This window comes from Lepisma saccharinum, chromosome 10, assembly GCF_977018435.1.
Source record: "Lepisma saccharinum chromosome 10, izLepSacc3.1, whole genome shotgun sequence".
NCBI classification, from domain to species: domain Eukaryota; kingdom Metazoa; phylum Arthropoda; class Insecta; order Zygentoma; family Lepismatidae; genus Lepisma; species Lepisma saccharinum.
Window position 1 is genome coordinate 28,126,774 of NC_139238.1, and position 265,292 is coordinate 28,392,065.

Consider the following 265,292-nt stretch of genomic DNA (forward strand, 5'->3'; position numbering starts at 1 on the left):
AATGGAAGAAGGTGATAGTACGTAAATTGTTTGGAAATACCCATAAGGTCTAAAAATTTGCATCCGGAGGGGGATGCAGTATCTACAGGGGTAATTTCCTATTCCTTGTACAAATATGAAACTAAGTGTGTTTTGGGGTCGGGGCTAAGGAAAGTACTGCTTTTGAAATTTAAATATTTATAGAAAAAGTCAATAAAAAAATCATTCGTTATTGTTATTGTTTTTTCAGGGTGCTTTTAATGGTTTACTGCTAACCCAGTTCGGCCTTAGATTGATATGTAATAAAATTCTTCTCGAAAAATTTACTCATTACCTATTAAGGAGCTAATAATAGAGAAATTATATCTTGAAGAAACGTTGTCTTTTTTTCGGTAATTTACTATTTTCAAATTATTAATGCATTTTATTTTACATTTTTAGCACTTTTAGATCACTGAATGCCTTGCTGTAATTATTATTAATGGCTGAAATCCGTACGCTACTTTTGAAACATCCTGTATTTTGATATAATAACTAATAATAAAAAAATAATTCTCTAAAAAATGTAATTTTTAAAATTTTAGGCAATTTTGTACCATTTTTAGGTCCTAAATGTAGTTTCATTTAGTATTTGATTAGCACTTTTAAGTCATTAAATGTCTTGCCCTAGTTATTAATGACTGAAATCCGTCAGGAACTTTTGAAGCACCCGGTTTTTTGATGTCTGAAAATTTGATAAATCTTGAGAATAAGGAAGGTGATTTGTATTACATTATTATTGTTATTCCGTTTATACGTCTGTCTGTCTGTCTGTCTCTGTGTTATGGAACGTAACAACGACGCAGTCCTCTTAAAAACTTATGACAGTCTCATGGCTCTGACGTAATAGATGCGATCGGCTCAAACACAACAAAAAGAAGTTAAAAATTCCTGCGAATCCGGAAGGAAATTCGCCCAGTCCTACCAGGAAATGGCCTGCCCGAATTCCAATTTCCTGTAGTCTGCACAAGATCTCCGATTCCTGTCTCGAGTTTCACCGGACAATGCGTTCGAAGCCAGCCAGACTGGTAGATCGTTGTTGTCGGCGACCCACGGATCAACAAGCAATTACAGAATCTTAAGATCTCGACCAGTATAGCACGGTGCAACGTTGGTGGAAAAAAGTACGAGAATCCACGCACTTTCACTTCATTGTAGACGTTACCTAACGAACGTTATCCAACCACGTGCAAGGTCGACGAAAGTGGAACGTGTCCAGGAGCGCAGTGTTGGTTCCAAATGCCATGTTCCGCGTGTTCTGAGAGTTCAGAAGGATTGGGATTCCGGTTCTAGAAGCAGTTTGGGCTCCGGTTCCACCATGTGGCTTCCAGTGAATATCTTCTTGTTGGTTCTTGCGTTTCCGGCTGTTCCTGGCAAGATATGTGAGTACGAGCTGCTTCCGGTGGCCTTTAGGTAATTTGGCTTGCAAATCTGCCCCGTGTGTAAGTTTGACCATTGTTGAATGCTTGATTAATGGTCACGTGGTAGCTTAGACCAGTGGTTCTCAAACGTTTTGCTCATTGTACCCGTTAGTCGTAACTGAACGTCTATTGTACCTCCACCATAGGTTTTCTCCGAATAGTGGGTTTGGGAATTCTTTTTTTGGGCTGCCTGATTGGTGCGGTGTTTTTGATCTGTTGGAGGCGTGTATCTGCAATAAAGCAAAATTACCTATGATACACAAATAAAAATTAGAGTCCTAAGTTTATTCTTTTATTGGGTGTTCCTACGTTTACAATCTTTATGATCAGTCACAAAAATAGAAATGTGAAACACATATACGCTAAGAAGGTATATGGAAAATTTAATTTTTCATACCGGGTGGTCCAAAAGTCCCGGAACGGTCACATGTCGTGAGAAAAACACATCGAATCGGAAAACGAAAAACTACCTGTTTAATAACTGAGAGAAAGCTATTCAATGATATCACAATTGATTCCTCACCTCCGCCCACTGGGGGTGGGGCGTGGGCAACTGTGAAATTGTAAATAGAAACCCCCATTTTGTATTGTAGAATCGGAAAGAGGACTTCATTCCGAGTCCAACGAGCTATCAACCATCCTCCTAGCTCAATTAGGAACGGAGATATGGCGATTTTATTATTTTTTTTTAAAAAAAAATTAAAAACGTGAAAATTTCATAAAACCCAAAAAAATTCAAAGGGACGTATCTCTGCCCCTAATTGAGCTAAAGTGAAAGCAATTGCAGATTCGGAATCTTCACGTCAAGACCTTTCAATAGAGTATATGCCCCTTTATGGAAGATTCCGAATCTGCAATCGCTTTTACGAAATTTCCACTTTTTTTTCCCGAAAATTTAAAATCGCCATATCTCCGTTCCTAATTGAGTTATGAGGATGGTTGATAGCTCGTTGGACTCGGAATGAAGTCCTCTTTCCGATTCTATAATACAAAATGGGGGTTTCATTTAAAATTTCACAGTTGCCCTCCGCCCCACCCCAGAGGGCGGGGGTGGGGAATCAAGTGTGATATCATTGAATAGCCTTCTTTCACTTATTAAACACGTAGTTATTCGTTTTCCGATTCGATGTGTATTTCTTACGATATGTGACCGTTCCGGGACTTTTGGACCACCCGGTATATTTCTTCCAGAGTGCTTGAAAAAAAGTAAAGAACAAATATATTATTTTGTAAACAAACTGTCAAGCACAATTTTGGAGTTTCTATTATTAATGCTCAAGAGTTTCTAGTAAGAAGGATGTGCCTGCATTGACACAGTTTCTTGAGGTCTGGTTCTGCACTTTCAAGCGGAGATTCGGCTCCAAATTTAGTCTATTATACATTTCGAAAGAGTATTTTATTTGAAAACATATGAAATAAAGATAAGAGTGTCAGTGACAAAATCATCATTATTTTTCTGTCAAGCGTTAAAGCTATGAAATCTGCTATACACACCTGCAGCAAAAATGTTGTCGTGTAGATATACTCGACATTTCTCTTCCGTGTTGATCGCGTACCCCCTTCAAGTCGTTCATGCACCCCTGAAGGTACGCGTACTACAGTTTGAGAACCACTGGCTTCGACTAATGGATGCATGCTTATCTTGCTGTTTCCATGTCTCTCTTTCCTTCTCTCTCTCTCTCTCTCTCTCTCTCTCTCTCTACCACCTCTACTGTTTCATTTCTGCCATCTTTCCTTTCTCTTTCTCTCCTGTTTCTCATTTCACTCTTAGCAGAATCTTTCTCTGATTTTCATTTCTGTTTTCCCCCTCTCTTTGCTGTAGACACAAACATACTCATCTGTCAGTTTTGCTCTCATTATCACCCTTAATCTTTCTCTTTCCTTAGATCTTCTCTCTGTCTCTTATTCTCAATTTTCTCTCTTAGCATTTCAATCATTGTGCCGGCCCCCGTGGCGGAGACGCCAGGGGTCCCGGGTTCGAATCCCGGCCTAGGCATGGATGTTTGTGAGTGTCCATTCATCAATTTCATCATATCACCACTCATCCTCATCTTCGCAAATTAGCCAAAAGTGGCACAAAAACTGAGTAAAATAAAGCAATCAATCATTGCCTTCTCTCGCCCTGGAACACCCCTGGCCCCTGTCCCATCTACCTCTGATCCTTGTACTGAAACCTCTGCCCACCTGATATCGCTTCAACCTACACCTACTACATCTGGCAAAAAACAAAGGTTCATCGAGGGTTTGTCCAGTGCCAATGGTACGATTGAAGTGGTTCCAAAAATTTGGGGATTCAACCCCACCCCCTCTGTCAATCCTGTAGATATAGTTTCCTAGATTTTCACAAATAGGATGCCTCCTAGTTGCTTTACTTGTATTTACCTCAAAGTTGTGGTTTGTTACTATTCTATGTTAAACCCTTTTCTCTTCATTTCCTACGGTATTCTATATTTGAAGCACTTTTTCTTAGGATAGATTTTTTCATTCTTTACAATTTCAATTTTTTTTCCTTTTGAGTTCTTAAGGTAACTGAATGGTGGATGCTACAAAAAATATATGAACGTGTAATATATATTTTTGCCGGTACTAAAATTAGCTATAATTAGATGACTTTGCAAGAAAGAAGGATTGGTATTTCATAATTGGGTACTTTCCCCTAATAATAACTTATCTGACACACAACCCTGTAGTGTTCTCGGCTTTTTTCTCATTCTCCATCCCTCTTTGTTTACAATCTCCCCCTAAATTGTCTGTCAGAATTATCATTCTCTATCCCTTCTTGTTTACAATCTCATCCTCCAGTTTATAATCTTCATCTATCTATATGCAAGATAAAAATATTTACATTTCAAATTGAAATTTTTATTGTATGTCTCAGTGCTTTACTATAGCTAACGTCAATGTGGATTTAAACGTAACAAATCAACTATAGATCAAATTTTTCACATCAAACAGACACTTGAGAAAAAAGTGGGAATATAATTAAAATGTCCTTCAGGTATTCATTGATTTTAAAAAAGCATATAATTCGCTTAAAAGAGATAAAATGTAATATATTAGTCGAGTATGGAATGAATACCTAAGAAGCTTGTTATGTGATAAAAGTATGCAATAATGAAACAGAAAGTAAAATACGTGAGGGTGTTAATGTGTCTGACAAATTTACAATTCATGATGTGTTAAGACAGGGAGATGCATTTTACCCATTGCTCTTTAATTTTGCCTTAGAATATGCTGTTAGGAAGGTAAAAGAAAGTAATGAAGGACTAAAATTAAATGGTTTGACTCAGTTGTTAGCATATGCAGATGATGTAGACTTATTAGGGGATGATATAAATACAATTAAGAATAATGCTAAAATATTTTTAAAAGTAGCTAAAGAGATAGGTTTGGAAGTTAGCAAAGAGAAAACTAAATATATGTTTACAGGCCGAAATCAAGTGTTAAGTAACAATCAAAATTTAATTATTGACAACAACTCGTTTGAATCAGTCTCCAAGTACTCTGGAGTAACACTAACAAATGAAAATGATATTAAAGAGAAAATAAAAAGCAGTTTTAATTCAGGAAATGCATGTTACTTTACTCTTCATAAACTTTTGTCTTCTCGTTTAATATCTAAGCAACTAAAAGTTAAAATATACAAAAAAATATTTTTGCCTGTAGTATTATATGGGTGTGAAACTTGGTCCCTTACATTAAGAGACGAACATAAATTAAGAGAATTTGAAAATAAAATCCTTAGAAATGTAAAAAAGGGATGAGGAGACAGGTGAGTGGGGAAGATTACATTATTTAGAACTCCATAATTTGTATTCATCTCAAGATATTAGAACAACTCAATCAAGAAGACTTAGGTGGGCAAGCCATGTGGCACGAATGGGAGAGAAAAGAAAAGTTTACAGGATTCTTGTTGAGAAACCTGATGGTAAAGAGACCTGAAGGAAGGCCAAGACGAAGATGGAGGGATAACGTTGAGATGAACTTAAAGGAAATCGGAAAGGATAGAAAAGATTGGATTGACCTTGCCCAGGATAGGGACAGATGGAAGGTTTGTGTTGCTGCAGCCATAAACCTTCGGGTTTCGGGCCTCCCGATGGCGCAGTGGTAGCGTCGCCGCCTTGCAATCAAGGGGTCCCGGGTTCGATACCCGGTGGAGGCACATAGTGGTTCGGATTCCACTTTAAACTGTAGGTCCAGTGCCGATTAGCCTTACTGTGCATGAAGTGGACTTAAAACACCAAATCAATCAATCAAACCTTCGGGTTTAAGAAGGCTAGAGAGTTAGATCACATGAATGCGTGTGTATCTCACTCATTATTAATTCATATTCAAAGCGGTTCCGGCGCCTTGTTTACTTAATCTATCCACATCTCACGTAAAAAAAATGTTTTCGTCTCGTCTCTTTTTCTAAATTAACAGACAGATTGTCGAATTTTGACAGTATTATGTTGCTAATTTTACGGTAATTTTTAACACTGAAGACAAAAATCCGTTATGAACTCCTCTTCCTACTTCCATACCCAATCTGTTTCTGCGTCTCTTGTCGACTTAAATATGACACCCAGGAACGTCCAGCTGTGGTGATTAGCAGCTTAGAAGTTTCACTCGTAAGAGAGTGTCGCCTTAGGCATTGTGTTTCCATAACGTTTCCCAACTTTATGGGATAAAAAAGGTATTACATAACAAGCTCCATATTAGAACAAACATGCAGAGTCTGTAGGCTATTATTTGCGTCAACCAACAAGGAACGGACACAAGGAAGGAGAATGGAGCAAAGAAGGAACCGTCAGGCAACGAGTTAGTCTAAAGAAGAAGAAAGCACTTCCATGTTGAAAGCGAATGGCGACATCAGAATAAGTTACATAAGAATAATTCCGGTGTGAAACATGATTGGAACGGCCTGACACGATATAACTGTTCGGAATAGATCACGAATATGTTAGTCGCAAAACCGAATAACCGCAGTTAGAACGGCTACAAGGTGGATTGATTTGATTTGTTAATTAGCGTCGCTTTTCTGCCGCGTTTGGACAATCGCGACGATGAGGATGAGATGAAAACGATGGGGACACTCGCAAAGAATACCCATGCCAGGATGGGATTCGAACCTGGAACCCATGGCGTGATAAACAGTCCGCCACAGAGGTTGGCTAAGCCACAAACTGGAGTAACCGCAATTGGTATAGTCGCCAAACTGAACAGGAGTGTTTGGAATGACGTGAAAGCAAAATGATCACGATTGGAATGACCATCAAACGAAATAACCACGATTGCAACGCCGTGAAAGCAGAGTGGCTGTGATTGGAATAGCCGTCAAATGGTTTATCGTGATTGGATTTCTGTGAAAACAGAGTAGCCGCTATTGAAACGGAATGACCGTGACTGGAATGCCGTGAAAACGGAATGACCGGCGATTGGAAGAGCCACCAAACTGAATAATCTTGATCGGAAGGCCCATAAAACAGAATGAACCCAAAAGTAATTCATACCTAATATTACAATAAGTGGTATGCAGATTGGAGCAGTAGTCGGTACTGGAACAGCCGGCCCCCATGACGGAGTGGTTAGCACATCGCGCTACGAGCCGGGGGGTCCCGGGTTCGAATCCTGACCTGGGCGTCGATGGTTGTGAGTGTCCATTCATCAATTTCATCATATCATCACTCATCCCCATCTTCCCCAATTAGCCAAAAGTGGCACAAAAAAGCGAAGTAAAATAAAGCAAATCAATCAATCAGTACTGGAATACTAATGCTGTACTGCTACACTAAGTAAAATATCACAGCATAATGTACTTTCGTAACTGGGATAGAGACATATCAACACATGGTTGAAGAATGGTCAAGATAACAGAAATACTAACCGTTTTACTCTAAATGTTTGATATCACCTAACTACAATAACCCATAAGAATACATGTCTTCTGCTGGTCTACCCAAATACGTTTCTCCTATATGATATTCTTAATGCTGCCTATTCTTGTTGAGATTTTCAATCTTTTTCTTTAATTTCTAAATTACATTATTTCATTTCCCTTACAGCGGATTACGTACGAATCTGTGACGTCAATGACCCAGAACTGAACGAATGTGTAAGGTCTTCCACGCAAGCTGTCTTTGACAAGTATTTGGAAGTGGACGGTAAGGACAATCAAGAAAAAAGAAGTATTTTTATCAAAATTGTGTTTCTTCGGGTCTGATGGATTGAGATTCAATTCTGTTTATTAGAAAACTGCTCTTGCCATTCTAACGGCAACAGCAAAATAAATAGTAGGTGAATTTTTCACCATTTTCAGGCAGCCAGTTTTCCACAATGTGATGAATGGATTTATATGTAAATATATATTTATCTACGAATCTGAAATCGGTTATTATCCTTGCGCATCATGGCACGTAGACTGGAAAAATTCAGTATTTATTTTCCATATTTGTACATATATTAGGTTTTTGCTCATATTTTACATATTTCAGTTATTTTTACACATTATTTCCATATTTCAGAATATTTCTCTCCATATTTCAGAACATTTCTCTCCATATTTCAGAACATTTCTCTCCATATTCATGCAATAACTGCGTGTCCTCCCGTTTCGCCTTATCCCATTTCGTCTCATTGCGTTTTCACCTCCCCCAATAGAATTTCAAATGATTTATATGTCACGAACTTTCTAAGGCGAAACGGGACATCCCATTTTGCCTTATCCTGTTTCGCCTTACACACAAAAAATTTTGCCACCCGGCAATATTATCGACTTGAAGGGTAATTCATAATGGGAGCGCAGAGCTTGTGATGTTAGTAGTGGGATTTGTGGTATTATAAACTCAAGAAAGTATGAACCCCCCTGAAGCAGATTTGGCTACACTTAAAACAAGCTCAACATGCCCATATGAGCTTTTTGCTCAAGTGTGGAAGCCCCTCTAATCCAAGATTTTTGTAAAAAAGCCCTCATGGATTCCATGAGAAAGTATGACCCCCCTCAGATTGATGAGGCTACACTTACAAAAGGCACTTCTGTGAGATTGCTGTCCATAATCCTGTCAAAAATATACCTTTCTTGATATTTTTTGATATCTTAAGTATAGTGACAGCTATATTGCCCTAGCATGTATAGATTTCAAAATATTAACAATTTTGTTAATATTGCACTTTTCAGAAAATTCTATTTATAAAAATTAGGTATTTACAGCTTAAATATTGCATATATCAGGAAAATTATAGAGACAAAAAATGTAGAGAATTATGCCTAGAATATGCCTACAAAATTTCAAGTCTCTAGTACTGATAGTTTTTGAAAAATCTCAAATTCAAAAAATTATCGATTTTTTAACAAAACTTCTAAACAGCCTCTAGATTTCAAATATGCAACCCCCATGTACCTATCTTGAAAAATAGGCAAGTTATTCAAGATCTAGAGAACAACAAGATATTTTGAAAAATTTATAGAGATCAAAAAGTTGCATCTTGAAATGCCCAGGCCAAAGCAACAAACCCCATGTCTCTAGGATTCATGGTTCCAGAGATAATCAAAATCCAAAAAATTATCGATTTTTTTCACAAAATTTCTAAACTTCAAATATGCAACCCCCATGCTCCTATCTTGAAAAATAGGCAAGTTATTCAAGATTTAGAGAACAACAAGAGATTTTTGAAAAATTATAGAAATCAAAAAGTTGCATCTTGCCATGCCCAGGCCAAAGCAACAAACCCCATGTCTCTAGGATTCATGGTTCCAGAGATAATCAAAATCCAAAAAATTATCGATTTTTTCAAAATTTGAGTATGTTGCTCTGGGGGCCATGCAGAGTCACCCCCATAAATATAACTGGCCTAGGATCAAAACTAGTGAAAATTGCAAAAATAAAATAATCGATTTTTTCAAAATTTCAGTATGTTGCTCTGGGGGCCATGCAGAGTCACCCCCATAAATATAATTATTCTAGGATCAAAATTAGTGACAAAATGCAAAAAAAAAAAAAAAATTATAATAGGGCTTGGATGTAGCTACCAGCCACTATATTTTTATTTTGAACACAGCACTTAAAACTAAGCCAAGATGCACCCCCACCCCTACCCACCCACACCCACCCCCACCCCTACCCACCCACATCCACCCCTACCCACATCCCCACCCACCCACATCCATACATATTTACTTCCCGGCCCACCCACATCCATACATATTTACTTCCCAGTCCAGTTCTATTGCATCATGTTGTGCAATATTAATTGATTAAATGCTTATGACATAATGTGATGATGTGGTGTTTCCTGATTGGTTTAAATAAGCAGAGTTCCTATTGGCTCTGTAAATCTATATAAGCCAGGGCACAGTGCAGATTCTTCACCATTGCTGGATCGGCAGTGGAACCCACAAGTGGGGGGCAGAACCTGAACAGGCTCCACCAAAGTATAGGAGAATTGAAGCATATAATTTGGCGGAATAACCCAAGTAAGGTCATAGAAACAATATACATTGATACCATAAAAGCCAAATTTTTGGCAGGGGGGAAGAGGGGGGGGAGCCCAAAGTGGTTCCTAAATACAAAATAATTAATATCTCAAGAACTAATTGACATAGAGCTATGCAGTTTTTTTGTCTGTACTGAACCCAACTGATATTTTTTATTAAGCATAGAATTTTGATCATAGAAACAATATACACTGATACAATAAAAGCCAATTTTTGGCAGGGGGGCCAAAGTGGTTCCTAAATACAATATCTCAAGAACTAATTGACATAGAGCTATGCAGTTTTTTTGTCTGTACTGAACCCAACTGATATTTTTTATTAAGCATAGAATTTTGATTTGATTCCCAAGAAATTTTATATAATAAACCAACAACAAAAATACCAAGGCCAAAAATATTAACACACACACACACACACACATATATACACACACACAAATCACACTGCTGAACCCAACTTATATTTTTTATTCAGTATAAAGTTTTGATTTGAATCCCAGGAAATTGTATATAATAAACAACAAGCAAAAATGCCAAGTCAAAAATATTGTAATCAATGCAATAAGAATATATCCAGCCCCAATTGGGCCAAGCACCAAAAGATTTGTGACCCAGACAAATACAGAACTCCCACAAAAATATGCCCCAAATGCAATAGAAAATATAACATGCAATACTTCACATATACACATAAAAATACTTGTTCTGCACAGTCATCAATATTGCCCCCACAACCATCCACATCTGGTCTGAAAAGGAAGCATGAAGCACCTGTTAATGCTGGACCTGCAAAGCAGCTATGCTATGCACCTATCCATAGCAGTTTTAATGCCCAACTTAGGGATTATCGGTTTGTATCAGAGCCAAGATGTGACATTGAGAATTTTTTGAACAGTGTAAATCCTGATCTGCAGGCAATTCTAAATGCACAAAATGGCTCTTATAAGCTGTCCCTCAAATTGTATACACAATATAAGAAACCAAATGGCACAAAATTTACACAGCCCCACATAACAGCAACTGTACCGGTATATTCAAATGCAAATTCAAACACAATAATAAGCAGATTGATAGATCAATTAAATATTAAACACTCTGAATTTGCAGCAAAAGAGTCTGGATGGAGCCTATGCGGCTCTCCACACAGGTTATATGTTAATATTTCTGAATTCACTCCATTACAAGGATCTACATATTTGCCATTACCTGATAATATTAAAAACAGAAGAGCCGTGGTTAATATTGAAAATACCGACCAGAAATGCTTTTTGTGGTGTATTTTAGCTGTTTTGTATCCAGTTTCAAGGAATCCTGAGAGAATAACTTATTACAAACAACATGAACATGATTTTGACGATGCAATGGAGGGTTTAGAATATCCAATGTCTGTACAGAATATTGATAAATTTGAAAAAAGAGCCAGGCATATCAATGGCAAACAATTATCTATTAATGTATTTATTTGTTCCACTGGCCATTGCCCGATAGAACCTCTCAGAATCAGTACAATTGATGATGAATCTGCTGGTCCGATTGATCTGCTCTTAATTGAAGGGGATGGCACATATCATTACACTCTGGTACATAATCTTGAAGCTTTAGTGAGAACACAATTAGACAAATCCAATACAATATTCAAGTTGTGCAGAAGATGTTTATGTGTATTTGATGGTAGAAAAATGGTGAAGAGGGTTCCTGAAGAGAATGTAAAAATTGCCAAAAACAAATTAATTGAGCATCTGAAATATTGTGGCAATCATAAACCTGTTCATATGGTGATGCCAATGCCAAGTGAGAATTGCAAATTCAAAAAGTTTGAAGCCTTGTTGGAACACCCAGTATATATTGTCTGTGATTTTGAATCAATTCTCAAATCTCTTGCATCCTGCAATCCAGATCCTGAAGAATCTTCAATTACACCATACCAGCTACATGAACCTTCCAGCTTTTGTTATGTGGTTGTACAGGATGGTGTTGTTACTAAAGAATATTCATACATGGGGCCAGATGCCATCAAAATATTTGCACATAGAATAGAAAATGAGTGCCGTGACATAGCATCTAACATCTTATTAAAATCAAAACCCATGTTGCCTTTAACAGAGAAACAGATTGAAGATTTCAACAATGCAGAAAAATGCCCGGTATGTGATTCTGAATTTTCAGATACAAATATCAAAGTGAAACACCATTCTCATACAGATGGTCGATATAAACAGGCCCTGTGTAATAGCTGTAATATTAAGATCAAGAGACCAAAATTTGTCCCCATATTTTGCCATGGAGCATCCAATTATGATTTCCATCATTTGATCAGATATGAGGGGTTTGAGAAGCAGAATTTAAATATTTTAGCTGAAAATGATGAAAAATATATATCTATTAGCAAAATAATTAAAGTTAATGGTGTTCCTATTCACATAAGATTTCTTGATTCTTACAGAATTTTATCTGCTAGCCTGGCTACACTGGCCACTCAATTATCTGATGATCAATTCAAAATCACACGTGGATTGTTTCCAAATCAGGACCTGAAATTAATTAGGCGGAAGGGTGTATATCCATATGATTATGTTACAGATTTTTCTAAATTTGATGAGTGTTCCCTGCCTCCACAACATGAGTTTTACAGCAAAATCAGAGGTTCTGGAATCACAGATGAAGATTATCACCATGCCCAATTGGTGTGGAACAATTTAAAATGCCGGACATTTGGTGATTATCACATGGCTTATTTGAAACTTGATGTGACCCTCTCAGCTGATATAATGCAGACATTCAGAAAATCTTCTATGCAAAATTATGGACTGGACCCAGTGTATTTTTACAGTGCCCCGGGCCTAGCATGGGCTGCAATGTTTTTGAACACTAAAATGCAATTGGATCTGATCCAAGATCAAGATATGTATCTGTTTATGGAGCAATGTATAAGAGGAGGCATGGTGCAATGTTCTCAGAGATATGCCAGAGCAAATAACAAATATATATTCGTGGTTATGATCCAGCACGGCCATCAAATTATATATTGTATGTGGATGCAAATAGCCTCTATGGTCATGCCATGATGCAAAAACTGCCATATGCAGGGCTTGAATGGGTTGAAGATTTCAATATTGAAGATCTTCAGGACTTTGATGACAGTAACTATGGCCTCTTCTTAGAGGTTGATCTGACAATTCCTGATGATTTACACAACATATTTTCTGATCTGCCCCCAATTCCTGAGGTTCAGTGCTCACCTGGCTCTAAACAGAAGAAGCTCATGATGACACTGGAGCCAAAACAAGGCTATGTCATATATTACAAGAACCTCCAGTTCCTGTTGAAACATGGTGTTCAAGTGACCAAACTTAGAAAAGTTTTGAGGTTCAGGCACTCAAGATGGTTGAAATCATATATTGATACAAACACGGAGCTTCGAACATCTGCAAAGAGCCAATTTGATAAATCTTTGTTTAAATTGATGGTTAATTCTGTGTATGGCAAAACTATTGAAAATGTCAGAAAACATACCGATGTTAAAATAATTACTGACCCCAGCCTGAGCAAAAAATTGGTTGCAAAGCCTAATTTCAATTATAGAAGAATTTATGATGAAAATATGGCACTTTTCAACATGAAAAAAACAAAGATTAAGTTTGATAAACCTATTTATGTAGGGGCTGCAATATTGGAATTGGCCAAATCACATATGTTAACATTGTATTATGATGTGTTGAAACCTTTTTATAAGGATCGTGTAAAATTGATGTACATAGACACGGATAGTTTTATTCTTGATATTAAAACAGAAAATGTTTATCAAGATATGGCACAGCCAGAATTGTTTAAATATTTTGATACCAGTGAATTGCCAGGCCATTTGAATATTCAACCCCACAACAAAAAAGTGCCCGGCAAGTTAAAAGATGAGACACTTGGTGATGTTATTGTGGAATTTGCTGGGTTAAGTGCCAAGATGTACAGTTTTAAAACATGTAGTGGTGTTGCTGCTAAAAAGGCCAAGGGTATTGGCAAAGTAGCTGTGGAAAAAGAGCTTAAATTTGAGGATTATAAAAATTGCCTTAAATCCCAGAATTTAATCAGAACATCAGAATCCAGAATTCAGAGTGTGGATCACTTATTGACTTCAAATGTTGTAAGAAAAGTGGCTCTGGACCCACATGATGATAAGAGATGCATTTTATCATGTGGCATACATACTTTACCATGGGGTCATTGTGATTTGAAAAATGGGAATCAATGCACAAGCACAGAGCATGATTTGAAATAAATAAACATGCCTATGAACTTATTTGGGTTCAAAAAACGGGCTATTATGGAGCTGCCAACACCACAACCCTCTTCTGATATGATATCTAAACTGAGTGGCTTGTTAATTATTCATCTGAACAGCATATTTACAGATGTTGATGATGAAACAGGTAAAATATTGTACATATTTAACAATAATTTAAATCATTACCAATTACCTGTAGGTGGGCAATTGCAATTTATTACAACCCCTGAGGGTGATGTCAAAATTTCAGTAGGGAGAAATATTTACAGAATTAAGCACTCAAACATGGTTTCTGGCACTGTTTATACTGTTTCTGCTGGTGACTGCTTATATATTGAGGTCCCTGGATCCTATGATAAGCTTATACCCTTTTTTATAGAATTAAGAATCAAATACTCTATAATAAATAACTACTAAACAAAATGCCTAATGATATTTTTGGCCATACAAGACATGAAGATCACAGTGATGAGATTCTGATGCTTGATGTCAGAGTCAAGAAATTAAGAAGTGATTTACAAGCTTTACAAACTACACTCAATGCCAGTCTTCAATTAGAAATTACAAATTTGCAATCACAATGCATGGACCCTCTTCTTAAAATTGATTCTGAACTCAAATTGCTGCTTCAGAAATATACTGATTTGGCTACATTGGATAATTTTCAAAGTTTGGAAGAGGCTGTAGCAGCTCTTCAAGCCAAATTTAAGACCCAGGCTAACAACTCTGAGCAATTGAAACAGCAATTGGAAGAGCAAATAAATAATGTCCAGGCACAGCTCCAAACAATTGTCAAAAGCATAAAATCACAAGAAGATTTTGATCTAGTGATTTCCACTCTAAAGGAACAGATTCAGTCACTCCAAATACCTAATCTGGACCCCTTGAACAATGCCATAGCCGAGGTTAAAGAAAAAATTGAGACACTTGAAAATTTTATGAACAATTTGCCATCTTCTGATGCTTTAAATGCAATAACTCGGAGTGTTGCAAATATTAAGCTGCAACTTGAAACATATGAAGATTTTGGAAAAATTCAAAGTTCCATAACCCATCTTGAAGGTACAATAGCAGCAGTGCAAAGTGATTTGGCAAATGTACTTGAATCCAGATTGCCCGGGATTGTAGATACCCTTGTCAGTGTCCAGCAACAAATCACAAAGCTTGAAAACCTCAACACTGAATCTGAACTGTCTCATTTTCATCACTTGATCGATGATATTCAAACAAAACTTGAAATTTTACAACAATCCACACCCTCTCAGGCAGATATAGCCCTGCTCCAAAATGCTATGCAAAATGTGGCTGATGCTTCTGAATTACACAATGTGAAATTGGCACTTGAATCTTTGCAAAATACAGTATCAAATCTGCCCACATCACAGGAACTTAAAAATATTAAGAGAGCAGTGAATAGGATATTGAAATCAGAAGATATCAAGAATATCCAGGCAGAGATCAAACATCTCACTCAGGCAGTGGCCACTCTTCCAACCAATCAACATATTAATGAACTGCATGCCCTGTTTGAGGATATCAGAAGGCAGGTCCATGATCTTACAGCTCAAAATTCAAAATTGGCAGTTGTTGAAAATTTGCAACAAATTGTAGCTAATATCAAGCAACAGCTAGGAACCATGGAATCCAATCAAGCAAATGCTCTGTCTGTTTTTGCCACCCAGCTACAAGAAATTGTGCAACAATACAAAAAACTTGTTGTGGACATAAAAATCAAGCCAGGCCATGATGATGTTGTTAGGACCATCAATGAGCACCTTGAATCTGTAACAAGCAGATTGCTCACAGCAGAAAAGGAAATAACAGGCATAATCGAGAATCCAAAACATTCAGTAATTCTTGAATTGTACAGCATCCCCAACAAAGAATATGATTCTCCATTTACACCAGGTGGTAAAATATATATGCTGTCCCCTGCACAATTTTATTACCAATTTTTTGTTGGGGGCACATTGAGACCAATCAAGATCAAATATTGGCTTCAGCCACAGGCACACCACTACCCTACCTTATCAATAACAAATGCTGATAACAAAGTGAAAATCAGCAGTGTAGAATTGGAGGATTTTACAGATCCCAATACATTGGAAACAGCCTATACTGAAGATGATGGCTCTTTGGAATTTAAAATACAAATAGGGGACAAATTATATTTAGAAAATCCTGCAGTTTCAGCTGCTGAACACCCCATAGTTGCAATATTCTTGTTTTCATATTATGTCTAGAGAAATTATTGTTGATGAATTACACAGACAAGCCCGACATAATTTTAAGAGACTCCCAGTAGTCACAAAGGGCATAGATGATTTATGGCAAAGCGACTTGATTGAAATGGCAAGTGGACAGTTGAAAAACTTAGACAAAATCAACAAGGGCTACAAGTATCTACTCACTGTAATAGACACATTTTCAAAATTTGCCTGGGCTGTGCCACTCAAATCCAAGACTGGGGCATGTGTTACAGAAGCTTTTAGAACAATTATCAATCAGAGTGGAAGATCCCCGCGCTATTTGCAAACAGATAATGGCAAAGAATTTTATAATTCAGTGTTTCAACAATTTATTAAAAGCCAGGCAATACAACATTATTCGAGTTACAGTGACCTCAAGGCCTCAATTGTAGAGAGATTCAACAGAACCTTAAAAAATCTTATGTATAAACAATTTACACTTCAAGGTAATTATAAATGGATTAATATTCTTCCAGAACTTCTACATAAATATAACAATTCTGTCCATTCCACAATCAACATGAAACCCTCTGAAGTAACTTCATCTGATGAGCAAAAATTGATCAGCACTGTTTATTATCCTAGATATCAGCCAACAACAAGAAAAGCCAAATACAAGATTGGTGATCAAGTAAGAATCAGCAAATATAAGCACTTATTCAAGAGAGGCTTTACAAGAAACTGGAGCACCGAATTATTTACAGTGGTTCAAGTTAAACCCGGGACCCTTAACACATATATAATAAAGGATCACCGAGGAGAAATTCTCAAAGGCAGGTTCTATGAACAAGAGCTCAGCAAAACTAAACAGCCTGACACATATCTCATAGAAAAAATCATCCGCAGAAAAGGCAACAAGTTACTTGTCAAATGGCTAGGACTTCCAGAACACAGCTGGATCGATGCAAACAAAATAATAATATGAACACCTGGGATGTTATAAAAAGGCTGCCAGAACCTGAACAACAGAATAAGAGAAATGGCAAATTGCTACCTGATAATATTAGGTGTCTTATTGTTGGGCCATCTGCTTGTGGTAAAACTACACTAATGGTTGATAATTTTTTTATTGGCACCCAACTGGTTAGACTGGAAAAACAGGCACTTGTATATTTTTTCTAAGAGCTTGGAACAATTAAAATATCAGCAGCTGATGAAGCTATATGATGGATTGGATATTGCAACTTTTGAAGCAGATGTTAAGCCACTTCATGAATGTCTCGATAATTCTGTTGTTGTTTTTGATGACATTATACTGGATAATCAAAACAAGGTTAGGAATTTTTTTACACAGGGCCGACACAAAAACATTGATTGCTTCTACCTGGCACAGACTTTTTCAAAAATACCCAAGCAGCTGATCCGGGACAACAGCAATTTTATATGTGTGTTTCATCAAGACCATACCAACCTCAAACACATACATGATGAATATGTAGGTGGGGACTTGAGCTACAATGATTTTTCCAAGTTTTGCAGCAAGTGCTGGAACCAGGACAGTTATGGGTTTGTCACAATTGATATGACAAGAACACCCAACAGTGGCAAATACAGAAATAAAATCAACAATTTTCTAGACATTGAAACATATATAAATAAACATGAAAAGGCCAATCATTGATGATCTCAAGTTAAGAGATTATCTTGTAAAAAGATTCAAGGGATGGAAATCAGAGAACCGAGGAATTTATGAAAAACACAAACAAACAGAACAGCCTGTAATTGATGCTATTAATAATTTAGGTAAGAATATCAAAACTGTTACAGAGCTAAATCAAAATTTGATCACATAGCTTGTACCTGTAGCTGCTAGGAACATATTAGATTATCCATTCACCCCACTTTCCAGTATTCATACACCTAGTCCTGTTGCTCCTAGAAGAATTGAGGCTAGTCAGGATCCTATTGAATTGGGTCTTCTTGCTCAAAAATATTTAACCACACCTAAAGACAATAAAGATGAGGTTTTTGGCTTATATGCTGACACAGAGCTTGATGGTAGCATCATACATAGAATTGGCAATTTCAGAGTAACATTTATGGGAGATGATATAATTGTATATTCAGAATCTCGACTTGGAGAAAAGAGTGCTTTTGTTAAGTACCCCGGAACACCTGGATTGTGGGAACTGATGACTAGGAAAAGACCTGGCAGCTATACAGATCAAGATTATGAGGATTACAAAGAAATATTAATAAAATCAGATGCTCTATACCAGAACAATGATCCCACACAAAAAAGGGTTAAGTCAAGCAGTGGGGCAAAATACAATAATTTAATCAAGCCCATATGGTCACAGATCAAGACTGGCAGTGGAATCAAACAATACAACACCCTGTCCAAAGAATTTGTGTGGGTTGATGATGTCAGGAAACTTGTAGATAGGTTATTGGTGATAGCTGGGGAGGAAAATGCTGGGAACAACAATTTTTACAATGAAAAGGTTGGAATTATGGACATGATAAGCACAAAATTGTCTAATTTTATAGTGAATGACACTAAGGGGATTGGATATCTCATAAAAATTATTAATACTCTACCCCCCAAATTTTGGAATATTTCTGAGGGTCGGGGCCTTGTTAATGACATTATAAACAAGCTGCCATTTGAACTACACATTCCAGGCTATCAATATTGTGGTCCCGGTACAAAATTGGACCAGAGATTAAACAGAGGGGATCCTGGTGTTAATCCTTTAGATGCTGCTTGTAGAGACCATGACATAGCATACAACACACATTCTGATCTTGACAAGAGACATGTTGCAGACAAGAAATTAGAAGAGGCTGCATTTGGCAGATTTGTAAGCAAAGATGCTTCTTTGAGTGAAAAAATAGCAGCATTGGGAACCACCATAGCTATGAGCACCAAACAAAAACTGGGGTGGGGGTTGTGAATATGTATATAATAAACCTACAATGAAGGCCAAGGGTGTTATGTATCAAATACCTTATGCAGGTCTCAAATCTCTTAAAACTATTGATAGCCTTTTGACCAAGAAGCAGCGCAAGAAAAAAAATTCTTGTATTGCAAAGGGGCATGGTATGAAATTGTTGCTTAGCACCCCCCCAATTAAAAAAATTACAGCAATCAAGAAAAAAATCACATGTGGGGGGATTTATATTTACCATCCCTGCCATCTTAGCTGCTCTCGGGGCTGTGGGGAGCTTGGCTGGGGGATCAGCTGCCATAGCAAAAACAGTAATAGATGCCAAAAAAAATAAGGCAGAATTGGATGAATTGAAGCGCCATAACCTGGCCATTGAGAAACAAGGCAAAGGTGTTAAGAGAGCCATGAATAAGTTTAAAAAAACAAGAAGCACTTACAAACCAAGATATTGAAGCTTTAATCAAGCCACTGGGCATCAAACATTTTAGAGGTGTGTACATGTCTGATTCTTTACCAGAACAACCACTCAACAAAGAGTGTGGCATTGTTAATTTGGATGAGTACAAAAATCAGGGCACTCACTGGATCTGTTATCTTAAATATTTAAAAGATGAGGCATTTGTGTTTGATTCATTTGGAGGTGTTCCACCTGAAAATTTAATAAAATATCTAAATTCATCTAATCTTTATTACAATAATGCTCGTGTTCAAAACTTCAGAGATGTTAATTGCGGACATTTGTGTTTATCTGTTCTTAGATACATGTCTCAAATAAATAAACCATCAATTGAAGATTTTCAAAAAGCCTTGTGGTATCTGAAACATCATGGGGGTATTTCATCTCACCAGCCAAAATTCAATATTAAAACTCAAATTACATGATGACATAGTGTATCCCAAAACAATAGCTCTCAGAGCATTTTATGGCATGTACTTAATCCCTAATATTACACACCACAACAACACAATTGCAGTAGGGGATGAAAAAATTGTCATCACTCCAGGGCAGTATAATCTCTCCACTCTAAATGCTCAATTACCCAGAGGTGTAGTGTTAAGTCAAAATTCTGTCACTCACAGAGTAGAGATTGTATCTGCCACAGAAACAGTGGATCTGGGTACTATAGGAGAGCTGTTAGGATTTGAGAACAACACAAAACTTGAACCAGGCATCAAACACACTGCTATGAATATACCTAAATTCTTAGCCATAGAGACTCTGAATATTCACTGTAATATAGCAGAGGGTATGATCACCAAATCAAATGGCATAGGCACTCACAAACAAACCGGCATTATTGCAACATTCAAACCTAATTCTGAATTTATGGAGCCAATCATCTACAATCCATCCCCAACATTATATTTTCCTGTGTGTCATAATAGAATAGATAATATTGAATTGATGGTCACTAATGAAAAAGAAGAATTAGTTGATTTTGCTGGAGCCACAACAACTGCAATCATAGAGATTAATATTTAAATAAAAATACATACAAGAAGAAAATGGAAAATATTGAGAGTTATGAGCTACAATCATTCCCCCCAAACAGGAGGACATTTGCAAATTTAAATCAACCCAACACAGAAATTGAGGTTGATCTTGATGTAGGGGATGGATTTATACACCCTCACAGAGCAGATCTATACATCAAATTTGATGTTGTAAAACTCGATGGAACAGATTATCCGGCAAATTCAAATATAAGATTGGTAGATAATTTTGTGCCGCATCTATTCTCTGAAATTGAGATCAGAAAGCATGGCGTTGTTATAAACAGAGTGGATTATCCCGGCATTACCTCCACAGCTTTGGCCACATTAAAATTATCCAAAACCGAGGCTTCATACTACAAAATCGGTGGATTTGAGGCTGGTGATAAGATATTATCTAAAAACCACACAGTGCTGTTCCCGATGCGCCTATTGCCAGGATTCTTCTCAGATTACAAAGATATTATGTGGAAGGGTGGGTTAAGAATCACATTTAGAAGAGCTGCAAATGATAACAATGCTTTGATGAGGTACAGTGCAATAAACCCTGCAGGGGAAGCTCTGCCCAATACCCTACCAGATGCAGGCAAATGCATTATTCAGACTATGGAGTTAAGAATCCCTGTTGTTGAATATGAGGCCAGTTATGCTCTTAAATACAAAGCAGATATTCTAAAAAATCCACAAATTCCTCTACAATTTTATACATATCAATGTGTACAGAAGCCCGCATCTGGTACATATTATGAGTTTGATGCTACAAATTCATTCTCCAGCATACAATTTGACATGCCTGATTTTGTAGTGGTATTGTTTCAGACTGGAAGACACAACAATCAGGAAAAAAATTCAAGTAAATTTGATAACTGCAACATCAAGAACATATATCTTAAAAATGGCAGAAATGAGGTCTTTCCTAGAGAGAATTATAATTTAGACATGTCCAAGAATGATTTCCTCAAATTATATGAGGCATTTACATCCTTCAAACGGGTCACTACAGGCAATACTGACATGTATTACACACCAGATGAATTCAAGGCACAGAGACCCATGTTTGTAATCAATGCTTCAAAAAGGAAACAAGTTGTGGTGAATGACAGAACAAATATTAAAATTATCTGTGAATTCCATGAGGCTTTACCTGATGATACTATATGTAGTGTTATTCTCATAGGTGAAAAATCATATGTTTATGATGTAAGAAATGAGAGGGTCACAGAGAAATTCTAGAGGGGCTCTGCATATTACATTGTTTTAATATTGGATATGCAAGTTGAGGCTGGGGTCCAATTAAACTTAAACTGGAAGTAAATATGTGTGGGTAGGTATGGGTGTGTGGCTCTTATAAGCATCTTGGCCTAGTTTTAAGTGTGGCCAAAAACAATATCAAGAGGGGCATATTTTTGACAAGTTTATGGACAACAATCTCACAGAAGTGCCTTTTGTAAGTGTAGCCTCATCAATCCGAGGGGGTTCATACTTTCTCATGGAATCCATGAGGGCTTTTTAGTGTTGCCCACGGGACGAGACGGGACAGGCTTTTAAAAATTCGAGACGAGACGAGATTGACCATGTGTCATGAGACAAACGAATATTTTCGAGACGAGACAGCAATTCCACGAGACTCCACGAGACGAGACAGGCCAAAGTCTCGTCTCGTGGGCAACACTAGGGCTTTTTTACAAAAATCTTGGATTAGACAGGGTTCCACACTTGAGCAAAAAACTCATATGGGCATGTTGAGCTTGTTTTAAGTGTAGCCAAATCTGCTTCAGGGGGGTTCATACTTTCTTGAGTTTATAATACCACAAATCCCACTACTGATGTTGCCTGCCTTGGCTCCTATTGTCCTGTCGGTTAGGTTATTTAAGGTAAGGTTAGGTTAGCTTAATAATACATTAATAAGAATGACCCTTCATGTCGATAATATTCCCTGGTGGGAAATTTTTTGTGCGTAAGACGAGAGAGGATAAGGCGAAATGGGATGTCCCGTTTCGCCTTAGAAAGTTAGTGTCACATAAACCACGCGAAATTGTATTTGGGGAGGTGAAAACGCAATAAGGCGAAACGGGCCGTAATCATGTCCCCGTGTGACCGAGAGTTGGGTGAATTTCTTGCGAATAACTTGTTTGCTTTTGCTATTGTTAAACACTTTAAATTCCTGAGACTGAGACTGAGGGCTCAAGCATTGGCCCCTGCTTGTTAGGATCGTTATTTTGGCAACGTTGAAAGAGACAATTTCAAGTCCACATTTAACTCCATATTTTGGTGAAAATAACTAAAAATGTGTTTATACATATTTAGCACATTTTTACTACATGTAAGTCCGTTACCTGGTGATGATCATAACTTGATATAAAAATGTTAATAAGCAGACGAGGATAACTGCGATGTGAAAATGGTGATGGACAATTTGCCTTGCCTGCTACTATCTTTGCCGTTGGTTGCACGTGTCCATTCTAGCATTTTCTAGAACTCGCATATTACCTCATATTAATTATCAGTCTAGCGTGGCATTCAAAATATATAAACTAAGAAGAATGGTAGCTTAAGAAATAAAAAAAGAAGAAATAAAAACGAACATATATAATTTTGATCGACTACTTGTTCTTCCAGGAATAAAGGAATATAGAATTCCAAGACTGGAGCCCTTGGACGTTCCCCAGATGATCATAGACCAAGGGAATGGTCCTGTGGGAATAGTTTTAACATTATCCAATTCGAAACACTACGGGCTAGGTATCGCCAAGTTTCACGGAGCAAAGTAAGTTCAGAAGAAAGAGGATTTTATAGTTTCTTGATATATTATATTCTTGGGACAGTCATACCTTTGGCATGCCTGATTGGTTCGTATTGATAAGAGACTGTGAATATAGTAATCTCTTAACTTTCTGGAATATGTACTCAAATGTGTGTGATAGAAATGTTCTCAGATAGGGGCACTTATCTCCTTAGTGAGTGCTCTTCTGTAGTGGGCATGAGCTCCCATTTTTATATTAATAAAACAGAGCATACATACAATCTCTCCCCCCCCTCTCTCTGTATGTGTGTGTGTATATATATATATATATACATACATACACACGCACGCACACACACACACACACACATATATATACCGGGTGGGCACAATTAATGTTGCCCTCCTCAGAGCCATCTGGAGCCCGTTCGAAGCAACGAATTGCGGTGAAACTTGCTATAGAGGCTAAGGGGACCGAAGGGGAAGCGAATTGTGACAAGAAAAAAAAATGTTTCAAATTTCACCACCAGGTTGAAATGTGGCGCTGAAATCAGGTGCACAGTGAACAACAATATCTCGGGAAATGATTCGTGTGCCCATTGATCACAGACATAAACTTAAATTACTGGTTGTTGTTATTTCAGCGCCAACATTTCAACCTGGTGGTGAAAATTTGAACTTTCTTTTTATCAGCATTCGATTTCTCGTGGTGTGCATTCCATTGCCTCTTATATCACGTTTTACCTCAGTCCTGAGTAGAGGAAATTTAAAGCACCACATTTGCATCTGGTGGTGAAAATGTGAACTAACTATATATATATATATATATATATATATATATATATATATATATATATATATATATATATATATACAAATGTACATTAGTAAATGTAGTGCGGAATCGTGAAATATTGGCACCGTGTTAAATTAATAGCATTGTCAGTTTGCTAAGAAACAGATCTTTGAAAGAAAAAAACCATTTTCTCCGCTTCGCTCGCAACAGATTACTGCATTTGAAGAGAAGGTGAGACAAAGTTTATACTTATTCCTTAAAAATAGTTGTTGAATACGATTTGTGTATGATGATGTTATAGATGGGATATTATAGTTATCGAATAACTAGTAAATGATCTGGGTTTTAGAAAATCAGAAACGTTAAACATAGGTAAATGCGTGTCTGGTATTTTGATAAAATGTTTATTAATGTGTATGCTGTAGCTGTGTTACGACATTTAAAACTATTCTCCGTACTTCTTCATAGAAATAATAGAGTACTTCATATTGGGTCATATGATAAAGGATTGTCCTACAAATACTATAAGGGATTCCATTGTCACTGGTAGTGGGACGCACAGAACACATTTTTACTGATAGTAAAACAAAATTTTTCTTACAGTTTTCGTACAATGAATTATGAAACTAAACGCTGTTGATTAAACATAACTACCCTTAGAATACTTTCCAATATTTATAGCTATAAGCAGGGCTCGAAAAACCCTGTCGCCAGGTCGCCATGGCGAATAAAAATTTCATCCTGGCGACTGTGATCTTATGCTGTAATATGTACGAAATTTTGACGATTCTAAGTTCAAATTGCAGTAAAGTGTAATTTAGCAAATGATTTTTTTTATTTTATCAACGTTGTGAACATTCCATAGAGTCAGTATGTATTTGCATTATTAATCCCCATTTCCTGCTTTCTCAAATAATTTAGCGATGTTTTGAATACCGTGATGCTCAGCATCATATACAGAGTGTTTCAAAAGTCGCACAACCCAAGCTTTGAAAATGTATATCATGAAAACCGCAAGAGATATTTACACCGGGTTTTCTGCATTATAAAGCCTCATCCATTGAGATAATTTCCAATGCTTAAAATTCAAAAATTCAATTCACTTCGTACAGAAAATTATATACATTAATAACTGACTGAAAGTAGCATTCAATTTTTTCCAGAAATGAACTTCTGAGTAAGAAAATATGTAAGAAATGATCGAAGGGTCATAATTAGACACTGATGCCATGTCAGTCTGTCATTTGCGACAAGTACTGGTCATGTGCAACATTTGATGAATTTTTGACTGGCGATTTTATGGGTTGAGTGAAAAGTGTCATTTTTTGGACATATTTCCGTATATGGCAATACTAGCAGGTCGAAATATAGTCAACAGTCGCATGCAACATGTGTCTAAGTACTGGCTATACATTACGTGAAAAATCGTAAATCAAGATTTTGTGCCGAAATTGGACTCTTGAGAGAATCCTAGGCTGCCCCTGGTTACATTGAATTCTCTTCGCTCACTTTCGCCTCTACTGTGCCTGTTTTTTTTTTAACTGATTCAGCATGGCGTATTCATTGGAGCAGTGCGTGTACATTTCTGAAGAGTATTTTACTACTCATTCTTACACTCATGTGCAAGAGGTTTTCCAATAAACATTCCTTACTTCTGCTGTACCTCACAAAGCAACTGTTTTACAACCAGTCAAACACCAACAAGTGATCCCACAAATTATTTAAGAGTTGGCATTTATTGTTGAAAATCAGTTCTCAGATTTTACAGCAAATTAACATTTTTTTAAAAAATAATGTAATTGCATTTATTTAGATAAATGCTAACATAAATTTATGAACCCAGTGATAGCCTACAGGATTAGTTTAGTGCAGAAAACCTGGTGTAAATATCGTTACGATTTTCATGATATACATTTTCAAAGTTTGGATTGCGCGACATTTGAAACATACTGTAGTATGCACAATTGCTACCTGGCACCTGATTTTCAGAGCTGGCGCCTAGCTTTGAAGAACATTTTTCGAGCACTGGCTATAAGTAAACATTTTTTGTCACGGATGAGACAAACAAAACCTGCCTCTTTACTTAATAAGAAATTTGTTGTAATTTCTGTGAATCTTCAAATTGTAAAAATAAATTATTCACGACAATGAGGGAAGGTACAAATATATTCTAGTGTAGTTGAAGCGGAACTGTAACAGTTAAAGGAGAAATTAATTGTTTTTTAGTGTCACGGTTGAGACACAATGTTAAAATAAACTTACAATATGTAAGATACCTTCAACCTTTTCAATTGTGTATAATACTTGAATTTTTATTAAAATGATAATTTTATATTGTTGACTCACAAGATGGAATAATGTTACAGCATTTAATTTGATTTTTAAAACTGAAATTCTAAGGCATTTTGACATGCGTGGAATATCCCTATAGTATTTACATTCTATGTATGTTTTGATAATTCACTCTGTTTTCAGCCAAGAAAGGGCAAAACTTTATAAAACCTAATATTCTAATACACTACAGTCTCGATGTACACGAGACAGTTGGACAGTCAGAGTCTCATCTTCATCACAGACTCCTGTCTTGTCTAGACAAGTCTCGAAACAGTGATCTCATTCTCACATACAGATCATCAAAACCTCATTTCTCAGAAGAAGAGATCACTGACCACCGTCTTCCTTTCACAAAACAAAGGATCTGGTTGAATTCAAAGTATATGGTTAAATTATTGCTAAAGCTCTTGTGCCTGTAAACCAATGAAAAGATTTCATGCATGGGCCAATAAGAGCCTCGCAATCGGCAGCGTGACTACCTTAATTTCACTTCAGAACAGGTTGCTGCGCAGTATAAATCGTAATTACACCTTGGCGGAATATTAAAAGTTATGAAACTGTATATTGGTGGTAGTAAAATGCTTCGGCTTAAAGCAAATCCGCTCTGTAGGATTTTTAAGCGTGGAATGTTAATTGCTAATCTTCATACCTATTCAAACACGATGTTTCGAGAGAGCATCTCTTCTCTTGTCTTCAGGTGAACATCTTTCTTCTCTTGGCTGCTGTTGGAGTTATTCATTGCTTGATTTCGTTTAGTTTTCTTCGCTTTTCTGCCACTTTGGGCTATCGCGAAGATGAGGATCAGTGATGATGTGATGAAATTGATGAAGAACACTTATAAAGAACACCCGTGTCCAGGATGGTATTCGAACCCGGGACTCCTGGCGTCGTAGGGCGCTGTGTTAATCACTCCGGTAAGATCGAATTTACCTCTCCGTATCTTCAAACAAGATAAATCCACTCAGTACCATCCTCACAAATTTCTTTCAGGTTCATATTGTCATTCCATCGTTGTCTTGCACATCCCACAGGTCTCTTATCATCAGGTTTACCAAACTTTTCTATCCTCCCCTACGTGTTACATGGCCTTCCCACTGAAGTATTTTTGATTTAATTATTCTGATAACATCAGGAGATGATTACAGATTTTTCCAGTCGTTCCCAAAGGGCTTACAGGGCCGCCGCGAAATGTTCCAATACTTGCACTGAAATGACATTTATTTGCTAGTCTACACATTGATTTAGAAGCGGACCATCGCATTAAGTTCAATTAATGATACGATTGTTCCAAATATGTGCTTATTTGGTACTTTTTACACGACAAATGTTTCTGAATTTAAAATATGTTTATTTTTCAACTTAAGGCAAGCAACCTAATCACACTAACCGAGCATTGCAAGTGTTAGGCCTACATTCTGACTTGGGCGCCGTGGAAAGATCTTGAAACACTACGGGTGCCGTTAAACGAAAAAATTTGGGAACCCCTGGATTATGTAGTTCGGTATCATGCAACTGTTTCCACTCCTCTGTTCTTTCACCAATTACGTTAATCCTTGAAAGTTATCCAAGTATTTCAAGTTATGATTACCCTAATACTGATAGTTGGTGAACACTACCTACCTACGTATTGTAAATGCCCTAAGACAATTGCATGTCTAAGAATTGCTATCAAGCTTGTTGGACCAGGAAAATTATTGTATTTGTCATTGCTTTAAAATTATAATTTCCTAAATGAAAACCTCACTTTAAATGTGAATGTTTTAATGTTAAAGAAAATCTTGTCATCCACGATATGAAATCGTAACTAAACTACAGCTCTTCTTTACTCTCTATCGAGCAGGCCTAGACAACTTGATACTTGCATTGTCGTCTGACTGCCACGTAGGAGACTCGGGTTCGATTCCTGGGGTGAATGTTTTCAGGTGGTAATTTTTTCCATTAATATCCCTGCATGGAACGGCTCTGGGGTTCACCCAGCCTCTAATAAATGGGTACCTGGGTGGTGGTGGTGGGGGTAAGGGCGGCCTGAGCGTGGTGCTGATCACATCACCTCCATAAATGCACAAGATTGTAATTATGTGGGGACCATGCCTCCGCATTACCCCACATGCCTTCACAGTACGTTGCAATATGCATGGGTTAACTTTACCTTTCTACCTGTACAAACTATATACAGGGTTAAATTAGAGATAAAGGCAAGAAAGAGAATTCTGTTCGTTCAAAACACAAAGTAACAGTTCAGCTGCATACCTTTATTTTGTATTAATGTTTACTAACTTGATACATGCATTTGTATGTTATAAAATATTTTCTTTTTGAGAAAGTGCAAGTAATATAAGGGTGTATTTCTCTTTCCAAGCCCCGATCCTAGGAACTACCATCTGGAATACAACCTTACATTCGCATCATACGGCATCGTAGGAGACTACACAGCCAAAGGACGGATTCTGTTGCTCCCACTTTCTGGACACGGATTCAGCAACCTCACAATGTGTAAGTATCGTTGCAAAAATATAATGTAACAGAAATTTGAATAGAGTTGCTGAAAGTTGATTCATTCGATTTCCAATTAGCATAATCCCGTAACTATCATTCGTGGATTAACTTGGCATACAATAAAATACGACCTCGTTTCAGAGTTTGAATTCCCTGCAAGAGGGCTCCACTAGCAGCTATGGTTGGTTCTGTTTTAAGCTTCAAATCATGCAGATGTTTGAAATTAGAATGGATCATTTCCGCATGAATAAATTTCAGTTTATTTACTTTGAATTCAATAATGTTAAAGCAGAATAATTTATAGAGGAGTTTAGTAGGAGATATTTTGTTTTTGTTATTCAGAGTTGGTTTTTTTCTCATTATGCCTAATCGCAATATTGAGGATGAGTGAGGATCATTGATGATTAGATGAAATTCATGAAGAGGCACTCGCAAATAACACATATGCAAAAGCCAGGACTCGAACCCAGGAGCCGACCTTCGGGGCGGAGTGGGTTGCACTGTGAGCTACGACGCCAGGTGTACCGGGTTCGAATCCCGACCTGGCCATGGGTGTTTGTGAGTATCCATTCATCAATTTCATCATATCATCACTCAGCGTCATCTTCGTGATTAGCCAAAAGTGAGTGAAAAGCAAAGTAAAATAAATTAAATCAACTGCTTGAGACTGGTGCAAATAGTGTAGTGCTGACACACCCATATCCATTTTAACCACCAACAACCTAAGGACCCTAACACCCAGTGGCGCAACCACAGGGTAGGGGGGACATTGCCCCCCCCCTTCGGCGTAAGTCAACTCTAGGGGGGCAAACGTTGACGGCCAAAGGCAGCTGCAAGTGGCACAGAGGAGCAATTGCCCCCCTCGATTTCAAATTTTGTGCAAATAAAAGTACATTTCGGAAAAATTCTGTGTCGGCAAGTTCAGAGCCGTAGCTAGGGGGCGGCGGGAATCGGCCATGGACGCCGAACGATCTAAATTAAAACAATTGTAAAAAAAAGAGAGAATGCCATGGCACCCCGTGTTATTATTGCGCCCTATTAAATCAATATTGTTTTCAGTTGCAAAAATTTGATCTAAAAATGTTCTTGCTCGCTTTCTGTAATGTGTGTTGTATATATGGATTGAATAAACTTTGAATACGTACGCAATTTAGTGCTATCGTGTTGCATATGTATTTTCTTATTCTATGTCGCTCCATGTTGCATAGGTGTAGAACATATCTTGTACATGAAAGGTATGGTATGTACAAAAAAAATATCTTCGGAGTGCATTTATCATTCATTTTCTGCTATTGAAAAATACAGTTTGTTTGCTTGTTTTCCATTATTAGCTAATGTGAAATTTACGGTGTTGGAAAAAATATTTTAAATCGTTTGTTCCAAACAAATGTTTTAGCACCGACTTCTAACCCCCTTTTTGCGTAATTTATGAGAATAATCGCGTCTTTTATACTACTACTACTACTACTACTAATAGCACCACTTGTGGTAATAATTATAATAATAATAATGGCATTATTGTTATTATTGTTATTATTATTATTGGTATGTTTATCCTGGTACTTGCCCCTCCCCCCAGGCAAAAAATCGTGGTTGCTCCTCTGCGTAACACCAAAAGAAGGGGTATGACGTTGCTTGCACGTATGACTTACCTTATTAAATTACGATTGTTCCTTCTGGAGTATTGGTATCTATGAAACATTTCAATCTTGTCCCATTGCCATGGATTACTATTTCTATGCTTTACTCCGGAATATCTTGGTTCAACTACATCCACGTGCACCAATTTCGGTATGGAACCAAGTGTCGTTTCTGAGCTTCCATATTGTTGGTAATTTGTAGCTTCCCACTGTTTTCATTTGTTATTATTTCGCGCCATTTATCCTCCTGATGCCTCGAAAGCATCTATTGGTTAAGGTTGATTTGTAAACTACTGGAATCTAAGGGAATTGACATTTGTAGTAAGTATAGATATCTGGCCTGCTGGAAAATACACATCTTCCTACCTATTCGAAGCCACAGCGCTTGGTGGACCTTGGTTTTCCAAAAACAATCATCTTCGGCAGAGGCGTCGCCGTCTTGAGGAGAAAGGCCGGTCCTAGCCCACTGTAAAATAGTAATCCCCTCCACAGTGATGTTCCCAGCAGGGAATTTTCCTAGGAACGGGGAGTTTTGGGGCCAAGAATTACAAGAAAGAGAAAAAGGGAGATACGTCCAAAAATGTGCAAGCATTAAAGAACTAAATCATTGCTTAATTTTAACTCACGGTTGTTTATGATTTTCCTCTTCTAGTGGAGTATAAACGGTTGAAATATTGTATTTCGTTTCAATCTGAAAGCTGATTGATAAAAAGTGCGTGTTATAAATTTAATTAACAGTGAAGACCCAAGATAAAACAAACTTCGTAAATTTAATGTCTAATAAAATGGAAATAAATTAAGTACATAGTACCTACAATATTTATGCACCCAAATTAAATTTAATATACCAGTTTCTTTTTTTGTGGCACGCGCCCACACAATTGTTCACAAGAACCTAATTTGAAGCTAAATTAACCTTAACAACTCCTAAAATCGTTCGTACACCCTACTGGATCGAAATCTATGGATAAACCCTCAATTAGCGTTTTTTTTTTGTTGGAAGTGAAAGAGGGAATTTGTAAGGTCGAAAAGGGATTTTTTTGGAATACGATATTGAAATTTCCCTCTGGGGCAGGATTATCAAATTTCCAGTCATACACACAGAGAGATAAATAGAGGAACAGGGGAACAAAGAACGGGAAACAGAAGAAATAGATTGATATAGAATGAGATAATCAAACAGAGGTAGGATGATAGAAATAATAGAAAAACAGAGGGGGGGAAAAGGATGCAGCTCGACCACGTTGAGAAGAACCTCAAGCTTCCCCTTAGCTTGCCACATGTATAACTCCCCCCACCCTCCCCCAACCCTTGTTTAGTTGTCAAAAACTTAAACATCCTAAAACATTACGTCTCTGCTTTCGCTGTCTACGGCGTTACCCTTCGTGATGATACAAAACACTTCGCACTGAATAAATATGAGGACGATATGCAGAAGAACGCTGCACATTTTGGCAACGCAAGGGTGGGGTTAAGTGAGAGTGGGGTAATGGTGAACTCTTATGGGAGATGCGCATCTTGGGTTACTTGTTAACAACTAAAATGCTTCGAATTATGATTCACTTATTCAGTATTTTGTGATGAATAATTTCATTGCTCACAGGCAATGTTGCATTAAAATCTGGTTTAGGAATATTACATTTTACAAACTGGCAATGTTCACTATTACCCAGCGTCGTGGGGGTAATGGTGAGCATATTTGATATTATGTAAAAATTATGTTATGTATGATGTTCGGTTACTTCTTAAGGGGTCGATTTAACCCAAAGGCCAAGGAACCTATATACTATTTCTAAACAATAGTTGTATAACCTTGAAAATGATATGAAACATAATAAAAGTCAAAATATAAACCCTGTCAGACAATAAAACATAAAACAGTTCAAACAATTCAAACACAGTTTATATGTATCTTAATATACAGCGTGTCCACAAAGAGACTCCAACTTTTTGAAAGTCTATAACTTTTTCATTTTAAATTGTACAGCTGCGATTCCGGAAGCAGCAGAAGCAGAAACTCAAAAAGTTTATGTGGTAACGTTTTAGTGCGCGCAATAGCCGTAGTGGCGCTGCAGCAATCGATTGTTTGAAAATGGAGATTCCAAACGAGCGTGCACAGGTTGTGTGGTTGTGTGCAGAAACGAAATCACTTATTCAAGTGCAACGAAACTTTCGTCGTGTGTACAATAAGGATCCTCCGACATCCACGACTATAAAGAAGTGGTGTGATCAGTTTTTGGCGACCGGCAATGTTTTGAAAGGACACTGTGGTGGTAAACCCAGAATCCAGGAACAGGTTGTAGAAAATGTGCTGAGGTCATTCGAAAGGAGTCCACAGACGTCAGTAAGACAAGCAGCGAGAGAACTTGGTATGAAACGGTCGACAGTTCACACAGTTCTTCACTGCTTGTCTTACATCTGTGGACTCCTTTCGAATGAACCTGTGCACGCTCGTTTAGAATCTCCATTTTCAAACAATCGATTGCTGCAGCGCCACTACGGCTATTGCGCGCACTAAAACGATACCACATAAACTTTTTGAGTTTCTGCTTCTGCTGCTTCCAGAATCACAGCTGTACAATTTAAAATGAAAAAGTTATAGACTTTCAAAATGTTGGAGTCTCATTGTGGACACGCTGTATTAACATCATTGTTAATGCTAATAAATTGCAGGATAACTCTCATTTAACAGCTCGAGATGACGACCGTTCCCCATTAGCACAAAACTCGCCATTTCTGAAGTTACAACCCTCCGTATTCAAAGCAAGAATAATACAGCAACACTTCTCTGACTTCCTACTTTTTTAGATTCATATGTGGAATCTAGAATGATTAAAACAAATAACACTAAACCTCCTTCCTAAATGTGTCTTCTGCTTACAACAAATCGCAAACAAGCACAAAAACTGTTTCACTGCTGAAATACAGTAATGGCGATATAAGGTAGAATTCACACCGACGCGACACGCGACATTCGATACGAGATACGTGTCGCTTGGAAGCCAACACTCAGTAATCAATGCAACCTTTCGAACCGAAGAGACACGGCAAGATGCACGTGTCGCGTGTCGCTCGGACTGTGCCGTTTCCTCAATACCGTGCAGCGTGTCGCTTCAGTTTGTTGTTCGCGTATGCGCAGTGATCGTTTCATTGCAACGAGCTATATTTAGACTCTGGAAGATAGCCAAGCCGGGATCATATTTGAACCTCGAATTCGCTGATATAATAAAGTATCGATATGCACAATGTTTTAACAATGTTTTAAGATTTAAGCAAAACGCTTTTTTCGCTTTATCAAGTTTTTTCATGCAGTTATCGGCTGTAATTTGTCTTCAACTTCATGTAAAGAGGCCGTGCTTTGGTCATTTACCTGACTAAAAAAGCCAGCATATGGAGGCACTTTAGTCCAAAATATATTAGTCAACATGGTGCCGGGCCGCGACCCGATAACGTGCACTCGTATCAACTTGACTGAGCAGCGAAAGGTTCTGCTGAAAGTGGTTGACAACTATCATAATCCCAATATCATATTTGAGTTGTGAGTTTTCGTTTTTAAGTCCATTTTATGCACAAATAGACTAATCAGAACTGGATCTGCCCGGTGCCTCCACCGGTTATCGAACCCGGGATCACAAGGAGACGACGTTACCATCTTGTCTTCCATATTTTTATATTTGTCAACAATCCTACACTTAATCAAACTATTATTACTCTTTATGAATATGCTAGAATTTATTTATTTATCAATATTTAATTTCATAGGTACATAGACCTAAAATCTTAAATACTGTAAAGATTTACGAGGAAAATTCATCGGCTAAGGGCATTGACTTAAAAAAAAATGCTGTGACATGGTTTCACGAAGGTTGAGAACCATTTCTCTAGTATTTAGGTATTATCTTTATTCAGGCTGAAAAGTCTAGCGTATACAATTTGAGGTCAGTGCATATTATTTCTCAGTTTTCTCATGCACAACATGCCTCTCCCAAGTTTCAATAACTTGCACAAATTTTACAACGCAATTTACATACAACAATGTCACTTGTTACGTTTTTTTCTGGTGACTAATAAACTGGTGCAATTATATCGGTACAATTGCCGCGTGTCGCGTGCATCTTGTCTCTTCGGTTCGGTGTGAAACTCTCGTGTCGCGTGTTTCTTCGGTGTGAATTCTCACGGAAGATGGCAGCACCAATCAAGCCTTCTTGAAACTTGACGGAAGCTTCAAACTTGTGTGTTGGCAAATACCCGGCGTTCAGCAATACCCCTCGCTCTCTTACTTAGTAAGGAGCTGATTGAATCGCCCGGGAAGCCAGAAAACAGCGGCGATGGGACTCGATTCGCTGACCACGTGTCACCAAATGAAAAGCCGTGACGTCATACTTGTTCTATCCCTTGGTTCAACAATTTATCTTATTCAAGATTGTCTGAAACTATTAACTGCCTTGAACAGTTGGTGTTAGCTATTTATTTTAAACTTGCATCATGATTCCAATTACTGCTTTCATAAACCATTTTGTATTCTTGCATATTTCAGTCGATCTCAAGGTGAAGTGGGTGATAGACGGCGAGCCTATGTACAAAGGAGATGAACTGTACATGAAGCTTAACAAATTTAGGGTGTACATAAACTCGGAAAGCGGATACTTCCGTCTCGACAATTTGTTTAATGGAAACAGGTTACTAGGTAAGCTGTAACAATTTATGTAATTTTAATTACAATAATTAAAATTAACTAGTCATCGTATGCGGGTATGTTTGGGAAATCACTTAAACATAATTCCACATATAAACATAGTTATTAATGAAGTTATTTAGAATTGAGAAGTTCAATATGTTGTGCCATGATTTTGGTCAAATTTTGTCAAATTTGTTAAATTCCAATATTACCTGAGTAACTCATCTTTAGTATTCCCGCAAAGGATAGAAAATACGTCTTGCTATAATTTTCCTGGAAGATTCAAGGAACTTCGCGTAGTTTAATTAAAATATATTAAAATATAATTTATTTGCTAAATCATATTTTAAAAATAGCTGTTACGCTATTTCAGTTAACGGCGAAGACAAGCACTTCGATACTTTTCCATTCAAGGATCAAATTCTTAAAATTACCAAAAAATTAGAATTCAGTCTCATTTCAGATTTTGTAAAAAGTGAGTGAAAAGTTAATAAACATTCAGCCTTAATTCTTTTAGAATTATAATGGCGTTATATTTATTTCTATCAATTTTTAATGATCTTGTGACATTTTGGCGAAATTCTAATGGCGTTATATTTATTTCTATCAATGTTTAGTGATGTTGTGACGTTTCAGTACAACAGTTTAATAACGTGCCATTGTTGTAATAAAACCAAACTCCCATGTGACCATCATAAATTAATTTACGTTATATTTCAATAAATGTTTACATAACCCTACTCAATTTGCAAGCATTCATTATCATGTACAGAAGAAGAAACACTGTTTTAACTACTGTATTGTTAAACGAGATGGAACTAAACTTATTATAAGTTTTCAATTGTTGCAAATTTTAAAAGGTTGCTGCCAGATGATCATGAAACACCTACACATTCCTAACATTTCCCGAGATCTACAATAACATATACATTTCTGCAGTACTACGATCCATCTGTGATTATTTAGTTGTAAATTTTAAAAAAAAATAGTTCATAAATGTTGATAGTCAGTACCGAGAGTCATCTGTGCTTCATCAAAAGAACTATATAAAATTGCGACAAATAATTGCTACTACAGTCGAGCAGAATTAACTTGAGATAAATGGCCGCTCTGTGAGTGATGCAACTGCGCTCGAATTGGCTAGAGCCGGGGACTTCCCGCTGTAACGGGCCAATGGAAACTCTAATGCTCGGGCGCGCGAAATGTTACCAACTGTTGAAAGGACTCACGTGCAGTGACTGGTGAAGCAAGCGAAGTGGCAGTGTTTCCAAATTACGGATTAAATGTAAAGAATAAACTGTTTACCCATTTATTGTATAAGATAGAATACTTATAATGCTTATAATTTTCTTAGCATGTCCTCTTAATACAGTGATATTTCCGTTGCACAATGTAATTATTTTTCAAATCTCCCATCTCCCGTTGTCAGCTGATTGCCCGTGATTCGCGTGAGAGTCAAGCGTTCGCTGTATGTTGGTGCAGCGGCGCCGGCAGCCATTTGTCTCAAGTTAATTCTGCGGGACTTGTAGTACATAATAACCACTATAATCTTTTAATTACAAGTGTTTGTGTGGATGGGAAGTGAGTTATTCGTCATTCCGAGGTGCCCCGTTAAATACACATCAACGCTCCGAGGTAAAATTTGCACACGAGAAAATACATCCATGATTCATTAGACACGTGTTAAAATGTTGTCACAATAAACATTTATGTACTTACCCCCTGGAAACTGCATTCTCATACAATCCGAAAAAAACAAACATAAAATAAGCAAACAATAATTTCATTATTTCATTGGTTTTGTTATTAAATGTTCCACTTCTACATTGTTTGATCCAGTGGGTCTGACTGACATGCAGGAAACCACAGGTATTTTATCTATTCTTTTTTATTAACACCTGAAGTTTGACAAACTACACAGCAGTAGTGTAACTAACACACTCTGCACCCGTCCCCCAGCAACTTTCAGTTGTGCGCCCCTACTCTTTCCAGAAAAAACTTTATTTTCTAAAATATTAATTCACGCCTACATTTATACAAATATGAAAATACATACATGTAATTTGAATCAATGTAAAAATTGGTACGAAAGTTTAAGATACAGACAAACTGTAAAAAAAAGTTCATAATTACATATGAAAATGCACTAATCTGGTAATTCACTTTGCAATTTTCTAGCAGTGGCGACGATTGGGTTCCCAAACTGGGAGTGTTAGGTGCCAAAACTGGGGGGGGGGGGGGTCAAGGACAGTATACTTTCCCTTGGTAGATTAGGTTTAGCATAGTGCGGGGGCAAAAGTAGCAAAAAGTTGGGGGGACTGCCCCACCTCCTAATCGCCGCCACTGTTTTCTAGTTATTAACATTTTCTGTTTGCAGTTTCAGGAGCATAAAAATATAATATGTTTGGTTGAAAATATACGCCGAAAGTAAAACTTTTATGAACTATCGGTCTTACTTAATTTAACATTCTTACTTCGATCTCGAAGCTCGTGCTTTCCCGACACAGAGAAAGAAGTTTATTTAAAACAACCAAAAGTAGTTCCTGAAAACTAAAAAAAATCTTTAAATAGGCGACAATACAAGTGACTGTTGACCAGAGTCAAGTCCTTTTAGTAATGGTGCATATTTTGTTTACAGTTACCATAAAAGTTTGATCAAAATTACCTATCAAACTTTAGTAAAGGCTACAATGTTTTTCTGTCAACAAAAATCTTAGACAAGCATGTTTTGCTAATTTCAACAAATAAGATTTTTTTTTACGAATGTACACAGAAAAATTTATAACAGCTATTTTTAATTTTCGAAATTTGTAACAATGATACATTGCTTTACGACTTTCAGGGAATACGATGAACACATTTCTCAATGAGAACAGCAAGGAGGTCATCCAAGAGTTGAACCCCGGAATACAAGATGCCATAAGCGAGTTGTATTGGGCAATTGCAAAACGACTGTTCGACACCGTGCCTTACAAGAAGATATTTTCTGGACTATGATAAGCATTGTTAGTGTACATATTATTGACCCTATTAAAGAAATTTATCTAAGAATCAGTTGTTTATTTATTCAGTACGTTTGTGATAAGTGTCGATATACTAGATGTGCATTTTGGCAGTGTTCTATTATTATTAATAATTGTTACGAGTATGCCTCAAATCGTCAGAAATAAAGTGTTATTTGTAAATTGCTTAGAACATTTCTTACGTCCATCTCCCGTTCCAATCTTTCTGTTTGGTCTTTCTTCACATTATTTTCTCTTCGAGCGATCATGTCCCAACACTGGTGCATGACGTTCCTCGTCCGAATTGGACATAGCCGTCTAACGCATCGTCATTTGCTGCAAGGACTGGATGGACCCTTCGTTGTGCCGTAGTTGTGACGTTGTTTTACGTTTTCGACATATTCTTCTCGAATGTGCCGATTTTATTTATCTCAGACAGTATTTTAAACTTCCCAACGATTTGTCATCCATGTTGGGAGACGATGACAGTGTCTTAACCAATGTTTTTACATTTTTGAAAAGAGGCGGGCCTCTTGCTCTGTTTCTGAGGTAGTTTTAAGCTATCCTTACCTCTTTTAATGTGTTGTGTTTGTCCTATGCAGGTCCACTTACAACTTGCACTTTTAAACTTTATCAAGGGTTTTCTACCCCCTCTTTTATTTCAAGGTAAGGGTTTTAGATAAGTGGATCTTCCCCAAGGGTGCAACATGTCCTAAGGTGTCGACGCACCCAACAATTTATAATCAATCAATCTTATTTCTCAAGCCGGCCCACGTGGCGGAGTGGTTAGCGCATCTCGCTACGACGTTAGGGGTCCCGGGTTCGAATCCCGGCGTGGGCATGGATGTTTGTGAGTGTCCAATCATGAATTTCATCATGTCATCACTCATCCCCATCTTCGCAAATTAGACGGGTGCAGTCCACTAGCGCACAAAAATGTGCAAATGTGCGCTCGTGAGTAGTATAAAATATGATATTATAAACTCGAGAAAGTATGACCCCCTCAGGCAGATTTGACTACACTTAAAACTAGCTCAACATGCCCATATGAGTTTTTTGCTCAAGTGTAGCACCCTGTCTAATCCAAGATTTTTGTAAAAATGCCCTTGGGAATTTTCTGTGAAAGTATGACCCCCCCCTCAGATTGATTTGCCTACACTTACAAAAGCCACATCTGTGAGATTGTTGTCCATAAGCTTGTTAAAAATATGCCCCTCTTGATATTTTTTTTGGATACACTTAAAACTAAGCCGTTGCATCATGTTGTACAACAAATTATTACCCAATATTATGCAACAAATTATGATGCAAGAGCTATTGCATCATGTTGTGCAACAAATTATTATCCAATATTACGCAACAAATTATGATGCAATAGCTCTTGCATTACATATCAGTTAGTATTGTGAGAGTGGCTGAGGAGTACAGATGTGTTGTTGCATTGCTCCTCATACAGGTTTGATATTTGACACATTTTGCTTGTTTGTTGTAATCCACTCATATTTAGAGTCAGGTTTATATCTGCCCCAATTTGTTATATATGATATATGGTATTAGGTTATTGCTTTTCTAGGACATGCCTGTGTAGACATGTATTTGTGCTAGGGCAGTGCTTCTGTACTTATTCTATCTTTGTGCATGTAGGCTATCAGCTTTATACAACCTGTCATAGGTTTATTAAGTATAGAGTTTTGATTTGAATCCCAAGAAATTTTATATAAATACCAAAGCCAAAAATATTAACACACACACACACATACACACACACACTAAATATACAAAGCACACTGCTGACCCCAACTGATATTTTTTATTAAGCATAGAATTTTGATTTGAATCCCAAGAAATATATATAATAAACCAACAACAAAAATGCCAAATCAAAAACATTGTAATCAATGCAATAAGAATATATCCAGCCCAAATTGGGCTAAACACCAAAGGAATTGTAATCCAGACAAATATAGAACACCCACAAAAATATGCCCTAAATGCCATAGAAAATATAGCATGGAATATTTCACATATAAACATAAGGGTACTTGTTCTGCACAGTCATCAACATTGCCCCCACAACCATCTACATCTGGTCTGAAAAGGAAGCATGAAACACCTGTTAATGCTGGAGCAGCAAAGCAGCCATGCTATGAACCCATCCAAGGCAGTTTTAATGGCCAATTAAGGGATTACCTGTTTGTATCAGAGCCAAGATGTGGTATTAAGAATTTTTTGAACAGTATAAATCCTGATGTGCAGGCAATTCTAAATGCACAAAATGGCTGTTTTTTTTATAAGCTGTCCCTCAAATTGTTTGCACAATATAAGAAACCAAATGGCACAAAATTTACACAGCCCCACATAACAGAAACTGTACCGGTATATTCAAATGCAAATTTAGACAAAATAATAAGCAGTTTGATAGATCAATTGAATATTAAACACTCTGAATTTGCTGGAAAAGAGTCAGGATGTAGCCTATGCGGATCTCCACACAAGCTCTATGTTAATATTTCTGAATTCAGCCCATTACAAGGATCTACATATTTGCCATTACCTGCCAATATTAAAAACAAAAGAGCCGTGGTTAACATAGAAAATAATGATGAGAAATGCTTTTTGTGGTGTATTTTAGCTGCTTTGTTTCCAGTTTCAAGGAATCCTCAGAGAATAAGTTATTATAAACAATATGAACACAATTTTGATGAAGCAATGGAGGGTTTAGAATATCCAATGTCTGTTCAGAATATTGATAAATTTGAAAAAAAAGGCCCGGGATATCAATGGTAAACAATTATCTATTAATGTATTTATTTGTTCTACTGGCCGTGGCAATTGCTTGATAGCACCTCTCAGAATCAGTACATTTGATGATGATTCTGCTGTTCCGATTGATCTGCTCTTAATTGAAGGGGATGGCACACACCATTACACTCTGATACATAATCTTGAAGCTTTAGTCAGAACACAACTAGAAAATCTAATAGAATATTTAAGTTGTGCAGAAGATGTTTAACTGTATTTGATGGTCAAAAAATAATAAATGGTGTTTGTGAATGTAACACAGAAATTGCTAAAAACAAGTTAATTGAGCATCTGAAATACTGTGGCAACTATAAACCTGTTCATATGGTGATGCCTAATCCAAGTGAACATGCCAAATTCAAAAAATTTGAAGCCTTGTTGGAACACCCAGCATATATAGTCTGTGATTTTGAATCAAATCTCAAACCCCTTGCATTCTGCAGCCCAGATCCTGATGAATCTTCAATTACACCATACCAGTTACATGAACCTTCTAGTTTTTATTATGTTGTTGTACAGGATGGTGTTGTTAGTAAAGAATATTTATACATGGGACCAGATGCCATCAAAGAATTTGCACATAGAATAGAAAATGAGTGCCATAACATAGCATCTAATGTCTTATTAAAATCAAAACCCATGTTGCCTTTAACAGAGAAACAGAATGAAGATTTCAACAATGCAGAAAAATGCCCGGTATGTGATTCTGAATTTTCAGATATAAATATCAAGGTACATCACCATTCCCATACAGATGGTAAATTCTTAATGGCCCTGTGTAATAGCTGTAATATTAAGATCCAGAGACCAAAATTTGTCCCCATATTTTGCCATGGAGCATCCAATTATGATTTCCATCATTTGATCAGGTACGAGGGGTTTGACAAGCAGAATTTAAATATTTTAGCTGAAAATAATGAAAAATATATTGCTATTAGCAAAATAATTAAAGTTAATGGTGTTCCTATTCACTTAAGATTTCTTGATTCCTACAGAATTTTATCGGCTAGCCTGGCTACACTGGCCACTCAATTATCTGATGATCAATTCAAAATCACATGTGCTTTGTTTCCAAATCAGGACCTGAAATTAATTAGGCGGAAGGGTGTATATCCATATGATTATGTTACAGATTTTTCTAAATTTGATGAGTGTTCTCTGCCACCACAACAAGAGTTTTACAACAAAATCAGAGCATCTGGAATCACTGATGATGATTATCACCATGCCCAATTGATGTGGAACAATTTAAAATGCAAGTCATTTGGTGATTATCACAAGGCATATTTAAAACTTGATGTGACCCTCTTAGCTGATATACTGCAGGCATTCAGAAAATCTTCCATGCAAAATTATAAGCTGGATCCAATATATTTTTACAGTGTGCCAGGCCTAGCATGGTCTGCAATGTTTTTGAACACTAAAATGCAATTGGATCTGATCCAAGATCAGGATATGTATCTGTTTATGGAGCAATGTATAAGAGGGGGCATGGTGCAATGCTCTCAGAGATATGCCAGAGCAAATAACAAATATATTCCTGATTATGATCCAGCACTGCCATCAAATTATATACTGTATGTAGATGCCAACAGCCTCTATGGTTATGCTATGATGGATAAACTGCCATATGCAGGGCTTGAGTGGGTTGAAGATTTCAATATTGAAGATCTTAAGGATTTTGATGACAGTAACTATGGCCTGTTCTTAGAGGTTGATCTGACAATTCCTGATAATTTACACAACACATTTTCTGATCTGCCCCCAATTCCTGAGGTTCAGTGCTCACCTGGCTCTAAACAAAAGAAATTGATGATGACTCTGGAGCCAAAACAGGATTATGTCATATATTACAAAAACCTCCAGTTCCTCATGAATCATGGTGTTCAAGTGAGCAAAGTTGGAAAAGTTTTGAGGTTCAGGCACTCAAGATGGTTGAAGCCATATATTGATACAAACACAGAGCTTCGAACATCTGCAAAGAGCCAATTTGATAAGACCTTGTTTAAATTGATGGTCAATTCTGTGTATGGCAAAACAATAGAAAATGTCAGAAAACATATTGATGTTAAAATAATTACTGACCCCAGCCGGAGCAAAAAAATTAATTGCAAAGCCTAATTTCAACTACAGAAGAATTTATGATGAAAATATGGCACTTTTTAATATGAAAAAACAAAGATTAAGTTTGATAAGCCTATTTATGTAGGGGCTGTAATATTGGAATTGGCCAAATTACACATGTTAAAATTGTATTATGATGTGTTGAAGCCTTTTTATGGTGATTGTGTAAAATTGATGTACATGGACACAGATAGTTTTGTTCTTGATATTCAAACAGAAGATGTTTATCAAGATATAGCACAGCCTGAATTGTTTAAATATTTTGATACCAGTGAACATACAGAGATTCAACACCACAACAAAAAGATGCCTGGCAAGTTAAAAGATGAGACACTTGGTGATGTTATTGTGGCATTTGCTGGGTTAAGGGCCAAGATGTACAGTTTTGAAACATGTAGTGGTGTTGTTGCCAAAAAAGCCAAGGGCATTGGCAGAGTTACTGTAGACAAAGAGCTTGAATTTGAAGATTACAAAAATTGCCTCAAATCATGTAGCACAATCAGAACATCAGAATCCAGAATTCAGAGTGTGGATCACTTGTTGACTAGCAATATTGTAAGAAATGTGGCTCTGGACCCACATGATGATAAGAGATGCATTTTATCATGTGGCATACATACTTTACCATGGGGTCTTTGTGATTTGAAAAATGGCAATCAATGTCCAATTACAGAGCATGATTTGAAATTATTTGGGTTCAAAAAACAGGCTATTATGGACCTGCCAACACCACAAGCCTCTTCTGATATAATATCTAAACTAAGTGCTTTGTTAATTATTCATCTGAACAGCATACTTACAGATGTTGATGATGAAACAGGTAAAACATTGTACATATTTAACAATAATTTAAATCATTACCAATTACCTGTAGGTGGTCAATTACAATTTATTACAACCCCTGAGGGTAATGTCAAGATTTCAATAGGGAAAAATATTTATAGAATTAAGCACTCAAACATGATTTCTGGCACTGTTTATACTGTTTCTGCTGGTGACTGCTTATATATTGAGGTCCCGGGATCCTATGACAAGCTTATACCTTTTTATATAGAATTAAGAATTATATATTCAATAATAAATAACCGCTAAAACAAAAATGCCTAATGATATATTTGGCCATACAAGACATGAAGATCACAGTGATGAGATTCTAATGCTTGATGTCAGAGTCAAGAAATTAAGAAGTGATTTACAAGCTTTACAAACCACACTGAATGCCAGTCTTCAACTAGAAATTACAAATTTGCAATCACAATGCATGGACCCTCTTCTTAAAATTGATTCTGAACTCAAATTTTGCTTCAGAAATATACTGATTTGGCCACATTGGATAATTTTCAAAGTTTAGAAGAAGCTGTAGCAGCTCTTCAAGCCAAATTTAAGACCCAGGCCACCAACTCTGAGCAATTGAAACAACAATTGGAAGAGCAAATAAATAATGTCCAGGCACAGCTCCAAACAATTGTCAAAAGCAAAAAATCACAAGAAGATTTTGATCTAGTGATTTCCACTCTAAAAGAACAGATTCAATCATTACAGGTACCTAATCTGGACCTCTTGAACAATGCCATAGCCGAGGTTAAAGAAAAAATTGAGACACTTGAAAATTTTATGAACAACTTGCCATCTTCTGATGCTTTGAGTGCAATAACTCGGAGTGTTGCCAACATTAAGCTGCAACTTGAAACATATGAAGATATTGGAAAAATTTAAAGTACCATAACCCATCTTGAGGGTACAATAGCAGCAGTGCAAAATGATTTGACAAATGTACAAGAATCTCTAGAATCCCGCTTGCCTGGTATTGTAGACACCCTTGTCAGTGTCCAGCAACAGATCACAAAGCTTGAAAACCTCAACACTGAATCTGAGCTATATCATTTTCATCACTTGATCGATGATATCCAAACAAAGCTTGAAATTTTACAACAATCAACACCCACTCAGGCAGATATAGCCCTGCTCCAAAATGCTATGCAAAATGTGGCTGATGCTTCTGAATTAAATAATGTGAAATTGGCACTTGAATTTTTGCAAAATACTGTATCAAATCTGCCTACATCACAGGAACTTAAAAATATTAAGAGGGCAGTGAATCGCATATTGAAATCAGAAGATATCAAGAATATCCAGACAGAGATCAAACAACTCACTCAGACAGTGGTCACTCTACCAACTAATCAACATATTAATGAACTGCATGCCCTGTTTGAGGATATCAGAAGACAAGTCCATGATCTTACTGCTCAAAATTCAAAATTGGCAGTTGTTGAAAATTTACAGCAAATTGTAGCCAATATCAAGCAACAGCTAGGGACCATGGAATCCAATCAAGCAAATGCTCTGTCTGTTTTTGCCACCCAGCTACAAGAAATTGTGCAACAATACAAGAAACTTGTTGTGGACATAAAGATCAAGCCAGGCCATGATGATGTTGTTAGGACTATCAATGAGCACCTTGAATCTGTAACAAGTAGATTGCTTACAGCAGAAAAAGAAATAACAGGCATAATCGAGAATCCTAAACATACAGTAATTCTTGAATTGTACAGCATCCCCAACAAAGAATATGATTCACCATTTACACCAGGTGACAAAATATATATGCTGTCCCCTGCACAATTTTATTACCAGTTTTTTTGTTGGGGGCACACTGAGACCAATCAAGATCAAATATTGGCTACAACCACAGGCACACCACTACCCTACCTTATCAATAACAAATGCTGATAACAAAGCAAAAATCACCAGTGTAGAGTTAGAGGATTTTACAGATCCCAATACATTAGAAACATCTTATGCTGAAGATGATGGCTCTCTGGAATTTTATATACAAATAGGAGACAAATTACATTTAGAAAATCCTGTAGTATCAGCTGCTGAACATCCCATAGTTGCAATATTCTTGTTTACATATTATGTCTAGACAAATTATTGTTGATGAATTACACAGACAAGCCAGACATAATTATAAGAGACTGCCAGTAGTTACAAAAGGCATAGATGATTTATGGCAGTGCGACTTGGTGGAAATGCCAAGTGGACAGCTGAAAAACTTAGACAAAATCAACAAGGGCTACAAGTATCTACTCACTGTCATAGATACATTTTCAAAATTTGCCTGGGCTGTGCCACTCAAATCCAAGACTGGAAAATGTGTTACAGAAGCCTTCAGGACAATCATCAATCAGAGTGGAAGATCACCGCGCTATTTGCAAACAGATAATGGCAAAGAATTCTATAATTCTGTGTTCCAACAATTTATTAAAAGCCAGTCAATACAACATTACTCGAGTTACAGTGATCTCAAGGCCTCAATTGTAGAGAGATTCAACAAAACCCTAAAAAATCATATGTATAAACAATTTACCCTGCAAGGTAATTATAAATGGCCTAATATTCTTCCAGAACTTCTACATAAATATAACAACTCGGTCCATTCCACAATCAACATGAAACCCTCTGAAGTAACTTCATCTGATGAGCAAAAATTGATCAGGACTGTTTATTATCCTAGATACCAGCCAACAACAAGAAAAGCCAAATACAAGGTGGGTGATCAAGTAAGAATCAGCAAATATAAGCACTTATTCAAAAGAGGCTTTACAAGAAACTGGAGCACTGAATTATTTACAGTGGTTCAAGTTAAACCTGGGACCCTTAACACATATATAATAAAAGACCACCGAGGAGAAATTCTCAAAGGCAGGTTCTATGAAGAAGAACTCAACAAAACTAAACAGCCTGACACATATCTCATAGAAAAAATCATCCGCAGAAAAGGCAACAAGTTATTTGTCAAATGGCTAGGTCTCCCAGAACACAGCTGGATCGAGGCAAACAAAGTGATAATATGAGCACCTGGGATGTTATAAAAAGGCTGCCAGAACCTGAACAGCAGATTAAGAGAAATGGCAAGTTGCTGCCTGATAATATTAGATGTCTTATTGTTGGGCCATCGGCTTGTGGTAAAACTACACTAATGATTGATAATTTTTTTATTGGCACCCAACTGGTTAGACTGGAAAAACAGGCACTTGTATGTCTTCTCTAAGAGCTTGGAACAATTAAAATATCAGCAGCTGATGAAGCTATATGATGGACTGGATATTGCCACTTTTGAATCAGATGTTAAGCCACTCCATGAATGTCTCGATAATTCTGTTGTTGTGTTTGATGATATTATACTGGATAATCAAAGCAAGGTTAGAAATTTCTTTACACAGTGCCGACACAAAAACATTGATTGCTTCTACCTTGCACAGACTTTTTCAAAAATACCCAAGCAGCTGATCCGAGACAACAGCAATTTTATATGTGTGTTTCATCAAGATCATACCAACCTTAAACACATACATGATGAATATGTAGGTGGGGACTTGAGCTACAATGATTTTTCCAAGTTTTGCAGTAGGTGCTGGAACCAGGATAGTTATGGGTTTGTCACAATTGATATGACAAGAACACCCAATAGTGGCAAATACAGAAATAAAATTAACAATTTTCTAGACATTGAAACATATATAAATAACCATGAAAAGGCCAATTATTGATGATCTTAAATTAAGAAATTATCTTGTAAAAAGATTTAAGGGATGGAAATCAGAGAACCGAGGAATCTATGAAAAACACAAACAAACAGAACAGCCTATTATTGATGCTATTAGTGAATTAGGTAAAAATATCAAAACTGTTACAGAGCAAAATCAAACTTTGATCACAGACCTTGTACCTGTAGCTGCAAGGAACATATTAGATTATCCAATCACCCCACTTTCTAGTATTCATACACCTGGTCCTGTTGCTCCTCGAAGAATTGAAGCTACTCAGGATCCTATTGAATTGGGTCTTCTTGCTCAAAAATATTTAAGCACACCTAAAGACAACAAAGATGAGGTCTTTGGCTTATATGCTGACACAGAGCGTGATGGTAACATCATTCATAGAATTGGCAATTTCAGAGTAACATTTATGGGAGATGATCTCATTGTATATTCAGAATCTCATCTTGGAGAAAGAGGTGGTTTTGTAAAATATCCTGGCACACCTGGATTGTGGGAACTGATGACTAGGAAAAGGCCTGGCAGCTATACAGATCAAGATTATGAGCACTACAAAGAAATATTAATAAAATCAGATGCTCTATACCAGAACAATGATCCCACACAAAAAAGAGTCAAGTCTAGCAGTGGAGCAAAATACAACAACTTAATCAAGCCCATATGGTCACAGATCAAGACAGGTAGTGGAATCAAACAATACAACACCCTGCCTAAAGAATTTGTGTGGGTTGATGATGTCAGGAAACTTGTAGATAGGTTGTTGGTGATAGCTGGGGAGGAAAATGCTGGCAACCACAATTTTTACAATGAAAAGGTTGGAATTATGGACATGATAAGCACCAAATTGTCTAATTTTATAGTGAATGACACTAAGGGGATTGGATATCTTATAAAAATTATTAATACTCTACCACCTAAATTTTGGAATATTTCTGAGGGTCGGGGGCTTGTTAATGACATTATAAACAAGCTGCCATTTGAACTACACATTCCAGGCTATCAGTATTGTGGTCCAGGCACAAAATTGGAGCATAGATTAAACAGAGGTGATCCTGGTGTTAATCCCCTAGATGCTGCTTGTAGAGACCATGACATAGCATAAAACACACATTCTGATCTTGACAAGAGACATGTTGCAGACAAGAAATTAGAAGAGGCTGCATTTGGTAGATTTGTAAGCAAAGATGCTTCTTTAAGTGAAAAAATAGCAGCATTGGGGACTACCATAGCTATGAACACCAAACAAAAACTGGGGTGGGGTTTGTGAATATGTATATATAATAAACCTACAATGAAGGCCAAGGGTGTTATGTATCAGATACCTTATGCAGGTCTTAAATCTCTTAAAACTATTGATAGTCTTTTAACCAAAAAGCAGCGCAAGAAAAAAAGCTCTTGTCTTGCCAAGGGCCATGGTATGAAATTATTACTTAGTACCCCCCAATTAAAAAAATTACAGCAATCTAGAAAAAAATCACATGTGGGTGGATTTATATTTACTATCCCGGCCATCTTAGCAGCACTTGGGGCTGTTGGGAGCTTGGTTGGGGGATCAGATGCCATAGCAAAAACAGTAATAGATGCCAAGAAGAATAGGGCAGAATTAGATGAAATAAAGCGCCATAACCTGGCCATGGAGAAACAAGGGAAAGGTGTTAAGAGAGCCATGAATAAGTTTAAAAAAACAAGAGCCGCTTACAAACCAAGATATTGAAGCTTTAATCAAGCCACTGGGCATCAAAAATTTTAGAGGTGTGTACATGTCTGATTCTTTACCAGAACAACCACTCAACAAAGAGTGTGGCATAGTTAATTTGGATAAGTACAAAAATCAGGGCACTCACTGGATCTGTTATCTTAAATATTTAAAAAATGAGGCATTTGTGTTTGATTCATTTGGAAGTGTTCCACCTGAAAATTTAGTAAAATATCTAAAATCAGCTAATCTTTATTACAATAATGCCCGTGTTCAAAATTTCAAAGATGTTAATTGTGGACATTTGTGTTTATCTGTTCTTAGATATATGTCTCAAATAAATAAACCATCAATTGAAAATTTTCAAAAGGCCCTGTGGTATCTGAAACATCATGGGGGTATTCCATCTCACCAGCCAAAATTCAATATTGAAACTTAGATTACATGATGATATAGTGTATCCCAAAACAATAGCTCTCAGAGCATTTTATGGCATGTACTTGATCCCTAATATTACACACCACAACAACACAATTGCAGTAGGGGATCAAAAAATTGTTATCACTCCAGGGCAATATAATCTATCTACTCTAAATGCTCAATTACCCAGAGGTATAGTATTAACTCAAAATTCTGTCACTCACAGAGTAGAGATTGTATCTGCTACAGAAACAGTGGATCTGGGTACTATAGGAGAGCTGTTAGGCTTTGAGAACAACACAAAACTTGAAGCGGCCATCAAACACACTGCTATTAATATACCTAAATTCTTAGCCATAGAGACTCTGAATATTCACTGTAATGTGGCTGAGGGTATGATCACCAAATCAAATGGCATAGGCACTCACAAACAAACTGGCATTATTGCAACATTTAAACCTAATTCTGAATTTATGGAGCCAATCATCTACACTCCATCCCCAACATTATATTTTCCTGTGTGCCATAATAGAATAGATTACATTGAGTTGATGGTCACTAATGAAAAAGAAGAATTAGTTGATTTTGCTGGAGCCACAACAACTGCAATCATAGAAATTAATATTTAAATAAAAATACATACAAAAAAAATGGAAAATATTGAGAGTTATGAGCTACAATCATTCCCCCCAAACAGAAGGACCTTTGCAAATTTAAATCAACCCAACACAGAAATTGAGGTTGATCTTGATGTAGGGGATGGCTTTACACACCCCCACAGAGCAGATCTATACATCAAATTTGATGTTGTAAAGCTCGATGATACAGATTATCCGGCAAATTCAAATATAAGATTGGTAGACAATTTTGTGCCACATCTGTTCTCTGAAATTGAGATCAGAAAACATGGTGTTGTTATAAACAGAGTAGATTATCCCGGCATTACCTCCACATCTTTGGCCACACTAAAATTATCCAAAACCGAGGCTTCTTACTACAAAATAGGTGGATTTGAGGCTGGTGATAAAATTATATCTAAAAGCCACACAGTGCTGTTCCCCATGCGCCTGTTGCCAGGATTCTTCTCAGATTACAAAGATATTATGTGGAAGGGTGGTTTAAGAATCACATTTAGAAGAGCTGCCAATGATAATAATGCTTTGATGAGGTACAGTACATTAAACTCTACAGGGGAAGCTCTGCCTAATACCCTACCTGATGAAGGCAAATGCATTATTCAGACTATGGAGCTAAGAATCCCGGTTGTTGAGTATGAAGCCAGTTATGCTCTTAAATACAAAGCTGATATCCTAAAAAATCCACAGGTTCCTTTACAATTTTATACATATCAATGTGTACAGAAACCTGCCACTGGTACTTATTATGAGTTTGATGCTACAAATTCATTCTCCAGTATACAATATGACATGCCAGATTTTGTGGTGGTACTGTTTCAGACTGGAAGACACAATAATCAGGAAAAAAAATCAAGTAAATTTGATAACTGCAACATCAAGAACATATATCTTAAAAATGGCAGAAATGAGGTATTCCCCACAGAAAATTATAATTTAGACATGTCCAAGGATGATTTCCTTAAATTATATGAAGCATTTACAGCATACAAAAGGGTCACTACTGGCAATACTGACATGTATTACACACCAGATGAATTCAAAGCACAGAGACCCATGTTTGTCATCAACACCTCAAAAAGGAAACAAGTTGTGGTTAATGACAGGACAAACATTAAATTATCTGTGAATTCCACGATACACTCCCTGATGACACCATATGTAGTGTTATTCTTATAGGTGAAAAATCATATGTTTATGATGTAAGAAATGAGAGAGTCACAGAGCAATTCTAGAAGAATTATATTATCTTAATACTAAATATACAAGTTGAGCCTGGTGCCCAATTGAACTTAAACCGGAAGTGGACCGGAAGTAAATATGTGTGGGTGGGTGTGGGTGTGTGTGGGTGGGTGTATCTTGGCTTAGTTTTAGGTGTGGGCAAAAAAATATCAAGAGGGGCATATTTTTGACAAGCTTATGGACAAAAATCTGGCAGATGCAGCTTTTGTAAGTGTAGGCAAATCAATCTGAGGGGGGCATACTTTCACGGGAAATTCCCGAGGGCATTTTTACAAAAATCTTGGATTAGACAGGGTGCCACACTTGAGCAAAAAACTCATATGGGCATGTTGAGCTAGTTTTAAGTGTAGCCAAATCTTCCTGAGGGGGGTCATACTTTCTCGAGTTTATAATATCATATTTTATACTACTCTCGTGGTATATGAGCGCACAACATCCAATGCTGCAATGATTGTGTAATGGCTAGGTTAGGTTAGGTTAGCTTCGACTATGTCTCTGGGGGTCTGCTGCTGTCTCCCTCCTTCTGCAGCGATACATTGCCCGTCTTACGAGGCCAAAATCCTGATGAGATAGTGAGGTTATTTAAATGGAATAGGGTGTTATGAATATAGCCATTCACATAATACTGGGTGGACCCAGGTTCGGATTGGCCTGATGCTTGAAATCTTCGGTGAACAATAAACACAACGACGTTATAGTTACGTCACAGCGCAAAGAATAATAGTACCTGTATAATAAGTAAGTCTGTGTCTAGGCGTCCGAAATTGGGGCTCCAAATTTCATTCTAAGATTTATTTTCAGGTTAACATAGCAAAAGAAAACTGTTCAGCTTTCGGAAAATTCTCGTCTGTTTTCATCTGGGCCTATTTCAGGAATGGGCCTAATGCTGCAGCATTAAAAGCACCCAGCTTAATCCGGCCCTGGCCAAGATAAACCGAACTCGACATGGGAGAAGATATTCGATGTAGCAACACGCAGTAACAACAATATTTCGTTTTCAACGTAGGGAGCTGTGAACGACACACATTGACATTGACCTGACCTTGATTGTGAACGAAGAGAGGGAAAGGCGCGGGGAGGGGTAAACCTACACGTGTGAAGACAACAATCGAGGTAAAGCTAATCACCAGTTTAGACGCAAAACTGCAGCTGACGAAGGAGGCCTGGATATTCATCGTAAAGGAATATTGCTCAAAGGGCAGATCAGTGAAAGGAGTACAAGAAAAATTCCTTGCCGATTTCAACAGGACATCACCTGCCATGTCATCCATACATGAACTCATAAAGTACTTTGAGGCAACAGGATCAGTGGTTCATAAGTAGCATGAATACCACCCGTGTTTGAAAAGGACCGAGGCGAAGAAGGAAGATATTTGCCCGCGGATGTTGCAGAGCCCTATTAAGTCCACGAGGCGGCTGTCACAGCAGGCGGGAGTGTCGCGAACAACATGCTGGTGTATCATGAAGGACCTTCACCTGAAGCCATACAAGATCATCGCATTGCAACAGTTAAAGCCTACAGTACAGTACTGCACATGGCTACTGCAGGAAATCGAAAGTGGCTTTTTCGATCCAAACCTTTACTTCATGAAGGACGAGGCATGGTTTCACCTCAGTGGCTACGTTGATTCGCAAAATACGCGGTATTGGTCTGTCGACAACCCACGACAAGTATTCGAGCTACCGCTCCATGATGCAAAGATTGGAGTGCGGTGCGCTGTGTCGGCAACGAGAATCACTGAACCAATTTTCTTCGAAGACACAGTGAACTCAGAGCGTTACATTGCCGACATCTTCGAGCTCTTCGCACATCAATTGAAGCCACACGAACGACGTTTCGCGTATTTCCAGCAGGACGGCGCAACAACCCACGCCTCCTTGGAAGCAGTGCATTCTGTTTTCACACCTGACAGAACAGTCTCGAAAGATCTATGGCCTCCACGGTCCCTTAATCTATCCAGTTGTGATTTTTATTTGTGAGGCAACCTGAAGGGCAAGGTGTAACAAAACAATCCACGAACTATTGACACACTGGAGGAGAACATACGCAACGCCATCGGCGTCATTCAACGGAACGAGTTACAGCGAGTCTCACTGAACGTGATCACCCTGTGCCTGGACCATGGTGGTCAACATTTCCAGCAGTACCTGCAGAGAGGAGAAATACATGTGAGTAAGCTTCTGTCTGTGATCTAATTGTATAAAAATATAAAATAAAATAGCCTTGCATATGTTCATTACTTGGTTGGGTTCGGTTTATCTTGGCCCACCCTGTATACGATGCATAAAATGTCAACTTATAAGGACCCAGCCGGGGTCCTTTGAAAGGCAAAAACAATTGACACAACTTGGCAACATCGCCATGGATTTTGTGCGCTCGTGGTATACATTTTCAACCACATGCGCACGCAGCCTTTTGTTTGTACGTTCCCGGCCTACGCCCAATTAGACAAAAGTGGCAATGAATTTAACTAAAGCAAATCAATTAATCTTCTTTCTCGTTCTCCTTCTTATCTTTCCTTTACATATGTTCCCGAATTTTCCCTTTCTCTCTGCTTCTCTGATCCGTTGTGTGTTCCTCTCTTTCTCTTTGACTCCTTCTCTCTCTCTCTATCTTCCCTCTCATTGCTTCTCTTCCCTGTCTTTCAATATGCTTATCTTTCACTTTCTCACTTTCACTCTACGGCCTCCCCGATGGCGTAGTGGTAACGTCGTCGACTTGTAATCAACGTGTCTCGGACTCGACACCCGGTGGAAGCACTTTACACAGTGGTTCGGATCCCTCTTTAAACTGTATGCCCAGTCCCGATTACCCTATCTGTACATAAAGTGGACTTAAAACAACAAATCAATTAATCAATGTTGCACTCATTCCTTTGTATTTCTGTCTTCAGTACTCTTAATTTCTATTTTCTCAGATTCTTGATTCTTCATTTCTATCTCTCGCTTTCTCTTTCCCCTCATATATTCTCCTTAAATATCTCCCTCTCATCCTTTATTCCTTCTCTCTCTCAGTTTCTCTATCCATCCTTTATTCCATATCTGTCTCTCTCCCTCTCTTTTATCTACCCTTCTTTATTCTCTCTCTCTCACAGACTTTCTACATCCTTCATTCTCTCTCTCATTTTTTCTTTCCATTCTTTAGTCTATCTCTCTTTCTCGCTTCCTTTCACGTTCGACCTTTCTGTGTGAGCCTAAGTTTGAGCGGATTTCTTTTCATCCTTCTCTTTCTCTTTTCTCTTTTTGTTACTTTCTGCTCTCCCTATCTTTCCCACTCGCTCATTCTCTCCTCTACTTCACTTAATCCCTTTCGCTATTTAGGGAGCTGGGGGTTACAGCCCCGGTCCTCTGCGAAAACATTTGTTTGAAGAGAGTCACAATTATTGTAGTAAGATACTTGAAATATGGTAAATTGATTAGGGCACCGGATTCTGTATTAAAATCGTAGGTCTATCGAAGGTTCGATCCCCACCACACAAATAAAAATTTGTTTACCAGAAGATGAGAGAAGAGGTGCGCTCTCGAAACGTAGTATAATAAGTACACTAAAAGCACTAGACAATGCATGATGTCCAATTAACATTGCCTGCTAAATAAAGAACCACTGTCACTAACATTCAGAGAATTAAAAAAGTTGCCCTGACCTGGCAGGAGTATGTCCTGTATTTAGAATCGCATTATCTCACTCTCAACATCCTGAAGTCAGAAAAAGAAAGGGCGTTTAATTGATCATGTTTTAATTATGCAATTGTTGCATCCTAGTTTCGCACTGTTCGCGAAAACTGTTAAGGAACATTTGTTAGAATTTGCATGCGTTACAAGGCTAGACTGGAGGTGAATGTCACACCTCTAGCTTTTTTATTTCAAACCTTGAAAGAATGTCACAAAATCTTCTTGTCCTTACCGCAAGCAAATCTTTTCTAAATGCTGTTTAGAATGTTGATTTTGCGTTGTATTTCTTCTTCACAACTACAGTAAACCCTCGTTAACACGAATTCCAAGAGACCGAAAAAACAAGAGTTTGTGTTAAAGAAATTCGTGCTAACCGGGGACTCAAATTTTATTGTTGCATTGCAGTTCTTTCTTCACATTAACCATTTACAATACGTATTATGTATGTCATCATAGAAAACACTACTAAAGAACTACAGTAATTAACTTTTAAAAAAGTACTCACAGATCATTTTCTGGTAAAGAAAAAAAATCCTGTATATTGCGCTGTCGCAGACGGGAACGCAAATAACTCGTACTGGCTACGTTTTAAAGAATAGAAAAACACATCTGAACACACAACTGAATTTGTTGGTTAAAGACGTATAAGCTCATTGTTGACGCGATGATAGCGATTGTCGACCAATTGCACCCAAGTTTTAATCTTGATGTTACTCTTACCGACTATGTTTGAAAGATTAAAAAAGCACATTTGAACACATTGTTAATCTGAATCTGTTGGTTACAATACTGTATAAGTTGATTGTTGACAAGATGATAGAGATTGTTGAGCGATTTCTTACATACCTGTACCTAGCAGAGGAACGACATAGGAACAACAGGAAAAAAAATGAAACTTCTAATGACGCAACGGACTAAAAAACAGTTCGTAATTCGCGTTAACCGATAAATCTTTCTATAAGATATAATACATCCCTGCCGGGACCTTTTGTTCATGTTAACCGTGTGTTCGTCTTAAGCGAGTTTGTGTTAACGAGGGTTTACTGTAATGAGTTTTGGAGCATTATTTACATACTAGATAAACCTTTTCAAACTTGAAAAAGTCTTTGACTTCCTCAGTCTCTAGCCTAGCATTACGAGCTAAGGTTCCTGTCCCAGGGCTGGTCCCTGGAAACACAATTGGGGGCGTTAAAACCTTAGTCGTACCGGATTTCACCCTCTGTATTAAAGGGTATGACCCGTTGACCAATGAGCGACGAGTCAGAGGTAGAGCAGTTAAATTAAAGAAACACTAATTCAATAGTTAAGTGACTGAGTTTTATTTGGCAAGCACTCCAATAGATTATCAAAAGGGAGAAGTTAGGGGCGAAGGATTAGCACCATAAAGGGGCAGGTACTTATTTCGGGATCGCCTGGACGCTGGGACGGTCGGCTGGGCGCTGCTCTCGCTGGCTGGCCTGAGGCGTCTCGCCCTGGGCGGCCCTGAAGTCGATTCTCCCCATCCGGCACTGTCACGCTCTCGCTACTTGATCTCGATCCTTGGAATGCTTGCTGGCTTCTCCTGAGACAAGTTGTTAACCCCATTTATAGTACTCTCGGGAGTTGGGAAATGCTTAGGATAGGTTCCCTGGGTATGGCCGGTAATACTAGAAAGAATGACTATCTGGTATGAGTCCACAAGACTTTCTCAATTGAATTACAGAGTGGGTAATTTCCTTTCCTTCCTTCTCGAACAGTGCGAATCTTGTGTGTACGTAAATAATGCTTCAGGGAACGGATTTATATGTAAATACATTATTTATGTATGATGCTGAAATCAGTTATATTTTGTATTATCCTTGCGCATCATGGCTGAAGACTCGACAAATTCAGTATTTATTTTCCATATGTGTGTGTGTGTATATATATATATATATATATTATATATATATATATATATATATATATATATATATATATTAGATTTTGGCTCATATGTTACATATTTTAGTTATTTTTACATATTATGTCCATATTTCAAACCGTTTCTCAATATATACTCCATATTCGCGCAGTAACTACATGTCTCCGTGTGATAGAATAAGTTGGATGAATTTCTTGCGAATAAATGACAAAGTTCGAAGCGACGTTAAGCAAACAAAAGTTGACGACCTTCTTTTGTACCCTCCAATTCCGTACATTACAAGTTTTCTGTCATCCAATACACACACACACACACACACACACATATATATATATATATATATATATATATATATATATATATATATATATATATATATATATATATATATTTGTGTATATGTGTGTTTGTGTAGATACTCCCTCTGTCCCATAATTATTGTCCGGTACATTTTTGTTTGTTCTGTCATAATAATTGTCCGATATTCAAACTGTGACATTGGTGTATACAGAAGAAGAACATGAAACACGGGAATGAGTCATACAACTTTATTACTCAAGGATCAGTACAAATTGTTCTTTCCATCTGCCTCTTCGTCTGTCATTCCTGTACTACCATTTTGTCATACCGCACTATAATTATGGGACAGAGGGAGTATTATTTTCAAATTTGCACATCCCAACTGTTTCCTTTTGCTATTGTTAAACTCTTGAAATTCCTGTTTATTTACAATTGTTGTCAACAATAAAGAATAAGGGCTCAAGCATCGTCTTCTGGTTGTTACAAACGTTATTTTTCAACATTGGAAGAGAGTCAGTCCCAAGTCGAGAAGCCCATTGCTAACCCCATCGTTGCGTGCCCAACAGCAGCGCCAGAAGCAACGATTTTGTGGCACATGTTCGGGATTCGCTTCTGGTTTCTCAAGACAGTCACGGTAATAGTTACAATGCTGAGACTGTATTTTATCTAGTTCGTGTAGTGTCTTATATTATTAAAAAGGTATTTTTTTTACACTTCTAAGTGCATATTAAACTCCATATTTTTCTGTATTTACATATTTAGCACATTCTTACTACATATAAATCCGTTCCCTGCTCATTAGTTATGAAAGATTGCTAGTATTCTTTTCTAAAGTTTAAACTTAGGCTGGCTTAGGGTCAGTGTCATATTTAAACCATATAACTAATTTTCTAATATGGCATCCCCGATTCTCAAGACCTTACAAACCTAGCCTCTGGATATTTCAATCCTTTGTAATAATATGTCATTCTAGAACAATATATTTTTTAAAGATTCAAAGAAAACAAAGCTGTGAGGATTCACAAATATACCAACTGTCATATGAATAAAGATGTTTCACCAGCACCATCTCTTGAGCAATTTTACAAGCTTCATTTAAAATTTCATCAATTCCGTCCTTTAGTATAAAATCTCATGATGATAATGAGGATGAATGATGATTGTGCAGCCTCGCTAGTGCCCCGAACAGGATTCGAACCCGGACTGCTCGGTGCCGAGATTGTTGAGTCAATAACTCTAAACCAGCTGAAACATACAGCTTAAGGTGGGATCATAACCGCTACACTCTTGACCTACTTGAGTCGAGGACACCTTGAATACGAGGAAACTTTTCAGATTGAGAAAGACAGATTGATTTATTGATTTAGATTATTTAACGCAGCATTTATGACACTTTTGGCTAATCTCGGTAATGGGGATGAATAATGATATGATGAGATGTATAAAGAGACTATCGCAAACATACACGGACGACACAAGCTCCACAGAGGGTTATACTGACTGAGTCCAGGCGCCAGGACATCGTTGGCCTCCAGAATGAAGTCCAGGCGTACTACGTGGAAGGGAGGTTGCTATTTGGGTTAATTCATAAAGCGTCAATGTTAATCGCGATGGAGAAGCGATTTTGGCCTACGTCAGTAAACTGACTCATTTTCTAAAATTCCTCCCATTTCGTGTGTTTTGAATTAATTCTGGATCATTCGTCTGTATTCCTTTAGCTTTTCTATAGACGCCAAGGGTCCCGGGTTCGAATCCCGATCGGGCTTGGTTGTTTGTGAATGTCCACTCATCAATTTCATCATTAAATCACTTATCCCCATCTTCGCAAATTAGCCAAGAGGCACAAAACGCGAAGTAAAATAAAGCAAATCAATCAATCAATCAATCTAGACATTTATGACAGAAAATAAGTTTACGATGCAATATATAGACAACAGATAGAAAGCGCGAGAATGAGTGAGACAAACGGGAAAAGAAAGAAGGGCAGAGAAAGAGTGCGAGGGAGAGAAAACATGGGGAAGAAAAGAGAGTAAAATGGAATGAGTTAGCCGAGAGAAGGAAAAGGAAGGAGTGTGATAAAAACGGAGAATGAAAGAGAAATAGAGGGGACGTGTAGCAGATAGAGGGAAAGAGAGCGAGGAAGTAAGAAAGCGAAGAATGAGAGAAGAGTGGAGTAGAAGGAAAAGGGAGAAGAAATGCGAATACGAGAAATGAGAGAGGCAGAAGGAAAGAGGGAGAACGAGAGAAGAGAATAACAGATAGAGAGAAAGAGAACGAGCAAATGAGAAAGCGAAGCAAAAGAGAAGAGTGAAATAGGAATAAAAGAAGAAAGAAGAAAACCGATAATGAGGGGGAAGAAGAAGAGAGAGTGAAACAGAGGAGAGGTATAAAGGATAAAGAAAAGAAGAGCGAGCGAGTGAGAAAGCGTAGAATGAAAAAAGAACAAAATAGAGAGGGTGATATAACAGAGAGAAGAAAGATAGAGGAGAAAAATCGGATAATCAGAAAGACAAGCAAGAAAAAGAGAGAAACAGAATGGGGTAGACACCAGAGAAAGAAAAGCGAGAGAGGTTATAAAATTTACTGGGGGAAAAAATGCCTTCTTCCTCAAAAATGAACTTATGTAATCTACTAGAGCTGACCTCTTGCTCTAAAATATGCAACTAACCTTGCAAGAAGGTGAAAAGAACAAATCTCCGGATGTCCTGAAATGAGTGTCATTACACGTTAATTGGAGGAAGTTATTTCCCGAACTTATCGTAATTAAATTCAAAATTACATAAGCAACCATTCGATCTCGAAGTACATTTCTTTTCCTTGGATCGCATTCGTGCAATTAAACCCGTTGAAGTACTATAGATATGTGGTCAAGCTGATAGATTCGTGTTCGACAATTCGTTTGTTCGAATCTCACAGCCAACCATATCCCGTCCTCTAACATCACTGCCACAAATAAACCAATAGAAGAAGTAAGCTCAAGTTTCCGAGTTCGAATCCTGGCCTGGCCATTGTGTTATTTGTGATTGTTCCTCGTCAACAGAACATTGCTTACAAGCAAGTTAAGAATATTATTCGACCAATTAGCCTACTCAGATCGGAAGGATAAAATCTCACGAGTTGATATATTTTTTAATAAACATTTGGCATTGCATGTGATGAATGGTTACATTTTCTAGAACAATCATGTGTTTGGGTCGAAATCTCTTCGGCCTCCCCGATGGCGCAGTGGTAGCGTCGTCGCCTTGTAATAAAGGGGTCCCGGGTTCGATACCCGATTGAGGCAAATAGTGGTTCGGATCCCACTTTAAAACTGTAGGACCAGTCCCGATTAGCCTATCTGTGCATAAAGTGCACTTAAAACACCAACTCAAACCAAAGTTTGATAAGAAATATTATTGTTCAGAAATGTAAATAAACATAAAACATGTCAACGCTAAATTAAATGTGTATACAATACAGGGACGTCGTTAGGGGGGCACGCGGGAGCACTGGCCCCGGCAAACGTCCACGTAGTCTCGGGAAACTGTTCTGTATTTGCTGGAAATTTTACTTTGATGACAAATATTGCAAAATAATTCTTCAGTAAATTTTGCTTGCAGTTTGAAACACTTCTTCAATTTTCAGTAGCACGAACCCAAGCAAGGCATTTCTTTCTTATTTCCCTGTTTCTTGCTTGTTGAACACAAACAGATTTATTAGCAGATAGCAGAGGATGCAGTTAATGGTTTTGTGGTCCGCCCCGGTTATGGAAGTCTGAGACCTATTGAAATTGCAATTTTCGTCCCTGCTGCACACCAGATCCCCCCAAAACTCGCACTTTCTCTTCATCCGGCCCTGCACTGGCACCATGGGCGCCGAAAGAACGACACAAACAGAAAGATTTGGCTGCGGGTGGCTAGAACTTTCTGAGTTTATTATTTTATGGTTCAGAAAAGGTATCTCCATGCGTTTCAAATTCCAAGAACAGAATTATATTGCTTGTCCGTTTTTCTGCGCGGGAATGAATGACATAGCGGTTCTTCTCACATGCACTCAACCCTCCTGCTAATGACCTGCCCTGCAAAGGAGGAAAAGGCCGCTTTCTGAAAATTCGGAGAAACATCGAAGCGGTCGGTTCATCTGTTGATTTGGTGGACAATTGATATCTGTCAGATAGTTTGAAGTAGGGTTTGTGGTCTGATCGGTGGTTAACTTCTGTAAAAGCGAGGAGATAGAATCACTAAGTGTTTGTGATCAAGTTTTCCTACATCGCGAGTGAAATGTCGAATGATAAGCTGCCAGATTGTCTTCCTCTGGAAACAATGGATCAGGATCGACTGATCGACCAAATGTCCAACATATTGACGTTCTAAAAGAATCTGACTACCACCCAAGATCCTGGGTTCGACTTCCAGGGTGGTTGATCTCATGTATAATGAAGAATAAACCACGTTTCAATTAAATAAAAGAAAACTTGGTATGTAGCAATTTTATTTACAACCGTCTGCATGCTATATAAGTATTAAAAAACAAAATTTGTATATCTTTCTGACTTTCTGTGATTTTTCTTCATTTAGCCTCCACCTGCAAATGCGGAAGCTGTTGCTGCTTAGGTGGCAAGGTTGGCTAGATATACAAATATAATTAATCCCTAGTCATACAGCGAATAATAGTTATATAATATAATCATGAGTTATGGAGAAGCAAATAACTTATCAAGCATTTTCTGTTTCTATTTGTTGTGCTGTGGTTAACAAGGTGCGCTACGATGCCAGGGGTCCTGGGTTCGAATCCCGGACTGGGTTTCTTTATGATGGTCCTCTCGTCAGTAGATGGTGTCCCCGCCAACGTCTGTCGCTATTTAATATTCGCAATTCATTTGCACGTATTTAGAACTAATTTGCACGGGTTTTAATTAATGTGCATGTACTTAGAACTAATTTGCACGTACTTAGAATACTTTACATTTATGTATTTGCATGTTTATAACTTTTATGAATATATAATTATTTATTTTATGAAAAATATGTATATAGAAGGTAATTAGAGATACTAAACGCTATGCATATGGTTTTATATTAATTACTGCAAAGTATGTAATGTATAAAATGTTAATATTAATGTTTATAGTATTGAAAATAAGAGTTTACGGTTTAAGAACCGCTATGAAAGGTGGTAATGGTACGAAAGAAGACGGTCCCGGTATTCGAACCCGCGATATGCAACGGTAATAAATGGTTAGGCCTATAGTGTATACTACGTATGTAATAATGTATGTTATTATTGTATTAAAGACGATGATACGACACGCCAGACAGAAGACGGTGAACTCCGCGCAGGTAGAGGAGAAATGAATTTGGGAGATGTGCGGTCAAGGTCAAATGACGTCAGAACGCCAGAACAAAGAAAGAACGCGAGAACCTGATTCACCAATCAGAGAACGCGTCGGTAGATTTTCAGAACCGGTTTTTCCAAGGTTAACTAGTACGCAAGAAATGGGGAAGGGTATGCAATACTGTAGGGCAGGGGAGGGATTGAACCAGACAACAAAGGATGTCTGGAATGCGCAGCAAGGGTCAAATTTTTTGAAACTGTGCGTCGCTTGCATGCTAGAACATGTTTCTGTCTAAGTAAGCCAAGGTTACCGAGAAGACAAGAAAAAAGGATTTTTGGATACCCAATTAGATTGGAGCGAGAATTTTAATTTGAACAAGGAGAACGAAGCGTAAGGGTTTTTTATCTGTACTAGGAAGAAGGGAGTGCTATCAGGGACTGGACCTACAGTTTTCACTATTTGCTTTTATCACGGGGTATCGAACCTAGGACCCATTGATTATTGATTTAGGTACTAAATTTATGTTACTGCGTGCTATTTAACATAATATTGAGCTTATTTTTTTTACCAAACTTTGACATTGTCAAATCTTTTACAAGTTTTTATGTATTTTTACCAAAATAATACTATTTATACTATTCAGGCAACATTTTTTATTAAATCTTGGACTCGCAAAGACATTTTTTCAACTTTTAATTTATTATTTTACAGTTTACTCAAATAACACAATTTAGATGTGTTTTGAGTTAAATTTTTTACACATGAAGTGTGTTTCGTCAAGTTTTACCCTTTTATTTTACAAGTTTAAGCTCAAATAACACAATTTTATCCAGTCAGGAAGGATTTGTTATTATATTTTGGATGCACAAAGATATGTTTTCAATTTTTTTACTGATTTTTTGCAGGGTATGTATTAATTTTTATTTATTTTGTTTTGTATCATATATACATTTACAAATTTTTAACTTAGAGTTTAGTATTTATTTAAATCTTTTCAAAAACACTAAAGAAAAAGTACTTTTAGCTAAAATGTAAGCCACAGAATATATTATTATTATTATTAGGGTTTACTGATTTCCACTATGCTATTTTTGGTTCTGTTTTTCTATATGTATTTATTTAGGTCAGGTTACGCCTGCTACGTAGGAAAGTTTGTTTATTTTAGAGTTTGCTGAGTATTTTGTTACTTTTATACTAGGTAAAGTTTCCTAAATATATCAGGTAGGGCTCCATCCATATATTTTTGTTTTTGCTGTTTGGAGATGATGTGATCAGCATCACTCTCCATTTGCTTTTTATTTTATGTACCCAATATTATTTTGAGGCTTAGTGAATTCTAGAGCCTATTTATGCAGGAAAGAGGGCTTGAAAATTTTGATCTCAGATAACCCACAACTATTTGTCAGAGTATTTTAAAGGATATTTTATATTTATTATGTGCCACTAGAATATCAAAGCTTGCTTAATTTTTATGTCTGTAACGCTGTTATTGTATTTCTAGCTAAGGCTTACTGGATAAAGTACACGAAATGTTTATCATTTCGACTATTTACCTTTATACGAGGCCAAATTTTTAGTGTAACGAAAATTATTGTGTGTCTATAAAGACTGAAATTCCTTTATCGATGGGTCCATAACTGGACGCTTACCAACATTGTTCCTTTTTTTTAAAAAAAAATATATAACCATTTATCAATATATTGACAATTCACAGGACAAGACGAAGTTCACAAACGACTGACTATATGGACCATAGGTCCACTTGCTAAATTTTTTTCTATGCTAGAAGAATAATTTAGCCTTATAGCCTTTTCCAAAGTATTTTTGAAGTATTACTGGTTTTTTGGGTGCATCAACACTTGGGTTATTTCCATTTGGTTTACTATACGAGGCTACAATCACTATTTGAACACTGAAATCCTCTCATTGAAACTAAAAGCTAAGGCTGTAACTAGGGACTTAGTATCGTGTCATTCTATAGAATGAAGGGATCTGAACCAGTTAACTGATGGGGTGATGTAAACTACTCATCATTCATCCTCTTGATGAGACCACTCGTCATTGACATGACGAGTTATTGCTTGGCATGCGAAAGGTACAAATTACACAAAGGAATTAAACTACTGAAAAGACAATGGCAACTCGTTGGATTTTGTGAACCGTTGAACCTGTATCATGGCTGGGTGTAGGATAATTACCTGTCTAACTGAAGTCTCTGAGCTGGATGAAAATAGCGAAGTCCTCTGTAAGCTTCTAACTTGTTGACCAAAGCGTGCTTCCACTATCGACCTCCTGTCTTGCTGACCTCCTCTCTCTACCAACTCAATTCCCAAAGTCCAGTCTCTTCCCAGCTTGTCTCACCTCTATATTCCCTGGCCATCGAGCTCTTCCTCGATGCCGAATCGCCGAATCGTGTTTATTATAATTGCTACCATGCAAACCGCTGACACCAAACCCAGAAGTATTACCTGCTTCCTGAATACTCAGGAGGTTTGCATGGCACAACACAATGCATTGTAAACATGCCTAAGAGGCTTGAGACAGCTGAGAAAAACAAGTGAATGCCCTGGTCAACATGAAGCGTTCAGAGAGACTTAATAAAATAAACATACAATCCTAGGGATTGATACGTTCGCCTCGCGTAGGAAAATTTTCTCCTTTGAAAATTTAAAAGTCAAATCGCAAAGCTTGACATGACTCAGGTTCGCCAATTCCATATATTTTCTTAAAAAACCCAAATATACAAAAAAAATCCACCATAACATAACTTTCCCTTGTTTGCCGTAGCCTGAAGGAAAAATATTTTTATTCCCTAAACTTTATAATGAATAATACCCTTAATACTAACAAATTCGTATGTTTATACGATGTAAAAAACAATAATATATACTATTATAGGACTAGAAATCACAAAAGTTCATGTCGTTAAGCGAGAAAACTCTTAATGTACCACATTTTGTGCGTACGTACTGTTCATAATGTAGAATTGCTCATCCATTTGTTCCTAGTCAAGAGTCTGTGATGCCTCGCCACGCAGTAACGACTCTGTGTGTTCCGCGAGGCTAACGGCTGGAGCATCTTGCAAGATGGAACAAAATTCACAATGTTGGTTTATATTGCCGCTCGATATAAACTCTTTAAAACAAAAAATACCTTAAAAAGGTGCACAAGTAAGTACACGTAAGTAAGCATGTAAAACATTGTCACATCTCACTGTTTGTCCGTGTAAAAACCTGATCATATCAAAAGTGCGTATGTTTTACGAACTACGTAGCACTGCACTCCTAACATCGCCAAATATATAAACTTGCATGGCTGTGTTGCACATTCCAATGTATTATTATACAATATTCAAATGCATATAGTGAGTTACACTGAAAACTGTCGCTGGTAAAACTTAATTATAGCGTTCACTTTTCTTTTCTACATTAATCTGTACACTGTATACACATCTATGGCGTGTTGAATACCTTTGTATGACTGCACACAAAAATTATTAATCTTGCAAGTAACACAACTATGTGCTTGAGTTATAAATATCAAAAACAATGTTCTGCGAACAAATGTGTCGCTTTCAATCTTCCATGTTGGTGAGAAGAAAGAGAAAAAAAAAATAACAATAATACCTGCATGCGACAAACATATGCATAAAATATTGGCACTAAAGCATGCTTTCTAAAATGTTCGAAAGTGCTATAATTATGTTATTTGTATTGCTTGCATGTCCGTTTATTATTCAAAGTGCAAAATTTCATCGTAAAAAAAATTATGCACTAATTGATGCTAACACTGGTCACTTGACACCACTGGTGCTTGTCGCTTCCTTGTAGTATAATGTAAATTTGAATGCATATGAAACTGGTTCTCATGCATGGCACAAAACTGAAAATGTATATAAGGGCTATGGAAAAGTATTGTTTCCCATAATGCATGTTAAATAACCAAATAGATACACATGATAGGAGCTCGCATGTGTATGTGTAGAAACACTGTAGCACAATTCTGTAATTATTGTTTGTGACCAGAACTGCTGTTTGTAGAATGTATGTTTTGTCTGCTTCCTCTTCTTTCTGGATTGCTTGTCGTCTTGACTGCATTGGGGCAATGTAAAAATGTAGTAAATTACCCGTAGAACTTAGGAGATGGGGAAAAGTTGTTGTTTGAACTGCAGTGTGGAGGGAAATTTTATCTAGCTCCATCACTAGCTGTTGTTGATAATGTGTAGTCTGTTATACTGGGAAATGTATGGTTGACTACATCCTTCCTGTAAAAGGTAGTCTCCGTGTAGTAATTAAAAATGTCTGCATGTCTCCCTCAAATTGGTGGTGACGAGTCTCTTCTTGAAATAGTACTTAAAATATCTGCATGTCTCCCTCGTAGAATGGTAATCAGTCTTTCTGCCTGGTAATAGACTGCCTGCGGATGTCCGTCACGAAAAATGCCCATGGATGGTGTGGGTATTGCTTGTCCATGGCGCTCCGTATAGACAGGTTAGGTTGAATAAAGGGAAAATTATGACAAAGAAAGGAAATTGCAATAGGATGGGTATATATAATTCAAGTATGCATGTACACAAAACCAACTAATTTCCACTGCCTTTTCTTTAAAATTAAATTAAATTGTCTCATCAAAATTAAAATATGATTAAAATAAATTGATAAAATAATTGCCATAACTCTTTGAAAATAAATAAGGAAAATTTAAATAAAATATCCAACCGTAATTAAAATATTAGTGTCCATGATTAATGTGTTGCCTTAACCTATTAATTATTACTGCTCTGCTCTGAATTAATCTGTTTCACAAGCTGATGATGCTTATAAAAATAATATCCTATGGTTGCGGTTAATAACACATTCCAAATAACAAAAACTAATATAGACATAGGCAAAGGGTTTAAAAGTAATTCCTGAAATGAAATGTTCTTACTAATTGATTGATTAAGTTGCTTTAAAGCAAGTTCAAGCGAAGTCCATTGGGGAATAGTGAAATCAGATAAATTCTTGGGAATATTAGGTAGTAACTCAATTTCCTGCATTTTGACTTGTTCGAAAGCTAAAATTCTTGTGTGTAAAATTTGTTGATCCACAATAATTTGCGAAAAATCCTGATAATTAAAAAATAGAGATTCCCCTTCGTTAAGCTGAATTGATCTGTGCGTGTTCAAATTATTATTCAAATTCTGAATAACAATAAATTGACCTGAACCTGATATTAAAATACCATTACGTGTCCTAATAAACTGGAATAATTTATTGTCAGTAATAGATTTCACTTCAAAATTACAAGAAACTGACCTATTGTGTAAAAGTAAATCTTCCAAACACTGTACATCTCTATCGATGGTAACTTCACTATGCGAGCAGAGATAGAAAAAGTTTTTAAGCTCGCATGCACTCTCAACAATTTGCACTAATCGTGGACTTCCCTTATGTTGCATACTGTAAGTTAACTCTGGGATTCTAATGCGAGACCATGAATTGTTATGCAAAATGCCTAAGTTAACTGCTCGAAAAATAGGAGCGATGTCATTCATCTGTACTAAAGGTGTCTCTAGAAGTAAATGAAATGATCTACTACTGGGTTCATAATTAATCAAATATACTTTGGTCAATGAATAAAATAATCCTATGTCTGTTTTATAAAGTGAATCTTTAAAATCGGGATGATGCTGAATAAATGTACGAAGCCAATTAGGAGTTAAAATATGATAAGATAATTTTCCCGAGGCTATTTCCATAATTATAAAATCTAAACGCTCAATCATCTCAGAGGCGTGCAATAAGGCAACTATATGTCTCTCTTCATTATAATCATAACAAAATTTAGCTAATAATTCTTCCTTTAAATGCAAAACTGATTGCTTTAAAACTACCAAAATCCCATTAACAATGTTCACCATTTTAACTTGACTCTGTTTCATATTCTGTACTTCCTGAATAATATGATGTTGATTGGCTGCTAAAGTTTTAACTGATTGGGATAAATGATGAACTGACATAGTATTGAAAACAGAAAGTCCTGCGCTGAATAAATTTATTAAATTAAGAAAAATCTGCCTCTTTTCCCTATTATGAATATTAGTAACATTCTGATATAAATTTTGGCAATTAGGCCTTACGTCTCCTACTGTAAATTTACATGGGAAATACTGAGAAATTTCGGTAAGATAATCATTAATTTTGGTGCTGGTATCATTATGAATGACTTTCCATTGCGCACATGCGGAGTCATTGTCAGCCTGAATATGTGCATCGATGAATATGTTCACAGTTGTAAAAATATTCTTACTACTGTGAATGGTTAACCCTTGTCTCTCATAATATAAACCTAATGATTTAAAAAATATGCCTTGCGACTGTTCATTGTTGGGTAAGGATCCAATAAAATGAATCAGGGATAGGAGTAGGATTAAAATCCAAAATAGGAAAGTAATTCTGCTAGTAGCCATGCTTCTGTAATAAAAAAAAATTCCTGCATCAGTACAGCTTGACGTTGGGATATATACCTTAGTAAGGCTAAAATTATGCTGATGTAATAACTAAGTATGGGATCAGATAAGCAACTAGATCGGTGTTAGGGAAGGGGTGGGAACTAATACATCAGCAATATCATGCGAAAGATGTTAGAGAGATACCGTAACTCGTCAGTTAGTGAAAATCATGGGTCACATAATCAGTGATCCAACCGAAGTGTGGCTGAGTGACTTGGAAGAAGCGGAAGATATATATCAGCATATAACCCAATACATCCCTCTCGTTGCCGAAAGCGAAACGTGGTATTTAAGAATACGTCAGCTGGTCACGAACATCATTAGAGCTAGATTTAATGAAAACGTAACCACCCTGTCCCAACTGAAGGAACTAATAGAAGAATACTGGGACCGCATACTAACTTCTAGAGAACTAATAAAGTCCTGCCCCAATAACTGGCGTCGGATGCTACCTGACCTCCAGGAGTTACTGGAGTCAGCAGAGGTAAAATTCCTGTGGCTGGGAGACTTATTTCTCAGCTGCAGGGAGTGGCATCTGTTCCAGGAGTAGGGTAAGTGAACAAAATTTCCTAATAATAAATATTAATAATAATACTAATTTCTCAAATTATAACATTTGTGGTAAACCACGCTGTTTAAAATTGGAAAGGCTAATGATGCCGTGGCGACTTTTGCTGCACATGCCTGTGCCAATCACCGAGGCTTAGCCTGGTATGTTGCTAATAATCTTGATTACTCTAAGTGCATAAAGTGCTAAAATTGCCCTTTTGTAGAAATTTCCCTGATTTTATCAAAATTTTCGTTTATCTTTATCCTGATTTAAACCAAATGTACGTCGATTTCCCAAAAACTTACTTACTATAAATATCTCTATGAAAAACGGGAAAATTTTGCGAGAAAAACGCAAAAAATTCGTCTTGTTGTTCCTTTTGTAAAATTATTGGTCGTGATTAGTCTGAAGTGCATAAATGTGACGTTTTACGGAAAAATTTATCTATATAGAACAATATCCCTAACATTGTTTACATGAACTTCTATCGTAAAATTCAAATTCTGATGGCTATATGCGTAACTAAACTGATTCCCTAAAATTTTACTGAACGAACGCCACTAACTCAAAAAAAAAAATATGCAAAGCCTGTGGTAAGTGTTTCTGAGCTTCTAGCGTGTTCAAAGTACTCGGAAGAGAGCTTGAGTGCAGCAAAGGAATTTGCTGATACGAGACATTCTAAATTGTGCAAGGTTGCATTTGTGGTCGCTGGACGTAACTGAAAATTTCTCTATGGCGACAACGAGAGCTCTGGCAAGTTCGCTGCCGTGATCGGCGACTTCGGGTACGTTCGGGTGCCGTCGGAGAGGTGGAGGGGAAAAGGTCGCTGCTTCGAGCAGCGGGCATAGAAACTGAGAAGAAAAATGCAAGGCGATGGTTCGCTGATACATGGAATGACGCGTAACTGTTTACAAAACTTTAACTTACTACGAACAAAGTCTAGTAAGCGCTGCGGGAGTTCGAAATAAAGTCAAGGTCTTTGAAATGACGTAATAAATTGGATGGAAAGAGAAAAAACTTCGTTGTGCTTGCGACAGCGTGTTTACTTGAACACTTTCGTGCTCGTAAAACAACAACAGTTGGGAAGCTGTTAGCAAACTAAATGACTAATAAACATTGCATAAGGTACAAACAAACGTAAAAAAAAAATGAATTATACTTAAAATTTGAATCGTAATTAATATAAAATTCTAGTCGAACATGAGGTCGTAGAAAATATGGTCTGTAAACGAAACAACAGGTTCGGGAACCTGAAAATTTGGCTTACTTTCCGCTTTTAAAGTAACACTTGAAACTTTCTCGATTTTTACGGGTGACTGATTAGCAAATGACTCTTTAATTTTTACAACTGGCTGAACACAGTGTGAAATAGGCAATTCACTTTCCATTTTGCGACTGTTTTGAACAAAATTAGGACCCTTGCTTACGGCAAATTTTTGAACCCTATCTTTAACGGATAAAATATTCTTCGGCAAATCTATACTGTCGTCTTTAGTGACTAAAATATTCCTGGATACATCCTGAACTTCTTGTTGTACAATATGTGGAATAAGAACAGTTGGAGGAAAGGGCGGGGGAATTGGCGGGTGACTCGTTTTTAATGGTACCACTTCAACAATCGGTGCAATATCGTCGTAAATCTGCTCAATGGGCGGTGAATCATTATTAAAGTTGCTTAACTGTAACTCGTTGGTACACTCATGGTCATAAGTAATAGATTTCTTGCGTTGACATTGAAAATAACAGATTATGAAAATTATAAAAATACTAATAATAAATGTTGTTAATAATAAAATTGTAATTATATTATAAGGATAGTCAAAGGACTTGTTCAACAGATAAATAAAATTAGAAGCTTTTACGTATGGAAGAAATCCGTTTAAAATAACTAAAATCGCAATGATTTTCATGTTGCTTAGGCAATCAAAACAAACAGTTCTTCAAAGCTAATACGTACTTTAAGCTTGCCTAGTCTAAGTAGTAGGTATTTTAACTCAACTTTTATTTATTTCTGACTCTAGGCTCAAATTATCTGCGTGATTTATTTATTTAATATAATTTATTTATTCTCTAAATTTATTAGCACTGTTTAACTTATGTTATTTTAAATTTTACTGCAAACTTATCTTATTTTCATTTCAGGTGTTATGTTTAAATACTTAAAATTAATTGAACCGTACTAAGGTACAAGGTAAGGAAAAATTGAGTCTGATTTACTCCTGACTACCTGAAATAAAATAATAATTATTATTTATGCGATCTTTAAATGCATTAAAATACTAACATCACTAAAACTTGAAGAATCTTTAATTCTCTCTACTCATTCTAAAATATGCTTAGCATATTATTGTGGCAAAGCTTTAAACTAAAACCGTTGTGGTTTAATCATTATCATTCTGCGATGGCAGAATGGATTTCCAGGATTATCGGTAGCTATCCAATATCCGAAGGAAAATACTTGTTATAGGAGCGCAAAAAAATCTTGACGTCGACGTCTACATATTCATATAGTATAAATATTCTCATAACTGGCGCTTAAAATAAACTTTGCTAATATAATCATATACCTTCTTCTGAAGAGTAACTATAAAATTCTAGTGATGTATTCGCTGAGCGAGTATTATTACATACTGCAAAAAAAACTTTTGTGCCTAAAGCACATTATTAAATAATAAGTCTGCTTTTAATCTTTAATAATATTAGTGCTATTTTATGATGAATTATTATTATTATTATTATTATTATTATGTCATGCAAGTGAAATTAAAATGTTAAACCTGTTACTTATATGAATTTTCAATTTTAGTGACCATTATCCGTGCGTGAGTCCGCGTTGTCCTTTTGATGATCTTCATCTTCACCTGCCAAATTCTCTTCGCCTTCACCGTCATCAGGCGCATAATATTTTTTTGAGTCTCTGGACGGCAATAGAGTCCACTACTGTCTTTCCGCGCTTGTTTTGGAATTCCACCAGGTATGTATTCGGATTCTCTTCTCGAATAACTGTGGCTGGGCCTTTATAAATACCTGAAAAGCACCGTGCGGTTCCAATTTTCTGGGTGCTGTCAAAAATTAATACTTGATCGCCTGGTTGAAACTTGATCTGTTTCCTCTTCTGATCATAATATTTCTTCACTTCAACATGTCGTTTTGCTAAGTTATCCGTAGCATTGGTTCTTGCTTTCTCCAATACTCGGAACCGTACATCATTCTCTACATTTTCACAGCTTGGTGTGTGTAATGCAAGCTCCCAGGGCAAAGTGGGTTGGAATCCATGTACTAAAAAGAATGGGCTATACCGCAAATTCTGATTCCTGGTAGTATTGTAACTAAATACACTTGGCTGTAAATATTGGACCCAATCTGTATGTTTTGAATTAACATAACACTTCATTATACTCTGTAAGACCCCGTGGTTACGTTCCGAAAGACCTATAGAGTTATGAAGACCGACTGGTGAAAACTTGATGGTGATTCCCAATTTAGTGCCAAGTTCCTGGAAAAGCTTAGATTTAAATGCAGATCCGCGATCCGTGTAAATATCCTGTGGGACTCCGTAGCGTAACACTATCTCTTCGTACACAAATTCTGCTGCTGTACTGGCCGTGCAATCTGCAACTGGTTTGGCTATTAAATAGCGTGTCCCAAAATCTGTGGCAGCGATTATGTATCGATGACGAAGATTGGATGAAGGAGGATATGGACCTGAAAAGTCCAGGCAAATCCGCTGAAATGGCTTCTGTGCGGGAAAAGTGCACAGTTCCCCTGCTGGTAGACCTGGACGGCGTTTATTCTGCTGGCATGTTATACATTCCCTAATTTTCCTCTGTATAAATAACTTCATATTTGGAAAATAAATTCTTGGTAAGGCCACATTGTAACACTTGGTAAATCCAAGATGAGAACCTCCTATGGGTGAAGCATGGAGTGTCTCAATGACAGAATCACGTAATGTCATGGGAATGCATAATAATTTCTTGGTAGTAGCTCCTAATTTCTGTTGTCTATATAATAATCCATCTTCCAACACATGATGATAGACCTGCCTCTGGATGTATAGAGGTAATGTTCCATCGTCCCTGTCTGGGTCCTCCAAAACTTTAATAATTGGGCCAAAAAATGAATCCTGTCTCTGATGTTCCGCGACATCTGTGCTTGCATCAAATAAAGTAAGTGTCCTGGGTTCGGGAATGTCCTCTTCAGTGTTGCCATCCTCTATGTTTTCTCCACATTCTCTGCTGAGGGGATCGGCGATATTCTCCGTAGTTTTAACATGGATCGGTGTAAATGAAAAATCCTCCAAAAGGTTGCTCCATCGAAGAAGCTTTGAGCTCAAATTACGGGATGTCCTAATGTACGTAATTGCTTTGTTGTCCGTGTATAATTCAAAATGGCGGCCAACAAGATAAAATCTAAATGATTTGAAAGCATATAAAATTGCTGTTAATTCTTGCTCAATAACACTCAATCTTTTTTCAGTGTCGGTCAACGTTCTACTGCAGTACGCACATGGCAAGTACTCTCCTTCTGCATTGGGCTGCATTAATACGCCACTGACCGCATGAGATGAAGCATCGGTGAAAACTTTGGTGTTCTTCGCTGGATCGTACGGTAACAAAACAGGTGCAGTAATTAAAGCTTCCTTTAATTTCTCAAATGCCGATTGTTGTTCAGGACCCCATGTGAATTTCTTGCCCTTACGAATTAAACCCTGTAATGGTGATGCAATATCAGAAAAATTCTTGACATATTTCCTCACGTAGCTGCACAGACCTAAAAACATTTTAACCTTCTTCGTGGTGGTGGGAACCTTATAATTCTTAATGGATGACAGTATTCTATCACTTATACGATAGCCATATTTGCCCACATTGTGGCCCAAGGCAATTGTCTCATAATATCCAAATGAACATTTAGGTACAGCCAATTTCAATCCGGCAGATCGTAAACATTGAAACATTTTCTCTAAATTGACCAACATATCCTTAAATGTATTGGCAAAAACAAACATGTCATCGATATAAAAGGCAAAATTATTGTCGTTCATCCCCGCCGTAGCGAGCTGAACACATCGGGTCATTGCCGCAGGAGAAGTCACATGTCCCATAGGTGTAAAGTTCATCGCAAATTGTCCCCTGGCTGGTATAGTAAAAGCAGTGTACTTTTTCGATTGTTCTTCTAATGGTATTTGAAAAAATCCTTGTTTCAAGTCAGCACTACAGTAGTAGCTCTTACCGGCCATATTGTGCAATATCTCTGAGATGTTTCCTATAGAAACTGCATCGAAAACCGACCTAGCATTAAGTAATCGGAAATCCTGCACCATGCGATAAGCTCCTGATTTCTTCTTGACAAGAAAAACTGGTGAATTGTACGGTGATGTCGTAGGACTGATGACCCCTGCTTCTAGCAAGTTGTCAATTTGCTGGTTAATTTCCTTACGCAGGTGAACTGGTATAGGGTAGGCTGGGACGTGAAATTCCGAATCGTCCTTTAACTTTATACGATGCGTATAATTAGTGGCACAACCAATGTCTTGCTCAGACCAAGAAAATACATCTACATATTTCTCTAATAATTGTCTAAGTTGCAACTTCTGATCGGGTTCTAATGCTGGATTTATGTCAAATTTAGTAATGTCGTGCACTGGTTTTGTCACTGTGCCAGTCTCCTTGGTCACCATAACGTTAGGTCCTTCGTCGTCTGCAATATGACGTGAAGCTGGTACTGGATTTTGCCATGCCTCTGCGGTACCTAAGCGTGCCCCTTTCCTAATTTTAATTTTGTAAGAATTTGGATTAGTAATCCAAATTAAAAATGACTCCGGATTTACAATGGCTCGAGGCACCATTAAGCCTGTGTCCATTTGAAACTGTAAATCTGGTTCCAAATATGTTAAGTTTTGATTACTAGAATTTGTCAATTTGACAGGAATACACAAATGAGATCTAGGTTTGATTCTAATTTGTCTGGAAGTTACAAATTCCGGCACATACAAATCCCTGATCAGACTAGCAACTTTTATGGAAACGTCAAAGGTTTTCCTGTGTTCCGTCCTTAACTGGTTCCGCGGAGGAGTACCAAATCTCCTCAATGTGAGTCGATTTTGATCAAAATCCAAATTTGCCTTATGGGCTCTTAAAAAATCATTTCCTAGGATTGTCCCATGTTCAAAATTTGGAATCATCCGAAAAGGATGGGTAAAATTACGGCCGTTTATTGCAAAAGTTAATAGGACAATCTCTTTAATTTCAATTTGTTCTTTTGCTAATCCCCTTATGGCCGTATGAATTTTAAATCGTTTGGCGGTTGAAGGAATGCCTCGATCACTGGTGACGGATACTTGGCTTCCGGAATCCACGAGAAACCTCTGACGTTGTCCCCCTAATACTGCGTTAATATAAATTAATTCCTCATAGGGGAAAGTAGAGACTGATATCTGTTTGCCAACGAAATCTGCGCATACGTCTCTTCTATGGGCAGTCATTGTTCGTTTAAAGCCTCTGTGTTCTGAAAACAAGTGGCTGCTGTATGATTAGGGTAATTACAAATTGAGCAGCGTGGTCTCCCCCGTTGCTCTTCCCTGTTTTCCTGGTCTCGCCCTGCTGACGACGAGGAACCCCGCGAGTTCTGTCCGCGGAAGTTTCCACGTCCTCGCCATTGTTGGGTATTGCCGTATCGCCTATTGCGATCTGTGTTGTTGCCATTATTATTACGTCCATTCCTGTACCCCCTATTGAATTGTCGTCTATTATTATTACCCCGATAGGAGCCTCTATAATTATTACCTGATTGATAATTATCCTTATAATAAGGTTCTCTAAATTGTTTTGGAGTAGATGAGTCGGTGCCAGGGTTCTGTTTTTGATCCTCCATGCTATCCAATCTCAAAGTGAGACTGGCTAATCTCGCTTCCAGACCAGTTTCCTGAGCCTGGACTTGAGCTTTGGTATTGTGAGGATTGTTAAATAATTTTAGTTGCTCAACCTCCTTTTGCAATGCTTTGAATTTTGCCTCAATGTCTGAAGTGGGTCGCGCTTGCGCTGACTCAGCAGTAGCCAGATTGTTACTCTGCAGTAAAATCTGCTGCTGTTGCGAAAGTGCTGATGGATTATGCAAAGGAGAGAATAAACTCTCTCTTTGATCTTCGTACCTCAATTCCTTCAGCTTGCGCTGTCTCATCAAAAATTGGAGTTTCTCAAAGGATTTTAAATCTTTAAGCAACCCATGCACGGACTCATACTCTTTATGGTGGATATCTTTCATGTAATCCACCTGTAAACCCAATATGATCTGTTTGATCTGTTGTTGAATACTCATTTTAGGGTCTGCCTTGAGTAGAAGTAATTGTTTGTCCCGAACATAATTCGTAACTGGCTCAGTTTCTTTGTGTAATCTATATCGAATTTGCTCCTCGATCTGGAGTTGATCCAAGGACCCTGTAAATTCGTCTTTAAATTTCTTCTGTATCTCCTCGTAAGTAACTTCCTGATTTTCTGTACCATCTTTCCAGGTCTGGTACCATCGTAATGCTGGCCCGGCCAGAAGGGCTGGAAATAATTCCTGTTTACGGGCATTATTCCATCCATTTAATATGGCAAGGCTATCCACTTTATCTAAAAATTTTGAAACGTCCTCCCCGGCTATCCCCTGAAATGGGATACCCTCTAAAATAGTTGGGGGAACAAACTGCGACTGAGCCATTGTTGCGAATTGTGTTTGGTCTAAATCTCTAAAAGCCTGATCTTGTTGCTCTAATTGTGGTTCACATTTCTGTTTTTCCAATAATTCTCGCTGAAGGCGTCTAGTTAAAATTGGGCTACGTTTAAACTTGGGGGTGGAACTTGCAGCTGGACCGCTGACATCTAAATGAAAACTTGTAGTCCCTCGTGCTATATCTAATAATTGGTCTAATGTTTCGTCGAGTTCATCAGCAAGGTGAAAGCTCGACATCTATCATGGCACAAATAAATTCTTCTCCCCCCATAAATGCAAAAGCTTTAAGCCCTATGTATTTTCAAAATTAATTTTGGCAAGGCTATACCAAAAACTAAACAAATAAGCAAAATTTTGGAGTGGGATTTGACCATGTGTCAATATTTGGGGTGGGGTTGAATTTAAACTGGTTAACAAACTCTTTTCTCATTGCATTTCCGAAAAAATGCATGAGAAGCCCAAATCTCCACCACGTGTCATTCTATAGAATGAAGGGATCTGAACCAGTTAACTGATGGGGTGATGTAAACTACTCATCATTCATCCTCTTGATGAGACCACTCGTCATTGACATGACGAGTTATTGCTTGGCATGCGAAAGGTACAAATTACACAAAGGAATTAAACTACTGAAAAGACAATGGCAACTCGTTGGATTTTGTGAACCGTTGAACCTGTATCATGGCTGGGTGTAGGATAATTACCTGTCTAACTGAAGTCTCTGAGCTGGATGAAAATAGCGAAGTCCTCTGTAAGCTTCTAACTTGTTGACCAAAGCGTGCTTCCACTATCGACCTCCTGTCTTGCTGACCTCCTCTCTCTACCAACTCAATTCCCAAAGTCCAGTCTCTTCCCAGCTTGTCTCACCTCTATATTCCCTGGCCATCGAGCTCTTCCTCGATGCCGAATCGCCGAATCGTGTTTATTATAATTGCTACCATGCAAACCGCTGACACCAAACCCAGAAGTATTACCTGCTTCCTGAATACTCAGGAGGTTTGCATGGCACAACACAATGCATTGTAAACATGCCTAAGAGGCTTGAGACAGCTGAGAAAAACAAGTGAATGCCCTGGTCAACATGAAGCGTTCAGAGAGACTTAATAAAATAAACATACAATCCTAGGGATTGATACGGTATGTATATCGACAATTTATAGGACAACACGAACCTTACAAAGGATTATAGGTGACGTAGGACCACACGCCAGAGCTTTGTTAATCTGCAAGAAGCATTTGCAGCTAATATTACGAGGAAATGAGGTTGATTTTTACCGTTTCACAAGAATGCTATCTTTTATACACCCAATATTTTCTTTTTCAAGTAACTACTTGTACCATAAACACTTACAGGCCAACTCTAACTAGACTTCGAATTATTCTATATCAGGTGCTAAATTTATAAAGAACTATGATTATGTATATTTCTGAGGAAGTACGCAAAAGCAGATTACCCGATTAAAGTATTTGAAAAAAAGATTTTTCTATGCAAGTATATTTTTATTGACTGGATTATTTAACAGATCAAACAGGAAGACTGCAAAATTCATTAAATGTAGTTCTATAGTATGGGTGGTTTCAGAGATATAAAAAAAACAAATATAAGATTTCGCTTTTTTTTTTTTTTTTTTTGCTTCTGAGGCTAATCGCGACGCTAAGGGTAAATGGCGAGGAAATGTAACGGAGGAGAAACAGTCCCAAAAGTTATGGGCTGCATGTAAGTTAATACCACAGAGATATTACAGTAGGTGTAGGTTCTACCACCAGAACTTTTCTATTATAATAATACTGGTTATGCTGTACTGTTAGCTAAAGATGCTGATATTTGAGAAACTTAAAAAAGGTTATTTGCAAAATTTTAGATAAATAATAATCTGTTAGACTGTAAACATATTTTATATCCATTCTGCAAAAGATCCGATGACAAAATTTAAAAATTGTTATCGCCCAGACAGGGACTCGAACCCTGGACAGATAGGTTAAAAGCCTAACGCTATACCAATTAAGCTATCTGGGCACATGGTATTATTTTCTTGAAAAGTTAGTTATGTTAAGAAATATATTGAAACACTTGAGAACACTCTTTGTCTGGTTCGACAGAGAAGGAGACAACATTTCCAAATTTTTACAGACTGGGTGTATTTTTCCACTATAGAGGCCTTCACTATAAGTAATTCGAAACGCTAAAGTTCAGCTAGCTTCCAAAATTGAGGTAAAGATTGTGTTTGGCGAGATTAACAAGTTACATTTATATCAAGTTACGGACAAATAAAGCTAAAACTCTCAGATTTACTGTACCAGCCAAGTTTTAGTAACATTTTCTTCACTTTAGTACAAATACCAAAGAAATAGGTATATTTTATTTATAATTTGACAAAATGTGCTAGTATTTAATTCACAAAGTTAGGTAAAAAACAGTATTTTAAAAAAATATATTGTTACTGCCTTCAAATTTTATGTTATTTAGCCACTAACAACTGGTTTACACTGTTTGGCATCCTTTAAATAGGAAAAGAAGGAATTATTTGTTTAGTATTTATACTACTTTGTATTTATTTAAGAAAACAATTCTACAGTTTAACTTAATTTTTAACAAATTGTTACTAATTTATATATCAAAGGTATGTTATTTAGAGTGTATGAAGGCGTATAAAGTTAATATTTGTACTTATCAGTGCAACTAACAATTATATTTTACACACAAAAGATAATGTACACAGTTAAATCACTTGAATCAAAGAATAATATTTTACAGTAATTGATTCATTCAGCACTAGTCAGTACTTTTATGCATCAGAAAGTTTTCTTAATTTTCTATTATGCATGCTATTTTGTGCTATTCTTAAAATGTATTTCTAAGGCAAACTGGTTTAATTTTCTGTTTATAATGGAAAGTTGACATAGTTTTCGCACAATGCTTTGTACATTTGTTATATTCACTACTTACAATGCAAATATTATGCTTATTTAATGTACAACTAACTAACTCTCTATCCTTCTTAAACCCGAAGGTTCATGGCTGCAGGAACACATGCCTTTCATCTGTTCCTGTCCTGAGCAAGATCTATATACTCCTTTCCATCCCTACCAATTTCCTTTAGGTCCATCTCTACATTATCCCTCCATTTTGTTTTCGTCTTCCTATTGGTCTTTTACCATCAGGTTTCCCAACAAGAATCCTGTATACTTTTTTTTTCCTCTCCCATTTGTACCACATGATCTACACATCTAAGTATTTTTGATTTAATTATTCTAATAATATCTGGACATGAATACAAATTATGTACTTCTAAATTATGTAATCTTCTCCACTCATCTGCCTCGTCATCTGTTTTAGGCCCAAATATTTTCCTAAGGATTTTATTTTCAAATACTCTCAATTTATGTTTCTAGCTTATACTGTAGTTATTATATTTTTTTCTATCAGCTTATTTTGAAATTAATATTATTAGGTATAGTCTTCGATTTATAACTATATTGCTTTTTTTATCAATTTATCTAAGAGTACATGCACACAAACACATGTGTACACACTTTTATGTAAATAGATATGCTAAGTAGTTTTTTAAACTGTGCTATGGGTGTGACTATTGATTTCTCTTTCTGGATCCCATGTTGGTTTCTGTGTATTCCTCTTGCTGCTTGAATTTGACTTAGGTTGTTTGCTTTTTCTTAGATCTTTATTTGTTTATTTGTTCAGTATTTTTTATTTTTTAATATTCTTTTATATTAAAAAAATTCAAAGTACATTGTTAAAGTCAAAGTGTGTTAAAATTCAATATTTCAAAGTTAAAGTTTTAAAAATACAATTTTGTAAAATTAAAAGTTATAATAGTATATTTTTGTTAGTAGAAGTTTTTATACTAGGGCAAATTATTTTGTTGTTAATGTAAAATTTGTTAGTTAATATAAAATTAAAGTAATTAAAAATCAATTTTTCAAAGTTAAAGTTTTAAAAATACAATTTTCTAAAATTAAAAGTTATAATAGTACATTTTTGTTAGTAGAAGTTTTTATACTAGAGTAAATTCTTTTGTTGTTAAAGAAAAATGTGTTAGTTAATGTAAAATTAAAGTAATTAAAATTCAAAAAAATAAAAATACTGAACAAATAACTAATAAACTACATAGCTACATAGCTGAAATATTAGAGAAACATAAAACTGCAAACACAATATATCTAGATTCTTCCAAGGCATAGGATAGAGTAAAAACATGGCTTGCTTATGGACAAACTCAACAACATAGGAATAAAATAGACAAGCAATCCTTTTTTCAGTAGAAAATTCCAATTACTCAAGTAACCTACATCATACGTAGTACATAAAAAGAGCAAATTAACATCATCAGCAGTAAAACATCATGCAACTTCTACCTGCTGAAACAACTAAGTGAGTATAATTTATCAGAAAAATGCCTACATTTTAGCCTAATTTACCTCTACATTAATAATACTACCAGAATACTAAGGCTTCAAAAATGAACACTAAGAATATGTTCAGACTAAAGTATAGGGCATCTTGCAAAGGTTTATTACTCCCTACATCTACAAGTCAATAACAATTATTCTAAATACTACGAAGTTGGACAAAATATAGTCAAATACACAACACAAGAAGGAAAATAATTACAAGTAAAACAGTAGACACTCAATATCTCAAAACAATCCGGTAAAAATATTCTACAACAAACTGCCTCATAACATGAAACTGCTAAGTCCCCAAAACATATACAAATACAATCAATAGAAACTACTTGAAAAGGGAAAACTGTCTACAGTCTCACAGACTTGATGTAAAATAACAGCAAAACTTAGAAGCATGCGCAGTCAATAGTGCTGAATTTGCATACAGTTCACATGCAAAATCTCTTGAAAAGTTTCAAAACAGTCTCCCAGCTCAGTTCTCATCTATACTTGGACAACAAAATCCTGCAACAAATTCTCAGAAATCCTACCTTTCCTACCCTTGCTTAAATAGCTAAAGTGCAATCTTCATACTAAAATATTAAAAAAAGGCATATCTATTTACATAAAAGTGTGTACACATGTGTTTGTGTGCATGTACTCTTAGATAAATTGATAAAAAAAGCAATATAGTTATAAATCGAAGACTATACCTAATAATATTAATTTCAAAATAAGCTGATAGAAAAAAATATAATAACTACAGTATAAGCTAGAAACATAAATTGAGAGTATTTGAAAATAAAATCCTTAGGAAAATATTTGGGCCTAAAACAGATGACGAGGCAGATGAGTGGAGAAGATTACATAATTTAGAAGTACATAATTTGTATTCATGTCCAGATATTATTAGAATAATTAAATCAAAAATACTTAGATGTGTAGATCATGTGGTACAAATGGGAGAGGAAAAAAAAAGTATACAGGATTCTTGTTGGGAAACCTGATGGTAAAAGACCAATAGGAAGACGAAAACAAAATGGAGGGATAATGTAGAGATGGACCTAAAGGAAATTGGTAGGGATGGAAAGGAGTATATAGATCTTGCTCAGGACAGGAACAGATGAAAGGCATGTGTTCCTGCAGCCATGAACCTTCGGGTTTAAGAAGGATAGAGAGTTAGTTAGTTGTACATTAAATAAGCATAATATTTGCATTGTAAGTAGTGAATATAACAAATGTACAAAGCATTGTGCGAAAACTATGTCAACTTTCCATTATAAACAGAAAATTAAACCAGTTTGCCTTAGAAATACATTTTAAGAATAGCACAAAATAGCATGCATAATAGAAAATTAAGAAAACTTTCTGATGCATAAAAGTACTGACTAGTGCTGAATGAATCAATTACTGTAAAATATTATTCTTTGATTCAAGTGATTTAACTGTGTACATTATCTTTTGTGTGTAAAATATAATTGTTAGTTGCACTGATAAGTACAAATATTAACTTTATACGCCTTCATACACTCTAAATAACATACCTTTGATATATAAATTAGTAACAATTTGTTAAAAATTAAGTTAAACTGTAGAATTGTTTTCTTAAATAAATACAAAGTAGTATAAATACTAAACAAATAATTCCTTCTTTTCCTATTTAAAGGATGCCAAACAGTGTAAACCAGTTGTTAGTGGCTAAATAACATAAAATTTGAAGGCAGTAACAATATATTTTTTTAAAATACTGTTTTTTACCTAACTTTGTGAATTAAATACTAGCACATTTTGTCAAATTATAAATAAAATATACCTATTTCTTTGGTATTTGTACTAAAGTGAAGAAAATGTTACTAAAACTTGGCTGGTACAGTAAATCTGAGAGTTTTAGCTTTATTTGTCCGTAACTTGATATAAATGTAACTTGTTAATCTCGCCAAACACAATCTTTACCTCAATTTTGGAAGCTAGCTGAACTTTAGCGTTTCGAATTACTTATAGTGAAGGCCTCTATAGTGGAAAAATACACCCAGTCTGTAAAAATTTGGAAATGTTGTCTCCTTCTCTGTCGAACCAGACAAAGAGTGTTCTCAAGTGTTTCAATATATTTCTTAACATAACTAACTTTTCAAGAAAATAATACCTTGTGCCCAGATAGCTTAGTTGGTATAGCGTTAGGCTTTTAACCTATCTGTCCAGGGTTCGAGTCCCTGTCTGGGCGATAACAATTTTTAAATTTTGTCATCGGATCTTTTGCAGAATGGATATAAAATATGTTTACAGTCTAACAGATTATTATTTATCTAAAATTTTGCAAATAACTTTTTTTAAGTTTCTCAAATATCAGCATCTTTAGCTAACAGTACAGCATAACCAGTATTATTATAATAGAAAAGTTCTGGTGGTAGAACCTACACCTACTGTAATATCTCTGTGGTATTAACTTACATGCAGCCCATAACTTTTGGGACTGTTTCTCCTCCGTTACATTTCCTCGCCATTTACCCTTAGCGTCGCGATTAGCCTCAGAAGCAAAAAAAAAAAAAAAAAAAAGCGAAATCTTATATTTGTTTTTTTTATATCTCTGAAACCACCCATACTATAGAACTACATTTAATGAATTTTGCAGTCTTCCTGTTTGATCTGTTAAATAATCCAGTCAATAAAAATATACTTGCATAGAAAAATCTTTTTTTCAAATACTTTAATCGGGTAATCTGCTTTTGCGTACTTCCTCAGAAATATACATAATCATAGTTCTTTATAAATTTAGCACCTGATATAGAATAATTCGAAGTCTAGTTAGAGTTGGCCTGTAAGTGTTTATGGTACAAGTAGTTACTTGAAAAAGAAAATATTGGGTGTATAAAAGATAGCATTCTTGTGAAACGGTAAAAATCAACCTCATTTCCTCGTAATATTAGCTGCAAATGCTTCTTGCAGATTAACAAAGCTCTGGCGTGTGGTCCTACGTCACCTATAATCCTTTGTAAGGTTCGTGTTGTCCTATAAATTGTCGATATACATACTAAGTCCCTAGTTACAGCCTTAGCTTTTAGTTTCAATGAGAGAATTTCAGTGTTCAAATAGTGATTGTAGCCTCGTATAGTAAACCAAATGGAAATAACCCAAGTGTTGATGCACCCAAAAAACCAGTAATACTTCAAAAATACTTTGGAAAAGGCTATAAGGCTAAATTATTCTTCTAGCATAGAAAAAAATTTAGCAAGTGGACCTATGGTCCATATAGTCAGTCGTTTGTGAACTTCGTCTTGTCCTGTGAATTGTCAATATATTGATAAATGGTTATATATTTTTTTTTAAAAAAAGGAACAATGTTGGTAAGCGTCCAGTTATGGACCCATCGATAAAGGAATTTCAGTCTTTATAGACACACAATAATTTTCGTTACACTAAAAATTTGGCCTCGTATAAAGGTAAATAGTCGAAATGATAAACATTTCGTGTACTTTATCCAGTAAGCCTTAGCTAGAAATACAATAACAGCGTTACAGACATAAAAATTAAGCAAGCTTTGATATTCTAGTGGCACATAATAAATATAAAATATCCTTTAAAATACTCTGACAAATAGTTGTGGGTTATCTGAGATCAAAATTTTCAAGCCCTCTCTCCTGCATAAATAGGCTCTAGAATTCACTAAGCCTCAAAATAATATTGGGTACATAAAATAAAAAGCAGATGGAGAGTGATGCTGATCACATCATCTCCAAACAGCAAAAACAAAAATATATGGATGGAGCCCTACCTGATATATTTAGGAAACTTTACCTAGTATAAAAGTAACAAAATACTCAGCAAACTCTAAAATAAACAAACTTTCCTACGTAGCAGGCGTAACCTGACCTAAATAAATACATATAGAAAAACAGAACCAAAAATAGCATAGTGGAAATCAGTAAACCCTAATAATAATAATAATATATTCTGTGGCTTACATTTTAGCTAAAAGTACTTTTTCTTTAGTGTTTTTGAAAAGATTTAAATAAATACTAAACTCTAAGTTAAAAATTTGTAAATGTATATATGATACAAAACAAAATAAATAAAAATTAATACATACCCTGCAAAAAATCAGTAAAAAAATTGAAAACATATCTTTGTGCATCCAAAATATAATAACAAATCCTTCCTGACTGGATAAAATTGTGTTATTTGAGCCTAAACTTGTAAAATAAAAGGGTAAAACTTGACGAAACACACTTCATGTGTAAAAAATTTAACTCAAAACACATCTAAATTGTGTTATTTGAGTAAACTTGGAGAATAATCCTGTAAACTTGGAAAAAATCTCTCTCTCTCTCTCTCTCTCTCTCTCTCTCTCTCTCTCTCTCTCTCTCTCTCTGTGTGTGTGTGTGTGTGTGTGGATGTGTGTGTGTGTGTGTGGATGTGTGTGTGTGAGTGCGTGTGTGTCCAAAATGTAATATAAAAACACGTTCAAATCGTTTTATTTGAGTAAATATTAGGCTAAACTTGTGAAATAAAAAGATAAAAGTTGAGAACACACACTTTGTGTGTCGAAAATGTAACTAAAAGTCTTTCCTGAATAGTATAATTTGAGTTATTTTGGTAAAAATAGGTATAAAATTGTGAAATAATAAGTTAAAAAGTTGTAAAAATATTTTTGTGAGTCCAAAATTTAATAAAAAATCTTTCCTGAACAGATTTAATTGTGTTATTTGAGTAATAATAAGCCTAAACTTGTGAAATAAACAGATAGAAGTTGAGAACACACACTTTGTGTGTGGAAAATGGAACAAAGTCTTTCCTGAACAAATTAAATTGTGTTATTTGAGTAAAAATAGGTATAAATTTGTGAAATAAACAGATAAAAGTTGAGAACACACACTTTGTGTGTCGAAAATGTAACTAAAATTCTTTCCTGAATAGTATAAATAGTGTTATTTTGGTAAAAATAGGTATAAAGTTGTAAAATAATAAATTATAAAGTTGTAAAAATATATTTGCGAATCCAAAATTTAATAAAAAATGTTGCCTGGATAGTATAAATAGTGTTATTTTGGTAAAAAAGTAACATAAAATTGTAAAATAATAAATTAAAAGTTGAAAAAATGTCTTTGCGAGTCCAAGATTTAATAAAAAATGTTGCCTGAATAGTATAAATAGTGTTATTTTGGTAAAAATACATAAAAACTTGTAAAAGATTTGACAAAGTCAAAGTTTGGTAAAAAAATAAGCTCAATATTATGTTAAATAGCACGCAGTAACATAAATTTAGTACCTAAATCAATAATCAATGGGTCCTAGGTTCGATACCCCGTGATAAAAGCAAATAGTGAAAACTGTAGGTCCAGTCCCTGATAGCACTCCCTTCTTCCTAGTACAGATAAAAAACCCTTACGCTTCGTTCTCCTTGTTCAAATTAAAATTCTCGCTCCAATCTAATTGGGTATCCAAAAATCCTTTTTTCTTGTCTTCTCGGTAACCTTGGCTTACTTAGACAGAAACATGTTCTAGCATGCAAGCGACGCACAGTTTCAAAAAATTTGACCCTTGCTGCGCATTCCAGACATCCTTTGTTGTCTGGTTCAATCCCTCCCCTGCCCTACAGTATTGCATACCCTTCCCCATTTCTTGCGTACTAGTTAACCTTGGAAAAACCGGTTCTGAAAATCTACCGACGCGTTCTCTGATTGGTGAATCAGGTTCTCGCGTTCTTTCTTTGTTCTGGCGTTCTGACGTCATTTGACCTTGACCGCACATCTCCCAAATTCATTTCTCCTCTACCTGCGCGGAGTTCACCGTCTTCTGTCTGGCGTGTCGTATCATCGTCTTTAATACAATAATAACATACATTATTACATACGTAGTATACACTATAGGCCTAACCATTTATTACCGTTGCATATCGCGGGTTCGAATACCGGGACCGTCTTCTTTCGTACCATTACCACCTTTCATAGCGGTTCTTAAACCGTAAACTCTTATTTTCAATACTATAAACATTAATATTAACATTTTATACATTACATACTTTGCAGTAATTAATATAAAACCATATGCATAGCGTTTAGTATCTCTAATTACCTTCTATATACATATTTTTCATAAAATAAATAATTATATATTCATAAAAGTTATAAACATGCAAATACATAAATGTAAAGTATTCTAAGTACGTGCAAATTAGTTCTAAGTACATGCACATTAATTAAAACCCGTGCAAATTAGTTCTAAATACGTGCAAATGAATTGCGAATATTAAATAGCGACAGACGTTGGCGGGGACACCATCTACTCTCGTCAATTTGACATCACCCATCTTCATCTTCACGATTAGCCAATACGTGTCAGAAAAGCGATGTAAAATAAACCAAATCAATCATTTATATATTTCTAGATTACGCCGCTTTTCTACCTCTTGCATTAAATGCGACGATGAGGATGAATGATGAGTCGAAGGAATTGCGATGGGACAGACATGATACAACCATACCTGTCCAAGGTTCGTACCTTGGACCTGTGGTTTCGTAGCGTGTTATACTCAGTAGGAAGTAAAACTGTATAAGTAGGGTGAAAAGAAGCAAAATTGTACGATGCATAAAAAGCCATATTTAGTTCTTCCAAAACCTTCCAATTATCGAGTTTGTGTTTTAAGTCCACTTTATGCACAGTAAGGCTAATCGGGGATCCAAACCACTATGTGCCTCCACCGGGTATCGAACACGGGACCCCTTGATTACAAGGCGGCGACGCTACCACTGGGTCATCGAGGAAGCCCAGGAAAACTTACAATTAGTCAGTAAAATTAATATTGAGGGACAAGGCCTGCGAAGAGTTCTTTCATTCGGTTGCGCGTGGTCATCACGTCGAGTCCAATACTTTCGAGAGCAGAATTTCCTTCCATATCGCTTTCAAGTATTTCCCAAATTGTCCTCGATGTTGGAAGAACACAGAAATTTTGGAACTAATACAAGCAGGCACGTACCCAGGGAAGGTGCTCGGGGGCTGCAGTCCTTTCTCAAAATCCTACAAATATCTGATTTTAATAATGTGTAGTAATTAAATTTACTTCATTAACAGGATTAAACATCTTTTATATGGTTAGTTGCAATATACCAAGAAATTCGTCTTCAGCGCATTTACCCCTCCCTCCAACCTTTTCGCCTTTACATGGTGGCTACCGATAAGGGATAAGCCCATTCTGAAATCAAATTCTTGCTACCGGCCTGACCACCAGGGAACGAATCTTGAACCTTTCAATTGATTGATTAATTAAACTGGTGTTTTAAGTCCACATTATGCACAGTAAGGCTAATAGGGACTGGACCTACAGTTTAAAGTGAGATGCGAACTACTATGTGCCTCCATCTGGAATCGAATCCGGGACCCCTTGTTGAACCTGCCGAACCAAAGACGAAAGCGTAATCATTTGAGCGTCTGGGAACTTTGTTGTATCCAGTGCCATCATATATTCAGTTTTCCACACACAAATAAGATTAATTTTAACGCAGGAGAACGTTTTTAACAGGGACGTCACGCCATCCATAGGGCTGATTCATCTTCTAACAGGGCACACCTCACAAAAATAGGAAAAAGAGTAACCGACGTATGCCGAGACTGCCGGATGGAAAGAGACACGCCAGAACATAGAGTTTTTCCTGCCCCGCCTCTGATGAAGAGACCTGCCGAATAACAACAACTTCGAGCTGATAAGGAGCGAACATGTAAAGAAGTTATGCGACCTCGCAGACTTAGTGTCTAATATCGAGTTGCAGAGGTACCTGACGGAACCGGAAACCCGGTGCCCACCAGCCCCCCCCCCCCTCCCTCCTCAACAGAAGCCCCGCAGAAGCAGAAGGATACGGAACCAAGTCCCCACACCACCTCCCCGGAGACCGTCACAATCGCGTCGGGAGCAGATACCAGAGGAAGAAGAGGAATCGGCACCGGAAGATTCATCCCGAAGGAGAAACTTGAGAGTGTCCACTGGGAGACGAGGAGCCGCCGCCAGGAAAGGGTTACGTCCGCCCAATCAGCCTGGGGAGAGCCATGAAGGTTGCCCTGGGAGAAGTCGTCGAAGATGAAGAATGGCCTAAAAACCATCTCTAGGGATAAAATAATATAATAGCATAATAACGATAATGAAAAAAACTAAAAGAATAATATCAGAACCCCACATTAAATCGTGACTAAAGTTTCTTTAATAATAAATCCAAGATGAAGAACCATAAACTTTTAGAAATTTTAACTTGAAAATTGCTAAACTTGGAATCTGCTGGAATCCAGTAGGCACCCTATAGACTGGATATAAATGGAAATTTCGAAAAAAACAAACAAATTAAATTTAAATTAAATTTTTAACAATGTAAGTGTGGTCATAACCATGAACATACATTTATATAGGTACTTATTATTAATTAATATAGTCTAATACAAAAGGTTGTTTATCTTTATCCCTTTTTTATAATTGTTATTATTATTATTATTATCAAGTCTACATATAATTATTTGCGTATTTTATGTCATATTTATCTATTACATATATTACAGTTTCCGTATAATTAGCATGCTATCAAAACTTAGTACCCTGTATTACTGATTCACGTTAAATTATGCGGCTGTGATTTAATTCTGAGATCTCATAGCAGCCTCAGTCTACAAGGCCATTGAACCTCCCACGGCCACTGTCGCTAGCGTGGAATGCAGAGTCAGATTCATGTCGCATAACCAAGAGCATAACTGCAACAACGGCGAGATAAATAAGAAACTACAAAACCTCTTACAGTAAGTGTTTATTAGGAATCGACATCCATTAAATTAATGTATCTAGCCCAGTATTTCAGTGCACTTAACTTCCTTCCAAATAGCAAATTCTCGCCACACATTACAATAACGCCTGATCTGGAAACCAGACAGGGAACTTGCGTCTGTGCAGACTAATCCAAGCCATCATTCACCCCAATCTAAACTCTCACTTCAAGCTTAAAACAGTTCTTGATACCAGAATGGTTGTCCCTCCTGTACATAGCATTCCCTACTATCTACAGGATAACTAAAACTAACCAATAAACTAACACAAATTAATCCATAACTACTATTAATAAGTTTAATTAATTACCAATCATACAAATGCACAGTAAATTTACAAGAAATTTCAAGACTTGTTCCGGTCACCAGAACGGTCTATTCAAATAATACAAACTAAAAATTATAGCTATGTACAGAATCTCCATGTATTTTCTTATCTTTTTTGTACTTGCATTTGTATTTTATGTATGAAAATAAAGACGAAAAGAAGGAGGATAAAAAGACGGGACTAACGTCCTGGTTTATTTAAAGGTACCAGGACATCAAGAGCATACCCTCGAAAGTACGCGGGTAGAGGCGGGCTACTTTGGGAGGTTTCCCCCTTTAGATATGTATATGTGTCTCAAAAAGTATTATTTTATACTCACTCAATATGTTCTGCATGTTCTAATTAAGTATTGTATCATGATTCATTCCATGAACTAGTGTATCTTGTATATCAATTAAATTCATAAGGAAAAGCTTTGTAATGAGATGTAGTGAAAACGTGATCCAATGAAATGTATGATAAAGTTATGAATGTATACATTCTAAAGGCCAATAAATGTATTATAATCGTGAAGATGTGGATGAGTGATGATATGATGAAATTGATGAAGAGACACTCAGAAATAATATTCATGCCCAAGTCGGGATTCGAACCCGGGCGATAAATGCAAAGAGTGATTAATTGATTGATTTGGTTAATTTTACTAGCTTTCTGCCAATTTTGACTAATTCCAAAAATGAGAGCCTTGGCAACGCGCTGTTCTAACCACTCCGCCACGGGGGTCGGCAAATGATGAAATGGGTATTGGAATTTTACTATTATTTTCTGGATTCGACTATCACAAGCAGGAGTCGAGATTGGAACGTACATGAAGATAAACACTCAGTACCCTTGTAGCATTTGCTATTACGTGTCTGGCTCTGAAGGAACTGATGCTGGGAACATCTCGCATCGCCTCAGGATGGCGTCTCAAATGACTGCTCCTCCTCATACCTCCACGTCTTGATAATGACTCTGATTACGCCTCAGATTCTCGGTAGAACCGGAATCACGTGGCACGTGAAGCGTACACAAAGAGAGGAGAAGCGGAAAGAGCAGGGAAACAAGAAGCAAGGACGTCAGCCAACGGAAGACCATCTACGTCAATGGGAAACCTCTGGGAAGTATATAAACGAAGGCGCACCCCGTGACCTTGTGTGTAAGCAGTTTGTGATCGAGTCTCCAGTGCAAGAGGATGGCGAACGGACCGAGGTCGCTTGAGGGCTTGGTGCTGCTGTGCCTGAGCACCGCTGCATGGGCCAAGATATGTAAGTAGCCTAGTCATGGAGTAACGATCTTCTCCTTGGTAGGTGAGCGACTCTTCTTTCCCTTCAGTTAAGTTCACTGTTCCTCTTGGACATCAATCGGCACCTTTTAGAATTTAGTTGGAGTTATGGTTCTAAACGACTATTGATTGATTGATTAAGTAATCGGGACTCAACCCACAGTTTAAAGTGGGATCCGAACCACTATGTGCCTCCACCAGGTATCCAACCCGGGACCCCTTGGTTACAAGCTGAGGACGCTACCACTAAACCATCGCGGAGGCCAGGAAGTCTAATCGAGACTGGACCTACCACTTTAAAGTGGGATCCGAACCACTTGTGCCTCCACCGGGTATCGAACTAGGGACCCCTTAGTTACAACGAGACGACGTTACCACTTCGGCATCGGGTAGTACCTAATAGAAGACAAGGATGAGGTTCGATACTCGAAAGTTACGTTAATTTTGTGGTTTGTTGTTAGTTTTAGAGGTTTCCAGAGGGTGATCACTACATTTTACACGTCTCAAAGGGGAGATCGCTATATTTTGAACCTTTTTGGATGGCGATCGCTATACTATAGACCTCTCAGAAGGGCGATCAGGCCTCCCCGATGGCTCAGTGGTAGCGTCGTCGCCTTGTAATCAAGGGGTCTAGGGTTCGATACCCGATGGAAGCACATAGTGGTTTGGATTCCACTTTAAACTGTAGGTCCAGTCCTGATTAGCCTTACTGTGCATAAAGTGGACTTAAAACACCAACTCAATCAATCAATCAAAGGGCCGATCGCTGTATTTTACATGTGGTAGTTATGCACCAGCACCAGTAATAGCACCAGTAGTGACCGCAGACCTCACTGTGCCGATGGGCCCCGATTAAAGCCCGCTCCCTTTTCAAATTATTGATTGATTGATTAATTTGGTGTTTTAAGTCCACTTTATGCACAGTAAGGCCAATCGGGACTGGACCTACAGTTTAAAGTGGAATCCGAACCACTATGAGCCTCCACCGAGTATCGAACCCGGGACCCCTGTTTCAGAATGAATGGCTGCATTTACTATATGGTAGAGTGCAGTTGATTCCAACTATTAACCGTCGGCCAAGTTACATGCAATTTTTACATGGTAAAAATTAAAAGCAAGTATGGTATGGACATATGGTAGCTAAAAATAACCACAAATCAGGAAAAGCGAGTTCACTGTTAGAAATCAGCTTAAAATTCACAACATTCTACTGTTAACATTGAACAATCTGCCTCTTAATTTACATAATACGGGACACAACCAGCTTTTAAACATATTTTGAGTATTCTATCATATGACTCTTTCATGCCAGTTATGGGTATAACATCATAATCATCTATATTCTACCATGAATGGCATTTGTTTAGAAGTTAAATGATTTCATCCATATACAGGGTGTATAATAAGTAATAGCGCAAACTGACACAGTTGAAAGTACACGATAATAGAAGCAAAAAAGTCTCAGTAAACATGGCACATGAACCGACTCTATAAGTTATCTGAATAAATTTCTATATGCTTTCAAAGTTGTAAAGTCCTTTTTGAATCACCTGTATATATGAATATATTTATTGAACTTTTATCTTCAAAACAAAATCAAGTTCTCCTTCCTAGCTTGATTCGCTCTCGAGATATAAGAATTTGAAAATAACATGTCTCGTAAATAAGCCATTACTAAAATAAAGAAAATCGGACCAATTTTAGTTTTATCCAAAACATCACCAAAAATGTTTAAAATTTTAGGATTGACTGATTTATATATATATATATATATATATATATATATATATTGCGATTACCTACTGATCTGGAAAAGTAAAAGTGAATAAATAAGACACAGAAGCAGGAAGATGTTTCTGGATATAAGAGTGACCTTCTGGAATTTATTTGTTTGAGACAGTTTCACTTTTTCACGTAATTAAACCGGCAGATAAACCTTCTATCGCCTAAGATTCAAGGTATGCGTAACTCGCCGTCCTTGCTATGTTCCCAGAAGGAAGAAATTATCATTTCCACCTAGGTAGATGAAATTTCGTTCCTCTTGGTGTTCAGAACCAATTAGTATTCTATGGGAAACTTCAGATAAACGTAAAGGTACATGAACTTTCCTTTATTGCTTGAACAAGGCTGTAAAGTGGCTAAGCATGCTAAGCATTATCCGTGTTTGTGACTGCTTGTTCGTAGAGAGTACGTCATATACCCGATGTAGATATCCTTCAATCATGCATAGTAAAATATCTTGTTTCTTTGAAAACTCCCTTTCAGGACAAAAAGTTAGGTGGCTCGCGGTCAGCGCATGGAGTCCCATCGCCGCTGTTTCCTGACTTGAGACCGGAGTTCGCTAAATCTTTTCAAGTAGTTCCCAAATTGTCCTCACGATGTTGAGACAGAAATTTTGGAGCTCCTTCCTTGAATAGAACCCGGAACTTCTCACAACAAAGGTGACACTGCTAATCGCTCAACCATAGCTGCCACTATAGACAATTTTTGTTTTTAATATTTGCATAATTGCAACTATTGACTTAATACAGTTAAGTTCGAGTCAATATAAACTAACGCCCTCTTGCAATCCGACCCGCAAGAAAAAGAATTGAAAATTCATGATTACCTCTAATATGCTTCCATCTATTTCTTTTGTTATTTTACGAAGCTTTTGGGGTGTAAAGGGTCATCCTTCCACATAGGCGTAACTTGGTGGGATCAAGGGGGTGCACTCGCCCCCTCCCCCCAAATTTTCTGGTTTATTAAAACTTACAAGCTATGGTACCTGAGGAGCAAAGTAATAAAGAGTAATATTTGTGATTTCGCTAACGTAACAGTTATTTAGCAAATAATCCTGGACGCTGTTTTAATGGGATGGAAAATTTTTCGGGTCCCTTCCCCCAAAGTTAAGCCAAAGTTTCCCCAGGTTTGATTCTGCCTCTCAAAATAAGGACCAGTTTAATTCTCCCCTTTCAAAATTAGACCTAGTTTAATTCTGCCCCTTCAAAATAAGGCATAGTTTGATTCTGCCCCTCAAAATTACGCCCAGTTAAATTCTACCCCCTCAAAATAAGGCATAGTTTTATTCTGCCCCCTCAAAATTACGCCCAGTCTAATTCTACCTCATCAAAATAAGGGATAGTTTGATTGTGCCCCCTCAAAATTACTCCCAGTTTAATTCTACCCCCTCAAAATAAGGCATAGTTTGATTGTGCCCCCTCAAAATTACGCCCAATTAAATTCTACCCCTTCAAAATAAGGCATAGTTTGAGTGTGCCACTCAAAATTGCGGCCAGTTTAATTCTACCCCCTCAAAATAAGGCATTTTTTGATTCTGCCCCATCAAAATTACGCCCAGTTAAATTCTAACCCCGAAAATAGGGCAAAGTTTTATTCTGTCCCCTCAAAATTACGTCCAGTTTAATTCTACCCCCTCAAAATAAGCCATAGTTTGATTCTGCCCCCTCAAAATTACGCCCGGTTTAATTCTACCCACACAAAATAAGGCATAGTTTGATTCTGCCCCCTCAAAATTACGCCCAGTTAAATTCTACCCTTTCAAAATAAGGCATAGTTTGATTCTGCCCCCTCAAAATTACTCCCAGTTTAATTCTACCCCCTTAAAATAAGGCATAGTTTGATTCAGCCCCCTCAAAATTACGTCCAGTTTAATTCTACCCCTTCAAAATAAGGCATAGTTTGATTCTTCCCCCTCAAAATTACTCCAAGTCTAATTCTACCTCATCAAAATAAGGGATAGTTTGATTCTGCCCCCTCAAAATTACTCCCAGTTTAATTCTACCCCCTTAAAATAAGGCATAGTTTGATTCTGCCCCATCAAAATTACTCCAAGTCTAATTCTACCTCATCAAAATAAGGGATAGTTTGATTCTGCCCCCTCAAAATTACTCCCAGTTTAATTCTACCCCCTTAAAATAAGGCATAGTTTGATTCTGCCCCCTCAAAATTACGCCCAGTTAAATTCTACCCCTCCAAAATAAGGGATAGTTTTATTCTGCCCCCTCAAAATTACTCCCAGTTTAATTCTACCCCCTTAAAATAAGGCATAGTTTGATTGTGCCCCCTCAAAATTACGCCCAGTTAAATTCTACCCCTCCAAAATAAGGGATAGTTTGATTCTGCCCCCTCAAAATTACTACCAGTTTAATTCTACCCCCTTAAAATAAGGCATAGTTTGATTCTGCCCCCTCAAAATTACGCCCAGTTAAATTCTACCCATTCAAAATAAGGCATAGTTTGATTGTGCCACTCAAAATTGCGGCCAGTTTAATTCTACCCCCTCAAAATAAGGCATAGTCTGATTCTGACCCATCAAAATTACGCCCGGATTAATTCTACCCCCTCAAAATAAGGCATAGTTTGATTCTGCCCCCTCAAAATTACGCCAACTTAAATTCTACCCCCTCAAAATAAGGCATAGTTTTATTCTGCCCCCTCAAAATTACGCCCAGTCTAATTCTACCTCATCAAAATAAGGGATAGTTTGATTCTGCCCCCTCAAAATTACTCATAGTTTAATTATACCCCTCAAAATAAGGCATAGTTTGATTCTGCCCCCTCAAAATTACGTCCAGTCTAATTCTATCCCTTCAAAATAAGGCATAGTTTGATTCTTAACCCTCAAAATTACTCCAAGTCTAATTCTACCTCATCAAAATAAGGGATAGTTTGATTCTGCCCCCTCAAAATTACTCCCAGTTTAATTCTACCCCCTTAAAATAAGGCATAGTTTGATTCTGCCCCCTCAAAATTACGCCCAGTTAAATTCTACCCCTTCAAAATAAGACATAGTTTGATTCTGCCCCCTCAAAATTACTCCCAGTTTAATTCTACCCCCTTAAAATAAGGCATAGTTTGATTCTGCCCCCTCAAAATTACGCCCAGTTAAATTCTACCCCCTTAAAATAAGGCATAGTTTGATTGTGCCACTCAAAATTGCGGCCAGTTTAATTCTACCCCCTCAAAATAAGCCATAGTTTGATTCTTCCCCCTCAAAATTACTCCAAGTCTAATTCTACCTCATCAAAATAAGGGATAGTTTGATTCTGCCCCCTCAAAATTACTCCCAGTTTAATTCTACTCCCTTAAAATAAGGCATAGTTTGATTCTGCCCCCTCAAAATTACTCCAAGTCTAATTCTACCTCATCAAAATAAGGGATAGTTTGATTCTGCCCCCTCAAAATTACTCCCAGTTTAATTCTACCCCCTTAAAATAAGGCATAGTTTGATTCTGCCCCCTCAAAATTACTCCAAGTCTAATTCTACCTCATCAAAATAAGGGATAGTTTGATTCTGCCCCCTCAAAATTACTCCCAGTTTAATTCTACCCCCTTAAAATAAGGCATAGTTTGATTCTGCCCCCTCAAAATTACTCCCAGTTTAATTCTACCCCCTTAAAATAAGGCATAGTTTGTTTCTGCCCCCTCAAAATTACTCCAAGTCTAATTCTACCTCATCAAAATAAGGGATAGTTTGATTCTGCCCCCTCAAAATTACTCCCAGTTTAATTCTACCCCCTTAAAATAAGGCATAGTTTGATTCTGCCCCCTCAAAATTAATCCAAGTCTAATTCTACCTCATCAAAATAAGGGATAGTTTGATTCTGCCCCCTCAAAATTACGCCCAGTTTAATTCTACCCCCTTAAAATAAGGCATAGTTTGATTCTGCCCCCTCAAATTTACTCCAAGTCTAATTCTACCTCATCAAAATAAGGGATAGTTTTATTCTGCCCCCTCAAAATTACTCCCAGTTTAATTCTACCCCCTTAAAATAAGGCATAGTTTGATTGTGCCCCCTCAAAATTACGCCCAGTTAAATTCTACCCCTCCAAAATAAGGGATAGTTTGATTCTGCCCCCTCAAAATTACTACCAGTTTAATTCTACCCCCTTAAAATAAGGCATAGTTTGATTCTGCCCCCTCAAAATTACGCCCAGTTAAATTCTACCCATTCAAAATAAGGCATAGTTTGATTGTGCCACTCAAAATTGCGGCCAGTTTAATTCTACCCCCTCAAAATAAGGCATAGTCTGATTCTGACCCATCAAAATTACGCCCGGATTAATTCTACCCCCTCAAAATAAGGCATAGTTTGATTCTGCCCCCTCAAAATTACGCCAACTTAAATTCTACCCCCTCAAAATAAGGCATAGTTTTATTCTGCCCCCTCAAAATTACGCCCAGTCTAATTCTACCTCATCAAAATAAGGGATAGTTTGATTCTGCCCCCTCAAAATTACTCATAGTTTAATTATACCCCTCAAAATAAGGCATAGTTTGATTCTGCCCCCTCAAAATTACGTCCAGTCTAATTCTATCCCTTCAAAATAAGGCATAGTTTGATTCTTAACCCTCAAAATTACTCCAAGTCTAATTCTACCTCATCAAAATAAGGGATAGTTTGATTCTGCCCCCTCAAAATTACTCCCAGTTTAATTCTACCCCCTTAAAATAAGGCATAGTTTGATTCTGCCCCCTCAAAATTACGCCCAGTTAAATTCTACCCCTTCAAAATAAGACATAGTTTGATTCTGCCCCCTCAAAATTACTCCCAGTTTAATTCTACCCCCTTAAAATAAGGCATAGTTTGATTCTGCCCCCTCAAAATTACGCCCAGTTAAATTCTACCCCCTTAAAATAAGGCATAGTTTGATTGTGCCACTCAAAATTGCGGCCAGTTTAATTCTACCCCCTCAAAATAAGCCATAGTTTGATTCTTCCCCCTCAAAATTACTCCAAGTCTAATTCTACCTCATCAAAATAAGGGATAGTTTGATTCTGCCCCCTCAAAATTACTCCCAGTTTAATTCTACTCCCTTAAAATAAGGCATAGTTTGATTCTGCCCCCTCAAAATTACTCCAAGTCTAATTCTACCTCATCAAAATAAGGGATAGTTTGATTCTGCCCCCTCAAAATTACTCCCAGTTTAATTCTACCCCCTTAAAATAAGGCATAGTTTGATTCTGCCCCCTCAAAATTACTCCAAGTCTAATTCTACCTCATCAAAATAAGGGATAGTTTGATTCTGCCCCCTCAAAATTACTCCCAGTTTAATTCTACCCCCTTAAAATAAGGCATAGTTTGATTCTGCCCCCTCAAAATTACTCCCAGTTTAATTCTACCCCCTTAAAATAAGGCATAGTTTGTTTCTGCCCCCTCAAAATTACTCCAAGTCTAATTCTACCTCATCAAAATAAGGGATAGTTTGATTCTGCCCCCTCAAAATTACTCCCAGTTTAATTCTACCCCCTTAAAATAAGGCATAGTTTGATTCTGCCCCCTCAAAATTAATCCAAGTCTAATTCTACCTCATCAAAATAAGGGATAGTTTGATTCTGCCCCCTCAAAATTACGCCCAGTTTAATTCTACCCCCTTAAAATAAGGCATAGTTTGATTCTGCCCCCTCAAATTTACTCCAAGTCTAATTCTACCTCATCAAAATAAGGGATAGTTTGATTCTGCCCCCTCAAAATTACTCCCAGTTTAATTCTACCCCCTTAAAATAAGGCATAGTTTGATTCTGCCCCCTCTAAATTACTCCCAGTTTAATTCTACCCCCTTAAAATAAGGCATGGTTTGATTCTGCCCCCTCAAAATTACTCCAAGTCTAATTCTACCTCATCAAAATAAGGAATAGTTTGTTTCTGCCCCCTCAAAATTACTCCCAGTTTAATTCTACCCCCTCATAATAAGGCATAGTCTGATTCTGACCCATCAAAATTACGCCCGGATTTATTCTACCCCCTCAAAATAAGGCATAGTTTGATTCTGCCCCCTCAAAATTAAGCCCAGGTAAATTTTACCCCCTCAAAATAAGGCATAGTTTTATTCTGTCCCCTCAAAATTACGCCCAGTCTAATTCTACTTCATCAAAATAAGGGATAGTTTGATTCTGCCCCCTCAAAATTACTCCCAGTTAAATTCTACCCTCTCAAAATAAGGCATAGTTTGATTGTGCCCCCTCAAAATTACGCCCAGTTAAATTCTACCCCTTCAAAATAAGGCATAGTTTGAGTGTGCCACTCAAAATTGCGGCCAGTTTAATTCTACCTCCCTCAAAATAAGGCATTTTTTGATTCTGCCCCATCAAAATTACGCCCAGTTAAATTCTAACCCCGAAAATAGGGCAAAGTTTTATTCTGTCCCCTCAAAATTACGTCCAGTTTAATTCTACCCCCTCAAAATAAGCCATAGTTTGATTCTGCCCCCTCAAAATTGGGCCCAGTTTAATTCTGCCCCCTCAAAGTTAGGTCCCAATTATGCCCATGTCCTTCCACGTAGGACACCTAACTGTCAACCTCACTTCCACGTAGTACATCCTGGACTGCATTTTGCAAACTAACGAGGCTCTGGCGTCTGTGTTTCGTCCTTATGTGTTCTGAGTGTCCCTTTACAGCCTCAGCTTTTAACCCAAGTCAGAACGTTTTAATATTTTAGTTAACGATATTACAGTTAATTTATGTAAGGTGAGGGTCTGGACCCCTATAACGTGACGGGTGCAAAATAGCCTTTAAGTGCTGACGCACCCAAAAATTCGACTTTACGTAGTTTTAATACGTATTGGGTTAATCGCGACGACGATGATGAATTGATCAAGGTTTGTTTTATGTCCACAGATTGGCCAATGAAGACAGTTTAAAGTGGGATCCGAACCACCATGTGACCTCCATGGTTTCGATATCGGGACGCCTTGATTACAAGTGTCAGCATTACCACTACGCCATCCCAAAGGCCCTCGACGAATTGATCAAATGGCGAAAAGGCAAACCTGACCAGAGTTCGAACCTGGGACTCTTGGTCACTTCGCCACAGTGGCCGGCCATACTTCACAACGATAGTGGGAATTATTCTATCGAGAATAGTATCCAGTTTATCCGGCCGCCAGCTATTAGGGCTCAGGGGCATTGACATCCAGAAGGGTGGCAAGGGGGGCCCTCCTGGAAATTACATATTTCACACATAATTTCATTTCAGTCACAGTAATTTATGTAAATTATTATAAATTATTTGAAGAAGCATGATAATTTCAGACTGAAGCAATGTTTTTTGAGTGAACTGTTACTGTGTCACCTTGCCTCTTTTTTGCCTTAATCGGCGAACAAGGAAAACGGCGAAGCCTGGTGCTGCGATCTAGCGTGATTTTAAGCAATCACTTGCCAGTAAACAAATGAACGTCCAAAGGCGATATACGCATTCAGGGGCGTAGCCGCTGACTTGTGACGGGAAATCGTGTATTATTTATTAAAATAAACTCCTCGCCATTAAAAATGCAACACCCAGAAGGAGTAATCGGAATCGGACGAAATGTGCACAGTGTGTAGAGGAGAGGTGCAGAAGGAAATGATTAGGTGTTCAAGGCCGTCATGCGTCATGTGCGCCTGCCACGCCATCTGGTAAGTGGCACCTGTAGCAGGTCAGATAGGTGCAGAAGAGCAGTGAAAGTGTATGGTCGTGAGTGTAGTGTGTTAAAATCAGTCAGCAATGCCACGTCGTCGAATACGGCAGCGATTCCAGCAGGTTTCCCAGTTCGATCGCGGCCGAATTGTTGCATACCGTGAATGCGGATTATCCTACCGTGAGATCGGTGTCCGTGTAGGACGGAATGCATCCACAGTGATCCGTGTATGGAACCAGTGGGTCCAGGAAGGCACTTTAGAGCGACGTAGAGGTTCACAACGTCCGCGTCGGACGACGGAACGAGCGGACAGACGTCTGATACGCATGGCCCTTACAGACAGAACGGCCACGTCAACGAGGATTGCGCATGAATTACGGGATGTTTTACAACGTCCAGTGTCCCCACGAACCGTGCTTCGTCGTTTGGCGAATCGGGGAATTTTTTTCCCGGCGCCCACTGTTGCGGATTCCTCTGACGCTAGAGCGTAGGCGTTTGTGTCTGAGATGGTGCCAAGACCGTCGTGCATGGATGGCGGAGTGAAATGCTGTAGTGTTCTCTGATGAATCCCGCTTCTGTATACAACATCATGATGGACGTACACGCGTATGGCGACACGCGTATGGCGGCACGCGTATGGCGGCACTAGGCTTCATGACGCCTGCATCATGCATCATCACACAGGGCCTTCATTGGGTATCATGGTATGGGGTGCCATCGCCATAGGTGTTCGTTCACGTCTCGTACGCATTCAAGTGACATTGAACAGCCAACGGTACATCACACAGATTCTCACCCCTGTTGCTGTCCCATTAATCCATGCACTGCATAATGCCACTTTTCAACAGGATAACGCGCGCCCCCATGTTGCAAGGAATGTCCTCGCATTTATGGAAGCTAACCACGTGCCCCTGCTTCCTTGGCCAGCACGTTCGCCGGATATGTCGCCAATTGAACATGTCTGGTCCATGGTGGGTCGCCGGCTGGCCCAACTCAGGTTTCCGGCACGTAATGTTGAAGACCTCTGGCACCGTGTGGAAGCCGCTTGGGACGCCATACCGCAAGCAGACATCGATAGACTCATTCTGTCCATGCCTCGCCGTGTTGCAGCAGTTATTGCCGCCCGTGGAGGCTGTACACGCTACTAGCTCCTTGGGGTTATGCAACCATGTTCTACGTGTCACATGTCACACCACCGAGCTCTAACTGTAATCATTTTCTTATCTTATTATGAACTACATATTTGCCAAGTTTCGTGTTTCTATCTCATTTCCTTCTGGGTGTTGCAATTTTAATGGCGAGCAGTGTAGTTTATACATCACGATTTCCGTCACAAATCTCCCCTACGTAGTAAAAAAATGAAATAATTCCCAGGGATTAACTCCCTATCTATGAGCATTATCATGAGCTTAACCATTATCAGGTAAAAACACAACCATATACAGGCATGCAATACACTCTATAAAGTATCAAATAGTATTACCCAAACAATCTATCATATCGTTGAGTAGGCATGATTTGAAAGAAGTAATGAGCAAAAGGTTACATAAATTAAATAAATCGTATATAGAGTACGAAAATATCCAATATTCTTGTTGAAATGTAGCAATAATAATAAATATTTTAAAAAATTTAAATAAATATATATCAACCTTGAAAATTGATTAATTAAATGTGTATGATGAAAATGAGGGTGAAGTATGACACGACACCCCCTAGAAAGAAGGTTGCTTGCTTTTCTCTCCCTGGAAAAAATCTTGCGGATGTCCATGCTCAGGGGGACTTGTATTTGTCTGAGGATGTTACTGATGAAGATGATTAATGAATAGATAAACTTAATGCAGGAACACCCGTGACTTCACTTGAACAGGCGGTGTGGTTCTGTGGGTTAAGAGCCCTATTGCCCGGGGGTCCAGTACGCCTCTGCTCCCAGTCATTGACGCCCCAGCATAGCAATGAATCACAAAGTCCTTGAGTTTAGGTAAGGTCAAGTGTAAAAAAACCGGTAGGCCCAAAGTCAAGAGATTAACTCCTATTCTTTGCACGTTGGCAACATGTGGTGTACCCACACCAAACGTTCTCTCGCGCATTGACCAGATGATCATTACCGATGGCTATTCTCCGTAGCTTTTCTATCGCAATATGTTAGGGATGAGCTCAGATTCAACATCTGGTACTGCGGTTATTTCTACTTCAGCACTCAATAAATTTTCGACTTGTGTTAATTCACGATCGTTTGAAATTTCCCGACTATTCGGGACAGTGTTGCCACATGAAGGGAAATTTCCCTTTATGAAGGGAAATTCGAACCAAATTTTGAACGAAATGGGATGAAAAATACCAAAATTCCATGGAAATTTTAAGACACCAAACTCAAAAATAGTACAGATTATGTACTATTTATTACTATTATTTTTAAAGGTTTTTAGTGAAGGGAAAAACATTGTAAAAAGGAAAATTTTGCACCTTCGAAAGGGAAATTATGCCCTCAGATTGTAGCAACACTGATTCGGGATTCCGTAAATCGGAAAATTATTTTCTGCCGGGGCAGGGAGTTTTCCCCTAATTCCGGTACCACAATTCCAGGATCGCACACAAATAGTGATTTGCGTGTGCTTGAAATGTAGGATGATACCTCCCACATCGCTTGCACTCCAAATCAAATTAGCTTTCATTAGTTTTGAAATTTCTATATTCGCTCTCTCTCTCTCTCTCTCTCTCTCTGTCTGTCTCTCTTACCCTCTCATCTCTCTATTTCGTTTTGTCATTTGTTTTTATTTTTCTCTCGTATTTCTCTTCCATCATTCCTTCTTTCGTTCCTGCGTTTTCTTACTTTCTATATTTCTCAATGTCTTGTTATATCTGTCACTGTCGATTTTAATTCTGTCTCTCCCTCTCTTTCTTTTTTATCTACTCTCCTGTCTTTCCATTCTTTCGCATTTTCCCTCTCCCCTTCGCTTCTTTATTTTTCTATTTTTCCACCTTATCTTCTTCTCTGTGGCTTCGTTATTTCTCATCTTCTTTCTCTCTCTGTGTCACTGACTCTCTTTTCTCCTTCCCTCCGTAATCTCCGTCTCTTCTTTATTTTTCCATTTTCCGCTCCCCTTCCACATTCCCCTTTTCTCTCTAATCTTCGTCGCTTCTGTATTTTAATCTTTTCCCGTTCTTCCTCCCATCTCTCGCTACCTCTCTATTCTCCGTCGCATCTTTATTTTTATTTTTATTCTTCCTCTATCTCTTTCTTTTCTGTCTCTACGTGTGTTGATTTTATCTTATTTTCCTCTTTCTCATCACTCTGTTTCTTCTTCTTTCTCTCATATTTTCTTTCTCCTTCCTTGACTCTTCGTCTCTCTTTATCTCTCTCTCTCTTTGTCTGGCGTTATTAAATTTCCTACTTTTTTCTCTCGTTCTCTTCACTTCATGACGTCAATTTATTCCACTTATCACATTACATCTAACAAATTACATAATGCTCTCTTTCAGAGAGCCCCACTACTCATTGTCTTCTGATGTCATCATTCCTTTCTTCTCCATGATACTCTAGTGAAAGCATTTAATGCAATGGCGTTGAGAAGAAACGGGCAATTAAAAGCCCATAATGCTCGACAACTGTTTTACAGTGTATAACGCCAAATCATTACATAATTACGTGAGAGAAAAGTAATTAGAGACTGCATATTAAAACAAAAAGACGCTAAGAGTCAAGGGCAAAGCCACTCGTTTTCCAGTCTTTTTTATTGCCGTGAACAGATCCTCTCGATAATACGCAGATTATACGGGTATCCTTCGTTACTACCAATAACAAATCGTCATCAAAATGGTGAGATGGACGCAAAAACACTCATCATAGGAATGGAACTAGAAAAGCTAGATGATAGCCTAGGCCATACCGTGGTTATAGATCACGAGTATGATTAATAGAGAGCGGATTTTTAGGTAAAAACCTTTTCTTTCTACTTCGAATGTCGTACAAGGAGTACCGACCGACCATATGGTAGCAACGTAATCTCCGAAACCATATTTCACATAAAAATGCATAATTTTACCTCTAGCACATAAAACACACATTTCTTGGGAAATAAATAAAATGGAGGCATGTTAATGGTCCATGAACCCATAAATTCTAATGGGTTCCGCTGCAGGACCGGAACCTTTTTTTCTAGCACAATTTAAATTCGGTCCAAGTTGCGTATTGTCTCATTGAAAAAAGTTCCTGGACCGAATTTAAATTGATCCGGAAAAAAGGTTCCTGGACCATATTTAAATTCATCCGGGAAAAAGGTCCCTGGACCGTATTTAAATTCAGTCTGAAAAATGGTTCCTGGACCGTATCTAAATTGAGCCTGAAAAAAGTTCCAGGACCGAATTTAAATTCAGCCGGGAAAAAAGGTTCCTGAACCGTATTCAAATTGATCTGGTGAAAAGGTTCCTGGACCTAATTGAAATACTTTACAGATAAAAAAGGTTCTTTCCGGTCCAGAACCCATTTACGCTTGTTGGTTTTCTCTCCCGTGAATCAGAATTGAATCTATTTAAAATTCCTTGACCTTAACAACCCTGATAAAATGTACATATTTTAGACTTTCCAGGAAAAATAAAGTTTCCGAATTCTTTGTATAAACGCATATTTTGGAGTTAATGCATAAAATAGGCGAACTACTTTGCGATACTTCATGATTTATTGAATGATGGATGTTTGCGAGACGATTTGGTATTCCTACCTGCAAATCTAAGGTGATTGTGTGGCGTGATAGAAAAGCCTGGAAACTTCCACACAACTGCCTTACGAAACAGTGAAGGGCGTTGGTGGAGCTGAAAGGACATTGAACTCTCTATCAGGGGCACACATGCAAGTGTTGAAAGACAAATCTGCTCGAAGGATTCTAAAAATTCCTCGTGTAGGCCATCTAGGTGAGAAAAAGGGGATGGCTTGGACTAGAACCCACCCTTGCCCACCCAGTGGCTACGAGCATGTGTTTGTGACGTCATATCCGCTTCACAGCGTCTACAACTTTCTGCAGCCCATGTTACAGCTGTCGTAGCAATAATGGTTTAATATAGTGCATGTGCGTAAATGTTGTAAACTGAAATCATCGCGTATATTATTTATTTAATTGTAGCTGACTACATCACTCCCTGCCATGTGAAGGACCCTAATTTGAACCAGTGTGTCGTGCAACAAGCCCAAAGGTTCTACGAGATGTTGTCGAACAAAGGTAAGTAAATATTACAAGATTCAAATTTAAACCTTAAAAGTCCAATAAAAATTAAAACGATCTCAAGGCTGCATCACTAATCAAGTGAGCTTCAAAACGCCATTTTTGTTATATTAAAGATGGCGCCTGCTATACAGTCTTGCATCAGTGAAGAGGAGTGGTTTCTTGCCCTCTGCCAGCCTAAAACTTACAGAAATTTCTTGGCAAATGACAATTAACTATCTCTGTGCGTGCTTACCACACTATAGAACGTCTCAACCTTAAAAGTCAGTATGGAAGTAAATGGAGTACTTCCCCTGTTATAAATTCACGTATCTGAAATTTCCATAATTATGCAATTTTGCAAAACGCTTAATTTTTTTGTAGTAAATACTTCAAAAGCCATACATATGAAACCGCTTGAACAAATTCGCCAGTATTTTTTTTTTTGGGATCTATGGTGTTTGTAGATATGATGTTTTTCGCCTGAGTGAATTATTTTGCTTACGAGGATAATTATATATATATATATATATATATATATATATATATATATATATACACACACACACTACATACACACACACACACACACACACACACACACACACACACACCTGTTTTCCCACCCTCCATTAAGAGGAAGCTGGACTTTTCACGCCAAAGCGAGGAAGTTTTAAAAGTGCTCTGATTGGACTGAGATTTTTATACGTAATAGAGGTACTCCCGAGGATAGCGGGAATCTGGGTGTGGCTGCTATACACTCCATGGAAGTTGAGATATTGACAATGAATGGGCGGACAAGCACAGCACCCCCAAGAGAGGAAGGTGCAAACTTAAGAGTATTGCGAGGAATCGTTATTCATTTGTTATTTCTTAGGTCACACACTGCGTTGACGAAACGTTATGTAAGAGGAAGCCACAAGCACCAAACCCCGAAGCGAGGAACCAACTAAACACAATAGTGTCCGTAAAACGTGAATAGAGAGGAACTACGTGTCACGTTATGATGAGTGACGGGTGATTCGAAGCGCGCGCTGGTGTTTGACGTTCCTAACTCGGCCCCCATTGGCTGCGCTACCTGTCAGCAATCTGCCGTCGATCACGCGGCAACCCAAGCACCGCCCTCCATACCAAATCATATGGGAATAAATGTTGCAACAATGTGCGAGAGCGTCTCCGCGCCAAAAGGGGTGGAACAAGCTGGTTTCGGATGGCTTAGTAACGGTGCAAGCGGTACGACAGGCGAGGAACGTACGTACGGTGGCCATTTTCTACCTCGCGCAATTAGTCGACGTAAGGTGAAAGGACATAAATTGGGAGATAGACTAAATTGTGGTAGAATGAAAAATTATTCTTATAAAAAGAATATATTTGAATTTTCATCACATGGAATTGTTACTTGTTTGGGTTAGTTCTTAACACCGCTTTATGCACAGAAAAGCTAATCGGGACTGGACCTACAGTTTAAAGTGGAAACCGAACCACCGTGCAATGTGCATCTACCACCACCATTGCATGGCATCAGATAATATTATTTCGATGGATATTGTGATGCGTTGGAGGCTGATCGCTGTTAGTATTGTCAGTTGGGATGTCTAGATAAAACTGTTTTTTCTTAACTTCCATTAGAACGCCGTTAAGTCATGTCGATATTTACTTATATTTATTTATTTAACATAAAATATGTGTACCGTCACGTTGACCTAGAAGATGGTCGGCCCCCGTTGCGGAGTGGTTAGCACATCGCGCTGCAACGCCATGGGTCCCGGGTTCGAATCCTGGCTTGGGCATGAACGTTTGTGATGTCTATTCATCAATTTCATCATATCATCACTCATCCCCATCTTCGCAAATTAGCCAAAAGTGGTACAAGAAGCGAAGTAAAATAAATTTTGCTTTCTAGTGTCCTTTCGGGAGGCACTCGCTTCACTTTCACCGGCAAATGTTCCACACGTAGGACGCTGCTCCTCAATCCTCAATACTCAGTGGTGGCGATTGGGTTCCAAAACTAAGGGTCAAGGTACCAAATCTGGGTGGGGGGGGCAAAGACAGTATATTTCCCTTTGTAGATAAGATTTAGCATAGTGTGAGGGCAAAAGTGGCGAGAAGTGGAAGGCAAATGCCCCCCCTCGCCTCCTTCCTAATCGTAACCAAATAGCCCTTTCACAAAACAACATCGAAAACTAAATCAACCGCAAACGTACGGTCGCGGACACTTGTCGGTTGTAATGATTTAATTGAAAGTCAATGGTATTGTTATAATCCAGAAGTGTCCCTGACTGTACAACGTGCAAAGTGTCAACTTAACAGCTTAGAACAAGCGAGGCAACCCTAGAGGGCCAGGGGTGTGGAGGAGGCAAGGGGAAACTCCGAAAGCGAGTGACCTTGACTGGAGTATACTTGGCGTCAGTATTGCCAATAACTTGAACGTAAAAGTCGTGAAAAGTCCTTAGAAAATCCGCTAGAATGTCGCTAAATGAAATGTAAAGGCTCTAGAAAAAGTCGCAAAATGAAATGTACTTCTAAAAAATAGCAAAAAGGTGGAGAAAATCGAGTACTTGCCTATAAAAGTAACATTTCCTCGTTACTCTCCTCTTCCTACGAACACTGCACTTCACACTGATTACCGATGTCAGATACTAAATCATCGAGAAAATGCACTGCAAGAACGTTGTTTATTATTTCTGTGCACTTGGTTTTACGCAGGCGAATGCATGGTGCACTGCAGCTGTCAGTCACCAAACCTTTTCATACATAATTCGGACAAGTGATTCAAGGTTAGCAAAGAACAGTGTTCGGCAATGAATAAAGCTAAAATAGCTTCAGCACTAGAAGTATTTAAATTTTCCGGTTTGAACTGTTTTTCTTCTGTTTTGCAGAACAGAAGTAACCAGATCTGACTTTATGTTTCTGTGTTTCGAAAGTTTTTTTCAGATCAGTAGTTTGGGCATACAGATAGTTCTACTTTGCAGTACTTACAATACGCTTTCGCCGTGTCACTATCGACAGGGGTTAACCATTTGTAGTTTTCCCACTCCTTCCGATAATGTTTCTTGTATTGCGGTTTTCCCCACACTGGACACTGCCCTGCCCTGGGCTGACCTGCGCACAAACACACACGAACTTTATAATTTACACTAGCACTTCCTATGTCACCACACACTACCCAAAAAACTCCAATCTGAACCCACGCACGACGCGACCGCGAAGTCAAACGTTCTGTTTTATAATAAGGCAGCCGCAATGGCGCCAGGAGGAGTGTCTGATAACAATGAGCTGTGAACAGTGATGTTTACAAACATCACAAACCATACTGGAAAAGGGGGTACGCTTTGCTTCAGTTTCTCTTTGTGCATCAGAAGTGAATTACGAGGGTATTTCCTTATTTAATAACTATAAAACGGACATTTTTAAGCATTTAGACGTACCTACGCAGATATTTTGTGAATTCTCCAAATTAGTCGCTAAAGAGCACACGAAGTAGCCAGAAAAGTCGCTCGTCACTTTTTCACGTCTTTTGTCGCCAGCTAGCCAGATCCGCCAGATTTAGCGACTTCTCGCTAGAGTTGAAAACACTGCTTGGCGTCAGCTTTAGTAAAGTGTAATATCATTAATTTAGAATTCATGAATACCTTAAAAATTAATTGTTCAAAGAATGATTAAGTAACTTTCTTTGTAAACAAGAATTACACTTACAGGCTGTATTATCGATGTATATAAATGTCTGAATTATTGACAATCCATTTGTATTTTGCATGAAAAGTGTTCACAATTTAGATCCCCTGCTGTCAAAAACTCTTCGCCATAAATCGGCACGACAAAAATGTTAATTAAATGAATTTCACTGTTTTAATGCGACGTAATATCCAGAAAAGAATATTCCCTCTTGTTTCTCTGCACTTGAGTTTTATTTCACTAGCTTTGTTGCTGCTTAGGCTATATCAGAGAAGAAGCCTCATGATTTTTTTTTTTTCAGAATAATACACGAGCTTAATAAATTCCGTGGCGTAACAGTTCTGCACATGGTCTACAAAGATGTCAACGGAAAGTTTAAAGAAAGCGTCAAGAATGATAAATAGAAAAAAAATCGACTTTGGTAGTTTTTGTTCCTTTTGTGCGGTCCTGGAAGACAATATGTGTAGTCATAGTTAAAGCCCGCTTATTCCTCTTTCGGTGGAGCCCTATTTCAAACCCGTGGGTTTAGCTGCTTGCACGTAACATTCATTCCAGTGATAACTTGCACTTCTCCAGCATTCAGCATTCAAAGTTTACCACCGCCTGGAATTTCAGGATGCGGAAAGGGCTGTTGATATGTTGTTTTGACATCAAATAGAACAGATGTGCAAATTTTCAGATTCACACAATTTTTGCAAGATTAAAACCTAAATTGACGGTCTGTAAGTTTAAATGGAAAGTTAATCTCTTTGGCTGCCCCAGTCGTTACAAAGCTATCAAGGAGCACTTATTGGCGCGAAAGAAGAATTCCTTTAATTTTATTTTTTATTTTGTGCGAAACATGAGAGTGTATAGTTGTGTTTGTCCCATTGTACACTCGTAAATGCATTCTCATCGTCACCGCAAGAGATAAAAAACAACGAAAATAACTGAAGAAAAAGAGAGTGTGTGTCGAGAAGTTTCGACCTATACAATCGTTGAGGACGCGGTGCAACCTAAAAAGACCAATACTGTTAATTGTGTGCATTACCTTGTTTTTGCTGATCGCTGATTAAATTGGTTTTTTACATACTTGTAAAATATTCATTCCACATTGAAAACACTTGTTTTGTAAATATAAAACCAATCGAACGCAGGCTTAGGGTTGTCCGACCTGTCATGATATGCTGGAACTGCTGTTGTCGTCGTGAAGAGATTCCTTCCTAGAGTTTTCTCACTAGCCACTGGATTAACTGTGATCCTATATATTTTATACCCTGAGTCCCTTACCGTTGGAAAGAAGTATGCACACAAAAATTACAAAGCAATTCGAACTTTCAGGATTCGTGATATTGTTTATTTCCCTTCGCTCTTGTGCCACTTTTGGCTAATCGCGAAGATGAGGATGAGTGGCGATACAATGAAATTGATGAAGGAACACTCCTCACACACCCATGACGAGGCCGTGGGTTTAGAACGCGGAGACCCCTGGCGACGTAGCGTGCTGTGCTAACCATCCGCCACGAAGGCCAGCCTTTCAGGATTCGTCCATTACAGTGCGGCGAGGGGGTTTAAGCTTTCACGTTTAAACGTACGTTCCTGTCGCCAGGAAAGAGATGAGCAGGCAAGCAATGTTTTGTTTTTTCACCCATCCTACTGGTATAAATCATGGTTGCAGTTTAGTGTTGCTATGCGAAGGTTAACTTCCCTCAGGGCAGGAGAATTGAGACAAAATTTTAGGCGAAAAGCAGTGGCGGCGCCAGGGGTGCGTGAATGAGTGCTTGCTCGCCCCTTAATTTTCTTCCGCACCCCTTCAGCACACCCTACGTTCAACTGAAAACATTAATATGTAATATTATGTCATGTCATATTGAGGGCCGAATGATAAGTTATTATTGTATGCAACAGGCAAGCACTGAAAGAGGTACCAATACTTTTCTGTACTTGCGGCAGCCTCTGTAAAGATCAGCGGCCGTTTTTCTTCTTTCGTCAGCATTGTCGTTATCAATTTTTTCTTCTTTCGTTTCTTCAAGTGGTCTGTTCGTAGTTTTTGATAATTGCCTATAGATTAATGTGAGTTATGTTTTTTTTCTTTCTTGCATTGTTCATAAACGGTTTGTTTTCCGTCTACTTGTTCTTCCTTACACTGGAGCAAAAAATTCAGGTACTTTTAAGGTATCACCTCATCAGGTCGTGCTCTGGAAATTATTTAATGCGAGTTGTAACATGAAGGGTACTGTTCTTCTTAATACGTTCTATGTATTTGTTCCACGTAAAATGTCCAGTAAACGTACCATTTCAAACATTTTCCAAGACTGTTAGGAAGATGCCCAATGTTCACGAAGAAATTTTACAGTTCGTTGTTGGGGATAGTGCGGCAGAAGGGATTTTAAAGATGACACAGTTCCTGTGCTCTTCGCGTTTTGTCTTGTGGTAGACGGTGCCTTCATTGGTTACATTGAGAAGGTTCAAAAATTGTCTTTTTAAGGGCAGGATGGTTTTATTTTGTATTTCACTACATAGTTCAATAAAACTGCAACGTGTATCTGAATGCTTACACTGCATGGAATGACCACTTTCTTGTAATACATATCGCACCCCCTAACTTTCTTTCCGCAACCCCTCAGCACCCGTAGATGAATAATTCTGGCTCCTCTGTTGGTGAAAAGAGATCTAAACTGCAGAGATATTTGAAGATACAGTCGTTGCATATTAAAATCAAGCTGAATGGAGGCATGAATTATCCGTTTTTCATAATTACATATTTCAAACTTCTTACTTGGTAAAACCGTATTTTCTTGATAAAGTTTTGTGATCGTGTTTTAGTTTTTCCTTAGATAAATGTAAATTTTTCATAATGCAAAGGGAAATTATACTTTCCACTTTTTGCAACAGTTGTTTGTTTTCTAAGTAACAATTTACGGAGTTCCGTGATTAATAATGGAACAATGAAATCTGAGTGCTCGTGTTCCCATCATCGCGGTTATCAGCTGAAAATGAGTTTGAGTTTTTGTTTTGAGTCCACTTTATGCACAGAAAGTCTAATCAGGTCTAGTCTTACAGTTTAAAGTGGTATCCGAAATACCATGTATCGAACTCAGAACCCCTTGATTACAAGGCGACGACATTACCACTGTGCCATCGGGGGTCTTGGCTTAAAAATCGAAAGATTCCTTGGTAAAGAAAACATTCTCTCTTTCAAGTTTTCATGTTCATGCCTATGTGCGCAATTTAAATGTAAGTACAGAGAAGTTCCCAATGTTTCCTTTTCTATCTCCAAGCTACTCGTGAAGAAAAATATAAAAACCATTAACGTAAATAGTCATTTACAATTTTGAGCAAGCCTTTACATGACAAACTGCATGATATGCTTACAAAATTTCGAGGTTGTTTAAATCAGTTTGATTTAAATTGTGTGATTGACAAAAATCAGTGTTCTTTTAAAATAAAAGAAATATACAATAATGCACATAAGTAATTTGTGAATATCAGAATCACTTTTCGTGAAGATACATCAATTTCTTAAACATTCAATAGTTTTTACTGGGCTTCGGTGTATAAAGTGGGCTTAAAATCAAACTTAAACAAAGATACAATTTCCAAGGAAAATTAAGTGAACAAATTATATGTACTCACGGAGTGAAACTCGTAAGAGTTATGAATGCAGCAGTAGCCCTCCCCCCTTCCCAACAGATGAATAAAATCAGCTTAAATGTGAACTCCTTGGCGTCGCAAGGCCTTTTTACGTGACTCGTCCTCTCGTTAATTAATTAACTGCCATATTAATGCTAAACTTCGTCACACCTTTTGCACTACTCAAATACTCTGGATTTTGAGATATTGAATGAAATGAAAGACGCAAACATATGCACCGCACTACAGTGACAATGATTTATGGATTATTGACAAAGTATATCGGCAGGCTTCCTTTGTAACTAAATTTCTCGGATACATTAGCTGCCACACAACAATCGTAACATAACCTCCCACCTTTACTGTTATTGGAGAGTTTGGCTGGTTGTTTCCATCGCGGCTTCTCACCTTTCATCAAAGCCTTGCCGCCTGAAAGTCTCCCTCCCTTCTTTTATCTGCTCAAGCTACGGCCAGGGCATTTGAAGCGGTGTTTGTTTTTCGTTACGAGTACTTCGTCTGTGGGCTGCATAGGAGTGCGCAGACACTCTGATTAGGGGGGAGGGGGCAAAAGCCTTGATGAAAATCCAGTCGGGAAATTAAAACCTCATTCCACATCAAAGGCCCATACCCAGCATTTTTTAGGGCGGGGGAGATCCTAAAATGTGGAACAAAGAGAAGGGCCGAAAATGCAGTTGGATTAGTTGAGTTAGATTATTTTACGTCACTTTTCTGCCACTTTTGGCTAATCGTGTAATCGTGACGATGCGGATGAGTGATGATATGATGAAATTGGTGAAAAACACTTACAAAGAACACCCATGTCCAGACCGGGATTCGAACCTGGCGTCAGAGCGTGATATGCTAGCCACTCTGCCACGGTTGTAGGCGAAATGCTGTTGGAGTATTAGATGTCACCATCAATGCTATGGTGGTATTGCAAGGAGATATATAATTGTAGAGTTGAAATTATGGTCCAAAGTAACGGGGAAAAAATCAATTCATCGATAGACACCCCCTCTCCAAACCTGACAATAAACAGCACAGTCGCTCACATACAAAGTCTGTCACACAGCGTACAACTGAGTGATTATTTTTGCACTCAATTCTCAGAAGTATTCTAATAGTACTTTCCTCCGCAAATTGTGTTTTCAATTTTCCATTAATTTTCTTACACCAGTACCATGATAATTCTAGGTTTAGATAATAATATATTTATAAATTAAATTATGCGCATTAGCAATGATTCTTCTAGTAAAAAATGTCTATTTCTGAGTTAACCAATAGAACATTTTTGCATTTTTGCAACACCATTGCAGTTAAAATGAAAGTCGGGACACTGATAGAGACGACTGGCCGAATCTGAACAAAATTCCCGACCCTTCTTTAACTAAATATATATTTACAAATATTGGATAACGTAAACACTGATCGTCCAAGATTAGAATGAACTTTTGCCGTCTTAGGAGAATATCTTATACTACAACGTTAGTCTTCTTACAGTTGGTAGAAGTTTCAAACGCCTCCACTATGTCACTGACACAATCCTGTGCGACAAAATGTTGCTCAACATAAGGCAACAACAGATAATTTAAGCTGTTTAAACGGGTATCTGATATTGCGCCATCTTAGAGAACACCCATTCACACGAACAACTTTGTCACAGGAAAAACAAAGTATCTTCAGCAGTGCCGGTCATGGACGTCCGCAGGGAAGAGCAAGGTAATTTTTCCAGGGGGGGGGGGGCAAAAGGAGGCATATATTTCCCTAAAATAGTGATACCCCTCAAAAACACTGCTTCAGTCTGAAACATAGACGCCGACTCCATGGGGCTTGGGGGGCTCGAGCCCCCCAATGTTAAAGATGTGGGGGCAGAGCCCTTCAAATAATTTTGCTTAAGAGGATCTAATGTATTATTTTGCTTCTCTTGTAAAGTTTATTCTGAATTGTGCCACATGAACTTAACTTTAAATACACATTTGAAATGTTATAGACCATCAACTTTGAAGGGGGGGGGGCTGAGACCGCAAAATCATCAACTTTGAGGGGGCTACGACCAGAGACAGCAAAACATATGACTTATTACTATATACTAAGTATGTAATTATGAGTATTGTTAATTTTTTTTACTAAAAAGAGTTTCAAAAGACGATATGCATGAACTAGGGTAGTTCGGGCTACAAATGGCTCTCACATGACATTCAGAACGAGATCATTGATATATTAGAGATATCTGTTTTGCGCTCCGTGGTAGCAGATATTAAAAGTCGGGAATATATTGCTATTATTGCTATTATGGTTGACGAAACTTGTGACATATCCATCCGTGGACAATTAATATTCTGCATTCGAACTGTGAATAAAAATGTTGACATTTACTAGGAATTCATGGGCTTTTATGAGATTCCGAACAATGAAGCCAAAACTTAAAAAAGGGAGAGCGAGTCATTCATTAATTTAATTCAGTGATCAGAGCCCCCTCCAATAATTTTGGCAAGTCGGCGCCCCTGGTCTGAAATTATCATGTTCCTTCAATGCCCTAATAATAATTAACAAAAATTAGTGTGTTTGAATGAAATTGTGTGAAATACATATAATTTAAGGTGGACATTCATTTTACAGTGGGGCGTTGGCCTCCCTTTCTCCCCCTACCGGACGTCCATGGTTCCGGTGATTGGATGCCAAAACGGGAGGGGGGGGGGCAAGGAAAGTTTACTTTTTCTTAGTAAACAAGGCTTAGCTCCAAGAGGCAATGTTCCGGGTGCAAAAGTAGAGGGGTAACTGCCCCCTTGTCCACTAATCGTTGCCACTGATCTGCAGAATTTTAGAAAAAATGTACATGTCGCATTTGACGTAGTATCAGAATCATTCAACCACCTAAGTATGAGGGAGTGCTAAAAACAAGAAATTTTCCGGAATGTTAATGACAATAAATTTGTTAGAGTATAAAGTGGGAAAGTCCAATTACATAGTAAATAATGTATCCCCTACGTAATTGCTTGGAACTCTCATTGATATGAAGATATTTCATTTTTCTTTAGTAGTATAATATTGTCGATAAGATTCCTCTACACTAAATTTCTAATCGGCAGTATTAAAAGGCAACTGCCCCCTTGCCCACGCCTATGGTGGGCTGTACTCTTGAGATTTGTTTTACAAATTTATACAACACGTAACTACGGCCAGGGACTTTATTGTTATAACATATTTTTCATTTGGCATCGACTCGAATACTTATCTACACTTATCTGATGAAAATCAGCCGAAATAGACAAACTTGACAAAGCATATTTTAACATATTTTACCAATTTCGCGTCTGTACAACGTATTTCATCAATTTTCTCATAATAAGACAAATTTCTGTATAATTTCGTAATTGTCTTGCACATAATCGGTTAATTTATAATAGTGATGGGTCATGGCAGTTCCATTTCGGGAAGCAGTTCACCGGAGCTCGCTCACCGAAAGGAAGCGTTCACTGGAAGTCATTCAAAGGAACTACGAAGCCACGGAGCATGCTCTCGGACGAGGCAGTTCCTTTTAGATAGGCAGTTCACTGGAACTTGCTCGTTGAAGGAGTCGTTCACAGCCATACCAACACAGCTCGAAGTTGATTTCGTGGGCGGAGGAGGGGATGTGGGAGACTGCTTCTGGAGTGGGTGAAAATAATTAGAGGGGAGGAATCCGTCTTCGTGCACATATTAAACAGCTATAGGAAACAATGTATCGACTGACCGACCGAGGTTCGGGAGCTGCTTTCAGGGTGGGGTTGAATGAAAATACATTTTAATGGATAATTGAACTTTAGCAGACAAAAAGTCCTCTAGTGTTGCCCACGAGACGAGACGAGACGAGACTTTGGTCTGTCCCGTCCCGTCTCGTGAAAATGCTGTCTCGTCTCGTGTCTCGTCTCGAAAATATTAGTTTGTCCCGTCTCGTGTCCCGTCTCGAAGGGTTCTGTCTCGTCTCGTCTCGTCCCGTCTCGTTTTGTCCCGTCTCGTCTCGTAAAAGTGATCCGGGATATCATGCCAACAAAAGTCAAAAGTAGCAGAAACATGAAATATTTTTCCAGAAAGTGGGATAAAGCTCCAAATATTTTACGCATTGCGTGGTGAGAATAAATAAGGTTCGTTAATCATGAGGACATTAATATTAACCTAGGCATTATTATGGATCGTAATATGATGTTTAACAAACATGTATCATACATGGTAAACAATGCATTTAGGTCATTAGGTTTTCTTATAAGAAATACGAGGAATCTAACTAATGTAGACAGTATTTCTCTCTTGTATAATGCATTAGGTAGAAGTAAGCTTGAATATGGTTCTAATGTTTGGTTTACATATTATAAATCCCAGGAGTTGGTAATTGAAAGAATTCAAAAACGATTTTTAAGATATTTGTATTACAAAAAGTATAATGTACCATCATACTATAATAACTTATCATACAATGACCTACTTAATGAGTTTAATTATGAAAGTCTTATTAATAGAAGGGAAATAACACAACAAATATTTCTGTACAAAACAATGACTGGCATCATAGATAACCCTACTTTTCTCCAAAAGATATGTTTCAATGCAAAGAAATGTGGCTTAAGGCTTCGGCAATTGATGTCTTATGATATTCCTAAAACAGAAAGATTCAAGAATTCGCCATTATTGAGAATGTCCTTTGCATACAACAAAATATCTATATTGCAGTCTAATCTTGATTTTAGTATCTCAATCAATGAGTACAAAAAAATATTAAGACAAGTGTTTACAACATAAATTATATTGGGTGAAGCGCTTCTAAATTGCTAATTGAGTGTTATATGATTCTATAGTATAGTTTAGTAAGTTATATTACATTATATTTGTGTATGTGTTCTACCTGTCTTATGTCTCACTGTATTATATTATGTGTTTCTCTTGTTTTTGTATTTCTATTTTTATTTGTATTTTTATTGGCTACCTTCTGTAAAAGGAGAAAATTTCTCTGTTGAAGGAAATAAATAAATAAATAAATAAATATTGTTAAACATCTTCTATCACATAAGTTTCAAAAAGTGTTTCTTTGTTATTGTGCTGTTTCTTATGCTCAGCTTATGACGCACATACTTCTTTGTTTTCCCTTTAGTCTGTAAGTCCGGTACCACCACCGCTTGATCTAATTTACCCTTCGACAGGCACGCATCTAGAAATATATGTCGGAGAAGGTGTCCGAGCCAAGTGTTCCAGAAAAAATGATAATAATAACATTAACGACAACAATTAAGCAAATGTTTAAATTAATACATTAATATAATTGATAGGTCTATTCACTTGAATATGTAAATTAATCAATTCTATTATTATTATTACATGAAATGTTACAAAGATGGTAGAAGAATAGTAATATAACAGCACGAATATTAGCTAATATCTAGCTTACGTGTAGTTAATAAGATCGCCAAAATTTGCATAAAAACAGCTGTCCTAGTAAGAAAATTAATGTAAAAAAAGGTGATGAATTAAATATTTGCTGAATAACAAAAAAGGATGTTACATCCAGTTGACGAAAAATAAAGTTCCTGATTAATATTTTATGCTCATTATTATAAGTAGTAGTGTACATAAATCTTCATTGATACTGTTATTCAAAGCCGTATGATCCCAATAGAATCCCTGTTTTCTAGTAAGTTCGGCAGGAATAAGTAACCCTTCATTATGCTAAACAAATATATTTTTGGTTTAGCTAGAGCAAGGCCCCAGGAGGATGCAAGAAGCCGTTCCTGCAAAAGTGTATGTTTTACGAAGCGAAGAAACGTGACAAAACCACCACGTATGGAAGGCAAACCTGCATTTATTTTATAACGCACATTTACAGAGGCGTGCTTCCTGAAGTTACAAAAATCCCAACTTCAATGATTCTTTTAGACACTATAGTTGAAAAAAATATGTTTAGATGCACCAAAAGTGCGTCATTATCAGATTATGCATATAACGTGTTATTGGAATCAACATATTTGTGTAAATTGGGTGCCTCCCCGATGGCGTAGTAATAACGTCGAGGTCTTGTAATGAAGGGTCCTCGCGTCGATACTCAATGGAGGCACAAAGTGGATCGGATCGCACTTTAAACTGTAGGTCGGTTCGCGATTTAGCCTATTTGTGAATCAAGTGGACTATAAAAAAAACAAAAATCAATATCAACCTTAAGAATATTAGAATCCACTAATTCACCCACAGGTAAGTCAAATTTCACATATCCCTCTTCATCCTCGTTCATAGACTTTCTGCAATACTCTTGTGCATGTGTGTTGCATCCCACCAGGTGCGAGAAATGTGAAGAGTTATTCTTTCCCTGTACTGCGTTATTTATTTTCATAAGAGTAAGGCTAAATTCTAGTTTTATCTGAACTTTTAAAAAATGTGCAAAATAAGTCTCTATCTTTAAACAACCACCCTTTCTCGTGTATGTGTAAAATAATCCCACTCTGTCTCAGAAAACCTCTTCCTACGATCAAATGAAGGAAACAACTCTCAAGTCTCAACAATTATAAATTTTTGCTTAAATTTCCTATCATTTATACAAACAGTAGCACATATCACGTCCTTTGGTGTAACACTGTCAACAGCTAATGTTACTTTCCTCGCCCTAATAAATTTACTTCCAACCAGTGACGGCGCCAGGGAAATGTGACTCTTTTTATTGCCCCTCCCTTGCATCCTACTTTAGGCCTGGATTTATGGCACTTACCCGCTACTGCAGGTCAACCTCGCCCTATGTTTGGTGTTTGCCCCCTGAAGCAACGGTGTCCATTGTTCAAAGCGAAACCTCTGTCAGTGGGGAACGGCGAAAAATAGTCTCGGAATACACCCTGGCCGTAAACAGGCTCCCGCCACACTGACATTGCTGTCAGCTTCCCTCTGAAGTTCGATAAAACTACTTTGTGAAATTTTTTTAGTAACGAGTGAAAATGTATACAGTAGATACTACATCTATTTTGCTCATAAACTTGAAGGCTAAATTTACAAAATAAAAAGAACAGCTACAACATTCCTTCATCTGATTTACAGAAAGGCTAATCGGGACTGGACCCACAGTTTAAAGTGGGATTCAAATCACTATCTGATATCGGGTATCGAACCCGGGACCCCTTGATTACAAGGCGACGACGCTACCACTGTACCATCGGGGAGACCCCTCATAGAACAAAGTTTCCTTCTACGACGATTATACAGAACTTAGTGCCCTTGCTTCATTTCAAATCTATTCTATATCAGCCTCAGTATTTCGTTATTACAATCCAAGGAATAAATAGTATTCTCCCTAAATAAGAAATAAATAAACAAAAAAAGCATTATAGCCTAAATAATCTTCAAACGGACGTAAAAAATCTAATCCAACCACCTGCAGAATGCCTGAGGTAAACAACAAGAATTTTCTCAACAAAGACAGGGCCTCCCCATGGCACAGTGGTAGCGTCATTGCCTTGTAATCAAGGGATCCCGGGTTCGATACCCGGTGGAGGTACAAGTGGTTCGGATTCCACTTTAAACTGTAGGTCCAGTCCCGATTAGCCTCACTGTGCATAAAGTGAACTTAAAACAGCAACTCAAGCAACTCAACAAAGACATTTCCGAAATTCCCATAACATTCTAATAATTTCGCAACCCGTGCAAATAATCATGTGGTAAATTCTTTTCATGGTTCCCTGTAAACACTAAAATCACCTAATTACTTCTTTTCATATTTCCCGTATTTTCTCCTCCTCTTTAGCTCTCAGCTGCTCGGAGTGGGATAATGCAGGATTATTTATCCCTAATTATCTCCTTCTCTTAGTCTTGCTAATGTCTTGGACTCCTTAATAACTTTCCATACAACTCCTTATCAATTTGTACTGCCATGTTTCCTAAAATGTTTTTCCTACTTCCTAATAACAATCACTTCTGTACACCCTTTGATGTAAAAATTAAATAATAAAAATAAACCATATCCGTCGGTCCGTTTATCTTTCCAACCTATAGAGCTGAGACTATTTTTACAAGATAAACCTCGGACGCAGACATTCCACGATCTTTTGGCCCCTCCTTCCACCTTCTCTACCTGCCCTTTTACTTCATGTTATTCAAAATTGTATTAGTATCTGGAGTACTATCGTAACATAAAATTAATAACCTGGAATAAATTGAAAAACAAAAGTGGGGAGTAACGCTGTGTGTCGAAAGAGTATTGAAAATAAGTTTAGGTATTCATTCATTACTCTCTCTAGAATAGTCTTCTTTTGACTTAATACACGCTTATCAACGTTTCTAATTGAAATACTTTATTCCAAGCAAACAAGTATTTGCAACTGATTAAATATTTTGCTTTTATTTTTTCGAGACATTCGAGACGAGACGAGACATTTCAAAAGCCGTCCCGTCCCGTCTCGTGTCTCGTCTCGAAAACGAGACGAGAAAGGCATTCCGTCTCGTCCCGTCTCGAATTTCAAAAGGCTTGTCCCGTCTCGTGTCTCGTCTCGAAAACGAGACGAGACACGAGACGAGACGGGACATGTCCCGTCCCGTGAGCAACACTAAAGTCCTCATCGGAAAGGAAAAGTTGGACAAGTTATATTCTCCCCTCTTCCTTTCCAAAAATGAATTCCTACCCCTTGTTGTCGCAGTGCATTACAGCGCCTGGTGTTAGGAAAAATAATTGTAAATATTTTAAACATGGACGTCCGCTGTATTTTCTCCAGGGAAGGGCAAACAATGTATTTTTCCAAGGTGTCAAACGAGGCATATTTTCTTCCAAAATAGTATAATCTCCTAAAAAAAGAGTTCAGTTTGAAGTTAGCATGCACCTGTAACGCCCTTCTAATAATTAACAAATTGAGATTGAAATGAAATTATACGTATGTGTAAAATGTACAAATTTTAGGTTGAAATTTATTTTCTAGGGTGGTCGTAGCCCCTCCCCACCTTTTCAGACTTTCATGCAATTAAATAAATACACGGTCAAATAAACACCCGTAAGAGAATGGAAGAGAGGACGCTAAATCTTTGACTACGAAGAATGCATTCGTATTTTTCAAGCTCTCTCCGCCTCCCGGCCCCACTTTTACTTTGAGAAAATGGAAGAGCACGGAAACGGAACATTTGATATGATGATCTTATATCTATCAATTTCCTTCTACAGTTCCTTGCAATGAGAGTTGCGAAAACATGCCGCAAAAAGGATTAAAGGTGAATTAGTTGCCCATCCCTCCCTCATTGTTGAGCTTCTGCAGCATTACTGTAAACAGAGTTGAACGCATAGCTACGCGGAAAACCGCCACTATCAACAATCAGCAACAAAAGAATGGACCTCGCGCTCTCTCTCTCTCTCAGGTTCGTAGGAGTGAGCCATCGAATAGGAGCGTTGGCAACATACAAGCAAAGCTCACGACTTCTGAGGAACTACCACGGGTCATGGCAGTTCCTTTTCGGGAAGCACTTCACCGGAGCTCGCTCACTCAAGCAGCCACTCAAAGGAATGAACGACCAACTCCTCCCGATGTTGGTTTCGTGCAGCTGAAGTGAAGGGGGTGGGGGAGGACTTGCTGGAGTTAGCTTGAGTGAAAAGGATTAGGGGAGAGGGAACTGTGCTTACTACTACTCGACTTCCCACAAGAAAACCAGAGAACATACAAGCAAAGCTCACGACTCCTGGAACAAGGAACGGTTCGTTCACGAACGACCCATCACTATTTTATAATTTATTCTTCGTACCTTTAAAGCAACGGATAGTTTGTATTATCGATGGCAGTATAATTAAATTAAGGACAAAGAAATTAAAAGAAGATGCCGTCTTTTCTTACCAACTAATACAGAACAATAATATCCCCCCCCCCCAGATCTTTTTTATCCCGCGACAGTTGATAGCCGTGCGAACATTATTGAGGAAAGAATGTACTCTGTCATTGTTGTGCATGCACAAGACTCACAGTAAACAAGTGTCAACTGTTCTCGTTTGTTTACCTTTCTTTGCTTCTCACAATAATCAGTCAAAAGCAAAAATAGCATTCTGTACATTACAGCACCTACTCTATCGGCAATCGAGTACAGGAGTTTCAAGGTATCTTGTCGTTGGAGCCAGTGTGTATACTCTGTCCCTCCTTAGAATAATTGCAGTGAACCTCACGACATTTCCTATATTTTCCCACTACATTCTTCGGTTAAAGGAATTCTGTCTTTATTTAATACCCCACCTTAATCCATCTTGCCCGAATAATGAGAAATTTGAAAGTACTGTTGTGCATATATTTAGTTTTACAGGGAATATTTCTGCATTTTCTGACATTTTACATTTTTTATGACATATTTCTAATTTTGTGTGACATATTTTTCAATTTTTATGACATAATAACACATATTTTACAGTTTTATAGGACATAAAGTCCTGGGCCCTACACATAATACATGCCCTAAGCTCTTGTTCTCCCTTATTTGCATGATGACGATATGACCACGAACAGTGTTAATAATATAGAACACTGACAAGTATCAAACTGAAAATCTAACGGATGATTATGAGCAGTAATTAAGTTGTGAGAATTCTTTAATTATGAAAATATTTGTTTTGTTAAATGCTGGGACTTTATTTCTAAAATATAATAACAATACGAGACAAATTGCTGAATGGTCTTGAGCTCCACAGTTGGCGCCACTGAGATAAATCGTACCTGGGCAATTCCGTTGAAGATTTTTCACCTATTTCATGTTCTTATGTACGTGGAACACTCCAGTACAAAACGAATTTTCATACACGTACGTTCAAAGGAAATAAAATCAGCTACTCAAAATTCATGGTAATGTAGTAAAAAGTCCTGGAAAATATAAAAACTTTTTTTCATCTATCATTTCATATCATATGTATCGGGTAGTTACTTCAAAGACACTGGGGTCACCAATCCAGAGGTAGCTTCTCTCACAGACCCTTACAAATACACTGCACGGATCAATGCTCTTCTTCTTCTCATTTACACATTATTTCACAATCCCATCTACAAGAAAGCATGCTTTTAATCTTCTAGTGTCAGTAGATTGCCAAAGCAGGTGTTGGTTGGGCCATACCGCTCATCCCTTTGCCACAGCATTCCTTTAAAATGAAGGCATCAGCCTCCCTTATGAAAATCCTTGACATACCACTGTATGGGGTACAGAAAAATTTGGACAAGCAAACCCGTGAATTGCTTTAAAGAAAATTCGGGGGGGAGGGGTTATCGAGATACATGTACATCTGATTCCAAAGTGAAGTTATTTATATTCAGACAGAAACACGTATATTGCTGGGTGGTTTATGCTTGATTGTTGTAATTTGTATTCTTCTGAGTTGCTGTTTTCCCTGTTTTAGTTTAATAGCGATGATTGGATGGAATTTATGATGAGGCATGCCGGAATTAGTACTAGACTCCTGTGTAATAGGTCGTGAGTTGATTACTGAAAATACTTCTCCACCAGAAGCGGTAAATCTACTATTGGAAAAGTTGACGTGTCTTCATAAAAATAAATTCGCAGTACCATTTATATGCGATTTGCATGTTATGAAACGATTGAATTATGGAAAAATAATGATTGCGTATTTAAATCATAGCTTAATCTTATGTACCCGTGGTGGATCTATCGGGAGGGTGTTACGCTGCCACGCGGCGAACACGGATTTGATTTGCAAGGTGGGCGATCTCCAAGTCAATATTTGAGTCCGCTATATGCTCAAATAGGTTATTCGAGACGGGGTTACAGTTTAAAGTGCTATCCCAATCACTGTGTGCCTCTATGGAGAATCGAGACGTATTCGTTCTGCTTGCAAGTTGTCTTCTTGCAATTGTTAACCCGGCAGGACGCACGCTGTGTAATTTTAATTGTTTTAAAGCTTGTACTTAGTAATACCTTTATTGATTAATTTTATTTTATTAATTTCGAACATTTGAATGGAATCACACAATTGATAAAAATGAGAAAAAAATAACATGTTGAAACACCAAACTGAAACGTGTGAGCACGCGTTGGGTTAAATTTATCCAGGCAGTTTCTAAGATCCTGCTAACTAACGAACTAACTCAATGGGCCATATTATCGATTACGTCACTGGCAGACTGCTGAACTTCGCACACTTTTTCTCCTTATGATATACGATTTGAGCTAGATAGCAAGGCAGGGCCGGCTTTAGGGCGGTGCAAACGGTGCTACCGCATCGAGGCGCTATAGCTGTGGTGGCGCGTTAGTTAAGATTAATTTAATTGTTGTGTTGCCTCTGCACTAAAACCACCCTTTCTGATATATTTCGCGATATGACGGAATACTTCCTAATTTCGCATGTCATATTTGTAAGAGACAGATGCAAGGGGCTGATGGGATTACAGCATCCCTAAATCCATGAACGAAAAATAAAAATGTGGGAAATGTTTGAGAGATCATTTTTTTTTTTTTTGCTCACTACACTCGCAATACAAATGTTTCCAAAAGGGTCATACCAAGTTTATACTTAGGCCTATTACTTTGAAAATATTAGTGCATTATCAAACTAATGTTGTTTTTGGTTTGCAAATAAACATATTTGCCAAAAAAAAATCTTGCTCACACTCTAAAACATTTTAGGCATCATCAAATGTTTCTGCCTTGGGTCTCGGGTTTGATACGCGGTGGAGGCACAAAATGGCTCGGTGGAGGCGCAAAATGGCCGAATCCCACTTTAAGCTGTAGGTCCAGTCCCGATTAGCCATACTGGCGTTTCTTCTCTTAAAACTTGTTCCGTACCTTCTGCTTTTGGAGCCAAGATGGCCGCCATATTATTCTCTGGACACTAGTGCCTACTGAAAGTGAGAGAGTAAAGAGTCTGTGAGTGAGAAGCGACGCTGTACTAGAGATGTATTGCAGGTTGGCTGCAAGTAATGTAGATTTTGCAACGAATACATCAGTTTGATGTAATTGAGTGTTTCATTTATGTGTATTAGTCTACCTACAGCACCAGTACCTTCCTGGAAATGCTACAACAAGCGGCCGAAACAAGATAGGTGTTTTCTTGTTGGATGACGGGCGCGAACATGGTCCTCCTTGTGCCGGATGTTGCATGCGATCAGCATTCGTTGTGTTGTGTTGAACTTTTGTGCTAGCGTGCATTCGTGAACTGTGAATAAATACATTGACATACTGTTTGCTACGTGTAACCAGTTTCAGTGCACCTTTTGTAGTGCCAGGAAGTGTTTCGTGCGTGCATTGTAGTTTGGACAACAACAATCCGTGCGCGACTCAATAAACATGGAAGCCATATCGGCAGCAAAGACTGTGCTCAAGCGAGAAGTTACTCGCCTTGAGAATAAAGTGAACGCGGGTTTATTGGACAATGTGACAATCGCGTTATCGGTAAACAAAGCCAAACAATTAACGGACGATTGTAAACAGTTATTATTAGACCTGGCTAGTGCGTGTGATGATGCAACTTTTGAGAGTTATGACAGTGAAATCGGTTGTATTCAAGACCGTTTGGATGCAACCATGTGCAGGCTTTGTTCGTTGCAGCAGCAACAGACTCAAGCTACGGTGACGTCATCGACAGAAGCACGAACAAGTGAAGTGCGTCTCCCGAAGCTCACGCTGCCTGTGTTCACGGGACAATTACAAGAGTGGCTTTCTTTCCGTGATTTGTTTATCGCGTCGGTGGACAAAAACAAACAGTTATCCAGTGCACAAAAGCTACAGTATTTGAAAGCTTCGTTAAAAGGGCAACCTGCATTGCTTATCCAGTCCATGTCGGTGACTGATGATAACTATGCAGAGGCGTGGAACATTCTAAATTCGCGTTATCAAAACAAACGGGAAATTGTTATGGACACAATCAAGCGTTTAGTCGCGCAACCCAAAGTGCAACGTGAATCCGCAGCAGCGTTACGTAGCCTGCTAGACACAACTACCGAGTGTGTTCGCGTGTTGAAAGTGATGGACATGCCCATAGAACATTGGGATCCGATCCTAGTATTTCATGTGATAGAAAAAATGGACAGTGATACTAGACAACAATGGGAACTTTCATTAAAGACAACCGAGTTGCCTACGTTTCAGGAGTTGAGTGACTTTCTTGATCAGCGTTCTCGTGCATTGTCAGCTTCAAATCTCAGTGCTCAGAGATTGAAGCAGTCGACTCACAATAGCTCCCATTTCAAGGGTGTGTATCATGCAGTGTCAGATGATACCTGTGAAAAATGTAAACTGCATCATGCGCTATACAAGTGCAAAGACTTCAAAAGCCTTTCGGTAATGGACAGAATTAAATTTGTTAGAGAAAAGGGTTTGTGTTATAATTGCATTCAAAGTCATCATAGGGCATCGGTATGTGACTCAGGGGCGTGCCGCGTTTGCAATAAAAAGCATCATACTTTGTTACACTATTATAAGCAGAGTGACTCTAGTGAAACAACAACTTCCCCCCAAGAAGTTTCTTCTCATGTGGCTGGAGAAGGAGACAAGGGACTAAAGCCAGTGTTGCTATCCACTGCAGTTGTTTATGTGCAGGGAAGAGGTGGTGTTTATCAACCAGTTCGTGCGCTCCTAGACTGTGCCTCAGAGACTTCCTTTGTGACCTCACGATGTGTGCAAAGGTTAGGCTTACGTCAGCATAAGGCAGACATCACTGTGAATGGGATTACAGCAACGGGTGTAGGTGTAGGCAGTGCAGTAGTGGATCTACAATTCCAACCCAGTAGCAGAAGGAAAACATTCACCACAAGGGCAATCGTACTTCCTAAAATAACAGGAAACATTCCCAGGGAACCTTTACCAGATTTCAGGAAGTGGACACATATTCAAGGACTGAAGTTGGCAGATCCAAGGTTTTATGTGATGAAACCGGTGGACATTTTACTTGGAGCAGATTTGTTTCCTTTTCTTATGCAAAGTGGCAAACGTGTTGGGCCAAAGGGAACACCTATTGCACTACGTACTGTTCTTGGTTGGATTCTTTGTGGCAGTGTAGACTTTCCCAAGGTAAGGGCAGTAGCATCATTTCATGCATCTTGTAGTCTTGATAGTGCACTTCGCCAGTTCTGGGAGGTAGAGGAGGTCCCAAGGCAAAGGCATCTGACATTAGAGGAGATACAATGTGAAGAGCACTTTTCGGTGACTCATGTTCAAGAAAACAATAAGTTCAGTGTGAGCCTTCCATTCAAGGAAGACAGTCCTCCCTTAGGATACTCTCGTGAAACAGCTGTGGCGAGATTACAGCAAATGGAACGGAAGTTTGCAAGGTCTCCTGTTTTTCATCAGAAGTACTCAGAATTCATGCATGAACATTTAGACTTGGCACATATGGAGCCTGTTCCTGCAAGTGAAGTGAAAAAGAAACCATGTGATAGTTTCTATTTACCGCATCATGCTGTAATCAATCCAAATTCCACCAGTACACCTCTTCGTGTAGTTTTTGATGCCAGTTCAGTGACTTCAACAGGGATTAGTCTCAACGATAAGCTTCAAGTTGGGCCAAAACTGCAAGGTGATATCTTTCCATTGTTACTCAGGTTCAGGAAACATCAAATTCCTTTGTGTGCAGACATTTCCAAAATGTATAGACAAATATTGATTCATCCATCAGATACAGACTTTCAGCGAATAGTGTGGCGCGACAATCCTAAAGAATTGATAAGGGACTATAGGCTACTCACGGTGACGTATGGGACTTCCAGTGCACCTTATCTTGCAACAAAGTGTCTTCAGCAGTTAGCTATTGATGAAATGAGTGAATTTCCATTAGCAGCCCCAGTGTTATTAAATGATTTTTATGTTGACGATTTGGTATCTGGTGCCAGCAATGTGGAAGAAGCTATCGAATTGCAGTCACAATTGATACAGTTACTAGCAAAGGGTGGATTTGAGTTACGTAAATGGTCCTCGAGTGAGCCACAAGTGTTGACAGCAGTACCTGTAGAGTTGAGAGAAACTAATGTGCCTTTAGATATCCATTGCAGTGAACTTGTGAAAACGTTAGGTCTAAGGTGGCATCCTGGTGCTGACCACTTCACTTTTCTTGTGACTTTACCACCAAAACGTCACACATTGACGAAAAGACTATTGTTATCTGACATTGCAAAATTGTTTGATCCTCTTGGTTTCTTAGCCCCAACAGTCATACAAGCAAAAATACTTATTCAAGAATTGTGGAAAGAAAAGTTGGGCTGGGATGAGGCATTATCCGTGGAAACATGCGAACTGTGGCTACATTTTTGTAGTGAACTTCCTGTACTGCAACAATTACAAATCAAACGTGCTATTGTATCTGCAAATGCTATTGCTTGTCAATTAGTGGGTTTCTGTGATGCATCACAACAAGCATACTGTGCGGTAGTGTACCTTCGCTCAGTTTATGTCGATGGTCATGTTGAAGTGAGGTTGGTAGGAGCAAAGACTAAGGTGGCTCCAATCAAGCAAATGTCTCTACCAAGGCTAGAACTATCAGCAGCAGTTTTATTGACACGATTGCTCGTAGTAATCTCCAATGCACTATCCTACAAATTGGAAGATGCATGTGTGTGGACTGATTCTACCATTGTGCTTGCTTGGTTATCCTCAACACCAAGCAGGTGGAAAACATTTGTAGCAAATCGAGTGGCAGAAGTGCAGGAGAGTCTTCGTTGTGAACAATGGTCACGCATCCTGGGAAAATCAAATCCTGCAGATCTTGCTACAAGAGGTATCAGTGCTTCAGCCTTAGCTCAGTGTGAGTTATGGTGGGCGGGACCAGAGTTCTTACGAGCAACTTCATTGGCAACGTTTGATCATCATGAGACAAGCAACGAAATTTTGGAAGAAGTTACGAAAGAAGAGAAGAAGATCTCCATTACAGTTATGTACAGTACAGTAGAAGAAGATCTGATCAGTAGATATTCAAGCTTTTCTAAAATGCAGAGAATAATGGCATGGAACCAACGATTTGTATTCAATACTCACCAGTCACTGAATCAGAGAAGGCAAGGAGCATTGACAACTAAAGAGCTTGTGACAGCAACGACCTCTCTTGTAAAACAAGCTCAGAAAAGTGAATTCTCAGCAGAATTACATTGTTTACAAGCTAAAATTCCTCTGCCAACAAAAAGCAGGTTATTGTGTTTGGCTCCCTTTGTTGATGAGGCAGGTGTCATTCGTGTTGGAGGGAGGCTACACAAAGCAAGAATAACAGTGGACCATAAACATCCAATGTTGCTACCTGCAAAGCACAAATTGACTCACTTAATAATTAAAAATGAACATTTAATTAATCTTCATGCTGGTCCTCAGTTAGTGTTGTCCTCATTGCAACGAACATTCTGGATACTGAGAGGCCGAGATACAGTGCGTAACATTGTGAAGAAATGTGTAACTTGTCATCGCTTTTGTACACAAGCTGGGGAACAATTAATGGGTAGCTTACCAGAATCTAGGATTAATCCTTCTCGTCCATTTATAAACTGTGGTGTGGATTATGCAGGGCCCATACTGTTGAAGGAAATGGTTGGACGCTCTCGTAAGCAGTATAAGGGTTATATTGCCTTATTTGTTTGTTTCGCAACGAAAGCAGTTCATTTAGAAATAGTGAGTAGTGGTACTACAGAGACGTTTTTGGCTGCACTTCGGAGATTTGTATCTCGTCGTGGAAAACCCAGTAATATTTACAGTGATTGTGGAACGACGTTTGTTGGCGCTAATAGAGAGTTAAAGGAATTCATGAGATTGGCAAAACAACCAAAGCACAATGAAACTATTTCAAGTGCTCTAAGCAGCTTAGGCATCCAGTGGCATTTTAATGTTCCTCGTAATCCTCATGCAGGAGGCTTGTGGGAGAGTGGTGTCAAATCAGTTAAATACCACCTCAAAAGAGTTGTGGGGAATGCCCTACTTACCTTTGAGGAATTGTATACAGTATTAACACAAATAGAAGCATGTTTGAATTCCAGACCGTTAACTGCTCTATCCAGTGATCCCAATGACATGCAGGCACTTACTCCAGGCCATTTCTTAATAGGAAATGCATTGATAGCTACTCCAGATAGGGACTTTGCTACAATAAAAATGAACAGACTGTCGAAGTGGCAGCTCGTGCAAAGGCTGACACAGCATTTCTGGCGCAGATGGTGTAGGGATTATCTTTCTCAGTTACAACAACGTCCTAAGTGGAGAAGGGAGCAACGGAATCTACAGGCCGATGACTTGGTTGTGGTGAGAGATGATCTACTTGCACCTCAACAGTGGAAACTTGGCAGAGTAATCGACGTTCATCCAGGTGAAGATGGATTGGTTAGAGCAGCAACAGTGAGAACCAGTGAAGGAACCTACAAGAGGCCAGCAGTGAAGCTGTCCCTTCTACCAGTGAGTGAAGTTGAACACCAATGAGACAGAACTTAAACTTTCAAATTTATGCATAAAAGGCAATCATTAGTTTGTTCAATTTCTTTTTAGTTTTGTGTTGTCATTTTCAGTAGGAAATTTTGGGAAAATTCCATTCAATTTACATTTGTTCATCAAAAATGTGTTCTATATTGTGTATTTAGTAAAGTGTTGAAATTTAATCATTTCAAGGTGGGCGGTATGTTCCGTACCTTCTGCTTTTGGAGCCAAGATGGCCGCCATATTATTCTCTGGACACTAGTGCCTACTGAAAGTGAGAGAGTAAAGAGTCTGTGAGTGAGAAGCGACGCTGTACTAGAGATGTATTGCAGGTTGGCTGCAAGTAATGTAGATTTTGCAACGAATACATCAGTTTGATGTAATTGAGTGTTTCATTTATGTGTATTAGTCTACCTACAGCACCAGTACCTTCCTGGAAATGCTACAACAAGCGGCCGAAACAAGAGAGGTGTTTTCTTGTTGGATGACGGGCGCGAACAAAACTAATTCCGACAGAACTAAAAGATTTTTCTTCCTAAAATTGATGAGTGGCGCCGAATTCTTTTCTTGATCGGGGCCCAGGAGTGCTCACAAGGGGGATTCATGGCGTGCCTGAGTCATGGGAATATTTAGGGGCGACAACAGTTTATAGTTTAGCTACCAATTATACATATCTTTACACAAAAATGTGGGGATCGTTTCGTTTGATTCACTTGTTATTGATTTTTAGTTATGGTTGTTATTATGTACAGTTTATCTACCTACCTGTGGTTGATCACGGCGATGGGATAGAAATTAAGTACCCCCTCTCATGCCTTTAGAATCGGTTTGGATGGGTGGGGGACATGCTGTTCTCATTAATACAAGGTTAGTCAAGCAAACAAACTGATAATAATAAGGTTCAGTACACTAACAATGGTAGTGAGACTCAGCAGTTTTGTACGTTTTATGTTAGCAAAGATGAAAGTGAGCCGTGCCTTTTCTATCTTGTGTCTTTTAATTTCAACTGCAATGAAAGGTTTCGAATGCCATGCGCCTTTCGATTGCTGGCATCTCGACCAGTGGCAAACATTGTCTCTATGCACAACTCCTTAAAAGAGAGTGAAAGTTCAGTTCAGGCACAGGCGACATGAAGGGTTCTGAAGATTATGTACAGTGGGATCTATAAGTAATACCGTGCAAATTGTCCATCACGATGTTCGTGCACTTTATTTGACCCAATAAGAGCTTCAAGAATTAAAAGAAAACTCAAAACAAGCTGTTGACAACTTCTGCACCATCATACATAAAATCCATCGCTTAAAAAACACATAGAATGTAAGAGAAAGATTAATGAAAATAGTCATGGACAATTTGCTGAGCAATACTAGTGGATCCCACTGTACGATCAGCAGAAATGCATTAACCCTTAAGAATAGCTTTTTTAGACCATACGTTGTTGTTGTCCAGTTTTCGACCTTTCCAAATGTGCAGGTATTGTATAAAATTCTGATCACCATACCAGTGACAAGTTGCTCTGCAAAATGCACAAGGAGTGTCATAAGAATCATTAAAAGCAGACTACGTTCGTGAATTGCTGATGAGTGGTTAAAGTCTACCATAATTCCATCCTGTGTGTCCGATATTTCAAAGTGGTACAAAATGAGGAAATTATCGATAGTTTTGCTGCAACAACTTTGTAACGTCAGAAGTTATTATAATTTATCTAATTGTTATTTCACTCAACGTCAAATAGATTGATTGATTTGCTTTATCTTACTTCGCATTTTGTGCCACTTTTGGCTAATTTGCGAAGGTGGGAATGAGTGATGACATGATGAAATTGATGAATGAACACTAACAAACATCCATTCTCAGGCCAGGATTCGAACCCGGGACCCCCAATCAATGTCAAAGTAACATATAATAAACATATAAATGTATATATTGAAAACAATACCTAAAGTAAACATGTAGTGCTTACATTTGTTTATATTGTATTGTTCCGCAAATTTTGTGTGACCAAAATAATTTCAGTAAATAATTCGGCATAAAGGTGGGGGTGGGGGAAATATTATATCTTTATGGGGGAAGGAGTGCGTCAAAGGCCTTGGGGAATGGGCATCCCTGCCGGGATGTAGAGATATTTAGCTAAGACTTTCCTTCAAGTTTAGGTTTCCTCAAAAAGGAATGAATATTCCTACAAAATGAACTTACATGTTTTTGAAATGAGACATGCATTTTTCTTTATATTCTCAAGACACAAAAACAGATTTCGTGACATTGAATCACAGGAATGAATTTAGCGAAAATGTACTCCCATGTAATTCACAAGATAATCCTTGAAAATGAAGAGGTGGGCGCCAGCTTGTTTCCTCGCACAGGGCGCAGCCAACCCTGAGGCCGGATCTATCGCAAGGAAAGGAACTAGCGTTTGGGATGGCTAGATCTGGAACTCGGGTGATACTGGATCCTGATATCCGGTTCTGATTTTCGGTTCCGGATACCCGATTTTTATTTTCATACAAGATCCGAATCTACAGTTCTAGATTCAGATGTAGATAATTAAGCATGTCACAAATTTTGTTGTATTTTCTTTATACTACATTACTACTTACGATACTCTTACGTTATGCTTCTAAATTGAGCATAGAAATGAAAAGGTACTGACTGTATCGTATTTTCGTCGATATCTGGTTACTCCATTGTCCCGGAGACACAAGCAATCATAAAGAGAGTTGTCATGTTTTCTCTTTCGTCCTATTGTTCGCAAAGTTAGCATATAATTACCGGGAAAAGTAACTTTAGAAGTAACTAAAAAAAAACTGTTACATTTACCTAAAAAGTAACAGAGTTGCAGTTATTCCCTTTGGAAGGTAACTGCGTTACAGTTAGGTACTCGATGAATTTAAGTATTAGTTGCAAACGGCGGCATTATAAGTAACGAATTACTTCGAAGCACTGACCCATCTCCACTATTTACTTAAGTACATAGTCTAATCTTCACCTTCTCGTTGCAAATTTCAAACACTTCTGCCTTATAGTGTAAAAATTATAATAAAATGAACAGTTAAATTGTAAGCAAGAAATGCCATCTCTCCAAACGTGAGATCACACATTCCAGTTTGGTACCTTTCTTGAGGTTACTTTTTGGAAATTGGAAATAAGCGAACATTACACAAGAATGAATCCACCACGACAACTAGCGCCCCCCTCCATCTTATGACCCTTTGCCTCACAGAGGGTGGTATTGATTATTTTGGGCATCACTCCTCGAGCAATATGGTTTACGATTGAATCTGATCCCAACAGATACAACATTGAAAAACACAATGGCTATGCAGTTGAACCTGAGTTATACGTATGTCAAGGTGAAGAGAAAATAATACGTATAACTGAGAATTACTTAGAAATCAGATTTACATAACACGCCATTATTAAAATAACTGCATCTATTTTGAGTTAGAACATACAGTATAATACAAGTCATTTCTGTAATAAAGTGCTAAATTAACGAATTTAAAAGTTAAAAGTTTACTTCTTAAGTGCATTACATTTCCCACTTGAATAGTTTTATGTGGATTAGCGTTGACTTCCCGTATACAATTTACTTTCTGACCAAGCAGGTAACTTTTCCTCTCTCATGAATTTAAACTCATATTCATTGTTGCAATTAGCCAAAAGTGATAATAAGACGGTGTTAAATAACAAAAATCAAATAAAATCAAGAGGAAAATAGATTAAAGAGAATATTTCAGGAAACATATAAGCAGCATGACTTTTTCTTTGCCAAAGAGGGGGGAGGGGTGTACTGGACCCTGTGCTCTTTTAGTTATAGCTACAACCCCCCCCCCCCCCACGCATCTATGAATGTCCTAATTTTCTGTTAAGAAAACGTGGCCAACCTAGTGTACGTACAAAAGAAAATTGGTATCTTGTTCTCAACAACTGCGTCGAATCTCCTCTGATTTCATGCCGCGTGCCGCCTCTGTTGTTTCCTCTTTGACACCGTTGCGCCGCACTCCCTTTTCTCGCAATTCGAGACCGACCGCCGCCATATCCACCTATCCTGTTGCGTATTTGTGTTTTTGTGTGACATTGTTGTAGCTTGGTTACGTACAAATAAACTGTATTTTATGTTATAGGTATAACACAGAATTACCTATAAATGCATTACGTACAAGTAAAGGTTAATTAACACGTTTTAAAATTATATTTTCCCGAGACCTACAGTAATTTACGTATAAAACCGAATTACGCAGAACTGAGTTAGGTATGAACGAATGTAGATCATGACAGCTACGTTCAGATTGGGTTTGATTGTTGGGCCGAGTAAAACAGGCAAACAGACAGGCTGATCTAGAATAGGCATATCATATTGTATCAACTTGATAATTCACAGTTAATTCAAATCACCAAATTTCGTACTTGTAACTAATAGCTTCCAAAATATCGCAACATCAAATATATCATGTGATATCGGTTTGGTGTTCTTTGATTTCTTTTTTACTTAAACCTATCCAATCATTAATTTTACCTTTACACCAAGCACCATTAAAGTGTTTATCGAACCTATTGGTAAACATCTAATAAACACAAGAAACCAACCAACACAATAAACAGCGTCTAAAATAGAGGAGTAGCATAACCAAAATCTCTCTCTTTTCTGTCCGGTTTAATTGATTGATTTGGTGTTTTAAGTCCACTTTATGCACAGTAAGGCCAATCGGGACTGGACCTACAGTTTAAAGTGGGATCCGAACCACTATGTGCCTCCACCGGGTATCGAACCCGGAACCCCTTGATTACAAGGCGACGACGTTTCTGTCGGGTTTAAGTACTAGAGTATAATAATCGGAGGTTGAAATATTCAGCTAATGAAGGGTTTTCTTCTAATCTGGTAATTCGCTTTCTACTTTTCTAGTGATTAACATTCTATGTTTGCAGTTGCAGGTGCATAAAAATACATGTTTGGTTGAAAATATATTTTAACGCCAAAAAGAAAACTTGTGAACTATCAGTCATTCGTAATGCGCCCCCAGGGCCTCCCCGATGGCGCAGTGGTAGCGTCGTCACCTTGTAATCAAGGGGTTCAGGGTTCGATACCCGGTGGAGGCACATAGTGATTCGGATTCCACTTTAAACTGTAGGTCCAATCCCGATTAGCCTTACTGTGCATAAAGTGGACTTAAAAAAACTCCAAATCAACAAAAATTAATGCACCCCCGAAGCTCGGCCCCCTTCCCCCGCACGATGGGGTTGCGGGGTGTTATTTACGCCACTGGTTATGGCTTATTCTTCTTAGCACACAGTCTAAAATTTTGCCATCTTCTCATTCATTCGACTTCTATTTTGTTTTAACCTGGGTCAAATGCGGGGCCATAACTCCCATCAACTACTGGGTACGCCAGTGCGAGCTTGGCACAATCAATACTTATCAAAGCTCTCAAACCGTTGAACTATCACAAAAGCCATTGTAGAGCCAGTAATTCAGACGTATGGAAACTGTGAGGCTATTCTTTCACTAAAAACATTTAAATGACTTTGGCGAAAATTATCAGATTTTACGATAATGATACCTTTAAAAATCCACAAACCTCCTCCACAAACCATACCCAGACACTTTCAATCCACTATTCTGTTTATGACAGTATTAAAACACGATTTGTGAAAGTTTTTGATGAATTTACTTACTTTTATAACTCGTAATGCAAGATAGTACAGTTGTTCAAAATTTTCTTGTGAAGTAATACATTTCAAGCCCGATGAGATGCGGCAAGAAATTTCATAAAATTCCAGATTTTTTCTTGCAGACTACTAGGCGTATGTCCACAATTTTGATTCGAAGAAAATCGTAAATTTCAAGAAGTTTTTACTTGCATTTTGCTATTTATGGTCAAAATTATATGTATACAGGTTAATTGCGGCATGAGGATGAACTATTAAATATGTGATAAAAGAAACACAATCTAAAGGCAGCCACACCCTGCCTGACCAGGATGAATATCATGACTCATTGAATTTGCTGTCAGAATTAGTAGGTCACTCCACTAGACACTAAATAACAAATGGGGAAGTGAGTTACATTTTCCTTCAAAATTCGATTACTTTAAACAAGAAGAGTAAAGTTATATACACCTGTTTCTTCAATCTATTAATATTTCCAATATCAATTTTCAGCATTTTATGGAGTTGATTGTATCAATATATATTTCAATGCATAATAATTAGGATTATTAAAGTATAATTAAAGCATTCATTATAATTGTATTGAATTGTTGTTTTAAGTCGACTTTATGCACAGATAGACTAATCGGGACTGGAACTACATTTTAAAGTGGAATCCGAACAACTATGTGTTTCCACAGGGTATCGAACCATGGACCCCCGATTACAAGGTGACGACGCTGCCACTGAGCCATCAGGGAGGCCCACACAGACCTATTATAAGTCTCCAAGTAAAAATCATATGTTGCAACAAAAGGAAAGTAGTTAATGACGAACTAAGCATGCAAAAACAATAGTAATTTCTCATACACACATTCTTCGTTTGGCAACTTCGCTCATTGCTATACCATTTCTTCCCTCTAATCTCTTCAACGCTGTCACTTACATTGTACTTAATTCCTAGCTATACAAGCGATTTCAAGATTATTGTGTTTCTGCACAGCAACAACAAGAGAAGCGGGCCTTGGGGAATACTGCACACACTCAAAAAGCCAAAACATAGATATCAACTGAGCAGACGGTCCCACGAATCACAACGGTTGCCACTTTCAGGTGAATGTGGAGGAGGGGATACAAATTATATACGTATACGTACGTATATAAACACAACTGTTTATTATTATTATTATTTTATTTATTTGCTTACTTAAACGTCCTCGTTGTCCCCAACGGAGAGAAAACCACAACCGTAAATCTTGGTGCGTTGCCAGAATTAAGTATATACAGAGCATTCCCTGACATTCGCTACGAGACTCGGCGGCAAGCGGCCCGGCATCAGAGCTTGTCTTTCCCTGTGAACGGGGTCCGCGACAGTCGCTAGAGTCGGCTATTAAAATTACAGTTTTCATATTGTGTACTAACCTTGACTACAGAAGGTGTTGAAAATGATGTCCCTCTGCTGCAACACATTCCTGTCATCTCCGAAAGAAATTGGCATTTACACGTGCAAGTTCGTCTACTGTAATTGTCCCGATTTCTCGTACAATACTCTCTTTTAACTCACTGATGGTGTGCGGATTGTCTTTGTATACTTTATTTTTTAGATTTCCCCATTTTTCTTTCCACTTTTATTTAGAACTGACCCTGTTACTCTTAACTTTTTTACGAGGTTTAATATAGTGGTCCTATGTGGAACGGGAACACCAGGAAATTTCGTTGCAGAACGTCGTCGCACTTCTCCACAATTCCTCTTTCCGAAGTAACACTCGACAACGTAAATTCTTTGTTGCAATGTAAACTTTTGTTGTGCCATATTAAGCCACAATCTTCAACACACGGACACGACACAACACAACTTTCGAGGGAGGATTATACTGGCGTCAGTCTGCAACGTCAACAGAAAGGGAAAGAGAGCGAAGGAAGGGAGAGCGAAAAAAACAGACTGTAGCGTGCGACTGTCGCGGACCCGTTCACTGGGAAAGACAAGCGCTGACGCCGGGCCGCTTGCCGCCGAGTCTCGTAGCGAATGTCGGGGAATGAATGCTCTGTAGTAGTGCTGAGAGGGTGTGGAGTGAAATTTAAGGGGCGCGGTGTTGAAAATAAAGAAAACATGAAACATGCATGCATGTTTTAGCCACTAATTGAAATTCCAATAATATGCCAATGAAAGTGGATAAAACTAGCGAAAGGTGTCCCGGGTTCGATACCCGATGGAGGCACACAGTGGTTTGGATCCCACTTTAAACTATAGGTCCAGACTTACTGTGCATAAAGTGGATTTTAAAACTCCAACTGCTGGGTGGCCGCGGTGGCTCAGTCGGTAACGCGTCTGACTACCATGCTCAAGGTCCCGGGTTCGATCCCCGGCCGGTTCAAATCCGGGAACTTTTCTAACGGTGGAAGCGGCCCCGGCGCCCACCCAGCGTCGAATAACATGGGTACCTGAGGGAAACCCTGGGGGGTAAAGGCGGTCAGGGGCGTGATGCTGATCACATCACCCCCACTCACGACCGGATCACGAAAGTGTGGGGCGTTACCCCCACACCCCCTATACGCCTTCATGGCGTGGTGCTATGCACAGGGGAGCAAATAACTCATTGCAGTTCATTCCATCAATACTTGCGTCAGTAACATCTCTATAAGCAAAGGACAATTTGATCAGATCTCAATGTTTTCGTACTTCATTAAGTACTCTATTAATTAAAGTAATTATTGTTAATATTATTATTATTAATATGAATATACATATTCAAACTTGCAAGCAAAAATGTAATTTCAATCAAGTTCAATGTAAGATTGTTTTTAAGTACACTTTATACGTAGAAAGGGTTATCGGGATTGAACCTACAGTTTAAAGTGGGATCGGAACCACAATTGCCCATGGGCGTCCGGAACGGGGGGCAAGGGGGGGCCGTGCCCCCCACCTGGAAAATGAAAGTCAACTAAAAATATGTATTTCACACATATAATTTCATTTTAGCCGCAATAATATGTGTTAATTATTGTACGAACACCATAAATTCAAATTTAAGCTATGTTTTTTAGGGAACAACACTATTTTTGGGGAAAATTTGCCTTCGTTTGCCCCCCCCCTGGAAAAAATACCTTCCTTGCCCCTCCCTGGAAAAAATCCTGCGGACGTCCATGCATTTGCCTCAACCGTGTAACGAACTCTGGACCCCTTGATTACACTACGTCCTGGAGAGAGAGATTCCAAAATGGCAAACTTAGGTTTCTCAATGGGTTAACACTTGTATTGTAACTGTGAATAGTACAGAGTATACAGAATATGAGAATCGCCTTGTAAACTGGCGATATGCAGTGGAGGTGCACTATACACTGGTTTGGTTTGATTTAGTGTTTTAAGTCCACTTTATGCACAATAAGGCTAATCGGGACTGGACCTACAGTTTAAAGTGGGATCCGAACCACTATGTGCCTCCACCGGGTATCGAACCCGGGACCCCTTGATTACGAGGCAACGACGCTACCACTGCGCCATCGGGGAGGCCCTATACACTGGTTCGAATATTATATTATATAATATGTAATATATAATATATTACATCTTGTATATTATATTAATAACTTACTTTCTGTCCTTCAAAATCTGGGGGAGAGGTTAGTTCAGTGTAATACGACGCCAGGGTTTCCGGGTTTGAATCCCGGCCTGGGCATGACGTGTCCCTTCCTAAATTTCTTCTAATCACCACACATCCGCACCGTTGCGGTTAAATAAAATGGCAGAAAAGCGCTTCCTAATAAAATTATTGAACACTGTGAAAAAGTAATTCACGGACTGTAACTTCTTTCTTAAAATGTGACAGTCATATTTCTGTCTAATTTCGTTGATTTTAAAAACAATTTTAAAAATATATATTTTTTAAAATTTATCAAGTGCTTATTTTTATTACAAAGCGAAATGAAATAGAATGTGTATGGATGAATGAGGAAAGAATGTGATTCCAATATTTCAACTGATTTCACAGTCGAATAATCATTACTGACTGAGGGGCGTAGGGCGGCAGTTGCCACGCCCCCCCCCCCCCCACTTTTAGCCACTTTTGCTCCGATACTATGCTAAAGCTTATATATAAAGGAAAAGTAAAGTTCCTTTGCCCAACCCAGTTTTGGAACCCAATCGCCGCCACTGTCGACAGCACGCCTTGCAACACACACCACATTCCTGAGCCCAAAGGAAATTTCCCCTCCTGACCACCTTTAGTTTTCTTTGTTAGGCTGTGAAGTGAAAATGGAGACTTGCTACTCTTTGTCACAGGCCTATCTTTCATCCCTCCCTCATGTATATGCCACTGGGCGATGCACTGGCCATACCTAGGGGACGATTCGTTGCTGCCACTCAAGAAGAGGGAAAACATGTGCCATATACTAAGTTAAATACAATTGAGTCGCCGTAGTTTTCTGGTTTTCGATATCATAGTCTGCTCCAATTGTTCTCACGGTGCCACTGGCGTAAGCAGGATTTTTGTTCTGGAGGGGCTGAAATTGTAAAGGTGTATAGTATATAGCTTTGTTCTAGAATTGTGGGATACCGAATAAAATATATAGGCTATCGTACATTTTGAACTTTTCACTCTATTAAAATTGTACTCGAAGACAGAAATGGTTATCGGGTGTCATTTTAACTTTAAGGGAGGTTTGCGTTTACATCTTTCCCCCCTGCGTACGCCAGTGCAAGGTGCTATGTCCCACAGGAAATCGAAACCTTTATTACTCGCACAAAATCATGCGTGTCGTGTCGTTTCAGTGTGAAATACCCCTGTAACGTGCTTCTTGAAAACAAAAAAATTGAACTGAAGCGACACAAGCTGCATTTGTAGCTTGGACTGGACTATGCTCTCGATACGATGCTTCGTGTCACCTGTTTCTGTTGTTCCCGCATACGCAATGAATCTTTTGCATTAGATTGAAGGGTCTCGTGTCGCTTGTCGCTTGGGTGTGAAATCACCATGTCGCTCGGGTCGTGCATCAAATTGACTTGGTCTGTTCACTTGTGCGCGGTGTATGTGTTGCTTTAGTGAGCTTTTGCATGTCGCTCGAACTGGGCTCTTCTCTCATTGAGAGATTTCACATTGAAGAGACACGCGGTGCTTGAGAATCTCACCAGTCGAACTTAGTCTTCTGGGGCTACCGCTAAGGTGTGAAACGTTGATATTGATTGACTAGTTCCGAAGCGACATGTGTTGTGTGTCGCTTTGGTCTGAAAGCTGCTTGGCATCTCCGTGTTGCATGTCGCCTGTAACTTTCAGACCGAAACGTCAAGCAACACGTGGATTTCACTCCGAACCAGCAAGTGCAAATGACATATGTCGATTGGAAACGCGTCAATCCGCAGCAACGTTTCATAACGTAGCGGCAGGCATGATAGGGCTCAGAAACTTGCGTTGGATTGGTGAAATCCTCAAGCAACACGTGTCGCCTGTAAGTTCGGTGTGAATTCTACCTTACTTTAGAGACATGTATTACGAAAAATATTGAAATGTTAGTGAAGAACCTATTCTTATTAATGTTTAACTACGTATTTTGCCATTTTTGAACATATGCATCTGCATTCTAGTGACGAAAGAAACATTTTAAGAGTGGAAGGTATTTCGGGAAGGAGATTAAAATCGTACTCTTAAATACGCCACTGTCACAACAGAGGAGGAGCAAATTTTTAACGAGTGGAGTAGACGGAGAAAACGAATAGTTAGACCACAATTAAGAACGTAAATATGTATGTTGTTTTTGTACTATATTGTCCTGTATCTGGCTTTTGTGCTTTAGTTAGATTAAGCGCAATCATTTCCAGTATTCTAGCATAGGAACTCTGGTTGAATATTTTGTTAATTAATACAAGAAGAAAACCTACTAGTTTGCTTTCTTGATGAGGAAATACACAAGCATTTCCTACAATATTCTTTGCTCGCTCACACGCGCCCTCCGGTAGATTGCTACAATTCTTCGTTGATATATATCTTTTCCGAGAAACACGAGACATAATTGCCCAAGCTCAAACCGATATATTAAATACGGCTACTATCACACAACGAACCCTCTCGGAACGCAATCGTGAAGCGCCGTTAACATTTCCCATGTAGGCAATGATGTAGCAACGCTGCATTCTCCAGCGTTGCAACTTATGCAGCACTGCGAACAATGCAACGTTCAGAGCCGTCAGTGAAAAATGCTGAGTCATGTAAGTTGAGGGGGAGATGCGACAACGCTGTTCTCTGCAACCGCAGGCCCCACCCCCTACGACCTTCCTCGCTCCGCCTTGACGTCACCGCTGATGTAGTTCCGCAATTTTTCACACACTGCAGATGTCTCTGGCGTCGCACAAACGACACACACGTTGTGTGTAGGTGATAAGCACAGAGCCCCGTTGAGAGGAACCGATAATCACCTGATACACACGTACAGGCACAATGCCCCGAAAAGAGGAACCAGAAAAATGCACTGTTTTGTAGCATAACTCCGAGTATAATTGTCGGACATTGTTCTATCTTTTATCAAAATATAGATCTTGGTCCCCTTCGTCGATTAATTCCACGACATTAAATTTTCCTTTGCCGGTTCGGCCATAATATTAAATAATGTGCTATCTCGTTCCGAGGAACCACCAAAATTACCTCGCAATGAAAAAGTCCCTCTTAATGCTGGTAATTTTTCTGATCTTCTTCCTCCTAATGACTGGTATACCAACGCACACACACACACACACACACACACACATTGGATATTTTGTATAAATCATCAGACCGTAACACGAAAAAGTTGGTTATCGAGAATGGGAAAAGAGAATAATGCCAGAACCAGAAAATACGATGGAACTGGGTCCATGGAGAGAAACAGATTTTGTAGGATGTAACATCATTACCAGACGAGAACAGTAGTTACGCTTAAAGGTACGTGAGCACACTTTGTTACTACTTTATTTTCCGCAAAAATGTATCTTAATGTTTATTTTTGCATTTATTTAATTCTGTTTATGTAAAGGATAAAACATTCAACGAAAGAAGTAACAATAGTTGCGTGTATTACACATGGTAAAATGCAAATGTAAAGTAGTAAATAGTTACTTCGAAATATAAACATTTACATGCAAATCTTGAGATAACTATCGTTTTTCCCAATATGCATCAAATACATAGATTTTGAAAATTTCCTGTACAATATTAAAGAAGTAAATTTGTCGCAATCATTAGCAGTTAACAGCGACTCGATGCTCCTCCGTTAGTTTATCTGGAAGCCGCGCTCCATTTAAGCCATACTGACTTTTAAGGTTGAGACGCTCTGTAGCAAGTTTACTAATGGAGGAGAAATTTCGACAATGGACTCAGTACGCAAGCAGATGGGTGGAAAGGCCTTCGCAGTGGCTCGTAAGTAACTGCACTCCTCTCTCTCCACGGTGTTCCAATCTTGTCCTCTTCTCCTAACACTCTCTGCTATCTGCTCTTTTCACCGACATCTTGGTCTCCCCCTTGGCCTTATTCCCACTCCTTGTGCATTGTAAGCTCTTACTGGTAGTCTTTCTGCATCCATCCTCTTCATGTGTCCGAACCATCTCATCTGTGCCTGATCTATCTTGTCCTGAAGCTTCACCACCCCCACCCACTGTCTGTCAGATCTCCTCATTCCTTATTCTATCCCTTCTAGTCTTTCATTTCCACTGCTTGCATCTTTCTTTTGTCTCTCTCTGGCGTTGTCCAAGTTTCTGCTCCGTACGTAATTATTGGCACATGTGTTATATATTACCTTCTTGCATTTCATAGGTACATCCCTGTTCCATATTAATCTTCGAACGCTTTGATATAGTCCACCACCAATTTGTCCTCTTCTGTTTACCTCCTCATCTATTCTTCCACTTCTCTCAATTATGCTTCCTGGATATTTGAAGCTCTCCACTGCTCTCAACTCTATCGTGTTCATCTTGTTTCTTGGTTCATTTCTGGCTCTGTTTCTTGTTGTTATTAGCACCTTGTATATAACAATGTATTCATAATTGTTTGTTTGTTTGTTGAGTTTGTGTTTTAAGTCAACAGCATGCACAATAAGGCTAATAGGGACTGGACCTACAGTTTAAAGTGGAATCAGATCTGCCTCCTCCGTTACCACTACGCCATCGGAGAGGCTCTTCATAATTGTACCGTTAGGATTACGTATAATATATTTCCTTTGACGGTACTTACTGAGTTATATGTGCCATTTGATACGTGTTTTAGGGTTCAGTATGGTTGGCGTCCTCGGTTCGAATCCCTGGATCAGTAACGTCGCGAACAAAAAGCGAGGGCGCTGTTGGTAATGGAGGGGGGGGGGGGGTAATTTGGTAAAATAAATTGGCCGTAATATCAAGACCAATATTTTCTTATTCCTGCGTGATATGCCTTCACGATAATCCGCAGGTCGTAGCTTCATATTTTTACATACAAGTATTTTGGATGTATATCTTAACTAGGACTTGCTTGTTATTATAATTTCCTTTATTTCAATCAATGGTGTTTTCGCTCTAAAAAAGTCACTGTTGCCTTTTATGAATTTTATGAATTATGCGTACTGACATAAACAAATAATTTTAACCCCACTGCTAAAATATTCACAGTTACTGTTTCTTGAAGCTAATTTCTATTATTATTATTATTGCAGGATTCAGAGAATACGGACTACCTGCGACTGAAGGATTGGCGATACCAAAGATGACGCTGAGGCAAGCGGGTGGAATTGACCTTGTCCTTACAGACTCTAAACACTATGGATACAGAACAGTGAAATTTGAGTCCGCTAAGTAAGTGACACGTTTCTCTCTCATTTCTTCTGAAACGTGATTATTACGGCTCGGAAGTTGATGAAAAAGCATCTTTTTTTCGCTTTCTTTTCTTCTGATATCGTAACATACCCCATCGGTACGAGTAGAATCTTGCCCAGACTTGTTTCTAGATTTTGTTGAGAAAGAGGTTTTTACACAGGAAGTTGCCGTGGCTCACCTTGGGGGAAGATGAGTGAAGGTCGGGGCAACATGAACAAAACCAGGGAATCTAGGAAGCGGGTGATATTTTGATTGTTATCGCTGAGAGGAGTAACACTGCTAGGAGAGAGTAAGAACGGGGTAAGTTATCCCGTTACCTGCAATCTGCCATTAGGATTCTTATAGTGAATATGTTTGAAGGGAAGAACACTCACACAACTCATTGATTAAACACGTTCATAGAAAAATAAATGTATTTTATTTTTTATGTAGCCTATAGCCTATTTACAAAGTCATTAGTCAACATAGAAATCCAAAGCCATATCATAATTAATATTAAATTATCTGAAATAGACAAACCGGAAAATAAAACAAAAGTGTATAAATGTAAAAATTGCATTGGGTCTGTATATCAAAGTAAATTATGATTTTTGCCTGAAGAAAGATTTTATAAAAAAAACTGTACTTTGCTTACTACTTTCTATAAGAACATGAAAAAAATTGACCAAAAACTTTGTTTGCTTACTTTGTTTGCCACTTACGGTGGCCGAACGGGTAATGCTCGAATTTTGATCTCGTCACCGAGGTTTCTTGGTTCGAATCCCGACATGGGTGCTCATTGTGAGTCTGTCTCCCTTCATGAATTTAATCTAACCATCACTCATCCTAGTCACCATCAGCCAAAAGTGGCAGAAATGTACCCCTAAATAACAAGACTATATACAGTTTCTTATTACTATAATTATATTATTTCTTTACTCAAAGGCAACCCTATGTTAACCTTCACATTTGTATATTTTCCCTCAGTTTTTCTCTATTCATATTTTTATAAACCTACATTTGCAATTGTTTTAACATTTTTCTTATTTTTTTATCTTTCACGTTTGTATTATATTATGACTACTATTACCATAATGAGTATATTTGTAATTGTATGTATATATGAAATTCTTTATTTCTCTTTAGTTCTAGTCATTCTTTCTATGTGTATTCATGTTTTATTACATTATGTACACTTATATTCTCTTTTGTAGCTCATGACAAGGTTTAGGTGGTAGAGCAGCCTACGGCTGAATCTCGCCCAACAAATAAAAAACAAAGGAATTATTGTAATCATTATTATTTTAGCGTCGCTTTTCTTCCACATTTTGTCTAATCGCGAGAATGAAGATGATTGATGATACGATGAAATTGATGAAGGGACACTTACCAAGAACATCCATGTGAACTTGAGCGTGGTATCGCGCTCTTCTAACCACTTCGCCACAGAGGCCGGTACGTATAAACAGAACACAGCTGTTTGGTTTTACCCCACCTTAAGAAAATTCTGCAGGAGCCCGTACTCGTACATTGCCATGTACAGCGTGTTCAACAATAACTCGTTCACAAACTTTAAACCAATAGGTCTATTTGCCTGTCGAATTATGGACATTACAAATTTCGTTCCAGCGTCGACCCAAAGAACTTCAAAATCCAGCTTCACTTGAAATGCGACTATTATACCATCGCGGGTACGTTTGACATCAACGGACGAATCCTTGTCTTTCCAATAACAGGCCACGGACCTAGCAACTTGACCATGTGTAAGTATCCACCCAATTAAAATTATGTCTTTACACTAAGGGAAGTCATTTTTAGTCTCTTGAAACATTGTTTTTTTTATTGATATTAATATTTGAATACAGTAACAATCACAAAATTTTGGTAGACTTAGGTATACAACGGCTGTCAGATGTGCTTATAACGTTTTATGATAAACTGACTTGAAAACTGTTTCTAACGTCTTTATTTTAATATGTTCAAATAATCACTTTAAGAGAAAATATTGCTTCTCGGTCATTTAGAAAAAAAATAATTAAAAACCACAACACTATTTATATTTTCTTGGAATTGTATATTTAAGGGCAACATATTTTGAGTTTGTATTCCAAAAATTATGATGATATGAAAATTAATATGATACTTTAAATATATAGGCTATATAGCAGAATACATGTATATAATATACATAATAATATCATATGTATACAAAAATATACACCTGCAACCCCGTTGTTTGACAAATGAGAATGAAATTATTTTATAGGCATATCAATCTACACGTGTATATATTTTTGTATAAGAAAGCAAAATAGAAAAATTGCAGCTAAAATTTAAATTTCCCAAATTTTACAAAACACTATTTGCTTGAGATTGTTGCGAAATACTATATAACTTTAAAAATTGTTTGAAATGGAGGCTTGGTAAATGTTTCCACGACTAAATTAAATGGCTGCTCGTTCGTATATCAATGTCTGTAATGCACACAATTAGCAAAGATAACTTTTATATGATAGAAATCCACTCCTCTCATTTTGAGATACATTTCAATTTCATTCTTCAACTTTTTATTAAACTAGTATCAAAGTAAAAACTATGACTTACTGATATAAAAGCATCAAATAAATCAAATAATTACTTCTATGTTTTTGAATATATATTCAGATAATAATGTCCAATTGATGATGATATTCTACAATAATTATTTGTAGTGCTAGAAAGAATTCATTTAATATATTTTTCTTTCTCATGCGTCATCTCTTGACTAAAAAGTTAATTAGGGATCATTTAATCCTCTTAGATAAAATAAAAATTTACATAAAATAGCTAAATATTGTAATGAGGCACCCCTAGCATATTTCTTTTGCTGCAGCGGTCGTCCGCCCTCTTGCCCCCTTTTGGCACCGCCTCTCCTGAAATAATAATTATTTTTGCCTTGAGTTCGCAACAGTACCTCTTCATCATCATTGGATGGACACCTACAGGAAGAAATGGAAGATTTTGGATTATGGATTAGAATACAGAATTAGCCCAACCCCACACACAGAAAAATTTCGAGAGTATCTCATAAAAGTTGCCTTATGCCAAAAATACAATGTACTCGTATAGCACTAACGCTAACATACAAAGGAACCAGAAAGTTCGTGTCATGAGACTTACGAGATCAATTTAATGGTCTGGGGGGGGGGGGGAATTGCATTGGCCCACATACAATACGATGTCGTAATTTAAACGAACAGCTTTAGTCCCCCTCCAAACGTAATTTATGAGGAATTTACAAGGCGGCAAACAGCTGCTATTAATTTCGTTTCCGTAGAAATAGCTATTTATAATAAGTTATCACAAAAGGGGGATTAAAAATTTTAAAAAATATACCCTTCACTTCATTATTTGACATGCATACAGAGTGTCCAGGTACAATACCGACCAGTGGCGCAACCACGGGGGGCGCATTGCCCCCAAAACCTTCGACGGAAGTCAATTCTAGGGGGCAAGTGGGGCAAATACTGACGGTGAAGGGCACCTGCAGGGGGGCACAGAGGAGCAATTACCCCCCTGGATTTCTAATTTTATTCAAATAAAAATAAATTTCGCAAACTTTTCTTGCTTGCTTCGCTCGCAATATCTGCATCTCTCAGTTTCGTCGTCAATTTCAGAGCCGTAGCTAGGGGGTGGCGGGAGTCGGCCATGGGTGCCGAGCGATCTAAATGAAAAAAATTGTAAAAAGAGAGGATGGAACATTAACATTAACCACAATTACAGGTTTTGTAGTTGTATGCTTGTGCGTATATGTGCGTGTACGTGTGGGTGTCTGCACACACACACACACACATATCTTACTTTGCCTCTAATTTTGCGTCATCATTCTTAATTTACCGAGTACAGTACGGTGTTGCGATAACGTAAATGCCCCCTTAAGGACGAAGCATGTGGCAACAAGGCAATGTCAGTTCTCATTGAGGCTCGTACCAGCGAACAGCCTCAACGGTGCATGCTACGTTGACAATCCAAGCACATTATATTGAAAACATATTTCCAACAACTTTTCCCTCTTTCCATTTTTCGCCATCTGCACTAATAACACAGTTATCCTATGGTGTCAAGACTTTTGAAACACCTTGTACATATACAGATTGTCAAAAATTGAACTATTATTATTTCATGCGCTTAGTCTGACATTATTTTGGATGCTACTGTTGAGTTCTGGCACATCCAAGACATAAGGTTTGATCCAAAACATGATCAAATAGTTGAAAGAGTTATTTTTAGACTTTTCGCGGCCATATTGACCGCCATGTCTAATATTTTTTGATAAAGTGGGTCTTTTAATTTCTTATCATTATACAGTCATAAACTGCAAGTAAGGTGAAAATAAGATAATAAATAACTGCAATAAACTAACAGGTTTCAGGTGTAGAACCTTCGTCATGAGCGCCATTTTGAAGACGCCATTACAGACAAACGAGGGCTTGAAAACTTGTGGTCTGTGGTGTTTTAGATTCGGGAATTAATATAGTATCGGCCCCTCAAAGGACACGTTCTCCGCATGAAGTGAAATATTTTCCGGCGTTTCGACCCCACTATATAAAGTATTGACTACCAATCCTTTTTGACAAAATGTTTTGTATCAATACATTAATTTTATCTTTCCTTCTTGAGCTCAAGGTTGTTAAATTAAGTATCTCCAACCACTAATAAATAATTTCTGAATTGATTCAATTTTCCCGGTGTGACTATTTGCTGCTACGTTCCATAATTCACCTCCATATTCCACTAATGGTTGAACCAAAACTATAAATAGGAATCTAAAAGTTTCCATTCTATTTAAGGAAGTCCATTTTAAAAAATATAAAAAAAACACCTTTTTAGATTTTTTACAAACTTCAATTATATGTTCATCAAATAGCAATTTAGAATCTATGATTATGCCAAGATCCTTATGACTAGAACAAATAGAAATCTTATTAGATGTTATAACATATTGAGAAACAATACAATTTGTTTTCTCGAACATCTCAATAGTTTGCATTTAGCAAAATTAATTTGTGGACTCATTTGATTGATTGAGTTGGTGTTTTAAGTCCACTCTATGCACAGTAAGGATAATCGGGACTAGACCTACAGTTTAAAGTGGGATCCGAACCACTATGTGCCACCACCGGGAATCGAACCCGGGATCCCTTGATTACAAGGCTGCACACAATGTATGTCACACCATTGTACTACTCTATTAAGATCATCCTGTAATATTAAGACGTCCGATCCATTTTTTATTTCCCTAAATATTATCTTCGGAATGCATTTATCATTCATTTTCTGTCATTAAAAAAAAAACGTTTGTGTGCTTGTTTTCCATTATTAGCTAATGTGCAATTGACGATGTTAAAAAAAATATATTTCAAATCGTTTGTCCCAAACAAATGCTATAGCACTTTTGAGTAATTTATGAGGATAATAACGATTTTGATACTATTACTAATTCAACCACTAGTAATAATAATAATAATAATAATAATGTCATTATTTTTGTTATTAATATTATTATTATTGTTGTTTATATTACTATTAATACTATTATTATCATTGATACAATAATCCTTGTACTTGCCCCCCAGATAAAAATTCGTGGTTGCGCATCTGATACCGACATACTTTCACAGCGTGTAGAGGACACCAGGGTGAACAACTTTTGTTTGGATTATTTGTCTTATTTCAATACTACGATCCCTCGAGAAACGGTATGTTATGCAATCACTCCGTACAGATTCAGTGTTGGCGCTGGAATTATTTTCCTATTGGGAAAAGTGTACTACATGAAAACACCTCTATACTGTTAGATTTGCTGACAGAATGTTGTCAACGAATCTCTCCAATCAAGCGTGTAACACCACGAGCATACATGCTATTTACACTACGTTTTGATGTAAAGATAAAATTCGTAATTTTCATTCACAGATACGTACAACACACTCAAGATGGTAGCACTTTGTTGTTGGTTAAACAGTTTGTCCGTAGCACATTAGTGCATTGTCCTAGAGAAAAATAAATAATGCCAATTGCAACCATGGATTCTATATATACACAGGACAGAAAAAATACTTTTTCGAAGGCTGTGGCGTCATAATGAAGCCTCCGCGAGCAAAACCTTACAAAAAGAAACTTGTCCGTCCTGATACTCTCTACACGCTGTGAAAGTTGGTCGGTTTTGTAATTGGACACCCTGTATTTTGGTTAGATTTCTTTGAAAGCATGCTAAATGCACATGTTGCAAGTGCAGATGAGTCGATCACAATCAAATACATAAATGGAGTTAATCAAACGGTTCCGGGTTCTGAGTAGGACTGTAGGTCTAGTAGCCCTACCAATCAGATTATCCGAATATAAGGTGGACAACTTTTACGTAATCATCTTGTCCACAGTACAAGATAAGATTGCTAAAATCAGCACCGAAAGAAAAAGTATCACACTGTTAGGACGCGCACAAAAAACTTTGTCTTAATTACAGTTTTTAAATTACACTTTTAGTACCAGTGTTGACGTAAGCAAAGGCAGGTGCAAGCCAGAGTGGCGTTAGTGGCGGAAAAATAGCATGATCGAAAGATGATTACCTACAAAATTAAAGTTACGTAAGTTCAAAAAAAGAACCATTGTTATGAGTAACCTTGAAATAAGTCACAGTATACTTTTGTTCTCGAAGGTCAGGTTGAAAATATAGGTTGGTCCACACATTTCAGGGATGGTTGAATCTTTCGATTCACTTACGTCATCGTAATTTACAATTAATGCATTAATGTTCAAATCACCACACTGAGACATTCTGCAAACAAAACCACCTGCATGCAGAAAGCGTTGCAAACTCATAGAAGTAAAATAATCCACACGAAAATCCAGCGTTGTTACAGGATTCATTACGTAAGGTAAAAACAACGGCCAATTTGTAGTATGGGATACGCTGCCGCAAATGACGTCTCACTTTAAACCCAATGCTATTTCTTTTGTACTTATTGCTTCACCTTTATGGTTTTGCACCAGTAATCATTTCCCATAAATTTGGCTTCTTTCTTTCATGCGAATTGAATATTATTTACTTTCATTTTTTTAGACAAAATGATATAACATGGTAATGTATATTTCTAAGGTTTGATATAGATAGGAGTGTATTTGAAATTTGTTTGTAGATTTTATGTAAATTGTATCTTATGTAAATAAAATATATAATGGACATAATCAGCCATATGCAATGCTGGAAGCCCAATAAATATATTGATGATGACGATCAAAACAAGACAATCTGTGACAAGCATCCTAATAACGATTTTTGTTCCGCCAAATATAGTGCACTTCGTAAAATAACTTGATGACATGGCAAGGCAAGATAAGTGTGAACATTTTGCAGTAATATGCTGTAACTTGCAATGAGCTTAGAGATTTGTGTACGTAATGATATTTTATAACATTTTTATTTTCTAAAAATAATCATGTGAACAGCAAGGAAGTAGTGCAGCTTAATAAGTTTGCTTGACTTATCCTTAGAAAAATAACATGGCGAGTTCTATGCGTGCGGGAAGGTCTCCGTGTTCTCCGAGCTTGTTTTCAAAACACCAGCAAGGACAGCCTTTGGAAAGGGGTGAGAAACAGATTCTACTCAATATTTATGTAACGTTCTGTCAGTAGTATCCTGAGAAACCAGTAAATGAAGTGGTTAAGTTGGTATCCCAGTGCAGTGGTGTGTCAGTGTCTGCAGTTTTAAGGGTTATGAAAGAGAGAATGACCGGGAGAGTAACAATGTATGCGGCTGCATATTCGTCTGATATTTTGAGAGCGGGTTCTCACATTCAGAGGCTCTTATATAAAATGAATAGGTGCTGCGAACTATGAGTGTAACAGCAGATGATTGCGATCATGAATCAGCTGACGCGGAGTGATATATCGAATCGGTGAGACGGTTTGTTTACAGAAGGTCTCAGGGTTGGTGATTTACATTTTAGTGTTTCTTTAGTTTTTCTCCTGTTTTAAGCTTATTTAAAATTCTAAGCTGTTCGGGAAGAAGCACTTCAGTTAAGAAAAGAATGCAATTTGCAGCAAGCAGTTTTCTTTATGCTTATCCTTTTAATAGAAAACATTGCAGACATGACATAGCTAGATGTTGGATAAACATTGTTTCGAATCTTGAGGACCGAGTAACAAAGTTGCCCCGAGAATATAATAATCATAATTTGAACTAAAATTGTTTTCATTGTTATTTGTTTATAATAGTTATGTGCAGAGTGGATAAAAATCGTGATTTTATTAGAAAAAATATTTTTGATGATTTTTTTATTTAAATCGATTCTTTATTTAAAAAAACACCCTTAAAATTGCTTGTATGTTTTTTGGCACCATACATATAGATGTGTATGTTTTTTATAGAAAGGCCTTTTCTGGTAAACGGTCCTGTAAAATATTTGAACAGTTTGATTAAATCAAATATAAAATTATATGTAAGTAAACATTTTTCTGTTTCTGATACTGTATATAGGAACCTAATATTCTACTTTCACCAAAAATGATTCTGATATCTATATTGATTGATTGATATGTTGTTTTAAGTCCACTTTATGCACAGTAAGGCTAATCCGGACTGGACCTACAGTTTAAAGTGGGATCCGAACCACTTGTGCCTCCACCGGGTATCGAACCCGGGACCTCTTGATTACAAGGCGACGACGCTACCACTGCGCCATCGGGGAGGCCCCCTGATATCTATAAAATCCTTATGTACATTATTCTATAAATTATTTCTTGAAATTAATTTAAATCAATGTTTTTTTAAATTACCTGATTTAAATCAATCCACCTTGAGTATATCGTATAATAATAATAATAATAGTATGACCACGACGATAAAAATAACTATTGTTTTTATTATTTCTACCGTTGAAGTTTTATCAATGGCCTGACACCCCTACAATAAATTTTGGCGATGCCAATAGGGAGAACCTGTACACTTGAGTGCATTTTTCTGTCTTAAACTAAAGTTTTTGAAACTAACATTTCTTTTCTTGAAATTCCAGACAACATGAACGTAACGTACACAATGATCGGAAAACCTGTGAAACGAGATGGCAAGACCTACATGGATCTGACGTCATTCAAGCTAGACAACAAGGCTAAACGGGCCACTTTTGACTTCGCCAGCCTCTTCGGAAAAGAAAATGTGATAAGTAAGTTTCAAATATTAAATTTTAGTTTTATTAATATTAGGTAAAATTCCAGGTGCTCCGCTTAGGACAATAATAAAATCAATTATTATGTTTTCTTTACTTACAATGATTTATTTCCAGAACTTGTTAAATGCACAAATAAACTCAGAAAGTTTTGTTACTCGTGTATGCCTAAACGCACGGCTATGAAATTAGGCGGGTTGCAGAAGTTCGCGCTGTTGCCACGTCGGAGCGCAAACCCGTGCGTTCGGAGGTTTAAGAGAATGAAAGATCTCGTTGTAGAGTTGGTCTTTGTAATCCATGTGATAGAAACTGACAGTATTTGCTCGAAAGGTCAGGGATGACACAAAAGTGCCCCGGAGAGAGGTCGGCCTGACGCTCGAATAGGCAACGCAGCCCGGTTGACGTTGCCACACAGTGCGCGGGAACCAGCGACTTTTGTCCAGCTCTCGCTTTGCTTTTCCCATATGTGGCACCAGCGCAATTCTGCCCAGCCGCCTATTTTCATGGCCGTGCGGGTTAGTACACTTCAACATGAGCACCGTTGGTGTCACGGCAAATGTTGATATCCGCCGCTGCGCTTAAACTTGCAGAACGATTACCAATGCAAATAAAATTACGTAATTAACGATAATCGTTATGTTTAAAACAAATACAATACAGGCGCAGGAAATCTCACCACTTCCATCATCATTTTTAGTGCTTATTGATTTTCGTTGATATGGTTACAACAATTTGTTTTCTTCCTTTTCCTTTTTAGATATAAAGTCTTTTATACAGCGCAATGAGAGCAATATAGTAATATATATAAAAACAAACATGTATAAGTTAAAAACAACATAAGTTACATTAGCTTTGAACATCACAGTTTGAGAATAGGACAGTCTCAATGTCTAAACGGTATGCTTCCACGGCGCATACTTAACTAGCATTTGTGGCGTCACATTGTTGATGGCAGTACGAATTCTTTCGCGTGAGTCTGGCAAATCTCAAACCTTTGTAGCATACACGTTGTTCTTAACAAAACCCTAGGCAGAGTCAACGCTTTAGTGCGGCCGCGCTAGATAAAACAATTGTTTGTGTGCTGTTAATTAAGAGTTTGTGCTGCGCTGTTGCTTCCTATTAAGCAACTTTATAATATTATTTTTCCTGACCATGGATTGTTTTAACTTATTTTAAAATATCCAAAACTTGCTGATTCCCCGGCTATTTATTTATCCCAATCTTGTATTAGACAGGAAAATAATGAATTCTAACTATAGTGTAAAATGTAACTAATTTTAAATGTGATCGTAAATGTCACCAATTAGCTTAGGGACTCCGAAAACTATGGATTTCACACTAATATCGGGAGTTTTCGCAACACAAAGTCATATCAGCCTGAATGTTAGAGAACCCTAGAAACACTATCTTTGTGCAGGATTGCATAGAGTCACGGATGTCTGTTTGTGCGGAATTTAATATCGGTCGTTTTCGATTATTTTGACATGTCACACCTTCCCACCCCACCCCTAGGGGTGCCAGGGGTGTCTCACCCCCAAAGTATTCTTTCCATATTGCAAGTAATACGTGTACCAAGTTTTGTTGAAATTGCTCCAGGCGTTCGAGAGTTATGCCGGAACAAACATACATACACACCCCCACATATACATCCATTTTTATATAATATGTACGTATAGAAGATTACTGAAATTGTACTCTAAACAAAGCACCACATAAAAATCTTGTAAAAAATATTTGAATCATTTGCACTATTCTTTTAATTATAGAATGAAATAATGAATTGAAAATATTATCTCATATGAAACATTGTACAGGGTGGCTCAATAAGTCACTTAACACCCTCAGTACAAGGCCACTGCAGCGCGCAACATGGAAATGGTGATGACCAATCGTTATCAGGCCAAGGGGGAACCACATTGACGCCACCCACACAGTCGGCGGCCATCTTGATGTCCGCCATCTTGAATTCAACTTCAGAATTTTAAATGGGAAGGGGGTCGTGCGACATATCAAAATGGGCTAGAATTTCACGAGACATGCAATGGTGAAGGTTTTTTTGACGTATCTTTAACCAGTAAAAAGTTATGACTGAAATCTTGTACCAATTTGCTCTTTTTCGAGGTGTTAGAAAAATGCCTTAAAATTTGTTTAGCGCATCGGTAATGCATCGAGATCAAAGTGATGTCTAGGGAGAGAAGTTCGCATGCCATTGCACATGATTCTAATCGGATACATCCACGAAGAGCTCCGCATTATGAATGGTTGTAGCGAACAATTTACAGTGTGACGCTTCTATTAAATGAAAAGTCCTTCACAGTGACAAGGCTAATGTTTATGTTCATAAGGAAGTTCATAAACAGAATATTCGATGATTTTTATCTGATAACCCATTTTCGACAGATCAAAGCTGAATGGTTAGTGTTGGTAAGTTAATGGTGTGGCATGCTGTGTGGAACACGATTGGTTAGTCAATTTTCCATCAACAGAACCTTAAATGCTTAGGGCTACTTGGATTTGTTAAATAAACAGGTTTTTTCATTCTTGCTTATGGAAGGAGGTACTTTTTACAGAGTTTTTTCAATAAGGAGGAACACTATGGGAACGTTGTGAAGCAGTTTCTGTCCAAAGTTAGTTATCAGATGACAAGGGTCACCTATTCTGTTTATGAACTTCCTTATGAACATAAACATTAGCCTTGTCACTGTGAAGGACTTTTAATTCAATGGAAGCGTCACACTGTAAATTGTTCGCGACAACCATTCATAGTGCGCAGCTCTTCATGGATGTATCCGATTAAAATAATGTGCAATGGCATGCGAACGTCTCTCCATAGACGTCACTTTGATCTCGATGCATTACCGAAGCGCTAAACAAATTTTAAGGCATTTTTCTAACACCTCGAAAAGGAGCAAATTGGTACAAGAATTCAGTCATAACTTTTTACTGGTTAAAGATACGTCAAAAAAACCTTCACCATTGCATGTCTCGTGAAATTCGAGCCCATTTTGATATGTCGCACGACCCCCTTCCCATTTAAAATTCTGAAGTTGAATTCAAGATGGCGGACATCAAGATGGCCGCCGACCGTGTGGGTGGCGTCAATGTGTTTCCCCCTTGGCCAGATAACGATTGGTCATCGCCAATTTCAAATTCCATGCCGCAGTGGCCTTGTACTGAGGGTGTTAAGTGACTTATTGAGCCACCCTGTATATTCACTAACTACGGCGTCAAATTCAATGAAAAGTAAACAAATGAGAATTACGAGAGAGAGAATGTGCATTTCACCGGTAATAATCAATTAACAAACTGTATTACTTTCGACAACATGGACTCCATGACGGGGTGGTTAGCACAGCTCGCTACGACGCCAGGGTTCGAATCCTGGCCTGGGCATGGGTGTTCTTTGTGAGTGTCCCTTCATGAATTTCATCATATCGTCACTCATCCTCATCTTCGCGATTATCCAAAAGTGGCAGAAAAGTGAAGTAAAATAAACCAACTCAATCATTCGACAGTGCTCAACGTGAGAGGATATCCCCCAGCTAAACAAATTCTCGCAAAGCATCCGCCAGTTCTTACCATCCTAAACCACAGGGGTAATATTTTCCAATTCAGGCGCTGTCATGCAACACTGCAGAAAGTCACAGCATCAACATCACCGTCTGAAACTAAGAAAGAAAAAGTTCAGTTCAGAGAGCAGGCCACTGTAAAATTGCTGCAATGGCGCCGGAGAAAAGAGACCCGAATCCTTGTGTTCCAATTTTCAATATGACTATCTTTATAGAGCATATTTTGATAGATTTTATCGGTCATATTCAGCATACTTTCGCTTTTTCAAGGAATATACAGCCATTTCCGAAGTGGATTCGTTCATATTCCCATGTTCACTAAAGTTGTTGATTGTTTTACAATTACACGTCTCAGTTTATTTCCCGAAAAATGGTGAAATAATTTTGGATTTCTCCCTGCGGCTATAGCTGCTTTGGAACATGAACTTGTCAAAACGGAAATTGACACTTGGCAATTCCTTCATGTGAAGTGCCACCCACCTATATTTTCATCTATTTCACCGATAAACATGCTGTTTTTGTTATAATCTATCCATGTGCTTATTTTACGTCGCTTTCTGTCTCTTAGTTTCATCGCGACGGTGAGAATGACATTTTAAATCAAATTTTCACCTGCATTTCGCGAAGCCAGAAATTTTTGTAGGGGAATCAGGCCATGTAACTTATATACTAAGATGGAAGTATTATTACAATAATAACTATTATAAACTGATTAAGTAACAATTTTATTCCAAATTTATTATTATGATTATATAAATGGGATATTTTCCTACTCGATCTACTAGATGAGTGAATGTCCAGCGCAAATGTTTATTTTTTTATATTTCATACAGTTGGTGTTATCTTGTTTTTATTAACTTCTACGTGGCTCGTTTACGAAGAAGTTTAATCTAAGGGGAAGCTTTACAATAAGTTTATGTTATGTGACCTCTCACAATTTCAAATTATAGTGCATATTTTTTAAAACTTTTTGGTCGAGAGCACTTTTTTTGATTTTGCATATTTTGGTGATTTTTAGGTTAGCCCTACACATCACATACGCTAATTAACTTCCTTTAAAATTATTATTATTATTATTATTACTGCACAGAATTTTGCGAGTGCCGAAGAGTATGCTGGAAATGGGAGTGAATATATCAATAATAGAAATAAGCAAAATAATTGATAGTGCTTTGCATAAATGTCTCGCTTCCATTTGTTTAAAAGTATAACAAGCTTTATCGAATGAGAAAGATCCGTTCTCCGTCAACATCTTGGACGTAGTTTGGAGAAATCGCGCAGGAGGACACTGCCACGTAGTAACGCACAGAGACATCTGCACCAAAGAGTACGAACTACGTGCGGAGTAGAGTTTCTCGCTGTAGGATGGGATAGTCTCTGGAAATCAATTTATTCGGTTCATTGATATTTATTTTAATTTAAATATTTATGAGCCCTGTATGTACAATTTCCTGGGAGAATATGTTAATTAAAAATATGTTTCAAATTGTACAAAACAGCTCGCATATGCAGAAATAAAAGAGAGCAGGTACTTTTTGTTGCCAGTCAAAGAAATGTTGGGTGTCGAAACAGTGAACCTAGGGCTGTGTGATATTTCGATATATCGATATCGAGTCGATATCTTTAAAATATTCGATATATTCGATATGTAGATATGGATATTATGGACGTCGATATGTCGGTGTCGCCATTCTTAAATTTGTCAGTATTAAAATACATGTTGGTCTGTATATGCATTCTGTTGCTCAACAGCAAACAGTACAAAACAAACAAAACGGTAAATAAATCGCAATCGCCCTTTCTCGGTCACCATCTCATGACATTTGAAAATGTTACCTCAACCAAATTTGCTTTACTATGCTCTTTCTTCGCCACAGAAAACGGATGTATTACCTGAGTATTTATAGATAAGTCCACATTTTGTTTATAGAAATTACTAGAATCCACAGACCGTGCTCGAAAGGTGTAAGACTGTACTAGAAGCGAACACCTTTCGAGAAACATAACGCCCAAACACACGCACATATATACAAATTCCACTGTATTGTCCGAGTCCGACGTCTGATTGCAAGTAGGAGCAAGACTTCATGGCGGAGTGGTCATCGTAACGTGCTGCAAGCCATTCGCGATTAAAATTGCCACCTGAGCGCTAGTGTCGCTTCCAATATGGCCGCTCTATGTAGGATAAATCTTTGTTTACAGTAGTAGAACGTAATAGCAGCGTGTTCTCATCGCTGGTATGGAAGAAACGTTTAAATTACGCGATATTTTTAAATATTGCGAATGCGTTGTGAATTCCCGGAACTATAGCGAAGGTAAAGCTGTGCTGAGACCGAAGCATTTAGTTATGATAGGCAAAAATAACACGGAAAACGCAGACGAAACTAATGCATACGCACTGCTTCTGCACCTCGGTTGTTACTGGGCTCTCAGAAATAATTTGAAAATAAAGCAATTCACCTGTATTGCAAAGCTTGGACAGGAGAAAAAGAAAAATGTAACCTGTCGTTGCAGTTCTTTCCCCAAAGAGGCAGGCTGGTTTAATAACAACAAGGATGATAATACGTAATAATAATAACAACAACAACAATTTCATTGAGGCTATCTTCAGTCTTCACTGAAAATTGACTTACTGAATGAAACGGCAACATTAGCATGTCAATTTCCATTATCTGACTTACCTTTATGATTACAGACATTAATTAATTCTCAAACTATTTTCATATTCGCACTCAATCGACTTGCACCTGTTCCAAATTGCATGCACAATACATTGTTTTCGAAAAAAAATGTAATATTCATAAAGAACAATTTAAAACTTACATTCATGGTAATAAAATCAATTTTCGGAAAATAAAGTAAACAGACGTGTGCATTCTTCGTAATTTCCTTGCCGCATTTCAGTTATGCCAATCTTGTCAATCAGTTCTGTTTTCCCTGATTTATTTACAAATTTCATTTTGTTGATTCCACGGGGGTGGAAAACACATGTCCTGACCCACAAAACGATTTAGAGGAAAAACTGAAAAGTAGACGTTACTTTCTCGCATGTTCCCCATGCTTTGAACGACTTCAACACAGCGAACTGTCCTGCGTCGAGTGGTTCCTGAAAATCTCACCAGATGGCATATCGGATAATTTTAATCGCGAATAGGCTCCAGCTTCGAATCCTGGCCAAGACACAAGGGGTAGAAAATAGATGTAAAATAATCTAAATACAACAATTAAACTATATATATTAATTCTGTTCGTTTATACATTCATTGCAAAAGAAAATTGCATATCGTCCTAGTTGTTCTGTAGTACATTATCATTAAGTACCTTCGAGCAGCCATAATGTAGAGTCCGGTCACATTCAGAACACATCCAACTGAGTGTGCATTTAGCCAGTGAGTCTGTCTATAGTTTGGAATCTCATGGGATAGGTGCTGCGTTTAAGTGACGTCAGCGGCTCGCTTGTTGATTGCGGCTTCTGTAGTTCCAACTCGCTTCCGTGATGCAAGCAGAATCCAAGATCTTGGGGGAACAGAGGGAATTTACCGTCCACCAACAATCTTGTCACGAAAAATCCCCCCCCCCCCACCAAAAGAACAGTTTCGTGGAGGAGAATTTTTGTTGTAAGAACAAAGATAACCAATTCGTTTTGACCACAAATATACTTTACTAAGGATAATATCGAAAAACACACATAAAAGATAGAAGGACATCTGTGTTGGTGTGTGATTGTGTGTGTTGCATTCTCTCTCTCTGTTTCAACATACCATTAACACAATAACTACACCCTGTCCCAACTATCTCTGGAGAAGGCGAACGAAAACAAGTATCTGCGCAAGTGGTGACGCGAGACAGCTCCACCAATGAACACGTGAGAGGAACGGGATTGCGTGGAGGGGGAAAAGCGACTGCCGATACCAGCCTTCCCAGCAGCATGTACTGCTTCGCTCTGCCCAGTCGATCCCTCCCCCCTTCCTCTTCCGCTGTGTGCGACCTTGCTCCAGATATACCTGGGCCACGGTTTATGTATGCACAATATTTTACATTGCTTTTCTGCCACTTTCAGTTTATCGCTACGTTGAGGATGTGATGATACAGATGAAGGACGCTCAAAAATAACTGCCATGCTCGGAATTCAAACCTCGCGTCGTAGCGCGCTGCGTTAACCACTCCGCCACGGAGATCGACTCATATGTAATACTAATATTTAAATACAGTACAACCTCGTTAATCCGGACATCGCTCAATCCGAACAGGCAAAGGGCCAAAAAAAATACAAGGTTTTAAATGTGGCTAGAAGTTAACAAGAGAATTTCCCAAAGAAAAGTCAGTCAACCACTCATGAAATTCTGTATCCCGCAGACTTTGTACAGTACTGTATAGTGTATTTAGGCCTATGCTCTTTAAATACACCATAATAAACGTGTTTTGTTGCTATAAACGTAGTTTTAATGCACTTTCTACTGTTCTTTTAAGATATTTCAGTTAATCCGGACTTTCGTTAAACCGGTCAACTTATCTCCACCATTAGTCCGGATTAACGAGGTTTTACTGTATTTAGCAATTTAGATTTATATGTAATAACATAATCAATATTTCATGTAATAATTCATGTACAGTAGTCTCTCTTTAATTCGAACTCCAAGGGGAAACGAAAAATACTCGAATTATCCAAAATTCGAATTAACAAAAACATCACGTCATTAAGGATGATTTCAAGGGGAATAGACTTCTGTTCGAATTACCTAGTAATTCGAATTATCCTAGTTCGAATTATGTATGTGTGTTTTGTGTGTGTGTGTGTGTGTGTGTGTGTGTGCCAATGAAAATCTTCATCCACCCACCAGACTTCAATGATTTTGCACTTTGGGGTGCAGAACTGCAAGATACAGGAACAATGATCTCCTTGTGCCAATGAGTGAAATCTGATCTCTCCTTTCCAGGTGAAACACTGTCTCGAGTCGTGGAGGAAAACAACCAGGTGCTCTTGGATGAATTTTCGAAACCTGTGACGGAGGCAGCTGGCGAACTGTACAAGGCCATAGCCAAGAAGATTTTCGACGTTGTCCCATACGAGGAAATATTCCCTGGATTCTCAGAGTAGATCCGCCATTAGACTCGCTTCAAAGTTTCATCACCTCATCAAAAGAATTTTACTCACTGTGTATTCCTATCATCGCGTGATTCTCCAGGAACTATTATGCCTCCAAAATATCTGTAGCCTCGAGCATGTAAACCAACAGGTACAGTGCGATCCATGAGTATTACCGTGCATATTCGTGCGCTTTACTTGACCCAATAAGAGCTTCAAGAATTAAAAGAAAACTCAAAACAAGCTGTTGACAACTTCTGCACCAGTATACATAAAAATCCATCGCTTAAAAACACACAGGATGTAAGAGAAAAATTAATGAAAATAGTCATGGACAATTTGCCGAGCAATACTAGTGGATCCAACTGTACCCGCTCCCCTTTCTATCTAGCACAACGTATAGACTGTTACTAGTGTAGTGATCTTGCCTACCTTGTGGACCCAATACTCCTGTGTTTGTATGACAGTATTGTTCTATGGTATTACCAATGTACCATACAACAAAAATCAAGCTAATAATCTGAAACATAATCTTGTTTGTTGCATATTTTACTGTGTCTTGACTAGCCTCATATTCATATTTGTGAGAAAGCACAGACTCAGTGTTGCCAAATGAAGCGAAATTTCTTGTTTGCAGAAAAATTCAGCCAGAATTTTAGATGGTGAAAGGGAAAATGAAAAATTTCATGAAAGAATACATGAATTACAGGAAATTGGCGTCCGGCTCACATAAATTTTATTTCATTAAAGTGCAAATACAATTTTCTCATTCCTAGAGAACGAACAATAAGTTTTATTTTGGAGATTTGGTTCAATTAATGTCTCTCCACTATCACATAATTCTTCCAATAACAAATTGAGTTTATGAATTTAAAATTTTTGCAAAACCTATAATTGTGTTATCTGCTGTCCCCTTCTTGTTTTCGTGTATCCAGTCGGTCCTAATATTTTGTTAATTGATGGTTCGAATATTTCAATGTAAATAATATTTATAACACCACTACTAATACTAAAAAATTAGTAACAATAATAATAACAGTTCACAAATTTTTGAACGTGTGATTTCTCTGAGATGAAGGGAATATTTTGACCAAAAAGAGATTTTTACTTTCTTATGGAAAATTGTCCATTCTGGCTTTGGCAACACTGCATAAACTTGAATGTTTTAAGAAATCTGCGTTACACTCGAAGTTTCTTCCGCATTTTGAAGTCTTATGCATCATAACGAACTCTAAACTTCGACAGCTAATCTTCATGCCATTTCATTACAATTGTTCAGCTAATACATTGTAAAAATATCTCTCCTCGACTCTCTTCATAACTACTCTAGTGGTAAACGAACGTACAATCTTAAATGGAACACCCTTCTTACAAAATGACTTCATTGTATATTTTTAAAATATATAATTTGTATGTAGTCACATTAACAAACATTAATTCCCATTAATAGTGTCTCGTTTACAAAGCATTAAGAAGCATAGTAACCTATGATTTTGGGCATAGACTTGAACATTTATTTACATAGCCCATGTTTTTCATTAATAAAAACGTAACATCGTTCCAAATAGGCTTCATTTCCAAATAATAATGAAGTTTGCAGTTAAACGTTTGTATCAGGAAGTGTTAATAACTTGTAGGTTTGGCGACACAAGGGGACACAATAGGGATACTTCTTCAAGGTCATAGCTACAGATATGATGGTGGATTGTATGTATGCATGTGTATTGTGTGATATTTGCCTTATGTGGATCAACAATATGCAAAATATGAGAGTATTCGTGACAAAGAAGAGTGTTTGTAAGGTTACATCTTAAAAGTAGTAACTGAATTATTTTCAGTTCTAAATAAATGTGTTTTTATATGTATATACATGTCGTGTTTTTATTTTAATTTAAGCACAGTGAGTGGTTCCTAAAACTCTTAATCTACAGAACTTGGAATAGTATCTTGTTAGATAGAACTTTATCCCTGTTGAATCTAATCATATAGGTTCTCACTCTGCTCATTCAGAAGTGTACTTTTCTCACACACTTGGATATACATGCTGTATGTAGCACACGAGATACCATCTGTCGGCAGCGCTTTCCAATAATATGTCCAGATGAGGTTTTGTTGAGTTTAGAGTGAGTAGTTGGGTATTTCAGGTCTAAAGGAGTCTGTCGTATGAGCACTTTCGTGTTTTTGCAATATTTTTAATATCGTGCAAGCCAGTTCCAGTTTTCTGCGGTGTCACGCCAAAACATTTAATCTTATTAAAGAAGGGCAATATCTGATACCCTGGGCTGCATTTTAGCAGGCTAGCGAGGCGCTGCAGCCTCTGTGGGGGACTGAGTTGTGTCGTCCATGTTTGCTTGTCCCTTCATCCATCACGTCATCACCATTCATTTTCCATCATCGCGATTGGCCAAAAATGACAGAAAAGCGACGAAAAATTATCATGAGTTTGCTTGCAAATGTCCGTAGAAGTACAAAAACTTTGCTACCATGGTTTGGAATTCAGACAATCTCTAGTTGTTCAAATAGTATCACAATTGCTACTGTTGAAACAACCTGTAAAACCACGTAGTATGTGAAAAGGATGATTTATTCTTCACTGTGGTTAACTGGCTTTGAGGTGCAGCATGCAGGAGAGAAGCTCGCACCGCACGGAAGTGCTCGCTGGCGTCCACAAGTCTAAGTGAGTTGCTCAAGTCTAATATAACAGAGAAACTATTAAAGATAACTTCACTGAACTTTTTGCATTTGAAGCTGCAATATCCGTGTTGAGTGTGTGTGAGCGCGTGTAGGCATTCTGTTGTTTTTAGTTGCGTCACAGCCCGCAAAGGCATTTGTGTACACAAAATGGCAGAGGTGAGCAATTTTTATTTTGAGCAATGTAAGAAGTATCGAATATCCACACAGATCTCCCGATTTAACACCGTTAGATTTTTACCTGTAGGGGAATGTGAAGAAGATGTGTATGACACGATGTCACTGACACTGGATAGCATGAGACACTACCTATGCTTCCCTATCCATGGAAACTATATCTGCTGCTTGTCGATCTGTAGATCCGTGCTTCAGCGTAGCAGACGATGTATTGCAGCCAATGAACATCTAAAACTCTCAAGGTATATGACACTGAAAAAAAGTTCATATTTGTTGCTATTAGTTTGACTGTTATTAACGTTCAAATAGTGTACACACTATTCTGGGACACTCTGTATATAGACCCAACAAAAAAATACAAACTAATACAAAAACTCAAAGGGTCCCGGATTCGATATACACTGGAGACACATGCTGATTTGGACCCACTTTAATCTCTAGGTCCAGCCCCGATTAGCCTATCTGTGCCTACAGTGGACTGACAACAAACTCAAGAACGATTTACAAAGTGTTCAAAATTTCCCCTTAATACGTCTGAAATATAACCATTTAAAGATAATGATTGATCGATTTGGTTTATTTTACTTCGCTATTCGGCCACTTTTGTCTAACCGCGAAGATGAGGATGAGTGATGATATGATGAAATTGATGAAGGGACACTCACAAATAACACCCACGGCGGGATTCGAACCCAGGACCTCTGGCGTCGTAGCGCGCTGAGATAACCACTCCTCCACTGCAGTCTGCTTAAAAATAATAAGATATAATTGTGTTTTACAATTGATTTTATATCCAGATATTTAAAATGCAAAGCTGTCCTTTCATTGACGTCAGCAGGATTTTTTTTAGAGTCAAAGCAAGAAAACGTTCCCATATAATTGTGCTGCCCCTCGCACAGTTTGAAATTATGTTCTGCAACACATATATAATTAACATAATTTACTGTGTCTGAAATGAAATTATATGTGTCAAATATATAATTTTAGGTTTATATATATTCATTCTTCAGGGGGTGCGGCCCCCTCCCCATCCTGAGTGTCTCCGCAATATGATAGATAGGCATTAGTCATTACTGCATCGGGAGGTCTGGTATTGTCAACGGTTTTGATCATTATTAACGTTATGCAATGGAGAAAAGTGTGGAGGTGCACAATCACCTCTGCGTGGTTGAAGGCGTGGTTATGGCAAGGACGTCAGGTTGGTTAATAGGCGAAAACTAATCCCAAGGCAAAGAAGAAATTTTACTGGAAGGAAGAGCCTCTCTGAGGAATAATATTTGCCAGACGAAGAAACGAATCCAAGGATTTCACAGTCTGTGTTTAAGCCATTGTTGGAAGACGTCGGAATCCATCATCTTGGGAAGCATGGAGACTACAATTCTAGCAATTGTGTTATTGGCAGTGATAGCCTGTGAATCGTCAAATGGGAAAGAGCTGTGTAAGTTTTTGTTTTTTTGGCACCTTATGTAATATCCGAAGAAAATACATCAAAATCGAAAACTGAGATAAACTTTCGGCGCACGTTCGATCGATGACCACTAGGTCCACGTACAGTTTTCCTTTAATGTTTCGTCGTTTTGATTTTTGGAAATATTCAGGGAATTTTCCGGGAATTTTCCACAAATATATCGAGAAGGTCCTTCAGAGCTGCATTAGACCAAAATATTATTCACGGCGTTTTCTTAACTTGTCTGACACGATACAAATGCTGTCGATTAAAGAGAAAAAAATCTTACAGCAATCCCATGCCATACTAAGTGCCATATTTGATAGATCGCATAGGATTAAATTTTCTTTCCGTGACATGTTTCACGACTAGAATAGGTCTTAATTTTCTTTCCATGCCGTCTTTCGTAGATAGAATACGTCCTAATTTTCTGTCCTAGATTCAACCCTCGGAGCAGGGGTGGAGAAAAGGCGGCCGGAGCCTGGTGCTGATTGCATCATCTGGTAGAGATTGTGTATTTTGTGGGGCCTAACCTCCACATCCCCACAAGTGCCTTCAAGGCATGTTGCAATGTGCAGGGTGATGGCCTTACTTCTTTTATACAGGGTGTCCCAGTTAAAAGTAGCCCGGCTCAAAGACATTTGTCTACGAGACAAATGACGTCTATATTGCACCAGTAAAATGGAATAGTCCATTGTAACGTGAACCGTGGTAGGTTCAAAGTCATCAGTTCACACATTTTATTTCTTTTCATGATCCTTGTCATGCAACTGTTGGTCGGAGGCGGGCTACTTTTAACTGGGACACCCTGTATATGTGGCGCGGGGAGGGGAGTGATTACGAGCATGCATAATGTACATTAACCAAAATTGTATAAGTATATATTGGACTCTGAAAGTTACTGTTGGTATTAATTCTATTTTGCAACGTTACTTTATTTCACGTCCCTGTATAACATTTCTCGCTCTTTATCTATTATATAACTGATTTCAAATGTTTTTATTTCTGAACGTTAACACATATTTCATGTTCACAGCTGAATACATACCAGTATGCAACATAAAGGATCCAAAGATCAACGAGTGTGTTGTTTCATCAGCTCAGAAAATGCTAGACATATTTACGAATGAAGGTAAGTTTCGCGTTTTATATTCATAGACGTCCTGTATATATTATTATAGAAGGTGACCCACGGGAAATTGGACGATATCAAGTGGCAGCCCTGCAGAAAGGTAAACGAGTTTGCACCACCTGTCGTGTTTTTACCACGAGCCACTGGCCAGTGCAGGTGTGTATTCATGAGGAGATCTCACTTATCGCACAATGCTCCAAAACGCCTTTTTGGTCAGGCTACAGCTTTCGTTGTTAGGTTAGACTTAGTATAAACGATACCTTTTTGGTCAAACCCAAAAAATTGCAGCGTGTTTATGCCAAGAACCCGAAACCTAACATTCCTGACCTAACAACGAAGATGAAGGGTGGGGCTTGACTAAAAAAGTTGTTTGAGCATTGTGCGATAAGCGAGACCCGCGTTAAAATGAGCGTTATAAGCGTGCAGCGTGATCACTACACATGTTTCCAGCAGGATGGGGCTACGGCCCACACGGCCCGTAAAAACTTACAGCAACTCTTCCCAAATCGAGAAATATTTATTACGGTTATTAGTTATTGTAATTTTTTCTCTTATTTTCAAGGTATGATTGCGATTTTCCAGTATTTTTCACCTTGATGTTGTAGCAACCATGATTGTCAACATATATGTAATTTAACTCGTGTACTTTCCACGTAGCCAAATGTACGCTCGCATGCGTGACCTTCGACCACGTTGTAGGCGTAATCATATTATAGATGGGGTAAAATGTCTGCATGTTGTATTGGATTGAAGGGGAACAAGTGTATAAGTTTGCTAATTTGAAAAGTTTAGTAAGTAACTTTATCTGTGTACGGGCTCTAATAAGGTACAAATATTCAAAATAGTATTGTCTAATTTCTTAATAATAAACTGAGTAAGTAATAACCGTTTCAAGGTAATTAGTTGGATGTTTTGCATAAAGGAATTCAATAGCAACACTAAATTGGAAATGCAATACAGTGGAACCTTCATAACTCGAACTTCAACATCTCGAATTCCTTGATAACTCCAATTTTTTGTAATCCCCTTGAATTGTCCATAACACTCAATACTAATTTTACCTCAACAACTCGAATAAAACCTTGATAAGACGAATTTTTGTACAGTTTATGGCATTCGAGCTCAATAACTCGAAGGTAGACTATGAAAAACCTCTATGAGTCGAAGTTAAATTCTAATCACCTCTATAACTCGAAGTTTTAGTCGCACGGACCTCAATAAGTAGAAGTGTTGGTCGCGTACGTACAATGTCAGGTGATCAACTTTCGTGTCGGGACTTAAACTCCCCCACCCTGCCGTGTATGTAACCATCATTGTTAATGTGCTTAGTGTGCGTTGTAAACTTTAGGCCTCTATAACTCCGAAGTCGGCGATTTTGGCCCTCGATAACTCGAACCTTGGTAAGTCGAAATCCTTGATAGCTCGATTTTTTTCTTTTGACCCCTCAAGTTAGAGTTATCAAGGTTCCACTATATTTTCGTCTATTGTCATTTTCACATTTTTAAACGTAATTGGATAATAATTGTTTTCCGTCATTCCCATCAAATTCCTACCTCTCCTCTGTAATTCTGATTCTTATGTTTTTAAATTCGAAAAATCTAGCATAATTCCCTTACAGTAGTTTTCAGGGTGAAAATAAACTTTCTTTAAGTTGCCTAGCAACGTCCGTTCCCATGGTCAACAACAAGCACGGCAAGCTCTAAAGAATTTTTTGTTATTATACCCATTAACATTTAGTTAAAACAAGCACGATGTAGATATTTTCGCATTGAGTATAGTATATACGTAATTGTATCTGGACCAGTGATGCGCCGTAGACTATAAGTTTAAGTCTTCATGCGTTGTCTACACGTGATCTACGCGTAGATTACATTGGGTTGTAGTTTACATAGACTACGTAGACAATCTAAAGTGCATTAAAATTAATTTGCAAGGCTTTCATGAAAGCAAAGTGACATTTTCAACTATATTGGTTCCTAACGAAATGAAAAGAGTCCTATTTACAACAAAATTTCTCTTCTCTTCTATCATCAACTATGGAAGAAGATAAATAGTATGAAAAAACAACAACAGATGGCAGTCGTGAGGCAAGATTGGTCTTTTCCCCATAAAACACAAGAATATATCCTATATTAGGTTTCTTCCTAGGTGAGAAATTGTTCGAATTTGGAAGAAAGAGTATGAAAAGTTCTCTTCACACATCAGCAACTGATACGCAGTATAATTTTCTTTTAATTCCACGGCGCCCTTTGTTAAGTTATCACCTTTCGCCATGTTGTTTACATATATTACCTAATCTACGTGTATAAAATAGTCTACGTGTAGAATGTAGACTATCGTTCTTTACGCGTAGACGCACATCACTGATCTGGACTGAATCTTCTTCTTATGTAGATGTCACCCTTGTTTGAGGCACCTTTTCAAACCTAGGAGTTCATTCATCTGTGTGTTGTTCATCTGTGAGAAATGTAATGTAGCTAGACAATTAAGAATTGAAGGAAACAATGTGTGCTGCAAAAAATGTCCATGGAAACAGTTGATAAGGACATGAAAAAAGAACATTTTCACCCTTAAAGAAGGGCTAATTGAGCGATTTTTAAATTTTCTCGGCTTTTTAGGATAATTTCATTGGGGGTAGAATCGGTCATTTCTCGCCTCCGGGGCTTCCTTCATGCAGAACATTATATATATATATATTGGATTGTATTTTTGTTATTTAACGTCGATTTTCTGCCACTTTTGGCTAATCGCGACTGAGAATGAGTGATGATGTCACGAAATTAATGAAGGGACACTCACAAAAAACACCATGCCCAGGTCGGGATTCGAACTCTGAACTCCTAGCATCCTTGCGCTCTGTGCTAACCTATCCCCAACGCATATCTAATGTACACCCAACGGCGAGAGAAACAGTAGACGAGTCGTCCGCCACCATTTTCATTCAGTCTGTATTACACAATATGTTGACAATGAATTGAAATAATGACGTCAATAAGCAGAGAACAATGCCTGCTTCGAACCAACATAGTTTCATTCCTTAAAACAACATAGGACGTAGATTAAAAATGTAATGAATATGGATATGGGAACAATGCAAGCAGCTGATTACATCGCCCCTCCGCCCGCTTACGGTTCCAAATTCGCACCACAGGGAAATTCTTGCCTTGGTCAATTTGACAAAGCAAATTCGGACACATGATTAACGAAATAATTTTCTTGTAGGAATAAAAGAGCATGGGGTGGTCCCTCTCGAAGGAATGACCGTCCCAAAAATGAAGATCACACAACCTGGTGGACTGTCCCTTACGCTGACAGACGCAAAGCATTATGGGTGGACAACTGGGAACGTTTACTATGCAGAGTAAGTAGGGCAGAGGGGTGTGAACCCCTCGCAACCCATATTTCGATTTCGTAAATATCTGAAAATTAGCGTGTTCGTTGCTTGTACAGCCAGATCGTACCTAGATCCTGAAATGCTCATTCATTCATTGCCGTAGACATAGGTAACACTCATAACACCATACGGTGAAACGAGTATTTCAGGATCTAGACGTTCCATTTTTATTTCAGGTGAATGTACGTACGTGTGTTTTAAATCACAAATTTTTCAAATGTCTCTTTAACAGTATCGTTAAATTATTATAAATTCAGAGTTCAGAAAGTTACTAAAAATTTCAGTAATGCAGCATAATGTTCATTCCTTTTCTTCCAAAAGTAACACTGGGTTCCCATTCATTTTGCAAAACCAAAATCACTGATTTTTCGAGGGTTAAAAGGGAATAATATTTATTTTAATCTCCACGTAAAAAGCACAATAGACATAATGAAAAAATCACCACTTGTTTTCCAAGGAAGCAACTATGAATTTTGCGAATCGAATATTAAGATATTGATAATGTAAAAACATATGTATTTTAATGTATATGCAAGATCAGGTGCATTTAGACATTCCTTAAGGCTAGAACGTTTATGCCACTTTTTACTACAATTAATGCTTTTACTTTTCTGCATGTATAAACCGCTTATTAAGCTTAAGTTAAAATAACATAGCGCACAAAAAATCAACTTTCTTTGACTATATGTAAATAATATGAAGTTCAGATGTGGATTTTTTTGGGGGGAAGGGGGTATAACCTCCTCTCGCCATCTATTGGAGAAATAAAATAAAGAATAGAGGTCCTAAACACCCTGGTCTGAATTTCCATGCACGTCACAACTCACAAACCTCTTTTACTCAAGGTTACACCTTCTAATTAGTATGGAGTTAAAATGCTTTTTTTCTTGTTACACTGATTTTGACATTTATTTTTGGACGTTCTCCCATAATTAAAATGTTTTTGTTCGCAGCGTATCGCCGCGGGAGTTGAAAATGGTGCTGAAGCTGAAGTTCGACTTTTACAGCATAATTGGGAACTATGACATGAAGGGGCGCATTCTTGTTCTTCCGATCTCTGGATCTGGACCCAGCAACTTCACCATGCGTAAGTAAGCACAATTATAGCTCTTTTCAGTTCTTACGTCGTTCGTTCTAGAAGCTGGCAGGGGAAGTGGGGAGCGGGGATTACGCAACAGACCAACCAGACAACAGCAGTGGCGCCGAGAGACACGACGCGGCCGGAAAAAGCACTACGTGAAACTCGTTCTACTGGCCGCAACGTTTCTTATCGTGCTGGATTGGTCCCTTCCCCGCTCCCCACTTAACCTGCCAGCTTCTAGAGCGCCCGCCGTAAGAACTGAAAAGAGCTATAGTGTTCCATTAGCAGTTGTTAAAGAGGGAATTATGTTATTTCTTATTCGACAACTGCTTTAAAGCATCACGAGAATCGTACCTGTAGCACTGTATGAATGTGAAACGTGGTTCCTAAAGCTTAACTCCCACTGAGACGCGGGGAAACGCGGCAAAAGAACTTCTGTTGTCTGCTTCTATTGAAATCAAATTGTGTAACGCCCACTACAGGGAAACGCGCTGAACCGAAGCGGGAATTTCCGTGCTAAAAGTCTGCAGATTACCTTAAAGGTTATCGCCCACTGAGACGCCGGAAACGCGTCTGTGGGCGTTAACCTTTTGTTTACCAGCTATCTATAAATAAATACCTCTAGGTATACCCCTTGTTTATCAGCTATCTATATATAGATACCTCGACAAGGTCGTAGTTTTTACGTCATAATGTCGCTATTATTCGCTGGAATTGCGATTTTCTTCTTTTATATTATTGTTTACACATATACTGGACCGTAAAGACTTTTTCCCACATAAAAAGGGGAGGAAATGCCGGGAAAATGGCGGCTTCCTTTGAAACTGAGTCATTGGTGCATAGCATGTCTTTTGGAGGTACAAGTTGTGTTCTGTTACTCGTATGATAAAAATGCAATTATTTTCTTGTTCCAAATATATCTGCGATCATTTCCATGTGTATTATGACAATGTCCTGTACTTTGTTGTCCAGGGGCGGAGGGGGGAAGGGGCATTTTCTTCAGAAATTTTGGAATTTTTCGGTTCCTCCCCTACCCCCGCATCCATGTATACACTCAATGTGCATAAATTGTATGTAGTCCGAATCTATGGTTCATTCCACGTATAAGGGTACTTGATTCATCCGTCTAGGGTAATTAGTAGAGCCCGGATTTCTATGCAAAATGCATGTTTTATGTAGCATGCAAAAACTTATGGAAAATCTTTTTTTTCTTTCCGACGAACTTGTAAAGAGTCTTTTGAGACGCATATGATAGCGCATATAAGTGCATATTTTGAGTGAATTTTGTTTTGCATGCATATTTCTTCAACTTTGCAGGATAAAGCATATTTCGAATTTTATTGCTACATACTAGCATATTTCATAGTCTATCAAGAGATAATAGCGTTGAGTTTGTTGCCCACAATAGTTGGTAAATTCACTTTCGACTGCACGGCGATACCCGAATGGCGAACATACCAATTTAATATACAATATACACTATAATTTTTAAAGTTCTTTTCAGCATTTTATGTAGCGCTTTTTAAACAACAGCGATCTAGCACCTTCTGATGCTTTTACAACTGGCAACTAGCGCGAAGCCTTTCTCGCGACTTGGCAACTATGTGGAAAGGGTTTCTGCTGTCAGTATCAAAGGAGTTCACGAACGTGTAAGTGTTATTTTGTGTTGTGTTAAACATGCCACCTGAAAAATCAAATAAGGCAGTATTGTTGCGTAAATACGTACAAGCATTTGGAAATAGTGTATTTACAGAAGATGGGCCAGTTTTGTTCTGTGTGGTGTGCGAAAAAAAGAGTTTCAGCAGAGAAGAAATTTCAAGTTACTGAACATGTCAATACAGCAAGACACAGGGCAGCCCTTCAAAGAAGATCGCGCAGTAGTAGTGGGAAATATGATAGGATAAGGACCACTTACAAGTGTAGGAAAGGCGAGGCTATTTGATTGAACAATCAGATTTGCTTATACTTGAAACAAAGCCAGGAGGGGCCTATACCCCAATTTTTTAGGTGTGATATGCTCTGATTTTTAAGAAATTCAGAATTTCTAGTGTAGGAAAGGCGAGGGCCCACAATCTGATTTGCTTGCACTTGAAACAAAGCCAAAAGGGGCCTATACCCTAATTTTTCAGGTGTGGAGGTTTGGGTTTAAGTCCTCATAAAATGTGAAGCCTCCTCTGAAGGCAAAATGATAATATTGTTGCCTTGTAAACAAAAGGCTCTCGGTTCGAGTCCTGATAGATTGAAATACATGTGGCAAAAATAAAATCTCCACAAGTGAGATTTTGAGAATAATTACTGCTACTTGATAGCCCCCAGATCTGAAAACCCTTCTTTCTCCTCTCCTCAGACAGATTCGGCCATGTGTGTAAAAGCTATATCTGTGTGATTGTTGTTTATAAACTTGTCAAAAATATGGCTTTTTTAATATTGTTTTTGGCCATATTTCTATGCTCTACAATTCTATTGCTTGGGGTAAGCAATTATAGCTCGGAAAAATGCATGAATTGATATTAATCTATCAAAAGACTAATGTTCTGCTCTTGCCGGCACGCAAGAGATAAAATCTACACGCTAGAACGGAACATTAATGATTTTTCAGTGCAATTCACTGAAGGGGTCATTAATCTTTCCGTGCAACAGGGGAAAGGAAAACAAGGAAAATGTAATAAAAATTGAGACAAAGATACACATTTTCTGACCCAGTGGCAATGAACTGGCCCTCTTCATGTTGAAAGCAATTCTATTCCGATAATACGTACCTAGGCAAGACTTGGAGAATATTATAACAGAAACAAAATCCAATTTTGTCTGTATCAAGGTCTTCAGAACCCAGTAAAATGTGGGCATATTCCATTTGGAGACGTGTTAATATTGTGGCATTGTAATCAGGGGCTTTGGGTTCGAGTCCTGTATAAGATTGAAATACATACAACTGCCCACACATAAGATATTCACTGCTAGCTGATATACAGTTGAGGTTTGTGTATTGTACAACAGGATAATAGAGCAAATATCTTCTAGAACTGCTCTGTGACTCTCTCATTTCTTACATCATAAACATATGATTTTTCTCCTATGAGAATAACACTACATATGGTGTCATCAGGTAATGCCTCATGGAATTCACAGATAATTTTAATATTTGTTCTGTCATTCACCACAACCTGTTTTCTTTTTGAAGAGTTAATTACAAACATGGGTCTCTGTGCTTTGAATTCATCTGGTGTGTAGTACATGTCAGTATTGCCTGTAGTGACACGTTTGAAGGATGTAAATGCTTCATATAATTTAAGGAAATCGTCCTTGGACATGTCTAAATTATAATTTTCTCTAGGAAATACCTCATTTCTGCCATTTTTAAGATATATGTTCTTGATGTTGCAGTTATCAAATTTACTTGAATTTTTTTCCTGATTATTGTGTCTTCCAGTCTGAAACAATACTACCACAAAATCAGGCATGTCAAATTGAATACTGGAGAATGAATTTGTAGCATCAAACTCATAATATGTACCAGATGCGGGCTTCTGTACGCATTGATATGTATAAAATTGCAGAGGAATCTGTGGATTTTTTATTATATCTGCTTTGTATTTAAGACCATAGCTGGCCTCATACTCAACAACAGGGATTCTTAGCTCCATAGTCTGAATAATGCATTTGCCTGCATCTGGTAGGGTATTAGGCAGAGCTTCCCCTGTAGAGTTTATTGTGCTGTACCTCATCAAGGCATTGTTATCATTTGCAGCTCTTCTAAATGTAATTCTTAACCCACCCTTCCACATAATATCTTTGAAATCTGAGAAGAATCCTGGCAACAGGCGCATGGGGAACAGCACTGTGTGGTTTTTAGATAATATCTTATCACCAGCCTCGAATCCTCCTATTTTGTAGTAAGAAGCCTCGGTTTTGGATAATTTTAATGTGGCCAAAGCTGTGGAGGTAATGCCGGGATAATCTATTCTGTTTATAACAACACCATGCTTTCTGATCTCAATTTCAGAGAATAGATGGGGCACAAAATTGTCTACCAATCTTATATTTGAATTTGCCGGATAAGCTGTTCCATCGAGCTTTACAACATCAAATTTGATGTATAGATCTGCTCTGTGGGGGTGTATAAAGCCATCCCCTACATCAAGATCAACCTCTATCTCTGTGTTGGGTTGATTTAAATTTGCAAATGTCCTCCTGTTTGGAGGGAATGATTGTAGCTCATAACTCTCAATATTTTCCATTGTATGTATTTTTATTTAAATGTTAATCTCTATGATTGCAGTTGTTGTGGCTCCAGCAAAATCAACTAATTCTTCTTTTTCATTAGTGACCATCAATTCAATATTATCTATTCTGTTATGACACACAGGAAAATATAATGTTGGGGATGGATTGTAGATGATGGGCTCCATAAATTCAGAATTAGGTTTGAATGTTGCAATAATGCCTGTTTGTTTGTGAGAGCCTATGCCATTTGATTTGGTGATCATACCCTCGGCCACATTACAGTGAATATTTAGAGTTTCTATGGCCAAGAATTTAGGTATATTCATAGCAGTGTGTTTGATGCCTGCTTCAAGTTTTGTGTTGTTCTCAAATCCTAACAGCTCTCCTATAGTACCCAGATTCACTGTTTCTGTGGCAGATACAATTTCTACTCTGTGAGTGACAGAATTTTGACTTAACACTATACCTCTGGGTAATTGAGCATTTAGAGTGGATAGATTATATTGCCCTGGAGTGATGACAATTTTTTCATCCCCAACTGCAATTGTGTTGTTGTGGTGTGTAATATTGGGGATGAGGTACATGCCATAAAATGCCCTGAGAGCTATTGTTTTGGGATACACTATGTCATCATGCAATTTGAGTTTTAATATTGAATTTTGGCTGGTGAGATGGAATACCCCCATGATGTTTCAGATACCACAAGGCTTTTTGAAAATCTTCAATTGATGGTTTATTTATTTGAGACATATATCTAAGAACAGATAAACACAAATGTCCACAATTAACATCTTTGAAGTTTTGAACACGGGCATTATTGTAATAAAGATTAGCTGATTTTAGATATTTTATTAAATTTTCAGGTGGAACACCTCCAAATGAATCAAACACAAATGCTTCATTTTTTAAATATTTAAGATAACAAATCCAGTGAGTGCCCTGATTTTTGTACTCATCCAAATTAACAATGCCACACTCTTTGTTGAGTGGTTGTTCTGGTAAAGAATCAGACATGTACACACCTCTAAAATGTTTGATGCCCAGTGGCTTGATTAAAGCTTCAATATCTTGGTTTGTAAGGGGCTCTTGTTTTTTTTAAACTTATTCATGGCTCTCTTAACACCTTTGCCTTTTTTCTCCATTGCCAGGTTATGGCGCTTCTGCTCATCTAATTCTGCCCTATTTTTCTTGGCATCTATTACTGTTTTTGCTATGCCGGCTGAACCCCCAGCCAAGCTCCCAACAGCCCCGAGAGCAGCTAAGATGGCAGGGATGGTAAATATAAATCCCCCCACATGTGATTTTTTTCTTGATTGCTGTAATTTTTTTAATTGGGGGGTACTAAGTAACAATTTCATACCATGTCCCTTTGCAATACAAGAATTTTTTTTCTTGCGCTGTTTTTTGGTTAAGAGACTGTCAATAGTTTTAAGAGATTTGAGACCTGCATAAGGTACTTGATACATAACACCCTTGGCCTTCATTGTAGGTTTATTATATACATATTTACAACCCCCACCCCAGTTTTTGTTTGGTGCTCATAGCTATGGTGGTTCCCAATGCTGCTATTTTTTCACTCAAAGATGCATCTTTGCTTACAAATCTGCCAAATGCAGCCTCTTCTAATTTCTTGTCTGCAACATGTCTCTTGTCAAGATCAGAATGTGTGCTGTATGCTATGTCATGGTCTCTACAAGCAGCATCTAGGGGATTAACACCAGTATCCCCTCTGTTTAATCTATGATCCAATTTTGTACCGGGACCACAATATTGATAGCCTGGAATGTGTAGTTCAAATGGCAGCTTGTTTATAATGTCATTAACAAGGCCCCGACCCTCAGAAATATTCCAAAATTTAGGTGGTAGAGTATTAATAATTTTTATGAGATATCCAATCCCCTTAGTGTCATTCACTATAAAATTAGACAATTTGGTGCTTATCATGTCCATAATTCCAACCTTTTCATTGTAAAAATTGTGGTTCCCAGCATTTTCCTCCCCAGCTATCACCAATAGCCTATCTACAAGTTTCCTGACATCATCAACCCACACAAATTCTTTGGGCAGGGTGTTGTATTGTTTGATTCCACTGCCAGTCTTGATCTGTGACCATATGGGCTTGATTAAATTATTGTATTTTGCCCCACTGCTCGACTTGACTCTTTTTTGTGTGGGATCATTGTTCTGGTATAGAGCATCTGATTTTATTAATATTTCTTTGTAATCCTCATAATCTTGATCTGTATAGCTGCCAGGCCTTTTCCTAGTCATCAGTTCCCACAATCCAGGTGTACCGGTGTACTTAACAAAAGCACCTTTTTCTCCGAGTCGAGATTCTGAATATACAATTATATCATCTCCCATAAATGTTACTCTGAAATTGCCAATTCTATGAATAATGCTGCCATCAAGCTCTGTGTCAGCATATAAGCCAAACACCTCATCTTTATTGTCTTTAGGTGTGGTTAAATATTTTTGAGCAAGAAGACCCAATTCAATAGGATCCTGACTAGCCTCAATTCTTCGAGGAGCAACAGGACTAGGTGTATGAATACTTGAAAGTGGGGTGAATGGATAATCTAATATGTTCCTTGCAGCTACAGGTACAAGCTCTGTGAGCAAATTTTGATTTTGATCTGTAACAGTTTTGATATTTTTACCTAAATTATTAATAGCATCAATTACAGGCTGTTCTGTTTGTTTGTGTTTTTCATAAATTCCTCGGTTCTCTGATTTCCATCCCTTAAATCTTTTTACAAGATAATCTCTTAATTTAAGATCATCAATGATTGGCCTTTTCATGGTTATTTATTTATGTTTCAACGTCTAGAAAATTGTTGATTTTATTTCTGTATTTGCCACTATTGGGTGTTCTTGTCATATCAATTGTGACAAACCCATAACTGTCCTGGTTCCAGCACTTGCTGCAAAACTTGGAAAAATCATTGTAGCTCAGGTCTCCACCTACATATTCATCATGTATGTGTTTGAGGTTAGTATGGTCTTGATGAAATACACATATAAAATTGCTATTGTCTCGGATCAGTTGCTTGGGTATTTTTGAAAAAGTCTGTGCCAGGTAGAAGCAATCAATGTTTTTGTGCCGGCCCTGTGTAAAGAAGTTTCTAACCTTGTTTTGATTATCCAGTATAATGTCATCAAACACAACAACAGAATTATCGAGACATTCATGGAGTGGCTTAACATCTGGTTCAAAAGTGGCAATATCCAATCCATCATATAGCTTCATCAGTTGCTGATATTTTAATTGTCCCAAGCTCTTAGAGAAGATATACAAGTGCCTGTTTTTCCAGTCTAACCAGTTGGGTGCCAATAAAAAATTATCAACCATTAGTGTAGTTTTACCACAAGCAGATGGCCCAACAATAAGACACCTAATATTATCAGGTAGCAACTTGCCATTTCTCTTATTCTGCTGTTCAGGTTCTGGCAGCCTCTTTATAACATCCCAGGTGTTCATATTATTATTTTGTCTGCATCGATCCAGCTGTGTTCCGGATGACCCAGCCATTTGACAAGTAACTTTTTGCCTTTTCTGCGGATAATTTTTTCTATGAGATATGTGTCAGGCTGTTTAGTTTTGCTGAGCTCTTGTTCATAGAACCTGCCTTTGAGAATTTCTCCTCGGTGATCCTTTATTATATATGTGTTAAGGGTCCCGGGTTTAACTTGAACCACTGTAAATAATTCAGTGCTCCAGTTTCTTGTAAAGCCTCTCTTGAATAAGTGCTTATATTTGCTTATTCTTACTTGATCCCCAATCTTGTATTTGGCCTTTCTTGTTGTTGGCTGGTATCTAGGATAATAAACAGTGCTGATCAATTTTTGCTCATCAGATGAGCTTATTACTTCAGAGGGTTTCATGTTGATTGTGGAATGGACCGAGTTGTTATATTTATGTAGAAGTTCTGGAAGAATATTAATCCATTTATAATTACCTTGAAGTGTGAATTGTTTATACATAAGATTTTTTAAGGTTCTGTTGAATCTCTCTACAATTGAGGCTTTGAGATCACTGTAACTCGAATAATGTTTTATTGCCTGGCTTTTAATAAATTGTTGAAACACTGAATTATAAAATTCTTTGCCATTATCTGTTTGCAAATAGCGCGGGGATCTTCCACTCTGATTGATGATTGTTCTAAAAGCTTCTGTAACACATGTTCCAGTCTTGGATTTGAGTGGCACAGCCCAGGCAAATTTTGAAAATGTGTCTATTACAGTGAGTAGATACTTGTGGCCCTTGTTGATTTTGTCTAAGTTTTTCAACTGCCCACTTGCCATTTCAATCAAGTCGCTTTGCCATAAATCATCTATGCCCTTTGTGACTACTGGGAGTCTCTTAAAATTATGTCTGGCCTGTCTGTGTAATTCATCAACAATAATTTTTCTAGACATAATATGTAAACAAGAATATTGCAACTATAGGGTGTTCAGCAGCTGATACTGCAGGATTTTCTAAATATAATTTGTCCCCTATCTGTATTTTAAATTCCAGAGTGCCATCATCTTCTACATAAGATGTTTCTAATGTATTGGGGTCTGTAAAATCCTCTAATTCTACACTGCTAATTTTCACTTTGTTGTTAGCATTTGTTATTGATAAGGTGGGGTAGTGGTGTGCCTGTGGCTGTAGCCAATATTTGATCTTGATTGGTCTCAATGTGCCCCCAACAAAAAACTGGTAATAAAATTGTGCAGGGGACAGCATATATATTTTGCCACCCGATGTAAATGGAGAATCATATTCTTTGTTGGGGATGCTGTACAATTCAAGAATTACTGAATGTTTTGGATTCTCGATTATGCCTGTTATTTCCTTTTCTGCAGTAAGCAATCTGCTTGTTACAGATTCAAGGTGCTCATTGATGGTCCTAACAATCTCATCGTGCCCCGGCTTGATTCTTATGTCAACAGCAAGTTTCTTGTATTGTTGCACAATTTCTTGTAGCTGGGTGGCAAAAACAGACAAAGCATTTGCTTGATTGGATTCCATGGTCCCTAGCTGTTGCTTGATATTAGCTACAATTTGTTGCAAATTTTCAACAACTGCCAATTTTGAATTTTGAGCTGTAAGATCATGGACCTGTCTTCTGATATCCTCAAACAGGGCATGCAGTTCGTTAATATGTTGATTGGTTGGAAGAGTAGCCACTGTCTGAGTGAGTTGTTTGATCTCTGCCTGGATATTCTTGATATCTTCTGATTTCAATATCCTATTCACTGCTCTCTTAATATTTTTAAGTTCCTGTGATGTAGGCAAATTTGATACTGTATTTTGCAAAAATTCAAGTGCCAATTTCACATTGTTTAATTCAGAAGCATCAGCCACATTTTGCATAGCATTTTGGAGCAGGGCTATATCTGCCTGAGAGGGTGTGGATTGTTGTAAAATTTCAAGCTTTGTTTGAATATCATCTATCAAGTGATGAAAATGAGACAGTTCAGATTCAGTGTTGAGGTTTTCAAGCTTTGTGATTTGTTGCTGGACACTGACAAGGGTATCTACAATCCCGGGCAATCTGGATTCTAGTACATTTGCCAAATCACTTTGCACTGCTGCTATTGTACCTTCAAGATGGGTTATGGAACTTTGAATTTTTCCAAAATCTTCATATGTTTCAAGTTGCAGCTTAATATTTGCTACACTCCGAGTTATTGCATTTAAAGCATCAGAAGATGGCAAATTGTTCATAAAATTTTCAAGTGTCTCAATTTTTTCTTTAACCTCGGCTATGGCATTGTTCAGAGGGTCCAGATTAGGTATTTGGAGTGATTGAATCTGTTCTTTTAGAGTGGAAATCACTAGATCAAAATCTTCTTGTGATTTTATGCTTTTGACAATTGTTTGGAGCTGTGTCTGGACATTATTAATCTGTTCTTCCAATTGCTGTTTCAATTGCTCAGAGTTGTTAGCCTGGGTCTTAAATTTGGCTTGAAGAGCTGCAACAGCCTCTTCCAAACTTTGAAAATTATCCAATGTCGCCAGGTCAGTATATTTCTGAAGCAGCAGTTTGAGTTCAGAATCAATTTTAAGAAGAGGGTCCATGCATTGTGATTGTAAATTTGTAATTTCTAGTTGAAGACTGGCATTGAGTGTGGTTTGTAAAGCTTGTAAATCACTTCTTAATTTCTTGACTCTGACATCAAGCATCAGAATCTCATCACTGTGATCTTCATGCCTTGTATGGCCAAAAATATCATTAGGCATTTTGTTTAGTAGTTATTTATTATAGAGTATCTGATTCTTAATTCTATAAAAAAAGGTATAAGCTTATCATAAGATCCAGGGACTTCAATATATAAGCAGTCACCAGCAGAAACAGTATAAACAGTGCCAGAAACCATGTTTGAGTGCTTAATTCTGTAAATATTTCTCCCTACTGAAATTTTAACATCACCCTCAGGGGTTGTAATAAATTGCAATTGCCCACCTACAGGTAATTGGTAATGATTTAAATTGTTGTTAAATATGTACAATATTTTGCCTGTTTCATCATCAACATCTGTAAATATGCTGTTCAGATGAATAATTAACAAGCCACTCAGTTTAGACAGCATATCAGAAGAGGGTTGTGGTGTTGGCAGGTCCATAATAGCCTGTTTTTTGAACCCAAATAAGTTCATAGGCATGTTTATTTATTTCAATTCATGCTCTGTGCTTGTGCATTGATTCCCATTTTTCAAATCACAATGACCCCATGGTAAAGTATGTATGCCACATGATAAAATGCGTCTCTTATCATCACGTGGGTCCAGAGCCACTTTTCTTACAACATTTGAAGTCAATAAGTGATCCACACTCTGAATTCTGGATTCCGATGTTCTGATTAAACTCTGGGATTTGAGGCAATTTTTATAATCTTCAAATTTAAGCTCTTTTTCCACAGCTACTTTGCCAATACCCTTGGCCTTTTTGACAACAGCACTACATGTTTTAAAACTGTACATCTTAGCACTTAACCCAGCAAATTCCACAATAACATCACCAAGTGTCTCATCTTTTAACTTGCCGGGCACTTTTTTGTTGTGGTGTTGAATATTCAAATGGCTTGGCAATTCACTGGTATCAAAGTATTGAAACAATTCAGGCTGTGCAATATCTTGATAAACATCTTCTGTTTGAATATCAAGAATAAAACTATCCGTATCCATGTACATCAGTTTTACATTATCACCATAAAAAGGTTTCAATACATCATAATACAATGTTAACATATGTAATTTGGACAATTCCAATATTGCAGCCCCTACATAAATAGGTTTATCAAACTTAATTCTTGTTTTTTTCATGTTGAAAAGTGCCATATCTTCATCATAAATTCTTCTGTAATTGAAGTTGGGCTTTGCAACCAATTTTTTGCTCAGGCTGGGGTCAGTAATTATTTTAACATCGGTATGTTTTCTGACATTTTCAATTGTTTTGCCATATACAGAATTGACCATCAATTTAAACAAGCTCTTATCAAATTCGCTCTTTGCAGATGTTCGAAGCTTTGTATTTGTATCAATGTATGGCTTCAACCATTCTGAGTGCCTGAACCTTAAGACTTTGCCAAGTTTGGTCACTTGAACACCATGTTTCATCAGGAACTGGAGGTTTTTGTAATATATGACACAACCCTGTTTTGGCTCCAGTGTCATCATGAGCTTCTTCTGTTTAGAGCCAGGTGAGCACTGAACCTCGGGAATTGGGGGCAGATCAGAAAATTTGTTATGTAAATCATCTGGAATTGTCAGATCAACCTCTAAGAAGAGGCCATAGTCACTGTCATCAAAGTCCTGAAGATCCTCAATATTAAAATCTTCAACCCATTCAAGCCCTGCATATGGCAGTTTCTGCATCATGGCATGACCATAGAGGCTGTTTGCATCCACATACAATATATAATTTGATGGCAGTGCTGGATTATAATCAGGCATATATTTGTTATTTGCTCTGGCATATCTCTGAGAGCATTGCACCATGCCTCCTCTTATATCTTGCTCCACAAACAGATACATATCTTGATCTTGGATAAGATCCAATTGCATTTTAGTGTTCAAAAACATTGCAGACCATGCTAGGCCCGGGGCACTGTAAAAATACACTGGGTCCAATCCATAATTTTGCATGGAGGATTTTCTGAATGCCTGCATTATATCAGCGAAGATGGTCACATCAAGTTTCAAATATGCCATGTGATAATCACCAAATGTCTGGCATTCTAAATTGTCCCACGCCAATTGGGCACGGTGATAATCTTCATCTGTGATTCCAGATCCTCTGATTTTGCTGTAAAACTCATGTTGTGGAGGCAGGGAACACTCATCAAATTTAGAAAAATCTGTAACATAATCATAAGGATATACACCCTTTCGCCTAATTAATTTCTGGTCCAGATTTGGAAACACTGCACGTGTGATTTTGAATTCACCATCAGATAATCGAGTGCTCAGTGTATCCAGGCTATCAGATAAAAATCTGTAAGAATCAAGAAATCTTATTTGAATAGAAAATCCATTAACTTTAATTGTTTTGCTAATAGATATATATTTCTCATCATTTTCAGCTAAAATATTTAAATTCTGCTTCTCAAACCCCTCATACCTGATCAAATGATGGAAATCATAATTGGATGCTCCATGGCAAAATATGGGGACAAATCTTGGTCTCTTGATCTTAATATTACAGCTATTACACAGGGCCTGTTTATATCGACCATCTGTATGAGAATGGTGATGCACCTTGATATTTGTATCTGAAAATTCACAATCACATAGCGAGCATTTTTCTGCATTGTTGAAATCCTCAATCTGTTTCTCTGTTAAAGGCAACATAGGTTTTGATTTTAATAAGATGTTAGATGCTATGTCACGGCACTCATTTTCTATTCTATGTGCAAATTCTTTGATGGCATCTGGTCCCATGTATAAATCTATTTTGGTAACAACCCCATCCTGTACAACCACATAACAAAAGCTGGAAGGTTCATGTAGCTGGTATGGTGTAATAGAAGATTCTTCAGGATCTGGGCTACAAAATGCAAGAGATTTGAGATTTGATTCAAAATCACAGACAATATATGCTGGGTGTTCCAACAAGGCTTCAAACTTTTTAAATTTGCAATTTTCACTTGGATTGGGCATCACCATATGAACAGGTTTATGATTGCCACAGTATTTCAGATGCTCAATTAACTTGTTTTTGGCAATTTCTGTATTACATTCAGGAACTTTTTTTGTTGTTTTTTGACCATCAAATACACGTAAACATCTTCTGCACAACTTGAATATTCTATTAGATTTGTCTAGTTGTGTTCTCACTAAAGCTTCAAGATTATGTATCAGAGTGTAATGATATTTGCCATCCCCTTCAATTAAGAGCAAATCAATCGGAATAGCAGATTCATCATCAAATGCACTGATTCTGAGAGGTTCTATTGAGCAATTATCACGGCCAGTGGAGCAAATAAAAACATTAATAGATAATTGTTTGCCGTTTATATCCCTGGCTCTTTTTTCAAATTTATCAATATTCTGTACAGACATTGGATATTCTAAACCCTCCATTGCATCGTCAAAATCATGTTCATGGTGTTTGTAATAAGTTATTCTCTCAGGATGCCTTACAACTGGAAACAAAGCAGCTAATATACACCACAAAAAGCATTTCTCATCATTATTTTTAATATTAACCACAGCTTTTATGTTTTTAATATTAGCAGGTAATGGCAAATATGTAGAACCTTGTAATGGGCTGAATTCAGAAATATTAACATATAACTTGTGTAAAGAGCCGCATAGGCTCCATCCAGACTCTCTTGCCTCAAATTCAGAGTGTTTAATATTCAATTGATCTATCAACCTGCTTATTATTGTGTCTGAATTTGCATTTGAATATACAGGTACAGTTTCTGTTATGTGGGGCTGTGTAAATTTTGTGCCGTTTGGCTTCTTATATTCTGTAAACAATTTGAGGGACAGCTTATAAGAGCCATTTTGTGCATTTAGAATTGCCTGCAGATCAGGTTTTTTACTGTTCAAAAAATTCTCAATACCACATCTTGGCTCTGATACAAACCAATAATCTCTTAATTGGCCATTAAAACTGCTATGGATGGGTTCATAGCGTGGCTGCTTTGCCGGTCCAGCATTAAGAGGTGCTTCGTGCTTTCTTTTCAGACCAGATGTAGATGGTTGTGAGGGCAATGCTGATGACTGTACATAAGAATTACACTTGTGCCATTTGTAATATGCCTTGCTTAATATTTTATGGCATCTTGGACACATTTTCATGGCCTTTCTGCATTTCCTAGGCTTACAAATACGGCAATGCCTAGCCCAATGAGAACTAGATATATTTTTATTACACTGATTGCAATATTTTTGTTTTGGCATTTTTTCTTGTTGTTTATTATATAAGATTTTCTGGGCTTCAATTCAAAATTTTATACTTAATAAAAATATCAGTTGGGTTTAGCAGTTAGTGGCTAAGCTGGTGCTTTTATACCTAAACAACAGCAGTAAATAGGTTTTGGTGATAGTTTTGCTGATGTAAAACACACTTCACCAGGTTTAAAACCTCATCTCTATATCAACTAAATACAATTCAAAATTGGATTTTGAACTGTGCAATAAATATTCTGTAAGTCTCACTTGTGTTTATATTAACAGAACAAGACAAAACCAGAATTGTATTCAGGATTGCATGTTTTCATACAAAAAAGCCATATTTTTGACAAGTTTATAAACAACAATCACACAGATATAGCTTTTACACACATGGCCGAATCTGTCTGAGGAGAGGAGAAAGAAGGGTTTTCAGATCTGGGGGCTATCAAGTAGCAGTAATTATTCTCAAAATCTCACTTGTGGAGATTTTATTTTTGCCACATGTATTTCAATCTATCAGGACTCGAACCGAGAGCCTTTTGTTTACAAGGCAACAATATTATCATTTTGCCTTCAGAGGAGGCTTCACATTTTATGAGGACTTAAACCCAAACCTCCACACCTGAAAAATTAGGGTATAGGCCCCTTTTGGCTTTGTTTCAAGTGCAAGCAAATCAGATTGTGGGCCCTCGCCTTTCCTACACTAGAAATTCTGAATTTCTTAAAAATCAGAGCATATCACACCTAAAAAATTGGGGTATAGGCCCCTCCTGGCTTTGTTTCAAGTATAAGCAAATCTGATTGTTCAATCAAATAGCCTCGCCTTTCCTACACTTGTAAGTGGTCCTTATCCTATCATATTTCCCACTACTCGCAGTAAACAACAACTGCTTACTATCGCGTCCACTAATTCAACATCTGAATGCACAGTAAGTGATACATTCTATGTAGATCTGTGTTCTGCGTTTGTGAGTGCTAATATTCCTTTGTGGAAACTGAGCAATACCCATCTACGAGGTTTCCTTGAAAAGTACACGGGAATGAAGGTGCCAGATGAATCAACGCTACTTAAAAACTATATGCCTGTTTGTTTTAATGAGGTCATGGGAGAAATTCGGGAAGCGTTGAAGCACGAGAAAATATGGGTGTCTATCGATGAGACTATTGACGCGGCAGGACGTTGTGTTTGCAATGCTGTTGTTGGTGCAATGAAGGCGAGTGGTAAACCCTACTTACTGAATATCGAGGTGTTTGAGAAAGTGAATCATTCCACAATTGCCAAATTCTTTAACGATTCGTTAACTTTGTTGTGGCCAGATCACATCCAGTATGACAATGTGCTACTGTTTGTTACTGACGCGGCTCCGTACATTGTCAAAGCAGCATCTGGTTTGAAAGTGTTGTATCCTAAATTAGTCCATCTGACTTGTATTTCACATGGTCTTCATCGCGTAGCAGAAATAATCAGATACCAATACCCGGAAGTAGACGCACTTGTATCAAATGTAAAGAAAGTATTTTGAAAGCTCCTTCGCGAGTACGTCTCTTTCGCGAACTGGCGAAAAAACTCACGGTGTTGCCAAAATAGCGTCAGAAAAACTTCGCCAAGTATTAGACAAAAATCCCGGGTACAGAACAATCTGTGACATTGCAAATGTACTGAATGGTGAAAATGTGCACTTGGAAGAGGACCTAAGACAGGAGGAAGTTTGGTGTTTCTCACATGCACCAGAGACTTCTGCTGATGTAGAAAGGAACTTCTCGATCTACAAAACGTTTCTCACTGACAAACGCAGAGGGTTTACAGAAGAAAACCTAAGGAAGACGTTCATAGTTCATTGCAACAGAGGTCATTAAGGTAAGATGTTAATACCGCAACCGGTATTAACACGATGGGGCTCGTGGCTATAAGCTGTGTCGTATTATGCAGAAAATTTCAATGAAGTGAAGGCAGTCATAGACTCACTAAAACCAGTCATAGACTCACTAAAACCAGAAGACGCAGCCGCTATTTGTGTGTCACAGAAATATTTCTCTAGAAGTGGCATTGAGAACGAAATTAAGTATATACACAACCACTTCTCGAGTATACCTGCAATTATTACACAGTTAGAGTCCCGTAATAATCCTTTGCAGCATTCACTCTCTTTGTTGGGCGAAGTATCGCAAACTTTGTCCAGTGAAACTCACGGTGTTGCCAAAATAGCGTCAGAAAAACTTCGCCAAGTATTAGACAAAAATCCCGGGTACAGAACAATCTGTGACATTGCAAATGTACTGAATGGTGAAAATGTGCACTTGGAAGAGGACCTAAGACAGGAGGAAGTTTGGTGTTTCTCACATGCACCAGAGACTTCTGCTGATGTAGAAAGGAACTTCTCGATCTACAAAACGTTTCTCACTGACAAACGCAGAGGGTTTACAGAAGAAAACCTAAGGAAGACGTTCATAGTTCATTGCAACAGAGGTCATTAAGGTAAGATGTTAATACCGCAACCGGTATTAACACGATGGGGCTCGTGGCTATAAGCTGTGTCGTATTATGCAGAAAATTTCAATGAAGTGAAGGCAGTCATAGACTCACTAAAACCAGTCATAGACTCACTAAAACCAGAAGACGCAGCCGCTATTTGTGTGTCACAGAAATATTTCTCTAGAAGTGGCATTGAGAACGAAATTAAGTATATACACAACCACTTCTCGAGTATACCTGCAATTATTACACAGTTAGAGTCCCGTAATAATCCTTTGCAGCATTCACTCTCTTTGTTGGGCGAAGTATCGCAAACTTTGTCCAGTGAAACTCACGGTGTTGCCAAAATAGCGTCAGAAAAACTTCGCCAAGTATTAGACAAAAATCCCGGGTACAGAACAATCTGTGACATTGCAAATGTACTGAATGGTGAAAATGTGCACTTGGAAGAGGACCTAAGACAGGAGGAAGTTTGGTGTTTCTCACATGCACCAGAGACTTCTGCTGATGTAGAAAGGAACTTCTCGATCTACAAAACGTTTCTCACTGACAAACGCAGAGGGTTTACAGAAGAAAACCTAAGGAAGACGTTCATAGTTCATTGCAACAGAGGTCATTAAGGTAAGATGTTTGGAGAAAAAATAATTGTTCATGCATATCTTAGTGCATATTTCTGATATTTTTCGTGCATATTTGCATGCATATTTTGCTGTTTGTTTGTGCATGGGAATCCGGGCTCTAGTAATTAGCCTCCAATATACAGGCGTTTCAAGGTAACTCTGCAATCCGAGGCTTGAGTCAGCGGCGCACAGATATGTCGTTTGGAAGGGGGGCTACAAGTCGTGTTCTGTTGCTCATATGATAATAATGCAATTCTTTATTGTTCCAAACATGCCTGCGATCATTTCCATGAGTATTTTGACAATGTTCTGTACTTTGTTGTCCAGGGGCGGTTGGAGGAAGGGGCATTTTTCTTCAGAAATTTTGGAATTTTCCTCTTCCTCCCCTCCCCCCGCATCCATATATACATTCGATGTGCATAAATTTTATATAGTCCGATTTTATGGTTTATTCCGCGTATAACGGCACTTGATTCGTCCGTCTAAGACAATTAGCTTCGGACCTACAGTCGTTTCAAGGTAACTGCGCATTTTGCTGATTGGCTCAGTGGCGTACAGACATATCGTTTTGGGGTTACAAGTCGTGTTGTATTGTTCATATCATAATAGTGCAATTATTTTCTTGTTCCAGACATGCCAGCGATCATTTCCCTGTGTATTTTGACAATGTCCTGTACTTTGTTGTCCAGGGGCGGAGGGGCATTTTTTCTGAGATTTTGAAATTTTCAGGTTCCTCCCCTCCCCCCGCATCCATATATACACTCAATGTACATAAATTGCATGTAGTCCGAATGTATTGTTCATTCTGCGTATAACGATATATCATTCGTCTGTCTAGGGAAATTAGCCTCCGATCTACAGTCATCTAAATGAAACTCTACATTTTGCTTAAAATTGGACCGGTAGCAAGGAGCTTAACTGGAAAAATGGGCTTGGTAAACAAAAGGAGCTTTACACGAGAGGGCATTTGGAGGCGCGGGCAACGGTAATTTTCCACCTTAGAAACTTGCAGACTTCTGGCACGGAAATTCCGCTCCTCGGTTCCGCACGTTTCGCTGTAGTGGGAGTTACACCATTTGATTTCAATAGAAGCAGACAACAGAAGTTCTTTTGCCGCGTTTCCCAGCGTCTTAGTGGACGTTAAGCTTTAAAAGTTTATCCCTTACTAAGGCGCCGAAACGCTCGGAGGCGGCTTGTGGAATTTCCATGACAGAAGTCCGAATTTTCTTAAGCACGAAACTTCATGAACATTGACTTTTTAAACGACCGGCGCGGCAAGGAACCGTTCCTAATTAGAAATTCTTGGACGTTAACATGAAATCGAGAAGCAACATGGCGTGTGCTCTGACGTCACTCCCTTTAAGCGTAGAATTCAATAGCCCCATCTAGTTCGTTGCACTTTTTGACACTGGATGTAGTGCTGGTGTACCTCGATGTCAAGCTGGTTCGAGGTAATGACGTTCGACCAAGTACACGGATAGCGGTGTTCAAGTTCAGAAGATGCAACAAATGCCTGTCTGCTGCATTAAACGTTCATTTGATTAGTTAGCACGCACCAGGTGACCATACACCATACGCTACACCGCTCCAGAACGTAGTGCAAACGGTGCAGACACCAAATACACTACTTGACACCAAATGAACGAAGTAGACGAGTCTGTGTTGCACCGTGTAACCAACTAGGCGCGTGAGTGCAGACAGAGTCAAACAGTGTCGCGTACTGGACGGACCTGATATCTTGTTCTTCTTCCATTTGATCTTGTACGAATAGCTTTACTCTCTATGCTAAACTAATCATCGGGTTTGTGAATGCTGACAGATTTCAGTTCATGATGTTGAAAAGTGGATGTTTATTATGTGATCACCATATTAAACTGTTTTCATTTAATTCCAGATGATATTGACGTGACGTATACACTGAGTGGAACTCCGGTGAAAAGGGACGGTGCAACGTTCCTGCACCTGGCAGACTTCAAGCTCACGGCTCTTACGAAGAGGGTGTCGTTTGATTTCCAGTATCTCTTCGGTGACAACCATGTACTAAGTATGTTGTACGTTTTCTTCAGTCTCTTTAATTTATATTGCACAAATCCTATAAAGGAAAAAGTGCTTGCACCATTCAGCGAGCCAGTGGTGACCACTTCACATGAGTAACTTCGATTGGTTGGTTTATTTTACTTCGCTATCACTTTTGGCTAATCGGGATGATGAGGCGGGGCAGAGTCACAAAAACTTTTATTATTATTATTATTATTATTATTATTATTATTATTATTATTATTATTATTATTATTAATAATAATAATAATAATAATAATAATAGTATTATTAATAATATTTACTGGTATTATTGATTTTATTTTTGTTGTTGATATTATTATTATTATTACATTACCTACTATTACTACTACTACTACCACTACTTATGTTTTTTTAAACTACATACATTTATAATTTCCGTATTCTTATATTTATATATGTACAATTTGCATAACTGTATACTTAACTGTTTTCTATAGTTAAATTATCAGTGTAAAGTAGACTGTAAGCTTAAATGTAACCCTACTTCAAGTAATGATAATACTAATAATAATAGTTGCTGTAACGGCCTGTAAGTCACAGAAAACAATACGTATATCTACAATTTCACCATTCGAATTGCATTAACTCTTTCCAGAAATCTCGGGGAGAGGGGAATACCCCCCTGGCCCCCCTGCGGGCGCCCATGGGTGATGATATGATGAAATTGATGAAAGGACACTCACAGAGAACACCCATGCCCAGACCACGATTCGAATCCGGAACCCCTGTCGTCGCAGCGCGTTGTACTAACCACTCCAGCACGGAGGTTGGCGGGATTTTTAACAAACTGAGCGCCAAAGACAGACACAGACATAAGACATCCTCCCCAAGGCTAATGGCACGTCCCCCTTAAAGTATTTAATTACGACAGCGTGTCTACTATTATCCCATTACTGAAAGTCACTTGTTTTAACTTCACTGAACACTTTACTTCATCTGTCCCCTAAAATCTTCCTTTTCTTCATCTAACGGATTGAATATGGTGCATCTAGCAGCAAAACTGACTTGGAACCAGCTAAAGTAAATGAATTACTAAGGACATATAGCTATGCAGCATGGTGACAATGTGCAAACTTTCTTTTAACATATATTTTAGAATATATATATATATATATCTGTTGAATTTCATATAATTCTAATGAAAAAATCCCGCCCCCGATAACTTTTGTTCGCCCGGTCCACACTATTACCTCCATGTGGGCACCTCTGTAACCGAGTTACTTTTGGAAATGAGTAACTGTAAACTGAGTTACTTTTCAGCAAAATAACTTTAGTTCATTTACCTACAAAAAGTTACGTTCCAAACATGTGAAATTGAATAGAAACAATTGCATTTATATTTCATGTAACTGCAAAAGAAATTCTGTAAAAGTGGTAAGTATTACCTACGTAAAATGTGTTTCTGTAATGAGCATGTCTTGATTTAATTCTTGTTGCTATCTTTTTAGGCGAAGCTATGAATAGATTCGTAAGCAAGAACAATAAAGAGTTGATAGAAGATCTCACCGCACCAGTGGAAGAGGCCATGAGCGAGCTTTACCATGGATTGTTGAAGAGGTTCTTCGACAGTGTACCATACAATCAACTGTTCTCCGGCTTATCAGATAATTTATGAAGAAAATAATGGCGATAATGTCCAATCGTGCACTGTAAAAATTGACCGTCATTTTACTGTAAAACCATGAACAGCGTGTATGTCAGTAATGCCACCGTAAAAAAAGTAACTAGAAACAACGAACAACCCATAAGAACAAGAAAGCAATACCACATCGCTCCTTGTCCTTCATTTGTTTGCACGCAGTGCCCTCCGGTGACAGTAGTGTAAACCTATGTTGCTTCAACATCAACTTATATATATATATATCTACGTCAATTATTTATATTTCAGTATCAGTTTGCAGCCTCACGATAACAGTACAATATATTTTTAATTATTTGTCGTCATGTGTGGTATTTGTAATTTCGAAGTTGAATTCAGAGCTTTGAAGTTTCAATTAGAGATAGATATACTGTTGAATGAACTTGCGGTGAACCATCAGTAGATTTTACGATGCCGTCAACAAAGATATGGATTTTTTTTACAGTGAACGATAATTTATAAGTACGTACAACTGACGGTTAAGAAAACATTGTGCAAATTGTCCATGGCCATTTTCAATCTTCTTTTTATTGTTACATCGTCATGTTGTTTTAATGAATGAAGTTGTGCTGGGTATTTGCGTCTTGTTTCTATTCATAACCTTGATACTGCAGAAAATAGATTGGATAAGCACGGTGATGTACAAATCGCCTACTATTATTTCTATCTTAGGCTGTACAACAAAAGTACTACGAGGAGGACATTAAAATGATGATGTATGTCGTAAGAAACAAGATGTTCATAATATAGATGCAAGAACATAAGCCTCAAAATAAATAGTATTTTCTCAAATAAAAACGTGCTCTGTTGCATATTATTGATTGATTGATTTGGTGTTTTAAGTGTTCAACTGAAAGAGAATGGAAGAGAGGGATATAGCAGAGAGAGAGAGAGAGAGAGAGAGAGAGAGAGAGAAGAGCAAGAAAGAGTGACATATCATTGACAAAGAGGGAGGTAAAACCATCAGATGAGAGATGTTAGCAATAGGAAGGCGTCACTTAAACGTATGTTTTAAGTCCACTTTATGCACAGTAAGGCTAATCGGGACTGGCCCCACAGTTTAAAGTGGGATCCGAACCACTAAGTGCCTCCACCGGGTATCGAACTCTGGACCCTTTGATTACAAGGCGACGACGCTACCACTGCGCCATCGGGGAGGCCCCTGTTGCATATTATATTTGTTCCCATAAACCTTTGTACTGACTCGCGACCTGGCCACCGAACATTCAGGGTTCAAATCCCTAAAAGGGCATGTGCTTAAACCAATCACTATTCATTATTATTGCATAGATTATTTATTTATTTATTTGAAAATCCTGAATACAGAAAAATCCATCCTAGAGGTATCGAACAGTGACGTAAAAATAGACAACATTTAAATATAAATGCAGGGTTTCTAAAAGGATTCTTTGTAAGGAGGTTGTGATTAATTAAAAATAGAGGTGGATTATTTTCATACAGTTCTCTACCCGAATGTGAGATTTGATCTAAAGAACCTGCTAACGGTGAAGAGCAAGGGATATGTGGTGGTCGATATCATCCCAGCGACTCACTAGAAAAGACGCTACGTTATTGGAGGCCTTTGGAAGCTGTAGCTCTCTCTCAAGGTGCTAATGCAATACAACTAGAGAGAGGGGGGGAGAAAGAGACTAAGAGAAACAGAGAGAGATAGTAAGAACGGGAAGGGAAAATACAAACATATGGAGGGAGAGAGAGGTGTTGCAAAATGAAGCCAAGAAAGAGAGACATGAAGGGAAAGACTTATACTAGAGAATTTTGGGAGAAAGAATGGAAGAGAGGAATATAGCAGAGAGAGAAAGAGAGAGAGAGAGAAGAGCAAGAAAGAGTGACAAATCATTGAGAGAGAGGGAGATAAAATCATCAGATGAGAGATGTTAGCAATAGGAAGAAAGTGATAGAGCAGGTCCCCCGACACACAACGAATGTACAGATGGACAGCGAACGGAAAAGAAAGTGTAATATACGTCTTCAATATCAAGTAGTATTCTATCGACGTATTTACATCACACTCTTCATAGTAAACATTGTAATATCCTACCATCGTCTATGGTCCAATATGTTGGACCCAAACTGAAGTATTGTACGACCTCTGAAGAACATGAAATGCTCAGATAGGCATAATTTAGATTGGACTGACTGTTTAAAGTGTGATCCGAAGTACAGTGTAGTACAGCCAAAGAAATGGTAGCCAAATTGTCCATCGCTATATTCATTTTTTTTATTCCGCATCATGTGTTGTTTTAAGGAATGGAATTCTGTTGACGTGAAGCACATATTGTCCTCCACCTTTTGACATTTTTATTTAAATTCATGATCATCACATTGTAGAAAACAGACTGAATGAAAACGGTGATGGACAATTCGCCTACCATTTCTTTTGACGTTGAGTGTACAGTGGGATCCATGAGTATTACCGTGCAAATTGCCCATCACCATGTTCGTGCACTTTATTTGACCCAATAAGAGCTTCAATAATTAAAAGAAGACTAAAAACAAGCTGTTGACAACTTCTGCACCAGCGTACATAAAAATCCATCGCTTAAAAACACACAGGATGTAAGAGAAAAATTAATGAAAATAGTCATGGACAATTTGCACGGTAGTACTCATGGATCCCACTGTACCACCACTTTCGATCAACCTCGGGACCGGTTCATTAAAAGGCGACAGTGTAACCACAACCCATAGGAAAGTTGTGTAACTATTGATATCTTAAAACTTTGGATTGTTTCGGCACAAGTTTATTTCTCAATGAAAAACAAATGACAATCTACAATGTTTCTGAACGTACGTAGGGCACTAGTTGAAAGGATTTGTAAAAAAAATAAACACAAGTTGAAGAAAAGCTCGGGAAAATTCCACTGCTTTACCTGTCGGAAAGATTGTTGATCTTTCAGTTGAAAATCATTGTTTAACAGCCTGCTTCCTGCACCAACTTGAACAGAAAAATTAGGCTGGTGTCTGGCGCCAGCTTCTTATTTTCGTGCCTTGTTCCTGTCTCGTGTTTAAATTTATGTTCTTCCCATGGAAATTCACAGAAGCACAAAGAGTTGTGCAAGGGCAAAAACCTTTGCATTCCATTGATCTGTCAAACTCGAGTTAATCTTAAAACAACCATGACCTTGAAAATATAAGTACAGCTGCAAAGAAGGGGGTCAGTTCCAATTCATACAACAATAAGTCAAATAGACACCAAAAAATATGAAACTAAGAGTTTAAAGAGTCTCTATAAAATAATTAATGTCCCAATCTAATCACTGATCATTAACTTATATTTTTTTTAGCCAATTGCACACTTATTAACTTGAAGTTTGTATTGGATTGCACTCTTTCTTATTTCTCGTCGCTTTTTTTTTGTTGTTTTTTTCTTGTTGTTTTAATCAAAACGGTCATGAATGATGAATGGTGTTTAGATTAAATTGTTAAAGGGATTCTTACGAAACATGAATTTACATTCTAAAGTGTACCTCTTGGGGAGGCAAAGTAATTTTAGATAGTGACAACAAAAAAAAGAATTTCCCCAAAAGGCATTTTCAGGCACGATGCTCAAACTAATCGGGACTCACTCTGCAGTAAAGAGACACATTGTGCAAACCTGGGAATCGAACCATCGACCCCTTGACGACAGCGTCAACAATACCGCCTGCATTTTTCACTTCTCATCACAGCATACACACACACACACACACCTTGTCCGTATCGTACCGTATCCTGGATTCCAGTGTGAAATTTTGATGCTTCTAAGGCAACAAGTACAGCTCATAAATTCCAGGTCCTGAATTTATATCCACAGTTTTCATTACCCATAAATTCAGTAACGCTATCTGCTACCTGAATTACTATTATTATTATTGGTAGTAGTATTAGTAGTACTCCGTAGTATACCGCGGTGGTGGAATGGTTAGCACAGTCGCCAGGGATCCGGCCTAGGCATGGGTGCTCTTCGTGAGTTACCCTCCTTAAATTCATCACGTTATCACTCACCCTCATCGTCTCGATTAGCCAAACGTGGTAGAAAAGGATGGACGCTGAATAATAAAAATTGAAATTAAATAATTAAATAAAATCAAGTGGTAGTAGTTGTGGTAATAATAGTAGTATTGCCAGGTTCTTGGATTGATTTCCTGTTATCTAAGAGAACAGTGACTTTGGAACCAGTTTCGGCCGAACTTTTTTTTTATATTGGCGTACAGGGCAGAAAAGTTTAAATTTAGGAAATTTCATAGATTTGATGAAACTGCTTTAAAATTATATTTAATAATTTCACTCACTCTGAAAATGTCCTCTGCTTTTCTTGGATCCGATGTCGTTCTCTGTGGATAATAGTTGTGATTAGCCAAAAGTGGCAGATAAACAGCGTAAAATAAACTCGATCAATCAATCGATCGGTTTTATTGTATTGTATTGTTTTTAACGTCGCTTATCTTCGACTTTTGTGTACCCGATACGATGAGAATGTAACGTGATTAGGTGAAATCGTCGAATTGACAGTCGTATAAACTCTGGTTCGAATCCCGCCCTGGACAAGTGTGTTCTTTGTGTATCTTCATCACTCATCCTCATCTTCCCGATTAACCAAAAGTCAGGTAGAAAACCGAAGTAAAAAGCAAATCAATCAATCACGCTTAAGGCAAATCACGACGATTAGGATGAATGGCGAAGTGACATTTGAAAGTAACACGCATGTCAAGGACGTGACTCGAACAAAGGATCTTCGTTCCTGAGTGTGCAACTTGAAACTCTGAGCCATTATTAAGATTTATTACTGTTATCTAAATTTAATATATGTACAAACTTAGGTTCAGATTTACCAGACTGAAACTCTGTTTGGTTGCATTCACTATAAAACAAGCAGGATTGGTGCGGGACTTGGGGCATACAATAAATACGGCCCATAACCAAAATATTTCGGAGATCTAAGCAAATCAAGAGATTTGTACAAGTATAGTACAACTTCATCATTATTACCATTAATAAACAATTAATTTATATATTTCGTACTACTAGCCAAGATCAATAAGCAGAACAAAACCAAGAATTATGGGAATCTAATAAAACATTCCAAATTAATGCTTATTTTCATTTCGGACGTGCCACTGGTGCGACGTGCATTATATTTAATTACAAAATTGAGTACGTTCAATGTATAGGGTTTTACAATAAGAACGATAAGATTTTACAATGAAATAAAATAAAAACTATTTCAGATAGAGCCAAACTCTTTATAGTATTTTGAAGCACACATCATGTAAGTGCCCACCTCCACTTCGTGCACACGAATGAATTCGATGAACCCAATTTTGGATGACTTTGTGCAATAACTCGGGCCTAATGTCACGAATGCAGCGTTCGATGTTCAATCTTAATGAATCAAGGGTTCGTGGTCTGTTTGCATAGACTATAGATTTCAAATAACCCCACAAAAAGCAATCTAAAGGAGTTAAATCATCACAACTTCTTGGAGGCCAACTAACAGTTGCTTTCTTGAAATTATCCTTTTCCCCAAACTGTTGTCTACACTTCTTGCATTCCGACCTCTTGTTGGTATTTTCGTATCGCATCGCATCGTATCGCATCGCAACGATTCGACGAATAGCAATCACAGAAGGGCTATTATATGGACCATAGTTTTCGCGAAGTGCACGTTGAGTATTCACACAAAACTGTACAGGAAGAGATGTTCCAGTTCTGGCGCGTCAACACGCTACGTCTTGATGTACATTTTTCCTACTCGGTTCCACGCTGTCCATCATGGAGGAAGTGCTACTTGGTTAAATTTTAACAGTTTGTCATCCGAAGAGAAGGCAAATTAAACATCTTAAGAGCACGAGGCGGTCAGGATGGTACAGGCATTGGCTACTGAAAATGCAGAAATTTTCTCACGTGACGTTACTTCGTGAATTGCGTGGTGAGAAACATTGTGCTTATTTACTTATCACCTATGTCCTCTTATAAATAAGTGAATAACTAAACCCCCATGTAAACGTATAATATTATATTAGTACTACCTGAAACACTATTCCAATAGTTCACTAAGATTAGTTTTCCTAATTCCATAAAATACTTTACAATGTTAAAAACAAAAGTTAACATACGCGTAAATACCCTTTCTTGATGATACTCTTATGAAAAATTTATTTATAATTCAGCTTGCTTAAAATATTTCCATTATAAATAACAAATTAATTACAATGTACAAGTTATTTATATTTTCATTACTTCATGTCTCTCTTTTACATCCTTTATTAATCGCGACGATGATAATGGATGACGAAGTCATTAAAATGGTGATGGTACGAACACAGTGATATACACACACATGACTGTGGTTCGAAGCGTGGAACATCTGGCTTTCTAGAGCATTACTCGGACAGTATTGCCTTGGAGATAGGTAAGATAAGTTTTTAAAACACAATTCCTGCGATGTTGAAAAAAGTACCACCTTGTTACCATTTGTGGTTTGGCTTATTTTACTTTTTTTTACTATTTTACAGGAGAAAGTACTTACGCAAATCCTTTTCCTTAGCGTTGTGGAAGTTCGTGACTGTAGTTATGATCAATTTTAATGCGAATGCATGTTGTTTCCTGCGAAAATCTCGGTCTGACACGCTATTTCTGCTGCCGCCATTTGCTTTCTGCACGAGAACACAATGTTCCGTGTGTTAGATGACGTAAACCCCGTAGGCAGTGTTTCAAACTCGCCGTGTTTTCACTATAACATGACGTGTCGAGTATTTTATTTTTAAAACTATGCTTGCCTAACCTAACCTAACCTTACGGAAAATGGTTTGTGGGGCTAACGTGAATGGTTTGTGGGGCTAACGTGAATGGTTTGTGGGGCTAACGTCAATGGTTTTTGAGGCTAACGTCAATGGTTTGAGAGGTATTAGCATAGTATTTTATGCTCATAGGAATACAGAGCATAATAGGGCACGTGTGTTATACCGGGAGGAGGGAGGATATCGTGTAAAGTTTATGTTCCAGAAGGATGGAATTTGAAAAGAAAAATGTACTTTGTGTCAGATTTTTTACTTTGTAATTAGCAATATATTAAAACTCACATAAATGTGGATTTTGCTGAGAACTGTCTTCAAATTTAAGGCCTTTCAGTGACTATGGATTGCCGATAAACCTATACCGGTACCCTCGTATTAATATTTAACTGTATGTTCACAATTCTTGCCAAAATTTAGAATCCCTATTAGTATGATTTTACAGAACCCAAGCGTTAAAGATGTAAAAAGTTATTACGTAGCAAACAATTTTCATTACTAACGCGCCTCCCCGATGACGCAGTGGTAGCGTCGTTGCGTTGCAATCAAGGTGTCGCGGGTTTGATACCCGGTGGAGGCGCACAATTCTTCGGATCCTACTTTAAACTGTAGGTCCAGTCCCGATTAGGCTTACAGTTCGTAACGTATACTTGAAACAGCAAATCAATCAATCAATCATTGCTTTTTTGTCGTCGTCGTCGGGTCGGTCTGCGGCTTCCACGACTCGATACAAACTGTCATATGGACAGCATTCACTTTGTTTTGGTTCTTGAAAAAAATACGCCTTCAAACTTTGCTGAAATTCACGTCTAAGTCACGTCCTCTTCTTGGTCTGACCTCCAGGAATGGCAGTACCGTGTTGGGTCCCAGTCAATGAGAAACTTAACGTTCCAATTTCACTTTTGCCGTCCCCGTTTTCGACACTTGTAATCCTTTATCATAGCACCTGATGTATTATTCTTATTTCTTAAAGAAGGCTACAAGAAGTTGATACAAAAACCTTATTTGTCACAAATACCAATCGAACTATAGTATATACCTGTCTCAATTATTGATTACCGGTAATAACCAATAATTGGCATAAGCTATAAAAACAGTAACAAATATTTATTTGTTACAGGAATTATTTGTTATTGTCTACACTAAAGTTGCTGACCAAGGTAGTTTATTAAAAATTAATAGCAGTTTACACGTTACGTTTCTACCCTCTATCAAGGTCTAAGTTTAGTTCTTCGTCTGAGCAAGACCCTGATAGAGGGTACGTGTAAAGTGCTTCTAATTCTTAATAAGCTGCCTTGGTCAGCAACTTTAGTGTTTTTAATATGGAAACAAGGCTTAATTATTTTACCATTATTATTGTTGTAATACAATGTTTGGAAATGTGAATCCAAGGTAACAGTTCTATGTTTGTTTGTTGTTTCTATTTCCCTACAAAACGTATCTTGGAGACCATAGAATTTAACTTTTAATGGTGTTTATACAGGGTGTCATTTCAATGGCGCCCACGGACCATGGAAACGTATAGAGGACATCAAAACAAACAACTTTTCTCAGTAACATTCTTCTCGTTGGTGCGTCGATTCGACGCTACAGCCGTTCAAAAAAGACCGTTTTGCCGCCTGGATGCTGGCAACCCAACACAACATTTGATCGTATGTGTGACGTCATATCCTGCTGCGAAACAGCGCACGCCAGTGTTGCAAGGAACACACAAATTTTGTGAAAAATGACAAACTACCAACCACATTATTAACTGTAAAACGAAGTGAGAAACGCGTCCAGTAGACCGAACATCATAGCCTACCAACCAGAAGATCAGCAGTCATCTAAGGAAAGGGGGAAGCGAACCAACGATATGAGAAATGGTAAAAAAACGTATTCAAAATGAAGTGTCAATATCGGATTTTGTCTCAGCCTACATGTCAAATATCAACAATAATTAATTTTATTGGACTTACAGCTTACATGTGGCTGTTTACGCCCAGCTACATGTCAATTATATTTGTAAATCTTGTTGCAAGGTTGATATCTACAGGTTTGTGTCCAGATGCCTTGTGGTATGTTTGTGCTGATAACGGAAGTATCACGTTGTTACATTACGGCTAAAACACGTACAACCACAGTAACAATCTAATGATGAACCAGTAGCAAATATACTGCCCTGTTCACAGTTGACAAGTATTACATGTGTATCCGGTGTATAGATAAACACAGTCGTCGGAGAGCTTGTATTACAACTACTTATATCCCTGTATTTTCAACCATTTTTGTCACTTGCCTCATAATGCCCTGAATATACTAATTATGTGTTGCTTACCTTTGGAATTTTGAGTCCTTTCATTTCTATTTTGTCACAGACAACTAGTATCAGAAGGACGAAGTGGATAGACTAAATTGTAGATGCCAACTTGATAACTAGATTTGCAAATATTTGACATGTAAGCTGAGACAAAATTCGATATGATCACTTTCACTTGAATTCTATTTTCTTTCTAACATTTTTCGTATCGTTTGTTTACTTCCTTTTAAGTTACAGAATGTGTTTGCTCGTTTTGTTTTACGGTACATAATGTGTCATTTTTCACAGAATATGTGTGTGCCTGGCAACCCTGTAACGCATCGCTTCACGACGGGATATGACGTCACAAATGCAATCAAATGTTGTGTGTGGTTGTCAGCATTCAGGCGGCAAAACGGGCTTTTTTAAACGGCTGCAGCGCCGAAATGATGAACCAACGAGAAAAATGTTACTGAGAAAAGTTGTTTGTTTTGATGTCCTCTATACGAATCTGTGTTCCGTGGGCGCCATTAAAATGACACCCTGTATAAATATGTGCAGTTCCCCGTAAGTCAAGTAATACATTTGTGCATCTCACTTGGTCCTCTCTTTGTGGAAACAATTTTGCCAGCAGTTCCATGGTATGAGGTGTTCCTAAATGATCATTCTCTTAGAGATATTAAGGTAATATATAATATAATATACATTTTATAATGTAATTTTGTTGTACTGTTCTGTTTAAATTGTTAATTCGAATTTTGTAATTTTAAAAATGTAGCATGTAAAAATGAACTAGGAACTAGGGGTTCGTAGTCAGAATCCCAATTTTGACATGAGTGATTTCTGCGAGTGTCCCTTCATCAACTTCATCAAATCATTACTCATCCTCGAAAACAATTCACGATAGCTCCATGAACCATTGACAGATAGCCCCATGAACCATTGACGGATAGCCCCAAAAACCATTCACGGATAGCCCAAAAAAGCATTGACGGATAGCCCCAAAAACCATTCACGATAGCCCAAAAAACCATTCACAATAGCCCCACGGACCATTTCCGGCAAGATTAGGTTAGGTAAGCATAGTTAAAAAAGGAAAGAAAATCTCTTTAAAAAAAAGGCACGTTTGGAAACACTGTCGAGACCGCGTGACTTTCGACGCTCGCGCCATCTGCAGGTACATAATGGAAACAACGGCATAATGTTGTCGCTTTACAGAAAATGCAAGTTCCTTACATAAGAAGTGATTATTTCTTGTTCTGAAACATTCTATGGTGAAGTTTTCAGTTCCCGCGAAAGAAAATACCTCTAAGAACTTCGACAATGATACAGAAACTGATTTCAGTAAGTAGTTTCCCCTGTAAATTTGAAGAAATCCGTTCGGGCGATATCGCATATTTACCAACCTTTTGAAATCGCCAGCTTTGTGCACACGAGTCCGGTCAGTTTGGTTTATTTCCGACCAGCTGGTGGTTTCTCGAGTGCTGTTGGATCGGTGCAGTGTGCGCATAGTTACGGGAGGGTGACGGGGGGTTGTTGGAATGGCGGGGGGGAGGATAATATGCTCTTAGGTTGAAAAAGTGTATAGGGCTCCTTCAAAAGGGGCGCTTAAAATATTATCCTATTGCCATATGGCAACCCGAGTGGGCGGGTTTTGGGCTGGGACGGTGAGGGAGGGCTCCTGTGGCTAGTGGTATGGAAATGTAAATTCACCATTAATGTTTCCTGAACTTGGTGCTCGCGAATACGTTAGCTAAAAGAAACTGCAATGTTGCGGTTATTGGGGGGGCGGTGGGAAGTGGCGGGTCTGGGCGGAGCATAATAATAGATTCTGTACTCTGCTGAAGTTCGCGCTGTGAATATCAACAGGGTTTCAATCGCTTACGAACGGGAGGGGGGAGGGGATTCCACTGCCATTTGTGATCGGGTTGTTTAATGAGGAACTACATGGCAATTACACATTTCTTTAAATCTAATTTTTACCCTTAACAGTAGCCGAAGCCTCTTGGTCGTGTGGTTGGATGGGTGGATTAAATATTAAGTTAGATATGCTTCGGTGGTTGTCTTCTATACATACCAACTAGAACAAGCTCTTAAAATGCTTGTCATTTAAATATTACCATAATATAAGCTACTTGGGTGGGCAGGGGGGGATGAATGAATTTTATAGTAGTCTAATGCTCGCCACCTCTGTATGGTGGTGCGAAAAATCCGGTCTTTACTTGAGTCCCTGGATGTATGACTGACGTCATATACGAGTACTCGCGACCGCGATTTTGTAGGTGAAAAATCTTGGTTTGCACTTCAAATAGAATTGGATCTTATGGAACGCAAGGCATCACGAAGCTTTAATTCTTGTAATGGATTTGAATGAAATGCCCGAATTTCGTGTATCATTTTAGAGATGAAGAAATGAAGTTTATGTGAAAATTAAACAAATGATGCCTACAAAATTTGAGGTCAAAGTATTATATCCAGGGACTCTATTCTTTATTAATAAAGAAATAAAGGGGCGAACTCCCGAAAAATGACCACCTCCCCCGCATACATCCCTCACCGTATTTTGTTGTAGCTTTGGGTATTTCTCATCTAGTTCGCACTTCTATTATTGCAACGCAATCGTGCGCCCATCTGACGCCCATCGGCCGAAATTACATTACAATTACGTTACATTCTGAAAGTAAAACCCACGTCAAGAGCGGGACTCGAACATGGGACCCTCGTTCGTAAGTGTGCAACTTAAAACTTTCAGCCATTATTAAGATTAATGCTATCTAAATTTAATATATATTCAAACTTCGCACCAGGGGTACCCACAGGTTTTTTTTTTTTGGGGGGGGGGGGTTGACGAAATTATTTAGTTTAGTTACCAATTCTATATACCTTCACACAAAAATGGAGGGATCGATTCGTTTAATTGCTTGTTATTGATTTTTAGTTTTGTTTGCAATTTTTGTAACTTACATGAAGTCCAAGTTGTGAGATATATATTTATGTCTGTTAGGCACTATCGACCTAAGTGATATTGGAGTAGGAGAGTTCGAAAAAAAACAAAAATCAGTAACTGTAATCTCTTTGAACAATTGCTTTTCTCAAAGTTTCCAAATTTTCAGGTATTGTATAAAATTCTGATCGGCATACAAGTGACAAGTTGCTCTGCAGAACGCACAATGAGTGTCATAAGAATAATTAAAAACAGACTACGTCTGTGTATGACTGATGGGTGGTGCAATATCTTAAATCCATCGTGTGAGTCGGAAAGTTTAAAAGTGGTGAAAAATGAGGAAATTATCAGTAAGTTTGCTGAAACAACTTTGTAGTGTCAGAAGTTATTATCATTTATGTAAAATGTTATTTGAATCAATGTCAAAGTAATATACAATATACATACGTGTAAATTTTTATATTGTAAACAATATCCAAAGTAAATATATATTGCTTAGATATGTTTGCATATTGTCTGACCAAAATAATTTTAGTAAATAATACGGCGTAAAGGGGGGAGAATGTGTCATAGACCTTGGGGGGAGCTGGGTGCTTCGCACAGGTGCAGAATTACGAGGCTAAGGCTGTGTCCGAAAGGTGCAAGACCGTACTTGAAGCGAGCATCCTCGGAGTATGATCTTGAAGTGCGGTCTTCAAGTCGTGGACTGGAAGTACACATCTTTCGAATTGCACTTCGACTGCAGCGCCAAATACGATCAGTAGATAAAATTGAGTACTCGTTGTTTTCCTTGCGTTTTAAACTCTTATTTTTCACCACGGAAATCACATAGCATTTTGAAATGTTCGTACATAGCCTATACATTTCAACACATTAGAAGAACTATAAACAACAACTTGCTGGCCCATAACGTATATCTTACCAGTGTCGCTGGCTTTCTACCTCCGTGATGTTAAACAAATGAACAACGAGTGCGGAAACCACGTAACCTAGTCACCAACCATCTGCACTGCAAGCTGTGCACTTGCGTACTTCTGTTCTTGGCGCTTTCGAACTGTACTAGGTGACGTCACTTCCGCCAAGACCATACTTCAAGTCTGTACTTTGTACCTTTCGGACAGAGCCTGAAACTCTGGTTTGGCCGAATTCACCATAGAAACCAGCACCTGTATGTTCAGCGAAATAAAAATTCCTATTCGAGCTATTGGTTCGTTATGTACTTACAATTTCTTGTATTCGGACTTTCTGCTCCTCACAGCTGAATATCGGTCTTTTCCTTATTTTCGTCCATGGCTTTCACTATTCACTAATTCCTTCAAAGCACCACTTTCACGAATTTGCAATAATATTACGAACTCATTTTACATAACCACCTGATTTCAATTCAACGCAATGTTCCTTCCACCCAACACTCAGTCTCTGCATCACACCCTGTCATGTGACGTAACGCGTCAGGATATGGGGTGGAACTTCGTGTTCGCTACGTCTGCACGTGGAATGAGTCATGCTGTTACGAATGCAGTAAGCACATCTCGGGTAGGGTCCTACCTTCAGATGTTGTAAATAAACAATGCATATACAGGGTTAGTCAAAAGTATCGGGACAGGCCAGTAATAACGAGACCCGTGGACGGAGGAAAATAACATGTTGCAAGTGGGTATTGGTGCGGAAACTGCAATGAATGGTGGTGTGGCCATCATGAGAGTCATCTTGGATTCCGCCATATTGGATATCACACAATATTTTCAAATGGAAAGGGGTATGTATGACACATCAATTTAGGCTAGAATCGTCCCACAAATGACAATCTGAACTCATTTTGGACCTATCGCCATTCGTGGAAGAAATAGGGTGTACTACGTTAAACTGCAAAAAATGAGATTTGTCTGAAAGAATTGTTTACTGTATTCTTGTGGGTAACTGTACACTGCAAATTACAGAGAGCATGAACAAGAAAATATGACATTGACTTACAGAATGCCTCAAAGCAAGTGCACACACTGCCTCCCGTCGACTGCCTGACAATACTATGTCAACCGATCGTAAAAACTGCAAGGTGCACGTTGTAGCATATCCCGTGAAAGTCCTCTTGTTTCGTCCACAATGCGATTCTGTAGATCATTCAGGGAGTGTGGTAATCCAGGGGTGATAGATCGGGAGATCTTGCAGGCCATTCGATCATACGTCGTCTTGCAATCCATCGTTGTGGAAAAGTTTCATGTAAGTATTGTCGAACACACCGTCCATAGTGTGGCGGCGCTCCGTCCTGTTTGAACTAAACACGATTAAAATCCCGTGTCGACACTTGGATGGCAGGGAGAAACTGCTCACGAAGCATTGTCAAATACTTCTCACCTGTCAGATTTCCGTCAATGAAGAAAGGGCCAAGAATGATGCATCTTATCATTCCTACATAAACATTCAGTTTTTGTGGATACTGGGTATGATGTACCATCATCCAATGCGGGTTTTCATCGCTCCAATAGTGGCAGTTATGGCGGTTCACATGTCCGTTTAACATAAATGTCGCTTCATCAGAGAATGCAATGTCATTGAGGTGAACACTATCGTTAACGATATTTCGCATCATTACTTCGCAAAATTTAATACGGCGATCAAAGTCATCTTTCGTCAGTTCGTGCCTAAACTCACTTTGTAGGGTTTAAACTTACTGCGCACTTAAATAAGTTGCACTGAACTCCGGGAAATGTCCAGCATGTTGGCAACGCTGGTTGTCCATGTATGCGGATTTTCCACAGAAGATTGTAACACGTCCAAAGAAACTGCCTGGTCGGTACACGATATCCGCCTTCCTGATCGCACACGGTCTTTAACAATTCCACTTGCTGCAAAACGTCGAATGGTTCTTTCGACGGTTGACGTCGAAATTGGGTTACGTTCATGGAATATAGCATTAAATAACTGTCGCAACTCGGTATACGATCGCTTGCGATCTCCATAGCCACGCATCATTAATAACGTAATACGTTCTCGTTCACTGAGCTCCATTTTGACCACTGACAAGGACACAAATCTCCTTCCTTTGGCCCAACACTCACCAACATGAGCGACATGCAGAACGTTTGCAAGGACGATAACAAATGTAACTGACCTTCGAGGAAGTTGACTACAATCTACAATGGATGTGTACAGGTAGAGTCCATATCCAGAGGAACACTGTTATTGCTGTCCGTGGAAGGAAAAGTAAAACAAATACGTACCTGATGCTCTTAATTCGTCAAATAGGATTGTTAGCTACAAAAGAGTATGTTACTCTGTTGTAAGGAAGGATTGTTTAGACTGTGTTCCGCAACACTCCACCCTTACCGGGCCGCTTCTGGCAGGAAAACCCCAAATAAACAACTAAATAGTCCTGGGTTCCCATCCCGTTCCTCACCAAAGCGCTCGGAACCAAAGAATCAATCACAGGCAAGAACTTACTGAATTAATGTTGCAGGGTGATTGCTGGAAACTCGCAGAAATGGGCTTTATACATTTATTTACAATTCAACAAACAAGGCTCGGATTCTTCCAATAATTCTCTAATTTACATTATTTACATTTCTCTACCTTGAGAACTTCCAAGTGGAAGCTAAGTATCGGCGAAACCGCCTCGGGATGCTCTTTCTCATGGGAGGCTACTGGAGACCGAGGATCACTCTCCCTTCTGCTATCCGTTTCACACACACACACACTGTCCTGTCCTCTGTCAGAAGCCATATTTATACTTCCTCCTTCGTCGCATGGGGGAAGGCTGAAAGTTCAAATCTTATTGGCTCTTTAAACTACACGGAACCATGGAAGAAACCCAAGCATAAAGAATCGTACACAAACACAAAAAAGAAACAAAAAACAAATACTGTTTGTAACAACTGGCATTCTTTAATTCGGTAATTTGCGATATTATGTTGTTTTCAACAAACTATCAAAGCAACCCGGGGAGAGGACTAGAGGCAGGAAAGGAAGAAACGAAGATAAGTAGAAGTCACAGCCTCGAAGTAAGGTCACATCCCGGCATTCGCCTGGGGATACTGAGGAAAACCGATCTCCCGATCTATCACCCCTGGATTACTTTATGGGGACACATTAAGGACAAATTGTATCGCATCAAACCACACTCCCTGAATGATCTACGGAATCGCATTGTGGACGAAACAAGAGGACTTTCACGGGATATGCTACAACGTGCACCTTGCAGTTTTTACGATCGGTTGACATAGTATTGTCAGGCAGTCGACGGGAGGCAGTGTGTGCACTTGCTTTGAGGCATTCTGTAAGTCAATGTCATGTTTTCTTGTTCATGCTCTCTGTAATTTGCAGTGTACAGTTACCCACAAGAATACAGTAAACAATTCTTTCAGACAAATCTCATTTTTTGCAGTTTAACGTAGTACACCCTATCTCTTCCACGAATGGCGATAGGTCCAAAATGACTTCGGATTGTCATTTGTGGGACGATTCTAGCCTAAATTGATGTGTCATACATACCCCTTTTCATTTGAAAATATTGTGTGATATCCAATATGGCGGAATCCAAGATGACTCTCATGATGGCCACACCACCATTCATTGCAGTTTCCGCACCAATACCCACTTGCAACATGTGATTTTCCTCCGTCCACGGGTCTCGTTATTACTGGCCTGGCCCGATACTTTTGACTAACCCTGTATGACCAGAAGCAGTGATGTCCTTAGATTCGTTCTTCCTCTCATCTTGCCTTACTTTCTTATATTATCTTTCTTCCTTTATCTGTTTGTCTATCTCCTTTTATATTTTTTGCTGTTCTCATATTAATTTCTCTTTATTTCTGTTGTATTTCCACCCATCTCTTTCCCGGTTTGTTCATTCTCTCTCTCTCTCTCTCTCTCTCTCTCTGGATTTATTTCATTCTCTGGGTGAGGGAAAGGGGGAGATAAAAGAGAGAAGAGAGAGAAAGGTTTCTCTTCTCTCTCTCTCTCTCTCTCTCTCTCTTTCCTCTTTTTCTTTCTCTTTTTCTTTCTCTTCCTCTTTTTCTTTCTCTTCCACCCCCATTCCCAGGCTGGGGTTTTTCTCTTTTCTTCTTCAATCTCCCCCCTTCCGAGAGAGAAAAAGAAGAAGAACCTCTCTCTCTGTCTCTCTCTCTCTCTCTCTCTCTCTCTCTCTCTGTCTTTCCTTTTCCAGCGAGAGAAAGAGAGAGAGAAGAGATAAAAGAAGAAAAAGAGAGAGAAAGAGATGGGGTGGAGATGGGACAGGGCGTCCCCTCCCTCTCCCGGAAAGAAAGAATAAGAGAAATGAACAGGATGCACCTTCCTCCCCACGAGAAAGAGATAGAGAGAGAGAAAGTTGAGGCAAGAGAGAAGGGAGAAAGGGAGAGAGAACGAGAGAGTGAGATGCGTTCTAACTGTACATAACTGGTGCATAGATAGTGTCTGTAAGTAATTATGAACAAATACCAGTTCAAGTAATGGTGCTATTATAGATTATGGCTGTTTCACCTAGTTTTCACACCTGTCAAACTGTTGTTTGGGGTATTTAGTTTGGTGGAACTCTAAATAAATCTTTGTTTTATGTTTCGGTTATTATATATATATTTCCCTATTGACTCTACGTCAACTAATAAATATGTAGCCAAATAAATAAATACATTTCCAACAGTTTTGAAAACTAAACATTCACTACAATATCCATTACCTAGAGTCCCCGAAATAGTTCCTTGTAGGGGACCTTATCTAGGAACTGCTTTGCTATTATGTAGAAGAGTTGGCCGAACGTGTCGTCAATCGTGGTCGCCATCTGAGACAGAACTGCTTTGCTGTTGTCCGTCAGGATCTTGTTCATATCGTCACCTGAGATGAATCCTGAAATATGAGTAAGGATAATGCCGTTAGGAGACTTTGAAGGAGGTGAGAATAGAATTATTACATTTTTCGAAAACATAGGATATCTTGAGTGACCAGTGGATTACGAAAAAATACGTCAAGAGAAAGTAAGTGGATATAGAGAAAAGTTAGATACAGTCACAATCACTTGAGGGTTGTAATTACCTTACTGACTTCCAATGAGAACGTTGCACTTCAGATGTGCCTGTAACTGTACACGAGCAACTATAACTGGATTTCGTAAAAGTCATTGCTATTGTTAACAACAATGGGAACTGCGTATCAACAATGAAAGGTTCTTAATATACACTTACAGAAACACTACACAAAATACAAACCCTCAAGAGATATCCTTCAATCTATTCTATAAGCTCTTTTCAGTTCTTACGGCGGGCGCTCTAGAAGCTGGCAGGGGAAGTGGGGAGCTGGGATTACACAACAGACCAACCAGACAACAGCAGTGGCGCCAAGAGACACGACGCGGCCGGAAAAAGCACTACGTGAAACTCGTTCTACTGGCCGCAACGTTTCTTATCGTGCTGGATTGGTCGCTTCCCCGCTCCCCACTTAACCTGCCAGCTTCTAGAGCGCCCGCCGTAAGAATTGAAAAGAACTATAGTCGAAATGAATTGCAAGGTATTTTAGACCTTGGTGCACATTACATACTTTTAGTTTGTGTCTCTTTTCTTCTTAATTAGGCTAATCGCGACGATGACGATGATTGATGCTATGACAAAGTTGGGATCGAACTCGCAACCCGGTGACAAGATTGATTGATTGATTTGCTTTATTTTACTTTTTGTGCCACTTTTGGCTAATTTGCGAAGATGGGGATGAGTGATGACAAGATGAAATTGATGAATGAACACAGAAACATCCATGCCCAGGCCGGGATTCGAACCCAGGACCCCGGGCGTTCCAGTGCGATGTGCTAACCACTCCGCAACGGGGGCTGGAGGTAGCAAGATCGTATGTCGTTGACCTCACATATACTATGTTACGGGAACCTGTGGAGCAAGCGAACGAAAGCAAATCTCTGCGCAAGTAGTGACTCGAGAGAGTTCGACCAATGTACACGTGAGAGCGAACGGGATTGCGTGGAGGGGAGAAAGTGATTGCAGGTATCAGCTGTTTGAAGCGGAATGTACTGCTTCGCTCCACCCACTCGCTTTCTCCCCTTCTCTACCTTCCTGTGTAGCCTTGCTCCAGAGATTCCCGGGATAGAGTATAGCTGGGTCATTTCATCTCAAATCATACAGGTAAGTAGAGTCCAATTACTTTCGGAACATCTCCAGCAGACTGAGCGAGCCTGTCTAGCGAGCCTAGTGGGCGTGTAGAGCCTGAGCAGGGGGCTTAGCGATATGTTCTGTGTTGAGATAACGTCAGCGGCTCACTTCGTTGATTGGCTGCTTCGAGAGTTGTGACTCGTTCCGAAGCTTCAAATGCATAGCATCCAAAGATGTTGCGGAAATAATCTTCCTCTAATAAATGTGTCGGCTATTAAAATCAGCTGGGAAAGAATATATGTTAAAGTATGGTTACAAGCTGCAGCGTGAAGGAGGGGAGCTCACTCCGCACGGATCGCCTGTTGGTCTCCACAAGTGAAAGCTATATGCTCAAGACTTGGTTAGCATGTGTAAGCTTTCCTTGAAGAGGTTTTTGTAGCAGCAATTAGAGATCGACGCTTCATAACTACTTAATGACATGTATTACGAAGTTACATAACGCATTCAAATCGGTTCCATCTTCCTCGCACTGAGGGCTCAAAGGTAAACATCATACGTGGAAAACATAGTGGTAATTCTTGATAATCACCACCTGTTACACTGTCTTTGTGTTCACGCACTTCCTGTTTCAGCCATCACATCCTTTTAAAATAAGCGATTAAAAATAAATAAGGGATGCGGGGGTAGGGCATCACACATTCTCGATCTCGGCCATGTTGGAAGTGATGTGATCAGCACCACGCCGCTTTACCCCTCAGGGTTGACCCCAGGTTCACATTGAGTTGAGGCTGGGTCGGCCCCAGAGCCGCTTTATGCGCGGACAAGGCCAAAATAGTTTGACGTTGGTTACTGTATGTCGTTTTCCTATCTCTATAGATTAATCGCGACGATGAGAATGAATTAATGAAGGAATAGACATTACGTCTTTTGTAGTTTGTTTCTGTTTGTTTTTAAGTTCACTTTATGCACAGAAAGGGCCCAACCCTGTGGCCGAGTGGTTAGCACATCGCGCTGCGACGCCAAGGGTCCCGGGTTCGAATCCCGGTCGGGCTTGGTTGTTTGTGAATGTCCATTCATCAATTTCATCATTTCATCACTCATCCCCATCTTCGCAAATTAGCCAAGAGGCACAAAACGCGAAGTAAAATAAACTAAATCAATCAATCAATCAATCAAGCACAGAAAGGCTAATGCCTCGACCGATTATCGCACTCAGAACCGCTTAATTACAATGCAACGATATTTCCACTACTACATCAAGGAGGCCGTCTTCGTATTACGCTACAGTAAGCATTTGGCCACGGAGGGTGGCAGAATGGTGACATTGAAGCAGATGATGTCCGGGGATTTTGTAGCCGAGACGCTGACTTTGGGGGTAAGGCAATTTCTGCCCCCGCCCAAATTCACTTAGGACAAATTTACGTATATAAAGTATGCTTTATGCCGATCTTGCCCCCCCCCCCAAATTTACCTTGCCCCGCCCCCCAAACGTATCTTAAGTTGGCGCCTCCATGTGTCATCTGACCTAGTTCAGTCCTCTCGACGTACATATAGGAATGGAACCTAAAAATACACTTACTTCGTGAAAGCAAAACTGAATATTGAGCATTTGAGAAATTTCCGAAAACAGTAACTTCTCTCTATGTATGGATACACTGAGTTTGACTCTCATCTTCAAACTTCCGACCTTGACAATTGTACAGGGATATTTTATAGTCGTAGCTGCATAAACAACTCTCAAGGATAACAATAAAATAAACCATGAAATTTGATGGTGGTCGTCAAATTAACAAAAAAACTGTCTTTTGTTACTTTGCTGAGTGCCAGAGAAATAACAATAAGGTGTGTCATTGCGGGTGTTAATTGAAGGTCTAGCAATGCGGCATGTGCAAGATTACGTTCGTCATGGGACATTATAAGTTGAATCGTATTTTCTGTAATAGTGATCATGAAGACGAAAGTTCTATGAGAAGTTCACTTATAGGACAAGGGTTGTGGAATTACGCGTTAAAAGAAGGTTTCATACACGACACGTAAACTACGCGTTATACGCGTAAAATTCTTATGAAACGTAAAGTACGTAAAAAACTAGAATCAAATGTAAAAATTAAAAGAAAACATGGTTCTTGCCCTGGTGATTGTTATGTATGGCAGTTGGCAGTGATAGAAAACAAAAAGGCTTTAAAATTTTTTTCTTCCGAATTTGTGTCCTCATATGTATGAATTTTACAAGCTGGCATATTCACATTTATATCATCATTAGCCTGCATAATAGGCTAATTGGAAGCTGTTCCTAAAACTTTGAAATCCAGTCCAAATAAATTGTAGTTAATCACTACTAGAGCAAGACGTGTGTATCAATAGCTTTCTCAGTTTTTAATACGTGAAAGAACAGCTCTATTTTTAAAAAGTCTGTTAGGGATAGTGAGGGCGTGAGGTGGCTGTACAAACATTCTTCAGAAAGTAATGATTTTGTGCTGAAATATGTAAGAAAATTAAAGTTAAAATATAATATAATTAAAGTTGTTTTTATATTATGTACTTATTTACGAAAGATAGTTTTTTGCATCATTCATATGTAGGGTTCTCATGATACAAAGTCGTATGTAATTTGCGAATAAGAAAGAATATAACAGTAAGGCTTTCTCTTAAAGGTATAAAACGTGCAGGTGTGGTCAGCATCACACTCCAACTACCTTGAACCACCAGATAGCTACGTCATTAGAGATTGGATGATACTGTAATCGAACCCGGGTCTTCCGTGCGGCAGCCAGACGCCTTAGAGATCAAACCACCGCTGTTCCATTTGCGAATAAGTAAAGCCTAGAAGAGACACCACCGCCAGTCTTAATGGCTTAGTGGTTATCGCAACGCGCTACGCGGGGCCTCCCCGATGGCGCAGTGGTAGCGTCGTCGCCTTGTAATCAAGGGGTCCCGAGTTCGATACCCGCTGGAGGCACATAGTGCTTCGGATTCCACTTTAAGCTGTAGGTCCAGTCACGATTAGCCTTACTGTGCATAAAGTGGACTTAAAACACCAAATCAACCAATCACAGCAACGCGTTACGTAACCTATCTGTGTAAGATATGGGATAGTACAAACAATTTATTCTCTCCGAAAATCGAAACCATATCAATCAGTTGTAGTGCACAGCATATGTTGAACGTCGGCCGCTGAATAAATATATTATTATTATTATTATTACATATAATATATAAAATTGTAGGACCAGAACCAATTTGTCTCAGAGTAGCACACTAATGCCAGGTACTGGTCATTGAAGCATCTCGTATAGCTATTAGTTAAGGTCGAAGTTTATAGTATCTTATTCATTACGTATACTACATGCATACGTATTACTAAATTGTATTCTATATGTTTAAATTTGTATAGTATTTATCACGAACTGAAATATACCACAAGGATTGAACTTCATTTGTTAAATTCTTTGTCCAAATATTTTGCCATATTACTACACTCTGTCCCAGCAGGCGAATGAAAACAAGTCTCTGCGCAAGTAGTGACGCGAGACGGCTCCACGAATGAACACGTGAGAGGAACGGGATTGCTTGGAGGGGGAAGCGACTGCAGTTCCCAGCCTTCCCAGCAGCGTGTTCTGCTTCCCTCTGCCCACTCAATTCCCCCCCTCCTCCTCTGTCACTATGTGCGGCCTTAATCCGGAGATATGGGACAGGAAATATGTTCCACTCCCTATTGGGAGTTGTCCTACCATCGTCAGTTGTGTATTTAGGTCAAGTTTGCGTTGATAAAGGTCGTTGACTTCCCGTTCCCAGCTCATAAACACATTCTACTGTACTGGCAACACTGACCATGGCGTGATGTTAACGGGTTGTAATTGTGCTCCGCCTTTGGATAAACTTTTCTGTGTTTATTAATAATGTGGAACTGAAGATTATAGTGATTTCTTTCACGTAAGTACTCTGTTTATGTAATTGTGAAGTTGGACAGTGGAAGAATGAATTGTATGAATCGAATTAGTTAATTTAAAGTTGAACTGCGTAATGTAAACAAACCGAGTCACAGAATAGAACCGAGTCTCATGCTTGGCAAGATTGCCAGCTCTTATATTGGAACTATATGGCGGAGCACAGTCATGCAATCGTTCGATTATTTTTCTCGATTATTTTTTGCCTGATTTTTTTCTTCTTCGATTATATTTTCAATTATTAACAGACATTAAACTGAACTTGTTTTTATTGTTTTCTTGGTAGTAGTGTATATTAGTACAAACATGGGACTTTGTGAGAAATGTTCTAAGCCAATTACTCGGCAAGATCAAAATTTAAAAGTGAAGTGTGGATCTTGTGCTGGTGTTTTCCATGGAGCATGCGCTGACTTTACTGAAAAGGATATCGAATTCTTACATGATTCAAACCAAATTTGGCGCTGCAAACGGTATGATAAAGCTCGAAGATCAAGTTTAACAACTGAAACACCGGTTTCGTTGTCAAATGATTGTCCAACTATGCAGGAAGTGTATCATTTATTGTTAGCAATTCAGAAAGAAATAGAAACATTAAAGCTATCTCAAAAAACTATTGAAGAAGATCTTGGAAAATCGTTGAATCTTGCTCATGAGAAACTAGATGAGAATACTAAGCTTTTGAAGAGTCATGGAGAATCTTTGCAAAAGTGTTATGATACAATTGACAATATAAAGTCTGAGAACTTAAGATTGCGAAAGCAAGTACAATCTTTGGAATTGCAGATTGATGAATTAGATCAGTATGAACGAAGGGACACATTGGAACTTCATGGTATTCCTTGTCAGGCTAATGAGAATACAATGCAAATAGTGAAGGATGTTGGTCGAGCATTGGATTATCAAATAGACACGAACATGATCAGCTGCTGTCACAGACTCAAGTCTCTCTCACCTCAACAACCACCAGGAAACATCGTGAAATTTGTTAAACGCGTAGATAGGGATAATTTGCTGCGAAAAAAGAAAACTAAAAATACATTACGGAATTGTGATTTGGGTTATAGTACTGGTAGTTTGATTTATATTAACCAAAATTTAACAAAACGTCGTAAACAAATATTTAATGAAGCCAGGAAAGTAAAGAGAGATAAGAACTTTGCTTATGTTTGGATTGACATGACGGGGACTATTAAGCTTAGAAAGACCCCTAATGACCCCCAGGTGTACATTTTAAACAGTGTGGATGATGTGCATGCCCTAATTAGCAATGCCGCCAATGGAGAACAATAACTTATTATGCTATTATCAAAATGTAAGGGGCATGAATACCAAATTAACTGAGTTGCACTTGGGTGTCTTAGCAACTGATTATGATATCATTGTTCTTACGGAAACTTGGCTGACAAGTGATGTTCAAAATTCAGAACTATTAGACAATAGGTATCAGATATTTAGACAAGATCGAACAAAAAGTAGAGGGGGAGGTGTGTTGGTCGCCGTCAGGGAAACTATTTGTGTAAAATGTATTGAGATGTCAGTTGATTGTATAGAAATTGTATTTTTGCGTATAAGTGGTGACGTCAAAAGTTATTTATTTATATCATTGTATATTCCTCCTGATACTAAATTGGATAAATATTTAAACCTATATTCTTTGTTAGAAGAAGTGTATCTCTCTTATAATGGTAATATATTTATTATTGGAGATTTTAATATCCCAACAATATTGGATTCACATACTGATCTTACGCGGTGTGGAAATGTCGCAAATGCACTTAACGATTTTATGAATTTATTGGATTTAAGTAGTATTAATGACATAAAAAATAATAACAATAAAACTTTGGATCTAGTGTTAACCAATGTTAAAGACCGTTTTAAAAAGTACGTTTCCGCTCCTACCAGTTGACGGTCACCACCCTCCCCTTATATTTAATTTACCTTTTAATTTAAAGGGCTCTCGAAATAAATTGTACTCAGCTATGGGTTTTAACTTTAAGCAAGCTAATTTTTTGAAGTTGTATCAGGATCTTGCTGGTGGTAGTTGGGAAGAATTGCTTCAATGTAAACACCCAAATAATGCTGTTGATAAGTTTTATCAGACCTTTTATGATATACTTAATAAACATGTTCCAAAGAAAAGAATTCATAAAACAAACTCGTATCCTTGTTGGTTTAATGGTGAAATAATAAGAATATTGAAACGCAAGGAATTACATAGGCGTAAAAGACATATTTCTAATTATCATAATGAATGGTTTATTCAGTTACGAAGAGAATCTAAGAAGTTAATAAAATTAGCCTACAAAAACTATGTAAACAATGTGCAAAATGAAATTCGAAATGATTCAAAACAATTCTGGCAATATATCAGAAATAAGAAGCAACCTCAATTAAAACCGTCTAGTATGACATATCAACAGGCTACACTAACGTCTAATCAGGATATTGCAGATGGATTTGCAAGGTTCTTTAGCAGTGTTTATGATAAGGTAACTCCAACTTATTATATTCCTAGAGGCGAAACTTTGGGTGTTTCTCACTGTTTAAATATAAATACTATAACTTCAAGGGATTATATGAAAGCATTGAAAAAACTGAAATCTAAGAAATCAATTGGTCCAGATGAAATACCCTCATATATTTATAAAGGTTGTGCCGACCCTCTTCGACTTCCACTATGTTTTATCTATAATCTAATTTTATCGACACAAACCTTTCCTGATGAATGGAAAATTAGTAAAATTACGCCTATTTTTAAGAAAGGAAATATTAATAACATTGAAAATTATAGACCTATTGCGCTAATCTCAACCCCAGCGAAGATATTTGAACAGATCCTGTATAGTAAAATTTTATTTCATGTTCAGCCTTATATCTCTGATGTTCAACATGGTTTTTATCCAAAAAGATCCACTTTCACTAATTTAATGTATTTTACTCAATATATTTCGGATTCTTTTAATGAGAACATTCGGGTAGACGTTATATACACTGATTTTATTAAAGCGTTTGATAAGATTGATCATACGTTATTATTAAATAAACTTTCTTCATTTGGTTTATCTGATGTTTTATTAAAAATAATTATCTCTTATTTGAAAAACAGAAAATACAAAGTGGTTTATAACTATGCTACATCGACAGTATATACAGCATATTCAGGTGTCCCTCAGGGATCAAATCTTGGTCCCCTTCTTTTTGCGTTATATATAAATGATCTTCCATCTGTTATAAAGTTTTCACGCTGCTTATTGTATGCAGATGATTTAAAGATTTTTAAAGGCATTATACTTCCAGAAGATGCTATCTTATTACAAAAAGATATAGATGCTTGTTATCAATGGAGCGTTCAGAATAAATTATATTTTAATATTAGTAAATGCTCAACAATAACGTTTACAAATAAAACAAAAGTCGTACTTCCTAATTATATTCTTAATGGAAGTGTACTTACACGCGTAGATGTAATTAATGATTTAGGATTAATATTGGATAAGAATTTAAACTATAAACATCATTATTCTTACATCTGCTCGGATTCATATAAACGTCTTGGATTCATAATTAGGTCAACTAAAGATTTTAAGAATACGCAAGTTTTAATGAACCTATATAATGCAATCGTTCGTTCAAGACTTGAATACTTAAGTGAAATTTGGGATCCATTTTATCAAGTACATTCAGATAATATTGAACGAATTCAGTTTAAATTTTTACGATATTTGTATTTTAAAAAGTATAATCGTTCAGCAGTATTAAATAGAATTTCTTATAATTTTTTACTTGTAGATTTTCAGGTGCCACCTTTGAAATCTAGAAGATTAATAGCTCAATATTTTATGCTTTATAAGATTATGAATTACTTAATAGATTCTCCTGAAGTGTTGCAATATTTTAAACTTAATGTTAAGCCAATAAATTTTAGATGTTTGCTTCCTTTTTTTACTGATAAATCGAGAAACAATATACATAAATCTTCAGTTGTTATCAGACTATGCACAAATTATAACAACCTTGTTCAAAAGGGAATTAAAGTAGACTTCGCGCTTCCTTTTATAACGTATAGCTCAATAATAAAAAGACATATATTGTCATTGCCTAATCATTTAAATTCACAGTAAATTTGATTGAAGCTGTGTTTATATTATATTATTTTTATTGATATTATGTATTTAAAGTCATACCTTATTTATTATTATATGGATTTGATATTTGTACAAATTGTATAATTAATCTTAGTGTTCATCGTCTATTGTGCGATGCATAATATGTTTGTATCTGAAAGTATTTAGCAGTACTCTGTTGTGATTGTACTATATTGTGTTTGTATTTTGTTCTGTTACTTTGTGTAACATACCTACTGCCATTTTTATCTTTTTGTCTTTTTTTGTCTTTTGCTTTGTATTTTGTAATATTGTAATTCTGTTGTTTTGTAGTTTTGTATTTTTGTAATTTTTAAAATGTATATTTAATCTTTATTGTAAATATTTTTAATATGATTCTTTGTAATTGGAACTATTGGTTCTGTTAAGGATCTTTTGCTAAATAAATAAATAAATAAATAAATAAATTGGTGTTAAAATATAAGCATAGTTCTTTGGTATATCTTTCGTGTTTATGGTCACGTGTTCATGGTCAAGGTCAAGGGAATTGTGTCCAGTATCGATCGAAGCACTTTCGCTGTAGCTATCTGGCTGTTGTGTACTTCTACAGATCTTTGAATAACGTAGTGTGGAAAACGACCCAAGAAACTAGTTCCCGAGACGGATGAGAACATAGATGGCAGTGCGATCAGTACGGCTGCTAATTTTCTTAAGAAAGTAATGGAGCTTAGTTAGTTTTTTGAATATATTGTGTAGATTTGTTTATCTTGTAAGGCGTTACGTGAATTGATGGAAACAGTTATATTTGTGGAGTGATTTGCAGTCACGAAATCGCATTAATTTGGAAAGAAAAGTAAAATAAAATTAATAAATAGCATGCGTAACACAAGAAGAAAGATCGCAATGTGATTCCGGACGTCAGTTGTTGGATTGTGTACTAGAGTTTATTTTTCTATGCTATTACAATATAAATAGTATCCTGAGAGATATTTCATACCGAGGCGACAAACCACAAGTGTCGCTTGGAAGCGAGCAGTCCGTAATCAATGCAGCCTTTCGAACCGTAGGGACACAAGCTCTGACTGCACCGTTTCCTCAAGGAGATTTTAGACTAAAGTGACACGCGACAATCGATACGAGGATTTCACACCAGAGCGACACCGGTCCTTCTGTTCAAAGCAACTTTCATACTGAAGCGACACGCGACACATGTCGCTTGGAAACGAGCCAATCAAGAGCAACATTTCACATCGTAGCGGCATGACGGGCAGCACAGGCCAGCGTTCGGTTGGTGAAATCCTCAAGCGATAAGTGTCGGGTGCCGGATTGGTGTGCAATCTCCCTAAAGCAAGACACTCATTGCATCGTGCATGCGCGAACAACAAACCACGGTAACATGGAAATTGCCCAGTTTGAGCGACGCACAAGCGACAAAGCGACATGTGTGGCTTATCGTGTCGGCTAGATCTGTTGTTGTAACGTGCGGTTTATCGTGTCGCCTAGATCTGTTGTTCGCAAAATTAGCAGCAAACGCTTGCTAATAGACTGAAGGCACCATGTCGCTTGTCAGTGAGTTGAGAACTCCCCCTGTGGCGCGTCGATTCGGTCTGAGCACCCTTCCTTTAAGGAGCTTTCCGACCTAAGTAACAAGTAGCACGCGAATACGCCATATGAACGTGTCGTTTGCTGTTTGGACCCTCATGCGCAAGGAATGCTATTTTACAGTCTTGAAGTTTCTGTGTCACTAGTCAGTCACATCAGTGTGAACATCCCGTGTCGCTTGTCCCATTGGTTTGAAAGTTTCCTTACACTCATGTCTATGGCACTAAGGATGTTTTGTGGGTTTCCCCCTTGTCGTTTCATGCAATCATTATCATCATTGCCGCGATTAGTTTCAAGTGGAAGAAAAGATTCAGTAAATATCAAAAATACAAATGCTTCAGTGTGTATATCTTTAAAATAAATGATGATGATGATAATAATAATGAACCTAATTCATACACAAAAATTTAGTTAACAATAGCATTCCACGTTTTTTCTCCTGTATTATTAATGAAAGTATGACGGTAACAGGACGTGGTCGACAGTCTAGAATGCTCGTTATCTTCGCGACCACTGTACCAAATATCATAGCAATTATCACATTCATAGAAATGTAAAAGAATCAGACGTTGCAGCGAAAACTCCATTTACTTCCATTATAAGCAGACGAATGCCATGCAGCTGTACCGACACCAGCGCCTCTAGCGGTATCATATTCGAGTGGAACCAGCCAGAGAGCCCAGAACAGTGCCGTTTTCCCGTGTTAACAAAGCAGGTGTGTGTCTGCACTGCTGTGTGATAATGATAAGCAACTCTGAATAACTGACCTTACCACGCTCAATAGGTACCTATCTCAATCGTATGCAAATGTTCTTTGACAGCCACAAAAGAAACTTTTGCAAACTACGTTATCGGGGAGGCCTTTAGCAACCCTACAATAATACGAGGGGAAGTCCAAAATTATTCACACTATCGCCATAACTTTCTTCATTTGGCCGCACTGCCTTCAGCGCTTTCGTGCTAGAAGGTGGTACTCTTATAGTTACGTGACCCAGGTTTGATCTGAATCGCTCCGTTTTCCTTTATTTTGTTACAGGGTAAACATGGCCGCTCTGCTGGCAGTGTGCACCAAGGGAAAACGGAGATCAATGATCCGTTTCTCTGGTCTGAAGTTGTGTCAGGAACTGAAATTCATCGCAGGTTTTCAGTACAATATGGGGACAGCGCTCTACCGCGTAGAAATGTGTATGGGTGGATCGAGAAGCATAAAAATGACCGGACAAGCGTGAAGCACGAATCGGAAGCAGAACGCCCATCAACCTCTACCATTGACGAAAAGATTCAACAAGCTCGAGAGATGATTCTGACGAACCGTAATGTGACCATCGATGACGTGGCATAAGTCAGCGATGAATTTGAGCTTCTGACACACTTTCACACCAGATAAATCGGATCACTGATCTCTGTTCTTCCTTGTTCCATCTGCCATCGAAGCGGCAATGTTTACTCTGTAACAAAGGAGAGAATAATGGAGCGATTAAGATCAAACCTCGGCCACATAACGACAAGAGTACCGCCATTTAGCACAATAGCGCTGAAGGCAGTGCGGCCAACCTAAATAAAGTTATGGCGATAGTGTGGATAATTTTTGACTTCGCCTCGTAATTATAACAGACAAATTATTGGATGGGTTCGAGCCTGAAGGGTTCCTATAAATAGGCGTAATTGAAATACAGTCATTGTTGCGTGATTTCACGAAAACAGTGCTAAAAACAAGAAAAGTGCTTCATACCAAGAACTCCGCCATCGAACAAGTTCCCAAAGTAGAATCTTCCACCGGATGGTCGAACCTTGACTTGAAACCTCCTCAGGTTCATATAAGTTGTGTTCTTCTTCATCTTTGGCCTCCCTTCAAGGGTCCACCTGACCTTCGAATCAACTGAAACAGGAAAAGATGGAATTGCGGTCAGTTTATGGAAGTTCCAAGAAACACTCATCGATACACATTTTGATAGGGTCATAACTTCATGTGCGAATGTTGCATTTTAACATAAATTCTTGCATACGTGAAACAAATGTGGATCATTCTCAACTTTACCCACCTTTCTCGTGGCATTACCCTATACTTAAAGTTTAAGTCCATGTTATACACATAATCGGCACTGGGCATATAGTTTAAATGGGATCCAAACACTATGTGTCAACACAGGGTATAGAACCGCCTGGAAGGTCAATATACGAGGGTTAAGTAATAAGTCATGGCAACTATTTTTTATCTCGCAAACAGGCGCAACATGAAAAATCTAAGATATACATTTGAAAGTGTATGGAATATACTTTCGAGAAAAGCCACCAGATGGTGTATGTAAACAACGGTGGGGTAGTAAACACGCACCCAATTTCAATCGGTGAGTGACAGCGTTCGAAAATGGAAGTCATGAAGCAGGAGCAACATTCGTACGTTAAAATAGCACGTACGACAGAAATGCACGGGATTGCCATACAGAGCGCTACGTGAAACCCTGGGTGTGCATGCCATGCCCTACCAAACAGTGGAGAGGTGGGCGGATGCCTTCATACGGGGCAATGTGTCAACTGCCAAAATAAAACCCTACTGTCCAATGTCATGTGTTCTGCCTCTTCCCTACGAGAATCTCCTGCATCCAGACTTCATCTGGTGGCTTATTTCGAAATACATTCCATACACTTTCAAACGTATATCTTAGATTTTTCATGTTGTCGCCTGTTCAACAAAAAAATAGTTGCCATGACTTATGACTTAACCCACGTAGTACATTTAAATTATTGTTTTATTGATTGATTGATTTGGTTTATTTTGCTTCTCATTTCTGCCACTTTTGGCTAATCGCGACGATGAGGATGAGGGATGATATGATGAAATTCCTCAAGGAACATGGAGACACATAGTGGTTCGGATCCCACTTTAAACTGTAGGTCCAGTCCCGATTAGCCTTACTGTGCAAAAATGGACTTAAAACACCAAACATCAAGGAACATACAAAGAATACACATAACACAAATGCCCAGGCCGGAATTCGAACCCGGAACCCCTGGCGTCGTAGCGAGGTGTGCGAACCACTCCACCACGAAGGCCGGCAAAATATGTTTGAATGTCTGTTTTCGATACTGTAGGTAAAAATATACAGGGTGAGTGGGTAATAACTTGCACAAATTACCAAATACACATCACTAAAACGTATAGATAGAATGGAATGGTGATATTTTGAAAATGCTTAGACCCCCACACTAGAGGGGTACCGAGAGAGTACCTGAAAAATTTCAAATGTTAAGGATTGTAATAGAAATTCGTAGCAAAACGATTACAGTTTGCTTTGGAAGGACGCTCAAAAATTTTCACACTGCTTCATTGTGTCTACAACAGCATGAGCCGACCGCTGTAACGTTGTCGTTAGCTACGAAGTCACGGGTTCAATTTCTGCCAATTTGGCACTCATCTTCATCTTCAAGATTAGCCAAAAGTGGCAGAAAAGCGAGATAAAGTAAACAAAATCTATGAATCAAGTGCAGGCGCTTGGAACAAAATTGTAATCGTTTTACTACGAATTTCTATTACAATCAACGATTTTCAAGATGGCGCCTTGTTGATAAAAACTGTCTCTGCTTTCTTGTAGTTTCAGCGTCGCCTTTCTGCCACATTTGGCTAATCGCGACTATCAAGATGAGTGACAGTATGATTAAATTGGTGAAGGACACTCACAAAGAGCATCCATGCCCAGGCTGAGATTCGAACCTGTGACCCTTGGCGTCGTGGCACGCTGTGATAACGACTCTGCCACGAAGGTTGGCAACAAGAAGGAAGAGTGTACTTGAAATGTTATCAACACATTAAATGTTCAATATATTTAGATTTAAAAAAATACAGCAGATTTCTGTAGTCAAACTGTGAAATTTTCCACGTTCCATTCCCCTGAATATTTCAAACAAAATACTTACAGACACTAAGATTGCAAGGTCCCGTGCCGTATATTGGCAGGAAGATAATTCTCCCTGTGCAGTCATAGCTGCCCACCATCGTGTAATCAGGAACAAATATGTCGAACTCCATGAAATACCTCCTCGGATCCACACTGAAATAATTGAAGCACTTAAACGTCTTGGCACTAACCTTTCTCTGCATAAAAATATGAAAACATTTCAAAGTCACAACGAAAATTAATCTAAATTCACTGGTAAAAGAGCTAGAGCGGACCTGTCTGCCAAAGCCAATGGGGTAAGAAGTTCGAAACGTTATTAAGAGTTGTAGGACTGGACCTACAGTTTAAAGTAGGATCCGAACAACTATGTGCCTCCACCGGGTATCGAACCTGGTACCCCTTGATTGCAAGGCTATGACGTTACAACTGCGCAATAGGGGAGGTCCGAAATGTTATTACGACGTCATCATGCTTGTCGCATCATTTCATTCGCCAGTCTCTCTCATTGTTAGCATTAAACCCAGAGATACTAAAGCTACGTAAAACAACAAAATTTGAATCTATACCAACGGTTTGCGTGTGTGTGTGTTAGCGCGTAGGTGTATAAACGAGAACTTTGTTAACACACCAACAATCCGAGGATTTCTCTAAGAGGGCTCAGAGCGTAGGTTAGACGCTTGCAGTGCTATACACACACAAATATAGTTAGTTGGGTGTGTGCACCTGTGTGTAAATCTACATGAAAAACTAAATATGCTGACCAAGACAGTAATTTATTTTATTAAAAACATAAACTAAACGTAACGTTTCAACCTTCTAGCAAGGTCTTCTTCAGACTCTGTATCAAGTACAAATGTAAAAAAGATACAAATACACAAACATTACTCCCTCCAGACTATTAGAAAGTTGTACTGGAACTTTCTAGCAGCTGGCTTTCCCTTGTCAACTGTAATTTCACCTAAAAGGCTAAACATATTTACTTCCATATAGAATGTGGTTGGGCTTTATATCTCACGCTCTTTTTCCTTCATTTTTCTTCCTTCTCCTCTCCTCTTTCTCTCTTGATCTTTCCACTCTTTCTAACACCTTCTTCCATTCTTTGTTTAATTTCAGTCCGCCATTCCAGTTCATTGTGTCTTCTTCACCTTTCTTCTCTATTTCCTTGGCCTCCTTCCATTTTCTCACTAGTATTCTCTTCTCCCTTCCTAGTTGCTTAGCCTCATCCCACTCTATGTCATGTCCTGTTTCTCTCGTGTGTTTAAATATTACATTTGTACTTGATACAGAGTCTGAAGAAGACCTTGCTAGAAGGTTGAAACGTTACGTTTAGTTTATGTTTTTAATCAAATAAATTACTGCCTTGGTCAGCATATTTAGTTTTTCATATCATGGAAACAAGGTTTAATGGTGTTGTAAATCTACACACAGGACCACGAAAAGTAGCCCCAGACTGACACAATGAGCAACTGGATAATGTATAAATACTACTTATTATTACGATAATAGTTTATTATAATTAAAATACTCACTTGTCATCAGAAGTGCTAGAAATGGCCCTCGTTTAAATTAACAATAAACACTGCCATGGGATAATGTGGAGCCGGGCTACTTATTCGTGGCCCACCCTGTATGTACTTACCGAGCAGACAGTACCGTCAATTTGTCGAAGCCGTAATGCCTGGTGTCAGTGAAGTGAGCGGTCAGTCCCAGCAACCCGACCCCTTGGTCCAGACTCATCGCTGTCACTCGGAGGGGGTTGAGATAGGGGAGTTTGAACTGCGGAAGCTCTGCAAAACGATAGATGTTACATATATAGAACTTATTCAACAAAAGCAAACCAAGTAACCCAGGAAAACATGTTAATTCAAACTTAGAGTGCTTGCAAACGTGCCGATATCTTGTCGGAGTCGATGTCGGCAATGGCACCGACACAGACATGGATTTTGTACACGCACCGATAATATCGGAGTCCTCGCCGGTACCTTGAAGGGGGCGAAGGAGATGATGGACGAAGTCTGAAAGTGGGGTGTAGTGTGTGATCCTTCCACTTAGTATACCCAATTGTCAACCTATCTTCCCCATGGTACACCCTGGACTGCATTTGGCAGACTAACGAGGCTCTGACGTCTGGGCCTACGCCAGTATAATCTTCGTAGGACTGTGTGTGTGTGTTGTCTTGTGTTTTGTTCTTGTTTGTGTTGAGTGCCCCTTTACAGCCTCAGCCTTTAACCTGTCAGAATATTTTAATACAGTAAAACCTCGTTAATCCGTACCCCGGATAAGCACAAGGCAAAAGGAAAAAAAAGCAGAATGCAAGGTTTTAAATGTGGCTATAAGTATAAGGTAAAAAAAGGCAAAGTGCTCCCCTGTGCTTAGCACCACGCCATGAAGGCGTATAGGGGGTGTGGGGGTAATGCCCCACACTTTCTTGATCCGGTCGTGAGTGGGGGTGATGTGATCAGCATCACGCCCCTGACCGCCTTTACCCCCAGAGCTTCCCCCAGGTACCCATGTCATTCGACGCTGGGTGGGCGCCGGGGCCGCTTCCAACGTTAGAAAAGTTCCCGGATTTGAAGCGGCCGGGGATCGAACCCGGGACCTTGAGCATGGTAGTCAGACGCGTTACCGACTGAGCCACCGCGGCCACAAGTGGCTATAAGTCAACAAAAGAACTTCCCAAAAAAAAAAGCAGTCAACTACTGATGAAATTCTGTTTCCCACTACTGTTCTTTTAGTTGATTTCAGTTTATCCGGACTATCGTTAAACCGGTAAACTTATCCCACCCATTAGTCCGGATTAACGAGGTTTTACTGTATCTTAGTTATGTAACATTACAGTTATATTATTTTAGTTGTGGTAAAGGGCTGGACCCCGTATAATGTGTCGGGTGCAAAAAGAGCCTAAGTGCTGACTCACCCAAAATGTTAAATTCAAACTCAAATTCAAAGAAAGTCTGAAAGCGAAGATGGCTCCTGCCTGGAATAAAAAGTTTTGTGTTTGTTGCATCTTTGACATACAAGCACGACAGAAATAAAAGACCTTACAGGAAGCATCCCAGAATGTGAAATCATTAAAATAGTCGCAGCATGATCTCTCCGGAAGGTAGCTCTTATACCCTTCCAACTTGCTATTTTCATTCCATTGGATGCTTTTTGCTTTTCCATGCGACCTGTGCTTTAATAACACAACTTCTTCCTTGACACAGCTGAAATTTATGACTTGAAGTTTTGTCTTTTTTCATAGCGAGCGGCGGTCGGTTCGGTCCGACTGCCGATTTGTCGACGGGAGCTCCGGCTGCATACCGACCTGTCGGTGGTCGTTCCGGAGAATATATCGTGCCGGGCCATGTGTGCAGGTGTGCCATTAACCCCCATTGATTTCATTTGCTGACGACATCGATTTCGGAGACGACATAGAATTTATCGGTGCGTGTGCAAAGGCTTATATAGGCGGAACCATCAAGTACAGAAATATTTTGATAAAAATTAGAAATGTTGTTATTGTAAATCGCAAGACAACGAGTGTATTGGGAAGCATAGGCCTAAGTACTGGGTGTCCCACTGCAAATTGTCCATTATTATACAGGGTGTGCACATAGCAGTTTCGACATTTTTTTTTATTTCTCGTAGCGACGGGGTGTGAGAACAAATGTTCCATTAAATGAAAGAAGAACTGTAAAAGATTTTTTCTCAACATACGTGGGAACTGGTACTTTCCCTAACTGCCGAGAAATGGCGACTCCACAGCAGAAAGCTTTCTCCCGACTGCACCCCATATGATTTCTTCCTTTGGGAATTTGTGAAAGACCATGTTTACGTACCGCCATTACCGGCCGATCTGCCTGAACCGGATTGTTTCAGCCATTTGGTGCATCACATCAGACATGCTGATTCAAGTATGGCAGGATATGGATTTCCGACTGATGTATGCCGTGTCACCAAGGGATCGCACATTGAACACGTACGTTGCACAAACTTGAACAATACTTCTTTAATCCAATGTAATATTTGTTCGCATACCCCGTCGCTACGGGAAATAAAAGAATGTTGAGAGTGCTATGTTATTTTATGTACACCCTGTATTATGAAAATATATGCAAAACATAATGTGAATTCGATTATACAAGATATAACACTGCTGTATGTTAGTGCATAGAGGTTTTTTTTACGTTCTCGTTCAGCATATGTCCTGTATTGACAAAGACGAAATATGGCAATCCTAGTAATAACACTATTTTAATTTTTCGATAAGATAATTACAATATATACAAACTAAGAAAAAGTAATAAAAAGCTGCTTACCTTTCTGAGACAGAGATTTTAACACTCCTTTCAATGATGATCTGGCACAATTATTAAGTTCTGGATCATTGACGTCACAGATGCGGATAAATTCAGCTGAAACCACAATTATTTAATTAGCACCGTTCAGCTTAGTATACCCAGAAAATGTCGACGACTAAAGAATTATTGGTATGGAAAATAAGTTGAAATTTAAATCAACAACCGGTCTAAAAATTTGATTATTTTAAAATTTCCACTGACAATTCAGTTTCTTAAGCTGTCGTACACGATCAAATTTGCCATTGAACGAGAGCATTCAGGACTCAACAAAATCGACAATTGAAAGTCGTTGAACAGGTTTCTTATTGGAAATCTTGAAAGGTCGGAAATTGCACCCGTTCACAATCAAAGAAAAATTTGACAAGTTCAAATATTGCCAAAATTTTACCGTATCATAGTTCAAACGTAATCTGAGACACCTGAAAAACAATGCGAACACAATGACATAATAATTTCATAAACTCGGGTTTCCACAGATAATACGTAGCAGTATTTTTCATTTTGTTTATCTGAACAACAGTTTAAGATCAACACGAACTATTACATTTTAGGGTTGGTTATCGAATATACAGGGTGGGCATAAAGTCGCTTTCCCCAATAAATGAAGAAATCAAATACTTGGGGAAAGCGACTTTGTGCCCACCCTATATATTATTATCACATCACTCACTGCTGTGAAAATATACATCACTTTCTTTGTTGCATAAAAAATACAGACGAGAATGTTGGCTAACAACGATGGTGGACAGATAAAGCCCTAATAGATAATTTTAAAAAAAATGAACTAGTGAATTAATTGTAGAAATATTGGACGTGGTGTTGTATCTGGCCATTGTTGGGCTCACCACTAAGTGACAATAAACTATTAATAGTAGTATCATTATCATCATCATCGCCATGTGCATCGTTTTGGTACTATAAAATCTTTATTCAATTAAATTAAATTATTGTGGGTAGTAGAAAGGATATACGTTAAGCTTATACAGGGTGTCCTGCTTAGAGCTATATAAAAAAAGAAACGGTCCCAAAATCTGTTTGACCAATAATTTATTCGGAATGAAGGTGTACGCACAATACCTTGCCATTACACATCACAATATAAGAGACACTGGCTCTGTCGCCGTCACTAACAACACTAGGGTCACGGACTTCAATTCGACAAATGATAACGCACAGAACACCTTCTGTTGTGGAGCCCACTCCGCCATGTTTGTTTACTGTGCCCATGCGCATGCGCGCGACACAGTTTCGTGTTTTTCGTAAATGGCAACAGATGGCAGTTTTGTATTTTTTTTAAAAAAAAAATGAAACTATTTGAAAGCTATACGCGGTGTCGGTCATTCTCTTTACTTTGGCAGCATATTTTACAGGCTAACTAGGAACTGGCGCCTGTACGCAGCCATTGTAATCCTCTGTGTGAGGTTGTTTTGTGTCGTCCACATGTGTTTATCGCCATTCATCCCCAACGTCGAGATTAGTCAAAAGTGGCGGAAAAGTGACGTAAAATAAATTAAATCAAAATCAAATTTAAGCCTATATTAAATAGAACGAAATAAATTATTTATGACTGCTTTGAAAGGAAATAATTTCGAATGACTAGTTGTAAAACGAGTGAGTTACTTCTGGACTGGGCCCATAGTTAGAAATGTACAACGAAGTGCAATAATATTATTATTCCGTCCGTATGTATTTTGGGAAGGTTGAATCTCCAAAACCCAATATCGCAGCACGCCTTTATCTCTTCTCAAGTGCTTTATTCAAGCGTCATCCCTGATTCGTTCTTGCCGACCTCCGTGGCATAGTGGTTAGCATACGGTGCCGGGTTCAAATCCCCGGCATGTAATGTTCTTTGCGAGTGTCACCAATTCATCATGTTCATCATATCATCACTCATCCTCATTTTCGCGAATAGGCAAAAGCGGTAGAAAAGCGAGGTCACGTAAACCAAATCAATCAATCGTCCTTTCCTTCGCAAAAGATAGAATGCCGGCCTCCGTTAGCACATAGCGCTACAACGCCAGGAGTTCCGGGTTCGAATCCCTGCCTAGTCTTCAGGCACTCGCACTTATTTCTATCACATGAGTACTCGCGCGTTGTATTTTTGCAACACTCACTATTGTCAGTCATACAATTGTAATTTTTCAATAACGTAGTTTCTTTATTTCCTTAATATTTATTATTGCTTTTAACACTAATTCTATCAATCATGAATACTATAGGTATAGGTGCAGTATGTCTCCACATTGGAAGAATATATGTAGGTGTGATGTACGTTTCAAGTTCTTTATTTGTGTATCTTTTCTTCACTTTACTTTCTTGTTAACCACGTTAGGTTAGGTTAGGTAAAGAAAACAGACAAAAAATATGTGTATGTTTCCTTTACCTAACGTAACGTAACCTAACCTAACCTAACCTACCGTGGTTCACAATGATGTATCGAGAAAAAATGTGGAGACATACTGTCGTGATTAAATGTGGAGGCATACTACACCTATACCCCAGTAATCATTGAATGAAATAAAAAGGTAAAACAAAATATACTCTAGAAACTCTCGGACAAGTTTTAGGTAAGATATTCTAATCTCTACTGAACATTATGTATACATAGTATTTAATAATTATTATGTTATTTAGACAGAAATACCCTTACTAGGTCCTTCTCTTTTGTGATTATTAGAGGCATGCAAATTTCGTTTTTGACGAAAACACAAAATATGAAATAACATGCTGCAATGTTCATTTTTCATGTTTCTGAAAGGTGTGAGGTGCAATTTTCTACCCTGTTTTGTCACCAATATTATGCGAAATGAACTGCAATATGCGAAATATGCTCTTGAACACAAAATTTACCGTTTATATACCGACGCGACACTTTCTGAAGTCTGAAGTATCCTGTGAGTTATGCAATTCACGGAAAATTGATTAATTCTGCTGTAAATATTTGAGAAGCATGAATGGACCCCTTTACGCAGGAATAGACTTAACACTCTGGTAACTACATAAATGTGCTATTAGAAGGGATAAGTTTATTTTGTGTAATAAGTGGTTTTAAATCAAATTTAGGATAATATTCACAATTTAAAACCCAAATGTCATTTTATATAGCACTTTTGATGTGATTATTCACCGCTATAACACCGAAATTTTATTTTATTTACCGCTTTTGAACCCGAAATCAACTCTGTTTTTGTACCGAAATTTTACTTTTTTATTTACCAAAAATATGTGCCTCTAGTAGTGTTGCCCACGAGACGAGACTTTGGCCTGTCTCGTCTCGTGGAAGTCTCGTGGAAATGCTGTCTCGTCTCGAAAATATTCGTTTGTCTTATGACACATGGTCAATCTCGTCTCGTCTCGAATTTTTAAAAGCCTGTCCCGTCTCGTTCCGTGGACAACACTAGCGTCTAGTGATTAGTTTCGACATTGTATCTCAAGCGATTTACTCTTGGTGATGGAATTGAAAAAAGAACACAAGAGTACTCACGCGTTACAAAGTACAACAGACACACATTCACTGCTTCATTCTTCTGTTGCAACTAAACGAGTGACTAATAAAATCACATATTTAGCAGTAACTATGACGAAGGACCAACAAACGAATACGTTGGTGGTAGTGTTGCCCACGAGACGAGACGAGACGAGACTTTGGTCTGTCCCGTCCCGTCTCGTGAAAATGCTGTCTCGTCTCGTGTCTCGTCTCGTGTCTCGTCTCGAAAATATTCGTTTGTCCCGTCTCGCGTCCCGTCTCGAAGGGTTCTGTCTCGTCTCGTCTCGTTTTGTCCCGTCTCGTAAAAGTGATCCGGGATATCATGCCAACAAAAGTCAAAAGTAGCAGAAACACGAAATATTTTTCCGGAAAGTGGGATAAAGCTCCAAATATTTTACCCATTGCGTAGTGAGAATAAATAAGGTTCGTTAATCATGAGGACATTAATTTTAAAAATGCAGTTTGTTGGTTACTGATTGCTAGGTATCTTATGCAATCTACCTTGTGGTTTTTCTCGCTTCATACAACTGTCTATCCATCGTACATTTATACCAAGTTTGTTAGAACCTGTCCCGTTTCCCGCGCTAGCGATCGCTCGACAGTTTTGGTACCAATGAGAAACGAGAAAAAAGTCGTCTGCTGGGCAGCGAGGAGCGAATGGAAGCCAGAAGAGAGGAGCTTACGTAGACGTTGTTGCCACGTTGCGTATTTTAATTTGCTGCCTGGCTTTGGCTTTCCCCAGCACGGAGTTCAGGCGGTCTTCAGCAGCAACACCGCTTGGTTTATGCTAGAAAAGCCAGCGATCAGCTACCGCGGGAAGCCGGACAGGTTGTAACAAACACGGTATAAGTGAGTGCTCTTTTTCATTACTGCTATACCTTTTGGAAGTCTTGAAATGTTTTCCAATAGACCTTCTTTCTTTCTGAATGTCGAACTTCCGTGCACTATGAAAATGTACATTTTTTCTTTAAATTCTAAGCTTGGCGCTGGGGAGCAACAAAAAAGTTTTTAAATGTGTAGTACGAACACAAAAGACAATCTAAAATTTCAATATTTAGTATATTACAAATAGAAAGCATTTATTGTTCTTAATATTGCTAAACATCTTCTATGACATAACTTTCAAAAAGTGTTTCTTTGTGATATTGTGCTGTTTCTTATGCTCAGCTTATGACGCACATACTTCTTTGTTTTCCCTTTAGCCTCTAAGTCCGGTACCACCACCGCTTGATCTAATTTATCCTTCGGCAAGCACGCATCTAGAAATATATGTCGGTGGAGGGTGTCTGAGCCAAGTGTTTCAGAAAAAATGATAATAATAACATTAACGACAACAATTAAGCAAATGTTTAAATTAATGCATTAATATACTTCATAGGTCTATTCACTTGAATATGTAAATTAATCAATACTATTATTGTTATTGCATGACATGTTACAAAGATTGTAGAAGAATAGTAACATAACAGCACAAATATTAGCTAATATCTAGCTTACGTGTAGTTAAGATCGTCAAAATCTGCATAAAAACAGTTGTCCTGGCAATAAAATTAATGTAAAAAAAGGTGATGAATTGAATATTTGCTGAATAACAAAAAAATATGTTACATCCAGTTCCTGATTAATATTTTATGCTCATTATTATAAGTAGTAGCGTACATTAAACTTCATTGATACTGTCATTCAAAGCAGTATGATCCCAATAGAATCCTTGTTTCCTAGTAAGTTCGGCAGGAATATGTAACCCTCGATTATGCTAAACAAATATATTTTTTGTTTAGCTAGAGCAAGGCCCCAGGAGGATGCAAGAAGCCTTTCCTGCAAAAGTGTATGTTTTACGAACCGAAGAAACGTGACAAAACCACCACGTATGGAAGGCAAACCTGCATTAATTTTATATCGCACGTTTACAGAGCCGTGCCTCCTGAAGTTATAAAAATCCCCACGTCAATGATGCTATAGTTGAAAAAAATATGTTTAGATGCACCAAAAGTGCATCATTATCAGATTATGCATATAACGTGTTATTGGAATCAACATATTTGTGTAAATTGGGTGCCTCCCCGATGGCGTAGTAATAACGTCGATGTCTTGCAATGAAGGGTCCTCGCGTCGATACTCAATGGAAACACAAAGTGGATCGGATCGCACTTTAAACTGTAGGTCGGTTCGCGATTTAGCTTATTTGCGAATCAAGTGGACTTAAAAAATACAAAAAAAACAATATCAACCTTAAGAATATTAGAATAAACTAATTCACCCGCAGGTAAGTCAAATTTCACATATCCTTCTTCATCCTCGTTCATAGACTTCCTGCAATACTCTTGTGTTGCATCCCACCAGGTGCGAAAAATGTGAAGTTATTATTTTCCCGTACTGCGTTATTTCTTTTCATAACAGTAAGGCTAAATTCTCGTTTTGTCTGAACTTTTAAAGAATGTGCAAAATACGTCTCTATCTTTCAACAACCACCCTTTCCCATGTATGTGTAAAATAATCCCACTCTGTCTCAGAAAACCTCTTCCTACGGTCAAATGAAGGAAACAACTCTCAAGTCTGAACAATTATAAATTTTTGCTTAAATTTCCTATAATTTATACAAACAGTAGCACATATCACGTCCTTTGGTGCAACACTGTCAACAGCTAATGTTATTTTCCTCGTCCTAATAAATTTACTTCCAACCAGTGACGGCGCCAGAAAAATTTGACGGGGGGGGGGGGGGGGGGGGAAGGCTGGCAACAAAATATTGTAAGGGGGCAGTCACATTAAAACGCCCGAAAACACTACACATATATATATACTTACATAATAATAATAATTATTATTATTATATTCATGTATGGTGTTTTGCGTGTGTCTTTTATTTAGAGTGGACGTTTACTGCCTAAATTTACTTCTTGATTACGAGTTTATCTCCACATGATTCGTTTTAATAAAGACATTAATTCTTTTTTATTGGTAAGTTGCGTTGTCTCTAGTGGCCTATTTCAGTATTGAAAGACATTCATAATTTTATAATTCATCGTCTTTCTTGAGATGAAACTACTGATATAAATATTTAAGTTATAAGATAATAATATAAATGATGAAAATGATGCTTCTAAGAGTTTAATTTTCTTGCAAAATAAACGTGACGTTGGAAGAAATGAATCTTCTTAAGTATTAGAAACAATGTGAGGCACTTAGTGAAGTGCAATTCTCCTGTAGGAGAATTCTGCTCTATGTGCTTTGGAGAACACATTGCGCATCTGTGGTACGTCCAGGACTTGACATTTCTTCTCAATGGCAAGAACAGCCAAATGAGGCAGTTTGCATCCAGCATCCTGTTTCGAGCAAGCCTTTTTAAAGATTTTAAGGACAACCATCTTCGTAACGCTGAAGAGTTTTGGGCAAAATTTGTGTTTCACCTTTCAGGGAAACGTTTTCACAGGATAAAAAATCAGACAAAGGTTACAGTTATCTCATAATTCAAGAAATATTCTGATCCTGGCAATACTTACTCTTACTCTACCACTCCAACGTATGTCAGTGCTACACAATTACAGACACCTATGGTGTTCGTGGGAAGAAGTTCTTCGATTTTGATATGTACGAGAAAGATCGAACCTGCATCCAATGATTGAAGAGTGGCAACTCCTAATAAGCGTTCTTTTACCTGCCCGCGATATGTTTTGAATCGAATTTTAAGTGTAATTTGCATTTTAAGGTTCACGTTCAATACATTTCCAAATAATATCCCCTCATTAGCTTCAAGAGTATTGAAGAAATCCCCTTTGTTAAGGTTTCCTCAGACTCATCATCTCGAAATTCAAGTCCCTGAATAGTAAGAAACCGCGATGAATCCACAACAACTGACATGTAGTGTCGGGTTTTCTTCGATCACATTTGGTCCTGGGTTCGATACCCAGTGGAGGCACTTTAAACTATAACTCCAGTCCCGATTAGCCTTACTGTGCATAAAGTGGACTTAAAACATCAAATCAACCAACCAACCAAATCTTGAATCAACTTTGAATGTCTTTTAATAATTAGCGTTGTCACTAACGACTACGATTAGAATAATTTGCCCGTACTACAGATGATGTCTTGTGGTCCTCAAAATATTCGTGATGTTTTAAAATCATCCACATTCAACACTTTTTCCCAGTTCTTAAGACTGGTTAAAACTTAGGTTAATCTCGGCTATTACAGGACATAAATGAATGAGAAATCACCTATGCCCAGGTCGGCGCTCGAATCTTGGACGAAACAAATTAATATTTGTTGATCAAGTTGGTATTATAAGCAGGAAAGTGATATCATGCAGAATACACCACTTGAAAAGGTGAAAATCTTCATATACTTATAAATGAACTCTCTTATTATTCGATATTTAATTAACTTCAGTTGGGAGGCCCTGGTGGGGGGGGGCGAAGTGTCTGACATGGGGCGTCCCCCTGCCCCCCTCTGGCGTCGTCACTGCTTCCAACCCTCTAATAACTTTGCTGCTGATAGCCTCACCTTCGAAATGGAAGCTTGTGTGTCGGAGAATAATACAAAGAACTTGTGTTCACTGTTCCTCTTTCATTCAAAGTCTGCCGTTTTCCTTTTCAGCTTTTCCTGCAAAACTTCCTGTCAGCAAGCAAACCAAATTACAGAATTTTTATTGCCCCTCCCTTGCATCAACTTTCATTCCTACTTTAGGCCTGGATTTATGGCACGTACCCGCTACTGCAGGTCAACCTCGCCCTATGTTTGGTGTTTGCCCCCTGAAGCAACGGTGTCCATTGTTCAAAGCGAAACCTCTGTCAGTGGGGAACGGCGAAAAATAGTCTCGGAATACACCCTGGTCGTAAACAAGCCCCCGCCACCCTGACATTGCTGTCAGCTTCCCTCTGAAGTTCGATAAAACTACACTGTGAAATGTGTTTAATAACGAGTGAAAATGTAGACAGTAGATACTACATGTATTTTGCTCATAAACTTGAAGGCTAAATTTACAGAAGAAAAAGAACAGCTACAACATTCCTTCATCTGATTTACAGAAAGGCTAATCGGGACTGGACCCACAGTTTAAAGTGGGATTCAAATCACAATGTTCCTTCACCGGGTATCGAACCCGCGACCCCTTGATTACAAGGCAACGACGCTACCACCGTACCATCGGGGAGTCCCCTCATAGAACAAAGTTACCTTCTATGACGATTATACAGAACTTAGTGCAATTCCTTCATTTGAAATCTATTCTATATCAGCCTCAGTATTTCGTTATTACAATCCAAGGAATAGTATTCTCCTTAAATAAGAAATAAAGAAATAAAAAAAGACATTTAAAATAATCTTCAAACAGACGTAAAAAATCGAATCCAACCACCTGCGGAATGCCTGAGGGAAACAACAAGAATTTTCTCAACAAAGACATATCCAAAATTTCCATAATATTCTAATAATTTCGCAACCCGTACAAATAATCATGTGGTAAAATCTTGTCGTGGTTCCCTGTAAACACTAAAATCACCAAATTACTTCTTTCCATATTTCCCGTATTTTCTCCTCCTCTTTAGCTCTCAGCTGTTCGGAGTGGGATAATGCAAGATTATTTGTCCCTAATTATCTCCTTATCATAGTCTTGCTTATAACTTGGACTCCTTAATAACTTTCCCAACAACTCCTTATCAATTTGTACTGCCATGTTTCCTACAATGCTTTTCCTACTTCCTAATAACAATCACTTCTGTACACCCTTTGATGTAAAAATTAAATAATAAAAATAAACCATATCCGTCGGTCCGTTTATCTTTCCAACCTATAGAGCTGAGACTATTTTTACAAGATAAACCTCGGACGCAGACATTCCACGATCTTTTGGCCCCCCCTTCCACCTTCTCTACCTGCCCTTTTATTTGATGTTATTCAGAATTGTATTAGTATTTGGAGTACTATCGTAACATAAAGTTATTAACCTGGAATATTTTTTTAAAAAAAAATGGGGAGTAACGCGGTGTTTCGAAAGAGTATAGGAAATAAGTTTAGGTATTCATTCATGCCTCTCTCTAGAATAGTCTTCTTATTTTGACTTAATACACGCTTATCAACGTTTCTAATTGAAATACTTTATTCCAAGCAAACAAGTATTTGCAACTGATTAAAAATTTTGCTTTTATTTTTTCGAGACATTCGAGACGAGACGAGACTTTTCAAAAGCCGTCCCGTCCCGTCTCGTGTCTCGTCTCGAAAACGAGACGATAAATGCATTCCGTCTCGTCCCGTCTCGAATTTCAAAAGGCTTGTCCCGTCCCATGAGCAACACTAGTTGGTGGAATCCATTGTTGGTGACCAAGCTTTTCATTTTGCTTTTAAAACTTATACTTTGTTGTACTTTTTACAACAATGCGAGTGCCGGAAGGCTAGACATGGGTATTTGTGAGTGTCCCTTCATCAAATTCATTATATCATCACTCATCCTCATTTTCGAGATTAGCCAAAAGTGGCGGAAGAGCAAAGTAAAATAAACCAACTCAATCAATCGTCCTCACCTTAGCAATTAACCTCAGAAGGGCAGAAAAGCGAGGCAAGTAAAGAAAATACAATTCAAGTCAGTGATACTGATCTACCAATAGGAGTTCAATACTCACATATGTTTCCCGATGCACGCAAGGTCAAAAGGTTTGACAGGAAAATAACTCCAGCGACTCGTAACTTCCACATGGCCAGTTTCTATTCAGAATGGTGCAATGAACTCTCTGCTGGACAGGAACCGGTAACTGGAAACGCTGGAACCTACTGCCCCAGCTGGAGAAGTCAAGGCTATGTCCTTGTTCGAATCTATTTGCTCGCATTTTGACGTCATCCAAGCAAGGTTTTTGTTGGGGAGAGGGCGGAGAGTCACGTTTCTCGTTCTTCCACTTGCATGGTCGGTGCAAAGTTTGCTATATGTCCGCTCAACGTTCCTAATCGGGACTGGGCCTACGATTTAAAGTGGGATGCGAATCAAGTGTGCAGTGTGCCCCCACTCGAGATTATCCCTCGATTACAAAAGACAGCCTTTACCCCTTTTATACCATTAGGAATAAAAAGTAGACCCGGCCTGGTCGACCCGCCGTTTGAGCAAGAGCGCTGTTGACTGCAGATTGAGCAGCGACATGGACGTCCGTAGGGAGACAAGGATGCCACAGCCTCACCATGATCAATGACTATCAAATCAGTCACAGTAATTTATGTTAAATATTATGAAAGCATTGCAAGAACATGATAGCTTCAAACGGAATGAGTGTTTTTTATGAAGGTAAGGGTATTGTGAGAAGAAAATGCACCTTGTTTGTCCCCACCCTGGACAAAATCTTGCCCCTCCATGGAAAATCATGAAAAATGTCCTGCTGACGTCATAAACAACGAAACTGTAGTGTTGTAAGAGTGTTGAAACGGAGGAAGTGAGCGAGGCACGAGGCTTCGTCGGTCGCGTTCATGTAGTGGGGAAACCTCTCGTCTCCGATTCGTGAGTAACAGTGGAGCGTGACAGTAATCGTGGCAGAGAAAACGAGATGTGGTTCCTTGAAAAGGAGGAAGCCTTCCCCAGCCTTTAAAGTTGAAGTCCTGATTCAAACGCCACTTTACTTCAAAGAAAGTTTCGAAAGATCACTTCCCCTATGAGAAAACCATATGTTAAGTCCACGTGGAGCGCACTACATTCTCCCTCAAACCTTTCCCACCAATAGCGTCCGTTGTAGGGACTGACAGTACTTGCCAAGTCCACGTGGAGTAAGTGAGATGTTGCCAATTCAGGTTTTTTCAAAGAGATTTCATTGATTGATTGATTGATTGATTTGCTTTATTTTACTTCGCTTTTTGTGCCACTTTTGAATAAATTGCGAAGATGGGGATGAGTTACGATAGGATTAAATTTATTAATGGACACACACTAACACCATGCCCAGGCCGGGATTCGAACCCGGGACTCCTGTTTTAGAGATTTCATAACGTGAGGTTGCGGTTGTCTTTGCGAGGTTGTGTTATTGTGTTGTGCTAGCTTTTCTTTTACAGTGTGGAGATCTTGGGAGTGTAATGTCGTCGCTGTTCATGTTGGATGTCTAAACTCTGTAGGTAAACTACCCCATACCCCCTTTCGGCATGCTCCTGCTCGGGGTAAGGATGGTACTGAGAGAACTAGACAAGACTTGTCGAGACGGGACCGAGAATGAGATATACATCTGTAAAATGGAGACGAGAATGACTTATAGAACTCTCATTCCAGACTATAGTAGCCTATTAGAAAAATTTACCTAAATAAACTTATTTTACTATGCAACCGACTTATTAAGAGATATCTACCTGATAATTTATAAATAAGTCACATATTTTGTTCATGGGCCTCCGTGATGGCGTAACGGTAACGTCATCATCTTGATATCAAAAGGTCCCGAGTTATACCTGACTTAGGCACATGGTCGTTCGGAAACCGTAAATCCAGTCCTGATTTGCCTATTTGTGCTTGAAGCAGACTTAAAAAGCAGCTCAGCAATACATATATTTTGTTTTCAGAAACTACAAAGTAACTCCACTAGCGGCAATTATGACCCTGTGATGTGTGGTTGAATATACATTCAGGATAAAATTCCATTTTTTGAGGGTTCGTAACATTCAAACGAGGCGTCAGACATAGTGTTGCCCACGACACGAGATGAGACGAGACTTTGGTCTGTCCCGTCCCGTCTCGTGAAAATGCTGTCTCGTCTCGTGTCTCGTCTCGAAAATTTTCGTTTGTCCCGTCTCGTGTCCCGTCTCGAAGGGTTCTGTCCCGTCTCGTCTCGTCCCGTCTCGTTTTGTCTCGTCTCGTCTCGTAAAAGTGATCCGGGATATCATGCCAACAAAAGTCAAAAGTAGCAGAAACAAAATATTTTTTCCGGAAAGTGGGATAAAGCTCCAAATATTTAACCATTGCGTGGTGAGAATAAATAAAGTTCGTTAATCATGAGGACATTAATATTAAAAATGCAGTTTGTTGGTTACTGATTGCTAGGTATCTTATGAAATCTACCTTGTGGTTTTTCTGGCTTCCATACAAGAGTGCTCTTTTCATTACTGCTATACCTTTTGGAAGTTTTGAAATGTTTTCCACTAGACCTTCTTTCTTTCTGAATGTCGAACTTCCGTGCACTATGAAAATGTATATTTCTTCTTTAAATTCTAAGCTTGGCCCTCGGGAGCAACAAAAAAGTTTTTAAATGTGTAGTACGAACACAAAGACTATTTAAAATTTCAATACTTAGTATATTACAAATAGAAAGCATTTATTGTTTTTAATATTGTTAAACATCTTCTATGACATAAGTTTCAAAAAGTGTTTCTTTGTGATATTGTGCTGTTTCTTATGAACAGCTTATGACGCACATACTTCTTTGTTTTCTCTTTAGCCTCTAAGTCCGGTACCACCACCGCTTGATCTAATTTATCCTTCGGCAGGCACGCATCTAGAAATATATGTCCGGGGAGGGTGTCCGAGCCAAGTGTTTCAGAAAAAATGATAATAATAACATTAACGACAACAATTAAGCAAATGTTTAAATTAATACATTAATATAATTAATAGGTCTATTCACTTGAATATGTAAATTAATCAATTCTATTGTTATTACATGAAATGTTACAAAGATTGTAGAAGAATAGTAATATAACAGCACGAATATTAGCTAATATCTAGCTTACGTGTAGTTAAGATCGCCTAAATTTGCATAAAAACAACTGTCCTGGCAAGAAGTTTAATGTCAAAAAAGGTGATGAATTGAATATTTGCTAAATAACAAAAAAGGATGTTAAGTCCACTTGACGAAAAATAAAATTCCTGATCTCATTATTATAAGTAGTAGTGTACATAAATCTTCATTGATACTGTCATTCAAAGCCGTATGATCGCAATAAAATCCTTGTTCGGCATAAAAAAGTAACCCTCGATTATGCTAAATAAATATATTTTTGTTTAGCTAGAGCAAGGCCCCAGGAGGATGCAATAAGCCGTTCCTGCAAAAGTGTATGTTGTACGAAGCGAAGAAACGTGACAAAACCACCACGCATGGAAGGCAAACCTGCATTTATTTTATATCGCACATTTACAGAGCCGTGCCTCCTGAAGTTATAAAAATCCCAACTTCAATGATTCTTTTAGACATGCTATAGTTGAAAAAAATATGTTTAGATGCACCAAAAGTGCATCATTATCAGATTATACATATAACGTGTTATTGGAATCAACATATTTGTGTAAATTGGGTGCCTCCCCGATTACGTAGTAATAACGTCGAGGTCTTGTAATCAAGGGTCCCCGCGTTCGATACCCAATGGAGGCACAAAGTGGATCGGATCGCACTTTAAACTGTAGGTCGGTTCGCGATTTAGCCTATTTGTGAATCAAGTGGACTTAAAACCCAATAGCAACCTTAAGAATATTAGAACCCACTAATTCACCCGCAGCTAAGTCAAATTTCACATATCCCCTTTCATCCTCGTTCATAGACTTCCTGCAATACTCTTGTGCATGTGGGTTGCATCCCACCAGGTGCGAGAAATGTGAAGAGTTATTCTTTCCCTGTACTGCGTTATTTCTTTTCATAAGAGTAAGGCTAAATTCTCGTTTTATCTGAACTTTTAAAAAATGTGCAAAATACGTCTCTATCCTTAAACAACCACCCTTTCTCATGTATGTGTAAAATAATCCCACTCTGTCTCAGAAAACCTCTTCCTACGATCAAGTGAAGGAAACAACTCTCAAATCTCAACAATTATAATTTTTGCTTAAATTTCCTATAATTTATACAAACAGTAGCACACATCACGTCCTTTGTTATAACACCATTAAGCCTTGTTTCCATGATTATGAAAAACTAAATATGCTGACCAAGGCAGTAATTTAATTTTATTAAAAACATAAACTAAAACGTAACGTTTCAACCTTCTAGCAAGGTCTTCATCAGACTCTGTATCAAGTACAAAAGTAACAAGATACACCAAAAAAGGGCATTATATATACACAAACATTACTCCCTCCAGACTATTAGAAAGTTGTTAGGAACTTTCTAGCAGGTGGCTTTCACTTTCCAACTGTACTTTCACCTAAAAGGCTAAACATAATTACTTTCATATAGAATGTGAAGAGATATTCATATAGAATATCTCACGCTCTTTTTCCTTCATTTTTCTCCCTTCTCCTCTCCTCTTTCTCTCTTGTCCTTTCCACTCTTTCTAACACCTTCTTCCATTCTTTGTTTAACTTCAGTCCCCCATTCCAGTTCATTATGTCTTCTTCACCTCTCTTCTCTATTTCCTTGGCTTCCTTCCATTTTCTCACTAGCATTCTCTTCTCCCTTCCTATCTGCTTAGCCTCATCCCACTCTATGTCATGTCCTGTTTCTCTCTCTCTTAAGTCGTACATCATCCCTATGTTGTTTCAACCTGTCTTTCAGCCTTTTTTTCGTTTCTCCTATGTACACACTCTGACATTCTTTACATTTCACTTCGTAGATAATCCCTTCCTCTTCCTCTTCTCTATTCTCCTTTTTCTTGCTTGCATTCTTCGCTATTCCTAAGATAGAAGAAGAAGACAAATTAAGCTACCTAGATATATTGATGCAAAGGAAGAGAGGACAAGAAATTGAAACCACTTGGCATCAGAAGAAGTGTGCAGCAGGGGTATTCTGCCACAAAAGAAGTGATGTAAGTGAGGTGACAAAAATAAATTTTATAAAGAATATGGAGGACAGAATCAAGAAAATATGCATGAAAGAATGTGAAAAAGAAGGCAAAATAAATAGCCTATGGAAACAGCAGGAAAAGAATGGCTATGAGAAGCAGGATAGACAGGACATAAACAGAAGAAGGAAGAAAAGAGGAAGGGGAGAATTGGAAGAGAAAGAAAAAGAGTAGAGAAGGTTTGGAATAAAGAGTATGGGGAAGACCACAGAAAAGATATGCAAAGTGCTTAGGAAAGCGGGAATTAAAACTTACAGGAAGGGAGGGAGAAGCATCTTAGGAATAGCGAAGAATGCAAGCAAGAAAAAAGGAAGGCTGGCAACAAAATATTGTAAGGGGGCAGTCACATTAAAACGCCCAAAAACACTACACATATATATACATATATAATAATTAGAGTACGGAAGTTCAGGCATTTATTTTCGTTAAAATAGGCAGGCAAAAAGGCATTTATAATGTGGAAAATAGGCACTAAAAATGAAGAAAAAGGCAAAATAAACCGAAAAAAGGCACATTTGGAAGTCGCTTACTTTTATCTATAATTTCTGGCAACATGTTAAAATCTACATTGGGAAGAGCATTTCAATTTTCTCCGTCTTGATTGCACATAACTACAAGGTGTTTTTTTTAATTACTCAACATTCATTCATAGTAGTCTGTCAGAGAGAATATTTTTCATAATAGAAAATGATATTTCTACTTCGACAGAAGTTACTGGAGCATACATAAAACAAGCTAATGTAGCTGGACGCATTTCGGTAACAGCATTTTCACCTTTTAGAATATCACAAATTGTTTTCAATTGTTTCAAGTCCTCATTTGCACTCACTACCCGCTTGCACTTTTCCGCAACAGCTGACCCCTTTTCTCCTGGCACTTCCATCATCTGCTGCATAGATTCCTCGTACATTTTCATGGATGTTACAAGGTGTTTTTTTAAGTTCTGTAATTGTAATTGTCTCTGGGAATGCACCATAATGTGCAAAAATAAACTTGAATAGCACAGGAGTTTTTTCACTTCACGAATTGAAGCCGCTTCATTATCTGGAAGAGCATCTATCACCTCACTGATTTTTTGAAGGTTGTTAGCATAATATATATCTGCTGATATCCAGGTTCCCCATCTGGTCAAGACTTGTTGCGGAGGTAAACTAAGCTCAGATTCAACTTCCTTAAATTTTCGGGTTCGTGAGGGAGATTTCAGAAATATCTTCTTTGTGTTCGAAATCAACCTGTCCACTTCAGCAGTCAATCATGCACAAGGAAATGTTAACTGAAAGCCAATATCCTAACTGAGCATGAAATACATTTTTCTCACACTTTTCTCCTTCAGCAATGTTGAAACATGCATGAGTTCAATATTACTTAAATAAGGCGAAAATTATTCACATAATAAACGAAAGAAAAATAAATGCCAACAACGTTTTTTGGGAGAAAAATAATTTATATACACATTTTTTTTTAAAAAAAATGGTCAAATGTAATTGAAAAAGGCAAAAAAAAGGCATTATAATTAAAAATAGGCAGTGGGGTCCCAAATAGGCAAAATAGGCAAAATCAAAAGGTGTCTAAAACATTCGAAACAACATGAGAAACGTATATCCGGAAAAAGTTTATCAATATATGCAGTAGATAAAAAGAGGCATTTTGCCAAACTTCTGGGCTCTAATAATAATACTTATAATAATAATAATAATAATAATTATTATTATTATTATTATATTCATGTATGGTGTTTTGTGTTTGTCTTTTATTTAGAGTGGTCGTTTACTGCCTAAATATACTTCTTGATTACGAGTTTATCTTCCTATTTCAGTATTGGAAGACATTTATAATTTTATAATTCATCGTCTTTCTTGAGATGAAACTACTGATATAAATATTTTAGTTATAAGATAATAATATAAATGACGAAAAAATGCTTCGAAGAGTTTAATATTCTTGCAAAATAAACGTGACGTTGGAAGAAATGAATCTTCTTAAGTATTAGAAACAATGTGAGGCACTTCTCCTGTAGGAGAATTCTGCTGAAGAGTTTTGGGCAAAATTTGTGTTTCACCTTTCAGGGAAATGTTATCATAGGATAAAAAAAAATCAGACAAAGGTTACAGTTATCTCATAATTCAAGAAATATTCTGACCCTGGCATTACTTACTCTTACTCTACCACTCCAACGTATGTCTGTGCTACACAATTACAGGCACCTATGGAGTTCATGGGAAGAAGTTCTTCGATTTTGATATGTACGGGAAAGAGCGAACCTGCATCTAATGATTGAAGAGTGGCAAATCCCAATAAGCATTCTTTACCTGCCCGCGATATGTTTTGAATCGAATTTTAAGGTTCACGTTCAATACATTTCCAAATAATATCCCCTCATTAACTTCAAGAGTATCGAAGAAATTCCTTTTGTTACGGTCTCCTCAGACTCATCATCTCGAAATTCAAGTCCGTGAGTAGTAAGAAACCGCGATGAATCCACAACAACTGACATGTAGTGTCGGGTTTTCTTCGATCACCTTTGGTCCTGGGTTCGATACCCAGTGGAGGCAATTTAAACTATTAGTCCAATCCCGATTGGCTTTTCTGTGCATAAAGTGGACTTAAAACATCAAATCAACCAACCAAGCAAATCTTGAATCAACTTTGAATGTCTTTTAATAATTAGCGTTGTCACTAACGACCACGATTAGAATAATTTGCCCGTACTACAGATGATGTCTTGTGGTCCTGAAAATATTCGTGATGTCTTAAAACCATCCACATTCAACACTTTTTCCCATTTCTTAAGACTGGTTAAAACTTAGGTTAATCTCGGCTATTACAGGACATAAATGAATGAGAAATCACCTATTCCCAGGTCGGGGCTCGAATCTTGACGAAAGTCACATACACATAGCTCTATATATATACTAAACAAATTAATATTTGTTAATCAAGTTGGTATTATAAGCAGGAAAGTGATATCATGCAGAATACACCACTTTGAAAAGGTGAAAATCGTCATACTCTTATAAATGAACTCTCTTATTATTCGATATGTAATTAACTTCAGTTGGAGGGCCCGAGGGGGGGGAGTGGCGAAGTGTCTGACATGGGGCGTCCCCCTGCCTCCTCTGGCGTCGTCACTGCTTCTAACCCGCTAATAACTTCGCTGCTGATAGCCTCACCTTCGAAATGGAAGCTTGTGTGTCGGCGAATAATACAAAGCACTTGTGTTCACTGTCCCTCTTTCATTCAAAGTCTGCCGTTTTCCTTTTCAGCTTTTCCTGCAAAACTTCCTGTCAGCAAGCAAAGCAAATTACAGAATTTTTATTGCCCCTCCCTTGCATCAACCTTCATTCCTACTTTAGGCCTGGATTTATGGCCCTTTCCTCTCCTGCAGGTCAACCTCGCCCCTGTGTTTGGTGTTTACTCCCTGAAGCAACGGTGTCCATTGTTCAAAGCGAAACCTCTGTCAGTGAGGAACGGCGAAAAATAGTCTCGGAATACACCCTGGCCGTAAACAGGCTCCCGCCACCCTGACATTGGTGTCAGCTTCCCTCTGAAGTTTGATAAAACTACTTTGTGAAATTTGTTTAGTAACGATTGAAAATGTAGACAGTAGATACTACATGTATTTTGCTCATAAACTTGAAGGCTAAATTCACAGAATAAAAAGAACAGCTACAACATTCCTTCATCTGATTTACAGAAAGGCTAATCGGGACTGGACCCACACTTTAAAGTGGGATTCAAATCACTATGTTCCTTCACCGGGTATCGAACCCGGCACCCCTTGATTACAAGGTGACGACGCTACCACTCTACCATCGGGGAGTCCCCATAGAACAACGTTTCCTTCTACGACGATTATACAGAACTTAGTGCACTTCCTTCATTTGAAATCTATTCTATATCAGCCTCAGTATTTCGTTATTACAATCCAAGGAATAGTATTCTCCTTAAATAAGAAATAAATAAATAAAAAAAAGCATTGGAAATAATCTTCAAACTGACGTAAAAAAATCTAATCCAACCACCTGTAGAATGCCTGAGGGAAACAACAAGAATTTTCTCAACAAAGACATTCCCGAAATTTCCATAACATTCTAAAAAATTCGCAACCCGTGCAAATAATCACGTGGTAAAATCTTGTCATGGTTCCCTGTAAACACTAAAATCACCAAATTACTTCTTTCCATAATACCCGTATTTTCTCCTCCTCTTTAGCTCTCAGCTGTTCGGAGTGGGATAATGCAAGATTATTTGTCCCTAATTATCTCTTTCTCTTAGTCTTGCTAATATCTTGGACTCCTTAATAACTTTCCCAACAACTCCTTATCAATTTGTACTGCCATGTTTCCCACAATGTTTGTCCTACTTCCTAATAACATTCACTTCTGTACACCCTTTGATGTAAAAATTAAATAATAATAATAATAATAAACCCTATCCGTCGGTCCGTTTATCTTTCCAACTTATAGAGCTGAGACTATTTTTACAAGATAAATCTATGACTCAGACACTCCACGATGTTTTGGACTCTCCTTCCACCTTCTCTACCTGCCCTTTTACTAGATGTTATTCAGAATTGTATTAGTATCTGGAGTACTATCGTAACATAAAATTATTAACCTGGAATGAATTGAAAAATAAAAATGGGGAGTAACCCTGTGTTTCGAAAGAGTATAGACCGTGTTAAAAATGTAAACATAAACATTGGTGAGGTCTTGCCCGGTCCCCCCGGAACTTCCGGTTTAGGCCAGTCCCCGTTGTTGCCAGTGCAGATTCACCGGCATACGAAGTAAGAAATGAGTGCTTGTTTTCATCAGTTGTGCGACGATAGTCAAGAAAGGTATTTGTTAAAGTTCTACTATGAAGGACTGGACGTCTAGAATCTATCGGATGATCAACTGCAGAGCAGATTATTAAAATATGACGTGTCTTTGTGGCCGCCAGTTGTATAGCACACTACGTACATACAAGTATACAAGTATACATACATAGTCTCGGAATACACCCTGGCCGTAAACAGGCTCCCGCCACCCTGACATTGGTGTCAGCTTCCCTCTGAAGTTTGATAAAACTACTTTGTGAAATTTGTTTAGTAACGATTGAAAATGTAGACAGTAGATACTACATGTATTTTGCTCATAAACTTGAAGGCTAAATTCACAGAATAAAAAGAACAGCTACAACATTCCTTCATCTGATTTACAGAAAGGCTAATCGGGACTGGACCCACACTTTAAAGTGGGATTCAAATCACTATGTTCCTTCACCGGGTATCGAACCCGGCACCCCTTGATTACAAGGTGACGACGCTACCACTCTACCATCGGGGAGTCCCCATAGAACAACGTTTCCTTCTACGACGATTATACAGAACTTAGTGCACTTCCTTCATTTGAAATCTATTCTATATCAGCCTCAGTATTTCGTTATTACAATCCAAGGAATAGTATTCTCCTTAAATAAGAAATAAATAAATAAAAAAAAGCATTGGAAATAATCTTCAAACTGACGTAAAAAAATCTAATCCAACCACCTGTAGAATGCCTGAGGGAAACAACAAGAATTTTCTCAACAAAGACATTCCCGAAATTTCCATAACATTCTAAAAAATTCGCAACCCGTGCAAATAATCACGTGGTAAAATCTTGTCATGGTTCCCTGTAAACACTAAAATCACCAAATTACTTCTTTCCATAATACCCGTATTTTCTCCTCCTCTTTAGCTCTCAGCTGTTCGGAGTGGGATAATGCAAGATTATTTGTCCCTAATTATCTCTTTCTCTTAGTCTTGCTAATATCTTGGACTCCTTAATAACTTTCCCAACAACTCCTTATCAATTTGTACTGCCATGTTTCCCACAATGTTTGTCCTACTTCCTAATAACATTCACTTCTGTACACCCTTTGATGTAAAAATTAAATAATAATAATAATAATAAACCCTATCCGTCGGTCCGTTTATCTTTCCAACTTATAGAGCTGAGACTATTTTTACAAGATAAATCTATGACTCAGACACTCCACGATGTTTTGGACTCTCCTTCCACCTTCTCTACCTGCCCTTTTACTAGATGTTATTCAGAATTGTATTAGTATCTGGAGTACTATCGTAACATAAAATTATTAACCTGGAATGAATTGAAAAATAAAAATGGGGAGTAACCCTGTGTTTCGAAAGAGTATAGACCGTGTTAAAAATGTAAACATAAACATTGGTGAGGTCTTGCCCGGTCCCCCCGGAACTTCCGGTTTAGGCCAGTCCCCGTTGTTGCCAGTGCAGATTCACCGGCATACGAAGTAAGAAATGAGTGCTTGTTTTCATCAGTTGTGCGACGATAGTCAAGAAAGGTATTTGTTAAAGTTCTACTATGAAGGACTGGACGTCTAGAATCTATCGGATGATCAACTGCAGAGCAGATTATTAAAATATGACGTGTCTTTGTGGCCGCCAGTTGTATAGCACACTACGTACAATCAACAGCAAATGAATTAGGATAAAAAATATTTTCTCGACGAAAAATGAGTTGGCAATGCTGTGAACACCGAGGCATTTGCGATAAGACGCTTGAGGAGCCTCAAGCAAAGTTTTCTCAACGCACAACTTCAGTACCGAAGGTCATGTCGATTGGCAACTTTCGGGAGCATGTTGTCTGTCTACCTCTACACAGTTCTCCCCAAATGCCTGTTTGAAAAGATCTGGTGTTCACTTTTTTTGCCAACGTAGTTCTGACATTGCAGTAATGTTACAATATTTTATTTCTTATTTTGCTTTGTTTTTACCATGACACATTTATAATTTGTCGCAACTATGAGGATGAATGATAATTACATTAAATTGACAAGGAAACACTGCAGAGATAGAACTCCATGCTGAGACCAGGAAATGACAATTTTTCCATCCCATGAATAATCTATAGCGTCCCTGGGCTAGTGTGCTGCATGATTTCTACATTTAATTTGAGAAATCATTTTAAAAGATCTATATTTTTGTTCCTCAGGTCCCAGGAGCTTAACAAAAATATCCTTAACTAGTAAATGTTAACAAACCTGAAACTTTTGGGGCCAAGTGTCCCTCTTTCAGATGCCAGGATTTGAACCCTAAAATAATAATTCTGAATTTACGAATAGTAGCGTGTTGAATGGCAGTGGGTAATTAGAGGTGCTGTGCGTATTATTGCTTTACGAATTCATTGTCGTTCTGAAGAAAGTTGCCATTCCGATACAGACAGAATATTTCGAAAAGTCTTTAATCATTTTGAGTCTCAGTTTTATGCACAAATAGGCAAACCGGGACGAGATCTACAGTTTAAACTAGAATCCGAATCACTATGTGCCTCCACCGGGCATCGAACCGAGAACTCCTTGCGCCATCGTGGAGGCTCTCTTAATCAGTTGCATATGAATAAATTAGTATAAATTAAAGTATATTTCTCATACTACATATAATTCATTATCACCACAGTCGGGGAAAATAGTTTTAGAGAAAATTGAAAATAGAGGAATATCTATCGGTCTTCCCGTTTTACTATTTCTTATAAAATCAGAAGTATTTCACATCACTGTCACAATCTAGAGCCGCTATTGAATGCAAAAACAGCAATACTTCAAACTTTGAAATCGACACCGAGGGTGATAGTTTTGTTATTTCACGTCACTGTTCTACCAGTCTCGGATAATCGCAATGATGAAGGTTGAAGATGTGATAGATGGAAGTGGGATGCAGACAATGACACATCTTCACCTTACTTCGAAGCGCGTGCGCTAACCAATTAGCCACGGGGTTGGCTTTTTTGTGTTTATCAGTTCACCAAATTAATTTATTCGTCATTCAAGATCCAGAGGTAGAAAGCAACGTAAAATAACGAAAAGAGAAAAAATGCCATTCACTTATCATCACCCAACAATTTCATGCTGACCAAATCCACACACGAACCTCTTTTGGCATTCGTTTTGCAGAATGGCCTTGGGGATTAAACATCGCCCATTTACTGGTTCAGCTAGAGACAATCCAGGTGACCATGTTATCGAAGCTTATCTTCAATCCTTCACACAACTTCGCTATTTGCTTCTTAAAGGTTTGACATCTAAACAGAACTTCTATCGAACATCGCTCATAGAGTATATTTTACCTATCAGCTCTTAATTAACCTTCTAATTTTCACATATATTTTTTACTTTTATTTAGCGTCGCTTTTCTTCCACTTTCGGGCAATCGCGACGACGAAGATCAGTGAAGATAAAATAAATAGAACATTCAGAAACAACACCAATGCCCAGACCGGTATTCGAACCTAGGATCCTTGACGTAAAACCGTCTAGTGTTACCACTCAGTCAATTTTCATATAGAAACTTACACTTACACACCTCTTCCTTACATATGTGTTTTGTTTTACCTGCTGCACTTCTCTTATGGTGAATTCTAACCCCTCATTTCAGGTTTATCTCATGTTTATAGCTATTGCTTTGTAGTGAACGATAATTCTATTATTACACCATGTGAATCTTCCTCCAACGAAAACCCTGTTAGAGGATGGAAACGTTACGTGTGTAATGTTGTTAAAAGTCTGCTTTGGTTAGCTTTTTTAGTGTATTGAATGAATATTGCATTTTCATTTCGTGTTGAGGCATATTTTCGTCACCTAGATTTTGCATTTAAAATATGTAGGTCCAGTATATATTAGTCATCGTGAATTCGAGTCAATTAAAACATTTTGCGTTGTTGCGAGATTATCTATGAGGCATAATGAATAAGTAGAGAAAATGCAACTTGTATATCAAAATTGCTATGTCCAACTGATCTCCGAAAGTATTGTTTAGCACGTCACATTTCAAGTATAGTCCATGATTGTATCTAGTATATGAACGAGATGTGTCCCTCCTCTCAAACAATACGTGGCTTGTCCCCACCGAACGAAGTGTGTCACTTATAAATTAAGTGTTCGAAAGCAGGCATTAGCCATGAACAGAACAAAAAATACTCCTGAGCAATTACAAATTTTATACTACAGTTCATGGCCGGGAGTTATTGACGGTCACCCCACATTATCCGCTTTAGGTTCCGGGTTCGAGTCCTGGTCTGGCAATCTCTTTTTTAATTGTCTCTTCATCACTTTAATCTCATTATCATCCATCTTCATAGTTTCGATTAATTGTAAAGGTGACATAAAAGCAAAGCAAAATAAGAACAAATACAAATAATTATAAAATGACTACAACGTCAGAACTACATTTGAAAAATAAAATGCGAGCAGAAAGTTCATCTTCAAACAGGCATTTGGGGAGAACTGTGTAGACAGACAGCATGCTCGCGAAAGTTGCCAATCCACGTGTAGCATGACCTTCGATACTGGAGTTGAGTTGTGCTTTTCAGGAAAGTTTGCTCGACGCTCCTCAAGCCTCTTATCAAGATTGCCTCGGTGTTCGCAGCATTGCCAACTCATTTTTCGTCGAGAAAATATTTTTTCTCCTAATTCATTTGCTGTTGATTGTACATACAAGTATCTGGTGTACAGTGGGATCCATGAGTATTACCGTGCAAATTGTCCATCACCATGTTCGTGCACTTTATTTGACGCAATAAGAGCTTCAAGAATTAAAAGAAAACTCAAAACAAGCTGTTGACAACTTCTGCACCAGCATAGGTCCAGTTCCGAATAGCCTGTCTGTGCATAAAGTGGACTTAAAGAAACAATTTAAACAATACATCGCTTAAAAACACACAGGATGTAAGATAAAAATTAATGAAAATAGTCATGGACAATTTGCACGGTAATACTCATGGATCCCACTGTACACGAACGTTTAGATATATTCAATTATTAATTTGTAAATGGAAAAGTGAGGGAAAGATAACACAATGTAACAAAAAAAATTTTTTTTTCTGTTCCTGGGTAATAATTGTTATTTCCTAATTCCTTGTGTTCCAAAAGTATAGAAAATGGCTATTATTCCTCATAAACTTTGTTTTTGTAGCAAGGACAATGATGTTTTGAGATTTACCCTTTTCCAGTACACGTTTTTTCTCATTACGAATAAAGAAGATAAATAACGTGTCATATTGCACGCTGTAGTAATATACTGGTCTCCCCTATAACTGAAATGGACAGGTCTTGGCATTCTGCCAGCAAGAACAGTGCAAATCGTGCAGTTTGAAGCGGTTCATAGTCGTCCTAGCTGCCTAATTAGATACACGTTTACAATGGCATCAGAGGCTGCAAGTATATGGCAGACCTTCGTCCATCGCCCCTGTGCCACATTGCCCTGAGTTTCCCGTGCCCACTCCTCCGGAGAAAAAGCTGCCCTCTTCAGACGAAAGTAGTAAGTCAGAGAGCGAGGAAGACATTGATTTTGATAATTACAATTTTCGAGCCGAGGAGAGAAACCCGTACTACCCCAATCAAAAAGATCTTAACGACTTAATAAGAGATCTTGGTCTCACCAAGTCCAATGCAGAACTCTTGACATCCAGGCTTAAGCAGTGGAATTTATTAGATGAAAGTGTGCAAATAACAGATCAGAGGAAGCGTCATCAAAGTTTTTCCATCTTTTTCATAAGTTAAGATGGACTCTGCTTCTGCCACAATGTCACCGGTCTGTTTGAAGCAATTGGAATTGACTTCAGTCCAAATGAGTGGCGCCTCTTTATTGACAGTTCGTCCAGAAGTCTTAAAGCTGTGCTTCTTCATAATGGAAATACATACCGGTCTCTTCCACTAGCTCACTCAGTCCACCTCAAAGAGGATTACAACAGCATAAAGCGATTGCTAGATACCTTGACATTTGATGAGTATGGGTGGGAAGTCATCGGAGACTTCAAAATCATAGGATTTCTAATGGGTCTCCAAGGTGGTTTTACCAAGTTTCCTTGTTATCTTTGCCTATGGGACAGCAGAGACACCAAAGCGCACTACAACATGAGGTACTGGCCACAGAGGACCGAGTTCTCTGTGGGTAAAAACAACGTCAAGTGGGAGCCACTGGTAGACCCCCACAAGGTGCTAATGCCTCCACTCCATATTAAATTGGGCCTGATCAAACAATTTGTCAAAGCTTTAGATAAGGAGTCAGCAGCCTTCAAGTACCTTCAAGACTTCTTTCCTAAGATGTCTGATGCAAAGATCAAAGCCAGTGTCTTCTTCGGCCTACAGATAAAGAAGCTTTTGGCGTGCGAAGAATTTCCCAAGTAGCTCAGTGAGAATGAAAAAGCGGCTTGGAACAGCTTTGTCTTAGTGGTTAAGGACTATTTGGGCGGCAATCATAAGTCCGAAAGCTATGTGGAAGTGGTTGAGACTCTGGTGAAGAACTACGGCAAAATGGGCTGCAGGATGTCCCTGAAAATTCATGTCCTCGATGCTCACCTTCATACATTTAAGGATAACATGAAAGCGTACTCGGAGGAGCAAGGCGAGCGTTTCCATCCAGATATATTGGACTTCGAACGTCGCTACCAAGGCCAGTATAACGAGAACATGATGGGAGACTATATTTGGGGGCTGATTCGTGAAAGTAATGTACAGTATAATCGTAAATCCCGGAAAACTACTCATTTATAAATCTTTTGCAATAATTTTGTTCCCAACTAGAGTTCAAATATATGTCACCTTTGATGTATATGTGTTTGTCTTTTTTTATGTAAATGCAAAACACGAATTCGTATATTTTCTCATTGAAAACAGGTAAAATTAAAAAATAACACTGTCCTGGTCACAAAAACAAAGTTTGAGGGGAATAATAGGCATTTTCTATGGTTTCCAGTCAGAAACCTTTAGAAAATAACACTCACTACACAGGAACAAAAATCGTGTTACAGGGTGTAATTCTATAAAACTAGTGATATTATTATATTATAAAGTATGCTTAAGTGAATATTTGCCAACAAATCTCCAGAAGTAATGACACATAACAAATGCTAGTAAATATTTGTGCTTTCAACGTCGCTTGTCCGCCTGAGGGATTTAGGGAAAACCTATGATCTGGCATGCCACTTTCACTTGCACGAATTTACTTCAAGCAACAAGGGAGTTTTCAGATTGAAGCGACAAGCGATCGGGATTTCGCACAGAAGTATCGATCAAAAGCAAACCATTCACCAGTCACGCTTGCACAAATAACAGGCCGGGGCAACACAATACACGGTACTGATAAAACGGTCCAGTCCGAGCGACACCTGCAATTTGTGGTTCGGAATGTGTTGTTTATTTTTTAATGTTGGTTTCCAAGAGAGACGTATCGCTGCAGTCTGAAAGCTTCCTTTCGAACCAATTCACCACGAGAAAATGCACGTCTCGCTTGGACTGGACTGTTGTTTTCTCAGTACCATACATCGTGTCGCCTCGCTCTGCTGTACTCGTATGCAAGGTTAATTGTTTCCTTTAGAGTAAAGGGGCTGTTGGTTGTCGATTCGGTGTGTAATCTCCGTGCCACTTAAAATAAAGTGAATCCTCAGTGATCAATGAAATTTTTCGAACCGAAGCGACACGACAAGCTGCACGCGACCCTCAGATTCCCAATGGCGTGTATTGTGCCGCCCCAGGATTTCCCATGAGCGGTAAATGCTTATTTATTGACTAAATGGGCCTGTGTCGCTTGTCACTTCGGTACGAACCACTGCTGTCGCGTGTCGCTTAGGTTTGAAACCTCACTAAGAGGCATGCTTTTCACCACAACACAATACGCAGATAAACGATCAACATGCTTGTAACAAAATGCAAGTCGTAAAAATCCTTTCCAGGTACCAATCCTTTCTCGTTCTGCTTGTATCAACAGGTTTCGTCTCTCAACGTCGTTCGGAAACCTACGAAGTGATACTTGACTCAATAAATTTGTTCCCGATTGAACTGTGCAACCATATGCTACACAGCTGACACCCTATTTCCTTGTAAAAGAATCTCCACTTTGCCCTTTCATATTAACGTCCATAGCATCGTAAGCGTAACCGGATGTTCGAGGGGGACCAGACGAGTGCGCATGCTCCGCAGTAGCTCCGCCTTTAACACCGTCTATAGAAAATAAGTTTAGGTATTGATTCATTCATTCATTCCTCTCTAGAATAGTCTTCTTTTGACTTAACACGCGCTTATCAACGTTTCTAATTGAAATACCTTTTTCCAAACAAACAAGTATTTGCAACTGATTAAATATTTTGCTTTTATTTTTTCGAGCCATTCGAGACGAGACGAGACTTTTCAAAAGCCGTCCCGTCCCGTCTCGTGTCTCGTCTCGAAAACGAGACGAGAAAGGCATTCCGTCTCGTCCCGTCTCGAATTTCAAAAGGCTTGTCCCGTCTCGTGTCTCGTCTCGAAAACGAGACGAGACACGAGACGAGACGGGACATGTCCCGTCCCGTGAGCAACACTAGTCAGACAGAAAAACGCGATTAAGAAAAGTTGATTGCCTGTTGATTCTCGGTGAATCTTTGTGCGGTTATACTATATTTCGAGACTGAAACAAGACAAGCATTTGCAACTGGAGACGATACCGTCATTCTTTAAATTCTTGACTCGTATCGATAACAACGCTATTAAGACTTTCACTGCCAAGATGCCATATGCTGGGCATCAAGTTTGGGTAACTGCTAGGCCGTGGTGCGCACCAAACGGTGCCTATCTCGTGGGCAACAACATCTATCAAGTTTCATGTGCACTTGAAGTAACTGGCCTGGCATTGGCCTCTGAATACATGTTACATTTAAGACATTGAAGAGATTCGAAATAGATTAATGCATTGCTCAGAATCAAATGGTGAAAATTTTGTGTACTAGCAACTTGGAATGTAAAACTATATGTCAATCAATGTTTGACCTTGCCTTCTTTCTTTCTTTTCTTCTTCCTTTCTTTCCTTCTTCTTTTTTTTTCCAGAGGGGTCTCGTGAACACATGCGTCAATTGTGGGAAAAGAATTATTACTTTCTTTCACTTCAGATACAAGAAATGTAATATATAAGCTTAGTTCAGCGCTCTCGTGTAAAATAAATACTTCTATATGAAGAAATTAGAATGTAGAAATGCTCATGAATGTCGTCGCAGAGCAAGCTGTCCTTTTTCTCACAATTGACGCATGCGCAGCATGCACCGTATGCGTTCACGAGACGCCTCTGAATGAAATACAATCCATAAATACAATGCTGCCGGCTTCTGCTCAGGATCGTGAAGCAGGCACATCTGTTCAACCTTCAAGTTAGTACTGTACAGTGACGGTTCCAAAACTGGGAGAGGGGGGCAAGGATAGTTTACTTTAGCTTGGTAGACAAAGCTTAACATAGTGCGGAGGCAAAGGTGGAGGACAACTGCCCCCCTCACGCCTCTATATTCGCCGCCACTGGCACCGTACAATGAACATTCACATGAACTGTATTCTACAGGATCTACAAGATTACAACTTGTATTCTATTTCATAAGGGCTACACGTACAGTCACGGACACTTCTGGGTTGTAGCAAAGCTATTGACTTTCATTGGGATCATTACAACGCAGAACTGTCCGTGACTGTACATGGGCACTGTCACATTATTTACACAAAAATAAGAAACAAAATTTAAAAACACAATTTAAATCAACAAAGACATTTGGATATTAACATTGCACTATGTAATCAATTTTGGCCTGAAGGTAACTTCACCGGAACCCCTCTCCCCCGCCCCACACACACATCCGTCAAAGTGTTAAGGTGTCGAAAGTGTACACATGCATTTTTCTCTTCTTTCATTTTTAGGCAATCGCGACGATGAAGACGAAATAGTTATTACATGAAATCCATGAAGGGAACACTCACAAAAGGACATCCCACGCTCAAGCTAGGATTTGAACCTGGAACTCTCGGTACCGAGATCGTGATTCGAACACTCAACGTGTACTGAACTGTAATGCAAGATACTGAACGACTGACACCGCAATTTTCCTGGTTGGAGTACCAGCCTCGGCATGGTTGTTCCACACCAATTCCATTTATTCATCACTCATCCTCATCATAATGGTGGAAAAGCGATGTAAAATACAATACAACAGTTCAGAACTGTATGTCCACAACCATTCATGGTCTGACAGTAGCACATAAGCGGCACTGAAGGAGTTTTTTTTTTTTTCATTTTTCATTTTTTTGTGGTTCATACCCCATTGATGCTGTACATCAATCCTTTTGACAAGGTGGAGCCTGGGCCACCGCAACATAATCCTCCCTGGCAACTTAATGTACATGGAGGTCCTTGTGACCTACAGACGAGGTGAAGCCTAGGCCACCGAGAAAAATCCTCCAGGGCAACCATTTATAGACACCATATGATTTTGCAGACTACAAACTACCCTGAAGACGGAGGCAGATACAGCCTCCGAAACGTTGGTCTTTTTAAAATTAACACAGTGGTTAAAAGTCTAAAAAGTAAGAATGAATACATCACCGCTGATCAGCTACAAAGAAGAAAACCAATACAACATACTAAAAAAAAATATTTAACACTATTATATAATATTTTATGACTCGAAAACATTACATTTACAATGATGAGATAAAAACAAACCATCATCCCTTATCACATAGTGTTCTTGGTTATGAGGTGGAATATTTCTCATTCTGTCCCCTTAACATTAGGGAGACACCGTTCGCAGTCTTTGACGTAACGAAACCTGCAACAGAATATATAAAAAAAATAATTATATAACGCCCTATAACGTCTTATAAAGGGGCACCCAAAAATAGTGAGAATCTTTCAGCCAAATTTCAAATAAATATATGCATATGCACTAGACAATTTTCAGCAGCATTTTACTTGTACATTTTTCAAGGGAGAAGAATAATACATAACATAAAAATATGTATACATTCACTCATTATTGGTTTCCTATTTACTGCCAGTTTTTCGTCAATTGTTTCTCAGCCAGTATTTTTGCATATTGCAATAGTTATATGTATTAGTCTAAATTGCTGTCATATTTTCTACAACCAGGTAGTTTGTGTAAGATAGTAGATCCATTATGAACGGTCGGCACGGTACGGTTCGGCACAGCAACATAATGAACGGTCGGCAAGGCACGGTTCGACACAGCATCATTATGGACGGTCAGCACGGAACAGCAACATAATGAACGGTCGGCACATAACGGTTCGGTGCAGCACCATTATAAACGATTGGCCCTGTACGGTGCGGAACAGAACCATTATGAACAGTTGGCCCGGTGTGATTCGGAACAGCACCATTATGAACGATCGCCACGACAACAACATAATGAACGGTCAACACCGCACAGCACCATTAGGAACGGTCGGCACTGCAAGGTTCTGTACAGCATCATAATGAACGGTCGGCACACCACGGTTCAGTACAGCACCATTATAAACGGTCGACCCTGTGCTGTTCGCAACAGCACCATCATGAAAGTTCGATCCATTCCGGCTTGAAACAGCACCATTATGAACGGTCTGCACTGCACGGTTCGGTACAGCATCATAATGAACAGTCGGCACAGCATCATTATGAACGGTCGGCACAG

The 265,292-nt window shown here is 38.1% G+C and overlaps 4 protein-coding genes across 4 annotated transcripts; 3 read left to right on the forward strand and 1 right to left on the reverse strand.

Annotated features, from left to right (window-relative positions):
• The first annotated feature begins 1,046 nt into the window (after positions 1 to 1,046).
• On the forward strand, positions 1,047 to 38,696 carry LOC145994278 (protein takeout-like). The gene is made up of 6 exons (XM_083130381.1): positions 1,047 to 1,400; positions 7,484 to 7,582; positions 23,444 to 23,591; positions 29,057 to 29,190; positions 35,371 to 35,520; positions 38,354 to 38,696. Exons 1-6 carry the CDS (start codon positions 1,337 to 1,339, stop codon positions 38,506 to 38,508), a joined length of 750 nt encoding a protein of 249 aa, XP_082986507.1. The 5' UTR covers positions 1,047 to 1,336; the 3' UTR covers positions 38,509 to 38,696.
• Positions 38,697 to 92,591: 53,895 nt separating this feature from the next.
• Positions 92,592 to 167,121, forward strand: LOC145993838 (protein takeout-like). Its single transcript, XM_083129674.1, has 6 exons — positions 92,592 to 92,717; positions 107,255 to 107,350; positions 147,257 to 147,395; positions 149,025 to 149,158; positions 156,449 to 156,598; positions 165,108 to 167,121. The coding sequence occupies exons 1-6, from the start codon at positions 92,645 to 92,647 to the stop codon at positions 165,266 to 165,268; spliced, it is 753 nt and encodes a 250-aa protein (XP_082985800.1). The 5' UTR covers positions 92,592 to 92,644; the 3' UTR covers positions 165,269 to 167,121.
• Positions 167,122 to 169,366: 2,245 nt separating this feature from the next.
• On the forward strand, positions 169,367 to 196,676 carry LOC145994279 (protein takeout-like). The gene is made up of 6 exons (XM_083130382.1): positions 169,367 to 169,562; positions 170,608 to 170,703; positions 173,926 to 174,064; positions 175,051 to 175,184; positions 194,785 to 194,934; positions 196,421 to 196,676. Exons 1-6 carry the CDS (start codon positions 169,490 to 169,492, stop codon positions 196,585 to 196,587), a joined length of 759 nt encoding a protein of 252 aa, XP_082986508.1. The 5' UTR covers positions 169,367 to 169,489; the 3' UTR covers positions 196,588 to 196,676.
• A 17,567-nt stretch (positions 196,677 to 214,243) lies between these two features.
• Positions 214,244 to 243,844, reverse strand: LOC145994280 (protein takeout-like). Its single transcript, XM_083130383.1, has 6 exons — positions 243,711 to 243,844; positions 233,565 to 233,660; positions 230,903 to 231,050; positions 229,283 to 229,416; positions 227,100 to 227,246; positions 214,244 to 214,465 (listed from the first exon to the last, which is right to left on the reverse strand). The coding sequence occupies exons 1-6, from the start codon at positions 243,781 to 243,783 to the stop codon at positions 214,299 to 214,301; spliced, it is 765 nt and encodes a 254-aa protein (XP_082986509.1). The 5' UTR covers positions 243,784 to 243,844; the 3' UTR covers positions 214,244 to 214,298.
• Positions 243,845 to 265,292: the final 21,448 nt, after the last annotated feature.

Bases quoted from the DNA above. Each gene is read 5' to 3' on its own strand.
- LOC145994280 (XM_083130383.1), bottom strand. From the start codon at position 243,783: ATGTGGAAGTTACGAGTCGCTGGAGTTATTTTCCTGTCAAACCTTTTG. The intron at 233,661-243,710 runs GTGAGTATTGAA...TTGTGGTTTCAG, and splicing joins GCGTGCATCGGGAAACATAT to CTGAATTTATCCGCATCTGT. The intron at 229,417-230,902 runs GTAAGTACATAC...CAATTATTTCAG, and splicing joins TTGACGGTACTGTCTGCTCG to TGTGGATCCGAGGAGGTATT.
- LOC145994278 (XM_083130381.1), top strand. From the start codon at position 1,337: ATGTGGCTTCCAGTGAATATCTTCTTGTTGGTTCTTGCGTTTCCGGCT. The intron at 7,583-23,443 runs GTAAGGACAATC...TTGTTCTTCCAG, and splicing joins CAAGTATTTGGAAGTGGACG to GAATAAAGGAATATAGAATT. The intron at 35,521-38,353 runs GTAAGCTGTAAC...TACGACTTTCAG, and splicing joins TAATGGAAACAGGTTACTAG to GGAATACGATGAACACATTT.
- LOC145993838 (XM_083129674.1), top strand. From the start codon at position 92,645: ATGGCGAACGGACCGAGGTCGCTTGAGGGCTTGGTGCTGCTGTGCCTG. The intron at 147,396-149,024 runs GTAAGTGACACG...ATTTCGTTCCAG, and splicing joins GTGAAATTTGAGTCCGCTAA to CGTCGACCCAAAGAACTTCA. The intron at 149,159-156,448 runs GTAAGTATCCAC...TTGAAATTCCAG, and splicing joins ACCTAGCAACTTGACCATGT to ACAACATGAACGTAACGTAC.
- LOC145994279 (XM_083130382.1), top strand. From the start codon at position 169,490: ATGGAGACTACAATTCTAGCAATTGTGTTATTGGCAGTGATAGCCTGT. The intron at 174,065-175,050 runs GTAAGTAGGGCA...TTTTGTTCGCAG, and splicing joins GGGAACGTTTACTATGCAGA to CGTATCGCCGCGGGAGTTGA. The intron at 175,185-194,784 runs GTAAGTAAGCAC...ATTTAATTCCAG, and splicing joins ACCCAGCAACTTCACCATGC to ATGATATTGACGTGACGTAT.